The sequence below is a fragment of the Grus americana genome, chromosome 3, assembly GCF_028858705.1.
Source record: "Grus americana isolate bGruAme1 chromosome 3, bGruAme1.mat, whole genome shotgun sequence".
Lineage (NCBI taxonomy): Eukaryota > Metazoa > Chordata > Aves > Gruiformes > Gruidae > Grus > Grus americana.
This window is the reverse complement of record NC_072854.1, coordinates 112282111-112556460: the sequence shown is the minus strand read 5'-3', so window position 1 is coordinate 112556460 and position 274350 is coordinate 112282111. Positions and strand designations below refer to the sequence as shown.

General features: G+C 45.9%; 6 protein-coding genes across 10 annotated transcripts; 2 read left to right on the top strand and 4 right to left on the bottom strand.

Moving 5' to 3' along the window:
- Nucleotides 1-431: 431 nt before the first annotated feature.
- Nucleotides 432-18230, bottom strand: TTL (tubulin tyrosine ligase). The gene is made up of 7 exons (XM_054821571.1): nucleotides 17867-18230; nucleotides 13341-13419; nucleotides 11390-11622; nucleotides 8167-8302; nucleotides 7802-8071; nucleotides 6684-6827; nucleotides 432-4387 (listed from the first exon to the last, which is right to left on the bottom strand). Exons 1-7 carry the CDS (start codon nucleotides 18021-18023, stop codon nucleotides 4270-4272), a joined length of 1137 nt encoding a protein of 378 aa, XP_054677546.1. The 5' UTR covers nucleotides 18024-18230; the 3' UTR covers nucleotides 432-4269.
- Nucleotides 18231-21678: 3448 nt separating this feature from the next.
- Nucleotides 21679-40792, bottom strand: SLC22A7 (solute carrier family 22 member 7). 2 transcript variants are annotated; one of them, XM_054822565.1, is made up of 10 exons: nucleotides 40315-40792; nucleotides 38342-38445; nucleotides 33764-33918; nucleotides 32174-32342; nucleotides 28991-29108; nucleotides 24840-24949; nucleotides 24538-24752; nucleotides 23927-24035; nucleotides 22303-22509; nucleotides 21679-22119 (listed from the first exon to the last, which is right to left on the bottom strand). In XM_054822565.1, exons 1-10 carry the CDS (start codon nucleotides 40690-40692, stop codon nucleotides 22056-22058), a joined length of 1629 nt encoding a protein of 542 aa, XP_054678540.1. In that variant the 5' UTR covers nucleotides 40693-40792; the 3' UTR covers nucleotides 21679-22055. The 2 variants fall into 2 exon arrangements, with proteins under 2 accessions (XP_054678540.1, XP_054678541.1); XM_054822566.1 differs by lacking the exon at nucleotides 38342-38445 and having other exon boundaries at nucleotides 21685-22119; nucleotides 32174-32398.
- Nucleotides 40793-52181: 11389 nt separating this feature from the next.
- TTBK1 (tau tubulin kinase 1) lies at nucleotides 52182-174174 on the bottom strand. Of its 4 annotated transcripts, none has more exons than XM_054821845.1 (17): nucleotides 174006-174144; nucleotides 162025-162293; nucleotides 161202-161303; nucleotides 156443-156601; nucleotides 147132-147279; nucleotides 134111-134184; nucleotides 130480-130620; nucleotides 129100-129204; nucleotides 111870-111935; nucleotides 110279-110371; nucleotides 109425-109550; nucleotides 97023-97177; nucleotides 95809-96028; nucleotides 92313-92488; nucleotides 88983-89541; nucleotides 61165-62759; nucleotides 52182-60308 (listed from the first exon to the last, which is right to left on the bottom strand). In XM_054821845.1, the coding sequence occupies exons 3-17, from the start codon at nucleotides 161202-161204 to the stop codon at nucleotides 59894-59896; spliced, it is 4035 nt and encodes a 1344-aa protein (XP_054677820.1). In that variant the 5' UTR covers nucleotides 161205-161303; nucleotides 162025-162293; nucleotides 174006-174144; the 3' UTR covers nucleotides 52182-59893. The 4 variants fall into 4 exon arrangements, with proteins under 4 accessions (XP_054677820.1, XP_054677821.1, XP_054677822.1 ...); XM_054821846.1 differs by lacking the exon at nucleotides 174006-174144 and adding an exon at nucleotides 173261-173317; XM_054821847.1 differs by lacking the exons at nucleotides 161202-161303; nucleotides 162025-162293 and having other exon boundaries at nucleotides 174006-174174.
- Nucleotides 174175-180695: 6521 nt separating this feature from the next.
- ACSS1 (acyl-CoA synthetase short chain family member 1) lies at nucleotides 180696-221252 on the top strand. Its single transcript, XM_054819241.1, has 14 exons — nucleotides 180696-181054; nucleotides 184371-184467; nucleotides 195420-195619; nucleotides 197111-197286; nucleotides 200028-200180; nucleotides 201887-202034; nucleotides 202334-202471; nucleotides 203072-203164; nucleotides 207732-207844; nucleotides 208322-208448; nucleotides 210120-210247; nucleotides 211780-211843; nucleotides 212374-212492; nucleotides 214316-221252. Exons 1-14 carry the CDS (start codon nucleotides 180754-180756, stop codon nucleotides 214487-214489), a joined length of 2031 nt encoding a protein of 676 aa, XP_054675216.1. The 5' UTR covers nucleotides 180696-180753; the 3' UTR covers nucleotides 214490-221252.
- Nucleotides 221253-221269: 17 nt separating this feature from the next.
- Nucleotides 221270-237025, top strand: APMAP (adipocyte plasma membrane associated protein). The gene is made up of 9 exons (XM_054819239.1): nucleotides 221270-221437; nucleotides 225221-225337; nucleotides 228383-228498; nucleotides 230294-230386; nucleotides 232311-232427; nucleotides 233699-233873; nucleotides 234332-234466; nucleotides 234838-235030; nucleotides 236074-237025. The coding sequence occupies exons 1-9, from the start codon at nucleotides 221346-221348 to the stop codon at nucleotides 236281-236283; spliced, it is 1248 nt and encodes a 415-aa protein (XP_054675214.1). The 5' UTR covers nucleotides 221270-221345; the 3' UTR covers nucleotides 236284-237025.
- An 8436-nt stretch (nucleotides 237026-245461) lies between these two features.
- Nucleotides 245462-251463, bottom strand: CST7 (cystatin F). Its single transcript, XM_054819240.1, is given in 6 exon segments — nucleotides 245462-245767; nucleotides 246252-246368; nucleotides 246683-246855; nucleotides 251157-251258; nucleotides 251261-251321; nucleotides 251410-251463. Coding segments are annotated over 6 exon segments (585 nt in total). The 3' UTR covers nucleotides 245462-245689.
- Nucleotides 251464-274350: the final 22887 nt, after the last annotated feature.

Here is a 274350-nt window from a genome sequence, read left to right as displayed (position 1 = left end):
CCTATCCCCACCCAGTGCCCCACAACCACACCCACCCACGTCCCCCATCGCTGTGCTCCCCCCGGCAGGTACTCCCAGCACCGTGTCCCCAGCCATCTGCACCCATGTCCCCCAGTGCCCCCTGCCCCATCTGTCCCAGGGTGCCAGCAGCAGCAGGGTCCCGCACCCCACATCGCTCCCTGCCACCTCCACACTCCTGTACCCCCAAAGATCCCCCCCCCCACACCATTCAGCTCCCACCGGTGCAGGACAGCCCAGCATCCCTCCTGCCATTTGTCACCCCAAGGTGAGGAACCCTCTGCCAAAGGGCTGGGCCAGCTGCTGGGGTCCCGCCTGGCAAGGGGGGGGGCACTGACCACAGGCACCCACAGGACAGTTTCCTGGGAGCGCTGGCACCCCGGGGCCCCACTGCCCAAGGAAACACCACCGGCTGGGGGTTGGCATGTTTTAATGATGGTTTCGGGGAGATGGATGGAGTCACCAGAGATGGGGAGCTCAGGTGCCTGCCGGCCCACACGCACATGCTGACGTGAGAGCAGCTGGGGACACGGACCGGAGCCCGGCCGCGCTGGATGTGCCCCGCTGCCCTCTCAACGCCAGGGTTTTCCGAGGGCTGCCGCAGCAGACACCAGCAACAAGACACGGCTAACAGACCTACGTGCAGCTCAGCACTGCTCTCCTGGGGGAGAGCTGCAGGTGGAGAAGAAGAAATGGTGGGAGCAGGGACACGTGAGCAGTCCCGAGGGGCGCTGGTCACAGCAGGGCTGGGAAGCCGGGCCTCCTGGACGAAGCGGCTTTGAGCCTTTCTTAGACTTCTCCAATGTTTTCTGCGGGCTGCGGCCGGCCACCGGATTTCGGCAGGAGCACAGTAGCTGTCGTACAGTGATCGCAACTGGACTGGCATGAGACAAGTACGGGAGTTACCTGAAACCCAGAGCCCAGCAGGACCGGAACCTGCTGGAGAACACAGCCCGGGTTCTAGAATCTTTCATGGAGGGATACAACTAGGAGCAGAGACATTCTGCAATATGGCTGGTTCCTTCTGGAAACACAGCACTATCCTTCGTGAAAGCCTGGGAGAGAGTATGACCTTTTCTATCGACCTTTTAGCTGAAATAAGCTAGAAAACATTTATTGTTGTGCATTCCTAAAAAAAAAAGAAGCAAACAAAAGTCTCACAAGGGCTCGCGAGCATCGCTTGCAAGGTGCACACATGGCTGCAATGCTCAGGCCTCAGTCACACATGCGTCCTCTACTCCACCTCGGAGCTAATATTTTGGGCAAGACCTTAGGTCTCTGTCCTTTATCATCTACATCCTGGGCTTTACCTTGGGGAGCACTGTGAGAGCAGGTGGTAAATACATGCCCATACCTGCTGTTTCCCTCCAGAGGCTGCTGCTTATTTAGGAAAAATTCAGCAAACAAGCCAATGCTCACAGCTCTCTGAATCACTCTCTCCCCAAAGCCCAGCTGAAAAGGCAGGGTATGAATAGCTGCAGCACCCACGGTCACGGCTCCACCATGAAGTCAAAGCCCCACTTTCAGCTGAGCAGGAAAAACAGCAGCTGCTGACATGCCACAAAGCAATCTAGGGTGAAGAAGGGGTAAGAGGCAGCTTTGGAGTTAGGCAGGGCTCCTGGGTCAGTGGTCCTCCTGGCAGGACCTGCTGCTGCAGGGGGGCCGCTGCTTTTGCCTGCAGCCTCCTTGCCCTTATCCCACTGCGTCGGCAGGAACCTCACATTGCTGTGCAGTAAGGGAGCGATTTGGTTTTTCATTTCCCTTTTGAGGGGAAAAGAAGGATGGGTCTAGCACCCCAGAAAACAAGCATTTCTCATTTTGTTATGATGGGGAAAATTTGCTCTTCTCGCTTCATGCTCTGCTCTTGTCTGCCCTAGAGCTTGCAAGAGCCTGACATCTCCTCTGCCACCTCAGGCGCATCCTGGGCCAAAGCAATTGCTGTTAGATTTCCCTTTGCTGGGCAAAAAGGTGTAATTTCTAAGCTTACATGAGCCAACATGTGAAAATACCAATACAGATGTGGTGAACATTGCAAGTTGAGTAACAACCGTTACAGCCTACGTTTTACCTGGCCTGCAGTAAAATTTTGACCCCTATGCGCTATCGTAAGGTTAAAATCCCAACCTGTCCTTCCCCCATAACCTCTCCCAGCTTGTCACCCAGCTTCCCATCTCACAAACTAATGCATTTGCTGTCCCTGTCCTGAAAACCCCTGAGGCCCAAAACCAGAGAGCAGACCTGCCAAGCAGGGTCTCGCTGGAAGCAAAGCCACCCGCCAGCACTTGCAGTGCAGGGGAACAAAGCCGCAGCCCCATTTTCACACAGCTCCTGCTCCCTGTCACTTCTCAGCGTGCACCACCATACCCTGTGTCCGCCACATTCCTGCGGATGTGGATCCACGCCGCGCTTTGGGGCACTGACAACTTCAGAGGTGCCTGCACAAACCTTTGGGATGTGCCCTCTCTGCCCTGCTTCCACGGGGTTCTGCCAAGCACTGGATCCGAGTGGCCCCACGTGAAATGCTGCCGCTTGCAGACTCACAGCACATCGCAATGAATGTCCATCCCGTGACAGCATGATCAAAACGCATCACTCCAAGGAGGCCCGGGCACTGTGGTCCTGCCTACAGAAAGGTGCCGGGATCGTCTGCTGGTGCAAGGACCTCTGAAATCTCGAGCACGAGCAGAGATGAATACACCAAAGTGCTAAGATCTTCTGAGGGAGGCAGGAATCCCACTGCTTGACTCACTTCCCATTACACACGGCAGCCACAGGCTTGTAACCTCCACAACCTCTTTTTGCTTGTTTGTTTTGGGTAACAGGAACCAGTTTGTTTTGGTGCCAACATCTCTCCATGCCAGAGGCAGCAGAACACAGCCCCGAACACCCCCCACAAAGCCCACTGCTGTCACAAGTGCCGCTGCGCTCTGCAAAGAGCTCTAGCTTAGGAGGGATGTGCTGGGCTCACACTGACAATACAGACACACTTCCCAGGGCAGGCAACATGCCAGGGATTTAGGTTATACTCAAAGTCAAAGTAGATGTTAGCTCTGAAATTCAGGGACCTTAAGGAATTTAATCTCCCCTCCCCACCAAACACCTGCCTTCCCAGCTGTGTGGCAAACCTACACACGAGGAATCTCTCTCCTGGTCTACAAAACCTCACCCACCTTCCCCCCCCAGCTGGGACCGAGCTGTGGATTGTGTACAGGGCAGAAAACTGCCAGTGTTTGTCAAATGGAAGAGAATAAAATTGGCTGGATCAAACAGGATAAAAATCATTTGGGTTGAAAGGTTTCAGATTCATGCCACAAACGCATGAAGAAGGTGAAAGCTGAGAGAAGAGCCTAAATTCACTGCAGCATCTCAGAAGAAACTGAGGAGATTGGGTTTCTGCTATCTGAAACCCTCTTAGCACAAAAGCGATGTTAGAAATCATACAGCCTGCTGGAGAGCCCCAAGGGGGTCTCTCTACCTCTTTTAAACAGAATCCAACTGCATCAGAGTGGGACGGACACCAATTCAAATCTCATTAGGAAAAGGGATAGCTATAAATAAACAAAATTGCCTTCCTTTCTTGGGTTAATTCACCACCTACAGTTCAGCACCCTTTTTTGCCAGCTGTTGCCTGGGTGTTCGGCCAACCAGCTTGGAAAATGACCGAAGGAAACTGAATTCTTGTTGTTCCTGGTTTCCGGCATCCTGCGATGCAAGAGAGCTTGCTCCTTTCTGCGTAACAGAGCAGGAACAAAGGAAAGGAGTCACCTATTTGGAGCTGAGCTAAGGCACTAATGATGCAGTAGGTGAGGAAAGAAGAAACACAGTGGGAGGAGGACAACTTCCCAGCCACGACATCCCAGAAGATCATCGTTCTCTTCGTTCAATTCCCTTAAAAAACCCAATGTTATCTCTATAGAAAAGGAGGAGCTAATACAGTATTATAGTATCCCTGTTGGGGTTTCATTTTAAGGTTATTCTGTTGTTCTCCCAGAGAGATTTGTTTCAGGTATCAAAGTCACACGAGCTGTTTCTAAAGTGGATTTTGGTGAATGCAGGCAGAGTTATGTGAGCAGCTCTGGCTCATCGCAGCTCTGTGTAGATGCCTGTTTTGTTGTTTTCTCCCATGATTTCTCAGAAAAGCAGCAGCTGTCTCTATCACTTTTTGGCATGATACTGAGATAAGCCATCGAACTGTGCTGACCCGATGGGTGCACTCTCTCCCTGTGCACAGCAGAGGCATTTCTGTCGCCGTCACAGCTTGATAAAGATTGATGATGGCTGGCTCGTCTTCTGCCCAGTGTCGTTGAGGGGGAAAACACTAGAGATGGCTACATCCACAATTCCTTGGCAGAGCTCTGCATACAGCTTCCTAAGAGACAAGAGAGCGCGAGAATCAGATGCCCAGGCAGGACAAAGCAGCAGGCCCCCGACCGATTTTTACATAGACATGCATTTTCCCATCGGGATCTACAAGATCCCGCTCCCATTACAGGTAGCTCCAGGGTGGCAAATGGGAGGAGGGTAGCATCTCTTCCATCTCCTCCCTGTCTACCCAAGCAACCGTTGTCTTTTTCAACAGTGCTCCCACTCACAGAATCACAAAACCATAGAATCACAGAATGGTTTGGGTTGGAAGGGACCTCAAAGATCGTCTAGTTCCAACCCCCCTGCCGTGGGCAGGGACACCCTCCACTAGACCACGTTGCCCAAAGCCTCATCCAACCTGGCCTTGAACACTTCCAGGGATGGGGCATCCACAACTTCTCTGGGCAACCCATTCCAGTGCCTCGCCACTCTAACAGTAAAGAATTTCTAACATCTAATCTAAATTGACCCTCCTTCAGTTTAAACCCATTACCCCTTGCCCTATCACTACACTTCCTCACCATCTTTCCTGTAGGCCCCTTCAGGTACTGGAAGGCTGCTATAAGGTCTCCCCCGAGCCTTCTTTCTGCAGGCTGAACAACCCCAACTCTCTCAGCCTGTCTTCATAGGAGAGGCGCTCCGATTCCCAATATTGCTCTCCGGCAGATGGGACCACAAAAGCCATTATCTAAGTTTACTGTCAGAACAGGCTCCTGAGCAGAGTCTGACAGCCTCAGGCCCAGTCACTGGAAGGAGCATGGGAGCAGGCAACAGCCAATCACCCCCTGTACCAGCCTTCCAACTCAGGGAGTTGTGATTATCAAACCAGACACCATTTGTGTGGGGATGCGCCCCACAGGGACTGCCCTGATGCATTCACAGTTTGATGAAACGCTGCATTGGGGTGCAGCTGTGCACATCAGCTCATGACCAGGCACAGAGACTTCGCATGACCCTCTGGAAGTGTGGGATGTGTTTCACCATGGCACAGCTCACACAGAGCAGCGTTCGGGAGAAGAGAGACAAGGTGTTTGAGAAATGGGTTAACAATAGCTTTGCTTTCTGCTGAAGGAAATACATGCGCAACCTCCCCGAACATGCTGACATCTGGGGCATTTTTAGTACCAAAGCTGTCTTTACCAGGATTAACAACGTCTCTCACTCTGTGCCTTTGGAACTACATGACAGTAAGATGCTTTTTCAGCTCCTGGGAATGCTACTGCTTTCAGCAGCAAATTTTTGTCTCTTAAATGGGAACTGTGTGATATGGGTGCTGTAAGCTAGAATAACCCTGAAGAGGAGAAACCACAAATAGCCAAAGCCTACCTCAGCTGCTTTCAATGGCTTTCAGGTGCCCATAGAGGCACAAAGCAAACAGGGCATTGTGGCATCCCAAATCCACCCAGCAACAGCCAAATTCTACCCATACAGCAACGCAAGGAGGTGCAAGGCATTATTGCACTGCGGTACACGTGGTGAACAGCGCAGCTCTGTGTGGATGCCTGTTTTGTTGTTTTTCCTGGACACAGAAAGCTCCCCAAGCCCTGAAAAGGCTGCTGAACAGGCTGTCTGGTAGGCTTGACCTGTATTTTTCCTCTACTGTTAGTGATGATCTAATCTAATTTAATCTACATCTAATCTAATCTACATCTAATCTAATCAAATTCTAATGTAGTGATGTAGAGTGTGTTGTTTTGCTGGGCTTGTATATGATACAGATGCCCATTTAGCAAAGATTTCTAGTCTGCCATGGTTGCGCCAATCACATAATACAGCACCTCCCACTGTGTCAATGCAGAGATGCTCATGGGCATCCCTGTGGCTGGTGGAGCATTCGATCCAATGTCTGCAGCATCCACAGTGTGCTCTGAGATCCTGCTGCCTGCAAATTCAGTCACTCAGTTCCAGCTGCTGCCCTTAATGCTACTTATTTATCATGTGTTCAGGTGAAGACCAGCCACCAGTGTCTCCACAGGAGAGACTGAGAAACGACCTGACCCCCAAAGCGTTGATTCTGCAACATAACTTCAACCCAACAGTGTCAATAAAAACGACCCAAGTTATATTCAAAAACTGACGTTAGTGCCCCATCTCACATGGGAAAGAAGCTGGGGGATACCAAACACAGAGACAGGAGCAACGAACTTAAATCAACTGGCACTTGTATGGGTTAGCCTGGAAAATTCCCCTGCCATTCACTTTCTTCCACCTTTTTCACTTGGTGCTGGGACATAGGCATGTTTTGGGCGAGGCGTGCGAATGGTGGCATTGCAAGGGTATTACAGAAACTGATTACTCACTGTGCACACGCCGGGGCCCCATTGACTTCTATCAGCCAGACCTTCAGCTCCTCATCCACCATGAAGTCAAAGCCAAAGAGCTGGAAGCTCTGGTAGTGCAGATGCTTCGTGCTGATTGCAGGCTCTATACACATAAGGCAGCTTCTGCGAAGGGAAAACCAGCAACCCAAGATTAAAAGCCCTGCAGACACACCTGTCGCACTGCAGCTTCTGAGGGCACGTGCATAGCACAGTTAAGTGGAAGGGTCCCCTGCTGCCCTGGGACTGCCCCGAAGTACAAGTTCTACCCAACACGTCACGGTAACCAGGTCTCTGCGAATGAGATCATGCAACCATCAAAACACAGCCAGGGACATCCCTGACTTCACTCCCAAAGAGCTGGAGAGCAGCGTCAACCTTCACGACTGGCTTAGGCATGCTGAAACACATGATGTGCGATTAGAGCCAGGAGCAGAAGGCAGAGCCACAGCAGGTTGCATCGGGTCCCCAAGGAACTGCTGTTGACAGCTCATTTGCCTCCGAGCCTCTCAAAGGTCATGTCATGTCTTTTTGGCCTAACAGCAATGGGGTACCTGCAAAGTAAATTCCGCCATGAAGGATCACTTTGTCAAGAACTGGATCCTCTGCAGCACCCTGATCTCCAAGCTCTTTCTCCAGGCACTTTCTGTGCCCAGGAGGTAGCCGGCTCTGTGTGGACCAAGTAAGATGACCTATGCCAATGAGATGTGCTGCTGCTTGCTGACTGTGGGAGAAGCAGCGAGATCCTACAGACTTGAGTTCGGATTCACTTCCCCTCTGACACCTTATACCTTTTTTAACCTCAGCCTCTCCCAGTCCTGTATTCTGACCTACCCTCTTCCCTTACCAAGTGATCTCACTCCATTCTTCTGCAGCCACAGCTGGCAAAATGCAGACACCTTGACACACACCTTTGAGAGAACAGCACCTAGGCAGGTCCCTTTTCATTGAGCAAAGACATCGAGGTGTTTATGGCTTTATCTTAAATTTATGCAATTGAAACCATTCCCTTGTCAATCTGTCTGCTTCCCCAGCTGTGTCCATACACATTCCCTGTCACTGAAGGGTTATGCTCCCCCATGCAACAGGCAGCCAGCTACCTTATTATGTGTTTGATTTGCAGTAAGATGCTGTTCTCAAGTGTTGTGTTCAGGGCATCCATCAAATACTGGTTGAACTCCTCGAAGAACATTTCGTTCCCTTCCTCATACCGCCCGTAGTTTTTGGAATATTCCTTCTGAATGCAGTGATTGGTCAAGTGGCAGGTTTTGTCCTGGAAATTAGCACTGTTATATGGTTCGGAAGAGGTCCGCAGGACACCCTCTCTGTAGAGGTAGATATTATATTGATGATCCACGAGAACCCAGCTCCTGGGGGGTGAGAGAACAAACTCTAGTCTCAGTGACTTAAGAAGAAACAGCATGAAAATGAAAACCGGTACTCCTACAAAAGCAGAAAAGGTTACCTGATATCAAACTTGCGATGCCCTGGCTCTAAAAGCAGAGGCTTCTCCAGGTATTTCTGAATCACGTGCACTTGTCCCTGCTCATCGATGAAGTCCAGGAGCTCTGCAGCCTCTGAAGAAATCATGATCCCTTCCCCTGGCACAGAAAGACAAAGATAAAATTAGGCAGAGGACCCTGGAGCTTTTCCAGGGCCCAGGTGGACCATGGCTCATTTGGCCAAAAAGCTATGCGACATGCAAGAACCCATGGCCCCAGGGCTGGTTGGTGCCCAAGTGATGTCATGTTTCCTCAGTGTCAGGCAGTGAATCTGCGCAGGGATGTCCCTGCCGAGATGGCACAGCCTGCTGGGGGGTAGGTGCGAGTGGATGCACAGCAGACAGGCACTTCGGCAAGCAGCAAAGCAGCTGCTTGGTTGGGGGGGTTTGCTTCCTTTTCCAGCATTTTTTTATTTTCCAGCTGGGCTTGGCAGGGGCGTGGGGAATGCTGGTGCACATATTCAGCACTTGTGGAATTTTTTTTCATTTTTCCCTGTTTTTCAGCAGTTTGAAGAACAGGGCTTTTGGCAGTTAGTTTGTGAGATTTTTCTTTTTTTCTTTTAATTTTGTTTGGGGAGGGAGGTTTGTGGCTTATCCTAGACTCAGACTTTCTCTCCCTGCCTGGCTTCTCTGGCAGCCAGAGGCAGTCGCACACGCACACTCACGCAGTGCTGCCTTGCTCGCTGAGTTCATTTAAGTTACTATTAAAGTCATTGCTGAATTAGGAAAAGAGCTATTTCAAAATGTTCATCCATGTAGTCAGTGTTTTCCCCTGCTGTGGAAGCTCTTCATTAAAAAGGTTAGATGTGCTGTTTAAATATTGCCACATTTTAGCTGAAGCTGTCACTGTTCATTTTTTGCAAGAGTCCAGATAGGTAACCACTGCTGCAGAGCAATGAAGAGAGAACGCATCCCTTCTGGGATTTGATGAAGGGATGGCACGGTGCCACACGAGGGATAAACCAGCTCAGGTAAAATTATCTAACGCTTCCCTGGCACTATTTCCAGTCTTCAGGCATTTAGTTAACTTTTTGGACTAAAGCTGATGACTTAAGTCTTAATTTTGTGCTGAGTGCTTTGGAGGAAATAGCAAGTGAAAAGAAACAAACTCTCTTCAAGGGGCATCAGGGGAGAACACCTGTTTGGAGCACAGGTGGGGTTCGACAGGATCATCCCATGGAAAATGCTCCTAGCTGTGACTTCTGAAGGTCGCTGTCGACACAGCCCTGCGGATACTTTCACTGCTCCGTGCTTTGCATTCCCAGCCCTACTGACCCCTACCTGTCCTAGTGTCCTCTACCGAAAGGAAATCCTTTCATCAAACTATTTTTCTCACCCATGTTTTATGCAGGGGGCAAGATTTTTAGACCCCTGATCACAGCAGAGCCGGGCAGAAGCTTGCATTGGTACGACCACAGGCTGCACACTGGGGGAAGGAGGGAAACAACATCTTTGTATGCCAGCAAAGCCGCCGTGGCAGGAAGATCGGCAGGCACCCGTTCTGCACTGGACAGACGGTGAATCAAGGGGGGAGGGTTAGCTTAACTGCGCACCTAGTCAGCAACCCAGTGAGGCAGCAAAGCAGCTTATGTGGGGCAGCTGTCCCTTCTCAAGAAAAACATCAAAACCTCTAGCCACAGTTGAGAAATCTCTCAACTTTTAAGTCAGGACATCCTAAAGCTTTAATTTTCCTTTTACTGATGGACCAACCAAGCTTCCACTAGACCTGTCCCGAGTAAGGTGCTGTGACTGAGCTGGATGTGCCTTGGCAATTAATGTCGACAAGCTTGCTTTTTCACCAGAAGTAATCCCCAGACATTTAAAACTTCCCTCTAGAAGATTAACATGAGGCTCTGCTTTCCACTTTAATTCCCAGCTTGAGTTCTGCAGCACGCTGATGAATATGAAAGTTTACTCTGCTTTAATGCCAAAAAGATGGGCTCACACTTGAATAAAGCACGTGGAGAGTTTAAACCTCCCCACCCTGCAGCAAACCACAGCAATGGCCTTTTCAATCGCCCGGATCGATTCTTTGCCAGTTACACCACACAGAAATACATTCCCTCCCTGGCATAACAAAGGGATTCATCTCCCCTTCCTCTCTGATGAAAATAAGCATACTCTTCTGATGCTTCTTGGCAACGCAGCCAAGAAAGCAGAGCAGTGAAGGAAGCCAGCATGAAGGACAGTTTTATCATGCAGCTTCCCTGCAGCCACCTCTGGCTTTTGCATTCTTGGGTGATTTTTGTAAGACTGCATCAAAAGTGGCTCTGCAAATATGAGTAACACATGTGGGCTTGTTCCCTTTGAAAAGGCCAGGCCCTTCCTTGCACTGGGCTCTGCCGCCTGGGCCTGCACACATGGCAAGTTAAGCTTTCATAAAGCCATTCTGATAACATGTCCGTGACACTGCTGTAACTGACAGACGACATGTAGTTACCAAAGCATTACATCTATAGCTATGTCCAGCTATCTCGTCTAATAGCTCATTATTTCTGTAGAGTGAGTGATGCAACAACCCTGGAACAAGGAAGGACACGTTATCACTTAGGTATCTCCTGCCTTTTTCAAATTACAGGAACACACAGACATTGCACCGCTGTCTGTGCTCTGGTACCATCCCCTGAGGCTTGGGTGTAATTTCGATGCACTGAGCTTGTGGCTGCTCAGCCAGGCTCCCAGTGTGATTGTGGGGAGGCCACTGGCACCAGGCGTCTGGGTTCGGCTTAAAGACAAGCAGTGGTATTTCTGCCCAGGTGAAACCAGGCTTAGCTGCAGGATAGAGAGCCAGGCTTCTGGCCCTCGAAAGCTGCTCTCCTCCCCATATCCTGTTCTGCTCCCTGTTATCTCCTGCTCTCCACATTCCCCTCACCTGCTGGTCCCTGCTGCCTTCTCCCTGCAGCAAGCTTTCCTGTATTTTGAGGCGCATGTGTAGGAAAGTGGAGGTCCTTTCACTGCCATCCACGTCCCAGGTAGCATGTGCATGTTACAGTGCCTGTCAGGAGCCCCATGCCACCAAGCAGACACAGGAGAGCCCTGTGCTGGCTTGATTGGCATGGAGTTGGTAGGTGAAACCCTGCATAGACAGGCTAGATATCAGCCGGGCTCAGCCAAACCCCGGGACTCTACTGATCAAGGAAAGAGTAAGGAATAATGAGAAGGTGGATCATTTTGCTGGGGACTGAACCTTTGGCACCAGCTGAGGACTTGGCGATCCACACATTGCCTTCTTTGCCTTCCCGCCGCCTGTTGTAAGCTGCCAAGAAGACTTCCCGCTCATCCGTCCGTGTGTTGTTTATGAGATGGCGAATTCCATTCTGTGCTGGAGCCACGGGGGTCTTTAAGTTTGTTGGGTAAATCACATACGACTCGGGGAACCATGTGCAGGACTCCGATAGTTCAGGGCTTGTCTTGATTAGCCTGGGTGAAGAGAGACAGGCTGTTAACCTCCAGAGTGCCCCCACCTACATGGACATCATTTAATAAGTAAAAATCATCATTAACTGGGCTCTTTCACTTGGTGATGAACAGCAGCTAACAGTCTGTGCTAAATTGTTATGTTTTCCTTAGACCCTTGAAATTAGAATTTTCCAAAAGGTATCATGGCAACTCCAACTTTCAGCCAAGCACTGCTCTTTGAACCAGACCTGCATGCTTTTATTAAACATTTTGTAGATACTATGGATATTGTGAAACAATCAGCAGAGATTTTCCATGTAACTACAGCTTGCAGTGCATTCCTTGCATTATCTCTGCGCAAGGGAACTGAGGAGGTGCCTTTGCTAACATGGAATGGGGTAGGAAGGGTGCTGTGATCACGACAGGCAAAAGGGAAGCCAGAGCAGTGATGTTCTCTGTGCTGGTGCTTTGCTCTTGATCCCATCACCACATAGATCTGATCAGGTGTCCCAGTTGTGGGCAAAGACCACTGGGAACCCACTGAAAGCAAGGACACAGCTGCATGTTTCATGTCCCAAGGTGCGTAGGGTCCCCTTGCACCACACAGTCTGCAATCTCTTTGGCACACACCTCCTACCAGTAACATCTAGAGATACCAGCAAACTCCTGTTAGCAGAGACCAGGACTGTTTTCTTTCAGAGTCAAGGGAGCTGCCTGCCTATCTGAACGCTCGCTCTGTGCTTTGCTCATGGCCAAGAGCTCATGAGTTGCTGACCCTCTCTGTGCATTTGTGCCTCTCTGTTGAGGCATCAGTCAGTGACACCCTGGGAGCCCTGAGGAACGTCCTTTGTGGTGTCCTGGGTCCATAAGCAGCTAGATGCACAGTTGACCCCACAGTTAGAAAGGTCAGTCAAGCTTCAGGAGAGACAGAGAGGTGTGCAAGCACTGTCAGCACTGCCTCTAGACCATGGGCCACAGAGAAACCCAGCTGGGGAGTGCCGCGAGCACTTGTTTAAAAACTACTCTGGTAGTTCCTGACAAACACCATCACTGCTGTAAAGCAAGCAAGGGGAAGGAGAGGCCTCCTTGAATCAGCACACAGAGTCTGCAGGACTGCATCAGCGAGAGGCAGCACAGACACTAACGTGGAATCCAACGCTTGAAGGAGACCAAGAGCTCTGACATGAAGATGCCCTAACGGCTGCAGAGTTTGCACAGAGACGAGGGTTATCTACAATGAAAGCTCATCCACATTTCCTCAGGAGACCCTAGCACGGCTGGTCATGCAGAAATAACTCCCAGAGCTCTTCCTGGAGATGTCTCCAAGCGTTTGTTTGACCAACAAATCTAATTAGCTAAAGGCATATTAGTGTCTCATCTCTGTATGAAACAGAGAATAAAAGGAGTAGGTTTTAAATTAAATGTCTACAAGGAAAAAGACCAGATATGTTTGTTGGGTTTTTTTTTTCCTTTTGATTTGGCTCTAATCTGATTCAATACACTCTATGGTTTCAAGTAGATGTAATTCAGTGGAAACAGTATTTCCCCCACAGTTACAAAGAGGTCTTTGTGCACACAAATAGCTCTGGAGACCAGCATAGGAGTCTGAAGACAGCACAAGCTAGGACACTCCCAGGGCAGCTGTTCTGGGAAACACCTTCTGAACAGATTCAACGCTCCAACACAGTTAGAAGAAAAATTTCTGCCAATCCCACGTAACATTTCAGTGAATTTCTTACTTCACCAGAGATGCTTTACGGCACAGCTTGTCTGCTCCCCTGTAGTAATTCACCAGCTGCACAAGTCCAGGTTCATGGCCTAAAAAAGGGAAACAAAGAGGTCAGACAGACTTCTTGATTAATGAAGGAAAAACATCTGCTTGGTGCAAAGCACCTGTGCAGTAGGGAAGAGAAAGGAGGCCATTTCTTTGCTCTGCATCACAGAAACAGGCTTTAGGCTGGTACTGGCTCCTGTGGTTGGTTTCTCTCTTTTACTTATGAAAACCCATGCATTCACACAAGTCTGTTTTGAATCTGACACTTCCATTTTCCAAAGGAAAATAATAATTTCCTAATTCACACCAGGAACTGGCAGCACCACCCAAAAATGTTCTCCACTTGCTGGTGGCAGATTTTAAAAGCCAATATTTCAGTTACTCAAACACATCAGGAGGACGCAGTGAAGCACACCATGACACAAAGATCACAGCTCAGGAAAGGGCCTTGTTTCTTTGCCACGTACAGTGGGATTCCCTGTCGGACGTGGTATCACAAAACACTGGGAAACGTTAAGAGATTTGGAGTCTTGTTTCCCTCTAGCAGTGTGCAGCAAGCCCTCTCGGATCGCTGGGGGTCTCTGCTCCAACCTCTTGTTCGGTCAAAGTCTGAGTAGCTCTAAGGATGAAGATCCTACTGCTTCTACAAGTCCTTGTCCCGACGCATGACTGCCATCCTGTGTCCCCCTAACTATCCTGATGACACCCTGGAGTGACTCCAGCAGGGGCCTAGGCCTTTCTTGTACTGGAAAGCCCCAAACAGGTCCCAGTATCCAGCTGTGGCCTCCCAAGTGCCAAAAAGAGTGTCAAATAGATGGGTACCTCCTTATCACTACTGGACTTCACACCACAGCCTGCCTTCCTTCACCTTCTCATGCTACAGGAACACTTGTGCTCAGCTGGAAGCTCTCTGCAGGGGGACAGGATGGCAGCAGTTGTCCAAAGGGTAACGCAAATCTGGGTGGCACCAAGCAGTCTCTCCTGCACCACCAGTGTGGCCGAACATGGATGTGCAAGAGGTGAGTGATGCCTGAGGCAATAATACCTGGGGCACTGGCAACAACAACTGACAAGAGCACTGATAGGGAAAACACGATGGAAAACTGCTCTGGTTTGAAATGACCTAGGACCAGGGGGATCCCCCAAGCATAGCAGTTGCTTCCATCTTCACCTTCTCTTTCAAAAAAAAAAAAAAAAAAAAAAAAAAAAGCTTCGGGGACTGATTTAGACCCTGAAAAAGGATTCAGAATTTTAGTCATCCTCCTTGGTGTCTCTCTGGGGGAAAAGGCCTGGAGCAAACAGTACCTTAAAGGCTAGGTGAGATATTCACTTTCTGTGAGATCACAGAGAGTAAATATCTATTTCAACCCCAAAGTCATGGCCCTGACCTGGGTCACTACTTTATTCACAAATCTTTAAATACAAGATAGCTGAAAATCATCTTCCAGAAAAGATCTGTAACTTCAGGCACTTCAATGTGTAGCCAGCACTGCCAGGCACTAATTGACTAAAAGAAATTAGTTAAAAATGTCAAATTTCCTTCTGTTTCCAGTTTATTGATTTTGCTTGATTTGTGGAGGAATCAAGGTCCAGAAGGAAAATCCCACCACTCCGGGTGGGCTCTGCCCCACAGTGGTCAGTCCACCCTGTCACCAGTGATGGAGGAATGAGGCTGGTGAAAGGAGAAGGACCAAAGCGGTTGAAACCTGCTTTGAAACCACAGCTGTTGGATAACTCTGACCTGCTGGGAGGCACATCCTCATTGGTTTCCTGAGCATCTCCATGGAGCAGCGGGCTGTGATGTGGGGTCTGGCAGTCAGCAAGGAGGGACCACAAGGTGGGAAGGGGAACGGGTTCTCAAGCATGTGAGGTCTGCACCACGCATTTAGCTGTGTTAAAAGGCTGCCAGGGCATGGAGCAAACCGGTGATCCTCCCATGGTCAGCAGGGCGTGGTCCAGCATCCTCTGCTCCATGAGGCCTCTGCAGCCTCTTCCTCTTTTCCCTCCCTTTAGCACAAACTGCTTTTCCATTAGACACAGACACTTACAGCTTAAGGGAATGATCTCCCAAGAACTGGGGTATCGGTGAGAGCAACAGAAGTCCCTGCAGCTGGACAGGAGCAGTGGTACATGCTGAGAGTCCCCACTTCTACCCCTCTCCCACATCAAATGATCTAGCTTAGCCCTCAAGTAACACAAATCTCTATGGTTCCCTGAATTAACACCTGCTTCCACCGAGTGGAGCCTTTAGGAAAACCAAAATAAGCCAGTTTTGATGCAACAGTTGCTCAGGAGGAGAGCTTTAGGAAGACATACCAGAGAAGATACAGCTTTTTGGAAGATGTACCAAAATAACCATGTTATTTTTGGTCTGAATCTACTGATTTCAGGCAACCAGCTCCTGCTACAGGAAGATGGATTAAAGAAGCCAGTGCCAAAGCACAGTCCCTCTCCACAGGTCATAGATGCGTCTTGGCCGTGAGAAATAGTTTGAATTTTCGGGCATCCCATGGCAACACATGCTGAAGGGCTCGCTGAAGCCCTTCCATCACCCCAGGGCCCTTTTTGAGGATGGAAGGGGTTAGTAAGAGGTGGCCACAAGCCCACCATGGCTGGATGTGCTGTGCAGGCCCACTCACATCAAAGAGCCACGCTCGTTCTGCAACAAAGCCCGATGCTCACGGGCCCTGCCTGCTGGCCACATTAAAGCACAGGTCTGCTTGCTGTGCCTGGCTACAGCACGCATGAGCATCCTCACTGCTTAAGCCTCTCTCGGTGCTTCCCTCCCTGCTGCAGACACCCCGAGGCTGGGAGGTGACCAGATGGCATCGCCATGTGATGGGAACTTTCCACTCACAAACGCACGTAGACACGAGGGAAGAGGTGCTGGAGCTGGTGACTTGCAAATCTGAAAGAGCAGTCAGTGCTGGGTCTCAACTGTGAGAAAGGGGCTGCAAAAGCCATCCTGTGCCGGAGCTGCTAGGGCGAGGGGCTCCTCCTGCTCTGACATTTCTGCAGCCACAAGCAGTGCTGCACAATTGCCCCAGGAAGGAAGAAACCAGGGCCAAGGGCAGGCAGGGAGGGAGGGAGGCCAGGAGGGTCCTGCCAGCCGTCAGATGCAGACATGGGGGACCACAGGAGTGAAACACACTGCTCTGCTAGGGTTTGCAGTGTCCTCATCCCAAACCTGCCGACAGGCCTGCTGACAGGAGCAGCACAGCAGCTGGCACTGTGCACAGAGACCCACCAGCCTTGCAGCTCCTGCCAGCTCACCCCCAGCCGTGGGCAATGACGGTGCATCTCTACTCCTCGCCGTGCCCCACAATGCTGCCAATGCCTGCTTGGCTCTCCCCACTCGCAGGCCATGCATGGCACTCTCCCTCCCTGCTCTTGGGCTCTTCCCAATCCGGCGCGGTGGAAGGCTGGGGTGGCTGTGCTGACAGCCCTGTCTGCCACAGGAGAGGCAGGATGCACGCCAGGCAGGGGACAAGCCTGCACAGGGAAGCTCCTGGGGCCCTGTACACTGGCAGTGTGACAGAGGCAGTCAGACAGCAGAGAAAAAGTGGTGGTGGTGGGAGGGTGGCCTGGCCCTACACACACACACAGAGCCTCTGGAATAACCCTCACCCTGCTCCAAGTGGGGAGCAGATGTGCTGTCACTCCCACCAAGCCCCTGCAGAGGCACATCCCCACCAGCACAGGCTCTGGGGCGAGTGCTTGGGCGTGCCTGGCTCAGACCTGCTCCCCCAACTGTCCCAAACTGCAGACACACCCCCGTAACACATATGCTCGGCACCACAACGTCCCTGCCCTGCGCCAGGCAGGGGGAAGCCACCAGCACCAACGTGTTCCCCACAAACCCATGCTGGGTGACTGAAGCCCCCTGCAATGGTGAAAACGTTGCTGCAGGACAAGGCAGGCATGCCGGGAGGTGGGGGCTGCTGCGACCCTGAGGGTCTGTGACAGTAAGAGGGGAGTGCCCAGGCTGGGTGCTTTGGGGGAGGGGGTGCACCGGTGAAACCACCCTCTGGGAGCTTGGGAGGGGGGGTCCTTTGAGCCCTGGCTGGCGGCAGCAGCCCCGGCAGGGACAGCCTGTCGCCAGGGCGGTTTCTGCAGAGAGCCCTGCCGGGGGCAAGGAAGCAGCTGCACGGAGCCCCCCGGCCCCCACCCTTTGCTCTGGGGGAGGCAGGCCGGGGCGGCCGCCGGGCCCCTGCGACAGGGAGCCCAGCACACGGTCAGCTGTCACTGCCAGCGGCAGGTGTCCCGTCCCTCCCTCCCCAAACCGCGGGGGACTCTGACGGGGCACGCCCTGCCGCAGCCCCCATGTCCGCAGGGGTGACAGGACGCTGCGAAGAACCGCAGGGACCCCACCCTGCGGCGGGGGGCGCGGTAGGATCACCGAGGCGGGAAGGGCACAGCCGCAGCCCGGGACCCGGGAGGTGTGTGGGGGGGCGGTGTCTGGCCCTGCTGCCGGCGCGGGGGGACCCTTACCCAGCCTGCCGAAGGGGAGCCGGTTCCTCTCGCCCAGCATCAGGTTGAAGCGGGGGTTGTCCCTCCGGAGGCGCCGCCACTGCCCGCTGGCCAGCAGCAGCCGGCTCACCTCGGCGTACACGCTGCTGCCCTCGTCCCGCACCACGAAGGTGTACATGGCGGCGGGGAGGGGGGACGCGCCACCCTACCCCCGGCGGCCCGAGGGTTACCCCAGGCCCATGGGGCCCCGCCGCAGCCCAAGCAGGGCCCTGCGCGGCCACCGACGCTCGGCCCGGCTCCTCATGGCCGGGGCCGCCGCCCCCGCGCACCGCCCGCCGAGCGTGCCCGGGCCGGGGGGGGGGGGAGGGCTGACCCGGAAGCAGAACCACCCTCCTTCCCCCCCCCCGTGCTCGCAAGGCAGTGACGTCATGAGGCTGCCAGGAGGGCGGGGCTACTGCGCCCTCCCACGTCTCGAGGCGAGGCCGCGGCCGGCGGGGAGCGGCTGCCCCGCCCCGCCCCCACTGCTCCCCGCTCTGCCTCCGGCCGGGGCCGGCCCGGTCACTGACTGCGGTCAGGCGTGCAGGACGGGCCGCGCGGTCCCGTACAGGCTCTGCACAAGCGGCGCTGCCCCCCCGCCGTGGGGGTGCGCGGCCCGCGCAGGGTGGGCCCCCCCGGCGGCAGCAGCAGCCGCTGGGTGCCGGTGCCCCTGCGCACACGCCCCGAGGCCGCAGCCCCGCTCCCGGGCACGGGCAGGCGTCGGTGTCGCTGTGGGCCCCGCAGCCTTGGGGTCGCCAGCGGAGGCACGGGCCCGGGCCGACGCCCGCTCTGGCCTGGCCAGGCCCTGGCGAGGGAGCGATCGCGGCCTTGCACAGCGGCGCAGGGCACGGGCCCCTGAGGCCTGAGGCAGTCGGCCAGCGTGCCGAGGGCAGGCAGCCATGCGGCGGGACCCAGGCAGGCTGGAGACGACAGGAGCGCCCTGAAATGCAGGGTGAAGGGGAAAGTCAGCAGTGGCGGAGGCCGGAGCTGGAGGGGCCCTGCCAGGAAGGCCCTGGGGGCCCGGCGGGCACAGCCCCGAGCCCTCGCAGCGGCAAGGGTCCTGCGAATGGGCGCAGCCGGGGGAGGCGGCAGGGGCTGTTCCCCCAGCTCGGAGCTCGCCAGACTGCGTCTAGGTCCTGCATCCAGTTCACGGAGGATGTTGATGAACCAGAGCGGTGGAGTGCTGCTGAAGGGCTGCAAGGGAGGAAAGGTTGCCTCCTCCGCTCCGCCCCCTCGGACCTCGGTTGTCCTTGTCCGGGGGCGATGCAGTGCCCCCAGCCATGCGACACAGGGACTGGGGAGCCAACAGGCCTTCTCCTCTTATAAACCCATTCATCTATTCAAACTATGTTCTTCTTGGTATCTTTTAGTTTTCCTAAAGATGCATTCTTCTCCTCTCATGCATTGTTACCTAGTTTGGTTTTTCTGTTTGTGGAAAGGTCTTTTTGTTTGTAACCGTCACTTCTGTCCTCCTCGTAAACAAGTTAGCAGCAGACCAAAGACATTTCAAATACAGAACCTGGCCATCAGATCCACCCCACCCCCCCAACCCCCCGTGCCATCAGGTTTGTCTTAACAAACCTATCAGTAATGAAGACTGAGTTCTTGAGTTGTTTAATGTCCTGTTTTTCCTACAGACACTGTATGAGAAATGACATCAGCATTGCATACTCATGTTGGTTGCTATAAATAATGATGTATTTCCAACAAACCAAGAACGTTTTGCTGAAGGAAACTCAGACGTGTGGTAGACCGGTCATGACCTGCACTCTGATGTTACTGCCTTTTCTTTGACAGCACAAGGTGGTGTGTGATTCATGCACAGAAAAAAATTAATTTAAAAATTGGCTATGTCATTTTCTCCCGCTAAATTGTTCAAAATGTTTTTAATAAAATGCTTTTCCAAAAAGTTTTTAATGAAGCGCTTTTTCACCTTGGAAGAATTATGGAGTATTTCTAAGCTGGTATAAATAAAACACCAATTTTATTAGTAGTCTAAGGAAAACACAGAACACTTAACTATAGGCCAAATGGATGATAACATTCAAATGAAAAATAACTCAGATTATTTTTTATCAACTTTGACAGAATGCCAAAGTGGAAGTTGTTAAATTGGGGCGCTATTTGGTTTTCTATCTGTTACTGGGATGAAACTTGGGATACTGAATTTAGTCTTTTTGAAGCTAAAAGTTTTTTCCTGAAGATAAAACAGGAGCAATCAGAGCTTAAAATACCTCCCCACAAAAAAAGAAAAGGGTGTTAAAGCAATATTGTCTTAACCTCACCATGTAGAAGTGAGACACGGTAATTTTTAGTCTGTGAGGAAAAGCTTGTGGGTACACTCCTGTGTGGGCAGAGTGGGAATGGGAACTGGCAGCCCTCAAGCCCATTAATTTGAGACCCCCATCCATTGTCCTCGTGACAAGACTAAAGAGATGGGGAAGAAATTAGGACATTAAATCTCACCTTTCTGCTCTTCTGGAGTGAAATTTTACTTCCTTTTTTGAAAGTTTTCCTGGACTGGTGCTTGCCAGGTTGTGACACAGTGAATTTCACAGCTTGTCTTGCCCCCTGTTCTGGATGGCTCAGCAGAAAGCGCTGCAGCGTTAGCCTGCTCAGGCTCCTCTGACGGCAGAGGAAAAACGTCCTTTCCAGCTCTTCAATGGCAGCCAGCAGGATGGCCAAAATGTGGTGAGGCTGTACTGCTCCCAGGTCAGAAACTGATGACAGCATTGCAAATATAATTTATTATACTTGCAGGCATATAGAGAAGATGTGAAAACTCCTGCAATGACTAAATGTGAACTAGTGAGAGATACCAAGCTTGTCCAAACCAAGAAATTTCTATTAATTTCTACTCTTTGGCACAAGCACCTTGCGGTATCTCCACCATGTATGTGCTGTAGGTAGGGGAACACGCTGAAAAGGCGCCCAAACAAGTGCCCTGCACGTGGCACTTCTGAAGGTACATTGTGCTCTGTTATTAACATTAGTGTGTTGCGGCTAGCTGATCATTAGCTCTGGTGTGCCCCTGATGAACCCAAGGCAGCGCACTGGGAGATGCTCTTTTCCCAGGGATTTGGCGGGTTATTTGACCCAATCTTTAAGACAGAAATAATACGCAAAAGTGTCTCAGCCTTGGGGTGGTTCTGAGGAGTTTGCTTTCCTTTTGTTGCCTTAAAGCAAAAAGGTGATGTTACGAAATTTTGCCAGGCAGCTTATTTCTACTAGGAGGCGCTCTCCGACCTGGGATTGCATCGGTCTGTCCATCCGCCCAGCTGCATCCTGCGTTTTTACCCTCCCAGGACAGCTTCAAACACCTCGCAGCCCAGGGAAGCACGGTCTGCCTGGGACTCAGAGGCCATTCCCTCTTCCCAATCTTGGGAAGTACTGTTTATCAAGGTTCCAAATTTATGGACAATTTGGTGGCTCATTTTTTGCAGAAGTAAGTGCAGGAGGCGAAGGCATTCTGTAAATTTAAGGTCAATGTGTTAGATCAGTAAGCAGAATGAAGTCTAATAATGAATTATTCAATGTTCCATGCAAAAGTTCCTGTAGCAAGGTGGGTTTGGGTTGTTTGGGGTTTTTTAGCTTAAAGGATACTTACTGCATGCACACTAGATTTAAATAACCTGCAAAAGCTTTTTTTCTTCTTTGTGTATGTGGGACAAATGCTTGCAGTTGTCCCATTCTCAGTGAGGTTCCTGCACGTGCTTTTTACTGGCTTTGAGCCTCAGTGTGAAAACTGTCCAGACTGTTTTCAAATTCACAAAATACTTGTAGCTACGGTTTACGGTTTATCCATCATCCAGTTAGATTTATTTGAGATTATTTGGTTTTGTACGATTCATGCTCAGTATTTTTTATTGCCGCGTTGCGTTCCTTGTGGTGTGTAAACCAATGGACTGTAGCTTCTGGGAGGCTGCTGCTGGTCCAACAGGGCCAAAGACTGGAAGAGCTTATTTCCACACCCTGTTAGACCTCTGCTCCTGGCCACACTACAGAGTGGGTTAGCTCCCTCCAGCTGGTTTCATGATCCACCTCCTTCCTCCAGTGTCCTCAGCCCCACTTCCCTGCAGACAGAGACTAGGTGGACAGTAAAGGCTCTTTTATTGACAGGTCAGAGCACGGCTCAGTTTTGCAGTCCTGTGTCGTGGCTGTCCCACGGAGTCCCTCACTTCAGCGGAGACTGTAGCGGCATGCCCTCGGGAGCGCTGGTTTGTGGCGGCCCTTTCACCCTGTGAGAAAAGGAGGCACCTTTGGGCCGATGGACAGAGAGCAGGAAGCCTGACAGCCCCGGTCCCCACCCAGTTGTCCCTTCATCCCGCTGCTGCCCACAGATGGGGAAGCCCACGCGGCAGAGAGGGACGTCCCCCGCCTCTCAGCAGGTCCATGTGCCCGGCAGGATGGCGCTGACTCACTGTGCCTTCTCGACGTCCTCGATGCCCTCGGGCAGGCGCACGTTGAGGGTCTCCGGGAGCAGAAAGGCCACCGAGCCGCAGCACACTGCTACACCACAGTACGTCACCTCGGGCAGAGACCTCCACACCTCATCCAGCAGAAACACAAGTGGGGCCAAAGCCCCGCCGAGGCGTGCCACGAAGGAGGTGTACCCCATCCCATTCTGCCTGGAAAGGTAGGGCACCGTGGTGGTGCAGACCACCACAAGAAGGAAATGGGTACTTCTTTCATATCAGACCTTGGGAAAAAGTGCAGACCCTCTGCCCCTTCCCCCTATTTTTCTATAAGTGCTGAAGCTTTTTTCCCCCCAGGTTTTTCCTCTGCTGTTTTTTTTTTCTGGGTTGGTTTTATTTTTTCCTTTCTTTGTATCTTCCTACAATGATAATATTTCCCTGAGAGCAATCGTAGCTGCTGTGAGAGATGGGTTTATGTCTATTATGAGAAAGAAGCTGCAGTTCCACACTAAAAGTATCTGCTCTAAAGCTGTTTCCACTTTAAATGTCTAAAACCCTGAGTGCATTTTCTACCCATCCCCAGTAAGTCCTCCGATCTGCTGAGAGGAAGCCCAAGTCCCTCCTTCTCCCTGGTACTTCTAGGCAGGTGGCATGCACTAGAGATACCCGTGAGCACCTCTGGTCCTGCTGTAGCTATAAGCCCAGGAGAATTTGGAGAGGAGACCACAAATAAGACCTGGGACCTATTCCACTTACTAATTTTCAGGGGATGGGTGGCATTTCACACTGACAACAAGGATCCCAGGACCTGCTTGTGCATATGCAGAATAAGTACTGCAGAAGGAACCAACGTTTTTGTCTTTACCTGTCAATGTCTTCGAGCACGTGAAAATACAAACTGATCTGAGGAGACAAGCAGCAGATCAGCGTGCCCACTTTAGTTTAGATATGCACCATTCCCCGCATGCAACAGAGCAGGGAAGGTTAAAGGACCAAGCGGCAGAGAAGGGTGCTCTGGGCAGGGAGCGGCAGAGGGGAAGTAATCCACATGGCCTGCTGGGATCCATGAGGGTTTTTTCAGACTTTCACAAAGAAACCAGTGAGGTGATTCCCTCCACCATTCTCAGCTGTATCCCAAACTATGCTGATGCTAAATCTGGTTTTATGTCACCATTACCCAGATATTTCAAATAAGCTCTCTTTTTCCTCCTGAAAGGCTAGTTAATCCCTGCTTTAATATCATCTAATGTCCAGAACGCTGTCAAACATGTGGTAGTATGTGTCCCTTATATTTCAAATGATTATTTTTGGGGTCTTTTAACCGTTATTGGCAGATTATCACAGGGAACTAAGACTTTACCAAGCACAGATGCCTTATGGAGTTCGAAAATCTTCCCACACAGAATACTACTCACCTTTTGATACATCTCCCTGTCAACATAACCTAACTACACATAACCCAGGTAAAAAAAAGGGTGGCTTTCTGCCCCTTTCTTGTGACTATGTGTAATCCCTAGAACCTGCTGCTTCTGGAGGCAAGGTGTCGGTCGTGCAGTGCCAATGTCAAAGACCCAAGGGCGACATCGCACTGAGACTCTGGCTGTGCACTCAGGTGAGCGGCATCTCTTACCTCAGTACGGTGGGGTACAGCTCAGAGGTGTACAAGAAGACGGTAGTGAATGCAGCTTCTGAGAAACCTTTGCCCATAATGGCCACTACAGAGCGCAAGGAGGTGAAGGCTAGGAGGAAAGAAAAGACATTTATGACAATGGTCAAAGAGCAACCTCTAGGAAGAAGCTTCTTGTGGCCTCATGTACAAGAAGGAAGAAGGTTCAGTGCTCCTACGGACAAAATGGGGAGCTTCGTAGCCCTGGAGCTGCTGTCTCCAAAGTCTGGATCAGTAAGTTTGGTAACTATTAGCCCAAGTAGGAGATGACCTGATGAAAGAATAGGTCATGACATTTCCCACTGGACAATGTCTATACTAAAGATAGGCACTTCACCTTGCCGTCACTGGACCCTTACTACCCACTTCACAGTGACCAGACACCATCTGTTGCCACCAGATATCAGGGCTATCCACATTAGCAACCTTGTCCCACAGATGCCCTTTAAGCGGAGGACATTTCTATACAGAATTGCTTGTGGACAAGATCTATGGAAGGTTCTCCTTCTCTAGCACTGCACGGAATGCAAACCTCCCCTTTAGCAAGTACTGCACATAGCAGAAGAGCATCTCACGCTTGGGAATGATGATATTGGCTCCTATGCATAGTCCAGTCAGGATGAGTGCCCATGCCTGGCTCTGCCGTCGTCCAATTCGATTCACCAGCACATACACGATCATCTTGGCTGGAATCTCAATGATGCCAAAGACAAACTGTGAGAGATACATGTTGAGCCCAAAGCCAGTTAGGTTCATGCTCATGCCGTAGTAAGAGAAGGCGACACCAAACCTGCAGGGAGTGTGTGGAGATGGGGATTAGGGAAATCCAGCTGGGGAACTGCAGGACAAGTCCCCTGTGTGAAGTGGCACTGCTTACCACACAGCCCCAGAACACAGAGAGATCTTCCGCAGGACTGGTGTCCTGAACAAGCTGATGTAGGAGTAACTCTCTCCTGGCTTTTTGTCTGTTGCCATCCTTCTGAGAGCCTGGGAGAGGTGAAAAGAAGGAAATAGCTCAGCTGCTATTTTAGGATCCAGATGTGAAACTCTAGACAGGCCAGGGTTTTTGCCCTTCCCAGCTCCAGCTCCACCTTGGATTTTCCATACAATTCCATTGCAGAACAACTCTGGGCGTACATTGTCAGAGGCACATCTTCTTACAACTTTATAGATTGCCTACATTTTTCTTTTTCTTCCCATGGCCCCATCTTCCCTCATACCTACATAGCCATGTGGCAGAAAGGGTTGCAGATAAATGGCAGGTCATGGTGTTAGCAACGGCAGCGTGGGCCAGTTCCACGTCTTCCCCACGTGGTTGCCTGCCGTTGTGTCAGGTCCCAGACAGGAGCTAAGAGTGAGCTGCGTGCTTTATTCTCATTCATATGCAGTGTGATTATTTATACATCAGTTTATATCAATACAGAATACATAACAAAGTCAGGCACTGAGAAGTGAGCCCTGCCTATAAGGAAGAAGGGAGTGCTTATTCACAAAGTCTTGTAGCAATTGATTGAGGGGTAAGTACCAGGAGAGTTGGTAAGTTCTGCTCACTGGCTGAGATGCAAGAGGGTCACGCAACTACAGGTCTGCAATGCAGCTATACCTAAGCTAGTTGCCATAGGCTCACTGTGTAGTTAACGGAGATCTCCGGTGGAGGTGATGGAGTCATTGTATCCTAGAGCAAACAACCGCATTTGATCAGAAGAATTGCGTGCTAGCCTCCATCCGCTATTCATTAGATTGTAAAGGAGACTGCAGACAGTGATGGTGTGGACACCTAACGTTGGGAGAGATGAATTCCTCTCAGGACAGCTTTGCTTCACCATGTCCAAAAATCATTGGCAAATGCAGGGTCAGACAGTTAAAATTGATTAGGTTATGAATCACAGGAAACCTTGAGGAGAGAGTCTAGTGAACTAGTTACAGGTATTCTCAAATCAATATCCTCTTCAGAGACAGCAAAGCCTCGGCCAAAGATTTTGCATAAATACTTAATCCCAGCCACAGAGCCGCATAGGGAACCTACAACTTGGATGAAGAGGGCCTGCAGCATCTTGGACCAGAGGATCATCTTCTCCAGTGCCTTGTCTCCAACAGCATCCTGCACTGGAGCCTACAGAGGAGCCGGGCAAGTGTGTAGAGATATTCCCCTAGAAGTGTCACCACCTCCAGCCATTCAGGGACTTTCTGAACCAGACAGGGTGTCTGTCTGTTTAGCATCTCAATGATCCTTTCCCACTTTACCTAGTGGTTTGTTGAACCCATGTTTTTCTTTTATTTCTGTACACCCATCTCTGGATTTGGTAACTTTTGTTAATACTGCAGTATGGCAAGTAAGTCCTTTTTAAAAATTTTTACACATTCCCCCCCCCCCCCTTTTTAACCTTTTTCACAGACAAATAATGAGTCTTTTAATCCAAATGCATAGGAAGAATCACAGCACTGATCACAGACTATTTCTGCAATGCTAAGAGTTTCCATACTAGATTCAAGTTACCCTGATGGCAGTCTGTGCTCTCTGTTGCATGATTTGCTATTAAAATGGGTAACATAAGACATTAACATGGAAAACATGTTCCAGTATGTATTGTTAGCCAGATTTCATGGCATGTGGAAGGACAACTATCAGAGCCTGAGCAGCAAGAACCCCAAGAAACTTAAAAAGCACATAATTCAGTGATGGCTGGGGAGGGAGGAGGGTGAGGGAATCTGCAGACCTACAGCATCACCTACAATTAAGAGGGTGCTGCACAGTTGTGGAGGCTGGGCACTTGCGGAAATAAGTAATAAAAGAGAAATCCCAGCCCAAAGAGATCTCTGGTTAAAAGAATTGTATAAAATGAAAGAAAGCATTAGAAAAGGGAAGAGGATAGCTACAAGTAACAGCATGTTTCACTAGGGAAGAGGTAAAATTTTATTTTTAATTGCATACTATTCTTTGCAGGTTTTGGATGAGTGACAAAGCTTTTCATACTGAAAAAATAATTTCACACTGGGAAATTCCTTAATCAGTTCTATAGGACAATGCTATTAAACCTGTGAGTACGTCACTAATGTGCTGTGCAATTATCCAGAGACTGTACGTTTTTCACAGTTCAGTCTTCTGAACTAAGGAAAATGAGTTGTTACCTTAATAAGCCATCAAAACACATTGATGCATGGTCAAGTCAATTAGGCAAACTAGAACCAGGCAGTTCTGTGTTGCCTGCGTGTTTGGATAGAGACAAGAAAAAGCGAGTATGTCCCTATAAACCTCATGAATCCAGCAAGGTGTCACAACTGTAAAAGCCTTTCTTGGTTGTGGTCCACTGGTCATGGTAGGGTGTGACTTGGTGCCAGGCTGTGATCGTGGGGAACTACATTTCCTAACCCTAGGAATGAGGGTGCAAGCCCATGCCCTCCCTGGTGAAACACTGCACTCTGAAATACAGTCATCAGCCAAGGATGAATGAAAGAGGTTATAACTTGTTATTTTTACGTATTTAGTCAGAGCTACTGGCTTGATTAAAGGCAAGGAAAAGTGATGCTCAACTCCTGTCTGCCACAACCAGTAAATTCATAATTTCTCACGTGATTAAACAACATGTTTCTATTGTAAACCACAAGGGCTAATCACCTCTTCAATGGATATTAAGAAACTGCTTTTTAAAAATGGCATGCTGGCCAGGATAAGACAGCAGTGTGGATGCAGGAGCATTGGGTGCACACAGAGATGGCAGGGGTTTCCCATCATTAAAGGAAAGGAAAGGACATTAAAGGAAAGATGGATGTTTAATGAACCACAAACTTCCGTACCCACTGGATTTCACAGATGAGCTTTGTTGCTCTTGAGAAGGTCGAGGCAAATCATGTGGACCAAATTAGTCAGAAGTGACTGACATGCAGCCATCCAAGCCCGGCCGTGAGGGTTGTCGTGAGCACTGCCTATGCTCTGGTGTCTCTCCAAAGGGGAGACCAGCTTCTGCCTGGCCCTTGAGTCCTCCCTAGAGCTGGGACATCACTTGAGCTTATCACCATCCCCTGGAGTCACCAGTGTGTCCTGAAGTAAGCATTATGGACCAAGGTCTCAACATTTGTGAATCTGAATGCAAAAATACATTTTTAAGAGAGAACTCAGCACAAGGTGAAGATCTCCAGATCAGCCTCATACCTTGAGCTTTGGAGTTGAAAATAGGTGCCTGTTTTTTAGGGTTCTCCTTCCCCTTTATTTGTTCAGTCATGTAGCTGAGCATCTTCACTCTGTCCTTTACACCTCTGGGGTCAAGCAAAAATGGATTCAAACCAGTGGGTACGTGCCTATTTTGCCCAATGCCTCACCCTTGCCACATTCCTTTAAAACTGCTGGCAGAGCCATGACTGACTTGAGAGCAGAGCTTTAGCCAGGGGAAAAAGTTGGTGATGCCAAATGTTCTTTAGACCCACATTCACTGCTGGGGCACTATGGCTGACAATATTCCAGTTTCACATGTAGGCCAAATGCAGCCTGAGGTGGACTAGCCTTTACATTTTTGGATAACACTATATGCAGTATCTCAAGTGCAGTATGAGAGAAAATATGCTAACTATATGCTATTAATGCATGTCTGCTTTCTGCTAGCACTGTACCAACACTTGGCAAACACTATGGCAACCAGGAAGGCAAACACTAAGCTGCACAAATAGCTCAGGCACGTGCACGCTCTCCTCTCTGTTACGGGAGGGATGCCTCTGCCTTATTTCTTCAGGCTGTGCTTCTCTCTCGCGGTGTATTTAGTCCCACGTCCAGTGCATTGAGGCTTCTTGTCATGGCAATAATGAATGGAAAGACACTCCACCTAATGAAGGGGAGCTGAGCTGCTGCTTTATCTTTAGGAGTGGACATAGCTGTTTTCCAGAGCAAAATGGAGCTTGGCGCCCTGTGGACCACAGTGCCCCACAGATCACGCTGCGGGCTGAGCATTGCTTCAGGTATCAAATAGAAGTAAAATAGAGAGAGAGAGAAAGAAGAGGGGAGAGGAAGAACATGTGTCTGGATCTTCAGATTCTCACCTCTGGTGAGACAGCGAAGTCTTTCCTTCCGTTCATTCTGGCACATCTAAGCAGATGCCTGTGAGCTTGTTTCACTTTGCCATTGGCTATGAGCCACCGGGCAGACTCTGGGACCCACCTGGTGCGAGGAGAGAAGACAGTGTTCCTGCTGGCGCCGTGTTTACCACCCCGCACACGGCCATGACTGAAGGAGGGGGGGGGTCTTCTCTATGAGACTTCAACCTCAGCTAAAAATAGCAACTGTGGTGCATGGGAATAAGAGTAATGGAACACCCTTGTTACACAAAGATGCTGTTCTACCCTTAAAGGAGTACAGTCTGCTAATTGAAGTATGTCTGGCCAAAATTTTTATCATGTGATCTTTGATCAAAGCTTGAATTTTCTGAGCTGGATGAAGTTTCAAACTCTTATCAATTAAAATCGACCCCAGAGAGTTTATATTTACAGATTCATGCTTTTTGGGACTCTTTAGACTTTGAAATTGTGGGATATAAAAAATTACTATGTAGAAAGGATATAGTGGGCTCTATACTTGCTTTGTTATTTGCTAAAATTATTTGTTTTTCACAATAATCAAAAACTCCTGAACAAGACAGTCAACTGGGGTCTAATTCATTGCAGCGGCAGCCCCCAGTGAATTATCTGTGCTAGTCACTGAGCGACAAGGAGTGCTGTACTGCTGTACAGCTAATTAGCAACTATGAGAGGTCTGCTTAGCAGACCTGTGTAGGGTGGGAGTCCTGTGACCCCTATTTTTCTGTCTGTTCCAGAAAAAGATCCAGCACTCGTCATAAACTAGCATCTGCAAGTCCCTCTTCTTGGACTTCTCTCCAATCTTGCATCTGGTTGCAATTTGTGGCTACGTGGCCCTCTTTGGCCCGGAGCTTCCCAGGCCACCCTGCAGCCCTTCTGGCCTGGAGGGTACATGGTGTTTTGTGGGTCCGCATAGTGGTCAGGGCCCAGAAGACGTTGGAAACACCCCACAGTGGCTACGTCCTGCTAGAGCAGCCAACACCTACCTCCCGTTACCCAAATCTGTCCCCTGAGAGAGGTGGAAAACAGAATCTGCTGTTCTCATGGAGACTTTCAGCTGAGCATCCTGTGTGGTCAGTGGGAAGACTTACAACCTTGAAGAAGTATGTGGGTATGAGGTCACACAGTTGTCAAAAATCTCTCTCTCTCTCTGGAGTCTCCCATTGGAGTCGTCCTAGACCAGTTCCCTGTAAGCTGTTGGTGATTAATGTGCCCTAAATCAGGTTACAAAAAAACTAATGAACAACTGTTGTCACTATTGAAGCAGTGGCTGAAAAGGATGTGTAGAGCAAAAACATTTGCAGAACTAGGCTTCTGGAAAGTTTTCAACTCTTTCCCATAAGCTTATAACCCAGTGCACCTTGGGAAATATGAAGAGTGAAAGATGGCATTTTGCACTCATTGCCACCATCTCCAGAGTAAAATATCATGTCTTTTGGTTGTCTCAACTGAGTTCTGATATTGTGTCAACAATATCTACAGAGTGTGCTAAATTAGATTTTGATTCCGTACTTTAGGGACTTTTAATTATCCAACAATCACTGACCTCTCGGGTGCTTGAATTTTGGTCAGACTACAGTATAATTTGTTGGAGAACTAATCTCCATAAAAGGCATTAACATAAGAGGAAAAAGAAAATCAGCTAACATGGAAAGGGTGGGTCCAAACGCATCTGTGAATTTCAGCACTTCCCAGGACTCAATTTTTTTATGGCTGGTTGTCCTAGAGGAAGAGCAAACCAACTCAAACTAAAAAAGTCAGCAGAACACATATTTTAGTTGTGTTGGACTTGATCAGTGAAATATCAGATGTTACTCTTTGCCAGAAAACCCTCATCACCAGCAGAACAATACATCTTTTTCGAGCCATTGATTAACAACAGCATCAGTTTATATCCCATTTTTCATACGTATTATTTGAGATTTTTCTGGTAGATCTGTACAGCTATTTAATCTACCGCTTCATGCTGACAGACAGACATAGTAAGCAAGCAAACCATAGTCTCTAGAAGCCTCTTTGATGGCAGTTGAAAGGCACTTTAGCATTTGGAGATCGCTCTTTCTGCTCAGTGGTTATGCATATAATTTTGGGGCCCATGTGTCTAACAGAGCTTATTCTGCATGGTTTCCAGCTGGAGCTCCCCATTGCCCTGAGAGACACGTCTGTGATTTCTGCAGTGTGGTCCAGCACCACACTGATGTCCAAGAGGAACTAAACAACTGCTCTAAGGTGGAGGAGACCCAGACCCCCATTTCTGAATGTTTTCAGTGGGGCAGTTGTGGAAATACCTGCTGGCTTATTTCAACACGGGACTTTTGTCCAGCCAGGAAATGGAGCTGCTTATTCAAAGAACTGCTCTAGATCATCGAATAAGTTGGTCCAATACACTTCACATTACAGTCGCGGTATCAGTGAATCGGCCCTGCGTTGTAGTCTGTGTTACTACATGAAAAAAGAAGGAGGAAAACTAGTTTCTTTGATTAAATGAACCATCTCCCATTTTAAGGCTTAAGAGATGTCAGGTATTTCTTAAATAAGGCTACAGGAGGGAAATAGCCCACAGAAAGCAGGTGTGTTTGATCCATCAGGATGGTTACACAGCTGAGAAAGGCCATGGGAAGTGCAGAGATAAATGCACCTGACCTAGCCTGCTGGTGTCATTGGCTCATATGGAAAAATTGGTACCAGACGTGTCCTCCCCAGTGAGGTGGGGACAGATAGATCATTTATCTTGAGTCTACCAGGGATTCAAGCCAGGGATATGGCCTGGCCCTGCGTCCCTTTATTGGGATCTCTTTGCTTGCTCAGAGCCACGTCTGACAGTGCTTTTACCACCAAGTCCTGCTCTGTTGTGCTGCAACCTGTCTCCCAAATGCCTGGCCTCAGCCCTAGTCCTGCCTCCTCCTGGTCCCCAAAGCCATGGTGCGACCTTGACCTTGCCAGAGGTGAGGAGAGATGAAACCCAGGCCACTCCAGTTTTCAAGAGGTGCCATGCCTGGGCAATCCAAGTGCAGGACGCAGACGAGTCCTGCCCCTCTCTAGGTTGCTGGACCCAACCCTAGGATCAGCGTTCCAACATTTGCCACGCTCACAGAGCAGAGGAGGCAAATCACATCCCGCCCCCGTCCCCACCAGCCATCCGGCACTCACCACAGGCAGGCAGCGCTCAGAAGACAAGGTCCTGTTACGGCTACTAATAGCCAGTGCCATTCCCGCACCAAGTACGCTACCATGGCCAGCAGCATGTTCCCGATGCTCCAGAAGATGCTACTCAGGATCCCGGAGAAGGTGCGGTGCTGTATGTCCACCCACTCCATCCCTGCAAGAGGGGAGCAGCGTTCAGCTGGGGCACACAGGACTTCTCCAGGAAGGGGTCTGCAGGGGTTTTTAACAAGGGCAGTTAACAAACTCTCCTGGTCTTCTCCAGGAGAGTCCCACTGTTTGGCTGACATCTGGCACATTTAAAATGTTCATCCACAATGCTTAACCTCTTGCAAAGCTGTAAGCAACTAAAATAAAGCCTTAAAAAAAGAAGAAATACTGGACATACAGTAAGAAACAGTGCTAAAACCACCTTTGGTGATATATTTTTCTATCCCATTCAGTAGCATTCAAATGGTCTTCATCAAACAGATAATTTTTTTCCCCAACCATCTTGCCTGCAGAGTTTCCTATTTCTCTGCCCAGTCATTATTCCAGATGAAAGAAATGTATTAAGATGGATTGCATTCATGTGGAATCTACCTAAGGCAGTTATTAATGCAAATGTAAAGCCAGAACAGATGGTGGCCTCCTTTGTGTGTGTGAACTAAAAGCCATTTTTCCCCCAAAGATCTGGACAACTTGCTACAACCACTAATAACCAGAAATGTCCCTCCCAAGCTCTACTTTGCCTTACAGGCATCAGCCTTTATAACAATAAAAATAAACATAGCAGGCCTTGGGATTTGTCAGGTCTTGCGTGGACTTTTCCAATATTGAAGCCATTTTAGCTTGATTTTGGCTGTATCTGCAAAAATCCTGGAAATTTTTTCTGCACCTTTAACTTGCTCTTGGGCACAATGAGTCTTGTCTAGTATGTCCCAACTGTATCTACAAAATTATTGAGTGCTCTGTTGCGTACCCTGAAGTTTGGAGCTTGTTTTTATTGTATAATTACCTAAATTCTTCAGCTTCAGTTTTGCCTAGCTCCGTATGACTGTTTTTGTGGTTACTTCCCCCACTCTTTCTAAAAATACAGATTGGGAACTTACGAAAACCGTGAGCAAACTCAAGACTGGGGAGGTAGAAACGCCCCACGAATGATACAGTGTCCTCCTCCTGCTGAGCACACGGCAAGGCTGATGAATTGCGTTAACAGTGTTTTTGAAGGTGAGAACTCAGTATCAGAGGAAAGGGGCAGATACTTTGGTCTATGGCTTTTATTGAACTACTGATGATCCTTAGCAGGAAGTGGGTAGCATGGATTGCAACTCCTAATGGTGCAACAGAAGCACTAATAGGTGGTTGTTATATTTTGAGCAGGCTGTTAAAGCATTAATTAGACTAACAGAAAATTGTAATTCTTGGATCCTCCCAAAAGAGATGTTCTTTTGGCTGCCCGTAGTGAAATTGCACACATAATGATTTCCAAATTCCTGTTCCTACTAGCTCTTCTCTGGTAGACAAGTCCCTACCTACCCGCTGCCCGTCAGAAGTCCCCCTGTACAACTGGGCGCCCACAAACCCCCACGTACTTACCCAAAGGCAATGTAATAAGGGAGGTGCCGCTCAGGGCCACCCCGGTGAGGGTCCGCGTGATGGCCAGCATGCTGTAGGAGACGGAGGCGGCGCTCAGCATCCCAAATACGACAGAGCACACCAGCGACAGCAGGAGCATGGCTTTCCGTCCAAACCTGCCGCGAGTACAGGCTGCGTTACAGCGGCTGGAAACCCATCCCAGGAGCAGGGTTTGAAATGGGGCAAAGCAGAGACTCGAGAAGGAAAATGAAAATATTTCCAGCTTTGCAAAGAGCGCCAGATGCAGCGCCGCAGGGAGGAGGAAACGGCTCCGGCTACAGCCGGTGCCACAGGGTGCGATCCCATGCAGAGGGCCAGCCTGCGCCATGGGCATCGGGCACGAGGCTCTCCAATGGAAAGAGCAGCGCTGATCAAAACAATATATCAGTCTCCCCTGTTCAACACCGTCATCAAAAGCAGTGACGTCAGCTTCAAATCCCATGCTGCATGGCTCAGCATGTCCTCCTCCCGTGGCTCACTCAGGACCAGCCACTGCCACCGCTCTCGAGGAGGAGAATCATGACACTTTCACCCCGATCCTTGGAAGGAAAACAAAGATCCCAAAAGAAAATGAAAGGAATCCAATTGTCAGCCCACATGTGCAAATAGCCCTAATGTCCTAAGGGGTCTAATAGGAATCTGCTAGGAGGTTGTTCCCCAAAGGTTTTGGAAGTTGTAGGACCATCTTACCCTTGGTGCAGGGTCCTGTGTGGAGAGTGTGGAGAAATACAGAAAATCAGATACACACAGATGCACATGTATACACACACAGAGAGAAATATGTGTGTGTGTGTGTATTTCCACACAACCTATGAAAATCTAAAACTCAAAATGGAGCACAAGGCATCAGTCTTCTGACAAACATCAGCACTGCATGTGATGAAAGCTTAGGTTCAAACTGGAGTAGTAAAATAACCCTGTCAACAGGTAATGTTCAGTCCATAGGGACTGAAATCCTGGTCTGATTCTGGCATTAGGGCTCTCTTAGTGGCCACCTGAGAAGGATGGTGGAAAGAACAATTGCTCCAGGGGAAAAAAGTGATGTGCCGGGACATAGTGCCACAATAACATTCCTAAAAATGATCATAAATGACTTCATGAAGCAGTTAGTTAATGAATCTACTGGAGAAAAAACAACTTGTGGCTTGGGCCCAGGCAGTTTGCTGGATCTGCTTTGAAATTTAAGCAGAGCCAGTTTGCAAAAGTCTTCGTAATGCCCCTGGGTCGGAGCAGCAAACACTGAGAAACACACCAGAGCTGGATCCGGTTTCTAATAGGGTAACTGCCTGAGAAAGAAGATACAATTTTTTAAAGGAAGATTTTTCTTGAAAATACAGTGAGAAGGATCTAAACCCATAAGGTTCCCTGCAGGGTGCAAGGCAGCTATTTATGGACCCATTACTAGACTCTCTCAGCAAATGCATGCCACCTGCTAGGGAAACCAGAGGCAAGCTGGCAGGATTGAACTGCAGGCTGCAGGAGGGTTGCTAGAAATAATGCTGTTAAAATTGTCTTCAAAGGAAGAGGTAGGAAAGCACAACCTCCGAAAGATTAAATGTGGAAAATATAATAAAAGCACCAAACTGCACAAGCATCAAAATTAATAAAAAAGCCATTTTCATAAATATCGCAGACTGGAAGCCTGCCAAAGCATCACACAGCCAATGCAGCACAAGGACAAGGTACAAAAGGAGTGTTTGAAAAAGAGCAGACAATAACAGAAACTATATATATATATATATATATGTTGGTTTTCGGGTTTTTTTTATATATATGTTCACAGTGAATGTTGTTGGAGGATTTACCAGGGTAAAATCTGTCAGCGGAGATGTTCTCAAATCCAAATGTCTGTAGAGACTTAGGACAAACCGCACCTGAACTGTAGCAAAATGCCAGGACCAGATGGTTTTCACCCTGGAGCACTAGAGATGAAATCTCTGCATTGCTGCTAGCACAGAGAAGTGGGACCTCTCCTCCGTCAGAGAAAAGGAAGGTTGCTAATGGGACGTCAGCTTTTAAGGGGTCTTTAGGGGAGATGGCACGACATCTGAGGTTTAACAGATCTGCACGATTTGCCGCAAACGTAGTGGATGCGCTGCCCCCGCTGTGATTAGCGGGGCTGCAAGCCTTTCCGGAGGTGACTGGTGGCCCCATGGCCAGGGAGCTCAGGAGGGCAGCGCACAGTCAGCTCTGCTCCAGCCTGCCCATGAGGGCACAGCCGGATGTCAAACTCTCCTTAGCTGCCACTTCAGCAGACTCAAGGGTCCTGGTCTGGATAGTTTGAAGTCAAGCCATAATATGGTCTTTTTTCTTAGCTTCTCTGAATTTTCTCCGTTTCTTCTGCATCCTTTTGAGATGGGGAAGGAGGGTGGAGGGAAATCAAAACTCCACACAGTATTCAAGATGTGGGGCCACCATACATTTACATGTTACGGCATAGTGATATTCTCTTTAATTTTATATTCCTTTCCTAATGATTCTTAATTTTCCATTTGCTTGCCTAGCCACTACTCATTGCTGAGTGGATGTTTGCCTTGAACTGTCTGTCATAACCACAAAGTCTTGCTCCTCAGCAGCTATGGTCAGCTCAGAGGCCTCAATTTTAAATGAGAATTTAGAATTGTTTCTGTCTTTATTTTAGATCAATCTGCCCTGAAATTTTGTCCTCTGGTGCTCCCATCCAGTCACAGAGCTCTTTAAGCTCCTTCTGTAGTTCTCCACACTCAGGTCTCATCTCGCCCAGCCTGGTCACTCAGCATCACCTCCCCACTCCTTTTTGAGGTAACTGATAAATGTGCTGAAAAGCACACAAATCCAAGCACAGGTCTCTCTCCATTGTCACAAACGAACACTTAGATCTCCCTTCTCCTTCCTGGCTTTTAATCAATTATTTATTTAGCCATGCAGAGATGTTCCTTTTTATCCTAGGGCAGCTCAGTTTCTTTGGGAGCCTTTGGTAAGGAAACTTCTTGAAATCCATATAGATGGTATCTTCCCTTTTCACATACCTATTAGTGCATTCAAAGAAATCTAGTATGTTTGTAAGGTGTGAATCTTTTGCAAAAACCTTGCTGATTCTTCACTAGTCTGTCATGTCCACCCATGTGGGCACTGACTCAATCTTTCAGAACAGTTTCTGCTAATTTGCCTGGTACGGATAGATGTCAGGCTGCCTGGAACGTAGTTCCTGAGATCTTTTTTGGAAACTAGTTTAAAACTGGTTTGACACATGATACCTTCCCAGCTCTGGAGGTCGCACAATGCTGAGTGTCCCAGGTTTTTCATCCCAAAGGTCCTGCAGGGCTCTTGGATGCCCACTGCCTGCTCCTGGCAGTTTACTGGCATTCACCTGGTGTAGTTCTCCATGCCTTCTACCAGCTTATCTCAAAGCTCCAGCTCCAACACCTGCCCCTACATGTTCTCCCACTGTCAGCACAAACTCCTTTATGTCCCACACTACAGCCTTTTTATTTCCAAATGTGCCTTTTACATCTTGATCTTCTACTGGCTCTTCCCCCTCACAATCCATTTGAAAAGCAAATTATTCTTCATTTTTCTCTAGCAGAGACCTTCTCTTCTGCTTTATTTTGTCCTGCTTCTTTTCCTGATTCTGAATTTCTTTCCCTCCAACTGTACTATAAAACTGTTTTAGGTACAAAGCCAAGACACGCAGTTTGAAGATCAGCCAGGTGTCTTGGGTCCTTGTAAAAGCGTACCGATATACTCATATGCAAAGATATGGATGTAAAAATTCCCCTCTTCAGCACTAAGTCTCTGTGTGCTTCGTACTGTGAAGCTGGTTCCCCTCTGCTCTGCGGTGATTTTGTAGCCTGCCATACACTAATGCACATTTGCTCCCAGAGGAAGGACATCAGGAAGCAGTTTCCTGCACAGGAAACTCAGTCATTAAATAATGAGCAGTGTACAGTGATTCCATGCCTGCACTACGTATTCCCTGGTAGGTTTCCTGGTTCTGCTGCTTACAAAAGTATTTAATTTCTTATTGATGCCCTTTCTAGGTTACTATTCACATTTTTTTCAGGTTTACATTATCACATTGTAACATTTAACCAGAGAGAGCAGATTTGTTCCTGTTTTCCTCATTGCTTCAGCTCTTCCTGGAGGAATGCCTCCCTGCTTATACAAACCTCCTTTACCTTGCTTCTCTAGTAATGAGAGTCAGTTTTTGCTTTATGGAGACTCTTTTTTTTTTTCCAGCTATGGCATGCATTTGTTCTGAGCCCCTCACTTGGCTGTCTTTAACGAATTTCCATATAACTTGCATCTTACTCCTAACCCAAGGCCAGAGCTGCTTCTCTGGTGGGCTGCTAACTGATGGCTGATCCACGGAGCATTTAGCCCCTGCATTGCTTCCCAGTACGACTTCAATGCAATTTTCATGTGAGAGGCTGGATTCTCCCTTTACGATTGTGTTTTCTCCTTTCTCTGCCCCTCTGATTGCCTTTTGCAGGTCACCGGTTTGTCAAGTTCTCGTCATGAAACTGAAGCCCTGGGGGAACAGCCTGAAAGGGGTCAAACCTGTCTGAAAGGTATCCGAATACCACGGCCCCCATCGTAACGCCAATGAAGAAGAATGTTGCAGTCGCCTGGTTCAGTCCGCGCTGCTCACACACGAGGTCCCACTGAAACACAAGGCCAAAATGACACTTGGTGCCCAGTTCAGTGTTTCCTTTTCACACCCCTTCCCGCCGGTGGTCAGCCATTGTGTTTTTCAATTTATGTCGTCTGAATCTGACTGAGGGGGAGAATCCTGCACTAAACTGCACGTAGGACAGTGCTGGAGTCCTGAAAAATGCAAAGTTTCATCTTGCAAAACTCAGAGGCCTCCCAGTTATCTATCCCCTGTGTGACAGCCTCTCTGTGGACACTTGTTGAGCACCAGAAAGCTTTCCTGGGTACCGATCATCATGGAGAGTTCCCCTTTTTCCTCTCCTGACCGCTGGGATACCTGGTCTCAGCCTGCCCAGGTGCGTGCATCATGCTCCTGGGACTGCCCTGGTGAGGTGGGCATTTGCAGGGTGCCACGCTGCAGAGAGCTGTAGGACATGCCTCAGCCTTCGTTAGGGAACGTCGTGTTGGTATCCAGTTGCTGTTGCCCTGACCAGTTTGAAGTTGTCTGTGCAGGGAGGATGTGGGCAGAGGGGGAGTCAGACCAAATATTTGCTCCTGATGCTAACTTACTGGTTTCTCACTGAGAAGTTGGTCTAGACATTCTTACTAATTGAGTTAATGAACATAATTTTGCTTTCTTGGAGGTGCAAATGTCACTAATCATTAGAGAGTGCTGTGGCCAAGCTGAAGAGTTTATGTTCTATATTTAAAACCTAATTTAGTCATCAACCCAGCCTCACAGCCTCTCTGGCAAAGCCAACCAGACCTTAAGAAACCTTTCTTGCTGCAAAAGCAAAGGACTCCAGGGAGAGCCCTGGACCCTGGAACATGTCCCAAGGTGACCGCATCGTGGGTGCAGCGTGACGAGGCTCCAAGCTCAGCGTCGGAGCCGCAGAGACCTCCCCTGCCTTTTCCCCCGGAGGTGATTTACGCCTTTCTCCCTGAAACCGTGCAGAAATCAGGTGCAGACCTGGTGTGCACCTGACCCTCACCTCTGTCCCTGCAAAACACCGAGTGGTGGGTGGTGGGGAGGAGGCACCAGCTCTAGGTTAAGACTTGGCTCACTAGGACAGCACTACCATTGCCAAGCCAACCATGCCCCTTTCGTCTGACCAAACTGCCCCCTTCCCTATGACCTCCCGTGATTTGGGCCACTTTTCAAGGAAGGAAAATTACAGCCTGCAGGTAAAGCATTAACACCCAGAGGTATCCCTGTCACCCGAGCAAAGCATTTCAGATGGCGGGTGGTTAATGTTTGATGGGCAGGGACCTTGGGCAGGCTCAAGGTTATGGTTGGGCAGCGTGCTGCATCTCAGCGGGAGGCCCTTGGAGACCACGTTGGGCTTGACAGCCAGGGACACTGGTGGTAAGAGAAGAGAGGCAGCACCATCTTGGGGAGAAGGGGGGGAAGCCAGAGATCAGTGAGGAGAGGCGGCCAAGGGAATAGAAGTTACAAAGTGTTTGGAAAATCAAGCAAGTGAGTCTTGGGCTCATATGAAATCCTGACAGGGTGTAATCCTGTGCAAATGTGGCCTGAGCAGAGAGAATCCTGTATGTGTGTCTCCCCCCTGACCCCCAATCTCTCAATCACCTGGAGAAATTAAGGTGCTTATAACGAAATATGTTAGCTTCTAACTATCAATCTAGAGCAAGATGCTCATAATAATAGTAATAATAATAATAAAAAATAATCTTGGCTTCTAACTCTGAGCTTCAGAGAGCTTCCCCATTCCAGGAAATCTTCTCTAAACAAGTCATTTCCACCTGTTAAAATGCGAAGGTTCCCCTCTGATTCTGTGCACTCAGTGAGCACCTCTCCACCTGCTTCTCAAAGCGCTGAGCTAATTTCATTTTCAGCTATATCACAGATCAGGGGTTACCTGGGTGGCGATGGTGGAGGTGAACTGCGAGTGGTCATAGACCCATCCATGCTGGCAGTGCTGGATGATGGAGTTGTTTTCTGGTTGCAGAGAAGAGTTGAGCAGCAGGTGAAACTGAGGCTGCGAGAACATCTCACAGGACCTGAAAGTGCCGTCTGGCTCCCGGGGGATGCTGATGAGCAGAACTTCCTCCACGGTGAGGTTCACAAATGCCTCTTGGTGTGGAATCGCACAGTGATGAGAAGGGGTAGCAGCAAGAAAATTGTGTAGCAGGAAATGCATGGGAAGGTTGATTCTTGGGAGGCAGAGGATAAACAGAATCGAAATCTGGAATCTGCCAAAGCCCCCAATTTCCAGCAAGAGATCCTCAAATTTCATCTTTTCTGTGGAGTTTGCTCATTCAAGGCAGCTATGTACCAAGGAGCAGGAACATGAGCCTGAAAAGCAGTCTCTGTCCTTGGAGCTCAACTACCCATGGCTTTTCATACAGCTGCTTCATTGGACTTTGAGACCTTGCTGAAAGATTGTCAAAAGTCACAGTGAAACTCTCTATTTGGGGTAGAGCCAAAGAAATTATCCGGTGTGCACACAACACATCCATTTAAAGTGGACACAGTGCAAGGCACCTTCTGTTTTTAGAGCCCTTTCCTCCCGTTGTGGTTTTTGAGAGGGAGACCCACATTAGGAAGGGAGGCTGTGGGAAGAGTGCAGTGAAAGCTCTGTCATTTCTGCTGTGGGGGTACCAGGCAGCGTCTCAGGCACGGCAGCAAACTCTGTCTGGTGTGAGCTGATCACCAGCCAGCCCAGCTGGACCATAAAACAGGCCCCCAGGAGAGCAGGGGTGGCCCACTGCGTTGGGATGCCCATGGCCACCAAAGCCTGGTTGCTGTGCATCAGCTCAGTGTTTTTTAGTATGGCTTGTGTCAAGTCATGACCTGGGAGCAGGGAGTATGGAGAGGGTGAGAGGGTGCCCAGAAGAGAAGAGAGATGGGTCTCTGGATGGACGCAAACAGGGAGGTGAGCACACTGGGGAGAAAGGGTGGGCTGCAGGTGAGGGCCACCGGCACACCAGTGTCCCCTGAAGGATGGAAAAAGTAAAAATGTTTCCCCATGAAGTCCCTTTCTCCACCTGGGAAAGTGCTTTCCCGGGATACAAGGAAATGATGAGAGCTGCAGTGCTGGCACGTAGAGAGGCTGCGCCTGCCAGATGGGGACCATGACACGCTCCTGCAAGGTCATAGCCATGTGCTGGTGTGCTCTGGGGACTGATGCAACAGCTGAAGGAGTGAGTGTGCAACAGCCAAAGGAGTGAGTGTGCAGCCCCTGGCAGGGCCACAGGTACTGCTGCCACCGCTGCACGGGCCTTGCACCGTGGTTCTTCCACTGCCTGCTTCAGGAAGCGGTTTCCTGGCAGAGGTGGGTCTTTAATGTGACTTTCCATTTTTCTTATGCTCCTAACCAAAAAAATGAGCTCTTTATTCAGCTGGAGCCACTGCAGAAGAACAATAATGCACAGTGCATCCGAGAGGCTGAAAGGTGGCTGGTTGTCAAAGGTGTGTACACACAGTTGTATATCACACAGCTGCTGGGCAAAAGCTTTGAGCCCAGGGTGACAGGGAGCAGAAAAATTGCTGAATTTTTGGAAGAGCTATAGAAGCAATGCCTGGAGAAGTGCAGCAACTGGGGAGATGTGGCATCAGAGCTGACACAGTTCAGTTCATACAACCAGAGTCCCTAGTCCATAAGCCAGGAACAAAAAAATCCAGCAGAAGTGGCAGTTTCAGGTATCCCAGGCCTGCCAAAATTTCCAGGAGGTGTACCACCTCTTCCATGGCTAACAGAGACCAGGCTGGAGGATGACTGGCGCTTCAAGACAAGATAGACACAACTCCTTGCCCCACAACTGAGCAAGCTTAGGAAAAGGGATGAGATTAGGGCAGTTAAACTGGGAGCAGTGGGAGAAGGGGCTCTACCCTGACTCTGTCTGGAGGGCTTGCAAGTCCCTTAGCAAAGTCACCACGTCTGGGCACAGGACGTGGGCACGCATCCCTTGTAGTGAGTGATCTGGACAGGCTGGACCCATGGGGCAGCCCCTGGGGACAAGGCACCCCAGATGGTCGTGTCCCAACAGGTTCAGGGAGCAGCGTGTCCTGCAGTAAGCAGGGGCAGCACCCCGTTGCCCGTTCAAAGGCTACGACCCCTCTGCCGGGTGCAGGTGAAGTGGCATGGTTACTGACAGCTTGCTATAGGTTATCTCTTGCTGCATCTTCACGCTGTTTCTCTCTCCTCACAGTCTGCGTCCTCCCTCCTGTACCAACCCTGCGGTCTTGAGTGTTGTGGATGCTGATGTGTCATCCCGAACCTTTCTCCAAGCTGTTGTTCTGGGACATGCTCTGCTTTACAGCAGCTCTAGCTTGGCCATCCACCTTGGAAGCAGTGACGTTTGGTGTTGGGATGCAGGTGCATCAAGATCCTGGGCACAGGGAAGGTGGAAGTGCTGGCTGCTGCCAGGAGCTGCTGCCTGCACAGCCTCGGACAGCAACTGCCTGCCCCAGTCCCTGCACCAGTGGGATAGTGAGAAGGGGCTGTAGAGCAGCAGGTAGGGATGAGGAGGTCCAAAAAAGCTTTTCGTAGTGCCCCCTGCTGAATGCCCAGGCTGAGTGTCACCCAGTTATTAAATGCTGCTAGGGCACAAAGCACACTGAGCAGGATGAAGCCATGGGCTCATGCATACAAGGCAAAGGACGCCATGCTGTGACCTTAGGAGATCTTTGTTCTTCTGAGCAGCATTTCTGGCTGTCCTTGTTTAACCAATGTGCTGCCCCGGTCTGCGCTACAAACCGTTTCAGTGCTCATCCTGGGACAAGCGTAAAGGAAGCGCACAGGAGTGAAGCAGGGACATCAGACAAAGCTGTGCCTCCAGGGTTACAGTTTAAGCTGAACTACAGGACAAATTGTTTTTCTTCACCACTGGTCTTCTAAGAGCAAGGAACAGAAACTCTCATTGATATGCTGTTGCATATTTAAACTGCAAAGCAGCTCCAACCTCCCCATCAGAGGTGAGGTTACGGGTCATTGCTCTGCAACTCCCGGGGCTCTGCTGTTCATACAGCAATTGCTTAAAATGTACAGCAGTTGATTGCTGTATTTCCCTAACCCAAACGTGTTCATTTAACCAGTCACCAGATTCAGTTAATGACCACCACGCGTACAAACGCTGTGACTGCCTATGCCCTACCACTTGGTTAATTAGACCCAGGACCTGACTCAAACGGCTTGGCCTTGCCCGGCAGCTCCTCTGCTGCTGCTTTCATGTTTAAATCTAAAAAGAAGAGTTTACTTTTTACTTTGCATGTGCACAATTTTCTTCTGCAATCTTTCTTTCTTCTCCTTGTCAGGTTGCCAACTACTTGTCAAGAGGGAAGATTATTAAATGACTCAGTCACTAATGTGCTGGCTTTTCTGTTTCCAGCAGTAATTTCATAACACATTGCACGGAGCTGTAATAGGCTGGATGGTGAAAGTAATAAAGGAGTTTATTTGCTCTTTTAGCAATTAGAGCTACCCCACAGGTATCTCAACTGCTGCAGAGTAGCTGGAGATCTGATCAGTTGTTGCAGGCTGGTGCTTAAATGGCATTTTTCTCCTATGGGAAAGCTGCAGATCCTGAAATCCTCCCTCTGCCCAGAGTTATGCCAGACTGCCATGAAAATACGTGTCCATCAGAGCCAATGAGCAGACTAACCTTGCTCTCAGAGGGCAGAGGTGTCCCCATCTAACTGCAGCTCATCGTGGGCTGGGGTGCCTGCAGGAGGGAGATGTGCCCCACATGGGCAGTCTCCATTTTTTCTATTATTTGCAAATGCTGTTTGGACAGTGAGCTCCTTCAAGGTTGGCTAAAGTCAGCTGAGGATGCCCGCAGCATCAGAGGTGCACCATGCTGCAGCAGCGTGGCCAAATGCTTTTGGCAGGATGCATGTGCACCAGGTTTTGTAGCTCAGTTGGAGAAAGCAGAAGAGAGGCCAACAAAGAGGTCCTGGGGCTCTTGAAGATCTTTGTTTGGTGTTAGAAGGAAGTCACTTTGTGCCATTCTGACTTGGTGCCACATTAACAAGACTCCTATACTTTCCATTAGTTGCAGTTGTTTTATGTGCAGACATTTTACTCAGTTACACAAATAACAACTATTTTGCAAGTAAACTGGTTCTGGCCAAAGCTTTTCTTGCCTATCAGAAATACGAATATTGATTGTCCTTTAATGTGAAACCACATGAGCCACTTCCACATCTTCTGCTACGTGTGATCATGGGTCCACAGCCAGCACTCGCATCCTGGCTGCTCCCTAGCCAGACCCCGCAGACCTGCCTCGTGCCCCTTCCTATGGTCATCTTATGGAACTATTTTCTTTACATTTTCATCTCACCAGTGCTGTTGGGAAACTATAGCGGGCTGAGATTTGGCCCAAATTATAAGGCTGGGTTTTACTGAGGGAAGGGCAAACCCAAACTTACTCCTTCAGCCAGGGAAAGAAGGACACAGCAGGAATGGGAAGCCCAGGCAGGATCAAATGTTTTCTGGGGTGAGATACCATCTGATTAAATCACTGTCACTGGCAGAGGATAATCCTGTGTGAAGTAAAACGTTGCCAGGGAGCTCAAGACACACTCCGACTGGTTCAGTGAGCAGCACGAGCAGGGGATGAGCCAGGAGCCGGGGGGGACTCCAGCTCTGGCCATGCCCTCAGCCACAGGGCACAGTCCCACGAGGTCTCAGCACATCCAGCAGAGCAAGGGGTGGTCCATCAACAGCCTCAGACACAGAGAGGGGATGAACCAGGACCACGGTCCCTCTAGGGAGCCCGGTCTGGAGCAGGAGATGGGGTAGGAGACAAGGCAGGTCCAAGGTCCATGCAGCAGCAGGAAGAAAGGAAACATCTAATGCAGCTCAGACAGGGACGGGAGACACAGGCGTGAGCTTAAATGAGGTCCTGGGCCATGCGCAGAAGGTGATGGGTGGCAGGTGCATGGCAGCTAACACCCTGTAGTGCCCTTGAGGCACCGACACGCTATACCTTAAATGAAGTTCCAGGGTTTTACATCAACATGTCATGCAATGCTGCCTGGGGAGCCTGGAGCAGGCTTTAGTGCTGGCTGGAACACTGTTTTTGGAAAGCCTGTGCAGACAGTAAAGGTGTGGGAGTGAAAGTACGCACAGTCACACACTTTATCCCACTGAAAGAGGAGACCGGCAGACTGGATGCTGAGAGTGATTTGTAGGTAATTAGCAAGTGGGTGAAGCGAGGTCTAACACTGGCCTTGCTGGGGTTTCTCTGCCCGCGTGGCTGCGTGCTCATCGCGTCCCAGCAGCCCCACAGCCCCGTCCTGCCCTCCCTCTCCCTCCCAGGCCGACCCTAACAGGTCTCTCCCCAAAAGGAGTAAAGAAAAGCTGTGAGTGTCCAGGGGAGCTGCCGTCACTGTACAGCACCAGACCTCCAGCGTTGGAACTGCTCCACCTTCCTGCGCTGATCACCTTCCTCTGCTAATTACCTTCCTTCCACCAACTTTCTCATTTAAACCTAAGCATCCCCTAGCTCCTGTCTTGGGTGACCAAGGCTTCAGTTTTGACTTTTCTGCCCTGTGTTTGAGTAGGGATCCTCTGCACCTTGCAGTTTCAGCAATACAGGAACTGACTCAGGCTTTGACCCCTCAAATCAGTAAGAAACTGACCCAATACTCCATCTCAAGAAGCCTGGGAAAGAGTGTAGGCACAGGGCACTTATCTAGTATTACTTTCCAGATGGTTGTCTTGCCTCCAACCTATTCCTTGTTTGAAGATGCAGTTTCTGTGGCTCCTGCTATTGGATGCATTGTCCCAAACAGGATGCTTATTGACAGCTTTCAATTTACGTCTATGCTTTGGGTTAAAATACCAACATAATTTTATTTTTAGGTAATTTTATATGCCTGCAGACAGGTTGTGTTGTCGTGTATGTAATTGCTGAGGATAATGTCATGTAATGTCATGTATGTAATTACCGACATGCAGTTCATGTCTTCATATCAATTCATCCCAGTAGACAAGTTTCCAAAGTTCCTCAATTCATGTCTTTTTGCACCACATCTTCTGAGCCATGCATTAAAAATTTGCACCCTGTGTTGATCTGCCCGTCCATCTGTCCTGCATGTGGCATTGAGAGTGTGTCAGGGAATGTGGCTGCAGGAGCTCTTTGGTGCAAGCCACGGGGTGGCCTTTCCTTGGCAATGCTGGCTGTTCCAGAACGTTCTTTCTGCCCTCACCAGCTTGGTGTCCTCCTGCTCACAAGACGTCTGCTGAAGCAGTCGCTGGGGTTGCAGAGGCGGTGGCTGAGCAGGGAAGATTGTGAGCTGCCTGCACCATGACCAGCCCATCCGCCGCAGGCACAGTGCTCACCAACGGCAGCTCTTTTGGGCTCCTCCCTATCGCCAGCCTTGCCTGAGCGGAGAGTTGTTGCTTTGGTCTGCACCTCATGTAGCTGGGCTCTCTTCGTGCCATTTGCTGCTGAAATTAGACCTTGGTGGCCTCTTGATGTCACAGACAAACTTGCCTGGGCCTTGTCGCTCCATACGTTTACGGGCATCGTGGTGATGCTGAGCGCGGTCTGCAGCGATGTCTCCGTTTCAGCCAGCGTCCCCCACGGGCGGCTATGGGACAGCCCTAGGAGAGCCGTTGGGTTGGTTTGCTTTGAGCGTGGGGTGAACACCTCAGCTGCTGTTGTGCTCTGCACCTCCAGCCCAGCCTCCAAGGCTGGGGGTCACGCGTGCAGCCTCCCCTCTGTCTACTGAGCAACCTGGTGGGACCACTGTGCTGACCCTGCTCTGAGCAGGGGGCTAGACTGGAGACCTCCCAATTTCTTTTTCAGCCTGAATTATCCTGTGAGCCTATGAACATTATACTGCAAGGCTTGGGACGAGTTTAGCCTGTTATTTTAAATTTGAGGCTTTACCTCATTGTGTTTTAAATGTGAATTAGTGAATTTAAACAGTCTACTCAATTACGTTGTTTTCTTTAGTTGTCTTTGAGCTTTTTAAGTAATGAAATCTGTTTAGATGCTGTAATTTTCTGTTTCTAGGTGCTCTCTGCACCCGGACGCACAGGCCTGAAGGACCCTTTCTCACGTCAGCGGTCCTTGGGTCCGGCTGACTCCAGAGACTCACTTTGAGAGTCCATCATAGCTATCGTCTGACATTAGAGGGCAGATGACGGCAAGGCCAGGAATAACAGGCAGGAGCTGTGTTTCCTTGCAGTGCAGCCCCCTACAGTGCTGAGGCACTTCTGTGGCTTGCCTTGTCCCTGCTGCGGCTCTGCTCATCTTGAAATATCTCAAGGTGGCTGCGTCAGCTCTGCAGAAGAGAGATCTCTGTGCCTAGGAGCCTCTTTGGTTTTCCCAGCTCTATCAGCTGGTCCAAGAAAAGATATCACCACCTCCTACAAACCTGTCTTTTCATGTTTCCTGAAACCGCTCCAGTAAGATCAGCCAGTTTTAGTTTCTTTCCCCACTTGCCTTCTCACGTGACAAAGGCAGAGTGCCTCAGCCAACTCTGTACCCGGCACCTTGCGTCCGACAAACGTGCCTTCCAGAGGACCTCCATTTCCCACCCGGGGCCCGGGGCGGGGGGGGTGATGAAGCCCTTCCAGCAACCCCTCCTGCTGGCAGCCGGCCCATGCGCTTCTGAAGTATTTCTCAATCTCCCAGTTGATGCTGCTCAGCTTTAATTTTCCTCTGCCTGTTCCTGACATGGACTTTAAGGAGCTTCTTAGACCCCTGTGTTTCTTTCTATGGATTTAGATTCTGCACGAGAGTCAGCTGTGTTTTCTGTTGGCTATAGGAGAAAGAATAAAATCTGTCATCATAGGGACATCTTTCCAAGGAAGCACTCATTTTTTATTCTTTTCTTCACTCTCACCAATTTTTCACAGCTCTTTAAAGCTGAGAGGAGCTGACTGTTCTCCTGTCAGCTTACTCGGTGTACCCGAAGGAGACTAAGCTTTCTGCTGCTCCTTGTTGCTCCTTAATTGGATTACCACGGGCTACTTTATCCCAGATCGGCTCAGTTGTGTCCTGGGGCTCAGGGGGACAGGCAGCTCTCACCTGTCAACTATGCAGAACTATGTATAAATGTGGAAATAGTATGTTTGGGGATGTTTAGCCAAATGCTGTATACGATTAGCTATGCAATGTGGAAAAAAAAAAAAAAAAAGGAAGCAACCGTATTTGCCTAACAAAGCCAACTTCCAGAAAATCATGTTGACTGGTACAAATTATATTTTTACCCTGTGGGATTTTTATCATCTGAAATCTCAGACAAAGCACTCATTTGGTGTGTTAGGCCATGATGATGCTAGTCGAGGTATTTTACCATATACTTAAATGTTTCAAATAGGTATTCCAGTCATAACCACAGTCATGAAATTAGGACAAAGTGAATTTGAATATTGTGTCCTGCCAATCTCCTCCTGCTGCTGCCTGGGAGCATTAATGCCTCATAAACACTATTTTAACCAGTGATTTGAGCCACTGCTGGCTGGTGGCCACACTTATTTCTGCCTGGGCCTTTTTTTATATTGCTGTTAATTTATTCATAGAGCTGAATATCATTTTACTATTTGTTCTCTGCAAAATCCAATTCTACTTTTGACTCTCCTTGCTTTATTCTGCACCACTTGGTCTCTGCGATCCATATCAGTGGCTGATGGACTTCCTTTGCTCACTTTTTGTAGTGAGTAAATTTGCTTTATTAATTGGATTGCACTTACTGTGTCTTTTATAATAAGTGTTAATGAAACTGGAATCGTGGCACAACTGCCAAGACACTCACTGTCAGCCTCATTCTTGCTGCTTATGCCTTGGGGATGGTCGTGGGAGCATCATTCATAAGCGCAGCAGAACCTGCCTGGGGTGACCTGTGCTGGTGCATGGGCAGGGGGGGACAGCCCCTGTTAGCTGGAGCACGAAGCATCACGAGATCAGTGATGAGATCACTGAAGATCACCAGAGAGCATCCACCAGCCATGCTCCTGGATCCAAGAGGAGACCTAAAAAGAATTTTCACAGGACTTGGGTGTACTGCAGATAGTTGGCTGCAAGCCAGGGAGCCCTTTGAAAACACTGGAGAGAGCGAGCATGAAAAGAAAGACCTCACCACACAGTGGGCTGCACAGAATGCTATTTATAAACCCTTTAATTGGTATGCTTCCTTATCTAGCGGCTCTCAGTTTCCTTCTTTTAGTTGCTTTTCAAGGTGCAATGGTGTTGTTCTAGAGGTGCAAAGTTCTTTTCATGTTGGCATACTCACCTGAGGGAAAAAGGCACCAAGACATCCACTTCACTCAAGTCCTTTGCGTCATGTTCAAATGCAATTGTCTAGGGAGCTCTTCCTGGGGTGATTTCTCTCTTCCCTCCAAAGATGAACTCCTGATAGTTTTTGTTCCTCTACTAAAACTGATTCCATGTTCATGGTCTTCAGCTCTAAATCCCATCAAATTCACCAATACAGTGAGTTTTCAGAATTAAAACCTGCCTTTTGACTTACAGTCTGAAATGTAAAATGCTCATCACAGAAACAACTGGTCTAAATCTAGCGTGTGAAACAGCAAGGTCTCTTCCTGCAGTATTTGCTTAGGAAATGATCGCCTCCATGCTATCACAGCTATCAGCTGTTACAGCCAAGAATATCTGGGTCCTACCTTACCAGCAGGAGTTGTGAAAACCTCCCAAACATTCATCTTTATTACTAGCACTTCTTCTTCCCAAGTCCTTGGACAATGGACACACGGTCATTATTTGGACATTGCCAGGATGTGTCCTCTCCCGTACTGCCCCCCTCTGCCATTCCTTGATGTCCATCCCTCTGAAACTCTGGTCCAGTTAGTTGTAAATGCATGTCCTTTGGTAGGACAAGAAAGGGAACTTCACAGAGCCGAGGGGAGAAATACAATCCATGAAGCTACATGTGAAATATGCTAGCGTTGATCACAGGCACAGAAATATGGGCACAGCTACACACAAGGTGATCTGAATCAGACACAAGGTGGCTCAAAGGAACCTCAAAAGATGGTTGTAGCATCAGGCTAGGTTTATGTCCTACTCCATGGGAACAGGATGCATAAAGGCCTTTGTGTTTTCCAGTGTCTTAGCTCTTACTTTTGCTAGCTGAACTCAAAATGCTCAACTCAGGGTTTAGGCTTCTGGGAGCAAAGGACCAGATTTCATGCCACACCCTGGTTTCAGTTTAGCTAGAATATCTCTAGGTGGGAAAGACCATTGTGAGACAGTCTGTGAGCTAAAGCAGTGCCAGAGAGGAAAACTAAAAACACAAGCAAAAGTAAAATTGTTGAGATGGTGGCACTAAGCAGCACAAGGACTCACAGACAAAACCCTCAAAAAAAGCAGCACACAAGCTGAGATGGCAACTGAGCAACAGGAGAATAAGCCTGTTGCAGGGAGCCATGGAAGCTGACACGCACTGGCCAGCAGACGGCCGCTGCGTGCCTGGAAGGCGCCCGTGAGTTCATGACTGTTTAGCCAAGTAACGTGCTTGAGCCCAGTACTACCTGTGTCAGGCTACAAAGGACGGCTGTCTGCTTGTGAGCTGTGTCTAATCCTGCCTGCAGAGTCTCCTGTGCTCAGTAAAGGTGCCCAGGAGAAGGAGGTGAAGGGGTATGAACTTACCAATTGATGAAAATGGTCTGTCATAGCTGCCCTGTTCCCTCTCCCACCACCCCTTCCCAAACCCAGGTAAGAAACCATACTACGTACGTGGATGTGGTCTGCACACGAGAGTCACTAGGCAACTTGCACATGGTGAAATGACTGTTGTAGGAGCTTAAATGTCCTCAGCTTAAATGTCAGAGAGTATTAAAAGTCAAACCGTGCAAAGTTACTGGTTTGCTTCTGCTCCACTTCCACCACATCAATGTGCAGGTCCAACTGCAGACCCAGCTGGCTGGTCTCAGCACAGAGTACAGGCAGGGCCAGTGAAATATTGTAATGCTCTCAGTGGTGCTCAAACTGCAAAGACCATATAAAGCAGAAAAACAAGAGTTCAGTCATTTAAAACACTGGCCCTGTCCAGCTCTGGAGCTCAGTGAAGGTCCTCCAGGCAGGTCCCAGATGGACTGCATGGACCAGTCAGGCATAGGTCCCACAAACAACAGCACAGTTACTTAGCTGTGGCATCGAGGCTTCTACCCTAAAAGCATAATTTTTTTTTGTTAAAAAAGCAGGCTTTTCTCTCTGACAGATGCTGTTTTGGAAGTGGAGAGCTGAGCCTGCTGCCTGCAGAGTGGTCATTAACAAGATTCATCGTGAAGGAACATGTCTGTGGTGCAGAAATACTTGCATGAACACCAACAGCCCTGCTCTAGTGCGTTCTTCCAAGACGTTCCTCTGACCTCGCCTGCTTGCACAAATCACAAGCTACAAGAGAAGAGAAAGCCAGCATTACCACTGCGGCATAGGGAAGGGCTACCAGCAGATCAGGCAGCTCTGAGCTTTTGCGTACCCGTTCACACGCACAAGGCAGGAGCCACATCACTGATGCTCATATTGAAACAAGGGGATGCTCCTCGTCCTTACCACCATGTGTTTTAGGGTTGGGCGCAGCCAGCTGAGTGGTCATGATGTAGGAAAAAATAATGTACCTTGTGGGGAGATTTCATGGCAACCTGGGGCATCGCTCAGCAGGAAGTGTCAGAGAAGGAATGGGGGCCACAGCTGCCACACAGCTGAAATGTAACCCAGGCACAATCGTAGCCAAGGTCCCTTGCCAACAATGCAGGTGGTACTTCTGCTTCACATGGCAACACCAATAAACTGGAGAAGACACCAATGAAAAGGTAGACAGGCTTTTAATGGCATGATCAAGAATCCCCTTTTAATAACAAATCTAATGACAACTGTGTCTGATATGAACAAGAAATGGCATCATCTTTTTTTTTTTTTTAAGATGTGGTCTGAAGTTATGACGGATGCCAGGTGGATCTGTACACAGACAGGGCCTCTGTGATGCATGCCAGATTTTATGGCCAAGAAATTTGCCATGCAGTTGAACCGGATTGTGGTTCCTCGGTCGGAGTCGTACATTCTGTTTGCAGTGTGTAAACATTCTTCAGCTGCTTTCCTAAAGAATGCAAAGAAGATATGTAGAGAGATTTTTAGCCTTGGGACCCAGTCGCATTTCCAGGGAGGCAGTACCAAGGAGCAGAAGTCCTGTCTCCAGGCCAAAAGACTTTGTCAGACTGTGCCAGAGGGGAAGGAAAACAACGTCGGTGCGCCAGATACAATATCTGAGTGTAGAGTCACATGCTATCGCGTTAAAAGGAGATATACAAAATTATCTGCGTTTCCAGCTCCAATTCCTGTCCAGAGAAGCAGCAGCCCAGACCTGTAGCACAGCAGTGCCGCTGACACTGGTTTTCACACATCCCGTTAGCCTGGACTCCTTGCCTAAACCCCTGCGTCCTGCAGAGCTCATCACACCAGCTGCAGGCGACGGTCGGGGAGCCTCTGCCTTGCACCGTGGCAGCCATTTACCCAAGTGCTGAGCAAACGTCAGCCCCTGCCTCCTCCGGCGACCCCGTGTCAGACCTACTTGCGCTCAGGGCAGAGGCAAGATGAGGCAAGCCAGAGGCAGAGCAGCTACTGGCAAGCCCCATGCTGATACCAGCCCAGCGGTACCCTCGCCAAAGCAGAGATCTCACCCTGCAGCCCCCTCTGGTTTAGGAGCAGGAGCACCTTTGTCCCTACCTGGAACCCACCTCTGAATTTGCTGTGGTAGCTCCCTGACTTCTTTTAGCACAGAGGGCATCAGTGTGTACTTTAAACCTGCTTTCCAGACATTTGCAGCTCCAGAAATGAAAAGGGTAATGTTTCTCCTTATAACCCGGAGCACCAGCATGCATGGTGCAGGGCCAGCTGCACAGGTTGGCAGCCAAATCTGCCTCAAGCTTTGCAGAAATCCAGGAGGGCTTCAAGCCCCCAGCCAGAGAGGGACTGACCTGCAGGGAGCACGCAGTGACTCTGAAGACAAGATTTGCTAGAGGAGGTAAATTCAGGAGGGGACAGGTCAGTTATGGCTTACAAATCACTGTCATTTCATGGGATCCTGGCTGTGCTCGGCATCACAGCTCACCACACCCTGCAACCAGGGCTGTTCTCTGGCCTCACAAAGATACCAACCCCAGCGCTCATGGACGTGCTGCTAACCTGTCAACGTCAGCTGGCTCTGCTGTTACTATCAGTATGGTCCCAGCCCCTCGGAGCGCAGCAACAGGCTGAGGAAGAGCAAAACATCCATTCGGGGTTCTGCAGAGGACCTGGGAGCCCAGGGGCACCCACCCAGCATCAGTGGTACAGGCACCACGAGGGGAAAGGGCCTGAACAGGAGCCCAAGCTCTCTCCCTTGTGTGCAGATGCCGGAGTAGCTGGCAAACAGATGGAATCAAAGGTGGTTGCAAACTCCCAGGTTGTCCCCGTGTGCTTTGTGAAACCAGCCTAGCACCTCTGGAGCACGGGCACAGTTAAGCCAGAATAAATTCATCTGAAACCAAACTCATGTCCACAACGTGACATTTACTGTGTTCACAAGGTTAATTTAACTGCAGTTGATTGATGTGTGGGGCAAGGCCTTAGGTAGGCACCAGTGTCTGTGCACATGGAATAGTGGTGGGATCATGCCAGGGGTCAGTAAACTATACAGAGAAGAAAGAAGTGTGCTAAGGGACCGTCGAGCTGCTACTGGAGCTGGTCAGGCTATCAACAGATACTTAGCCATCTTCTTACAGAGGATTTACACTGAGAAAATACCTCTGTGTTGGAAAGGAGAAACATCAGAGATTTTCTTGCCCCAACACAACTTGCTTTGGAGTGGTGTTTCACTAGCAAACAAACCATGCTCATGTTAGTCAAGGGCAGCCACTCTCCAGACCCCAATCCATGCCACACAAAGATGTGTGGCAGTCCACCAGTTATTACAACTCTGATGGCAAGCATGATGGCTGCCAACCATCCAAGCTGGGGTGTTTTGCCCTTGGGTCATGCTCGGGCGAGTGGAGCCTCACAGCTCACATGTGCTTCGGCAGAATTCCTCTGCCCACATCCACCACGCACAGCAGTCAGTCCTGCACCCATCAAAAGTCACATAGCGTCAGGGCACTTCTTTGAAGGTAGCAGGATCCTTTTCAACCTTTAGCCACTATATATAATGGGCACTACTTATATTATATTGTTATAATAATATATATATTATAATATTCTTTACTTAGAAAGGGCAAGCAAAGTGTCCTGCCTCTTATAGATTCCAAGCACAACTGACTCAGAGAGGTCTGCTACCAAAACACCTTTTGCACCAATACAAGCAGAAGCATTTGTGCTGCCAACCAGATGAATCGGTCGAGCAGTTCTATCCGTGCGTTCAAGCCCCCCCCAGCATTAGTCTGACTGGTGCTGTCGGTCCTTTTGCTCCCTCTGCTCATGTAACCCATCCTCACAGTGGCTTAGTGCTGAGAACTGTCTTTCAGATTCACCACTTGGAACACACACACCACACACCACACCCCGCCATCCCTGTTTCTTTGCAAACGTCTCCTGGCCAGATAGGAGCCATTGACTCATTTTTACCAGCCAGTGTGCCATCTTCTCAGCTGGCAGGTAAGAAAGCAGACGGGACCTTTGCAGACCCCAGCAAAGCGAAGGCTCTCAGCAGAGGGTTTGCTTTATCTCATGATACCAGGCAGTCCCAAAGACATTTATGCTCCCGACACGCACAGGAACCCCCAATGCTCCCCTGAACAAGTCCTGTCCGTTCCTACCACCCATGCACATGCATGCACAGATGCAGGCACGGCAGCAGACTGTCCCAGGAGTCCCCTCAAAATGCACATGGGCACAACCCTGCAGCAAACACACCAATGGGGAACCACGTAGTGCTGGGCTGTTCCCAGAAATTCCCGCAAATATGGAAAAGTGCTGAAAACCCTGATTCTCCTCCCCTGACCCCAAAGAGTTTTCTTTCTTTTTCTTCCTAGCCATTTCCTCTGCTCTGGTCAGCTCAATCTTCAATTTGATCTTCTCTTCTTTGCAGTGAAGCAAGGATGCGCCCTCACGCCAACAGCAGTGTTTGAGCAGCCCTGTGTGTCCTCGAGGCTTGCAGAGCTTGCACACCATGTTTCACGGCAGGGAACAGCAGGGTCTTGCCTCTCTTGCCTTTCTGGGATGTGACAGCCCACCATGTCCTGTAATGCCAGACTGGATCGTCTGGCATCCCTCAACCACCTAACTTCTCCCTAACATTACAGGCCTCGTCCCCTCCTGCCCCCAGACATGATCTTCCGTGTTTGCTCCAACTATGGCAGGTGCCCTTCCAGCCTCCCTGTGGCGTGGAGGGAGAAGGGAGGATGAGAGGACCCTGAGGAGTCGTTGACCCTTTTGCAGGGCTGTTTTCACAGTAACGCTAGCAGAGAGCATCACTGCTGGTCCACCTGCCTGCCAGAAACTCCCTCCAGAGAGACGCATGAGAAACATGGGAACGTCTGCAAGCAGGATGTGCTGAGCATCCCAGTGTCGGAGGTACACTGTAGTCACACTCACCATTGAAGGGCAGAACCTTGAAAATCAGAGCCAGAGAGGAGATCCAGAGCAGCACCCACACGGCAGGGGCTTTCCCAAGTCCCTCTGCTGACACCTGAAAGAGGGATCAAGCCATCACCTCCTGCAGCACGCTAACAGGGCTGCTAACAGGGGGCTTACCAGTGTGCCTGGGCCAGGCAGCACCCTCTGACCAGCTCTGCCAGCAAAATGCGGCTCTGTGGACCACCTCTTGTTAGCAAATTCTTGATAGCCACTTGACTGGAAGAGCACAGCACTGAAGCTCCTGTAAAAGTAACTTCAGTGAAGGAATGAAAGAGGCAATGTGACACCCATCCAGGACCACAGCATCACTTGCCACTGGGAAAGGGAGCAGGTCTGGAGACCCAAACCCGTGGGATACACGGGGACAGTCAGGCCTCGCAGGAACAACCCTTAGAAACCTTTCAGTGACAGCGCCCAGCAGCTCCTGCACAGGTTCTCTGGGGAGAAAGCATTGCTGCAGTCAGCCAACTTTCACTGCCATCACACCTGATGGCGCAGCCTTCTCCTATCCAAAATGACCGGGGAGCACTGTGCCGCTGATGCACTCTCTGTTCCCCTTGGTGCCAGGGACAGCTGGGAAGCAGGGCTGTGCTGGGGCAGGGAGGCTGGTAGCACAACCACAAGGAGAGACAACTCGAGCCAGCCCCAGATCTCTGCGTTCCCAGCTCACCCTCAGCCCAGCCCTGTCAAACAAGACTGGGAAGGGCTGTTATCTTCTGTGCTGGAAATCTTTCACTGGCTTTCTGAAACCTGCAGAACCTATTTAGTGACTCTCCAATACATGACAGCTTTGGCTCGTGTCCGGCAGGACCAGGAATCTACTGGACCACAAAAAGAGATGACACCTTGGTGTCACCAGCTTCCTGCCTGCTACTTGCAGTTAGGTTATGCTAGGAAGACCTCTTAGAAGACAGCTAGCTTTCTCATAAAACCTTTTAAAAAGAGAAAGTCCCCACATTCCTGTGAAAGATTTCACTGGACAGTCGCTTCACAACTACAAGCTTGCCTGATTTCTTCATCAACTACTCTGTCTTCCCTGCCTTCATGTGCCAAATGGAAGATCTCTGCCCTGGAGCTTCCTTCCTGACATGGGTATAGCTGGGCCACGGAAAACTCTCCTTTAAACTTTCTCTTGAACAAATACATTGATTGTGCTTTATTGGCCTCCCACGATAAGGCAGGTTTGCTAACCCTGGTAATAGTCCCGTAGCCCTCTTTCCAAGCTCTTTCAATGTAATTTTTGGCATGTGCACTAAGACCTGGATGAAGCATCTGGTAAAATCTTCATGACAAACTTTTACCATCTGAGCACTCTAAAATCAACAGCCCCCAGCAAATTAATAGGAGTGCCATTACTGTTTATATTTCTGGAAAGAATCCGTGTTTGGGTTTGTTCTGTTTTCTAGTTTCTAAACATAGAACCATAGAATGGTTTGGGTTGGAAGGGACCTCAAAGACCATCTAGTTCCAACCCCCCTGCCATGGGCAGGGACACCCTCCACTAGACCACGTTGCCCAAAGCCCCATCCAACCTGGCCTTGAACACTTCCAGGGATGGGGCATCCCCAGCTTCTCTGGGCAACATGCAGGGCATATGTAGATTGTAGTTTGACCCACACTTCAAACTTGCATGAAGTTACAGTGCCACCAGAAGAAGTGGTCACACCCTCTGTCCTCTCCTTCCCCTGCTTCTGTTGTGTGACCAAATGCTGAACTGGACTGATGAACTGAACTGGGTGAAAACCAAACCAGCAAACCAGAGTGCTTGGTGTCATGCTGGATCAGCACTTCCAGCAACCTCACCAAATGGCTGCCCCAGTATAAGGGAGTGGGACAGTGCAATGAAGCAGCTGGAACTTGGACGGACCCCTGCTTTTGGTGGCAACATCAGCTCAGTCCATCAAACCACAACCTGACCTTGGAGTTCCCATGCTTCTCTGCAAAGATGAGGGCATGTTTTTAGACGAGAAACTGTGCTTCTTACTCTACCAGGGTGAAGATCAATGAAAAACACTTTGAGCTAGATGAAATAAATTCCTAGCATTGGCAACACTGAGACTGTCATGTAAAGAGGCAATTCCTGTCACCTATTTCTAGACACTTCCCTGTTTGGGTGTCCAAGGAGTACGCTGTTCTCCCAGCCACCCCGTCACAGCTCTCATGCTCCTTTCCAGAATGTTCCTGTAGATGTGAACAACTTCAGGATTCCTCGGACTTGATAGCCATCAGTGTGACTGTTTGTATCTATGTTCAAAGGAATCAAGGTTATTACTGTACAGATTCCTCTATCAAGCTTTGTTGTCTGCAAATAGTAAGTATTTGCAGCTAGTTGCAGCTGCAGGAATGGGTGTACAGAGCAGCCGTATTTTTGTTCTGCCTCATGCAAAACCTCTTTTAGGCATGACAATGGTGCAAAGCCCAAAGTATTTGGGTCTGGAGTGTTTCCCCCTGTGAGGTGCAGGGAAAATTTTGTGACTACAAGATCTCATCAAGCTCACACAGCTATCAGTGCTCCTGGCTTTCATTTTCAAACCTTCCTAATTAGTCTGGGGGCTAAAAAGTTGGTTGATTTAGTTCTAGCTGGGCGCTAAGCTTTATTATAATATTACTTGAAGAGCACAGCCCTTGCTTTTATGTTCACATTGCTAGTTCTCACGCAACGTGGGGAAGAGCTAAGCACTGAGAAAGAGAATGACATAAATATGACCTCCGCAACTCAACCCACTGTACTCTCGGATAGAAATGCACAAGGTACCCATGGTGTGCCAGCAAACCTCTCCTCGCAAAGCAGCAGCTTTTGAGTATACTACAGGATAATAATTTCCCACCTTGCCACGTAGGGGAACTTTCAACCACAGTGCCAAAATTCACAAACACCAAGAGCATGACAATAAAGCACAAGGAATTTAGGTGCAAGGGGCACCCAAGCTAAAGGCATCCAGTGACTATTCACATCTTCAGGATGGAGCTGTGTTTGGTGGACTACGGGTCTGTGGCACCAACCACACTCAGGTCAAGAAGAACCACCCATGTTGGGAGATGTGGTCTCCACAGATCACAGGCTAGTATTTGAGACAGAAGCGGCTGCAGTGTGCTCCCTTCCACATCAATTAGCAAGCACTCTTGGTTTCCCAGCAGGCTGCCAATACATCCCTACTTCCATCTAAATACCCACCACACAGGCATCTGCTGAAACAGCAGCAGTGTTGCTGAGCCGCAATGCCAGACGGCCTCCTCTGTGGGACATTCTGGAGCAGGTGGGAGCATCCAGCAAGACCTGCCTGTCTCCCCCACCTGCTGAGGCATCTCTGGAAAGGAGAGAAGAGCCCCCTCCACCCTGCCCCTGCTCTTATCTCAGCACACAAGGACGCATCCATCCCTCTCAGCTAAGCTGGTGACAATCCCTCGCTAACACAGGTGGCAGGAGGTGAGCCAACACTCAGGTAGATGGTGGCAGCCAAGGCTGGCATTTTCCCAGCAAGGAGAGAGGAGTGAGCTGCCTGCAGGACAGGAGCCTTCCTCTCCAGCAGCCCTTGCTCTTGTCACCTCTGCTCCTCTTTCCAAAGCCAGGGCCGGTGTTGGCGACTGGTATTGCTAACAGAGAGAGGGGAATGCCTGGGGAGGGAGGAGGCTCAGGCACTAGGCAGGCTGCCTGGGTCGCTGCTTGGTGCTGTGCGTTAGCAAGCGTGAGCTGCGGGCTGGATGTCTCCCTTGAAGAAGCTCTCTGTGGATCAGAGGCTCTCAGGCCCGTGGGAGCTGATCACGATGGTGTGGGGTGAGAGTGAGTGAAGCATTGAAGTACAGCTACTGCTATACACTTGTGGGTCCAGCATGGAAGGCTGTGCTGCAGCATCTCAAGTGTATACTATATGCAGAAGTTACCCAGTCTGTTGGGCTGGCAGAAGAAGATCATTATCTGGCAGCTGCCTTACTTTCCAGGGACACCTGCTTTCCTTTGGTTGCTGGACTCTGAGTCTGGGATTTTCCTCTTTGTTGTTTTTTGGCCACACCAGGAGAGGGCAGGGAATCTCCTGTCGGCCCCAGGGCCTGAGGTCGGGGAGAAGGAGGAACTCGCTGAAGAGCAGTCCCTGGCTTATGCTGTCGGCAGGGAGAAGGACTTTCCCTCCGAGGTGGCAGCTGGCTTCTGGGGGAAGCACTGGGGTTTCTTGAAGGAAGGACAGGGCTCCGAGGGGATGTACCGCTGGACCTCCGTGAGCTGCTCCGTGGAGGAAGAGAAGTGGAGCTTGGCAAAGGAGGAAGCCGACTTTGTATCTGCGTTGTTCGGCACTCGCTTGGGACACTTCCAGCTGGTCTGTGTGCCTGAAGCCTGCAGGGGAAATTAAGAAAGTGGATAAAGGTGAATTTCTGCAAGAGGCTCTGGGCTCCTGGCAGGTTTGACATGGATGTTGCTGGGCAATAACAAGGAGTCTCCAGCACCGGAATGACAGGAGTTCTGCTGTGAACAAGATGGGGCACTGGTTTGAACACCATCCTGTAACTCTCGATGCTGTTAACTATTAGCTGTTTGCCCTGATCCTCCAGCACCCTCTGGGACAATGCACAGTCATGGTTTGGCTAATAGCACATATCTGGGACTCTTCTTAGCGTGCAGCATGGATGTAGCATGGATGCAGCAACCTCTTTCAAGGCAGGAGATACAATCTGGGAATGTGGGCATGAGCTGGATTGCACCAGTTGGCCTCTGATGTTACCTGTTAGATAACTGGAAGATCCACTCCTTTTACCCCATATCTCTGAAAGATCAGAATTTTCTGGACCTGCCTGTGGCAGAGCCACAGCAGCAGCTCTGCTCCTGGGCTGGACCTCCAACCCCAAGGCCAGGCAGAAAAGCCAAACACTGGTGAATTCAGAAGGTCCACCTCCACTTACGTCTCTGTGCTTGTATGATAGAGAGCCAGGTACCTCCAAAAAAATCAAGGGACAGGGATGTGTAGGGAATTCAGACCACATGGAGGTGGCCCGCGCTGTTCCAGGTGATTGCCAAAGCCCATATGTGTGCACCTCCCTCTCTCAGCTCTGGTGAGCTGAAATGACTGTAGGAAACAGGGATGGACCACGCGTTCAAGCCAAGTGAAGGGTAAAGCAAAGGGAGGTGAGCAAAGCCCTGGCTGCACCTTCTTAACAGGTCCAATATTGTGCATTGCTCACTGTTTTGGTCTTACCTGTAGGCAACAGCTGCATCCTGCGGGGAGCTACCTAGCACTGCCATCGCAATGGCCATGGAGCTATCAGACTTTGCTGCCTCTAGTGGCGTTTTCACTGGCGTGATGGGCCGAGGAATTCTGCTCTTTGTGCTTATGGGTCTCTCTTCTTTCCCCAGGAGGGCAGCCCTCTCCTTCCCTGCCTTCCTTGGGATGGAGTCATCAGAGTCGTGGGTGTCCTCCTCAGAACCGGTGGCCGACAGGGTTTCTGAGGCCCGCCGCCTCTCGTCGCTGGAGGACGCTGAGGAGGAGGCCCCTGAAGCTAGCCGAAGGAGGCGGTTTTGCCTCTTCTCCATCACTAGGCGAGCCAAGTCAGGTTGCTTTGCTCTCTTATAAAGCCTCTCTTTGGCCGAGAGTGAAGTTGAAAGGTCTGAGCCAGTGTCCTCCTCAGAGAATAAAATGGGTATCCGACTTCTATACCTGGAGCCCAGAGGTCTCCTGGGGCCCTGCTGTGGTGTGTCAAGGAGGGTCTCTGCTCGCTTAAGGTGCTCTGCTGCCGATGCTGACTTCTCAAGGTCAGGTTCCCTTGTAACCATCTCACCAGGCTCTTCCAAATCCAGCGAGAGCGCCACTTTGTTGGAGACCTCCGGCTTGTCCTCGGGAGGCTTTGCTACACCATTGGGAAGGGCCAGTGGCTCCCCCACTGTCTCTGAGGTGGTTTCAATGTGATTAGCTGAAAGCGCGCAGCTCTCCGTCTCTGCCCCTTCTAGCCCCGAATGTATGCTTCCATTCTCCACCAGCACCAGGTTGTCCTCCAGCTCTTCTTCAATAATGACCTCCTCAAACTGGCCCGGAGGGCAGTATTCTTCATGCCTCATCAGCTGGCCGCTGGAAGACATGACATTTAAGTGGGTCTTTTCGGCAATATGAACAAAGGTGCGCTCAACTTTGGTAAAGGGGGAGGAAGCTGTAGCCACTGCCATGGGAGGCTTTGGTTCAGATTTAAGGACTGAGGACAGAGTCCCTGGCTCGGATACATCCAGTTGGCTACCCATAGGCTGTGGCCGCTCACTCTGAGGTGTCAGTGCAGCAAGAGTGCCCAGATCAACTTCTGGAGCCAAGTCTGTGGTCACCGGAGACTTTTTCAGATCACCTGGTGAAAACAACACTAGTGTTTTTGAGCCTTCCTCCAGCTCCAGGTCCCCGTCAGCAGTGGACGCTCGACCCTTGGATCCCTTCTGGTCATCAGCCAGGAGCGTGGATGGTGCGCACTCCTGACTGCGCTCTGTGCTTTTTTGACTCAGGTCGCTGCTGGAACCACTGTGCATGTCAATCTCATCCCCTTCCTCCTCTGCCTCCTCCTCCTCATCTTCATCCTCCTCATCTTCTTCCTCATCTTCTCCCTCCTCCTCTTTTCCATTTACTTCCAGATAAGGCTCCAGAGGTTTGCAAGGAGCAGTCAAGACAACATTTGAGAAATCAACTTTCTTTATCCGCTGGGATACCTTAGGCTTTTCCCAGTAGTCCGACACATCTTTTCTGAAGTCTTGATAAGGCAAACTTAAAGGCACCGCCTTGGGCAGACCATTCATTTCAAATGACTTCAGCATATATGCCTGCAAGAAGACAAGATGTGGCAAAAGAAAAGGGTTAGTATTCAGACATAGCATTGACACAGAAGACATCAAGATCAACAGCAGTGGGAGGAAGCATCAGTGGAAAGCATCTAATCCATCACACTTCCAAAATACATGCCTGAGCAGTGATCGCTTGATCATTCGATTCGTACAAACCTTAGAAAGGAGAGATTCCCAGATACTTATCAATGAAGGCAAAAAAATGTGCCAAAGGAGTTCCTTTGTTAGCCATCTTTAACCTGGACCTAAAAGAGCTGTTGCAAGCAATTCCTCAGGATTTTTTCATGTTTCCTAATCTTCTTCAGTATTTATATATTTATATATTCACTCCTTCCTTACTGGAACCGTTCAAGCAACTCTTCTATGCCCAGGCCACAGTGAACTCAAGGGGCCCCTCTGGGCTAAATAAATTCCCTGATCACTTTCCAGTACCATCCACCATTGTCCCCGGGGCAATAACCGTTGTAGCACTCCTGTGTTCCCGTGCTGTGCTTTTCATCCCTCCCTTCTGCTCCCATGTCCCTCCAGCAACTCCCAATTCTCTCTTCTACAGGCTTCTGCTTTCACTAAAACGATCAGCAAGTCATGAAAGCTGACATATAAAATATCATTACTAGACTCTGGGGTGTCCCACCATTAAAACCAACGGGAGGACAGGAGTTGGTGGAGGCAGCGTTTCTTGAGCAGCAGTCTCTGGTGCAGAGACTGCCCGTGAGGTGCCAGGAATAGGCTGCGAGATGATTGTAAATAATACTAACAGAAAAGCAGCAGCTCACACACACATGCACACACTTGACCAAACAAGCAACAAAAGGGCAAAATAAATAGGAAATGCCCATCGAAGTTTGGTCTAATTAACAATTGGTTGTAAGTGAAAACCACAGCAGCACCACTCCACAAAATGGATTTAAAGAAAGCCCCACATTTAGGTCACCTTTCTATTAAGAGGGCTGGAAAATGAAAGCCTCTCCATAAACTCAAGCAGTCAATAATGCATCACATGTTACCCTTGAAAAGTCCTAATCATGAACAGAAGGGCTCCAAACATCTGCGTTTTCAAGTGGCATTTGACAGCATCAGAGGACATTTAGGCTGCATGACTAAACAGGCACCCATTTAACTACATGGGCTATGGAGCTGCCAACATGTTCACCTGGCTATCTTTTTGTCTCTAGCAGGAGAAAAAAAGCCCTCAATAGCTTTTCAGTCCAGTAACACAATTTCAAATTGTGCTGAAAATCTGCATGTTATTCAGTGCAGAGCAACTGTCCTATTAGTATGCCTGAAAAATGTAAGATTGTTATGCTCATGTATAAGAGGGACATTTCAAATAGATTGGTGGGCAGCATCAAGCTGTTATGCATGGTGATAAGTTGTTATCCATTTAATATTTCTTTTTATATCTTATAAATTAAAACACAGACTGGTTTTGGCAATGCCTCTCTTCTTTCATTAAAGCTGAAGCCTGGCCCTGGAGATGGCCCTGTATTAGATTGAGTTGGGCTTTCACTGACCCACTCTACTTTTTGTATCAGGATGACAGATGTGGAACTTGGACTGGTAAGAGGGATTTACCACCCTTTGCAAAGGAAATTACTCACTTGGCTTCTTCCCTCAGACATTTCTTTGAAATTAGTCCATGTAGCAGCCTAAGATTGGATTCTGGCTGTTGGCTTTGGTTTTCCCAAGAAATACACCCGCAGTGCTATCCCTGGAGTCCTGATCAAACAGATGCCCTTCCCCAGTGGGACTGGGACCTGATAAAGAAGCCCTGACCAACACCTTGCCTTGTGCTGAGCTTCCCAGTGGAAAGAGTACCCCATCCCCAACAACATTTCACCTCCTGCTCCACACCATTTCCTAGATGCTGTGGTTGATGGTACAGTTGGAGGATCGCTGGCTTCTCTTTGCATATGTAAACCTTCAAATCTCCTCTCAGCTCTTAGGAGCTTGTGTCATCTCATCTGCTTTCTGGTCAAGGAGAACTGAATCCAGTCCTGCAGTGCACATCCTGTATAGGCCAGAGGTATGGTTTCCATGCCCTGTGGTCCGCCCCACTAGCAGCCCTGTCTGCAGCAACCACTTTTTCCTCAACAGCTCTTTCCCTTGCAAGACATGTGAAGTTTTTCTGAGATGAGATTGCACTATGCAATAAGGTATGACATGGAGCTGGACAGCGTGACATTGCTGCAATAAAAATACTGGTTCTTTCCTTCTTCTGCTCTGGTCCCCCTTCACTGTAATTGAGTTGTGCTGTAGATACCTTTCTAACCTCCATGTACTTCCACCTCTGGCTGTAGAAATTCCTTGCAGTAATTAGCAAACGGACTGCCTTTCTCTCTGTCATTTCATTTTCCCCACATATTTTCTATTTCCCTGCATTGACACTGGTGATTGCATGGGCACAACAGCGATTTCTTGGCTTCTACCTACCTTTTGGAGACTTGGACTGCTTAACCTGTTGCATGCAGTACCCCAAAATTGCCAGAATGCATTCCTTAAAGCAGCCTGAGACTGTGGTTATTATTTTAACACGTATTTTCTTACCTTCATTACTATCATGACCTGAAGCTGTTAACAAGGAAGACTGTCTTAGGGCATCAAAGTCTGAGTCTGTCTTCACTGCTGAGTTAATGTGATCAGCAGCTAGCTGCAAGTGGACACCCTGCCGAACGAGGCGTTCCCAGTTTGAACCCCTCACTAGAGAAGCTTGTGTCCTCTCATGTGTCTTTTGTACTACAGCACACTCAGCTGCTCTAGGACTATTCCCCAAAAGCTGGAGAAGAACTTTTCTCCTCTGCTGTACCGATGGGGAGGAACTGTAGGAAGATGCCAGAAGATCGGGAGTGGAGAGGCTTAGCCTGTATCTTCAAACTGTAGAATAAGAAAGGTGTAAGGAATCTCTGGGAGGCCTCTGCTCCAGCCACCCCTCAAAGCAGGACCAACTTAGAGCTGGTTGCTCCAGGCCCTGTCCAGCTGAGTTCTGAGTATGTCCAGGGATGGAGATCGCACAACCTCTTTGGGACCCTGTCCTAGTGTTTGAGGCTCTTCAATGGTGAAAAAGTTTTCCTTATATCTAACTCCTACATCTAATTTTCCTTTCATGCAGCTTGTGTCCATGATATCTCATCCTTTCACTGTGCACCTCTGAAAAGAGTCTGGCATCATCCTTTCATCAGGTTGTTCAAGGAAGAAATAAGATCCCACCCCAATCCTTCTCTTTTTAAGGCAGTACAAACCCAGATCTCTCAGCCTCTCCTCATGTCACACGTTTCTAGTTCCTAATCACCCCGGCAGCCCTCTGCAAGGCTCACTCCACTACGAGCAGGAACTATGCCGTGAGCTTAGGCAGCCACCTCATTTTAAAAAGCTACCAAGACTGTAAGTGAGCAGAGCTACACTGGAGCTGGCCGAATCTGAGTCAAAAGTACTTCCTTTGCCTCCAGCAAGCTCTGATCTCTGCCCATGTTCCTTGCTTTCTCAGAAGACACATTGCCTGTCCTCAGACAGCGAACCATTTTTTCCCACCTGCTTGGGCTCAGACTCTCTTCTGACTTGTCAGTCAATTGTCCAGGAATGCGTATGGCAGTATATGTGTCTGAGCGTGTGTTCCCCACAAAGTCTGCACGTTTCACCTCTTTAACACTCTGTCTCTCCATAAAACTTGACTGCATTTAAATTCAATGTGGCTAGTAACTACTGTGAGTAACAGTATTTATTGGGAGGCAATAAATATCCCTGCTTTGCACAGAGGCCAGAGTTAGGATATAGAGAGGAAGGAGAGTCAGGAGAAAAAAGATCTACCTGCTCACATTTGGCAGAGGCAGAAACCAGCCCCTTCAAGTCCACCTCTGCCCCTGTGCTCATGAGTAGCTAAGTGGAGTCTGGGTGTTTGTCTTTACTGTAAACTGGTGGGGCTTCAAATTAGCAGGGTTACTGGCACTGGGACATCCTCAAAGGAGATTTTATCACCCAATATAGGCAGCAGTAAAGTTCCTATGCCCCAGCAATGCTACAAATACTGCAAAAATCAGCAAAGATGCAGTCTCCATTTTGCTACGTCAAGTTTACAACCATGCATTAGAGGTTCCCAGGTCCCCTTGTAACAGGAGTAGCCAGATGTCTTCTCAGACAGCAGCACGGAGCCGACTCAGACTCTGGGTCAGGAGCAGTACTGGCATCCAGCTCCTTCACGTGCTCATATATGTTCTGCCCCACGCCAAGTCACGCACGCTCTGCCCAGGTCCCTACAGCAATGAAGAGTTATGACAGTACCTGGTCTGCCTGCATGGCTTTCTGGTGATCTCACAACTCATGAGGGCACAGAGAAGAGACCCTATAGCTTGCCTGTGCCTATGCCCCCGCAGCAGAGCAGTCTGTGGCACGGCACAGAGCGGGCCCAGTGTCCACCAGAAAAGCCTACCTTCCCGAGCAGCTCTGCGCTGACGTGGTGGAAAGGGAACAGTTTCCTGCATGAGCCTAATCAATTTTTCCCTTAGACTGTAGAATCTGAGATTTTTGTTTCTCTCCCATCTCTTGGTTTTAAACATTTTAAATGCAGTAATTTGTGAAAAATAACGACCAACCAAAAACCCACCAGTTACAGGAAAAAAATCACACTATTTGCCTAAAATAAACCCAGGAAATGCTGCATCTCTTCTATCTACTGTTCTGTTTCAGACCATGCTTTAAACCATGTTTCAGACTGTGGCTACCACTATGGCATCAGCGTGTCCTTCTGCAGCGTGTGACAGACACGCACACCTGCCACATACCAACAGCCGTACCGAGGCAAACCAAGACACACTTGAGGCATTCATCATGGAGCAGATGGACTTTGGACCCTGCTAGAGGCAGACTCAGAAGAATCCTGACCCTCCATACAATTCCCAGGAGAAAAAAGGGACTCACACACCGTACAACCCTGTAAGTCAGAGACCACAGGAATCCTAGCTCTTCCTCCCAGACCGTCACCTGTCCGCACAAACTGCTCTCTGCCTTTGAGGAGCTGGCGTCTCATGCTTCTCCTGCACGGGGGAAGGTTTCCACCACCTTTCCCACAGGTACCAGAGCCTTTGCGGGCACCTGCTGCCCGCAGCCTCCCTCTCCAGCCACGTTCAGAAAAACACTGAATTAATAACTGTGCACTTTGCACGAAAGCAGCCGTGTTTCCTCTTCCAGCCTGATCCCAGACAGACCGGCAGCAACTGGGGTTGAACCACATGCCACTCTACAGCAGAGACTGCTTGCAAACAGGAGTCACGATGACAGGCAAGCACGGTTGGATCCACTGAGCAGCCCAGGCAGGAGTACATTACTTGCAGGACAGCCAGAGTTTTGCATCCATCTCCCTGGGGTTTTGGGGGGGTGGAGGGGCTGGAAGTTTACCAGAGGTTCTTAAACACTTTGTCAAATGTCTGATGGGAGACAGCCATCCAGCCACCCTATGCACACCGCGTTGCCAGCCAGGGGAAGATGCTCACTGTAATAAACCAAGAGAAATGTGATAAACTGTTTCTGCTGTGTTTGTAGGTGTTGAATTGTACTAGCTTAAGTTTAGCCAGTTTGGATGCTGGTAACCATCAAGGCAGAGCTTTAAAAACTTAGGCAAGTTGGGGTTAGCTGTAACCTGCTGCTGTGATATGACTGGGTTCATGTCAGTGAAATTGGGACTAGCCTAGATTTACGTAAATTGAACTCACAGTGCGGCCTTCACAAAGTACATGAAACACATCTCCAACAGTCACAGAACTTTGTTTCTATTCCCAGATCTGTCTTAACCGCAAGTTTTCAGTGATTGCATTAGTAAACAATAATTAAACTCTCCCTGTTCTACCAGAGCTCCTTCATCTCCCTGCCCGGTGCTCACATGTACCCAACGATGAGCAGGGGACACCTTCCCAGAGCTGGAAAGCAAAGGGAGTAGAAAAACAAAGCAAGAAAGCAAACAAAAAACCCAGCCATCACCAAGGTGCTGCCTTTGATTCTTTAATAAGGTTTTGGTAGTATACAAGCTTTTTTTTTCTTTTTCTCTTTTTTCCGATTGTCTGGATTAACATACATGGATTTAAAAAAGGCACAAAATCCATTGCACAGCTTCTGTTTTGTTTGTTTTTGATGACATTGCCTGTTCATTGTGGTTTCAAGTGTAGGATTTTACAGTACTCTGCAGCATTTACAGCATGGTCTACATACAGGTAATTAATGCATGCTTTTATACAGGAGACAGAATTCAAATTCTCTCTCAGTATTTCTATATACACAATAATACAGTGTTTTTCTTCTGAAAAAAGCTTTAAATTGGTCTTGCATGCTCGGTGTGCCAGAAGAATTAGTGCAAGCATATATTACAGTGTTATTGCAGTACAAAAAGGTGTTGACCTTAGGCTCTAAAGGGATTAGATACAGGAAGAATAAAAAGACTCAAGGAAAACAAGCTTTGGATCCCTTTAGTCAACTATGTCCTTCCAAATGGATCCCTACTCAGTACCGCCTTTAAAGCTACAGCAGGCTGCTTCCTCCCTGTCTCCCTGCTGCCCTCCCCCTGAGACGAACTTCCACAGCTTCTTCAAACCTTCTGTCCCTAGCAATCGATGAGGACTTCTGGCAACTTGAGGAAGCCCTTCTGCTGTGCCTCCTAATGCCGGAGACCTGCTTGAAGGGGACCTTCCTGAGATCCACTGCTTCAAGCAAACTCAGTTCCCAGCAGATGAAGTTTCTCAAGCAAACCAGGAAGCACAAAACAGGTTACCTACAGCTTTTAACTCCTCTCAGTAGAAATTACTACAGAAACCCACATTCACCTCCTGCTTCAATGGCAGTTGGTTAAATATGATCTGGACTCTCTCCTGCTTAGCAGCAACAGAAGTCTAACCGGTGACACAAGGTAATGCAAAGGAAGGATATGCTGGTCCCTGAGATTCTTCATGGGAGCTGGAAAGTCCAAGAAGCAGAAATCAAGTTCCCAACATGACGTTAATTGTCCCATTGGGAATGGGAAGAGGCCTTAGTCCTGAGAGATGCAGATGGCACACAGACAGCAAGGGCCGTAGTCCGGTCTTCCCTGTAACAGCTTTGATTTGGGTACTATCAGGACCTTAGCATATCCTGGAAGTGACATTATCCTCTGCCAACATAGACTAAGCTTGTTTGAGACTGGGAGATCTGGTAGGATTAACAACAGTGAGTGGAAAAAAACCTAGAATCTGAGTTTCTGAAGCAGCGCTTTCTTCAAACCAGCATCAGATGAGGTAAAAGTAGCAGGGCTATTACAGCCGCCATGCTTGCTTGCAGGATCTCCGCGTTCCAAGAATCAGCACCATAAATGTCAGAGAGATGTTCTTCTTTCCAGCATCTTACTATATCACATGCTCCACAGCCTTTCTCTTAGTTTTTTTACCAAGGTGAATAGGACAGTCCAGTTCTAATGCTGGGTAAGTGCTCTGCTCCTCCCTATTTGTGCTTTCATATGTTGTTAGGTTTGTGCCAGTTTTCCTAGCGTCTTGGACGGAAGCAATAGCTCTGTAAAGGTGGTATGCCTGCCGCTTAGCTTCCCACCTCTGCACCCACCACCGTCTCCAGAAACAGTCAACGCAGAGCTCCCTGTCTGAGCAGACATGGGGACCACCTCATTCTTATCACTCGTAAGAGACTCAGGAAATGGCGAGCAAAGTGGAAGGAAATGATAATCCAAAAATTGTTATAGTCCCTAATTGTAAAGGCAACTTAATAGCAGCAAGAAAGAAGAAGAAGGAGATTCTGAAAGCTAAACATCTTCCTCAGGCATAAAAATAACCAGAAGTCAGCAGTGCTGAATAAGAACCTGATCTGGCTTTTTTTTTTTAGGAAGGACCAAGCTGAAGGGGCAAGAGTCCCATGGAAATCCTCCTTATCTGACTTGTTCAGAGGAAATTTGCCATTACTGTGTTTCACGTTGCCAGATCAATTAATTGCACTCATAATTAAACTGAGAAACTTGTTGGAGTTGTCGGAGGAAGCCCTGGGGATTCTTATGAGGCAAGTGCACTAGATGAGGTAACCGACTTGAAACACTTTGCATATGAAAAAACAAAACCTCCAAACATAAAGCAATTTTCTTTTCAAACACTAAAAGACATGCAAGTGAATGTAAAATGGGGATTGCTTCCAATCCCCAGGTTACATGGTTAGCAGCTTGTTTAAAATGTACATTCATTGTAACATCATTTTTTCAATGGCAGGTGTAATACAAAGGAGTTGCAATACATCAAATCATACTTTGAAACATTTCCCAGAAATTAATCTTTGCGCTGTCCCATGGAACTGCAAATGCAGGTCTGCGTGTTATAGCAACCCAAACACGGTATAAAAATGCAACAAAAAGGAAGGCAGTACCGCAATGATCAGCCTTTACAGATTTTATTTAATCTTTTAACATTACCCAAAAAAGGTGTTTGCATACTAATAAATTACATCCCAAGTGGCAGCACCGTTCCTATCGCCAGAATACTCTGCCACCAGCTGATGGTGAATGGAGGGATATGTATGCTACAAGACACTGAATTAAGAAAACTGGGCTGGGCCAGGTTGCTGAAATCAGATCTGCAATGTGCGGAGGACGCCAGGTGTGCCACCTGAACCAGACACCACGAGGATACTTTCTGTAACTGATTGAGATTCTTTCTTTGCAACAGCCTTTTGAGCACTTGGATGTGTGCAAAGTAGCCCACTACCGGCACAGAAACGCTTCTGTAAGGCATGACCATGCGTGGCCATTCACACTCCACATGTGGGTCATGAACACATATAAACATACATACAATCAGAAATGGAAGCTCCAGCAGAAGGCACCCCAACACCACCCTGGGGACAAGAGGGAAATCAGGAAGCACATCTGGCTTACTTTGGTCAGCCTCTCCAGAAACTGTCATCTCCTCCAGTCACTCTGCGGAGGGCTGGCAACTACAGAGGAAGCAGGTCAAGAAGAAAAGCACCCCATGTTCTCCAGCTGAGAAATATCTGGGGCAATTTATTCACTACAAACACTAACAGGAGTTTAGGGATTTGCAAATCATCCGTGATTTTCTAGGCTTCAGACCTTGTCTGCTAGGAAATGCAATTTTATTTCCTTCAGCTAGCCTCTTGAAGCCCATCTGTTACTGCCAAGCAGAGCTAGACAAATACACAATAGCTATCTCCAAATAGTTCTTTCCCATTTGTCACCAAAGGAAAAACAGAAAAGGAAAAATAAAAGTAAAAGCTTCTCTTTTGTATTGATTGGGATAAAAGAGCCCTTTCTTATTCAATGTGAAAGTTGCAAAATGGTAAAGTTCTGAGAGTGGCGTGAATAGATCTCCACTGACAACCATTAATAAAATGTGTCATTCACCTAACCCAGCAGTTTACAATAAAAATAAATTAGGTTGTTGACGCACTACTATGTGGCTGTGATACGAATGTGACTGGATACCACAGAAACTCCACGTAGCCTAAGGAAGAGATGGTACAAACATGGTGGGTATCTGTCACCAATCCCTCCAGATGAGCAGCAGAAAATCTTATATTTTCAAGAATAATCTTGTGCCGCTGCCAAGCACTGAAAAGTTCCACATATACACAATCATGGAAGATTAATTGATGGAGGTGTGAGAGGGAAGGGCATTAGAAAACAGGAAAAGGACAGAACGCATCTTTCCATGCTGTCTGATCTTCAGTCTCACAGTGCGTCCTATTGTTGAGCTATTTTACAGTAGAGGACTAAACTAGCAATGGTTATATTTTCTTGCCTTAATTTATTTACATAGGATCACAGCACCAGAATCGAATAGTGCATTTTTACACGAGAGAGCAAGTGAAGTTCCTGGTGATATGCATTCAAAGAAATGCCTCAATGATATTTGTTGTATTTGGTTTATAGGTCCCACTCACTGTCCTGACAATTTCCAGATCATGAAATAATATTCTGCCTCCTGAAATTGTCTCTGTGCAATCAAACTCTCACATCTGGCTTCATCCTGACATGTTCTGAAAAGGCTTTATTTGCTGCTGACTTCCTCCAGCGGTCCCACAAGTCAAACAGCAGGGAAGTGACTCACAGGAAAAATAAAGCACTTGGGGATCTTTTGGGTAAAGAGGCCATAGGAAGGTACAAGTACTGTGACTATTAGTATTGTTTCTGAATAAATTTTGGAAAGGGTAAATTGAGGTGTTTGCCCTGGTTTCCCATCTGACTGCAGAAGGCTTCTAGTAAAAAACAAATTATCAAGTCTCTCAGAAGAGGCTGCACGCTTTGGGACAGTGTAGCCAGTGATAAAGATGGGTACCAAAGCCTGGCGATGCTACTGATGCAAAAGACAAATGAGGTAGTTAAAGACTCCAAAGTGAATCCTTTGGAAGAAATGTTTGAAGCATGGAGCAGAGAAATATCCCAGTTGACATTTGTTTTGTTTCTCATTTCGAAGTGCTCACAGCCTAGAGGAGTTAGAAAAGAAGGCTATGTTAACCGGTTTTAGAGTCACCTTTGGAAAAGAAATGCAGCCCAAGTACTGAAGAGTCACTCCACCTCTCTGCCTCATGAGCTGCTGAGGACACCTTTGCTTATTAACGCTGATTAGTTTGAAACAATAGGCCTCTTTCCAGAAGTCCTATATGCAAAAAAAAAAAAAAAATCAAAAGTTGTTTTTTTTTTTCACAGTAAAGATTGTTGACTGATTCTTAAAGGCAGGCTGCCTTCTCCTCTAACACCCAGGTTTGACTGCTGCAGAAGCGGCTGGGGAGAGCTAGCTGCCAAATGGGATCGCAGAAGAAACAGAGTTTGTTTAAAACAACAAGATACTTAGATGGCCTAATGCCAGTGGCACAGGCGAGATAAGGGGAGAACTGTCATTATATGTGCCAAAGGGAAGACCACCAATCCTCAAGGAAAAGATCCACGATTCTGATACCTCCAGATCAGACAGGCAATGAGAAGAAACACCAGTGAGTTAACGTTTAGAATAAGTGAACAAAGTGTCAGCTCTGTTGCACTTAAAATTGCCCTGTCCTGGCTGTTTGAAACACCTTATTTATTTCTATTTTTATTTGGAACCCCACCTGCAATTCCCAGGCTGGAGAATGGGGACAGTCACTTTTGCCAACACAGAAAATACCCAGTTGGATGAGCTTGTACTATTTGCAACTGAAGTTGAGACATTTTCTCACTCACAGAGACTAGGCAGCAATTTAAATGAACTTAGAGAGAAGCTCACAACAGTAGAAGTGGTGTTTAACCACCTATTTACATGGTTTGCAATCACAGATGGTAGCGGTGTCTCAAGGGAAAAAGCATTGCCAGCTCTCTAAATTTAGCTGCTCATGTACACACTAATTTTGGGGAGTGTGCTAAGTCCTAAGGATTCCAGGATTTGAAACTCGTAAAACTGTCCTGAAAATGGAGGGTATCTCCCATTATCATCTTTGAAATTAACCTGCCTTTAAACAACATGATCACTGTTCCCCACACAGACTCCATGTAGAGCTGAGGCTGCTCCAAGTGCCAAAATGTGCCTTTTTTCACCATTTCCTCCAAGGAAATCAGAGGGAGGGAAGGCAAGAGGCTGATCAGAGTGCTACAGGGACCATATGGTGGAAGATGAGATATGCAATGCATAGGAAACTGGTGCAGGAGGCAAGCCTCCTCTCATATTCTTGGGAACGGCAAAGGCAGGAGGTAGTGCAGGTACCCAGGGACGCAATAAGGATGTGAGGGATGAGATACCATGAACGGCAAGGCAGGTAAACCGTGAGGGCAGGCGAATATGTGGAGAGGGACATGCACTGGCAATGTGAAAAGAGTTTTGTCACATGGGGAAGAGACAGGATAGGCAAAGGGCAACTAACTAGATCTAAGAGAGCTTCTCAAGCAGTGAGGTGAAGATGAGGGGGTTCTGCCTCCTTATCACAGGGTATGTGAAGCCTACCAACAGCTCGGGGCTACAGCTGACTGCTGTTGTTCTTGCATCCAGATTGAGATTTAAGCATAAGCTAATGGGGTGGCAGCTGAGCAGCAGTATCTCTGCTTATGGAGCAATGGATGAGACCCCAGAGGAGAACGTCAGCTAGTTCCGGAGTCAGCTGCCTTATCTCAATCCAGTCTGGAGGCCAGCTGTCCAAGTACAGCTTCTTAATCCTGGGCTGGGGAGGTGGCAACTGTCAGCATCCTTCAGAGCTCAGGTGGTGCCTGCTGTCTCCCAGCACTGGAAGGGAGAAGGTGTGCTCAAACTCTTTCTCAGGTGGGTACCTAGTAACCAAAAGGCAGCTAGAGCAGCTTCCTATACACTCCTCAAAAGTCCTTTGGACACAGAATTTAGGGGTGGGCTGATCTGCATCTGTCCTTGGGGACCCTTAAAGAATCACCACATGAACTACAGGAAAAGAGCTGACAGAAAGGTCTTGGAGTCAACATCTGTCATGTGGAAAGGAAAGCATCAGTCCAGGTTGAAGTCTCTAGGAACCACAGACACTTAGCCCAACAAACACAACTTTTGAACCAGTTTGTCCCTTTCAGAGCAACAGTCTTGCAGTAGTTTTCACCACCACAATGTCCAGATTCAGACCCACAACAAAGAGAAGGAGTGGAAGAGCAAGAGATACTTTTCATCATGAAGAGGTAGCACAGGGACGGGATTATATCACCCATATGGCTGTCTTACAGGGCATTTCTCTCTTACATTCTGTCATCACTGTAACAAAAGAGACTTTAAACAGTGAAAGAGGTGATGCAACATAACTCCTCCACTTACCTGTCCCTCAACACTGGCAAAAAAGTATGGGAATGGTGGACAAAGTCAGGTTCACACCGGGGACTTTGTCAATGTGGGTATATATCAACAGGATACTCCTAATGCAGATGTGCTGGCATCTGCAAAATTGCACCTTTGTCAGTATAGCTTATTTTCAGCCAATCCGCTCCCACCAAAACCTTCTCCACTGAAAGTGAATGTGTGCTGGCATAACTACGTTTACCCAATCCATGCTAGCTTAATCCAAGCATTTACAGTAAGGTTTTTACAGAAATCACATCTCATTAGCTCCTTCCTGTGGGAAGGAGGCTGGGGAGAGAGTGATAAATTGGAAACATCTCCCATTCTGCATAGAAAGTGAAAAGAGCCAAGAGACCAAGTTATAAAAAGATGGCTTTTGTATGTATATACAATTGATGTGCAGTTGCTCACTGAAGTAGAGCATGAGATCCTAGCAACAGCCACCTGTCCTTCCAATGCTAATGACCTCTGTATCGTAAAGGAGTGGCAAATGCTCATTTCAATCCTCATTTTGGATTCTGAGGTGAACAAGTGCTATGTACAATGGGAAGTAAAAGCAAGAACATCTCTTTCAGGATGTAAAACCTGTTCTTGGACCCTTCTGATGAATACAATTTGCCTAGGAGTCTGATGCTGAAAGGGATTTTTATTTCACTGGTATTAATTTACACACTTACCCCAGCCAAAGAATTTAAGGAACCTTACCAAACATAAAAGGAAAAATAACTAGGGCAACTAACTTTTCAGCCCATAGCCCCATGATCACTTTTCGTGTCGACAGCCCTCCGTCAGTTGTTTTTTTTCCCCGCTGACCCTAGCTTGCCAGTGCTGTCAGTTGTGCAAATGGAGAGTGAAGCAAAGCAGGAAATGAAACAAAGCTGAAAACAACTTTCCTTCTCCCGGTGCAGGTCCATGCAGCCACATGAACACTGGCAATGGCATCAGGTGGGGGTTGGAGGGTACCTCTTAGAGAACCGACCCTAACTTGACCATGAAAGCTTGGGCAAATGGCTTTGGGAAACGGCTGCTTGCCACTTCCTTTGAGCTTTCTAGTTGAGGGGTTTTTTTTGACAACTGATTTTGGACATATTTACATTTATAATTGCAGTCATTATAAATGAAACACAATAAATAAATGCAATATAAATGTAATCTACAGAGGTTTTTTTTTAGAATTGCACTGCAACTAGTTTTAATATTAATTTATTACATTTCCGTATATATAAAAAGAGAGCTATTTTCACATTTATTTAATTTGCCAACTGTTCCTCAACAATATGTGGATTCCATAGTAATTACAGCATTAGATGATGTTAAAAAATCTGCAAATTTAATATTTTTAATACTCTTTGCATACTATTGTAACATCAGGATTCCAGCCATTAGCACCAATTAATTTGTTCAGTATTAAATTGTAAAAGCCATATTGATCATGAAATAAAACTTCCTATAAAACCCAGGCAACAGCAACATGTCCAATTATTCTGGTATAGAGCCCAAATTTGGTGGTTTAACAGGACTGGTTTAGAAATCAATATCCCACCTTACAGAATCTGAACAGCAAAGAATTCAGTGTCTTTTAATAATGGATTTCAGCAGTTTACCACCCACCTATGTTTTTAAAATGAGCATCTTACTTCTAGTTTGACCTTTGTTACTTTATCTTCCGGCACCTAGACCCGTATCTTTTTGCCTGTCAGATTAAAAACCCATCTTGCTCTCTTCAGGCAAGTGCTCCTAACAGCAATCGTGCCACTTTTAGTATTGTCTGTAATGACAGACTGCATTTCTTCAAGCTTATTCTACACGGCAGGTTTTACAGAATCAAACAATTCCTGTATCACATCTCCTTTTTTAAGTTTTGAAAATATTTTTTAAAAATTTCCGTACAGGACTTGGATATGATGACTGGTAGTGATCTCACCAGTAAAAAAAGATCTCCCCTCTGCTCACATCTTCATTTTCCTGCTGATAGATCAAAGAAGATTTTTTTTTTTTTTTTTTGCTATGGCAGCATAATGAGAACTTACATGCAGCTAATTATTTCCCTTAGGTCCCACCTCTCCCACTTCATTTTGGGAGACAGTACCTTCCAGAGCACAGTTTCTGCCACTCTGTGCGTGTGACCTATATTCTTCGTACTCGAAACACGACCTTGTCCCTGGCTGAATACAATAATTAGTTTGAATGCAAGCAACTCATCAAGTGATCCAGATCTTTCTGCAGAGCTGGCCTGCCAGTGTTATTTTATCAAGCCCCATCTTCCTGTCACTGCAAACTTTCTCCTCAGTGATTTCTTTTTTTATTCTTGACAGCCACTAACGACATGGAATAGTGCTCAGCTAAGGGCAGGAGATCAGGAATCCTAATGAGAAACATCTCCGCTTGTAAGAAATACCAACATATAAACATATTTTGTTTGGTTAGTTGGTTTTCAATTTATTAGTAATTTTAACTACAAGAAAGTCTTCCTGAAGTCTATATAAATCAACCATCTTTATCAATCAGACTTTTGAACTTAGAAGAACAGTATCAAGTTTACTCAGCAAGCATGGTTCTATATATAAACATGATGAGTAGCATTAGATAGATTACTGCCCTTTAAATTTTATGTATGGAGCTACTTATCAGCTAGTCATTGTTTTTGTCTGAAATGGGCAGGTTAGAGTTTATAAATACCCAATTATTCTGTTTGTTCCCTGGTGAAACTAAAAATTGTTTTTTTAAAAAAATAGAACAATAGAAATTTTTGTTCCTAAAATAGACCTTGAAACATTAGTGTTTTGGAATCTATGAACTAAAAATTATTAAGAGCTACTGATTTTAAATCTACTTTCACAAATTCCATTTTCTCTGTAATCTGCTCTATTAAAATCTCTACTGAACATGGAAAAATAACATCAGAGTAGAGTCTACTTAAGGAAATCATCCCTTCTAATGTCGCTCTGAGAAAAGCAAACCCTTGCTCTTCCTGATTTCTGTGCTCAACAAGAGAAGAACTGCCAAATAGGATTAGGCTGCTGGTTAATTCAGTCCAAGTATTTCTGGCACTGCACAGTGCTTTTTTTAAAAATAAAACTGATCAACAAATTGCAGTTAAAAATTTTGTCTAGACAGTAAAGCATCCTGTTCACTCATGTTCTTGGGGCACATCGAAAGAAATTAATGTCACTGAATGATTGTGGGAAGAGTCTGGTAATGCCTACGCTGAATCTTCTCAAGGAGGGTGTGCTGGCCCCTCCATCTCCATCCCTGCACCCACCGGGATGCTCTGTGGGCAGGCAGGAGGCAGCGCAGGTCCAGCCTGCCCGAGCATGTCCTGCAGCACGCAGACCTACTGGCCAGGTCCTGTGAGCTTCAGAAAGCACCACCCACCCCATCTGGGGTTACACTGTTTGAGGTCGCTTATAGAAGGGTGAATCTGGTATTAAGGGAGCCTCAGGCAGGGCACATATACCTACAGAAATCAGTATTTGGAAGGAAGCATTCGTCGTAACTCTACTGGGAACACCCTCCTATGCAGTAATACCTCCGTGTCACAACTTTCTTCCAACACCCATACTTAATCCCATGCCATTTTCACATCTGCCTGAGCTTTCCATATGTTTTCTTGTCTGTATCCTGTGCTTATACACTTTCTGCCGAGTATTTTACTTTGGACTCACACTTTCCTAAAGCCCTGAGCACTACCAGTGACCCCTTCTTCTTTAACCTTAACACCCAAACTGACTCTTCTCCCAGAAGACTGGATCAAAGGTTCATTTCAATAGAAGACAGTAACTACAGTCACTTAACTACAGAAGGTCTTCATACAGCCTGGTGTTTTACACTGCAGCTATACTGAGAAGGGCAGTATATCCCTGCAAATGTGGGGAAATAAGGATACTTATGACAATTTAAATAAACTTTGATCTCCCTTTTCCTCTGAGATTCAAGTCAGTTTTGGACAAGGGCTCCAGGGGCTCTGTATACCAAGTGCTGAAGCCAGCTTATTTCTCAAGTGAGATCTGTTATCACAAGCATTTCCAAGCAAGGCCAAGGAGCAAGGCTGCTCTGCCATTGAAAAACTGCAGGTGCCTAAAATTTCTGGAATTTAGAAACAGCGTAATACACAGCTGGATCAGTAAAAAAATCCTTGCTATCCAACTCCTGACAGTCAGTGCCTCTGGGGGAAGGCAGGTAGATTTGGAGCAGCTTAAGAGTGGAGAGCAGACAAACAGGTCCACTGTCACATAACAGAGGCAAAGCCAGAGAGACAGAAATGTGTGGTCACTGTATGGAAACCAAACCGCAACAAATGCAAGGGGATTTCCAAAGCCAAAGCAACAAAGAGATACACGATCGTAACTCCACAAGAGGGACAAATCCTGAGGTCCTGCCTCAGGTGAGCTTCCAGTGGGAGTCTGCCTATATCTAGATGGAGTAAAACTGCCTACAGATTTGGCCCAGTGTAAGATACCAACAAAGATGCTTGAACCAATTTGTCCGGGGAAGGTAACGCTTGCTGGTACCTCCACGGTCTCTCCACTCCAGTCATAATTTGACAATGTTTGTGGCTTGAGTGCATGTGTTCAATGAGGCAGCCCTGCACTTCCTACCCCAAGGCTGCAGGACGCGCGAATGAGTCTCTGAGATAAGCCCTGGCATCCACCTTTTTCACACATCACACGTTCACCATCTGCATTCTCATCTTCAGCCATGCTGCCACCCCTCGCCCAGGTTGCTGGGAGGTTTAGAAAGGCAGATGTTTTCAGTCTCTGTGGGGTCTGGTTGCAGGGGCTTTGGAAGTTACAGTACCTTAGGCCAGTGTTGTCTGGGATTCAATATTGCATTAAGTGGTGACACATTGTGGGCAGGTGGGATCTATTATTGCATTATGGAGGCTGCTGCTTCCCTGAACAGGCTATGTTTTGTGTGTGAAGCGGGCCCACACCTGCTGGAGCTGGGACCTGGAAATGCGGAGGACGGAAGGCATGAGTCTGTGGTTTCCTGCCGTGAGGGGCATGTGCCTGCGGTGGGGCATGCGCACGGGACTGCTCTCCGCTGAACGGCTGCGCTGTATGAAAGTGCCACCAACGTGAGGGTAGTGTTCTGTCTCCAGGGTTGAGGAGGAGAAAACGGAGGACGCCAGTCTTCTCAGGGGGCTGTACCTCGGGAGGGAGTGCTGAGAAGGCCTGTCCTCCTCCAACTGAAAAAGACCAAGAAGAGTGGAGGAAAAGGTGTCAGGCAAAGACTTGACTCGCCCCTGGTTTGTGATGCGCATGCTGCAGACATCTTCGCCGGCGGATGAAAAATGCTTTTGCTCTATGCGGGGCTTACTTACTGCTCTGTGTCTATAAATTCCCAGGGATCCTACGGGCACCACGGGAGCCTGCCATTACAGGGGTCCTGCCATGCTCTCCCCAGCCACATGCGGACACGAGCCACACCAGCAGTGCCAGGCTCTGCTACGTCAGTCCCCTCCTCTGGCTCTTCCACCTCTCTGCTCCTCTGGCATCACCCATCTTGACATGTCATTAGGCTATTCATACATCTTGCACATAGGTAACAGTCAAACTCTGAACACACTTGGAAACCACGTGTATGAGAAAAGGTGAAACACCTGCTGCTAAAATGATTATATGTATTTAAAAGCGAGGGATTCTCAGGGCTCTTTCAAGTATTAAAATTTGCTCCAGAGATTTGCAAAGGCATCTTTGGGGTCTGTTAGTGGACTTTCCTTTTCTCACACTTATACTGCTGGCCTCCTGATACACTTTCATACTGAATACCTGCAGGGGGAGCGTTAATGCTTCCAGTTTTGGTAAGTGGAGGACAGGCAGCAGCTGGAAAGGCAGGCAGAGTATAATTCTCCTTTCAGTGAGAAATGCAAAACACAGAGCCACAGGAGGACATGAGGAGAAGATGCACTCTTAGGTCCCTTTTCTGCTTCTAAGATCCTGGGATGGCCAGGAGAGGGAGGGAAGTATACTCACAGAGTACAGCTTGTGCCAGGATGAGATCACAGTCCCTACCTTCCCTTTAAGCACTGAATGGAAGAGAGAGGCATTACCTGAATGACTTCAGATTCTTCACCCTGAAAATGCTAAGCCCTTCCTCCCCTTTCTACCTCTGCTATGAAACTAATGCTTTCACAGGGGTCAGCAACCTCAATTTCCCAAACCAGAGCATTTTTCCTGGAATTATATTTTTCCTTTCAAATCCATTCCCTTCCTTGTGCTGCATTTCTTTTCAGGAAGTCTCTGCAGGTTTCAAAATGTAATTGGGAAATGTGAAAAGACAATATTGTATTTTCTTAAGCCAACACTGCTCTCCTTACCTTACTAGAGATGTTGCCCTTGCAAATGATAGGAGAAAAAGAGCTGAACTTCATCCAGTCTCATCTCTTTTCTGTCACCTTCAATATCTTTACAGTGCTTTGAGGCAGGTATCTTACCTTCATAAGCGTCTGAGAACTACTCAACTCGTGGTGGGCATTAAATGTGAAAAGCAATTATTCACAGTCCTAAATGTACTGCATGTCACTGTATAGATCAGACTCTCAGATAATAATGTCTGACAGAGTATTTCAGAGAGACAAAGAAATTCTGGACAGCAACTCTAATTTCTCATAAAGACAACCATCTCTTCTTTGCGTAGATGGTGTAGAAATTCAGTCCTGGGTGTACTGTTTGTAGGCTGCACAACTAAGTATACTGGAATTCCTTTTGTTACTTTTTGCTCCATGTTTGGGCTCAGCATATTATATGATTTCCAATGTATATATCATCCCAACGTGGTAAAGACTTGTCACATCAAAAAAGATCACTCCAACCATCCAGATGGACCTCCTTTACAGCACAGGACCAAGGACCTTGCCCAGGCCATGAAAGGGCAAATGTCAACACCCCACCAGCAAGTGCACTTAGGTATTGCTGCCTCCTGGCTGAAGCTGAGGTTACAGACGCGTCACTTTTCCGCACTCATGCTCTAATGCTTAAATTACACAGTCCGTGCTGGAGGTCTTGCCCCCTTTTATCCCTTTGCCCTTGGCAGCAATCAGGGTGGACCACCTTCCATCAGGCCTATTCTGCTGTTTGGACAGGAGCAGTATGACACCTCTCATGTGAAGTCCCCCAAAAATGTGATGTTGATAGAGCTCAATACATTTTAAAGATATAAAATGTAATTAGGAATTTCTACTGAGCTTAAGGTTTTGATTGTATATATATCTATTTTGACTATAACGAGCATATGTCAGCATTACTTCTCTTATAGTATCATCCTTTTGCTGATCCTTTATTCCTAACACATGGATGGACAGGGACCCTGAATCTAAATAGCGTAAGGGACAGAGACCAACTCTACATATGTCCTTCTACATCAGCTGGCAAGCTCTTCTCATGTGGAGGGAAGCCAGAATCACATCACCTACAACAGGTACCAAGTGCAGCTCAACAGGAATTACACTGAGTGAGGGGCAATGAGTCTGCCCCTTTCTGCAAATGCCCATTTCTCACCACTGAGAAATGGTCCCTTGGGTCCCTTCAGAGTGGCCCACAGACAATGTTGTAGAAGGGAAAGGAAACCCAAGACACATAGCACCTTTTCATACCTCATTTTTCCTGCCACCTTCTTCCCCCAGCCTACCTCATCTGCCCAGTGTTATGAACCCAAGATCCTGCTGTGGTTTACTTCTACTCATTGCTCAATTATTTCAGTGCATCTTTTCTTTATTCTGCCTCAGAGCCAGTGAAGTTGCAGTTTCTGTCCTCTCCTCCTGCTGTCTATAGGCACTCTGGGAGTAACAAGGATTTCCCTCATCATTGCTCCACGGTCTGGGGCCACAGAGGCCACTGGGCCAAAAATATAACCCAGAGAAAGCCCTGCTCAGCTTTCAGTCCTCAGTGCAAATCAGAGTTCCTCCAGATAACAGACCCGGGGCAACCCAGGGCTCTACACCACATGAATCACAGATGCAGCAGAGATCACCCAAAACGCTAGAATTCTGTCCTTGTTGTGAGGCAGCCCTCTCCTGTGTCTCTGTGTCCCTTTCTGAGGAATAATCATCACCAACTCAAATCAACTGAGGAAGAGAACAGCATAGTGGGGTCGCTGAAGTGGTCAAGAGGACAAGCTGTGCTGCTCCCAAGGCTATCAGGCAACATCACAACTATAGCATCCCTCAGATGAGGCAATGATGAAGTTCAGGAGCATGGGGGCACCCGTGGGCTCAATACCAGAACAGAGAATATTTTCTTGGCTCAGTGAGGGTCTCAGCACAGTTTTTTACAGAAGAAACCCAGTGATTATAGGTAAAGTTGGACTCCCAGGTGAAGCTGGCCCAGGCAGCCTGTGCAATGTGCTTCTGACTGCCTCCTGTCTCACCCACGGTATTACCAACGCAAGTCTTCATGCTGACCATCCTTGTGTGATCTCTCAGCAGAGATGCCAATGTTGGGGTATGGCTGGGAAGGGCTCATAAGCTCCATAGCTGCTGCCCTCTCAGGGTCAAGACATGGACAGCTTTAAATAAGTCCATTTGTGGCATTCTCCTGGCTGTAGAAGGCTGGCTCTGGGAGAACAGAGGCCTAATATAGCACCAAGGGAGTTTAGTTTAAAGTGATTCTAACTACACAGCTAAGTTGGTGAGGAAATACACCTTTTCTAAAAGATGAACTCTGGGTTCTGGGACACGGTGTAAGCAAAATGCTCTTTGAACTCTGCAGAATATATCCAAGAATAGGTAAGGAAGAGTTAATATGATCTCCCACTATTGCTTCACTTTTCTTGTGTTTTTTGAGGCGACGACATTTGGACAGGCATGTTTTAGGCAGGTAAGTCTCAAAACATTTTGTACAATGCCAATTGCAATAGCAGCAAGGGAGATTGACAGTCAAGAAATACCTATGAGCACAGATCTACAGTCAGAAGTAATTGCTAAAACTCACAAATGTATGAACATCTGTATTTCTTTCCAGCACAGAAGGGAGCAGTAAGTTGCCATCTCTGTCAAGTGTCAGTGAAGGTACTCAGCATATTTAAGAACCAGACAGATTTTTAAATTATAATGTTAGGTGTGGATATAAATGATTTCCAACAATAACAGCAATCCTATGTCAGGATTAATGTGTAAACAGAAGGGCAGGTTCAGTCTTTTTTTCCACTCATTTTTAGCTATTTCTATAGCTTTATCTGCATTAGTGCATAAAAATAAGTTGAGATTTATTAGTACATTCCTGAAATGCATACATTAAAGTAAACCCTAAGAGCTCTGTTAAACAGCTTTCTGGGTGCTCAGTGCTGCACTGAGTGGTGCATAGACACAGAAGGGCTTGAACAGGACATGGTTTCATTTCAGACCTGTTCTCCCTCTATGCCAGGGTTTCCTGTGAGGTCTACGCTCCACTGCAGCTGCCTTCTTGTCAGCTGAAACTGGGAGATATCTAATATGTGAGAATATTTGGGTCCCAAAATTCCCCCAGGCTATTCAGAGCCTCCTCTGTACTTGACTTCCCCCACAGCAGCATCTGTTCATACTGTGTTCCCTCTTACACCCACACAGTTTCATGAGGACACCACCATCCCTCACACTTGCACCACACTATCTTCCTTCCAACAGATTAATACATTTGAACAAACATCTGAGCTCTAAATGAGGATAACTTGGGGAACTACAGGCTGGTCAGCCTGGAAAGGGCATGGAGCAAATCCTTCTGGAAGCCATTTCCAAACATATGAAGGAGAAGAAGGTGACTGACAGCAGTCAGCATGGATATATGAAGGGGAAATCATGCCTGATGAACCTGATAGCTTTCTGTGATGAGATGACTGGGTGGGAGGTTGTTTACCTTGACTTTAGTAAGGTTTTTGACACTGTTTCCCATAACATCCTGATAGACAAAATGATGAGATACAGGCTAGATAAGTAGACTGTGAGTTGGGCTGAAAACTGCCTGAGCTGCTGGGCTCAAAGCATTGTGCTTAGGGAAACAAAGTCCAGCTGGAGGCCAGTCACTAGTGGTGTAGCCAGGGGCTGATACCGGGGCCACTGCTTTTTAACAACTTCATTAATGACCTGGATGATGGGACAGAGTGTACCCTCAGCACGTTCACAGATGATACAAAACTAGGAGGAATGGCTGACACACCAGAGGGTTGTGCTGATATTCAGCGGTGCCTGGATAGGCTGGTGAAATAGGCAAAAAGGAATTTCATAAAGTTCAACAAAGGGAAGTGCAAAATCCTGCAACTGGGGAGGAGGAGAACATGCTGGGGGCCAGCTGTCTGGAGAGCAGTTTGACAGAGAAGTACCTGGAGGTCCTGGTGGACACTAAGCTGAACACAAGCCAGCAAGGTGCCTTTGTGGCAAACAGGGCCAACAGCCTCCTGGGCTGCATTAGGAGTGTTGCCAGCAGGTCGAGGGAGGTTATCCTTCCCCTCAGCACTGGTGAGGCCACATCTGGAGTGTGGTGTTCTACTTCTGGGCTGACCAGTACAAGAGAGACATGGACATGCTGGAGATAGACCAGTGAAGGGTGACGATGATGAATGGACTGGAGCACCTCTCATTTGAGGAAAGGCTGAGAGAGCTGGGACTGTTTAGTCTGGAGAAGAGAAGGCACAGGAGGGTTCTTATCAACATTTATAAATACCTGATGGGAAAAAGAAGATGGATCCAGACTCTTCTTAGTGGTGTCCAGTGAAAAGACAAGAAGAAATGGGCAGAAATTGAAATACAGGTAATTCCCTTTAAACATAAGAAAAAGGTTTTTTTACCTTAAGGGTGATTCAACACTGAACAGGTTGCCCAGAGAAGTTGCAGAGTCTCCATCCTCAGAGATATTCTGATTGGACACCGTCCTGAGCAACCTGCTCTAGTTAATCCATCTTGAAGCAGAGGGTGGGACTAGATGATCTCCAGAGGTCCCTTCCAACCTCAGCCATGCTGTGATTCTATGATAATCCAGAGGTCACTCTCTTTTTGCCAGTAACAAGTAATGGCTTATATACTGGAGCCAGACAATGGAGGAACAGAAGAAAGCATGAGAGCAGGAATTACCCATTTGCTCTCAGTTAGTACTCTACTAGACACCAATAGATGATCACCAGTTTTTGGGAGACCAGAATGAGGTCCCAAATCAGTACAACAAGGCCTATGACCTTAGTCATGGCAGTTCTGCATGTAGTGACATTTTTACCTATCTTAAAGGCTCAGTTTATAGTCAAAGATAAGGAATACTTACTCACACACAACACCCTATCTAATCACAGTTTCATTCAAACCCAGAGGAAGCCCAGGCCTGAGCTACAGGAAACATCTGTCATTGCTAGTGAGGTCTTCACTATTTTCATTAGTTAAGTCCTTGGTCAACTTCTTATTAGCGTCCCAACCACCTGCCCCTCCATCTCTGCTGCACCTAAGGAGAACAGGCTTCTGCTTTCTTTTAGGCAGCAAGTCATTTTTCCTTTAGGTTTTGTGACAGCAAATGAAAAAATATGAATGTCACTGCAAAGCTGTGTATATAGAGGCAACTGAAAGATCCAGACATCAAAGGAAGCACAACTAAATCCTGGCCAGCCAAAGAAGTCCAGTGTTGGTCTGTATGTACGAAACAAGGACCAGAGGAGTAACTACAGGGTATTTCAGAAAATAGGAGCAAAAAAAACCCCCACAGTCTGCTGGAGAACCAAGGCTGTCTAATAGCAGTGATCACCCTCGATCCCATTAATTTACCTTTTTTGCCTGCTTTTTAAGTATCACTGTGCAGTGATAAGCAGCCTTCATACTGCATCATACCCAACTCCCCCAGTCATTTCACATAGCAGTATTACAGGCTGTGGCCAAGAAGGCACCTCCAGCCTTCTTTAGCTATGCTAAATATGTCAATGAAGCGTTCCTGCTGGTTCTTGCAGCTGGTTCTTACCAGTTGGCTCTTACCATGTTCATTGCATCTTGCACATCTTGCACTGACCAGCCTAGTAAGTGTACAGACAGAGTGAATTCAGACACAGAGCCTTCCAACTCTGCTGATCTTGCCTATACAATCTCTAGATATCTGGGGCATTCAACATACTGGCTTTATACAGCAAACACCTCCACCTAGGAACCTTGCAACTGGACAGTCTCCATGAGAAGCATGCCTCAGCACGACAGTCCCACTAGTGCCTGCTGTCAGTATTTCTATCCTTCCTGTAAATGCTGCAGCCTCATACACCTTAGCAAGGAATGCCTTGCCTGGCAGGCAAGGATTTAGTTTGATTCTTTTTATATAGTTTCTTGTATCATTCATGTTTTGCTGCCAAAACCAACAGTCCTTTTTTTCTTATACCTCTCTGGGATCCAGGGAAGAGAAGAATCTGGGGAAGGCTTGAGCAGAAAGATGTACTTATAACATGGTCCAGTCCAGTGAACACTCCCTTAGAGAATAAGCTCAAAAGGCAATGGGAAATGGAGTTACCACCTTCTGGAGGAGAACAAGCAGACTGCACGAATGCCTGCCGTAGGAAGGTATCACTGTGTACATGACCCAAGACTTGCCTGCTCTTTGCTGCACTTATGGATCCCACATGCATGAGACATCTTCATTAACATAAAAATACAAAAAGCCCTCAAGAGAACACTTTTATTGTCTCTTGCAGTGAGCACTCTGGGACAGCCTTCTTCTGAATGTCTGAGAAATGAAGATTAGATATGACAGAGGAACTCTGAGCCTAACAGTATATCATGTTTTTCTAGGTAATCTAATAAATTACCTCCCACTAAAACCTTAACTTCTTTGTATCTTCAGAGGACCACAGAAAAAAAGCAAAAACGAAAGAAAAAAAGCCCTCTACAACTATCTGGAAAAAACACCGTAGGTAAAGAACATTTCTGTGATTAAATATCTGGTAACAACAATGCCAGTCACTGCAGTAAGGTTGATGGGTTGTGTGTGATGGTTACTCTCAGCTTTTTATTAGGTATTTAGAAGAAAGTTTAATTTCAGGGAGTTATTTTATGATTTGCAATGCTGCAGGCCTGCCCAGTGCTGATGTGTGATTAGATTAGAGGGCATTCTCTTGCCATACACTGCTGTTGCTGCTGAGAAACTATGTGGAGAAGATTTGCTAGCAACACCTCCATACAACTAAGCGATTATTAACAAAACACTGTGGGAGAGCAATAAAAGAACTGATTAAAGATACCCATAACCACAACTGTGCTCTCCTCTTGTCCCTGTGCCAAAACGGCTGAGAGATCTTGATAACAGTGTGTCCTTAGTAGGGGACGACATTACTAGCTATAGGGAGCACTTCTAAGGTGTTCACAACATTTGCAAGCACTGTCAGAAAGAGTTTCACAAGAGCATCCATGCTTGGAATCACAGGCTTCTCCAGCACAGCTGAGGTTTCCTAAGATGACACTATGCTAGGCAACAAGATACAGACCCAGGGATCTTACCTGTCTCTGAGGACCAGTAGGTTCAGATTCTCGTCTCCTTTGTCGGATAGCTGGTGTTGAATGTAGGGGGGAGTGGGCTGGACTTCCTGTCTGCTGTTCATGTTTACTGTCAGATACTGTTTGAGAAGGTCCTTCATGTCTGTGGGAACTGTCCTCCTCAGTCACAGGCTGCATACCCCGACTTCGCCCATCATGCGTCTTCGGCCTGACTGCAGCATCTGCCCCCAAGCGCCTTCTCTCCTCACCCTCCTCAATAGGTCTTAGTTCCTCAGGCTCCTCATCCGTGGTTCCAGAGGTGCTTGGTTCAGCACCTGGGTGAAAGTCCTTCAGCTCTGTCTCCTTATCAATGATAACCCACTCCTTGCTATCAAAGTCCTCCTCCTCTGCGAGTGGCACTGAGCGGAAAGCATTGCTGAGGGCTTCGTGTTCCACTGAAGCAGACACATCCATCCTACCACTTGCCTGCCGGTCGGCCTGGCCAGTATCAATGGACAGCATCTGGGCTGGCTGGGAGGAGCATACAAGCCGTGATGGAGAGCCAGGTAAATCCATTCGAGATCTAAAGACAGAACATGAAGCCATTAAAAATACATCAGGTTTGTGGTTAAAGTTAGGGATCATAAGAGTTGAGAGAAAACCTGTATAGTCCTTCTTACTCATTTCTTGGTATGCTTCAGAAAGACAGGCTTAAGCAAAAATATTTCTTTAGAACCTACAATGGCATAAAGATGTTCCCCCTTAAAGTGCTTCAGGATGACAGCCAATTCAGTATCCATCTTCCTTGTAGATGACAGGATGATAACCAATTCCCCCAACACCACCAATATATTCTTTCACCTTTGGTAAGTTCTACTGGTTTGTGAAAATAAAAACCAACAACAAACCAACACCAAAACACCCCTAAATCCTAAATCTACCATCTGACTTAACAACCAAAACACTCCTAAATTCTAAATCTACCGTCTGACTTAACAGTGTCTCTGCTGGGCCCCTATAACCTCTTCAGCTGAACTGTGCTATCTCTGTGGTGGACACTGAGGCCTCTAAAGCAGCCACATGAGTTCTTCAAAGACAGCAAGAATCTTTGATCCCATTGTGCAAAATACTTTGGAGGAGGAGGAAGGAAATACGGCAAGTATCCTTTTACAAAGGGTAGTATAATGGTCAGTGGCTCACAGTCTAAATAGCAGCAGCTTCTGCAGCCATGCAGAAATACCTCTCAAAGAGGTCCTGGAAGCTCCCTGTGCTCCAGCAGCCCTGGCAGCATCTCAGCTGGAGAAGCCAGTGGCACTTCTGTTTTTCTGCTCCACAGTGTTATGATCCATGCTTCTTGTTCGGCCTGCACCTGCTGCTTGCTTTGTTTTTCTGTCTATCACGGCAGCTAGCAGCTTGCTGCACAAAACCAGAGTGTCTGCTGCCCAGAAAAAGACAGCTGCAGTGTGTTTCATGAAAGGATTTCAACAAGGACCATACAGGAGCCTTGCAGACTCTTCTGGGAAAAGCCTTCCATATGTGAGAAAGTATGAGGGGAAACAGAAGTGACTGACCATTGAGTGAGGGTTGCTAAGCAAAACTGGGTATCTTTAACACAGTGGAAGGTCAGAGCTGAGATGGAAAGAATTACAAGCAAAAATGAAAAATTTTTGATGAAGGGGAAGTAGAGAAGCAGGTGAACCAAAGGTTGATGTAGAGAAAGTTGTGAGCAAAACCAAAGATCTCAGTAAAAGCCATCTGATGGATCCAAAAGAAGCAAGGCTGTACTTGTTCAAGTCTTAAAAATATATTATTGTGAATACAGAACACTAAGTATGCAAAGTAAGAATGAAAAATGGCCTATACTGTGTGTGTGAAGAACTGCATTTTAAAGAGCTGTTGCTAAAAAAATAAAAGAAACTCTGGCTTTAGCCAGTGTCTTCACCCATTCCCCAGCAGAGGAGACTCCTGGAGTGGAAGAATTTACTCCAGAAAGCCAGAAGAATTTCCCAGTGCTGGGAATCATGTCTGTGTTGTGAAAAGATGAAAACAGAATAAAGAGAAGACTATGTGGCAGTGGGATTGTATTTGCACCATACTTGGTGCAGGCTACTTGGAAGATGAAAAAAGATCTTGATTTTAAAAACAGGAGCTGAGGGAAAAAGGCGGGAGAAAGGGATGTGTTTTGGGTAATACACATTTTCTATATTAAGTTAGCATGATGCTGAGTAGACAAGGAAGAGTGGGAGAAAAAAAGGAAGAAGTTAAAAGCATTCAGTGAATATACAGGACTAGTGTTGCTGACTGCTATAAATGGCTTTTTTCCCTCCCTATCTTAAAGAGCAAGAAAAGAGGTAGCAAGACCCAAGATTTATTATTCAAACCCTAAATTATTAATACCAACGCAATCTTTCCTGAATTACAGAGAAATATTACAGCTTCCCCCAACCACCCAGAATAAAACAGTACCTAACAAACTGGGAGTAGTGCTAGGGGCTCATCCTCTCTCTAGTTCTTTTTGATCCTCCTTCATTTCCAGCTACTGTCTCCTTGTGACTGTTCCTCTCGGCTGAGGTCTGTCAGATTCCCTCTGAGAAGAAGGCCTGTCTCTCTCCTGCCTCTTTTAGAGGGGCCAGTTCACTAGGGTGTCCTGCAACCACGGCCCATGCCCTGACTTTCAATGGGAAGAGGAAGACAGAGTAACAAAGGATGTGAAGGGGGTTACCAGCACCAAGGGCTTATGTCTTGTAACAGGTGTTCTCCAGCACACAGTAGTTTAAAAAGCTTCTTTTCATTATTTTTACTATTCTTGGTTTTTTTGTCTATTTCTTTGCTGTGGATCTGAGAGAAAGTATTCCTGTTACCCTCAAAAGCAGGGTGTAATGTGTACTTTTCACATGCAAACATATGCAATGCTATATGCTGAAAAATGAATACTATTATTACTAGTAATGAAAAATAATGACATAATGAAACCCACCAGATCAGGATCTGCTTGCTAGCTCCCAGAATTTATGCATCCCTTTATGTGTCCATTCTTCCTTCCCACCTCGGGCCAGCCAAAAGCTTTGTGACTGTTTACATTATCTCTGATCTGATGGTTTGCCCTCCCTCTGACAAATGTCCCTCCTTCCATCTGTGGAGTTCTTCCCATCCAGGGACAGGATGAGAATCATTCCCACTAATTCTCTTCATTAACAGACATAAGTGTCTCATCAGAAAGATCATAAAGCCCCTGAACATCTCCACCCAGAAATGAACTTCCAGTGCCTGCTGATCTAATGATTAGGTTGGTCTCAACAGTCAGTCCTCAAGACACTGCTAAAAGCAGTAGGAGGCTACAGAGGATGAGCAAACCTTCTTTCGTGCAGATCTGCTTTGCCATCAGCAGTGGAGAGGCGTTCTGACTCAGGGCTGTTCACACGGCGGTATCTTAGGGAGCGCACTTGTGCAGTAGGGGACTCCGGAGGCACTCGGACAGGGGAACTGGGGCAGACACCATTTCTCTGCTCCTCTTCCACCATGCACTGAGTCTGTAGGGGGTAAACACAGAAAATCTCAACATCTGACCAAAGACTAATTTCTCATCCTTCACTGTTGCTCTGCGCCTTCTTCCAGGATACAGTTTCAGCTGCATTTTCACAATCTACACAAGCGATGTTTGAAGGAATGCAAGGGCCCATAGTATTAAAACAAGGTATGGATTTTAAATCAATTCAAATATTTAAACATCTTTACAAGGTGGCCTTTGCATTTCAATTACCCTGAATAGTTGATCCAAAGGAGTTATCATGCGCTAACCTCCTGCATGCACAAACTCTAATGGCTTATTCAAGATGTCTAAGAGCCCTTGTTGTCAATGTTTGTCTATGCAGGGTCCATGCATTATATTGCAATGTACATACTTGTACTTCTGATGAACTTGATATGACTAAGCCATCTCCTAATTCCTAGTGTGGTTGGGTTTTTTGTTTAGTTTTGTTAAATCTTGGTCCCCTAAACAAAGTCCTCCAGGACATATACTCAACCACAACATCTGGACGAGCTTTCCACAGACCCAAGGTCATGCAGGGACCTGAACATGCTCGTGGACACTTATGAGCATTGAGTGTTCATACTCTACCCATACATATTTTCTGTTTTCCTATGGCCTTAGTGAATTTGATTATTTTTTAATTTAGCAGCAGACGAAGGAGCAAAAGTAGGTGACTAACACAGCTGCCTTCTGCTTTCCACTGTGCTGCTTCCCCTTGGAAGAGAAGACCTGCTTTGGCAAAAGCATAGAGGCAGAATGGTCCAAAGGCTACAGCAGCAGTCTAGGATTTGCATTCAACCCTGTTGTGCTGCCAGCCGTGCAACATCAGCTGCAACACAGTGCTTCTGTGTGGGGATGTGCACTGAGGTGCTAGTGCAAGCTCCTAGTACGGAGAGCGTTCATCCTTCTCTGCAACATGCCCTACGTTCACTTGTCCTCTATTAATGCCAGAGGCTCTGAATATAAGCAGACATCTTAGTAAAATGCTGCTGATCAAGACAGTTCCCTTTGTGCGTGTACTGTGTATATGGCAAATCAGTCAGTGTCAATAAATTAGCAGATCTAAACCATCCAGGCTGGGATTGGAAGGCATAACTAAGGAGCCTTTACAGCTAGGGAGATTGAAAGAGAACTTTTGGGCATTACAGGAAAAGCAGAATAGATGATAATGATTTAATCTGTAATCCATTCAGGCCAGGAGAAGGTTAGTGGCAAAGGCCAAATGTGTTTGTGAAAGGAGCAAAGTGCTGATGTAACTGTAGGGTAACAGGCAGCTTGGTAAGATCCAAGAGCAGACAACTGGGGGAGGGTATGGGAGAGAAGGAAGAGGCTTCTGAAAAAACACAGAATGAGAATTTTGATCCCGTGGAGGAAGGAGAACCAGAAGGAGGATTTAGAAGGTCAGTGACAGTAAGCAAGGAAACTGTCCTTAGCACAGAAATGGGAGAAGTGGGACAGAAGATCTGAACTGTGTGAACAGAGAAATAAGGATGACCTCAGAGAGGCAGTGGGGAGAAAAAACATGGCAAGATCTACTCATCACCTAAATACAAAAAGCAAGACAGGGAGAGCCAGAGTTACTTCTAGTGCTACAAGACTGGAAGTTGAAGGATGGTGAAGCTGTGAACAGCAGAAGGGTGTTTTACACACCAGCTGCCCTTGCAGTTCTGAAAGACACAAGGGATGCCTGAGATTACAAGCAGAGGTGAAGCTGTGCCCTTACGTATCAAATCTGCAGCCTCCTTTTTTTCTCCATGTGGTGACTATGACTTAAATAAAAACCAATTCTCTCTCCAAGAACAGTCAGACGATAATAAGCCAGCAGAGCAAAAGGACAGGCAAGAGTCAGACTAAAGATAACAAGTCTCACAGAGAGAAGGGACAGACTTCTTTAGCTTTGGAGAGCGTGATGCCCTGGGCTCTATCTCATAGACTGCTGCGTAGCTACAGAGCTTGTCAGAACTGAAGTGCTGATTGCCACGCTGACTAAATCCCTAAGCTCCTTTGCCAGTAAACTGACAAGAAATAGCATATCCCTTAGCAGGAGATTCACCTGGTCATGCTGTAGATCTTGTAGAAACCTCACTGCCTCTAGCTGCTCTTATGACAGGGCTTGTGAATGGGTACGTAAGACATGATGTACAACTAGCACACAGAAAGGACATTCAGGACTCCCTTGTGCACGTCTCAGTCTGTCTGAAGAGCATCAAGGTACCTGGTGGTTCAAAAACACATAGGAGTTACCAGGATTTTTTTGTAATACTTTTTTTTTTTTTTATGTTGTAGAAACAGAACTGTTCCACTCTACCAGGCTTTTTTTATTTCATGTGTCTTCAAATGAGAAGTTTAACATGCTAGTCCACAAATGTCCATTAAAGACAGGTTTGTGAAGTGAATCTGATATAACCTGATAGTATTTTAAGTCTGTTTGATGAAGGTTTCTCTGCTAACAGATTCTGTATGTATCTGATGTCATGTGATGTGACATTCTGATTTTTAAATAAGAATTGAGATCAACACAAATACTAATTTACTTACTATATGTAAGTTGATCTAATAAATAAACTAACTGGTGGATTCTCATACTTAACATTTACTATGGAATCATCATTCAATGGGGATGCCTCCAAGAAATTAGGTAACATTTACAAGAAAGGACTACGAAACAGATTAGGGATTATGAGGAAAACCAACTGAAGTATACACTTTATGCAAGCTAAAAAGTCTAATATGATCTTGGAATGCAGAAATATGAGAATATTAAGTGATAGTTTCTCTCACTCTTCACAGGGGTGAAATCATTATTAGATGCTCTTTATAGATCGTGCTATCTTTAGAAAAGAAAGTTAGAAAAATGGAAGAGAAAAGTTAGTGATGATTCAAGATGTAGAAAAATATGGCTTATGAAGAAATCTCTGATGAAATTTATTTACCCAAGAGGTTAGGACACAATAAAAGTTTCGTTTATAATTTCCAAACCTGGGACATTTCTGATATTGTATCAGCTATGCAAAGACTAGAATTCCATTGCTTCAAGTATCAAGATCCTAGATAATGATAAAATGATTGCACAAAAGTTTCACTCTAGCATTATTGGCCCCCAAAATGTCATTTGCATAAAGATCCAAATTAATCCTAATGGCTTTTAGTCTGTGAAAAAATTGTTTGCAATTTCCCATTTCCACAGGGAAATTCCACAGTGCTTTCTAGGCTGCACTACGTAGGATGCTACATCAATGGATCCAGATGGCTTCCAGCAGCCTATGAATTCACTGCCCTAAGTCCAACAGCTACAGGAGACAAATAAATGTTCTTTACTTTGCTGATGCTGATCCTGAGTTTGTTGCGATTCACATCTGTCTCTTCCCAAACTTCAGCCTCGTTGAAAGCGGTGTTTGGAGCCTGACCAAGACCCTCCACTGGCCTGCCTGACAGGATGGGAGGAGCATTCTCTTGATCACTCAGATGTTCACCCTGTAGGACATCCTCAGTGTTCTCACGAAGCAAGTCCCCAGGTACCGGAGTGACATTAACCACCCTATGAAAGAGAAAAGAGGAAAGGTAAAATTACTAGTATTTAAAGAAGGAGGCTTATCACACTGCCCCATGGAAATTCCTTAGCAGCTTTTAGCATATTACCAGGTTGAAAAAAACAGGCGGTCCAGCATTATCCCAGATATTACAACCTGAAGCAGAATAGGAGGATTCCACCTAACATATAGTCACAAAGACAGTGGGATGGATCCGTGAAAGCATCTTGGGACCCTTGATACACAGGCTGCAAACTTCTTCAGAAGTGCCCATTACACAGTATTTAGCTTAGAAGAAACTTCCCCTCTTTGCATGAGTAAATGAGGCTTAATAGGCCTTAGAGTTTTTATATACCATAATATTAAGCTTTTTATTTCTATAATATTACTAAGGATTATTGTGATCTCCTAATGTCAGCCCCTCAAAAGCACCAAGACAGACCAGAGAACTAAGCCTTATCAACTTTTGTTTGGACTCATTTCCGTCTCTGAGCACAAGCTCTGCGTACCTTTGCGCTAGCACATGAAACACCTTATAAAGGTTGAGGAGCTGTGTTCGAGGCGTGACCAGTGCACGCACCCTGCTGTGTTCAGCTCACTATCAATCACAGACCCACCCCACAGCAAGGCAACAACTGCCTCACAGCAGGCACTCTCACAGAAGCTCTAGCCATGTGTGCCATGTAATATACAAAACATAGAAGCATATGGGCTCCATCAATCCTGGCCAAAGGACGCCAGACATCCCTTAATGTGACTCCAACCCACACACTCATCCCCAATAGAAAATGTATTTTCAGGACAGCAAGGGTCTGAAACTGGGTTCCACCAACTTAGATATATGTTAATATATATATATATAAAGTCAAATCAAGTGGTGGCTGCCTTGCAACTCCAACTTCCCAGGATCATAATGGCCTTGAAATCTTTCAGAAATGAACTTGTTACTGTGCTTGGTATTGAGGATGTCCTTAGTCTGACTGGCGCAACTGCAATACTCACCCAAACATGGCTGCTGTTTGCCTGGTGTTTTGCTGCGGTGGAGTAGAGGTGCTAGTGGACAACAAGATATCTGTACCAGCCTTCTCCCAGTCAAAGGCTTCATTTTCAGTGATGCCTCTTTCTTTCATGCTGTTCTCGAAAACGGACATGATTAGCTGGAACAAATTTACAAAAACAATTTATGTTAAGTAGCTGAGGGTGGCTCCCACAAAAAATCTAAAGTACGAGCATGAGAATCAAGTGCAGCTTATAATCTCCATCTTGCCTACAAAAGGTACGAAGAAATGAAAGCAAATATCATAAAATCATATCAGTTGTTTCTCAGGCTGCTTTTGGCTTGGTAACTAAAATTTCTTTAAATCTACAAAAGAAGTGCATGCAACATTTTGACACTGATTTGATGAAATCTTGCAGTTGGCTTGTCACTCTGATGCTTTAACTTCAGCTCAGCTTTCCTGTAGATTAGACATATGCAGAATAGTACATTTCATATGTAGAGTTCAGGGGCTGCCAGAAGACATAAACACAACAGGAAAACACAGTTCTAGGATGCAGACTCGTTGCAGCGTCTGGCTCAAATACAGCTTGGTCAGGAGCCCTATGACAGGCTTATGCACAATGTGGTCTGCCTCATTTGGCTGCAGAAGAAAATAAAACTGTAAAAGGGATGATACAGTTTTCTTTATAAGACGGCAGGTACAAATGCTCATGCTGATATGGTTTATGCTTGTTGCTTTCTAAGAACAGGTATTCTTCAGGAGAGAATGAAACTACTGGCAACAGTGCTCCATGGGTCAGTGGGAAATCTGATGTTCCTCTGTGAAATGGAAACTGGATGCTATAGGCCAACACAGCCATATGTGAGGTCCTGCATTTCTACTAAAATTATTCACCTAAATAATGCAGAACTGAGAGGATTCAGCCTAAAGTCTATATGGAGAGATAATATGGTGACAAATACATTTGGCTTATGGCACAGAATTAGCACTGTTATGAATAAAAGTTACTATAAACAACCCTCCCCCATTTGTTTGCATTTATATTCCAGCTCTTTTATCAGCATGATCAAGGTGTAAGGTCTTGCACCTGGGAAAACATGATCCAGGAGTGCGGCACAGACTGGGATCTACCTGGCTGGAGAGTAGCTCTGTGGAAAGGGACCTGGGGGTCCTGGTGGACAACAGCCTCAGTATGAGTGAACGGTGTGCTGCAGTGGCAAAGGAAGCCAACAGGATGCTGGGTTGCATCAACAAGGGCAGCACCAGCAGAGATAAAGAAGTCATTATTCCACTCCACTCAGCACTTGTCAGGTATTACACACCTGGAATACTGTATTCAGTTTTGGTCCCCACTATACAAAAAAGATGTGGAGAGGCAGGAGAGGGTCCAGAGAAGATGATCAAAGGACTGGGAAGCCTGCCATATGAGGAAAGGCTGAGAGAACTGGGTCTGTTCAGCCTTGAGAAAAGAAGGCTTACAGGAGACCTCATCACCATGTTCCAGTACTTAAAGGTTGGCTACAAAGAAGATGGAGACTCCTTTTTTACAACAAGTCACATGGAAAAGACCAGGGGTAACAGGCACAAGTTACTCTTGGGGACATTCCAGTGGGACACAAGAGGAGAACTTTTCACAATGAGAACAATCAGCCATTGGAATAATCTCCCCAGGGAAGTGGTGGATTCCCCAACATTGGACACTTTTAAGATTCGGCTGGACGGAGTGCTGGGCCATCTTGTCTAGATGGTGCTTTTGTCTAGATGGAGCTCTGGTCAAGAAAGGTTGGACCAGGTGATCCTTGAGGTCCCTTCCAATCTGGTATTCTATGATTCTATGATCAGAAGGCCAGGAGAGCCTGCCATTTCCTACTACCTTCCACCAAACTGCAGTAAAATGGCTATTTGCAGCTTTGAGTTAAGCTATCTTTTTCCTCCTTTTTGTGACCTACAATTAGGTGCTCCACTCCTGCAGTGGCACTATGTTTGATTAAAAGAATTCCCAGAGTTGACTGTCGGTTAGACCAAGGAACATGTAACACCTCTCTGGAGAGTGGACGTGACATGGCAGTGGTAGCAGCTTCTTTGATTTGAAAAGGATTTTACCATTGTGACAGTTTAATATGATAGGATTTCGTTTCTGCTTCTTAGCTTCATGGCACGATGCCTCCTTTCATCTCTGATGGAAACAGGAGTTGTGCTGCTGTTGGCTGGGAATTTCTTGCTCAAAACTGAATGTAAGTAACTAAGGGGTCACAGTCTTGCTTTTAGTAAATGCATTTCTAGTACTTAGTAACCTTAGATGGATATTTTCTCATAAATTGCCTAAGTACTTATTGAATACATAAGCTTTTGGACTACACCTATCTTATGGCAAAGAATGCATCAATGACGAGAACTATCTTCCCTGCTCATTCAAACCTGCCACCTGCTAATTTCATTTGGCAGTTCCTCATTTTCATATCAGAAGAAGCAGAAAACAATCATTCTCCATTCACTTCTTGCCATTCTGCTTTCGATTTTAAAGATGTCATGTACATGTCAGTCCTCTCTTTTTTTTCCAGAGTGTACTGTCCTAGTCTAATTAGTCTTTCCATATCTGGAAGTGAATCTATCTCTAGCCTCCTTGTTACCCTTCCCTACAACTTGTCTGATTTCAAGATGTCCTTTTTGAGATGCAGGAATGGAACTACATACAGTATTTAAGAGTATGCTTCACACAGATTTACATGGTAGTATAACGATATTTTCTATTTACTCTGTAATACTACTTTAATTATTCTTAGGATTATATTTGCTTTCTGACTACTACTTTGGCAACGATTACTGTCAAATGTGTTTTAGAAATTAATATTCCCACATCCTCAAAGACTCCTTCCAAGAACTCCATACATATGATTTGTAGACAGATGCCCTTATAAAAGCCATACTGACTTCTGCTCATTATATGATCCTCACCCATCTGTCCACTAATCACAGTCTTTATCACAGTTTCTGATTCTTTGAGATTCTTTGTCAGTGTCACTGACTCGTATCTTCTGAAGGCATTTAAAAATTGGTACTGCTTCTGCCACCTTCCATTCCTTTGATACTGAAGCAGTCTGAAGTAAGAAACCACATGCTAAAATTAGAAGTTCAGCTGTCATTCTTAGCATTCCTTCATGCTGTCAAGGACCCACTCAGTCAAAACAACTTTTGTTACTTTCTGCTATAATTTCTTCTGTAATGCTTGCATTTGACTTTGCAGGCCATTTGGGATTTTATAGACCTCTATTGAATTCCCTGTAGGGTCTTTTTTCGCAGGCTGAAGGATACTAGTGTCCTTGGCTGCCATTATTCTCAAGCTATTCCATGGTCTTATTGAGCCTTCTCAGCTTTCTCTGAAGGCTTTATACTTCTGATGAAAGGTCAAAGCTTTACAAGGAGGAAAGCGGAGTGGGAAACTGCACAGAAGAGTCCCAACAACAACCACTGCTGCCAGAAATCATGTAAAGAGTTACTGGATCCTCTGCCTGCAGACATAATATTATTAAGGACCAGAAGAGTTTCCACAGTCACTGGAAGCCTGAGTTTCCTTCTGCTGGGCACAATACCAGCTAACATGGCAGAGCCAGGAGGAAAATGACAAGAGATCCCTCAGTTACACAGGATGTCAGATAAGGAGCACAGCAAAAGCCTTGGCAGGAGGTGCTACAGATGCAAAGGGCTGGAACTCAAAACATCTTTAAGTTGCAAGGGAACTCAGGTGATCACTGGGTCCATCCCCTACTCAAAGCAGGGCTTACCTTCAAGTCAGATCCAGTTTCAAAGATTTATTGAGCAGCTTGCTCAATAACCTGTCAAGTTATGTTCTGACTGTCTCCAAGGATGAAGATCCCACTACTGTTTGACATCCTCCTGGTGGTATCTTTTTCCCGTACACCTAATTGCAATTTCCTTTGTTGTGGATTTTGTCAATTGCATCTCATCCTTTCACTGTGTACCTCAGAATAGTCTAGCTCAGTCTTCCCCATAGGTAGCAGAAGGCAAAACCAGGATCCCTTCTGATCCTTCCCTTCTTAAGGTCAAAGAAACTCCCTTCTCTCAGCCTTTCCCCTTATGGCATGTGCTCTAGCTCCCAGTCATCTTGGTGGCCTTCCACTGGGCTCAGTCCAGTTTGTAGCTTTTCTTGTACTGGACAGAGCTTTCCCGATGTGATTTAACAAGTGCCTAACAGATGGAATAATCACTTCCCTTACACTGCTGGCTATGCTCTTCCTATACAGCCAACATGCAGTTAGCTGTCTTTGTCACAAGGACAGATTGCTGTTTCATGGTCACCGCTATGACATGTGTCTGAAGAAGCAGAGCTGCTCCCTAGCCAGTTAGTTGATCCCAACCTGTACTGTTCCACGTGTTTATTCCATCCAAAGTGCAGGACTTTGCACTTGACTTTGCTGAATATCATGAGGTTCTTGTATGCCCATCAATTTCTCTCTGAGTATCAGCACTACCCTTCAACATAACAGCTGCTTCTCCCAAATTGGTATCTTCTGTGAACTAGCTGAGAGTGTGCTCTGTCCCCCTGTCCCATCACCCAGGCCTTTAGTGAAGGCACTGAACACTATTAGCTCCAGTACTGTTCCCTGAGAGTTACCACTAGTGGCCAGCAACCAACTGAACTTTGGTTGCTGATCACAACCCTCTGACACCCAGCAATCCAGACAATTTGCCACTAACCTTGTGGTCCACTTATTCAAACCATCTCTTTCCAATCTGGCTACGAAGACATTGTGATAAACTGTGTAAAGTCAAGGTAGATAACTGTCACTGCTCTCTCTGCAGGCTGGTCAGGTGCGCTTTGTCCTGGATAAATCCATGCTGGCTCTTCCCAGCCCCCTTCTAATCTTTCATGTACCTGGACATGCTTTCCAAAAGCAGTTATTTCATAATGAGCCCAGCATCCCTCTTCAGCAAGAATATAATGCCCACCACAGCTATGCCTGCATACACCACTTCGTTAAGAATTTTTTAGTTTGTATATCATGGACCTAAGGGTAGACAGAGGCTGACTTGCCACATTTTCTTGGCAGTAACAGACCTAGCTTTTTGGTGTCTGGATAGAACACAAAACCAAGGAAAGTGATTATGAAGCATGTGCATACATGAACAATATTATCGTTTTTCCCCAAAACTTCATGAGTAACCATTTGATGGAGTTTGAGGCTAGATGAAGAGACTTCAGGGAAGGCTGATGAAGGAACATAGGAAAAAGTATTAGATGATGGAGTAATATCTTCTGATAAGATTTCCTTGACGCAGGAAGATATTCCAATTTCTCTCTACTGGTTGAGAATAATGTATATGTCTGTCATCATGCACTGGGTAAAAAAAGTAATGTATACCTAATTGTAACCTAAAAATTAGGCTCAAATCATGAAGCTACCAGACAGGACTAACCTCCAGTACACCCAACAGGTCTACACCACATGCAGACAGAGACCTATGAAATCAACCCATTATCACAGTGCCTGTAGTTGGCCTTACTTGGAAAAGAGCTTCCAAGTCATAGGGAAGCTGTGGTGGAAGACCAACAGTTTGGATAGGTCTCACTGGGAATTCTGCATAAACAAAAGAAATGTTGGCCATTCTGGAACCCTGGGAGGTAACAGGAAAGGCACAAGGCAGTATATTTCATTCAGACTACCTGCACCGTACAGCAATCACTCCACCTCTCTAGGGTCTAGAAAGAGAAGGGAGGCAATGGCTACAGATGCAGATCAGATCCTCTTCCCCATCTACAAGCTAAGCAGAGATCCATGGCACCTCAGTGAGAAGACAGACAGAATTTTCCTTTGGAAGGTTATCAGAGTCACAGGAGAACATTATTGAAACAGTGGCAGAGCATGGACTGGATCAGCTTTGCCCCTTTAGAGCTGTTCAGACTCCTGAGCTTCCCATTGGGCCAGATTTAACAACAGAAAGGGATAAGAAGTAAATAAAATACATATAGTTTTGTGATTTGGATTTAGGATGAGAATAATGTTGATAACACACTGATGTATGTTGTTGCTACTCAATGTTTACAAGTCAAGGACTTTCCAGCTTCTCATACTGCCCCACCAGCGAGGAGGCTGGGGGTGCACAAGAAGCTGGGAGGGGACACAGGCAGGACAGCTGATCCAAACTGGACAAAGGGATATTCCATACCATATGATGTCATGCTCAGTACATAACTTGGGGGAAGCTGGCTGGGGGCTGGGACCATGGCTTAGGAACTAGCTGGGCATCAGTGGTCTGCGGGTGATAAGCAATTGCGCTGTGCATCACTTGTTTTGTATATTCTTTTATCATCATCATTATCATCACTATTATTATTATTAACTTCCTTTTCTGTCATATTAAACTGTCTTTATCTCAACCCACAAGTTTTACATTTTTTTTTTCTGGTTCTCTCCCCTATCCCACTGGGGGAGGGGGCAGAGTGAGCAAAGGGTTGTGGGGTTGTTTTAGCTGCTTGCTGGGTTAAACTACCACAAGATGCTAATGTCCACGAGGACATAAAGCTTAATTGCACATTTTGTAGTCGCATGCCATGTTTTGGGCTGATGCCTTATAGAATGAGAGAGAAGCAGCCAATTGTGCAGAAATTGCCCATTAAACTGTCATGATACATCTTGTTGAATGCCTTCTCCTGGCCAAGGTTCAGGAAATGAATCACAGTTGATCCTGAAATATCAGGTAAAAAAGGTACCAAAACAGTTATGGATTGTTCAGATGCTCCAGCCTTGAATTCTTCGGGGATCATCTAGGAAGACGGAACCTTTCAGCACACACTTCAGGCATGGTAAATTGTTCTTGCTCAAGTTTCTAATCTGCACTGTAATCCCCAACACAGTATTGAAGAATAATAACACCTCTTAAGTAGCAAGGGTCTCCTTTTGACAAAGGAATGCTCTTGATATCTGTTTGTAAGCCCTAGAAGGATACCTGGTGAGAAAACACTAAGCCTTTGATGAAAGACTTCCAAAAACTGGGCCAGCATGAGAACGCTCAGACTCCCTGGTTGTCCACAAGGAGTCCTTCCCAAATGCTCTGACAATATCTGTCATTGACTGGATCTGAAAGGAAGAGGTCCATATACAAAGCTCTTACCTTCCCACATCTGCTCTGGACATGTACAAGCCAGCCATTCTATTATACAATCACAGGTGATGTGATCATTTTTCTTGGGTAAAATACAATTCACAATCCACCAGCTGAGGAAATATGATGGGCTCCCAAGCAAAGGCCCCCCAGTTTCTATAATCTTCCAGGATCAAAGGTCACTATTCCTTTTCTGATACACATTGCAAAAAGATGGATCTTTGGGGAGAGAAGCCAGCCACCTCCCCAGCCATACCTGAAACTATCCCTCTACTAGTTGGACCCAGCATGCAACTGCAGTAGAAAAGATTTTCATGTACCTTTCTCACATCCTATCTTCACTATGCCAGGGAAAAAGGCATGTCTCTCCTGCTGTCAAGTAAGTCAGAAAACCCAAAAACGTTGCTGTAATGCCCATATCCTCCTACTGTGAAAGTACTAAGAGTTTGATCCTAACCATGAACCAATACTGACAATGATCCATTAAAGGGACAGGCCTGATGTCAGAGGCCATAAGCTCAAGAAGTGCAAAAACAGAAGGCATAATTGAGATCCATCACATGACAGGTCAAGTCTATTTCATTCTACCATCATTTGCTTTACCTATGCCTAGGCAAAGCTTGTGCCATCTATCCATCAGAGAATAGCAGTCTCCAGTCATACTTAGTCTTCAGTTACAACCTTGTATCTCTCTCTTCTGACATGATCTCAGGGGCCCAGAACTGCGATAGCATCACCACTCAGCATGAAGTGTACTTAGGGGGATCTAAAATGGCAAGGGAAGGCAGAGGACTACTGACAAACACTTTTTGATGGCTTTTTGATAGATACCAATATTAAGAACTAGACACTTCCCATGGATCTAGAGCCACAGTGTGTGACCAAGTATGATCTTGGCAACCTTCACCGCCATGGGGAGTAGGTCCAGGAAGAACAGGCTCACTATCCCATCAGCTTCTGGGCCCAGCTAAGATCACCAGCTAAGTAAGAGTGAAACTGCTGCAGACAGACGATGGAGTAATCCCCTTTTTGCCCCAAGGCAGGTGACTATTTAGATGCTGCAGAGCGTCAGCTGTAGTCCTGAGTGTTAGTAATGTTATTTTCATGCGTTAAGGAAGATTATGATCTTCCCAGTCCCAGCTGGTAGGGGAAAGGACAGTAGTGTGATTACTTAATTGAGGCAAACGAGAGATAATCATGGTGGCTAACAAGTGCAAAAAAGAGAAAAAAAACCCCAACAATTACACAGGGGCAAGGGTGTGAGTAGGAGAATTGCAAAACTAGGAGACAGAGAGGAGAGAATTCATACGAAGACAGAAAACGCCATAAGCCAGGCTAGGGGGTGGATAGAGAGAGAGAGAGAGAGAGAGATACAGCTCTGAGTGGTGGGAGAGGACTGGGGTTTTTTGTTGTTTTTTTGTAAACAACAATATGGAGAAGGAAGGATGGGGGGTGGGTGGAAAAGTCATGGGGTCACTGAGATGAAGTATCTGCATTGCCTTCCACCCCTAAAACTTTTTCCTGTGGCAATGATGAAACAAGTCTGAAGATAGCAGATGCAGTTGCTTTTTCCTTCATGCAACAGTTAAGCTGTGCTGCACAATGTTGGTGAGGACCATAGGTGTATTTCACCCTTCTCCCTTTCCTATCCTTCATTAGTGTGCTTAGACAGATAATATCAGATGCTGATGGTGGCAGAGCTGAAGAAAAAGATTGCAAACTCCGGGGCATGGACCACTTGGAGCAAGGAGGACAGCAGCAGCGACCAGCTCCCTGTTGTCTGACCCCATTTACAAAGGAGCAAGAAAAGAGGGGCTGACCCAGTACAGCTCTTCTTACATTCATGTCTGGCCTCTTTCTAAAGCCAAAAACATCCAATGATATCCAGCATCCTGCAAAGCCAGAAGACACACATCAGGAGAAGTTAGAGAGATAATACATCAGAATGCATACAGCGAGGGATGAGGGAGAAGTCAGAATGATCTTATTATTGGATGCTCACATGCAGCGTTTATGCATCATTCTCCACTTGATAGAATGATAGAAGTGGGAGAGGAAGGATTTTACCAAAACTTCATGCTACTGCAAAAGAAGCCAAAGCTTTACTTGGTGCACGGAGATGGGAGCAATCAAAACTGCATTGCCACTGGATAAAACAGAGGGAAAGTCTTAGGAACAGAACATTGTAACTGCAGTTTATCACTTCATGGGCTACGTACATCTTGAATATGCAATGTTGGCAAGTCCCCACCTCACAAAGGTACAATTGGACAAGGTTCAGAAGAGGACACAAACCAAAGGTGTGGAAAGGTTTCCTTCTGGGCAAAAAGCAAGTAAGTAGACTAGGATCCTTCAGTCTGGGCAAAAGAGTAACTGAAGAGCAATATCATAGAGGTCTGTAAGATTCTGTGTAGCTGGGACGCAGGAGAGGGACCAGCGTTCACAGTTTTGTCTGAGATGTAAGGGGCATTAAATAAGGCTGGCAGGTGACAAGTTTAGAACAAACAGAAAAAAGTAGTTCTTCCCACAGCAAGCACCGAAGCTGTGGTGCCTCCCTGTCACATGGTGGATGCTAAAGGTTTACATGAAATCAGGAGGAGACTGGACAAATTCATGGAAGACAAATTAATTGAGGGCTATGAAATACAGAGACGTTTTTGGTTTAGGAGATTCTTGAGCCTCAGGGATCCTTGAGCTTTGAGAGTTTTCTGGGGAAATGTCACTGAATGCTCATTCTCTTATAATCGTCCCACAACCAACACTGTGGAAAGATACATGCTACTAGGCCAGGCAAATCTTTTCTCCAGCCCAGTGAAGCTGGGTAGCTATAATCATCATAATTTCTCTCAAAAAGGAGAACTCAGAGATTGACTAGAGCTGGGTAGCTATATGAAACACCAAACCTGTCAAGCTACAGGACAGCAGAGTCATAATCCTCACCTGGTGATCAGCATACATCTTAGATTGAAATATATTAAAGAGCTAAGAAGGGAAATGGTGAATTGTAACATCAAATTATATTCATATATGTTTTATTCTGTTTTCTTATTTCTAATCTTGTTGTTCCAATTTTTAAATAAATCATTACTTTAATATATTAGTAGACATATTTCCCCCCTTTTCCTTAATTTCCCTGAGGGTCTGGAACTGGTGACAAATTCAGATGCCATCTGATATCCTTTTTAATCTTTCACAGTAATAAATCCAGATAAATCAATATAAAGATAAATCAATATAAAGACATCTCTGGAGCTGAGACGTTTGGAGAATTTGCTGGCTGGAATAGGCCTCCAAGTCAAGTCAGAAGAATCACTGTTTGGTGGCAAGGTGCCAGACTTTTGTGGGGAGTTCCCTTTTGGAGGGAGATGCACCTGCAAGAAACTGAAGGCAGAGAGGCAATTCACAGCTTCAAACAAATCCCCTACTGTGAAATTGCTGTTCGTGATTTGTACTGCACTAAAATTGTCTGGCAACATCTCCTTCCATTTCCATCTCAAGCGTGGCTTTTCAGTACTGTTAGGACACAATTACTTTAAACTGGAATAGAATATAGGAGGATGTAGGTTCAAAAGAAGCTTTGGAGATCCCCAATCCAACCATCTGCTCAAACTGGGGCTAACTGCAAAGTCAGATCAGGTTCCTCATCCAGTTGACTTTTGGAAATCCCCAAAGATGGAAATTCTACAGTTCCATACTTTAATGTGCTGGTTTTAGCTGGGATAGAGTTAATTTTCTTCACAGTAGCTAGTATGGGGCTGTTCTGGATTTGAGCTGAAAACATGTTTTTGTTATTGCTGAGCAGCGCTTACACAGAGCCAAGGCCTTTTCTGCCCCTCACATCGCCCCGCCAGCGAGTAGGCTGGGGGTGCACAAGGAGTTGGGAGGGGGCATAGCTGGGACAGCTGACCCCAACTAACCAAAGCGATGTTCCATACAGTATGACGTCATGCTCAGCATATAAAGCTGGGGGAAAAAGGAAGGAAGGGGGGCATGTTTGAAGCGATGGCATTTGTCTTCCCAAGTAACTGTTATGTTGTGATGGAACCCTGCTTACCTGAGGATGGCTGAACACCTGCCTGCCCATGGGAAGTGGTGAATGAATTCCTTGTCTTGCTTTGCTTGCGTGCGTGGCTTTTGCTTTACCTATTAAACTGTCTTTATCTCAGCCCACGATTTTTCTCACTCTTACTCTTCTGATTCTCTCCCTCATCCCACCGGTGGGGAGGGAGCTAGCAGCTGTGTGGGGCTCAGCTGCCGGCTTGGGTTAAACCATGACACTTAAGAACTCTCATTCTGATTTCCCCTCCCATATTTAGTCACAATTTCCCTTGCTGCCTCTGAGAAAAGTCTGCCTCTATTCTCCCTAGAACTGTCCTTGAGGCAGTAGAAGACAGCAATCAGATCCCCTCTTTCTTTGACTTTTCTTCTCCAGACTAAACAAATCCAGCTCCCTCAGCATCTCCTCAGTCCACCTCCATCCCTCTGTAGCCCTCCATCTTAGTGGCAAATGTTATTTTTCAACTGTACTATCCAGAAAGTATTTGTCCTTTTTTTTTTTTTTTTAAACTTTTTTAAAAAGTTGTGGTTGCACTGTTGGAGAGAGTTTGCTAGAACACCCTCCTATGATTTTCCCACTCATTTGATGCACTATCAACAGGAGCAGGCACTCATATAAGACTGCACAGATCTGTTAATAAAATGTTGTTTTCATCACTCTGGCTTTAATGTACAGAGAAAAACACTGTGATAAAAAAGGGACACAGAATCTAGTTGCCTCAGTTATACTGTGTTAGTTGAGCTGCTGTAACTGATCACATATATGCTGACAGCAAACAGTGAACGGGAGAAAAAAATGTTAAGATGAATATTAAAGAAAGAGATAGTAATCGCTAAGGTCCAAATGAGTCTGCAAGAAAACAAAGAGGTTGGTGTGCACTGTTCAGTTGTTGGCATAGCCTCTTTGCAGACTTTGGCAAGCTGTGCTAAAATTCCGTCACATTTGGAGTATCTCAAAAGTTTTGTGTTTTAATGAAAGCCAAAAGTACTCTGTTGCTTGGGAAGAGCTTTCTGGTCTGGAGTACAGGATTATTTTGGACAGGGTGGTGGGAGGAGAAGAAAAAACTTCTGAGATGTTGAAGAACTGTACAGTCCAACCTTTTTCTCCTGGTCCTAGGAAAGGTATTCCTCAGCCAGATATGAACATGTGCATGGAAATGTCAGAAAATCCAAATGCCAATCCGGAGTGCCATGCATCAGACTGGTAACAAAGAAAGGCTCCTACCTGATAGTCTGGCTTGGTGAAGTAGTCTAGGCTTGCAATATGATCCAGAAAAAGGTGGAACTCTGAAGGCATGTGTTTTAGCAGCATTCGGTGTTCATACTTTTCTTTTATCATGCCAACCTGCTCCTGGAAAAAAGAAAATATCTCAGAGCCAAGAATATCTTCTATTACTTCATATTTGTACAGTCTTATAATTCCTGGAATACCATCTAGTCTTATCATTCCTGGAACACAGCCTCTTCTTAGACCCACCACTGTGTCTACACACTTCTCCTGTTTGGTATCCCTAGCAAAGCCATGTTGATCACTGCAGGCAAAGGTCAAAGGGGAATCCCGAGCCAGAAACACTCTTCAGAAGCTGTCCCTTTAGCAGAGCCTTCCGCACAGGTGACCTATTTCTTTCCATGGATTTTATTCTCTAGCATGAAGTATTTCCAAGACAACATGAACAGTTAGCTTTATTCTGTTTAACTTTCCAGTTGCAATTCCCATTTGGCTTGTTTGGCATGGCAAAGTGTTACCCTCCCACCCTTCTAAACGCTCTGTTTATTTGTCAAAAGGAAAGCTCAGCCTTTCCATTTCTGTTGTTTGCTTTGCAAGAATAAAGTCAAAGTTGCTTGATCAAATATGATTAACAATGTGCAGGAAAAAATGTCTAGCTACTCCAAACAAGACAAGCTCTACACTGAGCGTAAGAACACCCAAAAGCAGGTTAGCATCTTGCAGCAAGATCTGTGAAAAGCAGATTCTGGCTTTACTTCAGCAAAAAGCTGCACTGAGCTGCAGGGGGAATAATAAGTCATAATAATAAAAATGTAGCATCCAATCTTAAGCACCCATGCTAGGTTTCCTACCTTATCTTTGATCTTTCGCCATGGAAGCTGACCAACTGCAAACTCCACCAACATGTAAAAGAGGGACCAGAGATCATCATGTCTACCCATCTCCTGGAGAAAAGAGAGACGAAGACTGAGGAGCAAAGTTCCATGCTGCTCAGTACTCCAGGTGTGCTCTCCAGGTGAGCTACCTCATTTTAAAAAGCAAGAAGAGAAGTCATACCTCCCATTCAATGATTAAAGAAGCCAGATTAAAGACTAAAGATGCAGTATTAAGCATTTATTAAACTTGGCAATGTCAATATAGTCACCTGAATAGTTGTTTTCCTTTTTGTGAATATATTAGGAAAGAGTGTTTTATCTATACAATGAAGCACAAGTTTTCCATAGGACTCTCTCTCAGTATATAGAAATGGAATATTTATTAATGGGATGTGGAATAACCTAGATTAAGGAAAAAACTGCACCAAACTATGTGTAGAAAGTCTTTTTTATTATTAAGTTAAATATAATTCAAACTGTTTTCACAAGACAGCATTTACTCAAGCGCTTTTGCAAAACACTCATCATCAAGCACCACCACAGTTTATGGATTTATAACATTTCCACATACCACTCTCCTCCTGGCCTAGTAAATGGGAAACTGAAACATGGGGATTAAGGCTGAAGTTGTCAAAGCACATGAAAGCATTTTTAGTGCTCAACATCCAATGTCTAGAACATGATTTCTCAGAATAGCATGCATTATACAGCAATTTTTGTGTCTAAATATACCTTCAGCTGATGCCAGCTACAGCTGACACTATTCAGCTCTTCCAAAAATTATAGCTCAGGTTTCTCCGTGTCTCCCAGGAAACAGAATGGATTCATGATGGCATTCAACTGCCCTCCCCACATCACACTTTCCACCGTCTGCAGACAATAACTTCTTTCCCTAAAAAAACTTGAAACTTCCTCATATGTCACAGACTCATCCCAAATAAGGCCAGAAACCTGGAGGAGGGCTGATAGTTTCCATCTGGCAAGCACTTAGCAGCAGAACCAGAGGACTTATGGTTTACTGTCTACACAGGAACATTACTGAAATAGGACGAGTGTTTTGAGAAGAATGTTGGATGAGACTTCTGGAAGCACTTAGAATGAAACAGGCCAGATAGTATGTAAATAATGGCTCTTTTCAGGGAAAAAAACCCCTAGCTTTCACTAGGTGGCTCTTTACCCGATGGCATGATATTAAAAATTCCAGGTGGAGAATGGATTTGGGGACCTGGCACTTGGTAATTCACAGCCAACTTCTGCTAGAAACTAGCAACAAGCAGCATGGCACTTAACCTGATTTCCACTTTAATGTGTTTGTGGGGTCTTTTTTCCCCTTAAAAGTGTCTGATAAAGCAATAGTTACAATTATTAAGGCTGCCAACCAGAGAGGATCCAATAACTGAATCATAATTTTGATTTTACAGTCAACAGCCTTAACCACCTGATTCATCTGATATACTAACTTCTGTAGGTAACAAACCAGAACTCGCACCTCTCCTCTGCTCCTGAAAACAGGTTTTTGAGGAGAAATAACCTTGCTCTTAATTCCTTATAACCCAAAAATACTCACTCGGTTTTTGTGTGCATTCACCGAAGCGTAGCGAACCGTTCCTCGAAAACCAGCAACATTGCGAGGCTGAAGGGAGACAACAGAAAATCTCAGAGACAGAGCAGATTAATAAATCCCCTGTGCAGCTAACTCCCGAGAACTTCTTGTCTATACTGTTATTCCATATGTACCCAAAGCTTTTATTGCCTTCATCTGCTCTAGCAGCCCGCTAAACAGACAGCATTCTCCAATTCTGCATTTCTCGAAAATCTTATTTTACAGAGAGGCAAGGTGGTTACAGTGATAGGTTAGAGTAGTAATAGTCTAGGCACAGAGTTAAGAACATTATCCAAGATCATATTTTCCTTCTTAAACTCCAGGTCAAGGAAAAAGCTAGTAAAGAAGTGCAAGTGCAAAACTGAGTCATGAATAATGTAAGCTAAGCAAAGCCTGAGGGCAGCCTGGTCAGGACAAGAGTGGGGATCCCCTACTCTGACACAGGGCAGATGACCATACACGTTTGCTCACACTGCTTGTCAACATCCTCTGTAAGACTTAAACAAATTAAGAACCTCTGACTTTCAGAGTTCTTGCTGTTTTCCACATTCTTCCCAGTATATCCTAAACCATGTATCTCTATTTTCTCTTTCTCTGATTCTCTTGCTCTTCGCATCCTGGGGAAGTGAAGGTTTGATATAGCGGCCTTGGGAAGAAGGCAGTCCTTCTGTGACTATTCCTCTGAGCTGGAGGTTTTCTGTGTTCTGGGGGCTGAGTAACACTTCCAACTCTTTCCACTGCTGCCTCCACAAGAACATTAGGCCATGTGAGTTCACTTACTGAAGATGTCATTGTTCTGAAAAAAATGCATTTAAATAATGACATCCACCAAATCCTTTCAGCTTAGCTAGAAGCACCAGAGTTAACGGCAGTGCTTTCAAAATTCATGTAGCAAACCCAGGTTCAGGCCCAGACATCTTCCATCATAAGGCTAAGCTTGTGCAAAGAACTAAACATACGCATAATTAAAGATCAAACTCTTGCAGAAATTTGAGCACATTAATACCAACTCTAATTGGGTAACTTGTCCCACTTAGGTCAGTTGATTCATGTTTGTTCTTTCAGCTGTGCCTATGCTTTCAGAACTAAGCCTAAAACTCTCTACTTTTATTCTAGGGCACCCTTCTGTCAGTTTAAATACATACAATTCAGTTGCTTCCTTTTGGGTACAGGAAAGTTGCTCTGAGTTTCAATACTCTCAGAAAGAATAAAACTTCAAATGTTTTTTTAAACAAGTTCACCAACACCATCTCACTAACACACACCTGAATGCTGTATAATGCAGCTCTTAAGTTATAGTGACTCCAAGCAAAAAAAAAGCTACAAGTCTAACTTACAACTCCTTTACGTTAATCAAATACTCCACAAGAAGAATCCATGTGCATATCCCATGCACATAATACAGCATTTAATCTTGCAGTACCCCAGCCTGAGCTATAATTTACTTAATTAGCAGCAGGTAATAGTTGAGATATTATATTCATGATCATGTACTTCATTCCTCCGGGAGCATACCTTTAGGATTCCCACTGCCAAATGACTGCAAAATATTTTTCAGAATTCCAGTAAATTCACTGATCTGAGTTCCTGAAAAGCAGAATACTGGCCGCTGGAATATATCTGTTGGAATCAGCCATCACCGCGAATGTCCTCTACATATTCAAAAGCAAGAAGACGTTTCCATTTGCCATTATGAGTGGAAGCTAGTGTGTTTGGATACTTTCCATGAGCCATAAAATAAGAGCGCATTGTGAACAATTCTAGTGTGTAGCACGTAATGTTTTCAGAACAAATATGGTTCAATGCTGGCAGTCCATGGGAGTTTGTCTTTCATGTTCTTTCCCTACTTCAATGTCTTCTGTTACCAACTATGTATGTACTGAACCAGGTACCACGTGTGCTGGTTTCAGTATGGTTGGCAATGTCTCTGAAAATCTTTTTAGATCAATAGTTACTATTTCTGGCAGACAGGCTATCTTTGCAGTCTTTAATTAGATCTATTCTGAAACCAACACTAGGCAGTTTGGAAATGTATTCCACTCCTCTGTCAGAAACAAAGCAAAAGCCCAGCCATCTTTTAACCGTGCATCTGTCCTACAGCCAACATGAAAGTTCGCCAAGCCAGTCCTGTAGCTGAACCCAAAGGGCTTGCTCTCCAGTCCTCTCTTGTGGTACCCCAGCAAAGGCAGAGCACTGCAACTGAGCAAGAGTTTGCAATTGTTTTGTCAGGACGTTTAGAGCTTTGAACAAAATGGGCAGATGCTAACTGTGTTAATAGCATCTTTTTCTCATAAAGGTTTCACCTCTTTTAACCATATTTCACTGCCCTGCCAGTCACAAGGCAATTAGTCATGCCTTTAGACTGTGTCACTAATCACTGCAATCAAATATTTCCATGGCTGTGGAGATACTTTGTTTTTCATCCAAACAGGTCCTGCCTGAGCATTTATTGTAGCACATGGTGTATCCCCAACTATTATTGACTTTTCTTCCGAATTTATCAACATTAATTTTCCAGATGATTTCTTTACACGCTTCATTTCTTCCAGTTAATAAATTTCATCCCACCACTGCATTGCCCAGCAGTGGTAAAGAGCCTGGATAAAGCATCCTTGCTGTCTAGATCAGTCCACATTGGTCCACATTTGACACAGAACTGAAATTGTAACAGTTAGGGGCTTCAGACTATGGAATCATATATAACCCAACTGATATGAATCCCAAAAATGATAAGAAGGTAATAAGCTAGCAAGCTGAAATACAATTTGAAACCACACATGATTTATTTTTTAATTTTTCCACATCAGTATTACTATAAAAAAATGTTACGCAGGGTAAAGCAAATCTCTTCCTGCATTCAGATTGTGTCTAGCACAAAGCTAAAGTAATTTATTACACAGAGCTGTCAGGGCAATGACAGAGATATGAAGTATATTGCATTGTGTTAGAAGCTTGGTTTAAAATGAGTTTTAGCTTGGGAGAATGTGTCAGATCACTACCACAGAGCAAAAATTATACTCTGTGTTCCTTTCAATATATTAGCAATGTACACTGCCTCACAGACAAAGACAGAATTAGGTAACAAAACCCTATACGAAGTGGATGCATTGTTCCAAACTGTGCTCTTTGCACCCATCAGCTTTTCATCATTCTCCAGTTCAAACACTCACGATCATTTGTGTTTCAAGCGCCAACAGTGTCTCCCTTATGATTCACATGCAGTCTGTCTTTCCTGTATATGCTCCCTTTATTTCAGGAGTGCTGGTATTTCCTCATTAATCTTAATCCCTGCTCCTTACACCACGTTCATACATAGAGATTAAAATTTTTCCTCTTGCCTCACTGGTCCCTAGATTGATATTTTGAATGTCCCAGTTTCCAGCTTCCTTCCTAAAAACTTATATTTGGATGCACTATTTTCCTCCTGCTCTTTCTCATGCCTGTGGTACTCTCATGGAACATGATCGCTGGTTCCTCCTCAACTTTGTGGAAGCCTGTGCAAACAGCTCAGGAGATCCACCACCTTTGTCCCTGGCATGCCTGCTGTCATCTAGGATCATTAACCCACCTCTCCTGGAAACAGGAAAAGGATTTCCAGCAGTAAGAAAATGAAAAGAAAGTTAGTGCAGATCGAAGAGAAGGTGGTAAAGAGAGAGAGGAAATGCCACAGATCATGGGAAGCACCTGGAGATACATCTTGGATTGAAATGACTTGTTGGAAAAGTTGTGATAAGAAGGAAAAGTGAAAGGAAGCTTTAACTGAAGTAAAAGGAAGTATCTCTGTGACTTCTAGGAATCTCCTGCTTCCATCAGTTAGACTCATGGGGAGATGCAGTGATATGCATCTCCACCTCTTCTCTGGAGACAAATTCTGCACCTCTTATATATGTTTTGACTTGCTTATTTAAACAGCAGCACTTTGTAGAATCATTAATGACAGCACCATATTTTATCCCAATGAGGAGTCAGAAATGAATAGTAGAAGCTGGAGCCAAAAATTAAGATGAGAGAACTCCCCTCCCCTTGCCTCTGAAACCACAAAAGTGCCAAAATCACAGTCTCTAGCACCACCCAAATGTCTGCCAGCCCCTGAGGCAGAATCCCAAGTGTTCTAGGCCTCTGCATCACATTTAGGTAGCTGTCACGATCCTGCTGAAAAACAAACATATCATGAAGGAAAAAAGAAAACCAGGTGTAATTCGGACTTCCATATATAACAAAAGCACAAAACAAAATGAAAACCCAGAAGCATGGTGATGGCTCACTCACAACTCATAGCAGAGATGGTTACGAGCAGCGGATGGGAAGCCAACGCATCAAACACAGCCTCAAAAGAAGAGCCCAAAAGAACTGTAAAACAGAGAGAAACCCAAAGAAAAACATGAAAAAAACAACAAAATGAGAAAAAAATTAAACAGAAATAAATTAAAAAACCAATTCAACATTGCATCCCTCCAGAAACCTGAGTCTCTTGTTTAGCTGTTGCCATCTTCCAGCATCCTTCCCAGGGCTGTTGGCGCACGCTGTATTTAGTTTCATTTAGACACAAAGCCTTGAGTGAGCTTTCATGGTCTGTGAGTGCTCTGTAAAGTGGTGAGAGGGGTCCCTCTAGAGACTAACTTCCCCCTGCTCACATATCACACCTAATAGTATCAAAACCAAAGTTGAAAGCAGAGATGCATACATCCTAACCACAGGTCAGTTGTATGCTTCTACCGTGATTTTCCTTCCTAAAATTATCTGATACCCACACCTCCCTTCCTCCCCCAATCAAACGGATCTAATAACCAGCAAGGGGATTTGCTCTTTTTCATCTCTTGCCCTTTTCACTTAGAGCAAGTTCTAACGTTAGCATGTAAGTTTCTAAAAATGAACAGAGATATCCCCTTCCCCTTTTGAATTGTCATGGTTCCAAGATATTTGGCTTTTTCTGCAATCACCACCTTCCTTTCTCACCAGCAAACTCCATACAATCACTGGCTTGCCAACTTTACAGGCTTCGCAGCTGCCAACTTCAGGCATCTTCCCCTTTCTAGTGCTCCACCTAGAAATAGCAGGGTCTCCGCTGCCTGTGGTGGGATGCAGCATGGAGGTTTGAAAGGGAGCAGAATGAAAGTCAGTGCTGCTTTTAGGCCACGTGAGCAGTCACTGTATCTTAAGATGTGAATTGCACAGTATGGAAACATGAGTGCCACCCTGATCAGAGGAAAGAGTTAATATTATAATATATTATATAACCTTAATTCAGTAAACTGAGGAAAGACCTCGGCTGAGAGATACTTATTCCAACAGAAATCAACTAGTCAAAAGCAATCAACCCAATGGAGTTTCTTATTTGAGCCTCAGTACTCAGTATTCCTCTTCCCTAAAAATGTGCAAGTTCTAATTCCGTAGATTTTGCACAAAATTTAGTTTTGAGAAAGTTACTTAATAGTCTCTTATTATTCTTTCCAAAACAAAAGACCCAAAGGAGATGAGTTAAAATGCCATCTTTCCTTCTTTACTTTAGAAGAATTCAAAATTTCCAATGGATTTTAGTATCAGAAAAAAACAAGGTAATAATTCTGTCTTTCTGAATAGCATGTGCCAACAATCTCATCATGCGATTCCTGTGCCAGAACTTGTGCTGGAGAAGAGGATGCTTTTCTCACATTAGAAACAGATAAGAATTAACATTATTTTATCAGAAGCTTATTCCAGCTGTAATCCTATTATTCAATTATCATTCCATTATTAACAAGAGAATTTTGGCCTCAGAGCTGCACTTGTTTCTTACACGCATGGTCCCACAGGGGAACAAGTAGCACAGAACATCCCCATGGAAAGCATAGGGAGTGCTAAGTAAGAAAGACGAGTTTTTCATGCGCTGTAACACAGAGCAGGGGAACCACTGAAATGGAAATGCTTTGGAGACTGTTGTGGAGTGTTAGTCACATGTCATCTGGGATTTACTACTCATAATGCTTTCCTGGAGTCAGATGGAGAAGATGGTCCTTTTCTATCAAAACGAAGAAGACAAAAGACAGTCGTGGCACTCACTGAGATGCAGCAAAGCTAAGTTCAAATCTCTCCACCCCTTGGACAGACATGAAAGCCACACCTCCCTACTTCCAGTGTACACCCCCTAAGCCACAGGGTGCTTTGAGATGCAAGTCTAAGAACATCCATGTTGAAAAGGATCCCTTTTGCATAGAATAATTGAATATTTATTACCAAGAGAGAGAAAGTGAATGACAGGCACTCTGTAACCTGGCAGCAAATGCACTTACCTGATGGAGGGGAGACTTGACCTGCAATCCAACTCAACATTCACTTGCCCAAGGAGTGAAGCCCCTGTTCCCTCACCACTGGACACAGTAAGAGTTTTCTGTTCCTCTCTCTGTAGTCCAGTGGGAAAAATAATCAGAGCTTCAAGTGGAACAGCATCGACCAGAAGGAATGACACATTCAGATGTATTGTATCCCCCCTGCAGCTTGGCAGTAAAGGCACTCGGAAATGGAAAATGGGATCTCAGTTCCCTGCAGGCATATATGGGATTTGAGCCTGAGTTGTCCTTCCTTTTCCCTCACTGCCATAGCACAACAGCTCTAACCAGAGAGCTGCTACATAAAGTAAAACCAACAACCTGATATAGATGATCTGAGGTCACCCTCACTGAACCAGGGCTTCCAGGGGAGGCAAGCAGAGAAACAGCTAGTTATAAGAAGATACAAGAGTCCCTGCTTGCTAAGAGATTTTCAAATCCATCAGCTAGTCTGCTTTTCATACATTTAATTTCAACTGCACTGGCTTTCTGTAGTTGTAATGTTTTAAATCAGAACATGAACTCCTTTCTCAAGTCCAAATTTGCTACTCCAACAATGAAAGTAACAAGAACCTCTGCATAATTTTCACAATGACCTGTTTTATAACTAACCCATTCCCAAAGAAACAGCATTTCTATAATATATTAAACATGCAATATTTTTAAAGACATAGGTCCATTTTTTTCCTTTTCCTCATCTCTGTGCAAACCAATATGACTATGCTGTGCTTTTCCCTTTTCTCCAATTACCTTTTTACAATACAAAGTTTGAGACAAAAATGATCTCTTCCTAAGCTAATATAGTACTCCAAGTACTGCAGCTCCACAAATCTGTTTATTCTACTGCAAAATGTTCATGTCCTACATAACATTACAGTTTTAAATATATTTCAACTACAAAGTAAGTATAAAAGCTACTGGGCTTCTATGTTTGAATATTTGGGGTCTTAGGATGTAGGAGTTAATATCCTTCATTTTATTTTATAGCTCATTTTCCAGTGGGGGGAAAACTACTTAGTAGAAAAACATACCATACTCTCCTCTTCCAATACCTTGTTCACTGCAGCGAAGTTTATTTTTAACACTATGCACAGACATTTAGAAAGTAAAATACCTTTTTCTCAATTAGCTGACACATTTCTGCAGCCTTCATCATGCTCGTCTAAACAGGCTATGCACTGTTCTGCCTACAACATCTTCTCTCTGCCCACTGACTCACAGAGCCGCCCTCGCACATGTACAGTATCTTCAGCAAGGCACTGCAAACTACTGCAGTGCAGTCTGAGCCACGAGGAGACCGAGATCTAATCAATGGGCTGCAGCTGACTAAGCTTAAAAAAAAAAAATGCTTGCTGAGCATAACAGCCCAGTGTCAGATCCTGCAACGGGAGAGAGACTCCAGGAAAAAAACATAGCCTCTCCTCTATTTTCAAATAAATAATTAAGACCAAGCTGCTAAATCTTCGACCACTTTCAATTATTATTTGTGGAGCCACAGGGAACATGTTTCTGAAGGCAGGGTGTCACAGACAGAAGAAAAGTAGAATGCTTTCTGTACTGCACAAAACTAGCAGACCCTGAACAAAGACCAGTAATGATCAAGGAGTTACTGTCCAAAACCTGACCTACATTAGCACAGACCTTCATTACTCAGAACACCTCCACTATACAAGCATATGTTGTTCATCACATTATCTGTATAACATTTTTTACATCTATTTTTCCCTCCAAGTTCAAATTTTCTTCTCAGCCTTAGTTCTCTGTATCAAACACATTCTATTAGTCCAGCTCTCTGCTCTAAAAATTAATGCAAGATGAAAATTTTGACTTGCGCACTTTCTATAGAAGATATTTCCACAAATTAAGAAAAAAAAACCACCACACAAAAAACTTTTCAATTAATTCTCTAATGGCTTAGCTCTGTTATCCCGAGATGTGCATCAACACTGGCTGCTTATAGTGCTGCATAGCAAAGGTGGGTTGTACAACCAGGACATCACAGTGAATAAAACCGCTCATGTCTCTATCTGAACCATGGCAGAAGGTTGCATCTAGAGGAAGTAATAGTTAAATCCCTAAAAAAGCTCTCTGCATCCTGGGGATTGACCCCCAAAATGGACTTTTTCATGGAAGAAAAAAAAAAATTACAAAGAGAAAACTAGACTTGTTTCTCAGAAGAGTACCCTCTGCATCTGAAAGCACTCATTAACTAGGGCTGAACTAACAGATTCTCTCCATAAGCCATCTCTTCTTAAGCAGATCTCCAAGCCTTCCATGACTGAGAAACACATGGCTTGAACTGCCCACTTCAAACCCACTTGGATGGGAACCCTTGTGCTGATAACAAAGTATGTAACACATCAGCATAACCACAGAAAAAAACTATGCTTCCTTGCCACTAAAGTTATACAATAGCACAAATCCTGGGAAGATCCTATGGAGAAAAAGGTATTGTGGGGTGTGGGAAGGTGCAGAACGTAAGCTTGAAAAACAAGGACAGTGGCCTTGGATGAGGCAATGGGATTGCTTTGGGAATTAAAGGAAGGAAAAACTGCTTCCTATATATCAGTAGTCTGGACAAAGGTCAGACTGGTCCAAGACAACGCTGCCCCCAAGCTACTTATATTTCCAAATTTTCTTCTCCAATGAGGCAAAAATGGGGTGCAAATGTTCTGCAGGAAGACTATTGATATTGAAGAGAACATCAGTTCTTTCTTTTACCTCCATTTTCTAAATGTTTCTGAACAAATTTTATATTTACCCATTTTCCTGCTGCTGCCCACATGCAACCACAAAGTGAAGCCACTGAAAAAAATCTCAGAGGAGAAGGGTTAAAATGCAAAGCACCCTAAAAGGAAGCTCTTTTAATAGTAGATGGCAGAGATGGCCTACATCCACAACTCCTGCTAGCATCACACTATGACCAATACACAAAGAGACATGTTCTTTGCAAGAACAAGGCCAACAGGTACTCGGTCCACCTCAGATCAATCTAAAGGTTTCTCTCAGGTATGCTATGAGAACGCTGAAAAGCCACCCCCATCTCATCAAGGGTCACAACAGTGATCTCCGATTTGTCCTGTATTCCTCTCCTGATGACTTCTGTTTGAGCATGTTCTTGAAAGCTGTTGAGTATCAAACCCAGGTTTGCATGAAGCTATGCCGTAACATCAAGGTCTCATTTATCAGTGATACCTGTCAGCTCAGAGGCCACTATCATATATGTGAAATTAAAACTATTCTCCACACACACACCCCTGCAAACACACACCATGAACATCACCTTTTATCAACACAGAATTTCACCTGCCAGTTTATAGCCCGCCTCCCCCATTGTCTATAGTTGGCCCTTACCTTTACCACAGCACGCTGTCCCATCACTGCTATTTAGAGCAGTCTCTGACCTGCACACACGCGCTGTGTCACTGTATTACAATCCATGCTGACTGCCTGTGGCAGCCAGTGATGCCTGATGAATAAATGCATCCTTTTATTGGTTTAAATTTATCACCTGTTTCACTGAGTATCTTGTTCCAATGTAACCAAAGAGGACAGAGGCTCTCTAATTTGCTTCTCAAGACTTTACAGTATTCTACAGACTTTTATAAAATTCCTTTTATTCATCTTCCTGCCCAGGTTATAAACACAATCTTTTCAATTCCTCTTCAGCTGAGTTTGTCATTACTGTCTTCTGAATTCTGTTTAGATCTGCAATACCTTCTTTCAAACTGGATGGGTGGTATCTTATGCATCATCAACAGTTATTTCATCTAGATTTGTACAAAGGCACTAAAAAAGGTTTTGTAGCTTTCATCATCCTATTCCATATGCACCATAACAACTGCATCACTGGGTTGATGCATCTCATCTGGTAACTTGTCTCCAGTCCTAAAGAAGGTGCTTCTGGATATCCTACAGGTAGGGGCAGATGCAGTCCCCTTGCATTCTGTTTAATCATCTGGCATGTGCAATACTAATTTTTAAAAGGTATAATGTTGGTTCAGACCCTCTGCACCAGAGTGAATACTTGAAACTCTCCTACAGAACAAAATCAGTAGAAATGTGGCTAGCTGGGATGTAATTAGGAAAAGTCTACACATCTTTTCTAAGGGAAAGTAGTGTAGCACCAACTGTGTTCTCTGCAGCATTTGTACATCTAGACAAGAGCAACCTAGTCCACATTGGAATTTTCAAAATCATCAGCCCCTGAGAAGTCCACACTTCAAGAAATTGCACTGCAAAAGACAGTGTTTCTGTTTGAGTGGTGGCAATTACAGTTGTCCATTAAGAGGCAACAAACTCTTAAAGACCTGCACACAATAAGAACTTCATGATATAACCTGGTCAAAGCTGTGTTTTCAGTTTCCCCTCTTCTGTTACGTTATTTGTCATATCATGAGACAAGAAAGTTTTGAGATCAGCCAAATTCAGAATCTGATTTCCTTTAGATCCAAGTTTAACTCTGAGATTCTTGATGTTTAACAAAAAACTTCAGCATGAAAAGCATGAAAATTTTGATCTAATTTTTTCCTCTATTTATGGTGTTTATAAGCAGCAGAGTAAAGAGAAAACTAACAGAGCTGTTGCAGTTGTGATAGCAGTTAGCAAAACAAGGGTGCGAAGGGGCCCAGAAACTTTGCTCAGAACAGCGTGGGCCTGACTGAGGCTGCAATGATGGTGGTGATGGGCCACAGGGCCTGGTCCCCAGCATGGGCCAATGCAACTATCTCTAGCACACTGGAGACCTCAACCCAGAAAGAGCCCCAAAGTAAGGATGTGGCCATCCACGCTGGGCTGCAGAGAGCACTTGGTGCCTCTGCAGTGGCCTCATTTCTGGTTGAGGTGTGGAGTTGCCCGGTGAAGGAGCTGCAGTGAGGTGGGAAAGGAGGTGAGAGGACTGTGTAGCATCAGGGTGGGTGAGCAAGAGATCAACAGAATCTTCACAGAGCCTCTGGAAGCGAAGATCATGAACGCTGCAATGCAAGGAAAAAGGGACAACTAGCACTTAGGCTCAAAGGAGCACAGATGGAGACTCCCAAGAGGAGGGAAGCTAGCAGCAGAAGGGAGGCTCCTGCTCCACATGCAGATCTGCAGTTGCAGAATAGATTTAGTAACCTGGTAACTGGCAAGGAGGAATGAGACTTGTCAGGGAGCCACTGAGTCTGAACCAAACGTCCATACCAAGAAGCAAAGGTGAGTGATGGTCATTGAAGACTCCTTCCTGCAGGAAATGGGAAGCCCTGTCTACTGGCCTACTGTCTCAAGAGCTTTGTGGCTTGTTGAGGGCCTGGATATGCGATGACAAGGACAGATTGCCAAGGTTTGTGTGGCCCTCTGACTATTAACCCTTGCTGCTCATTCATGGGAGCACCAAAAGCACCTGTTTTTCAAGGGGTGACCCTGAGTATACTAAGAGCAAGTACAGATCTGAGGGCACAGAGGCTGGGTGCTGTCCTCCTAAATCCTGCAAGTGAGTGGGAAAGACGTAGGTAGAAGTGGATGCATCCTGCAAGTCAACATCTAGCTATCAAAGACAGTGATTTGGCTTCTATGACCATAGGTCCCTCTTTGAGGAAAAAGGACTGTTGGTGAAAGAAGGGACCCATTTGACAGAGTGGCAAGAGCATCTTTGTGAAGGCTTTACACCTAGGATTGCTAACCCAGTGAGGAGGGCTTAAAGCAGGTACAACGAGAGAGGATTATCGTAACCTGAAGAGAAATGGAAGAAGGGAAGTTGTGAGGAGGTGACCTGGGAAAGGATGATAGAAGCTCTCATGCCTCCCCTGGGAAAGCAGCATAACTGGTGGCCCACCTCAAGTGCCTGTCCACAAACACCTACACATGTGAAACAAACAGGAGGAGTTAGTGATCCACATGCTGTTGCAAAACTATGATCTCACTGGGATTACAGAGACTTGGTGGGACAACTGGCATGGCTTGAGTGCTGCAATGAATGGAAAGAAGCACTAGGAAGGCAAGGAGGTGCATTTGCACAGGAGTGGCTTGAATGTATGAAGCTCTCCTTAGAGCAGATGATGAGACAGTCACCACTGATGGGTAGGTGATCAGCACCAACTAACAGAGGTAATGTAACGGTAAGCATCTGCTACTGACTGCCTGATCAAGAAGAAAAAGTAGATGAAGCCTTTTTTAGACAACCGAAGGAAGCCTTGCTATTGCAAGCCCTGGTATTCATAGGGGGCTTGAAAAACTCTTGTATCTGCCTGGAGGGGCAACATGGCAGGGTGAAGCAATCCAGGATTTTTCTGGTGAGCATTGAACAGAACCATAAAAACAAGAAATGAAGATTCAGAGTGACAAAAAAAGGACAACACTGAACGGGAGCACAGTTTCTTCTCTCCAGCATTAGATCATTCACCCAAAGTTTGGAAGTCTCAGGTTCAATAACGCCCTCTCCTATGGGAGGTCCTGCATTCTCATCTGACAGCGGAGTACCACAAATATTGTGTATTTAAGCCACAGGCAGAATGGGAGCAGGCGTATTGCGATCTCTCTCATTGAATCTTTGCAGCTTTGCACAAAATTAAGACATATTCCCTAGAAAAGTGACCTCAGGAGTCTCACAGCCCTGGAGAAGACCCTGTTTACTGTGACTAATTTTTCCACTCTCTGTTTCAGTAAATATTTAAGTATCGAGCACCAAAACATGTTACTAAGGATAATGGGCCAGGAATACTTTGTGCATTATCACTGACAGTGCTTCCTTGAGAAATGGGAAATCCCAGGTCAAACGTACCCTGCTGAATACAGATCACAGATCTTAACCAGTGTTTGCCACCTTTCAAACAGGACAGAGCGGGGCTTGGAAGGGCAGGGAGGAGCAGTAAAGAAATCAGCATCTCCTCTAGCAGTTTTGTCAAGCTGCCTGTCTTTTTCTTCATTTCCCTATCCTCACAAGTGTTTGAAAACAAAACCCTCTGGAAAGATCAAATTTTTTAGCACGAGCAGTCTGTCCTGTTTATCTTAATAGCCAGAATCCCTCCTGTTAGCCAGGATGTTGACTCTGATCTAAATGCCAGAAATGCTGATGGTAGCCAAAGTAACAGCCTTCAGCCAGGTCCTAAGCAGTTCTCAATACACAACAGACACCAAATGGCTACATGACTGGTGCACATCTGCTCTACCTGTCCAAAGGAGTAATTATCAAAGACTGACTTCTACAGCCCTCAGAGAAATATGAAGTAATGAGACTGTTGAGAACAGCTGAGTTCCCCTAACTGCTAACAGAGGGAAAAATTGTTGCTGATGCTTCCTTACACACCTTCTGGCTCCAACCATCTTCTGTCTTTATAGTGCAGTATGACTTCCTACAGACTGTTATCCAGGAGATTTTGCAACATCTGGCAAGGGGCAAGTGGTAGAGGGCTAAGACCATTCCCATGAAAGCAAACCTGTGCAACAACAGCTTTTCTCCAAAGAGTAGCATTTGTGCTAATAATATCCCACATAAAGTAAGTTAGGGTTTTTTTCCCCCTAGAAGCACAGAATAAATTTGGATATATTTAAGCCAAGTGGCCCATAACTTTACAAATGGCAAGCAATCAAGTTGAACTGTCAAGTAGCTATCCTCTGTAAAAACATACAGACAGAATGCATAGTACTCATCAGAAGCTTAGCAGAGTAACAGCTCCCTAGGTAAAACCTACTGTGGTAGCCCTTGAAAGAGGGTCGGGAAAGCCAGAATGGTAACAGCTGAGGATGGAGGAGCTAATACTCAATGAAGATCATGGAGAATAGAAATGATCCCACCTCAAAGCTTTAATCAATCTCTAGAAAATCAGAATGAGACCTTTTTGGTGACAGCCTATGCTATCTGCCTATGAAGGAGCTCCTTGCCTTTTCATATAAAAAAATTCATATTTTTGGCATCAGTGAATTGCACATAAAAAAAAAAAAATACATAAAATCAGTGCCAAGGCAGCTTTCTAGAGGATTTTGCTCCACAGAATCACTGGCTTTTCCCTTTCACAAAATCAAAGATGTTTTCAAAATAGAAAAGTGACCAAAAATGAGAAGGCAAAAGGAAAGTTAAAAAGATGAAAACAAAATCACAGCATCCTAAAGGCCAGGCCCATCATCTGTATTACTAGCAAATCATTCAGAGTCTTTCTGAAAAGCTGACAAGCATGATTGAAGTTATGAATTTTAGAGGATGTGAAAACAGCAAATACTTTTTATGTTATTATTCATAAAGTATGACTAAGGTGACTGTTGGTGAAAGAAGGGACCCATTTGACAGAGTGGCAAGAGCATCTTTGCGAAGGCTTTACATCTAGGATTGCTAACCCAGTGAGGAGGGCTTAAAGCAGGTACAACGAGAGAGGATTATCGTAACCTGAAGAGAAATGGAAGAAGGGAAGTTGTGAGGAGGTGACCTGGGAAAGGATGATAGAAGCTCTCATGCCTCCCCTGGGAAAGCAGCATAACTGGTGGCCCACCTCAAGTGCCTGTCCACAAACACCCACACATGTGAAACTGTAGGAAACTACCCAAAACCTACTTTAGCAGAAAACGCCTGTTAATAAATAAATACGACTGAAAGCAAAATTCAGATATGCTTCCAGAAAAAGAGCAAGTGAGCTCCTTCCCCTACCTATTTTGTGTATGGTACCTCAGAACCAAATCACAAAAAAACTAGGCTCAGGATGATTATGTTATAAATCTGGGAATTGTATTCTTCATGGATAAAGGAACTGAAAGAACATGGAAAAAGAACCTTACTGGCTTGAAATAATTTCTTTGATGAAATAACACATAAAGTTGTTAAAAAAAAGAAAAAGAAAAAACCCACAAAAAAATCTCTTTTCACTTGTCTTCACACCACCCTTCACTCCCATCTACTTAATCCTCAGTGCAGTATTTGGGCAGCAATCACATCATGCTTCTCTAGGTAGGTAAATGTCTCAGTCCGGTAAGTGGGACTCATCAGCGGTATCAGGGAGAAAGGACACAAAAGGATTGAACAGCCTGGTGACTATAACATAATGTTAAAAGGGATTGAAGTAAATATTTATGTATTTTTAATTGTATCATTTTTGTCAAAAAGCCTCACTGCTTGAAGTGTGGCATGGGAAAACAGGTAGATTAGGTATATGAGACTTCACCCCATATGATCCTCCCACATCCCAAACTGGGACTTTTTACCACTTTCAGCAGAGCTTGTTCCCACCCCTCTGGGAATCCTCGTGCCTTTTTTCAGGAAAAGATTATGTGTCATTAGTCCTTCCACGAGACCCATCTCTGGCAAGCAAGCAAGCAAACAACTACCAGAATGACCAGAATTAAGATTGACCTTCTCTGAAGAGTCTTGCATCCTAACAAAGCCTCACCTCACCCACACCAACCCAAGCAGGACACAGCTTGCGAGACACAACTGAAGAATCTTTTGCTCTGAAAAATGTCAAGGCTGGATGTAGTGCTGTTTCAAAAAACAGGGCGTGGGAGTATTCTGTAAGGATGTAGCAAAACAAAAGTGAAGTAATTTTAAATTAGTGGGAGAAAGGAAGAAAAGAAAGGATCCAAAAGAAGAGACATCTAGAAAAAATAGTTTATTTGTAAAGAAAGAACAATGTTCAAACAATGGGACTTTAAATAGAGACATAAAACATAGTTGCTTCACTGAAGCAATGAAGAAATTTTCAGAAAACCAAATGCCAGTTTCAGTCTGTAACAGGCTTGAATTTGGACTGCAGAAAGAGGAACGGAGTGGGGCTGCATTTTGAAAAGGGTAATATGGAGAAGCGTTATCCCCAAACTAAACAGCACTGACAAGGAAGACATAGTACACAGTGTGTGTCTTTTTAAGAATAAGATGCAGACACAACCTTTGGAGCTGCTCCCATCTACAGCTAAAATGTCCAACTGAAAAGACTTATAAAAAAAGAAGAAAAAAATCCCCCAGCTGTGTTCATCTGCTAAAGACACACAATCTGCTCACTGATCTTTGCTTTCTTCCCACTCCCCAACCATATCCTGCACTACAGAGTCTCTCAATTTAGCTCTCACATTGTCAACATTTTCCGGAACAACAATTATCTTGCAGATGGAAAGGATGTGCAGACCGAAAGGTACAAGCCTAGGATGATAAACAGAGAGATTGTCTGAGCCCTCCCTGCTTGTGCTCTGTTCTGAAATAAAGCTAGGATGCTCTGACTGATACCTAGAGCATCGAAGCTTTATGCATCCTTATGACTGACCCCAGATAACACAGTGCTGGTAAAAGGACCAAAGATAACACACATGTCATGTGGCGCAAGTTATGCCCCCTGCCTTTACCTCCCCTCCAAGCAGGCACATTGAAATACTCCTGCTAAGAAATCTGGACAGGGGGCAATACACACAAAACCAAAACCAGGCAAGGGTGAGAACAGTCTTACAGGTTGCAGTTCACACTAAGTTCAGCCACAGAGATCAGGTCAGCCTCTAACTTCTAGCATTTTTTTTTTCATAAAAAGCTTTAAGAACACACTGACCTGGTTCCCCAGATCACAGAGAACTGAACTAGACCAGTCCTCTGGGACTATAGAAGTTACATGGCCAGCACTGGGCTCACCCTCTTTGTTTGGCCATAAAGTACTCATTAAGTATTCCAAGCCTGTGGAAAACATGATTATCCTAAAGGAAAAAAAAAAGAAGAAGAAAAAAAAAAAGCCACACACCTTGTAAGACAAAAGCAAGCATCCCTTCTTAGATTCCCAACTCAGTTGAAGTCACCTGCTGCTTCTCACCTTGCAGAAAATGCAGTCCAATATAATGACCAAACATAACAGCCACAAAACAAACAAAAATCACAAAACAATCACAAAACCTTTCCATGCCTAAGCACTTGCAGAAGTGAAAAAAAAAAAAATCACTTAAAATTTACTTACTGGCCGGACTTCACCAGTAGTGTTGGTATACTGACGGGCCAGACCAAAGTCTAACATGTAGCACTTCCTGTACGTTGAAGGTAAGCGGCCCATGGCAAAATTAGACTAGACAAAGAAAGAAAGAAAAAAAAAATCAATTTGATACTAGCAACTTGAGTAAGAGTGGCCATTTATTAACAAAACTTTGTGATATAGCCCCATGTGCCTCTGGTAGAAACATAAGTCAAAGAGAAGAATTTTAAGATACATCTTAAACATCATTAGAGAATCACTGCCATGTTAAGACGTTCACTTTGCAGATAAGTGACTGTGGAGTCTCAAAATAACTAAAATTCACATTAGCTTAGCTAAATTTCAGCTGCTATGAGAAAGAGCTACATTTAATACCACCAGCTCTGCAGTGAGAGCTCCATCACTTGCATAACAGGCTGGAATTATTGGAGACAAATGCTTCTGTTTGTGGTTCAGCTGCTAGCATGCATTATTCTGCCCTAACTCCCAGAATCTCCATCCACTGTACTGCATTACTTAAATTTATCTGAACATTCAGACATCTAAAAAACATTGGGTTTGGTTCTTAGTAAATAAACTGACAACAAGCAAATAGAGTAGCTCTTTTTTAACCCCCTTCTTAAAGTTATATCCTTTACCAAAATGGATGGCTGCTAAAGGATTTGTGGCCAGTCACATAAATAACTGATTTTCAGCTAAATCTGATCAGCCAAAACCATCTGATTTTAAAAGCAGGAAATAATTTTGCTAGAAGGAAGATGGTCTCAGGGATGGTGTAGCAACAAGTGTTCAGGCCAAGTAGTGAAGAGCTGCAGGAAGACGACTGGTTTCTACAATGAGACTTGGGATTATCGTGCCTCACCTAGGCAGATGACCAACACTTTGACTGTGTTTCCAACACTGGAAACTGTGCTCCATTTTTTTTTGTCAATTGCTCAGGAAAAAATAAGAGCCTTATTTACCTAAGTCAAATACATGAAATAGCGTTTATTCAAGTGATGGGTCATAGAGCACGACATCCTTTCTGAACCCATTTTATAGGGATAACTGGTTGGACTCCAAATGATTGTTCAAAATTAGATTGCTCCGTCATGTGATCTTGACCGGTACAAGTAGGACTGACAGCTACTAATCCACCATGGAGCAGCCTCTGCCGATAAAAACTAGTTTGCTATGCGCTTAAAGGAATGACAATACTGTAGTACACTATTCTGTACTTAGAGAAAACAGCCAATGTGTCAGACAGTGGGAGTGTGCAAGGAGGCCTAAATGCCTCCACTGAGATCTGCCCATATTCAGACTGTCTTTATTGACTCAAGCAGAACAGACAGACACACAACCAAAAGGAAAATTTCCAACACAACATACAGGCTTGATGTCACGATGCAGGAATCCCACAGAGTGAATGGCTTCTATTGATTCCAGAATCTGTTTGCCTAATCGCAGCGTTGTGCTCAGGGTGAAAGTCCCTCGAGGTTGACTCCTTCTGAGATCTGCAAGATTTCGCCCCTGAAACAATCAATAAAACACTTAAACCATCACACTAAAGCACAACATTTCACAGCTGCAAGTTTTAAGGTGCATCCCCAAAAAAGCAGAAATGCTATTCAGACAGGTACTCACCTTATGCCTGCTTTATTTCTTGTATATGATCTTCCAATACTTTAACTTTTAACTGATAAGAAGATACTAGACAGTTATCTTGGGAAGTCAGCTGGTGTACTATTTAGGAAATAGGCACTGCATGGACAGCAGTGCCTCAGGCTGTATAAGCCCAGCATCTCCTTACTTTTAAACCCTGATTTAAGAACAACTTTTGACTGTTCTCTGAGCCATCTAAAGATTAAAGCAGTACAAATGTGATAAGCAGGTCATGAAGCCACTATCTGTTACAGCTCATAGAAACAGTTTCATCAGAAACTCCCTAGCACACAACTGTCTGGCTCAAGTGCCAAGTCAGCATTGTTGTGGCAACACCACAATGGGGAAAGCTGTCTATCAAGAGAATTATACCCAATATCAGAAGAGGAGGATTTTTACACTGACTTTAAAAATACTTATTAAAAAATTGATAATTTACCTCCAGTTAATTAAAATTCGGGGGGGGGGGGAAGTCTACTAGCTGTGCATGAAAATAAAGACAATTTAGGGAAGGAAAAAAGAAACACGGACAGATTAAACACCAGAAGAATCACAGTGTTCTTTGATCTCTGTCATCTCAGTTTTGTCTATACCTTCTTTAGATTTGTAAAAAGGTGTTGTTAAAATGAGTGTGTTCTATGGCAGAGTACCCCTCTAATCCACAGAACTAATGCATTTATCAACTGATCAAAACCATTAGGAATAAGAGTCCCCTGTTTCAGAGAACATGCATCAAGAATAAAAGCTATAGGGACATGCCGATTATCACTGTACTATAGAATCTCTTGCTTCTGCTTCTGCAAAGACATATATGCTTATAATACAAGTCCAGATGTATTCAAACAAAATTCACAATAGAAGATATATAAAATTCTACACATTTGATAAGAAAACACAGATTGCTCTCCAAACCAGTGAAATGCCATTCATCCACCCATTTCCAGTTCTCAAGTTATTTACAGACATTAAGAGGCCAACTGCAACTGGCTCTTTTAGCATATGACTAATCCTTCAAATTGGTTTGACCCATGTTTCACTTCAGGGCTCTGGTCTCTTGAGCAACCACACTTGATACAGGTCAGCTAGTACAGGTACAGTCAAGCCACAGCAACCGGGCCAGGTTTGCTCCTTAGCATGAACAAAGTAAGACTAAGCTACTTTTCTAGTGCTTATTTTCTTTAATTTCTGTGACAGTTTACTAGAGGCAGCACAGATTTGTCATCGCTGTACTGAAAGATCTGAGCTACTCAGTTGACAGCAGATCTTTCTTTCCACTGTGAAGTGGTTCCTTGGACACCAACTCTCTTATCCAATGGTAATAGGGAAAGGCAGATTTTTTTCAGAGCCATGCACTGAAATGTGCCATAATTTTCCCCAGCTGGTTTGGGAGATGGTTTCAGACACCTGCTCTGCAGAAACAACCCAAGGCATGTGAATATCCCATACTGCCCCCAGGAACAGACAGAAAATAAGCATTATTTTCCAAATAAACACCATCAGGCTGCCTAAGAAACAGAGCAGATGCAATGAGTTGCAAAGCTTAGAGTGGAAGCCTTGGTCCCAGTGACTGAAAAGGAAAATTGCAGTACACAACATTCAGAGGGACACTTGATAAACCATGTCTTAGCAGACCTTGAAGCTGAAGGAGAATTTTAGCCTGAAGAGTGATGGTACAAAACTAGCTAATGCTTTAAGTATCAAAGTCTTCATTTGCAAATAACAAGAGGATTTTTAGCTCTGCCTACTCTACGAGCTCAGCTACATAGTCAAAACAGATTAGAAAGAGATTCTGTGCAGAGAATTTTTTTCCCAAAGTATAGTTATCTTCATCAGGCTTGTTAAGGACAGGATTGGGGCGTTAGAAGCCTTGTTGCTCCATGAGGTCCAGATTAGCCCTTTCAAGAATCATATTCACACTCACACTGCAGCAGCAGCAATAGCCAGGGTTGGTTAGAGAGCAAAAGGCTTTTTCTATCCATAACAGCAGCTGGGATACCAATGGTGTATAAAAGGCAAACTCAAGCACCAGGAATTTACTGGTTTTATACATCTGCCTTGCAAAGTAGAACTACACTTCAAAAGAATCAGAAGTTTACTTTAAAGAAGTACTGGTGTCTATTTTACTTCATTCACTATTCACTAATTAAAAATAACCTTCCAGTTTATGCAGCAGCTTACTTCTCATTACTTAGTGCTTCAACCTTCTCACTTTCCTTCAGCGTGTTCTATCACCCAAATTATACATAAAGAAACATGACATGGGCTCTTCAGGGGAAGGGCAGGCTTGTATTGTATAATCATACAGTGCTTTGCACAGCAAAGCCCTGATCACACAAGCTGCAAGAGAGGTAGGACAAGTTCCTTGTCAACTCTTATGTCAGGTGCTGAAACGTGCCAGCTTCCAAGGCAACTGCATCAGAAAGAAGCACCTTTAGTTTGAAAGTATTCCCCTTGAGGCAGGGACAATCTCTCTCTCCTTAAAGGCCTTTCTTCCATGTGTTTTTGATTCAGCCACCTCTTCCCACTTGTTCCCCTCCAACTCTTTCTCCTGTGACCGTATGCTGTAAAAGCAAGCTGCTTTCATGAAAAAGAAAGCTGTTTTCATGACAGTACCACCATATTTGGGCTCTGAAGATCTAAGTATGTATGTTTTCTTGGTGAAATTTCATGCTGAACCATGTAGAGGTCCCTGCAGCTTCTGCTGTTATTGTGGCTTGTGTAGACACCCCTGTAAGACTTCAGCTGGGTAACTCTGATAGGAGTAGCTGGCTGTCTAGCAGTACATGCACCATGTGCTAGCTACCCAAGTATTTACCCAGATTGACTTAATATCAGCAGTGTTTAAACAGTAGAAAACACTTTCGCAGCAGAAGCCAAGCTACTGCTGAGCTCAGCAGAAGTGGGGGAGCCAGAGATCGCTCCCTTTCATAGAGAAGACTCTACTGCTGGTGTGACACCACTGGCTCCCGCCACACTCTGAGCTCTGATACAAGACACATATTTTGAATGCTGCAGCACAGACCTCAGCAGGAGATATTTCGAACAGCTGCCACTGCTGCACGATATTGTGGGTAGCTCCTGCGAGCATTCTGAATTGAGTGCTTTCCCCAGAAAATTGACAGAAAGCCATCTTAAACAGAAAAGCAGAGGTATGAAATATCCTAGTGCATCTTGACAACTGGAGCTATCCCAAGGGATATCACAGCAACGCCACCTCTTCTCACTGTTGCCCATTCACCCACTTTCTATGTACAACAAAGTCTCTACACCAGTGCTTGGCCTTATTCTCTCACTGTAAATCCTTCCCTGTGGTGCCATCTCCACGGGACAAGAAGGAGAGGGGAAGCGCCGAACTCACCTGAAGCTGCATGACCACATAATTAAATTTTTCATTCCTTCCACAGCCAATAAATCTGCAAACATGATCCTTCCCTGAAAAGAAACAGAGACACACAGAATGGAACACAAGATAACAACCCTGTGATTACAATTTTTAGATAAATGGTTTCTGATCAAGGGCTTGTAACTGTACATGGCATCAGGCAGGGAGTTTTTCAGAACAGACTGATTTTGTTTCTACTTCCCAGTCTAGTAGCTCAGGAGAGTACTGACACTCAACAAGAAAATTGCTTGTGAAATATCCATGAGTGGAAATCAGTATCAGCGATCCTCAAATCCTCAAACTGACACAGGACACAAGTGAGAGCATGACAAACTGCAGTTTGTACCAGCACCATGTGCATGCAATACCACATCCCTGAACTAAATCACTGGTAGCACACATGGTTGCAGAGGTCCACTGGCAGCATGCTTAAGCTCATTATACCAACTTTACTCAGTAAATGCTGACTTTCACACACCACCACTACATTTGCCTATTAGCATTGCTTACCCTGAAACAGCTAAACCAATGCTACTTCAAACATGGACAAACCCTGATTTTAATAGTCAGAAACATCCGGAAAAGAAACATGCTTATGAAAAAACTCCATTGAAACATTAAAGCAATTTCATAATAAAAGAAGGAAATAAATCTGGAGAATTTCATGTCAAGTTCTGGCATGGTGTTAGAAGTACAAACTACATCTATTCGGGCAAAATCAAAACCAACCAGCCAACCTGCAACACTCAGCTAGTCCTCTAGGTGCATTCTTTGTGGTACAAAAGTGCTGCTGCAATTTCTATGTTTCATCATGTGGCACTAGGCAGGACCTATCTTAAAAAAAAAAAAAGTAGAGGGAATGGAGGCTGTGGTTTCAGATCCTCACCTGTAATGGATTTGTGATGGTGTGCTCTTTGTATTAGCAAAAGGAGAAGTATGATGCCTGTGTTCCTCTAACAGCAGACTACTGATAACAGAGTAAAGGTTGAAGCACACCACAGTGGTGAACATTTGGTTCCTAGTGGGGTTTCTAAGCAGGGAAGAGGATGAGTATCATTGCATAGCTTTGCTCTGTATTTCTTTGTAGCACTTGAGCAATGGTGATTTTAATTAGTTTGTAAACCAAAGCTTATTGTTTGATACTTCCCAGTTTAAGAAAAAAGAAATAAATGTGAACAGATACATTAATCATTAATGGCACTGCCCGTAACCCTCTGGGGACCCTGCTATTGCTCTCATTGTGTGCACCATAGGCCTGGGGCATCAAAAACTGTTGGGGACAGCAAGACATGCCAGAACAGGGACCTGGAGGGCAGCAGGAGACAAAGCAGCAGCTTTCTCACTGGAGAACCAGGACAATACATACAGCAGTGGAAGCTCCATGCCAGGGTTCTCGGTAAGGGCATGAAGAGCCTGCCCTCCAGGGTCCAACAGCATCCCACAGCAGAACACTCATGCTCTCTCCCCTCCCACAAAGAGATAACAGAGCTGCTGGCTCTGGCAATTCTGGCAACCAGAATTGGTGGGACAGAGGCCTTGGCTATCCCTTACTCCTTTTGGAAGAACAGGCTTAAAACCAAGCAACCAACCAAGCCACCCTAGTATCCACCTATATCTGGTTAGATAAGCAGGAAGGTTATGTGGCTGCAGATCCTTCACGTCTCTGGCACAAACTTAAGGGCGTTGCCCAGTGTCAGGACTGAGTGTGCAAGACCATGCTGAAACCATCAAGGAATCTCACAAGCCACTATATTTCAGGAAAAGATATTCAGAGATCAGGAAAGTACCCTCTTCAGTATACATCAGGGCAGCCTGCACACTCTTCCTTGATCCTTTTTCTCACATACCAAGCCCATGTCCTGTGTGTGCCCATGAGTACTGGATTCCACTGCTTTCCTACTATCTCCAAATTCATTGCAAATTCAGCGTTGATTTTGATGTACAGGTTTTTGGTTTTCTGAGGGAACTCCTTGAGACACTGTCTGGATGTAGCACATGTCCTGGCCTGGGCATTACCAAGAAGGGAACACCAACAAGCCTCAACCCTCCTACAGGTCCTCCTGCCATGGGTCCCAGTATGGATGGCTATGCTGCTTGCCGATGTGAAGGCAGCCTCAAAGCCAGATTTGTGGCTACAGAGTCAACATATCTGGATAACCTCAGAAAGAACCAGTTATGTTTCTTTAGGAGCTTATGATACCTGCGTGCTTCATCAAGCTGGCAATCCACACAGGTCTCAGACAGGATGGACAGGCCAGCGCAGGTCCACACTCATCCCAGACCCAACTCCTTTAAGTCCGTACAGATTCACACAGACCAGCCTGGCTTACTTACAGACACACTGTGAGTCCCACTTTGCTTTGTTTTGCCTTTCAGGGCACCAGGAGATGGATACTGAGGCAACAGCCAAAACAATGACTGTTTCTACTGGCAATGAGAGCTACTGTGTGGTAAAAAGGGTAAATTACTCCAATTTTTACTTGCTTTTATTGTTTTAAGTAATTGCAAAGCACTGATAGGCAGGACACTATGTGTTTTTTATTGCTGTAAAACTACAGTCAAGTACATTAAAAACCAATCCCCTGACAGGGAGAACCTGACCACCTAAATCAATCATTTTGGCAAAACAGGAGTGATAATGTCCAATACACTTAACTGTGACTTAAGACACATCCCTGCTAATTCAGTACTGCCTCTTCTGATTTCAAGTATATTCCTGAGACTTTTTTTAATCAGTTTCCTCCATAACATTATTGTTTTCTGCATCACAAAATTTTGCAGAAAGAATAAATTTTTATTATCTTTGAGAATTGTATGCACGTTTAGGCTGAAAACATTTTTCTGCTTACCATAATTTTTGAAAATGATGGACTGACAATTCTTGATGACCCACATCCCCCCAAACTGATTTGATTTTATACTGAATCCTCCTTTCCAGCCTAAAATGGGCTCCTACCTGACCTGTTGGTCTTGGGAATTAAGGCTGTCCCTGGAATAGCTCTCCCATGCACTATTCTGCAACACCAGCAATATCAGGAAAAGGAGAAGAGGGGGTTGGGGGGAAGATTGTGCCAATTTCTGCACAAAACAAAAGGAATATAACAGCCTACAGAAAGCAGGCCACATTTAGAGGTGGTATATGTACAGCCAGCTGGTCATATAGATGGGATAAATGCTTGCAGCATCAACCCCTCTGGGTTTCCGAGGCTTTTACTCCTTTCTCAACTAAAGGAGGCACCAGGTGACACCTGTTTGCTCTCTCGGAGGAGTTCATGCCATGCTGAAGTAGCAGATGGAGGCTGACAGTCAGGAGTGACTTTGGGATTCCTGCAGATCAGTCCTGAGGCTGATCAGAATCATGAAGTCCACAAGAGCAATCATGTTAATAACCTCCTGTGCAGCCAGGATGATGGGACTGCCATACTTTCCTCTGAGGCAGAAGGAAATAGCCCTCTTTCCTCACACATGCCCTCTTCAAGCATGAAGATCACAGCACAGAAAGCAGCAAAGCATATTTTAGCCCAGAAAAGTAAGAAAAGGGAAAAAAAGGTTTTTTCAAGGTATACATAGTATGGGGAGCCTCACAATCATTTTACTGCACTAACTGCCAGATCATACTTGCTCCTTTGCTGGACTGTTCCACTGAACAGCCACTCTGATATTCCAGAAGATCACAAGCTCATACTTCAGAAAGTAAGTCCTATATCTGTATTTGTTTGTTACTAAAACAAAGCAGCTATCTTCCAACACAGTAAAGGAACAGAGCAAGAGATTATAAAGAGTTTTGGCCTGTTAACTAAATAACATAGGTTGGAGAAATAAGTCATCCTGATGTTCACAAACACTGACCTGAGAAAAGTTTCAGTCAATGGGTGTTTTATTTTGTTTCACATGCATTCATTCTTCAAAGCATTTAGTTAAGGCAATGTTTTAATGTTCACCCATAGAAAAATATTGTTGCTGCTGCTGCTTTTAAACTAAAATGAACATAATAATATCCCATATAATACTAGGCAAGAAATACAAATATTTCAGTTACTGAAATATCTTTGTTCTGAAGGAACTTAAAAATTACAGTCAGTAACCACGTCCTCGTGTATAAAAGTCACTTCAAGTATCTGGAAAACCCTTCCACTCTAGTATAGATATTCATTACCTTGTAGAGATATTATTAAAACCCCCATGTTAATACTTAAAAACTTTCATTACATAAAAAACTTTCATTATGCAGCACTTAAAAAAATTAAATTATGATCCTTTTTTTGAGCTTATTTTTTCAAATGGATCAATTTCAAACTGCTGCAAACCAATATTCATTCCAATCCTCTACTCATTTAAGTTCTTAAATATTCCTAATGTATTTTCAATACAGCAATGAAACTACTCAAATAAGAAATATGTGACATTATTGTAATAATTTGAGTACTTTTTTTTTGGTAGCAGACTCCATATTTCCTGCATTTTCACCTGCAGAAAACAAATAACCACTCTTCTTGCCAAAGGAGTTCAAGAATTTAATCTTTTAAATTTATGCTAAAATTATTTTGTGATTCATCTTCATAGATGAGCTGTCTCATTGCTAACAGTCCACCCAAAACACTGAAGAAACTTCTACTACATAGATTTTTATAAATCCCATGGCAATTATTGTTACTCTTACAACCGTTACCTTACCAATTCTGGCACTTCCTCTGCAGTACAAGACCAACACTGACCTAACAGCGCGAGTCCAGCAATGGCCACCGGGATGGATGCAGGAAAAGGAGAAAGTGACACTCAAGTGTCAGAGAACTGGGTTTTTTGTTCAGCCTTAGGAAGGCAGCAGAGGGGGATCTAACTGCTGGTGGGAGCCACCTAACAAAGAGTGCTGAGAAGATGGAGCCTGACTTTTCTCAGAGGTACGGAGAGAGGCATTAGGCATGAGCTGCAACATGGGAAATTCCCATTAGGTGTCACTTCTTTTTCACCATGAGGGTGGTCAAACCCTGGAAGAGGGGCCCAGAGAGGCTGTGGGATCTCCATCTTCAGAGATCATTCAAAACTTCACTGGAAAAGGCCCAAAGCAACCTGATCTATTTATTTCTTCTTGGAGCAGGAGGTTGCACCAGAGACCTCCAGAGGTGCCCCTGCCAGCCTAAATTATCCTCTGGATTTATCCATGTCAAACACTCATTTTTCTTTCAGGCCTGCCTCTTGCATCAGCAGTGCCCTCTGACCTCTCTAATCATAAACTCAGCTTAATTCCAGAATTGTCAGTCAAGTTTCTTTTTATTCAGGTAATACATGAAGTATCAAAACCAATGGTATACTGCTAGCCAAAAGTAACCAGCATGGCACAGCCATCCAGCAGCATAACCCTGAAGACAACTGCATAGGAAAAGCCCAAGCACTTAGTGACATACCTTGTTTGAGCACTTGGGCACTACCATGCACAGTTGTGGACATCTAGCTATAGAATTGCTTTCACCAGCATTTGGAAAGCTGCAGCTATTTCCCATACTCTTCATTATAGATATAATATACATTTTACAGCTATGCTCTTTTTTATTCACCTGTCAACATCAGTATCAGGTTTATCAGCTTATTGTAGATTTTGTATTGTGGGGATATTGAATTCACTTCTGTACAAATGTTCCAAAGAAATGGAGAATCCATCAAGGCTAGAAAATTAAATGCGAGTTATTTTCATCATCTTCTAACTTTACTTGGAAATGGTGTCTGTAGCTTGGCAAAGCTGACTAGCATACAGTTTTCTTTCCTTTGCAGTTAGCAAGTTTCATCTCTGGCCAGACAAACTAGCTGACTTCAGGGACTTGTCAACTTAGCTGGAGACAAGGAGTTTTGAACGTGAAAGAAAACAAATTTCTGTGCTGGAAGTAAGGCTTAAATAACTACATTATCCAATAGTAATCGACTATGACTTAATCAACAGGGTTACCCTTGCTAGTGCTTCTGTAATAAGTGAATGTACTAATGGACATAAAAACAAAAGGTTGGTCATCATCTTCTAACGGAACAGTAAAAGGTAAAACTATCTGACTTTGCACGGCATAATTTCCTCTACTTGTTTCCCAAGACTACTAAAAACTTTAAGATGAGCAACTGATGATAGATCCCACACAGGTCAAGGCAGAAGAGCAAGGGAGCGAGAATTCAACACAGACTCACAAAACCATGTTTTAAATAATTTTTCATCCATTCCATGTCCTTCCCCCATCCCGTGACACTGTGGTCGACACAGAAAACATGTGGCCCAAATGCCAGTTTATTCAAACACCCATAGGACTCTTCCATATGGAAAAATGCAGTGCTGGGCAGAGTGGCTAGAGCTACATCAAGTGTCTGAATCTGCCACCCTGTGATAGCCTAAAAACCTGCCAAGGGTAATTTACCATGCTTTCCAGCCTTTACAGATAGCTTGGTTACATCAACTTAGCAAAATACTGTAGAAACATATAAAACGTGTCTACAAAAGTAACAGAAACTGAATCACAGAGAGTTAAGGCATCACTTTAACACGAAAAATTCACATATGCAAAAAAAGAGAAAAACCAAGCAAGATCCCTTTTCTTCCCTTATTTTGTTAGGAAACTCTTACCTGACCAACCCCTGGCAGTAAACGGGGAACAAGCAACACAGACCTGCTTCACTATCTGCTGTAATAAAATCAGGTACTCAAAAACTACAATGCCTGTGACCAGGCTGCATCTTGCACAACTACTCAATATGCAGAAGATCTCCGCACTGCAGAATAAAATTAATCAGAGGAGTCCTACGCAATGAGATTGGTTACACTGAATCGAAAGCATTTACAAAGAAAATGACACACTGAGGAGGGCATAGGAATATCTGGCTGCTGAGCGAGGTCAAAGGCAAGTACGTGGGACCTTGTAGCCTCACACCAGGACAAAATTGCCACCGCGGATGAACAGAAAACAGTGCTCAGCACCAGAATAATCTGTCCATTGTAACTGACAATCTGACTGTTAGGCTGCTCCAAGGAGAACCCCAGCAAAAGAAACTGAATGCCGTGGCCATATCCACATTTTGGGGAGCCTGTGTGCATGCCTTGTGAGAGATCCTTTTGCACTGTCCTAGTCTCACAAGCCCTCAGAGTGCTCCCAGAGAGACCTTCCAAGAAGTGGGTAAGAACAAGGAGATTACTTTTGAATTCAAAGCATCTGCTGCTGGGCCTCACACAGCCCCAGCTGAGCATCTAGACCAGACACAGTGCCTGGTTTGCCATGTAAAGATGATTTCCACACCCCGCTCTGCAGCAGCCCAAAAGCTAGAGAAAATAATCCACTGGATATAATCAGGAATATTTGTTCAATATTTCTGCAATTAAGGCTGCTGTTGGAAACGCAGACTGACACTGAGATAGCCCAAGCCAAGCCCCTCAAAAGCTGTGCAAGAGCTGTTCTAACAGAGTCTTTGCATTTTGATTAACCTCAGAGACAGGAAAGAGAGCCCAGATAGTATTTCACAGATGCTCCTTTGCCACCTGAATGTTGCTCCACAGCAAATCCAGGGTGAGGAAAAAAAGTCACAGAGGGAGCAGGCAGGTTGCTGTCTGTCTGTATTCCAAAGGGTTAGAAAAGCACTGAAGATACGGAAAACCATCTGCTCTTCTAGAAGTGACAGGACTCTTCCTTCCACATGTTCAATGATGGGAAATCATCCCCATGATTCCAAAGAACAGGAGTCTCAGAGTTCTGGTTTATAATAGCAATGAGGTTTTAAAGCAAGCCCCCATACTGCTTTCAATCATCACAATTACCATGGGTCTGTGTTGTTCAGAGTGGCTTTGGGTCACGTAAATTCTTCTGAGCAAACAGATCCAGAAGATCTATTCCAGGTGCACACCAAGCAGTCTCCAAATCCTAAAGGAGACGGTCCAAACCAACAAATGGTCCCTCCGACAGGGGGAAGAGATTAAAACTAACCCAAAGCAAAATCCCCAAAACACATGCTGTTCGTAGTGTAGAATCCCCAAGCCATATATGCTGGAGATGTATAGGCCTGAGCAACTGCTTCTATCCACTGATCTGCTGGTACTATACTCCTCATAGCTTAAGAGGGTGAAACATAGAAAACCCAGCAAAGGCAACCTTCTCTGCTGGAAACAAGTTCTATCCGCAAGAAGTATTTTGCCAATGCAGCTTAGGCTTGGTTTCAAAATACTTAACTGCAAAGTACAAAAGCCCAATAAGTTAAAATTATGTGCAAATGGTACAGTTGTATACAATTATCTCATTTAAAGATAATTTTACAGTAGTGATTAAGGTAATAAAATGAGGGCTTGGCACTAAAATAGTATTCTTCTGACAGAAAAGCTGTATTCATGCAGAAGTTCCCTGTGCAGATATGCCAAACTATCCTTGAAACAGTTTCTGAATTTGCTGTAGGTAAGATTTTTGTCCCTAGTAGGGTAATTCTCTATTAGCTGTCTATAAAATAATTTTTCTTATTATCTTTTTTCATACTATTACTTTATTATCCCTAGACTTACCAACTACATACACACATTTCTTATTGCTGTACACCATGAATTTTTCATATAATTTCCATATTGCTTGTCACTCATTGCACATTTTAGAGATAAATATGTACATAAGAATCTATTACTGCAGAAGTCTACTTGCTGATGTGGTTCCTTGGACTCTCCATGACGCCCAGTAGCTGGAAACTGCACAGCAGCCTTCTTCAAGGAAGGAAAATTTTCTGATAAACTTAGGAAAATTTCAGGTAAACTTAGTCCTGGTCACTCCTTCATCCATGGAAGGGACAGATAAGGCAGAGATAATCGAGCCCAACAGAAGTTGTGAGCAACTCCTGTAGTCCAGCAAAAAGGGTTGCTCAGGCTGGTGTTGATAAACAGCAGAGGACTTCATCTACAGCAGACAGTGGGTAAACACATGGTGTGATCTGAAGTAAAAGAGAGGGCTAATGTAATCTGTAGTGGCCACTGGTTCTACAACAAGGTATGGTTGCCACCACGTGGTAAGGATTTGGAAAGAAAGACTTATTTTCAAATGGTGACTCCTCACAGAAGATCCCATCTGCTCGTGCTGCAACGATGGTACAGGTAAAATCAAGCACTGTGGAGGGTGCGGGCCTCCTTCAGCAGCAAGGACAGTAATATGCATTGCAATACTGAGGTCGACATTCCTAATGGTACAAAAGGAGAATGCAATTTCCCTGTTCCCCAAGCAAGCTTACTAACACACACTGAGAAAACAGCTCTGGTTCACAGTGCCAAGGCCCTGTCAGAAGAGGGGAGCAATGTAAGCCAAACAGAGCTTGACAAAGATGAAAACAAAATGTTACCTTGTGGTGCTCTGATTAGAATGGGACAGGTAGAGTAGCACCAGGCAGAATGTCCTGAGCCCTGTGAGCCCAGCCTGGACAATGAAATACTCTACAGCAACTATGTGGGACCAAGAGGTTTTGATTTTCACTAAAATAGTCCATGGAAGGCAAGAAAAAGACAGAAATTCTGCTGGAAAAGTTTAAATGGAAACCAACGGGACAGCTGAGAGCTTCAGCTCATCACCTGCTTGAGCAAGAAACTCTGTAAGCTGACTTCTGAATTGTGTTTTACCCAAAGCCTAAAAGGGCACCACTGCTTGAGCTTCCCAGCCCCAAGACAATATAAAGATTTGAAAGGTTGGTCAGAAGAAAGAACTTTGCCTTTGGCAAAGACATTAATATCTAAACAGACAAAGAAAAAACACTATAAAGCTAGAAAAATCAAATCAAGTAAGAGGAGAACAGAATGACTCTACATGGCAGTTGAGAGATACTGAAGTGGCAGTGATCTCACATAGCCAAGCACAAGTATCATAGAATCATTAATGTTGGAATGGACATCTTGGGATCATCTAGTCCACCCCTCCTGTTCAAGCAGAGACAGCTAGAGCAGGTTGTCAGGGCTGCATCCAGTTGGGGTTTGAATATCTCCAAGGATGCAGACTCCACAACCTCTCTGGGCAGCCTGTGTCAGTGTTTGACCACCCTCGCAGTAAAAAAAGGTGACCGTTCTCACAGCAGAAAACTACACACAATGTTTATTTAGAAGGTAATGACTCTTCTAGAGAGTCTCTATAACTGATTAGTTCCTCAGTTGTTCTACATGGACTGCCAGTGCAGAAAGGACATTGTTCGTTATGTTGCTATTCCAGAAAGTGTCCCAGAAAGTCTGACTGTTGGCAACAGCCTGCATTCCACACTGATCAGGTGCTACAGCACTGAGAGGTCAGGCTGCACCCAAATCAGGTCCTGAAGCAGGTCTGCAGCATGGGCTAGTGGCCAGCCTTCTCTGTCCCAAACTCTGTGTACCTCTGGCAACTTGCAAGACCCTGATCACAAGCTCTGAAAAGAGCAGCAGCTAATTAGTCCTTTAATGTTGGTGTGATATCTAAATAGAAAACAATAAAGCCATACTATTTAAGAAGCACTGCAATGTTCAATTTACCAGAAAAGTACAGAGGAATTTTAGACAACACTGTTCCCTTGCTTTTCACCTGGAAAACCATGAACTGACTACATCACCTACGATAATACCACCAACTTCACCCACCAACTGTTTGGTTAAAGTCAGCATCTCCCTTTCTGAAATGTTTCTCACCTCTTCACAACAGCTCACAGTGAAAACATACACAACACATGATTCCCAATTCTCTCAACCTTACTTCTTATTTTAGCTTTATCATTCATTTCAGTAAGGCATTTGAGGATTAACCTTGAACCAAAAAAGCTAAACTCTTCACAGAACAGCTTGATTTGTAAAAATACGGATGAAGAAATTCATCATTCTGAAATGCAGGATAGTTGATGCATAATCAATTCTGCTGCTTCTGTCTTTTCTGTCCCTTAATATTTGCTAACTGCTTTGCCCAGGGATTTTCCTAATTCCACACATGACCACTCCCTCTTCCCAATTACCAGCATCATGCTGTGTACAACTGTGGGTGTTTTTTCAAGACTTTTGGTACTGTCAACTATTTTCCAGAAATAAACACTGATGGCAAAGCATGAGTATTAGTCAACTCCTTGCACATTTTCTGATGCTAGTTCTGATTCAGTGACTTCAGGTCATGCTTTTCAAGCATTCCCTGCCCTGGATGTAACCCATATTGACACTAGCCAGCATGATAGTGTCTCTCGATATTCTAATAATCCACCGTTCTACACAGTTGCATCCTCCCTCAATTCAGAGCAGTTCCAAGTGCACAAAGAAATGCAAAAATCTAAATCGCTGCCTTGCTTGCCCTCACTACATTGCTTTCAGACCTCAGCCACCTGCTCTGCTGTTCTCTGGGAGCTCTGTGTATCCAGGCTGTTCACAGATGAACAGCAGGCTTCCTCCTAATGACCTAGGTTGATTTTTCCTTTGTTTCAATTATCATTACACAGCTCAGCTGCATCTATTACAATACAGTGTATTCAAAAAAGGCTTCATCAGTCCTTCTCTTAAAAGAGCTAAACTGTGGGAAACTATTTGACCTTCAAAAAGTAATTCACTGACTTTTACCTAGAGGCAATCTGTCACAAATACTGAGTAATCTCTGTTTCACAAGACCTGCAACAGTCTCCTCTTCTAATTCAATCATATCTCTGGGGATTTTGTGCAAGGGCAGAGGTATAGACATGGACACAGGGCCACAACACTATCTCTGAAGCATGAGCCCTCGTGGTAAGAATACTACTGATTGCTTCGTGGGAAGACGTTTCCTCAGCCCAGGTGGGAATCCTGCAAAAAGGAACATCCCTTCAAAGGCATATTATACTAGAACATGTAAACTGTCCCTGTGAATAGCGGGCCTTGTCTTCACAAGGAAATCCACGGACAATGCACTTCAGCAGACAGCAGTTCTCAGTTCCTCAGAGGCAGATTTGGACATTCCCTGTTTACATCCTCCCCTAGCGATTAGTTTTTAGTAGCAGATCCCTCGCTGCTCCTTCAGCCAGGAACAACTGCAGCAAGACTGCTCCCTTGCACCCTTTGGTGTTAAACTGTATCTCCTCAGCATTGCAAAAGCCTTTGAGATACTGGCTGGCTTCTCTCACACTATTCTACTAGTTCACTCCTGAAAATGACTGTGACTTCAAAGACTTTTTTAAAGATCAGCATAGGAAGTTTTAACTTTTAGCCTTATTTATAGTTTCATCTGAGCAAACAGAAAACAGCATCCTGGCATAAGGCAAGGCCCCCTTCAGTGTAATTTCTTAAGTGGAAGCAGGGTTGGACATGAGTCTAGGAAGGCTCCCATTTTGCTGCTTCCCAGTCAGTTTGAAACCTGCTTATAAGCTTTGCCATAGAAAATACAGCTTTTCAAATATAGAAATTGATGGTCCCAGGGCTGACTTCCACATCCAAACCAATATAAAGCTGTGGTAGGGAGAATTAAGAATAGGCATATAATTTAAATTGACATAATTCAAAACCCACCACTCCCAAAACTAAGAGACCTAAAATCACTTCACACTTTGCCTTCAGGACAGTCAGGTAGATGAAAAATTGCCAGTTAATAACTGCCAGTTTCCCTATACTTCATGTTATCCACTTTTTACACTCATCTACTAGTCAACCATTTTACTTGAAGACTCCATCACGCTCACAGTGCTATAGTCACAAACGTTGTCCTGGTCCTCTGGGAGGCAATCAGCTAACCTCATTTCTTAGTCAGACGTTGACTGCTCTATTCCTTATTACCTATTCAGTATCACTAGACTGCACAAACCAGTGTACCAGTTTAAGTCTCCTCATTGTTCTTATAGCCTGGTGGACAAAAATAGTCCCTGTAGTTCGAACTCACTTGAGTAGTACACTTTGCAGAATGTAATAACTTTCTGAGCTGAATGACTTAATGTAACATCACATATAGATGGAAGCTGAAGAGAAAATCATTAAAAAAAAATATTTGCAACTTTGGATTCTAATTGTTAACACGCACAGTGACCTTTAGCACCTCCAAAGAGCTTTCTGCCTTACCTTGCAGTTTTTTCAGGACAGCCACTTCCATCTTGAGAACTTGCTTGGGCTGCTGGGCTGATTCCACCTTCAAGGCCACATTCTCACGGGTCAGCAGATCCATTGCCTCATAGATCTCCCCAAAGCCACCGCCACCAATCTTCTTCAACTAGAAAAGTACAAAGAGGTTTAGTACAATGTACAAGAGAGATAACATCAAACTGTCTCTCACAGAGCCAGGCACTAGCTTCTTTGCTGCATAGGGAGAACAAACTCAGCTCCCAATCTGTGCTGTGCCTGAATCCCTTCACTGCACAGTTAGGCAAAAGTCCAGCTACCCACTTGACTGTGCTATGTATAAATTCTTTGCTGTAACAACAAAGAACAAGCCTAGCAAGCGATGACATGAGATACGTTTAAAAGCAAATGATAATGCCTATTACCTCAATAATGTTCTTGCCAAAATTCAAGGAAAGACCCTTCAAGGAGATAGTAGAACCACTATCCAGACCATGGTAGATAAAAACTGTCATTCCCTCTCAACAAACGCATCTCTGCAGTAAAACACAACCATGGTAGTTGGAACTAATGCTTTCAAGAAATAAGCTCAATGACATTTATCTCTCATTCACAGGATTTTAAATACAGAACAAAACATCCACTGGAATATTTTACAAGATGCTCGACCTGCTCTGCTAGTGAGGTTACTTCACATTTCAGAGAACTGCCAACAGCATTACCTCAAAACAGTTACATACAAGCCACAAGTACGGCTCCATTGTTTCTCATTCTCTTTTTTTTTCTTTTTAATTTTAAACCATGCCAAATGATGCTTTTTGTGTCTCTGAGCAAAATTAAAGACTGTTTGACAATAGAAGGATATCATTACTTGGAAATCCAAACAATTTCGATTGACATAATTTCAAAGCTAAAGATGTCTAAGTATCAGCATATTTGATATGCACCTACTAGAGACCGATCGTCTGCCTGTTCTAGAGCAGCCACCCACTCGGAGAGCAAGCTGGGATCCTCTGCCTTTCCTGGAAGGTGATTCCTTGATTCTCCTTCTGCTGAGACTTGAGAGCATATGCACATATAGTTATACATATGCATGTATAAGACAGACTCCTAACGTGTTGCAAGTGTCAATGTCATTGCCAGGAAAATGATTTTATATTTGTTCTTTTAGATATATTTAAAGCATACTATGCTGCCCAGGAACAAATTCAGGTTTACAGCAAAGCTAGATCAGGGCTCCTTTGATCTGCTTAGCACTTGTTCATTGAACCTAGCTACAGCCTCTTCCTTCAGCATTTTGTGTTCCCTTTGTTCACAACTGCTCAGGAAGCCCTGAGCACTGCTTCTTTCCAATGGCAGCAATAGCACTTGAAGAGAAAAAGAACTTCAAATCAGGCAGATACATGTTTGAGTATCTTACACAATGTTTAATGAGGGTCAGATGATATTATAGTGTCTTCTGCACCACAGAAGGCCTGTCCTGTGCATCTGTCCAGTTTGCTGGACAGAGGGCCCTGCCTCTCAAGGGCAGGGGTTTTTTTTCTTGTTAAGGCAACCCAAACCATTTGCTTTTCTGGCTCCTAGGTCAAGAAAAACAGCTCTGCATGAAGAAAGTAGTACTTTCCCTATTAACAGCCTGACTATTGTCTCTGAAGCTATATCTTGATAAGTCTTTGAGAGTTGCTGTCCAGAGCCATTCTTCTTATACTTGTTATTTTTCCTCACAACCTTGCACTGGGCTAAAGAGGCATATTCATACAGTAAACAGCCCAATAATTAGGTCACCACATATTATTCATAAATTATTACTGTGCAGCCCTACTTCTACTTGGAAATTCACACTAAGTGAGCTGGCTATTAAAAATCTTTCTATCAAAACAATACTACATTCAGCATAGCAACGACATGCCCGCTAATACTTCAGGATTCAGTACACAAGATCTTCTGTTGCCTGACGTACTAATGACACAGAAGGGAAAGGGACAGTAAAAGCTGCAGAAGACAAAAAGTTTAGTGGGGATCTGGAAGGACTTTGAGGAAGATTAAAAAAGTATCAGTGGGAAAAAGGGTAACATAACAAGCAAAAGTCAACAGTAATAAATATGACATAACATAGCTGGGATGGAGAAGAAACATAGGCTACCCAAATATCTCACTGGGTTGCAAATTCAAGAAATGGATCTGGGGAGAAATATGCTGAGCCAGCACAGATACACACAATGATCCTTTTCCATTCACTGGCCTTAACAGGGACAGCTCCCACATCCAACACAGTTGTCAAAATACAAATCTACTACAATATAAATGGAACAACGCAGTAATATGATTAGGATAGCAGCATTGTAAGGATCTGTAGGAAGGTCTAGTCATGTACAATGCACAATATGGATCACCTTGCTGCTACAGGCTCACACTGAGTTAGAAGTGGTTCATTTCAGAATGAAGAGAATGATCAGAAGCCTGGAAAAACTAAGGATCAACTAGGACTGCTAACTCAGAAAAAGCAAAGGAAGTGTGCATCAGAGAAGCAGGTTCAGGAAGAAAGTTACAGGTATTGAGACTGCTCACCTAGGAAAACAGCTAAATCAGAGGACCCATGTAAGTCAATAGAGCAACAAATGCAAGATTACATGAAAACAAGATCAGAGATTCTGCTGAATCAGAAAACTGATTTTATACACACATTCCAGCCAATGGATGCACCTCTGTCCAAGAGCTCTCAAGCTCCCCCTCTTCCTCACATCCTTTCTCACCCTCTTATGGAAATTATTCTCTGGCATACTTTTCCCAGCACACCAGATGGTCCTATTCATCAGTACCAGCACTGCCATCCTCCTTGATTTTTCAGCAACATCCAGAGGCCATGAGCAGCAATTTCCTTTTCTTTGTTGCACAGCAAGTTGTTATCTTGCAACTCAAGGTCTTGGTTGAGGTCAGGGGCTTACCACACAAGCATTTCCTCATTGCTTGGGTACCCTGTAGGAGTTCACTGTCTAAGGTGAACTCAGCACAGCCTTCTGCTGGACACAAGGGAGAGATGGGCATATACTACACAAGAAAATAAATGAATAATGAAACTGTTAAACACAAAGTCAAGAAAGAGAAGGGAACATCTAACAGGAATCACCTAAGTGGTAATCATGAGTCACCAGCCCATGCTAAGCCTCACTGCTCTGGTAATATTCTCTTTTCATCCTGTTTCCTGCCTTCCACCAGTGCATTTACAGTTAAGACCAGGATACAGGCTGACACCACCAGCAGGATTCATTCTACCTAACTGCACAAGCCTGTACGTGAGCTGGGTGTCCAGGTTTCCATCACAGCCTGTAGAGTCAAGTGAACAATTCATCTGATCGAACACAAGTATCTATTTGGACTTGCACATAGACAACTAAAATTAAGTAAGCTGCATTTCAGACATGATTCCAATCCTTTCAGCATGCCACTAACAGCCACACGACCATACAGCTCATTGCAGCACTTCTTCCATATTCTAAGAGATTTCATGCCACATTAGGCCCTTGGAGTAAACTGTTACCAAAAAGCCACTCTACTTGACACCTCAGTGTGGCAGTCTCCAGCTAGGGGCTTCCAGGAATTCCCCAAACTGGACTGTCCCTCAGGACTACCAATACAAACCAGCCATGTCCTGATGGGGGAAGCCACTCCCAAAAGCACCCCTGGATGTATCAGTGGTTACACAGGACACAGATGGCTCCCTTTGAAGTATCCTTTAAATATCCTGAAATATTTTGCATTTATCCTGAAAAGACTCTTGCAGCACAATCCTCCAGAGCCTATTAAAAAACCCCCAAAACCTACAAACAACACACAGCCTTCCCACTAAGCAGAAATCAGTACTCACAGAGGGACAGTTCAAAAAACCAAGGCAACACACCTCCTCCTACCAAAAATAGTTTTCAATTACAAATGTAATCTTTTATTCAGCAAGCATTTAAGACACCACTGCTCTAAACAAAGTCTACCTTCCAAAGATATTATATAAAGACGAGACCTTCTCAGGAAAATATTCCAGGACCAAGGCACAAGTGGTTCAGTCTCAGGATCGGTGGCAACGTCAGGAACAAGAACATGTGCTCTGAATCCAGAGCGAAGGACCAAACCCAGAGCCAGCGACCTATGGTGAACTCAGCCAGGGTCAAGGCTGTCACCCACAGGCTTCGAATGTTGACAAGATCAAATAGTGACTACTGTGACTGTCTTTCAGGAGCACTTGTATAGTCAAGCCTGCAACTCCTGCAGCCCAACTCAATGGGCTACTTGATCCAGAAATGGCTAGCAGGCCTCATCTGACTTAACAACAGGTTAGGAAAAGTGGATCTACATTCACCAAACTCTCCGAGTCCACTCAACTTGCTTAGGAGAACTGGAGTTATACTGATCTCAAGGGGAAACTAACACATAAAACAGGCATGAACTGAGAAGCCAAGCAAGGAGAAGTCAGTCAGCCACATTCTAAATCATCTGAAGATCTGCCAAAGCCCACTTAAAGCAATTCTGCACAGAGTGAGTCCAAAACAGGCCCCAGACTGACAAAGCACCTTCCTTGTCCCAAGAACCCTCTTGGAACCATAAATGGCCTTTGTGACCAAGAAAAGGTGAAGAGTCCACAAAAGTTTGTGGGGCTTTCAGCAAGATTTCCAAAATAAACAGGAAAAAGAGAAGGACAAGTGTAACCAAAACTTCAGTTCAAGAACCTCAGAAACCTGGAAGAAACCAAAGCATGGATTGCACCTGACAGAAGTGTATACACATGTACAAGAGTCACCACTTCTATTCAAAGCTCAGTGCAGGAGCTGCCAACTGTGTCTTGCTACTAAGATTCTGTTGCGAATGCCCAATACAAAGTGTTCAGGTGAAACAAAGAGATGCATCCATTCAGCCTTAACATCTATACCTAGTTCAAAGCAAGTACAAGTTATCATAGAACCACAGAACGGTTTGGGTTGGAAGCGACCTCAAAGATCGTCTAGTTCCAGCCCTCCTGCCATGGGCAGAGACACCCTCCACTAGACCAGGTTGCCCAAAGCCCCATCCAACCTGGCCTTGAACACTTCCAGGGAGGGGGCATCCACAACCTCTCTGGGCAAGCTGTTCCTGTGCCTCACCACTCTCACAGTAAAGAATTTCTTCCTTATACCTAATCTAAATCTACCCTCTTTTAGTTTAAAGCCATTACCCCTTGTTCCTGTCACTACATGACCTTGTAAACAGTCCCTCACCACCTTTCCTGTAGGCCCCCTTTAGGTACTGGAAGGCTGCTGTAAGGTCTCCCCGGAGCCTTCTCTTCTCCAGGCTGAACAACCCCAACTCTCTCAGCCTGTCTTCATAGGAGAGGTGCTCCAGCCCTCTGATCAGCTTCATGGCCCTCCTCTGGACTCTCTCCAACAGCTCCATGTCTTTCTTGTACTGGGGACCCCAGAGCTGGATGCAGTACTCCAGGTGGGGTCTCATGAGAGTGGAGTAGAGAGGCAGAACCACCTCCCTTGACCTGGTGGTCACACCTCTTTTGATGCAGCCCAGGATACAGTTGGCTTTCTGGGCTGCAGGCGCACACTGCTGGCTCATGTTGAGCTTCTCGTACACCAACACCCCTAAGTCCTTCTCCTCGGGGCTGTTCTCAAACCATTCAAGTTATATGTGACTTTATTCCCTCCCCTAAACAAAGCAGTTCACATAATTCAGAGCACATGTGGATCAAGTCACCCTCTGGGGTCTCAGCAAAAGTCACATGGTTCCAGTATTGTCCAAACTTCATCCAAAGTATCAAGAATACCTGCAGGTAAAGAATGATGACTCAAAAGAATACTTCAAATCCAAAAGTGTTGATAAAAAGCATAAGCACTCCCTGTCCATGCCTTTCTCCAAAAATAAGAACAAAAAAATCATTGCTGTCAGACAGCCGAACTTTACTGACTTGGAGTGACAGGAAAATGAACTACCAACAGGCTAACTGCAGAGAACTAACATCTTCATTTGTCAAAATCCTGTCAGCCAGCTTACAGGAGGAGAGGAGGAAAGGAATTCAAGGAATACATTACACGGATCTAAAATTAGAAATCAGCTCAATACTGGAAGTATGCCAGCACTAAGAACTACAAGGTTCAAGCAGATGCCCAGCCAGAGACAGCCACAATGGGAGGACAAATTACACAAAAAACCTTCTGGCAGCCGAACCCCAGCATCACATAAATATGCCACACACCTGTTTAAGCAGGATCCATCACTCACAGCAAAACTTGGACTGTCCAGCTTGCATGCTATGAGTTAGAATCAGAAAGATCTATGATAAATAAAAAAAAATGCTACTACTGATGTTACAGCTGTATGCTCACTTTAAGGTATACTCCCTTTTTCATCTGTCACTTGATCCTATGCTATCCATTTCCTTGGACCAACAAAGTGGGGGTTTTTGTTTGGTGGTTTTTGTTTTGTTTTTTTTTTTTTTTCCAAGATTACTTCGAGACTTATACAGTTCACAATTCTGACTTGTCCCACACCAACATCAAGCCCAGCAAGGGCACAGCACAGAAGGTCTGCCTAAAAGGTATGCACTATTGGGGGGCAGAAATGACTGTTCAATGAAGGCTCACAACACACAACTCAGCACAAGGCCAAATTCCCAGCTCTACTCAAAGCTGGGAATTAGAATTTCTCATTGCTATTTACACTCTTTAACGTGTCTTATAATGACCTCACTGCTGTGGTCACTACTGTGAGCCAACATTATAAAACATAAAAGACTATTTCTCTAGATAGAGGTAGCTGCTGTTGACAATGCAGCTGCACATTTCTATATTTTCTAAGGCATAGTTAGTGGGTAGAGCTTCTAGCAGTCCCCAGTCACAGATTCATGCAACAATGGAGTCACCAAATTCCATGTATAGTGCCTCTACCAAATTTAAAATTAGTTTGAAATATTCCCCTATAAGCATAACTCAGCATATTTTAGGCTTTATTTGTAGTTTTTTGGTGCTTTTAAGAGTTCTGTTGTTTCGAAGAACAAAGTTACTTTGTTTAGACTGTGTTAAAAAAATACTCCCATTATTTACAGACATTTTAGCACTCCTGTCTCTGAAGGAGAAACTCAAAGTTTGATGTACAGTAGGAATGGTCCAAGCTGAAGCTAGCTAGGGTAAAGGAGAATGGATAAGAACGAGTATTTGCAACTATGCACTTGAAGCAATGGCTTAGCATCAGGAGAGCATCTAAATTCAGCTTTGCAAAGAACGTGCACCAATCTGACCAAATTGTAGGCTCTGAGGAAACTTCCATTTGTGCAGGGAGGGTCACATAAAAACTGCAAGCAGTATTTTCTGGTAAGTCCATAAGCACAGAACATGTTGCAAGTCCTATAAGTCAGTTAACCTGTACATGTACCATCCTGCCAAAACAAGTATACATGCTCCAGCCCAGAGCTGCAAGAGCACAGCAAGACTTTCCTTCAGCTGTGCCAGAAAGCTTTGGGAGGGGGATAGAGGTGGTCTCCATTTTGGTATCTAATCATATAGAAAATTGAGATTCTCCATCTGCTCTCAGGAAGCATGGAGAATGAAGAGCAGTTTGAACTGCTTAAACATAAATAGGCTGTCCAGGGACAGGCCAGAGAGAAAAGTGAAGGCTGTGGAGAAAGCAGGAGCAAAGTGCTCGGATGAAGAGAGACAGGCAGTGGGGGAGTAACGAGAACAGAGCAAGGGGGAACTGTCCAGGGCAACAAAGAGATACAGGCATGAGGCAAGTCTAACGAAAGGATAATATGTTGTCTGAAGTGGGCTGTTGAAAATAACCTATCCACAGCCTGGAACTGAAGCGAGTTCAGAGTCCTAAGTCTCTTTAGTCCTCTACTCTTCACAGCCCACTGCAAAATTCACAGGGCAGCTGTACCATAGCTAGTTAGTGCAGAGAAACAACTTATCGCTACTACTACAAATCACTTGTAGTTCAAACTAGCGAGGCTTCTGCTATGAAGTTTAATGATTCAGACACTGCTGGTAAACCAAGTTAAAAATGGACAGAATGGCACACATGGGATTTAATTTTTTTTCCAGCTTTTTAAAAGCAACGCTTTTAAAGCGAGAAAATAAAAACTCTCAAAAACCCATACAGAATTTCAAAGAAGTATAAAGGTACATGATCCTTTCACGTCTTATATTCTAGTTTCTTTAGCTGAGGTAATGATATAATGCTACTTCCCCCACCATCCCAGAGACCTCACTTTATGACTAAAGAAAAAGCCTTATACGTAAGAGGAACTGCATCCTCTGAACAAATCTGGTGGAAATACATGTCTATGTGATGAGATTCTCCTCATGTCTCTACCACAGCATTCTTGCATGATTCTGGTCAGACTGCTGAAGTCTCTGCTCACAAGCCATCATTGATCACATTCTCATCTGCTGGGTGCCTAAAGCAAGACTGCCAGGTCCAATCTATAGAAATGAAGAGCATGCCCATGATGTCTAGCAGAGTTGTGCTTTGGTCATAAATATTAAGCAATCTGTAAAAAATAATAAAAATCAAGATCTAACTAAATTTGAAACTGTATCTGTAAAAGCAAGCTAATAGTTCTCTCTTGTACCACCTAGTAAAAGCATGAATATAAATAAATAAATAAATAAATATACCTGACACAGATACTACAGCAATAAGAAACATAAAGAGCTGAGTTTAAATGGCAAACACACGTCATGAATTTAAATGGCTAGTGAGATCTGCAGCCATACAATGAATACATAAAAAATGAAATGGCTATTAATTCAGTGTACCCCATCCAGCTTGCACAACAGATGAGGCAGTTGTCCCATGAAGAACTAAAACTCTTAACACGTGATGATATAATTTTAAGAAGTATCCTAATAAATTTACACAGAAGTTGTACCAACAAGCTAATTATGGATTCTCTGACTTTTGAAGTAGCTGACATTCCAACCTTAAACGTTTGCTTTTAAATTATTTTATTGGAATGCAATTTATTTATAGGCATGTTTGTAGCATTCTTTGCCACAGTAACTTGAAATCTAAGTTTCTTACTAAAAGATGACTCAGCCTTCTGCAACAGTTCAATCCTACCTAAAAATCCTTGTCAGGTTTAGTCTTCTAAAAATACCAGACAGTCTAAAAAACACTAGGGCAGTATCAACCATCTTCTTGCAGTATCTTACTAACATATCAAACCATACCACTCCACTGCTTCTTGCCGGAGCTCAGGATTAACTAGACAAGTTTCTATACTCCTACAGGAGGAGAAAATCTGTTTGGGCCACCAAAGGAAGAACAAAGCCAGAGCTACTCACCACTTTCCAGCGATCTTTGACCACATAATTGGCCGGAAGAATGTCGACCTGCTCCCCTCCTCCACTCATGTTTGGTTCGTCCTTGATGACTGCTGCTAGGCACTGCATTTGCCAGCCAGAGAGTATTTTAGTAGCTCCCAATTTAAATGAGCCATTTATCTGGGGAAAAAAGGGGCGGGGGGAAGGAATGACAAAATTAGTACAGGTCATGGCAGAAGTACATGCTACATTTCCACAGGTTTTGCTTATGACTATATTGAACCAGTCTCTTAGGAAAGAAGGCAAACTCACCTTGCAAACACCTGAGCTCACTCCATGCATAAACTTGGCAGACGCAACCATGCTTCACGTCAGCAGCACAAACTAAAAGGGTGACAATCACCGGCTATACCATGCAGGAGTCCAGCGCTCTTGGGCCTGACAGCCAACAAGTCAAAGAGAATCTAATGCCAAATGCTGCAAGAGCTGTTATTGTTACCAGGCAAAAAGGTCTTGCTTTAACAGAGCAGCTGCTACATAAGCAGTTTTTATGGTTTTCATTGGGCGACATCCAACACAAATCAGAAAGGTTTGCCAGGTATTGCATTCAATAAGCCTAAAAGCATCCGAATAGGGTAGAAGGGCCTTCACAGAGCCAGGATTACAGACACTCACTGTGATGAACAGCCAAGCAAAGAAGACGGGGATGGTTAGAAAGGGATTTCAGCCATGTATAAATTAGTCCTCCTCATAGCATACACACAGTGCTAAAAAATTATCAAATTAAAATACAGAGAGATATCTTGTTCCTATGGTGTTTGCATTCTACCTCATGCCCCTTTTTCCTGCTTTTATAGGGAGCTCCAGATAGCCTATGCTGAAATTAATTTTGTTTTGAGGTTTTTTGGTTATAATTCTTCTACAAAAATTACTTTCAGATACACATTGACTCCACCTTCCTGGAAGAAAATGAATTGAAACAGGACTAATAAAAGATGCTTCCTAATGCATTTTGTCTCTGCCTGTAAGATATTTTTCTGGCTTTAGAAGTAGGCCAGATCTTTTATTAAGCATAGATCTTTTATTAAGCCTTCCTGGCAGTTCTATTGTCCTTCCCCGAAAATACGAAATATTTTCCTTCCTAAAAATGAGTGTTAATGTAGCACTCTGACTGCAGACTTAAATAAGATTAATAAGATAAATACCAAATTAAAAAAAAAGACTGGAGCTGGTCATTCAACCATCACACTTCTTCAGGCCTCAGAAAAAGCAAAAAAGTCACCAGTGAATTATGAGCTCAAATAGAGAAAAGAGCTCATTCCCTAGCAATAAAAGGACTGAGAAAGAAGGATAGGAAGTGACCAGCATGTGGTGTGCACAAGGAAGCAGCAGACAGAAGTATGTCAAAAGTGCAAGACATAGAGGATGATCAAACAAAACATGAACAAAAGATCTCACATAGATCTTCTCAACAGATCTTCACAAAAGAAGATTTCATTCTAGATAAAGACGATAACTACATGGAAAAAAGGAGCAGCTGACTAATGCAGTAAGAGGGCTGCTGAGAAATGTTCATACAATCCAACATCTGCTAAAGTACAATCAAAATGATAGAAGAGAAATAAGAAGAAACTGAATATTAAAGACATTCAGAAGAAAGGTGCTGCAAAATGCTCTGAATTCTCATAGAAAGAGTCCTGCATCTGTATGGGGTAGCAGTCATTTCAGTCGTCAGGTATTAAAGAAACTGGAAAGCTCTCCAATGAGAAAGTACATGCTGTGTTTGGCAGCACAGCATTTGTGCTGCTTCTTCCTACTGAGCAAGTCTAATGCCATTCCCAGGCTACTTTATGATCACCAGAACATCTGAACTGACCATCCCTAAGCTATCAGTGAGCTCTGCATATGCTGTGCACCCAGCTTCCCTGCACATCACTGCAGACTGCACAGGAGAGAGAATCCCTGCAAAAATCTCTTCTAAGGCTGGCTTTTCTTCTGTTATTAAAGTCATTTAATTATAGACTATCCCAAACCCTCAACATTACAAAAAATATAAAAGAACATTGACAGGCAGGTCCAGAGGCAGGTATCCCCTCCCTACTCCTGAAGGTCTCTTGGCATCACTTCATGAAGACAACTACAGCACAACGCAGGCTCTGGATTGCAGGGGATACAAAGGCAGCTAGAGATCCCAGGATGTGGGGTGGTAGTAGCAACAAAGACAGAAGTTTAGAGTTTTCCAGAGAAAGTCAGCCATGCGCTATTTTTCACTTTGAAGCAAAACACCTAAAAAATATGGTACACGATGTACGCATTAGTGATGCATACGCATAATAAGCTTTCAGTCGAGTGACTAGTGGTGGAAAGTAATTCCAAGGAATACTTTTAGAGGGGAGACAGAGCACAAAAGTCTATGAGCACTCAAAGCTAGGCAAGACAGAACTGCTTTCCCTGGTGCACTAGTCCACTTTCCTTTATCAATGTTATAATACATGTGTACAAAGATAACGTGTGTTATTTAAAGTAGTCACATAAATCTTCACTGACTTTGAAACAGAACAAAATCGTCCTGGGCACTACCATGAATAGCAGCCATTTGGCAATACGGAATTACAGAAGTAAGTTTACAGGTATGCTCCAGTATAGCCAGAGTGATGCAGCCAAACCAAAGGCCAATTTAGTTACAGTCTGAGACAAATTTCTAGCTGTTTTAGATCACAGTAACATATCAAAAATCACAGTTAACATATCACAAATTTGTTCCTGAGGCAGTACTAATACTGCAGAAACATGATTAGGCCTATGGACCAAGGGTTTACCAGAGTAACACTGAAGCATTGCCTGCACCCATGACAAGATGTAACACATGTCAATCATCTCCAGAAGCGTCACAAAGAAAGGGCAAAAGAAGGGATGAAGTTACCTTTGTGCAGAAAACATAAGCACATTTCAATGATGCTTTTAACTTACACATTATTGTAATTCCTTCTAAATCAACATAATATAGTATAAATATTGTTTAACTAGCATCAAAACCTGCAGCCAGCCCCCTGCTAGAGCTGAATTTTCTAATGTAGCTACAGAAGGGAGGTGGTGAAGGGTGGTCAGTGGGGGAGAGGTGAGGCACTACTGCCTCTTCCCCAACACACAGCAGAGAGCATCATTTCTGCATATTAAATGTTAAGTGGTGTTAAGGGGAACTGGAGAAGAGATGGAAGGATAATATCTCTCTCAAACTCCAGTAAAGCTGTTCCTGATTGAAAGAGTGACCAAGCATATGAACTTTGACATATCTGCATCACTTCTGGCTTTAAAACGTAGACCATAGAATGTAAAGATACCTGATTTTGAAGATAGTGACCGAGAAGACAAGAACTTTCAGATTGTCTTTTCATGTAGGAAATGTACAGGATATCAAATTATTGTACCCCTCTCCCATGAAGACAGGCAAGAACAATCCTAAAATACTGTAAAACTAGCTTCCGAGAAAATAGCAAGTGAAGCAGAAATGAAACCAGCTGTGAGAAAGAAACAGTGACAACAAGAGGACCAAATCCTGTCTCTTGGCCAACCTCAGCATGAAGAAGTGTAAAATCAGCTCTTGCATACTGCTATCTCTTCCAGAATCTTTATACTCTTATAAATTTAGTCTTGGCCTTTATAAAAAAAGAAATCCAAAAAAACCCATGCTTAAACAGGCTAATAAGCCCCACTATATATTCTGACACACTGCTCTGCTAGCTGTTCCTTCTGTTTGGCATCAAGACAGTTCCAGTGAATAGCACTCATGGGTAAATTGTTTCCTTATTTTTAGGGCAGCTTACAAAATTCTGATGCAGCAATTATTTAGCCGACATGAAAATCAAGAGCCGGCAGAGAAGCATGATTGGGATAGGCAACAATAACAAACTTAGGAGGAAAGACTGCAAGAATTTCAGTGCAAGGCCTGGTGTTGCAATTAGTGTGGCAGAGTCTTACATCAAACGCATCTGCCTTGTTCACAAGCGTGTTCATCAGGAGACAAACTAGGCCAAGCAAAAGTAACTTCATACAAATTGTTAAGCTGAAGAAATCTTCGCTGCAGATGCTAAAAGCTTACATAGAATCAAAAAGTGACTTGACAAATGCACTAAAAATAATAATAAAAAAATCCATTAAACAGTTACATACAAATAGTACATCTTTAGCTTAGGAAGCCTTCAATTCATAACAGCAAGAGCATTCTGCCGAGTCATTTTATATGCCTTCCCTGCTCTTACTCTCTACCCTAGATATCCACTCTTGGCGAACTTAGGACGGGATATTGGCCTAGATGGACCTGTGATATGACTCAGTATGGCCAGACTTGTGTTTTTATCAGTTACTTTCAGAAGAAGTAGTTTATATATAATATATATGTCTCCTTTATTCCTTCAAGGGGGTCAGAGACCAAAAAGCAAAGAATCAATCAAAAAGTCTCATATACACAACTCAATTACCTATCTTACAATGTCCTCTTTCATGCAAGCAACATTTTAAACAGCTTTACTGGAAAAATTATTTCCCAATTTTATACGATCATAGCACTCTTAAAATTAAATTTATAAATATGGAGCATCCCCTGTGGAAATTCCCAACATATATAAGAGAACTTTCCTATGTTGGCTTACTTCAGTCTCAACATACTGTGGTAGCAGTGCTCAAAATACAGCCAAACTCAAACAAACATCAAATTGAAAACTCATCAGACATAAGGTGATTATTAAACAGCAGAACAAAGCTATGGAGGTCTGTCTCTCACCATCTTACTAAAGGTCCTGGATAATCTTAAGTGTCTTAATCTCACTGTGGAGGAATTGCAATATCCCACTTTATTTCAGGACACATCCTCACCTCTGGAAGCCTACAAATTAGAACAATTAGAACGAGTGAAGTTTATTTAGACTGCTGTAGCCCAATACCCTCTTCACTTGATCAAATTCCTCATCATGAACATGGGATCCACCTTAAGAGCAGATCCCAATGGTGTTTTAGAATGCTGATGCTTTTTAGGTAAGACAAAACTGGACATCTGCAAAAACAAAAGAAGTAACCCCAGTAAATTGCAGTCCAGAAATCAGATCAATCTCCCTGTCCAATACTTGCATGGGAGGAAAACGAAAAGTTGTAAATAGAATTTAAGCATAACTTAGCTGTTCCCAACATGAACTTTACTGGCATTAAGCCAAAATGAAGCAGATGGGGTGGGGAAATAACAGGACAATATAACAAGTAGGATTGAGAGTGCTTAGAAGTAAGAAAGAAAACCAGTGGAGTTTCCAAGTGCAATTGAGTAGCAGAACTGGAGCTCAGTTAATGGCAGCATTAACTGCACACACTCAGCATCCCTCAATGTTTTACAAATGTCATCTGCTTCCAACACACAATACCAATTATAAAAATTAAATCCCTCACATTAAAACAAAGAAAAACCCCCATAAATCTTTGTATAAATAAGTTGTACCATGCACTAGCATTCTGTTATTAGGGTAGAAAAGCATATAAGAGTACAGGAAACAAGTTGATTTAAAAAAAAAATACAGTGCACTGGACTAACAGCCCCTCAGCCCTGGAATACATCATACCTCCTGCTGAACTTGAAACAGCAATTACAAACAAGTCATACGCTGTTAGGGTAGGTCTGACAGCAGGAGCTCGAAAGGTTCTGAATTGTTCCTTGAAGACACATATCTTCCTTCATTGCCTGCCTCTGCTGTAGCAAACCCTGCTTAGAGAGCAGGCTCAACTCCTAGCAGCTGTGGCTTAACGTCTCCTCTGTGACATATTCTTCTCATAGGCATGCAAGGGCATCAGCCTTAGAAATTCTGGATTTGCTATTCACAGCATTTCATTTCTGTAAAAAACAAAACATCTAAAGGTGAGCTTGAAAAATATTGGGACTGTTTTTCACCTTTGAAAGGTTTATGTCCAATAAGGAGTGATGGACCTATGCCTGGGAAAACCAAACCAACTAAACAAAAAAAACACCCCCGAAAAAAGCTGCAATCAAGACAGACAGGTCCAGACTCTCTCCTAACACGAGGCTGCACTGAACACAACATACATAAATATATTAAATATAACAGATGCACCTTGACAGCGTTATTATGGCTACCTGGTTGCACAGCCAACTGAACACATTATTGCCTGCACAGTGACTTACAAGTAACAGCGTACAACAAGTAACAGTGTACAACCTAAGCAAAACAAAACCCCCAAACACGTAATTTCATACTGTACTGCCAGAGACTGTGTCCACATACATTGCAGAGCAGTCAGACACACCAGTGACTTCTGTGCCAAAACCACCTATCTACAAGGAGAATCAGCACAGTTAATTATGACAACAAATCATTAGGAACGCACACCAGATAAGCATGCCTGCACTACTGGCAGTTTATGTGATCCGAATCCTCTCCAACTGCATCTCAGCTCCAAAGCTAAAAGAATGGGGAGCAGCATAGTTTGAGGGGAAAGTCTATCATTACCTTCCACCAATCTCCCTGACAAGAGTTGCTCCAATTTTTGATCCAAGCAAAAAACTAAATCCAACACCAGGAAATCCCTCTAATATCATAACCAGCTTAGCCTCTACTAATTTAACAGGCAAACATTATGGTCTGCTTACAATGACCATTTCACTGCAGCTGAAGTATATCTACTGCAAAGTCAATATAGATCACTACTTGCAAAGCTTGAGTAGTCTGCTGGTAGCCAAAACAAAGATATCTGAATAAAAGCAGGAACCAAGCAGAGGTTATACTTACGGTATCAGACTCAATGTACACTTGACATTACCAGAAACACCACACGGGTATGTTTTCATCACCTGACCCTGGACCAGCTTCTTTAATTAATACTTAGGTAATGCAAAGTATCCCTCTTAGGCAAATTCTCTCCCTTCTCCCTGCAGAGTGCTTTTGTCGCCTGTTATTCATCTTCCTTCAAATGTGGCCACGCCAAGTCGCTTTTCATAGCTGCGGTCAACAGTACCTTCCTCGAGTCCTTATTCTTGGAGAACAGTATTTTACCTTGAATAACTGACTCAGGCATACAGCAAAATGATAACATCTGTTGCTCAATGGTCTTGTATATAACATATTATATTAGGTTATTAAAAGGCCCACAGCCTGAGATCAATCATTTTAAACCTCCATTCCAGGGAAAACAGTGCTCACTTTAACCATTTAAATCATTTTATGATAGATGCAGTCACCATAATTATCAAGGATTAAATAAACTTGTCAAAAAACTATTCAGAAGTTAAGAACATAACAGTAAGTTCCTGATCAGAGATTTGGTATTTTGATTCAAATTCTGGAAGACAGGGTATTTTGCAGGGACAAATCATGTATTTATAGATTTGCCACATAGACTTCATGTTGCCAAGCGCTTTCTGGAATTTAATAAAAATTAGCATAAGTGGGGCAACTGCTACTTGCTGCCCTGATGTGTCGTATCAGACTAAATGAGACTAAGTGGGACAAAATTTTTGCAGTTTTCAAGCCCACTGCTGATCACAGCAGTGATTCTGTTTGTGATTACACGGAAGAGATTTCCTGGGACTGACAAAAAAATGTTTTATCATGCCAACTGTTAGTCACTTAAATCATATCTCTACAGCCCTTCTGTAACCATTTTTCTCATTGCTGTAAGGAACTCTTCCCCCCCAGTTGGACCATGCTCAGGGGAGTGTGTTCAACCTTCCTCTGCCCCCTGCAAATCTACAGTTTCATTCTTTGATCTGCAGCCTCACCATTTTTTAGTTTGCTAAAACTAAACAGCTAAAAAGCTGGTGACTTGCCCGAAGGTGATGTCCTCATGGCTGACCCACTTTTTCTTCTACCCTTGGGAAATCCCAGTGCATTCTCAACCATATTCAATGGTTACCTGAGCTTTTTTTTCCTCAAAGACAAAAGATCCCAGAGGTGTAAAACTTGGGTTTAGATTGGAAACTCAAATTTCATTGTTATTTTGAAGGATCTACAGTTCCAGAGGAATTTGTTTCCTTTGTAGGTAATATCTAAAGATAATATTATCAAAGAAAACAATAACATCACGGCAGAAAATGGCTGTGGCCTGCACCTGTTTTTCTCTGCCTGAAGATCCTAGAAAGATATATGAAAACTCTTGTATATGCAAGCACAGTCTGTTTAATTTCTTTCTGTGCTGCTGTATGAGTCAGTTTCCAAGATGAAATGGTGTTACTAAGATTACGGAAGAGTTTTACAAGCTGGTCTGGACTGCCTCTATATAAGCCATTTCCACACGTGTCAATGATGCCATCTAGTCCACAACTGTCAGTATCTGCTTGCATTCTCCCAGCCCATGCAAATACTTGTTTCCCATCCCTAAGTTTTCCCATTTGTTGAGTTAAGCATTTCTATGACTTAGGCATGGTCTTCTCATTCTGTTATCAGATCTTACACCAGCTCGTTGTGCTTGACAGAAAAATCCCTTGAATATTATTCTCAGGAAAAAAAAAAAAATCTTCAAAATGTGTTCTGCAGGGCAGATTCATGGTAATAAACCAAATTTGTACTTTGATCCTTAATTTACTAGTGCTATGCCAGATAACTGGATCCTGAGAATTTCCTATTACAGAACACAGTCAGAATTTGTTTCTGCAAAAAAACATCATAAACATTATGTCATGTTTGAATGTAAAAATAATTTTAATTCCATTCATAGTTGTAATAAAGTAATGGAAAACTAAATTTTGTACCTGAGCCGGTCAAAGCTCATAACAATTTTTCAAACTGCTCTCAAACTGAAATGGGTAATTGCACATTCTGTGCTCAACTTGCCAGAGTAAGCTGGCTACTGGCGAACACTTCTGATAACACTCCACAGACAGAACAATTACTGGTTCAAGTCTAGCCTAGGATGTTTGGAGGGCGAAAAAACATTTATCATTTCATCACTAGAAGAAACGCAGGTAGCAAGGTTAAAGAAAATCTGTTTTGCAAAAGAAGCAACAACCACACTAAAAATACCAGCTTCTGAGTGGCCATCAAACTTAAAAACAGGCTGCAGAGACCTATGCGACCAGATAGCCCTGAGTCCTAGAACCCAAATGCCTCCCGCCATTTCCCCCACATCAACTGTTACAAGAGTGAGAAAATACTTGACTACTTGCCCTTTCCATTTGCAACTTTTACATTTTCTCCCCCCGTCCCTGCGAGCTCAATGGACAAAGCCCCTTAAGCCTCATCTCTGCTTTATAAGCAACCACTTCTGATTCTTTCTAGACATGGAGAACAGCAGAAAGAAAAAGGGCATTTTCCACAAAATGCTTCTTAATACAACCAAACTCATGCTCAGACATCTATGAGTAAGTCATACAGGTCATGCATACAGAGCACAGATTTGCTACAGAGAGAAGCAGGAAAAAAGGGAGGCAATTCTGTCCTTGCCTACAACTGGCAAGAGACAGTGTGAGTCCAGTAAAGGGCCAGCATCCATGCCTTATGATCACTAAAAAACCTGGAGCTCAAAAAAGGCTGAAAGATACCTTCCAGCCACCTGAAAACTAAACTCTTTAAAATGCATGTATCTTATCCAAAAGGCACACTGAAAAGCAAATGAATGTAGTGTAGAAGTATCTCCCTATGATGAAAACTTAAGCTACTGAAGGGCTCTCCCATTCTCGTTCATCTTCTTCTAGAAGCTGAAGCCTGACAACTGCAAATTAGTTTTTCATGGGAGTTTTCCTTAAGGACAGGACCTAGAACAAGGGAGATGGTGGATTCTACATCTCTTGCTCTTTTCTGATCAAGGCTTGGCACCTTTAAAAAGGAATGCTTTAGCTACTGCAAATTTTACTAAAACCAAAATCAACGACAAAAAAAAGGAAACAAAAAAAATCACATTTTTGTGTGCTTAGACACTGATGAATGAAAGTCGTGAATCCACGTAAGCACTGTAACACAGCATTACCTACATCCCTCCTCCATAAAGCCTACAAACAGGCACTGATTGTGGATCCACAGCTTCAAGTTCCTGGTCAGCCAATCTAAAAATCCACCTGCAGTGAAGAGCAACAGTTCCCCTCTCTCCTGCCAGCTCTGAACTCCTGCATGCAGGATTCCACCATGCGCCAGTTCAGTGACTTATACCAGCAGAAAAACTATTCCTCTTCAGAAGAAATAAGGTTATTTCCTTGGCTTAAAGCTCCTTGAACCGGTTCATTGTAGTGTCAGTCAAACACAAGTGGCAGCACAACGGAGGAGCGGTACCTCAGATACATTTCAGCTTCAGTCAAGCTGCACTCCCTGTTCGTCTCCACAGCAGGAAGCCCTCGGCCTTCCATGAGATCACAGGACTCAGACACTTCTGCTTAAAAGCAGTGGAGTAACTGCCTGAGGCCAACTTTTTTTTTTCCAAGGAAAGCAAAATTTAAAGAAACCGGTTAGTTTCAATAACTTACTTGCATAGCCCCTAAACTAATAAATTTTAGAGTCTAATGCAGCTAGATTCTGTTTAAATAATTCAAGATGTAATTAAACCACAAAGCTCTCAGTCTCCTAACATGTCACCACAAAGGTGACTTCTATTCTCTGACTGAGGTACTTCAGTAAGCAAGCAACAAGCAATTTTCTCTTCTTCATGAAATGAGGGAAACAAACCACACAATTTAATGGAGCCATCCAGTCAAAAGGAGCATTGCACTGATGCCTATATGAAAGTAAAAGACAGGTACACCATCCTCTTGTTTGAGTGAGCAGAACACGTATCAAGAATTTAAGCTATATGTCAAGAAGACTATGAAGTTCCTAGTCCCTAGGAAGTGAAATGAAAAAAAAATATGCTAAAAGAAGAGGGAAACAACAGAACTACCTAGTGGCTGCTCTCTACTACCTCTAAAAAGGCTGGAAGTTGGGAAGCAGGCAGCAGTGCAGCAGAAAGGTGAGATGGCTATAGTCTGCTTCAAGCGCTCTATGTACAGCTGCCTACCTCTGAACAGACAGATGTACGTGCACCTCATGATCCTCAGAAGCAACGTATTGCTTTTTCACATTAGCGATGGAAGAACTGCACAAATCGGGGTTTGGGGAGAGGGAAGAGAACAACTTCAGATACATTACTACCTTCAGACTTTCCCCCTACCAAGGAGGGGAAAACACCATGTGGCAGTAGGTCTTAGGGTGACAAGCAATGATTGTCTTGGTGAAACCTCCTCACCGGATGGCGGTACCCCATCCTCTTGCACCAGGAACTGTCTGCTGTGCAGACAAAAAGGAAGGCTGCAGAGGCAACTCAGGTAGGTACCTGGCAGGCAGACAGCTGAATTTGTGAAGTGAAAGGACAGCGTGGTGACCTGCCAGTCAGGTTCAAGAATGGCACACCAGGTGCTGGGACACAGATTCTCAAGAAGAACAAGAAGTTGAGGTGCAATATGACTGAGGTCTACACAACCAAGTTCTGCATGGAGAACGTGAATGAGAAAGGACTGTTCATCGCTTTTTCCAAAGCATTAAGGAAGCAGCAGCAGGCAACACTAGCTGCTGGCACGCATGAAACAAATGCAAACTGCAGAGGAGTTGTGCAACACCCTGCCGCAAGACACAGTGGAGGTTAGCATGTACACTGAGTCCAAAGAATTGGACAGATTCATAGAAAAATACAACTAAGAAAAGCAAAATAAAACCAGCCAGCGAAGGACAACTGAATATGATGACAAAAATCTCTCACCAAAAAGAAATATCACTGAACTGACAGTGACTGAGTGCTGTGAGAGCACCCCAGGAAAATGGCACTGCCCACTAGCTCCAACCTCCGGCCCCCCCAGGCATTCAGCGCTGGCCACAGTCACAGGGAATATGCTAGGTGGTCTCATCCAGAACAGCCATTTCAAGAGCACCCCAGGGAGAAGCTGGCAAGCACAATCCGTACAGCTTTCGATGGTATAAAGGCCAAGAACGATAGCCTGGATGAAATCCCAAGTTCTGTAACTTCTGATGGAGGGTAGGAAAAAAACCAGACAGAATTTCAGAAGAAATACCCCCCTCCCAAAGAGCAGTTTTGGAGGGTATGTGATATTTAAATAGGACCCAAAAAACCAAACAGATGAAATAGGTCTCAGAAGTAAGGTGGGGAACTAGGATGTATGGATTCAAGGGAGAACATGGAGGTAATATGTACCCCAAGAAGCCGTTAACAGGGTAGCATTCTCCGGTGCTCCAGGGAACAAGGTACACAGAAAAAGGCCAGGCCACTCAAGGGGGGAAACACTACCACATACTAAAGAAAAAAAAAATAGATGCAAAGGAGATAAAGAAATTAATTGTATCAAGCCTCAATGGAAAATATGTGGTAGTAAAATTACCCCATAGGACCAGAATAAAGCAGCAACGGTGATTTGCCATGGGAGAACAGACGGGCTGTGCCTTTAGGAAACAGGTAGAAATGGGGAACTTGAGCTTCCTCATGGAGATCAGGACATGTCACCAAGATGAAATTTTAAATAGTAACGTTATAACTTAAGAGTAACTCAATTGTGTTAAGAACAGAAATATATCACCTTTTCAAAAACAAACTAAAAAAAGTCTTTGGCCAGTGCAACTTCTGCTTGGTCCTTTAAATTGCTGGATTTTAATTCTAAATGACCTATTGTACAAACAAAAAGTCTTTTAAAAATAGAAGATGTGTGCAAAAGAAGAATATGGCACAAATTCTTCCAAGTTAAATATGATATTTTTTTCTTGACGATTTTAAAGAGATGAAGCAAATTTCTACAGATAAAAACTACGTTTTCCACACATACCTGACCAGAGGCCAGCCAGTCAGTCTGCTGGATGACAGACAAGAAATAGAAAGACTGAATAGAGAAAAGATAAGAAAAAATATGCCAAATATTTTTGGTTGTTTACTTTAAAGAGCTCTGCAGAGGATCTGGAAAAATCAGAGAGTCTTACTTCTGCACCAGACATATTCAGAAAACTGAAAATTAAAAATAAAATTAACTGGCAGGCAGGGGGAGAAGTCATGATATATAGACCTATTAGGAAAAGCTAGGTGCTTTTAGGAAGACTCAACAAGCACACAGAGAGGGCCATCTCACTAATAACAATGTCTCTGGATAGCCAAAACCTTCTGATGTGGTATCAGAACCGAAGGCGTTAAAAATTAAGATGTCCCAAGATAAAACTAGAGTTTCTCTAAAACTAATAACTGGCTAAAAGAGAGGAAAACACACGGGAATGCATAGCTAGGTGTCACAATGGAGTGCTGGTACCAGTGGAATGACCACCTTGTGTACTACGACATTATTCAGGCTAACAAATAAAAAGACTGAAAAACTGCAGACTGCAACACCAAGAAGGGTATAACTAGGGCAAGCATGTTATACATGCCCTCTTAGCCCTTCCTTAAGCATCATCTCTTGGTCACTGGTAGAAAAAGGACTGGAACAATATGAGGTTTTGGCCTGAGCAGTTGGGTTTATAATCCTCTAATCAAAACCTTTTCACTGAACAACAACTTCTCCTTATCCCTTTTGCAATCTTTTCATATCTGATTGGTAGGCCACCAAAGCTTTCTATACATACAGCTTCTGGGCTGACGGTGAGCCTCCTACCATTTACTGTCGCACAGACAGCAAGGAATTCACTTCCATCTGTCAGGGTTGACACTAAATCTCTTTCTCCAGGCTAGGCTGTCCCATTTCTCCAGAGAAGAGGAAATCTGCACCCACAAGCATTCTCTCTGCTACTCGTTGTGCCTGTATGGCTGGTGTCAGCCTATGATCTGTACTTTCTTCCTTTCATATTGTTCACCAAATAAAAGATGACACGGCTTGACACCAAAAGGAAAGGGTTTCCAAGCACATCTTATTTGATTACATCTACAGTCCATCACGCTGTCAACATCTTCCTTCTCAACTATGAAAAAAAGACCCTTTCCCATGTAAACAGCTCTTGAGTAGTGAATGGAAAACAGTGTGGAACTGGGTAAGACCAAAAGGGATTGCAAGTCGGATGAAAAAAGCTAGTGTGGCAATTTTTTTTTCCCCTCATCAAGTCCAATATATTGGTATACCTGCTGGTCTCCAAAAAACATAAGAGTTCATGTGAAAAAACACTTGATACATTGACTTCCAAGTCACATTGCTATTGCTAGATTATTTCCTGTCTTTTCTGGGATAATTGTCATGGGTCTCAACAGTATGGTACACAGGCTGTTTGTGGGCACTGTTGTGGAGAAGACCAAGAGTTGGTCCTGCATGACATGGAGGACTGCCATTGCTCAGTTTGTAGCTGGTGAGACTCTTACAGGCAAGGGAGTCTCCATTCGGGTTCAGATGCATGGTGTAAAAAGTCACATAATCTCCCTCACCTCCCACCTCTTCTTCCTAACGCTTCAATAAACATCCAACAGATTCTCCCATTCTTCCACTGCCCTAGGGAGGGAGGCCTCATCGCTGGCCTTCCTCATTCCTCTCTCTAAAGCAATCTTAACATTTGTCACAATTGGACAGTGTCCCACAATGACATCTAAGGTGATTTCAGGATGTTTCAGAGGAATACCCACTTTTTGGTTATTTTTGATGGAAGAAGGGGAGGGAAGCACTAGTCGTGTCCATTCTGTATTTATTCAGTAAACTAGCAGAGTTTAAACACCCTTTTAGCAAATGCTTCTACAGTCCAGCAAATACTGGGCTGTGCCTTGCAATGGTCAAAGGAGAAGATAACGACAAACCCTTAAAAATGAGGGAAAAGCTTACAAAGCCCTTGAGGACGTTATAGTGACATATTCCCCTATAAGGCCCTATTTTCTATCTTCTGCTGTTTTCAAAGTGAACCAATGTTACTGGAAGGTCATTATGGAGCTCTGCAAATGAATCTAATCTAGGACCTTCCCAGGATGGGGAGCCATTCCTGCAGAGTTTATCTGGACCCTGCACATTGATACGTACATAAATAAGACCAAGGCAGAAAACTGACGGGACGCAATTGAAGTGGTGAGCCCACAGCAAGACCCACAAGAGAGTAGTGGGCTACCTAATAAGCTATATATAAAGTGATGTGGCAATCTTTGTGTAAGAGAGGGCAAGAAACAGCACAAAGGAATCCCAGCACTACAGATGAAGAAGAAAGAGGGAGTCAGCCCTTCCTGGATCTGTCTGATCACTCCTGCTTTGGAAAACAACGAGTACCAACTGCTTCCATCAGAGGAGAGCTCCATGCTGCCTGTTGCAGTATAGAAATACACTTACCTTTGCCACCAAACATTAGGGTTGGGATGGAGAGGGAAGGGGAAGGAAATCCACACATGGGCCACATGTGCCACTTCATTAGCTTCAACCCTGGGAGCTGGTGAAATAGATTTCCTAATACCAGAGACACTCCTTTATGGATGACCAAGAACACTGATGGGGATCTGACTTTCCTCTTGCTAACTATTCCAAGAAAAAAGTTAGGCAGGTATCCCCAAGACTGATCCTGATAAAACTGTCCTACAAGGGAATGACAATTCCAGTTTTTTTCTTTGCCAGTCAGAGAAGAGGAACTTTGCCCATTCCTGAAGGAATGAGATTATCATAAAGCATGCAAAAGCACATGGAACACAGAAGTAACAGCAGTGGACGCCACATACACCATTCATGAGCATTGCATCTCAAAAGTTTCTGATCCCACATACATCAGCATGAGAATGCTTGTTACAAGCTAGTACGGAAAGGAAAAAAAGCCAAAACATTAACACACAATTCCTAAACTGCCTCTCTTATATTGAGACACAGTCTCAAAAGAAGCTGATACACTGAAATGTGGTGAATAACTACTAGTGAGACAGTACTGATGCACACTACCCTTTAGTCATAGCACCTGTAAAGGCACAGCACCTATAAGCAGGGAGCATTAGCATACCCCATCTCACACACAACATGAGGATAAATTTCACTCATACAAAGAAAAAGTTCTCAGGCTGAAAATCTCTGTTGCGACTCACTGAGAAGTTTGTTGCTAAAAGGTAGCATTTTCGGTGACAGTACAAGGAATATAAAGAAATTAATGTGCAATGCTAAAATTAGGAAACTTTTCCTTCTACCATTCAAATTGTCTATACTTCCTCCTTGCAAGCATAAGGAAATTAAAAAATATAGAAGATTTTAATATACAGCTGGTTTGGACTGCTCAGAAATGTAATAACACCAATAGGTATCAAAATCCCCACCCCCCAAAAAACACAGGGGGGTCTTGAACTTGGCATGCAAGTAGTTCAGCAACATTGATGGAGTGGCAGTGTCACTCCAGCGCTTCATACAGCATACTGGTTCCTCGTTAAATACAAGATGCACTTCAAGGTCATGGTGTTCATCTTGAAAGTTCTCAGTGGGTCAGACCCAGGTTACTGGATCTCCTCTCCCGGTATGCAGGGAAAGCATAAAGACTACAGTCACATTCACCAATGCAAACTTGGGCACCACGAGCAATAAAGACACAATGGCAAGAGACTTCAAGCTAAGAAGCTGCAGAAGACATGGCAACGCACACAGGACTAAAATCTCCCACCCCACGAAAGCTAATGACGAGAAACTCTCAGCCTCCCGCCTCAAATCCAAGCACCAAAGGGTTATCCCAAAATAACACATCAAAAACGCTCCCTCCCCAAAAGCCCCTACGAGTCGGGCTGGCTTTCTATGGCTTTCTAGCATTGGGTTACACAGGCGCCCAGTGACACCTGGAAGGATGCTCGTCCCCTGGCCCCGGGCGGCAGCCTGGCCCGCTGAAATAACTGACGCCCTCCGCGGGTTCACCTCACACCGCCCGCAGGCTCCGGTCCAGCCGCCCGGCACAAGGCCACCGGCTGCCTTCGCACCTGAGCCCCCACCCCGACACTGGGGGCCGGGCGGGCGACGGAGCCACCTGGCACCATCCGGCGGGGCCATTCCCTCCTCGGCGGTGCCTTTCAAGGCGCGGGGGATGGGGCACCCCCGCTCAGGCCGCCTGCGGCCCCACACGACGCTGCCGTCACCCGCGCCCCTGCGAGGCCACCGCCCGCCCCTCCCCCTGCGAGCACCCCCCGCGCCTCGCCCCGAGCCCCGGCACCCGCCGGCCCCGCAGCCGGCCCGGGCAGGAGGCGGCGGGACGCGGGGAGGGGGAACTGCCGCCGCCGCCCCGGCCCCCCCCCCCCGCCCTGCCCCTCACCTCGGGCCGCCCCGCCTCCCCCCGCCGAGGAGGTGGCCGCGTCCGCCCCTGCACTGCAGCTGCCGGCACGCCGCCCCCCCCACCCCCCACCGCCCCTCTCGGCAGATGGTTCGCCCCACCCCGGCCCGCCTTCTGATTGGCGGCGCCCGCCCGTCACTCCGCTTCGGGCCCGCCCAGCCCCACGAGCATGCTGGGAACCCGAGTCCTCCGCGCGGGACCTTTCACCTTCCGCAGCCGGCACCGGGCGGAGGGGCGAACTACAGTTCCCACAGTGCCCCGCGCGCAGCCCAGAGCGGAGCGGCCCGGCCCGGTGCGGTCCGCGGCCCCAGACCTCCCCGCCAGCGGGACACCCCCTCCCCCGCCGATGACCGCAACGGCCGCCGCAGCCCGGCCCGGCCCGGCCCGGCCCGGCTCACCTGGCCCCGCCGCCGCCGGCGCCTCCCGCTGCGGCCGGCGTGGGCAGCGCATGCCCCGCGCCCCTCAGTGCGGCTCGCCGGGCTCGGTGCCGCCGGCCCGGCGCGCTGCGGCTGCGGCTGTGGGGCGGGCCGGCCCCGGGCGCATCCTCCCCCTCGGAGCCGCGGCGGGCGGCGGGATTCGCCCACAATGCACCGCGCGCCGCACCGACAGCATCAGCCTGACATCACCCGCGGGCCGCCCCCACCCGGCCGGGCCCGCCCCGGGCCCGCCCCGCCGCCACCGGCACCCGGCATCCGGCCCCGGCGTGGGGCTGGGCGCCGCACCGCCACCGGCACCGGGAACCGCGCTGCCGGCACACGGGGCTGGGCACTGCAGCGCGCCGGGACACGGGACGCTGGGCACCACACCGGCGTGGGGCTGGGCACGGCACGGCACCGCCCCGGGAGCCGCCCTGGGACCGCACCGCCGGCACGATCGCGGCGTTGCCAGGACCGGGACTGGTGCAAGGCTCGTCTCTGCGCTGCTGGCATCAGCGCCGGCACCACCAGCATGCGGCTGGGCGCTGCACGGCCCGGGACTGGCACCAGCGCTGGCACTGTCTGCACAGGGCCAGGTGCTGCGCTTTGACCGGGAGCAGCACACTGGTCCTGGGACTGTCTCACCGGCACTGTCCCACTGGGCCTAGGACTGTCACCAGCACCTTCAGCGTGGAGCTGGGCGCTGCACCAAGGCCAGAATCAGCACATCTGCCTGGTGCTGGGCAGTGCGTTGCACTGGGACTGACGGCGTCACCAGTGCGGGGCTGGCACTGCCCTGAACTGGCAGTGGAGTCAGCCCCGGCACTGCTGTCCTGCATTTCTTACTCCGGTGCTCTGGGCCCAGGACCAGCTCGAGCGCCACCAGCAAGGGACTGCTGCACTACACTGCACCTCGTGCCTGTGCCCCAAACTGTGGATGTGCAGTCCTGTGCCTTGTAGATGTTCACACAAGACACTGCAAGGGGTGCTGCTCCCAGACCCTCTCCGCAGACTTGCAATACACCCATGCCTTCTCCCTGTCCCCACCAGAGCGTCCCAAACTGTTGTTGGTCCCCAGCTGGAGGTTCCCATCTGATCTCACGTGTGGGATCTCACACCAGCTTCCACAGGGCTGCAGCGCTCCCCAGTCCCTTGTGGGACGTATCTCCTAACCAGGACTCTTCCCCCTCCCAAAGCAGTCCCTTGGGACCAGGGTGGTTATGAAGATTGATCCCTGCAGACATGCCCGTGCAAAAGCAGATCCACCACAACCATGGCCACCCCCAGCCACTCAGATCAGGGAGAAGAGGGCTGCCGGGCCTCTGTGATGTTCCTCCACTGGCTGGAGGTGGCCCTGCTCCCCCTGCATTGAGGGCTTGCCCAGTGGAAGCATCCTGCAGAGACTCCAGGGAGACTTCGGCCCTGCAGCAGCTCATCCCGCAGGCCCCAGGGTGTAATACAACCCTGCACAGACAGCTCATGCCCAGGCCCCTGTCATTCTAGGTCTATGATTGACGGTTGCCTCATGAGCTCTCTATTCTGCAAGTTGAGTCCCCATCACTTGTATCCCCAAGCACTGGCTCCTGGTGCTGGGTTTGGGAGGGCTTGAGGGAAGCAGGCAAAACAAAAGGAGAAGGTGGGGGAGCTGTCTTCCCCTGCAAAGGCCCTCTCACATGCTTCTTAGTGCCTTCAGAACCCTTTTTCAGAGGGCTGGTGGAGCACCAAGCACAAACCCAGCAGCAGAGTTGGATTGGAAGAGACTGTCATGGTTCTGAGTGCACTAGTAAGCCTTACCAGCCCTCACCAGCCTCACCGCAGGCTCTACCCACATCCTGCCATGGGCCCATGAGATCTATTTCACCTTAATCTTCAATCCGTGCCTGAGCAATGCTGTGCTGATCTCCAGCTCAGCCACAGCTGTACCTGTCCATGGACCCCGACCTGTGGATGGATTTCCTGACTTGAGCTTGAAGCTGTCTTGTCAGTATGGGCTTGCCCATGAATCACTGGACAGTGTCTGAGCCAGGCTACCTTCACTGGACCTGATCCTGGTCTGCAGACTGACTTCGCGGCTTGACCTCACACCAGTCTCATCACCACAAACTTTCCTGATGACTTGAGCTCTTGGTTGAACCTGGCTTCCACTGCTGCATCCACCTCGGTTGGGTACTGCGATACTGTGCTCTGGCTGGGGAGAGCCTTGCCTTGCTGGCAGAGGTAGCTCCAGAATTAGAACAGGGACTTGTCCAGGACAGTTTGGAAGATCTCCAGGGATGGAGAGACCACAGCCTCCCTGGGTCTCCTCCACCCTTCCCCTGGGAAAGCAGTTTTTCATGCAGTCACATTTATGTTACAACTTGTGCCTCTTTGACCTTAATTGAAAGGAGAAGGCAATACTGCTTGATGAGCTGACGTGGAAGTCAAGTGAGAGCTGGAGGCTTCCTAACTTCCTCAGCTGTTTCCACCAGGCAACTGTCTGCCCATGTGGACACTGAACCACATAACACATCCCCTTCGTTACTGCCCATGTGGCCTCTGCCACATGCGGACACTGAGCCCAGAGCATCAGTACCAAGCTGCAGGGGATGGAAGAGTTTGGTGCTGAAGCCTTCAGTCCCCCCTCAGGGTGGGCAGCCCCAAGTGCTGCCCAAGAAGAAGACAGCATGATGGTGAGGTTCATCAGCAAGGACTGGGTCTCCAACAGCCTTATCATCAATTTATATCACGCATCTTGAAACATTCTTAGAGGAGAAAGGCATTTTTGTTCATGCTTTTTCTAACACTTTTAAGTGTTGTTTGTACTGTGTACAGCAAATGCAAACTTTGCAGCCAATTTAAGCAAAATATGTGCAATCTTGTGAGTTAAATGTTTGCAAGATGGTGCTATTATGTTAGAGATTTTTTTTTAGTCTCTTTACTTCTGTCCAAAAGCACTTTAATTATCTGGATATTTCTAAGTATTGTTTTTTCTCCCTTGTCACTTATTGGGTATTTATGACACATTAATAAATGGAAGTGCAGTGAATCTTTATTTTTCAAACTGTTTAGACCTTTATTTCAGGTGTGGCTAGATATGAGCAAGTCTGGCAAAGATTCACGTCCCCGATTAGCTCAAGCACTCTGCTCCTTCAAACTTGCTGTAGTTCCTGTTGCTTTGGCCCCAAGTTCCATGCTGATCTGTGCTACTGAGTTAAAGTGGTACTTGGACAACTGCATTTTAGCTTTATTTCATCCCTGCTCTAAACCTCCCTCTGAGCCTTCTCCTCTGCTGAATGGGCCCCCAAACCCACCGGAACAGCCACCTGGGAACATGTCCAATTTCATCTGTGGGCCCAAATGTAGCTGAAAATGATCAAGAGATTTTATTAAAAATATCTGGGTTAATTGTGACTTGGGAAGATTCCTAATACAGACCAGTGTGTACATGGCTCTATTATCATGGTTTTGCCTGGCCCTGCCTTTCCTTGTGGGGCCAGACATCAGCTGTGTGCACGCCGCGTGGGAAGACCGCCGGAAAGTACGGTTAGGAGCAGAACAGTGATAACCAAGTGGCAATCATGGATTTCACCATCTTCTTACTCTCCTTTTTAGGCCATTGAGGGGGACAAGCAATTGGGAAATGTAACTCATGCCAAATACCTGCTTTGATAGAAAAGATATAAAGGCAAATCCAAGTGGTCAGAGGGCATCAGTGTGTGTGCCCATAGGTAGCTGTGCCTGGGAGAGGGGCACAAGCAGAAATCCCCTGATATTCTCTCTCTCCCTGGTGGCACAGGACTGGTGCTCTCTGGGCTGTCACACCAGAGACAGCAAGAGGTGGACTGTGGGGTAAATTCAAGATGGGCCCATGGAGCGTTACTGTGGCGTGGAGGCTGTGGCTGGGATTATCCTGCCTGGCGGAGTCCCGGCTCTAACCAGGATGGCTTCAGCTGAAGGCTGAGGCTTCAAACTGTCTCCAGTGGGCCAGGGATGAACATAGAAAAGCCAACCAGGCTTGCTAGAATTCCAGGTGCTCTTTGACCCGGCAGGGATGAAAATCCTGTGCCCAAGTGCTTCCAGTCAAAGGTCCCCATCCTGCAAACACCTCTGCCTGTGCTCAGCTTTATGCTGGCACTTTTAGGGCTTGCACACCACATTGAGTAAGTCTTATATACGTTGGCAGGAATCAAAGATGAGGCCAATAAATAACTGCTGGTAGCAGTAAGAATAGGAGTAGAAAGATGTGGGAGGCTGGGTTTTTCGGGTTTTTAATTTTTTTTGCTGCCGGTCTGATCAACAGATATCCACAGCCACCCTAGCCCCCTACTCAAACCACTAGACTTGGTTCATCAGTGCCTGCCATGACATCAGCACAGAAGATCCTTAATATATGCCAAGGGCTGCAGCTATTCAGCAGGTGAAGCTGTTAGCTGCTAAAATTTCTTGCAGGGCAGTGAGGTTGCCTGGCTGGACTGGGGACTTGGCTGTAGCAGGGAATGACTTCTTCTGCCCTGGCAGCTGCAAGCCTTTGGGAGCTGCCATACAGAGGTGGCATTTGCAGATCCCATTAACTGGACTTCTCCAGAGCTGGTAACACCAGCATCGCTGTTTGGACTCCATAATGCCAAGGAGCGTATTCCGAATGGAGACACAGTGAATGCAGGAAGCAATTCCATAACCTGTCTTTTATCCAGCACCAGCCTTTCCTGGCGTGCTAAAGCACTATACTTAATAATGAGAACTGCTGTAACACCCCTTGGTTCTCAAAAGTCAACCGCCTGATGACAGCCTTCACCTCCAGAAAGTCATAGCTAGGAAAAGTAGGCATCGCAAAATCTTGGGGACTCATCTCCCCACTCCTCAGCAAGGAGGCAAGAAAGGAGATTTGGGGTTGTGCTTGTCCTGCTGAATGGGGCGATCGGGTGGCCTCCAGGCTGGATTACATCCGGGCTGTGTTGATGATGGTTGTTCCAGTCGTGGCTTTCTCTGAGGAAAAATCCAAAACTTTGGGGGTGGTCTGATGAAGTGTAAAAAAAATAAAACTTGGTGGTGGAAGAGGAAAATCAGCCTTTCGTGGAAGAAAACCAGAGAAGTGCACCATTCCCAGAAGATTTCAAGGTCTGCAAATGAAGCAGCTAGGTTTTCAGGCCAAAGTAGTTAAATTCATGCCTAAGTTTTTTTGACAACTCATTTGCTTGTTTTGTAAAAAACATTCCTCTGAAATCCTGGGGGGTGGTGGGGTGCTGTGTGGTTTGCATATAAGTAATCTTTGATAGAAAACTTTTGAGCAATCCTTAAGCAAACCAGGTGACAGCGAAGAGCTCTCCATACTCCTGCCTGGCTCCAGGTGGCACGCGTGCTGCTGTGCGGAACTGAGCACTTAGGCAAATCAAAGCGCTGGCATTCAAAACACAAGGAAGGAATACCGAACAGTATTAGCAGCGTGGTAGTGCCAACTTTACAAGGAAGTTAAGATTATATTTATTATTGTATGTTACCTATAAAACACAGCTGCAAATGTCAGAAGTGCCAGAAATCCAAATCCTGATAAAGTCTGTATTATTTACCTAGATAAAGTGTCTCATGGTATTTCTAGGATAGGAAAAACTTATAGAAAACACTACTTGTCTCTACTACTGCCAGAACAAGCTTCAGCATAAAAAGCAGGTTCAAGTTTTTAATCTTGAACATGAAATGTGCTTTGTCTAGCCAGACTCTGGGAGTGAGTTGAGTTGGCACTCAGGTAGTTTGGCCCTTCTTAAGGATGCCCAGACCTTGCCACTTTAATACAAATTTCCAAACTCTGTGCTGGGAGGCTGCACCAAACAGCCTGAAATAATTAGTTTCTTCATGCCTGTGAAGAGGTCCCTGCTATGCACAGGGAAGAAGCTCTGTGTTACCTGCTGTAAAATCTTGCTGTTCCTTGTTGAGGGTTTGCACTATAAAGTCAGAGTTAAATCTGGTCTTGAGATTAAGATGGAGGAAGAAGTGTTGTGATACCAAAGCCAGGAGCTCCACGTTGTGGTAATGATGATGCTCGCAGGGCTGCCAGGAAAAAGGTGGATGTGTACCCACTTGGAGACACCCCATTTCGAGCAAAGAAGGGACGAGTGTATAACATGTAGCAGCGTGCGAGGGCACAACGTGTTTGCTGGGCACGCCGTTTGAGGACTGTGCCACTGCTGTGCTGACTTCGTGGTCCGTGTCCAGACATGTGGTGACAGACATCAGTTGTCGATAGGACAGCGTGCACACCGAGCGTTGTTCTGTGTGTGCGTGGCTGTACCTGGGCACCTGTGTCTGTGTGTGCAGGGGTGCAGCTCTGCCTGTGATGTTCCCAGGGTGGTGTAAGTTGCACGGTGACTCTGGGGGTGCAGGTGCTGCCAGGCTGTGTGGACACCGGTGCATTTGGGTAGGTGCCTCTGGGTGGAGTGTACCTGTGTGAATGCTATGGGTGTTCCCAAGGCTGTGAGGGTGCAGGCATGTCTCCCTGGGTGCGGGGCGCTCCCGGGGCCGTGCGGGCGCAGGGGTGCCTGTGGGTGCGGGATGCTCCCAAGGGCGCCCCGGGTCCGTGGGGGTTCGGGGTTCCCCTGGCCGCGGGGCGCTCCCGGGGCCGCCCCGCTGTGGGCAGCCCCTCCCCGCAGGCGGTCTCTCTCCCGGCGGGCGGGGGCTGTTCCGCGGCCGGGGGCGGCGCCGGGGCTGGCGGAGCCGGGCGCGGCGAGGCCCCGAGGGCGGCGGAGGGCTGTGCCCCATGGCGCTGGCGGCGGCGCGAGCGCGGGTGCTGCGCACCCTCAGCCGCCCGGTCCCGCCGGGACGGGTCCCGGTCGCCGCCCGGCGCTGCTGCAGCGACGCGGGGGATCCCGTTGCGCTGCCGCCCGGCGGGTACGGGGTCTGGCAGGACCGGGCGACCCGCGACCCCGCCGGTTTCTGGGCGGAGGTGGCGCGGGGGGCGCTGCGCTGGGACAGCCCCTTCCACACGGCCTGCCAGGCCGGCCCGGCTGCCGCCGCCGTCGCCGCCCGCTGGTTCCTCGGCGGCCGCCTCAACGTCTCGGGTAAGGCGTCCCCGGGCCCGCGCATCCCCCGCGCCCCGCCGCCCCTATCCGCTTCTGCCTTCGGGCTGGCCGGGAGGTTTCCCGTGGGGGTAGTTCTCGCCAGCGCCCCACTTTGGGGGGTAAAAAAATGAGGATTTCGGTTGGGTGGCGCTCGGAGAAAAATCTGCCGGGCGTTGCGAAACGCTGGGAAGCGGGGGAGAAGATCCGAAGCGGGGGATAACCCTGGCTGCGCCTCTTGCTCTGGCGCGCCTTCCCCGGCGGCCGCCCTTCGCTTCTGCGGAAACCCTGCCGCAGCCCCGGCGCCTGGAAGGCGGCAGCCCCGGCGCCCTGCCCGCGGCCGTGCCCCCACCTCGGCTGTGCCGCCCTCAAGCCCGGCCGGCGGCTGCGGGGCGGTGCTTGGTCCCGGGTGGGCCGAGAGGAACCGAAGGTGGGGGGTTCTCTCTGAAATGGGGAGGTTGGTCTTTCCCTTCAACTTCACCACTTACACGAAGGAAGAGAAAAACTTGCCGTGACGGTCGTAACTGAGTTTCTTCCTGGCCGTATCTGCCTTGAAGGCTCTTCTGAGCTGTGGCGGTGGGAGCAAGCCCCAGCCCCGTCTAGGGTACAACTCGGTGGAGAAGTTCTATAACAGGGATGTATGTTTCTTACCTTCATTTCCCACTCCTGGGAGAGTGCTTGAATCACTGGTTCAGTGGTGCAGGAACTATAACATCTCTGGCCACCTTTTTTTTTTTCACAGCAAAAGAGCAAACCCTCCTCAGGTGTTCCAGAGAACGTAGGGGAGCGTCTCCTCCCAGGAGATGATTCCCAGCAGTTGATGGAGGTGTGCGTACAGCCCTGCTTCCAGCACGCAGCAACCGGTGGGATTTTAGCCAGACTTCTGTTTTCAGTGATTCCTGTTGAAAGGAAGATCTTGGCTGAGCACGGAGACTTTCAGGGATCTGTCACTTCCCTCTGTAGAGTGGGATCAGCACTTTGTTCGGAATCTCCCGTGAATCAGGTGTCAAATCCAGACGCTGGGCCTGATTTTAGATTGTGTCTTGGTTCTGGTTCTTCAGCAGGCACTAAATGCCACATAGTTTTCTTTGCATAGGTAAAATGAAATCATAGACCTCTGAAACATAGATGCACAGTATTAAACAGTTTTGCTCTTCCTGGATTTCTTCTTTTAAAGCACAGTGAAGATGGTACTCAGCCACAGCAAAGTGGCTAGTTATTTGAACACTGGTGACAGAAACATGGCAACAGTTCAGGTCCCTGATCCAGAGCATCCTGTGTGCCCATCTCCCACCACAGCTGGACCACAGGCAACTGAGTCATCTGCTGTTTTTTGCCTGGGGAGACCTTGTGGTAGGATTTGGGGGAACTGTGAACTTCAGCACTTCTGGGTTTATTGCACTGTAACTTGTGGCCAGCAGAATAACCCGACAAACTACTGCACTTCCAAGCAGGACACTGGGTTCTTAGGAGCGTGTCTTCCTGAAATGAATCTTTTCCAAGCATTGTTGAGGAGGCAGGGAAGCATATGGAGAAACCATTAGGGTATAGTAGTAAGGGGAAGGTCACTAAATTCTGTTTTGTAAACTGAGCAAAAGGCTTTTGTAAGCCTAAGATCAGGAAGGCAATAGTAGCATTTGGCCCTGGTTCGCCTGCCGGTTCTTACTGAGCAAAGAGCTAAATGCTCTCACTTGGCTCAGCCGGGGCTTGCTGCAGCAGAAATTCCCTCTGAAGGCTAGTAGGGCTGCTCACAAGTAAGAAATGCTGCTTGGGCAATGAATCCCCGTTAATGTGATTTACTGTAGTGTGGCGCAATACGTGAGGGTGTTGCTGCAATGAGCTTGGAGGCGGGAGTTGCTGAGGGTCACACACCGAGCCGCAGCAGATCCAGTTACCTATGGACGGACAGCAGAAGAAACCAGCGTGTAACTGCTTAAAGCATTCCCCATTAGAGCTTTTGTCCTCCTGTATTGTATTAGGATGGCCTAAGAAATGGCTTTATCACCTTTATTTTTATAGTATTGCTGCAAGAATTTACATAAAAAAATAAAAGACTTTAAACAGCTGAAGAGCGCTTTTTCATATTTTTGAGATCGACAATTGTTCTTGTGATGAAATATGCTGAATGCTGAGGGATTTCTCTCTCTGCGCACCTTTAGGGGCTCATTCCCACACTCCATGTGGTGGTGTAAATCAGCTGTGATCACAGAGCAGCCGAAGCTGGCTCCTGGGCTGCAGTTTACTTAAACTTCACAAATTGTGACAGCAATAGGCAACTTCCGTTGCACTTAATTTATCTGGAAAATGAAATCCTTCCCCACTCTTATAAATGCTTCCAGGAAATATGATCTGAAACTCAGCAATTTTTTTAAGGGTTTTCTCTGAGTTACACAGCACTGCGCCTGCTAGGTTTTTAGTAGTTGTCTATTGAAATAAAGGAAATGCCTTTGGAAGATTATAATGAAATAAGTAAGCGTAATTTAGGCTTGGAATTAATACTTTACAAGGTTAATCCCTAACCATCAGGCAAGTTGCTGCTGAACAAAGAGACAGGTTTCTTGGGTGGATTCTCTCCAAGTTTCTTCAGGGTGGGTGCTCTCTGTAAGTCCACTTGATCATCCCACGTAGTTGTTGAGGTTTCCTCTGTCTCAAGTTGGGGGGAGAGATGCACCTCGGAGGGTGATTTTATACCTTTAAGTTTTAGGAGGTGTAGTACACGGCTTGAGACATGTTCATCTTTCCCAGTTGTCTGGTAATATGTAGATGTCTGTACTCTCTGAGTTTACCCTAGATCCTAAAGTTTTAGATATTTGCAGTTAGCCGAGATTCAGCTCTTCTGTTATACCCTGGAATGAAAATGTTTCACATGAGCTTTAATTAGAAAATTCAAACCATGCAGTGCTAAAAATGCAAGCTGGGGAAGACAGTCTGTCAGATTTATGTAGTGGAATGCTGCTCTGGGGAGCAAAAACATCAAAAGAGTACCTTGTCTTTCTATTGCTGGAAGCAGGGTAGAGATTTGGGCTGGTTTAAGCTTAGCCAGTGGAGCTGAGCTGAATCAGCTGAGGCTTCTTGTGGGGATGCCATCTCTAAGGCAGCTGTACCGATTAAGTATAGTATTTGTAGTATTTGCATACTCCAGATATGGCAAAGGACAGCTTTAGCAGTGCTACAAATGCTATCACTTCCAGTGTTACAAATGACCGGCTAACAAATGATGTTTCATCTTACGCTGACTTGCTGTTGCGCTTGACCAAGCTGAGTGTGCAGAGCACCTTATATACGGTCAGGCTTTGTTTAAACCTTTGTTTTCTTACAGTAAATTGCTTGGATCGACATGTCGAAAAGTCTCCGAACAGAGTGGCTTTGATTTGGGAGAGAGATGAGCCTGGCACTGCAGTGCATGTCACATACAGGTACGGCACCTTCTTATGATGCTTTACGATGCCTGGCGATGTGGTGGGGTGGGGAGAAGAGCTGCTGCTCTGAAACTGGACCTCTGCGATACTGCTTTCTTCCAAGGTACTCCAGCACATAGCATGTGCAGCCGCAGCACCTAGGTTGTGGTGTCATGATGAGATAGCTCCTGAAAAATGGAGGCATGGTTCCACTGAGAAATGGTGTTCTTCCCTTGGGTTCTTCATGGACAGAGCTCCCTGATCTTAGACACCTGTATAATGAACATGTTACAGGGTGAGAGGTACAGTGGATGTAAGTTAGTGACAGCTACTGAAAATTTCATTTGAGATCTGGCATCATCTTCTGGTTATGGCATTAATCAGGCCTGCCTGTACATTACCTCTCTCTAAGTGGGGGCTTTTAGAAGAAAAAGGCTTGTTTTTTCTCCCTGGCTTACATTCTCACCTGCCAGTTTTCTTTTTGCTCCCTGAAAGCGTTCATGGGAAAATTTCTGTGAGCAGCTTTTGGTTTCAGCACAGCAGCAAATGTCTTGGTGCAAACATCTTGTGTTGATGGTCCATAGCATGATATGGAGTCCTGGCTGGAGGGAATTCGAAGCTCCCTGTGTTCCTCTTCCCCATCCTCAGTGCAGTTTAGAGCAACCTTGAGGCTGCTCTGAGTGATGCTGACTTGTAATCGCTGCTATAGATTGTAGGGTTTGTTAGAATATGGCAGCTTTCAAGCATATTTCTTTTCTCCCTGCTATGTGCCCTCATTTAGGAGACAGCCCTGCCTGCAAAAATGCCTTTTACATCATCTGTCTCTATAGTGAGAGTTAAAGGTTTCGCAGACTTGTACATTCCTCAGTGCGTATTTTAAGGAGCCAGATGTTTGATCTGCTGGATCTCAGGGAGCCACACGTTTGATCTGCTGGATCAGAAAGCAGAGGAGATGTAGGAAGTCCTGGTGTCTGACTCTTTCACAAAATGTTTTCTGTAGCTTGATAGTGGGGATTCCTGGAGCTCCTCGAGTCTAAATAGGTTCTGGTGGTCTGGTTCACCTCCAGAATTTATTAAAACTCCTGAAAACATTATTCATTGGCGTGAGGAAGCTGGTCAGCAGGGAGGAGCGGGTGCACAAATAGCTTTGAGAGGTTAGTGCTCCATGCAACAGAAATAAGCACTGTCTGATATAAAGCTGTGGAAGAAGTGGATTGGTTTTAATCTTGGTATTGTTATTTGACAGGCTGTGTAGGAAGCCTATTTACGATGTAAATGTGTTGTAACCAACAGGGTAGCTTGGCTAAATGCTTTAAGTTTTGCTTTTGCCATTCTGGTGGTAGAAAAGAAGATGGAATTGAAGGTTTCTCCCAGAGTTTGCGGGGGGTAGTGTATGTACTTTTACTGCTCTCGTCATGCCTCAGGTGTGAAACAGGGGCTAGGTCAGAGGTGGGAATTGTGCTCTGATTGACCTGAGAAGGAGAGCAGCCCATCGGATAGCACAGCCTCATCAAGGCAACTCTAGCCTCCCCGTTAGACTACTTGAAATGTGCTGAGCTGCTGCAGACCCTCAAACCACCTTCTCAGGATCTCTGGAGATATGAGAAGGCCTTTCTGAACAGCAACAGAAATGTTTTTTTTTTTTCTTGGCTATGCCAAAATGTATTTGGAATAAAGCGTATTTTCAGCCTACGGATTTGTGATTGCTGTGGCTCGAAGACAACTAACCCATATCAGAAAGCTGAACCCCTCTTTGTGCAGCCTGGCAAAGATACGGTGATTAGCAACCAGAAAGGAGAATGTCCAAGTGAAAGCCAAGTTGGCAACCTCTATTTTTGAACTTCTGCTTGTATTTGAGAGCTCTGTTCCTGTTTCTGCCTGATACTCTTGGTGAGACTTTGGTCCTCTGACGAGGTAAAACAGGTCACTTAGTTCTCTGCTTATCTCATTAAATCAGGAATAGCTTTGTTGAAAACAGTGATATATGAGTGTGTAGGCAAGGAGAGAATCAAAAGTTTTGCCTTTTCTGTGATCTTTGAGCTGCATTTTTAAAGATTTTAAATGGGGCAGTAAGGTTTTCCAAGGTGTGTTGGCACTGACCTCCCTTTGAGGCTGAGCTTAGTTGAAAAATTTTTGCAGTAGCGTCTTGTTTTAGCTAGAAGTTTTGTGAGGGAAAGCATATCAGAAAAAAGTCGTGGCCCAGAAGCTGTGATGCTGGTTGAATAATCCTCCGAGAACCTTCTGTAGCAGGGTGGTCTCTGCACGCCAGCCTCAGCGCAGGACAGTCCCAGCGTAAAGAGGGAATGACAGGGTTGCTGGATATCAGAAGGACCCAAACTCTGGTATCTGTGGCAGAGGAGATGTGCCCCTTTATTTAGGATCTGGATGCGCTGTTAATGGGATGGCAGCCTTGAAGTCGTGCGCTAGGAAGGTAAAGACTTCAATTTGGCCACTGCTTTATGGACCAGCTTTGAGGAAGGTCCTAAAATCTCAGCTGGGAGGTGTCCAGGGCTTACGTGCAGAGAAGTACAAGACACTGGTTTTTTGCATTGTCTGCTTTGCAAACCTTGCTGCTGTGAGCTTCTTCGCCTGATGGATAAGCCTGGGTGGCACAAGGACAGATGCGGCTACTGGCGTGGGTGCTCTCCCTTCTCTGGGGAGCTGTCAGGGGCAAGAAAACAGCTGGGTGCTGGCCCCGTTCCTGTCACAGCCTGCAAAGGAAGCAGGTGGCTGTGCAGGAAAAAGGCTGGAACAGGCTTCCTCCTCCCTGAGGAAGGGAAAGGCCTTGATCAGTGGGACCTCCTCCATGCATTGGTAGGAAACGCAGCTACACGGGAAAGTGCTGTCCCAACGTGCTCATCCTTGGGAGAAGTAAGAGCCTCTGTTTGCTGCTGCTGCCCCACTAACCACCAAGCTTGCAGCGGGCAGAGAGCTGGTGGGGCCGTGCCGGCAGCCAGCCTACATCCCTGTGCGTGCTTGTCAGCAAAGGGGATTGTGTTTGTGCCACTGAGTTCAAGGGCTCTCTGCTAGGAGAGGATTCCAAACATCTCCTTATTGGCAAACATACACAAAGCCATGGCTGGAGCACTGTAGTTTTGCTTGAATGATGATTGCTGCCCTTACAAGCTCAGCTGTGATGATCTTTTTCACTGCTGAATTTTGTCCTGTCTCTCCGCTGATGCAACTCAGCCTTTCGGGAAAAAAGTTCCCTGGCCCCTCTTGGGCTTTTTTTCCCCTCTGGGTTTCATTTTTATCAAGTAGAAACTCAGCTAAGTGTCAAATTATCTCCAGTTTTGAATGGGAAGGCAGGAGAGTTGGGTTTTTTACTGCTCTGTGACAACAGGGCATGCAACCCTCCTGGGATTTGGTGACTGCAGTCAGCAAAGTGGGGACAGATCATGCCATTCTGTTACCAAGAGGTCTGGCTCGCTGGAGGCTAACCCACCATAAACTTAGGGTAGGGCAGTGGTGAAGTAGCAGTTAACCCACAAGAGTGTGCTGCTGTGAGCAGCCAGCTGAATTTGTTGGCAGAAGGGTCCAACCTGGCTGGGAGTGTTTTGTCCTGCTCTGTGGATGTTGTCAGAGCCCAGGAACTTTGAAAACTTGCAGAGGAATTCCCCAACGTGTTGCTGAGCCTGGGTTTTAAAGGGCACTATATTATCAAGTGCCTTATATAAGCAGGCGGAGTTGGTGGCTGGAGCTGTTGGGTTGCAGCCTCTGTAAGCTTAGCAACAGGGAATGTTAAAGACAGCAGCTAAAGTTATGCCAGACCTCCCCCTATCCGACACGGGGTTATTTATTCTCTCTGGTGTTCTCTTGTTTACCACGGTCTCTACAATTTAGCCACCTGTGAGCCAGTGTTTCCTAGCACTGCAAAATCCCATGGATGTTGCCACAGGGAGCTGTGCAAAGAAGTGGACAGCAGTACGCGTTAGCTAACCTGGTTTTGCAAAGGGTTGCAGGCTGGGTGTCAATGGACGGGTTTTAATTTACAAAGGAGCTCACTCCAGAGCTCACTCTGGTGCAGAAAATGTTGCGGGCAGAGGGAATGCAAAATTTCAAAATGCAGAATTTCAAAATGCAAAATACAAAGTAGAGAGAGGAAAGCAGAAGCCAGGGGGCCAGAAATTAGGGTCCTAGGTAGTTTTTTGTAGGGTCTTAGGTAGGTGAGAGAGAAGTAGTTGGACATCTTCATCAGCCACATCACAGCTATGCTTTTAACAAGCTAAGGGGTGGTGGTTCCTCAGCCCAAGCTGAAATGCTTGAAATTGTATTTGAGATCACCATGAAGACCACAGCTGGAAGCCGTGTGGGTACTTACCAGGCTGTGCAATGTGGAAAGCGTTTCTCATTGACAGCAAACTCTTTTACTTCTTTCCAGTGTTGGCTCCCTAAGTTAAGTTGCAAGCAAATCCTGCCCAGGCTTTTGGCTTTCCCCATGCAAGGCAGCCCAGGGGCTTTTCACTTTCTCACCTGAAAAAGGTCACAAGGGGTTTTCCTTGCCTTGGGTTCAGGATGTCTGCGGGAAGGCTGGACAGTGGTGCTCAGCTTAGCAGTTGAACCTACAGCCAAAAAGCCTCATGTTGAGCGTTATATTTTTCAGTTATTCTCACTAAAATGGAAAGAAATGTTGAGTTTTCCTTTTGGTGAAAAAAGGAAATGTGTTTTTTCTGTTTAGCAAAAAATGAGGAAAATGGAGGGTTAAACTGAGGCACTGTCACAGAAGCTGCAGTGAGGGGGGGTGAATAGGTTTTGCATTATCCTTGTGGCCAGAACATGGACCTCAGATGAAGGGAGGGATATGAAGACCTACTGTGTCCTGGGGGACTTGAACCCACATCTCAAAGTACAGCGGCCGCGGCACTGTGATTGCAGAGCGTAGAGGCAGGCTCTGAACTCTGCTGCTCCACAGTAATTCATGTAGAGCAACAGCTAGGAGGGGAGATATGACGGTGTTCGGCTGAGAGATGCCCAGAGCTGGGTTGATTTGGTTTGGTTTGGTTTGGGTTGGGTGTTTTACAGTAACCTGTTTGGAGCATTTGACCTGAATTTTCAGATAGTTTCAGCCTGATCCAAACTATGGTTCCAGGAAATAAACTGGTCGCTGCAAGAAATACTCAACCCAGCTGTAGTGCTGAGAGAGCAGAGAACACGGCTTGTGCAGAGCCTCCTAAACAGCCACTGTCAAAGCCCATATACGGCATTGAATATATTAGGAAAATGTCTAGAAACACTTTGCGAAAGGCTGCTTCCCAAAGAAGGTGTTGATGTGATTTTTTTGGATGTGAAAAAAACTGTCTTCCTTTGTTTAGAAAGCTGCAGTCTGTCTTGCTGTGGCAAAAGATAGCATCAGGCTCCTTAGAAAAATGTTTCTGCCAGGCATCTCTAAAATGCGTCAGAGAAATGCCATGTGTTGGTGATGGGTTTTACAAGAGTCGTTGTTCCAGACGTTGAGCGATGGGCTTTGGAAGCACAGGCACCGCTGTATCTGGGGAGGGATCTAGGAGGAATATGTTCTGGTAGTTTTTGAACAGAGATGTTGTAAAGATAGGGACAGAAGCGCTGTGTCTGTTAAACAGAAGTACTGGCCTGAACAGTGATCTGCTGGCTCTGCTGGAGGGCCAGCCTTGCAGGTCTTGTACTTAGAAGTGATACTGTGAGAGCCGAGGAGATGTCTGCCTAAAGGGTGATGAGTCTCTAGAAGAGAGCAGTGTTAATGCTCAAAGTCTTGTTCATGGGCAAAAAGGAAGCACACCTTATATAGAGAGAGCCAAGAATTTATTCTCAGTATAACTGAACCCTTAACATTCTAATCTTATTAGTCAAGACCTAATTATTACAGAAAAAGAAGGAAAGAGGTCCTGTTGTTTACCACTGCCACCACTTCTGTCCAGCGTCAGGTCCACATTTCTTTTACTGGTTGTTTGCAGTGTGGGGCCGCCAGTGCCAGCCTGTGCTCCATCTCTTGTCGTCCCATGCCTGTTCTCCTTCACGCCACGTCCCATGCCTCCATTTCTGAAGGCCTCTTATCATACCAGGCCTGTATTTCTTTATGCTACCTCATTACGTTAGCCTTGTAAACCCATGATGGTAGCATAAAAAGATAAAGAAGAATAAAAAAAATTAGCCTTGGTTATCTGGTCAATTAGAAGAATTGCTGTTACAGCTAAACCAGGCAAAAAAAGGCTGCAGGTAGGTCAAGAAGAGTTCAGACAGAGCAGCCATCACAAACTGCATTCCCAAGAGCTTGCAGACTTGGTACGAAGCCTGTGGCACGTTGCTTGCCATGGCAGTACCGCATTACAGGGCTACAGGCGCAGATTGCTCTGTCCCTGAAAGGAAACGGTTTTCCAGCCGGTCCTGACATGAAAGAGCTATGTGAAGGGTGTGCTCCAAGGCTGAGGGAAATGAGGGGGCTGCGGGTCTGGAGAGCAAACCCAAGAGCAGCTCTGCAATGGGGTCATCATTATGAATGTGGAGGGGGGGATTCATGTGCAACCCAGCCTCTTCCTGCTCACGTTTCCTGCTGGCACAGGGGAAGAGCTGGCTCTCCGCAGAGCTCTTGTGTGTGGTGTTTAAAGCCTGTCAGTGTGTCAGCTGCACTGTGAGCAGGCATGTCATTGGGGTAAGATGGTACTTCCCTCTGGTTGTGCAAGTGCAGGGTTGGGATGGGTAAATTCATGTGAAATCCATGTTCAGCAGCTATCTATCCTCACACCTGTAGTACCATGAATGGGTTGGACTTGTCTGCATTTTCAGTCAAAAGATAACATTTTCCGAAAGCAAGTCCAGAATCTCCTCCATGTGTCATAATCTTTCACCTTCCCTGCTTATGTTCATTAATGCGCCTACCATCTCCCTGGCTTGCTTTGTTTGAAAAGCTAAATGCTATATATACTGTTCTTTGTCTTGTGCAAATGGCCTCGTTGCTGCTTCCCTGTTTCTCAGCTCCACCCTGATACTTTACCCACTGAAGTGGTGTTCTGCTGCCTGGTTTGGTCGCTTATTTTCTCTCAGCTCTTACAATCTGCTTTTGCAGACGATCTGCAGACAGTTGCACCATGAACTGACTTTGCAGTTTCTCGGCTGTCTCTGTCTAGAGGGGCTGGGCGCTTCCTTTCATTGCAGCACGTTTCCTTCTCCTGCAGTGGCTCTGCTGAGATCCTCCTGTTGTCTGCCCAGCTTGCAGACTCTCCGTGTGCCCTGCGGCTTCGCCCGTCTCTGGTGGTTGTCCTGCCTGCCCTCGCTGAGCGTAGTGCCCTGCTCCGCACTGTCTGATCAAGTGGCTGCGCTGAAATCCTTTGGAGTGCAGGCAGGCGGCAACGCTGCGAGCATCGCTTGAGGTTTTGCCTTTCTCCCTCTTCTTGTGGTCTGCAGAAGCAGTGCACATCTGCTCTGAGCCTCTGGCCACCCGCTGTCCTTCACTGGCAAGGGCTGAGCCCTTTCAGGGTGGACACTTTCACTGTAAGCCTCCGCTTCCTGTACCCCATGTCTCAGTGCAGGCAGAAGCTAAGTGAAGATCCCTTCTCATCTCACCTGTCTCACCAGCTCCAGGGTGACAGTGTCTAGCTTGGTACGGTGTCTGATATATGTTTTCAGTAGATGTGCCCTGCTACCAGCACACCTGCTGCGTGTGGATGGGAGGCAGGTCCTTCCCCGCACTGCCCACTGGCATTCGATGGCATTGCCTCTCCGCCAAGGGTGGGGCAGTGCTGAGCCTGAGGCCAGAATTGCTCTTGGCTCTTCTAACCTTGTGTGATGGAGGGTCCACGACGCCAAGCTTGGCAGCAGTAGCAGGTGGGAAGGGTAATGGCCGTGGTTTCCTCCTGCTCTGTTCAGCTAGATCCGTCCTACCCAGTTCTGCGGGGCAGTGACCCTGCAGGGTGCTCATTCCACCCTGGGACGTGTCTGAGATAAGTACTGGAAATGTGTAACCTGCTGGCATGTACTAATTGCCTGCCTGTTAGATAGCAAAACGTGTGTGAAGGAGTGAGGGAGTCGAGGGAAGGATTCCCAACACAGCATTTCTGCTAACTCCCTTTCTTGAACTGGAGGGGAAGCCTGAGTTGCTGCTACAGGAGCCAGAAGACACACCTGACGCGCAGGGATTTGTGGATTTCTTTGTTGGAGTTCTTGGCTTCACCTTCTCTTTGCCTTTGTGTCTGTTCCCCCATGTGCTGCACTGCCGAGGGACCCCCAAGGCCTTCTCATCTCGGCCTTTCAGAGCACAAAGGAGAAGGCAAAGTGAACAGATCCGGGTGTAAAGACTTGCTCCTTATTGTCTACCAGCTTGCTCACACAGTCTCATTAAGCAAATGTTAAATTGGGTTTAATCATAAAAAACCAATGAGAGCTTCTGCCATCACAGTCACCGACTCCCAAATAAGCAAGCGAACCACGGAGTTGCTGAGAACAGATGCCCTAAGCCAGAGCTCTTCTGGCATTTCTGATCGGGAGAAGGAGGCTGCTGCTCTGAAAGCACTTGGGTATTTTCTGTCGCAGATAAGTGGGTTTTATTTTGCTTTCTCACAACTGCCTGTATGGGGCTTGTTTTACTTCCTGTGCTCTGCAGTTGAGCAGCTCAGTTTTGTTTTGGCTCTTTAATATTTATCCACATTGAGATTTTTCTCTAATGCAGCATTGGATGAATTCTGGACCAGAGAATCGAATCATAGAATCATTTTGGTTGGAAAAGACCTTTAAGATCATCAAGCCCAACCATTAACCTAGCACTGCCAAGTCCAACCACTAAACCACGTCCCTAAGCACCACATCTACACATTTTAAATACCTCCAGGGATGGTAACTCAACCTCTTCCCTGGGCAGCCTGTTCCGATGATTGACAACCCCTTCAGTGAAGAATTTTTCCCTAATTTCCAATCCAAACCTTCCCTGGCACAACTTGAGGCCATTTCCTCTTGTCCTAAACGCAGCCGTTTACGACAAGGCACAAAACCAAATGTTGGGTGGGAATTTGTTATTGCACGGAGTTGCTCAGTTCATGAACTTAGTAAAAGTAAGCAAAATAATACATCTGACAGACTGTGCAGTTATGTAGATAGCAGGAACGTGCATGGTCATGAAGCGCTTGGGAAGAGATATTGAATGTTGTACTGTGGGGTTTAGGCTGATCTCTAGCTGTAAAGGCTTAGGAGGGAATTCAGTCCGGGGTAAAGCCACTCCGTATCTGCTTTCTGCAGGTTGCAGTCTCTGCGGTGCCAGCTGTTGCCAGCTACTGCCAGAGAGCAGGCGCTGAGCACGCCTGGGCACCTCTCTGAGTTCCTGTGCTTCAGGGGTGTTCGATTTACTTGATGCTGCAGGAATAGTCTTAAAAGAAATAGCACAAAGTGCTGTGGCTGGGATTCGAGGCTCGTTTTCCTTATCTTCCAAAAGATGGCAGGGAAGCGGTATCCCTCCAGCCATCACTGTATCTGTCTTCGTACTTTCTCTATTGCTTCACTGCCCTCACAGTGCAGATGGAGTTTTTTCCTAAAGGAGATGCAAAGTTATTCTCAGCTCATGGTTTTGTTACAACATTTCCAAAGTGGAGTACTGGGGTTTGCCTATTTCCAACTTGCATTGGTTTAAAAAAAAGATATAAAACAATTTTTAATGGACCAGAAACACCATTTCATTTTAATTGCAGCTTAGCCACCAGCTGAAAAATGGTTTTGTTTGTTTTTTCACAGCTATGGCCAGTTCTAGGCGATAAGGATGCTTTACAGCTTATTACGGAATGCAGACCCCCGAAATTCATTTGTTTGTGAACAGTTTTTGGAGTCCCTCATAGTTTACAGACCCCTCAGGGTTCACAGGTGACAGGTTGAAGATGAGTGTGCTAGGGAGTAGAAGATCTCTTTCTCCTCTGGGCCTCGGTACTCAGCAAGTTCCTGAACCCAGAGGACAATTTTCATTCCTGGCGGACTCTGTGACTTTCTCCTCTGAGCTGATGGTTGGCACCAGTAAGGGGTGTTCTGCTGCCCCTCATGAGGGTCACCTCCTTCCTTGGCGTGAGACCACTCCTCGCCTGGCACAGTTACCCGTCATCTTCTCAAAGCCCTTCCGCTGTAGGCACGCAGAGCTGTTCAGTTCATGACAGCATCTTGGTCCCAGATGCTGCAATCGTGTTATCCCCCGCGCAGGCATCAGAAGTACATGCAGGTACTTGCACACAGACTGCTTTTTTGTTCCTTAGAGGGACGTTTCTGCTATTAAGTCAGCACGTCACAGTGGCGAGCCCTGTGAAAAGAGCCTTTGTTCCTGTTCTCAGTGTTCCGGAGTTTCTCTGTGCAACAGTGGCTGTGGTTTTACTTGGAGCAGTGTCTCTGTTCTGCGAGGCCGTTGCGCTTTGCTTGGTAGGGTAAAGTGACAATGGAGGAATTCGGGCTGCGAGTGATCTGGCTTTGATGAGAGTCTTGTAAAATCTGCCACTCACACAAGTGTCTCGGGGCTGCTCCTTTTCTTCCTTATGCATGCAAATGCATTGTTGACCCTTCCAATGTATAAGAGAAGCTACTAGTTGTGAAGTACTTCTGGCAGTTCCCCAACATAAACAGTGCTGGGAATCTTTGGACAACGTTTTCTTTTCATCTTGTGTTTATCCCACACATGTTTCCAGTAGCTTCTGACTGAGCCTCGTAGGTAAAAAAGGCATCAAGGATGGCTAGAATGGACACTGACTTCTGGAGGCAACAGGATGACCACTGGCTTGCTGGCAGCTCGCTCATCCTTCTGCAGCAAGCATGGCGCTCTGCCCCCCTTCTCTCCCCAGCAGCAGGAGCAGTCTGGCTCTCACCACACTCCAGGCCACCCTTCTTTAAGATGCAAAAGCTGACGTGCCCTCTACTGCTGAGATGACCAGGTCCAGAAGTGATCGCGATGCCTCGCTCGGTTCAAGTTCATCCTTTTTTTGCTCCCCGGCGTAAAACAGGTTGTGCGGTCGCATGACAACGTTGCTTCTGTGCCGCAGGGAACTTCTGGATCTGACTTGCCGTCTTGCCAACACCCTGAAGAAATATGGGATACAGAAAGGGGACAAGGTGGCCATCTATATGTCCGTGTCTCCCCTGTCTGTGGCAGCCATGCTGGCTTGCGCCAGGATTGGTGCCATTCACACTGTGGTCTTCGCTGGATTCAGCGCGGAGTCCTTAGCTGGGAGGATCATGGACTGTAAGTAGATGCAGACTGGGGAGCTAACCCCTCTGGACAGTGCTCCAAGACATATCCCAATTCTGTGTTTCCTTGGCAGAAAGAGAAAAGATTCATTCTCAGCTGATGGGACAGTTCAGTCTCCTTTGCAAAGTACTGTGGAGAGTCTTTTCCTTAGTGGCAGATGCAGTATCCTCTGGCCTTAAAATACTTTACAAATTGCTTAACATTCAGTCTGTGGCTGGGTTGCTGCCAGACAGCAGTGAAGCTGGAGGGAAAACCAGAGCTTAGGAATGGGGCTTGCTTTGTTCTTTTGCAGTATAATCGCAGTGTTTCTTTGATACTCCTGCGCAGGGCTAATTCTGCAGTCTCAATTGTGATACTGTGATTTATGTATAGCATTGGAAGCGTTGGCAGCCTGCCCCCGCTCTGTTAGCCGTTGCACCAACAGGCAGAGCTGTTCTTAGCCCAAAGCGCTTGTAGTGTGATTAGGTAAAAAGTAATGCTAAAAACACCAGCAGAAGAACAAAATAGCAAGTGGCGTGTGTCTTAGCAGTCACATCAGTTTCTTAATGGCTAATGTGAGGGAATAAGTCTTACAGCAGTTTTCATGCTTTTTTTTTGTTTGTTTGTTTTAGTAGAGTTAATCTATAGAGAGGAAGTACATGTTTTAGTTATCCCTCACTTTTGGCCACTTGTGTGGAGGTGATGGGCTAAAGAGCCGTTTCTCTGCTGCCAGAGCTCTGTAATAACGTAGCGTGGTACAATGTGAAGCGCTCTGCCAGAGTGCTGCCGTGTGCTGGGGCTTCCAGGAGATTTCCCCGCAAGGTACGGGTGAGTTGCAGAAGGCTGCGGGTATCTCAGAGCAGCGTAACGCCTCTGAGAGGCTGCCAAATTTGGTTCATTTCAGTTTGCAATGGGCACTTACATGCAGCCCCAGAGAGAGGATGAGAGAGGGGCAAACGAGCTTGTTCGCTAAGGTCGTAGGAAGTCTTGCGCAGGTTTCAGCACGTGAGCTGTTAGGCTAAAGCAGCAGTTTTCACTGTAACACAGGTAACTGGGAAAAAACTGCATGTCAGCTTTGCTAGGCAGGAACAGAGGCATTTAAATTGCAGTGAGCGATACTTAGGCTAGACATTGGGAAAGACTTTCTCATGTTCATGATAGGCATTAGAGTAGACTGGTGGGGAGAGGATAGCATACCTACCATTGGAGTGTTTTAGGAAGATTGGACTGACGGCTGTCAGAAACGGTTTAGCTGGAGTGGACCCTGCCTTGGGGTGGGGGAGATGGACTAGAAAACCTAGGGAGGTTCCAGCTACTCCTAATCTCTGTGGGTCTCAGATTTTAAAGTGTTTTTGTCAGTGACATTGACTGGTTTTGATTGATAGGAGTTCTGAGTATTTGTCACACATGCTGTCCTGTACATCATCCCCAAAAGTAATGAAAGCAGGGTGCACGCACTAGCCTGGAAGAGAGGCTGGTATGTCTGCTAATTCTTTCTCTTTTTAGCTGGATGCAAAGCAGTTATCACCTACAACCAGGGCGTCAGGGGAGGCCGAATCATAGAGCTGAAGACGACTGTGGATGAAGCTTTGAAGAGCTGTCCAAGCATCAAACATGTCTTTGTGGCTCAGAGGACAGATAACAAAGTCCGGATGGGTGACCGTGATATTCCCCTGGAGGAGGTATGTTGGTGTTGCAAACCTTGCCTGTTTCCCCTGATGTTTCTTTGAAGTATGTGATGTTTACTGTGCTGGGGGAGAGAAATACGGTGCACTGATAAATGTAGGGATCAGCTAACACGGACATCTCTGAGAGACCCAATGCAGGGCTGTTCGGAACACACGCATGAGAGTCTTGCTGAATGTGTAGATTATGCACACGCTGGTATTTGGCTTTGGTCTTTTGTTCTGCTGTAGGCTACACTGGGAATCGGCACCCAAGGAAGGTCAGACAGTCTCCATACTTTCCTTGCATATGTGTGCTGAGGTAAAAGCCTATGATGCAGCCACTGCACTGCAGGTTGGCACTCGAGTGTAGCCGCAGCAGACCTGCCAGTGACGACTGGCCTTTTGCTGCCTCTGGAGCAGGTTTTCAGCGTGTGCTGCTCTTCCCGTGATTCCACAGTACCCCGGTGGGCTAATGGATACAGCTGTGTTGCAGTGACAGCATCTGTATGTCCCTGCAGTCACCTAGCTCTGCAGACGCCCAGCGACATCCTGGATAACTCCTTTTAGGCCTGAGTGTTGGCTAGATCATCTTTCTCTCCATCTGTGCCTTTGGGACTTGAGTTCTGCGGATGAAAAGGAGATGCCCTTTATGGCATCTGGATCTTCATCCTCAAATGGATTGCCTGTATTTACAGTCTGCTAGGATTGTGAGTTGAAGCAGCTCAATCCATGTCTGATTCATCTCAGCATGGGCAGGGGGTATGCTGCACCATTTTAGTAGTCTTGCAAACACTGCTGAGATTTAAGGAATGAGTGTTTCCTGAGACCCAGAGTGCATTGATACCATTGCTGCTGCTGTTGTACTGTGTTCAGGCACTCTGTTATGGTTCGTCATATGCACTCTCAGACTGGAAACTGTTAAAAGGCAGTGCAGAAATAATCAAGTACCTGGAGAGGCTTAATACAGCCCGTGGACAATGTCATGGTTACTCCATGATGGGAGGACAGTGATGGCTTGAGAATATTTAGAGCCTGTGCTTCCTCAGGAAGAAAACAGCAGTCGTTTTAGTGTGTTTAGCTGGTATGCAGGAGACTGCAGCCTAATGCAGAAGTAGTTTTATCAGTTTGCGGGCAGCAGTAAACAGAAACTACTCATCGTAATAATGCCTGGAAATCCCCTGTCTGCAGCCAAGATAATTACTCTGGAGTCCCTGTGCTGGTCACATGAGATAGGAGCAACTGCTAGGGTAAGTTAAACAGAGAATGCAGGTTTTATCTGGAAATTGTCTTACTCATTCTTACTCCACAAAGCACATTCTGACAATTTTCCTTAGTCTGCAAACAGCCTGAGTCGCTTTGGTGATCCAAGAGCTGAACTCGGCCCATTGTCAGTTGTAGTGTCTGAAACGTAACAAGAATTGAACCATTAATGCTGTTAACTCTGTCATTACTGATCTTTACAGCAGTTGTGCTTTCCAGCTCTTGTGCAATGGCTTACTGCAAAATTTAAGCTCATGTTGTAATGGAGCATATGAGAACTCCATCTTAGTTTCAAAAACTGGCAAGTCAGCCTGAATTGGCAGTGCTCAAATGCCTCAATAAATACTTGAGTTGAGCAGCAGTGCTGTAACTCAGAGGCTAAGAATTACATCTGACACTATCAACTCTTTGTATTTTATTAAGCTTTGTTTGTCAGACACTTTTAAACAACTGGACCTGACGTTGATAGTGTTCACTTGTAAATACAGCATGTTTACAGTGTATACTTGTGAAAAGGCAGTACCTCAGTATCTAGAAATTCCTTCAAAGAGCCACCTAATAACTCTTGCAGGAATCATTATTCATCTAGGACAGTACAGAGCTTGAGAGAAGCAAGCCAGCTGTGCTTTTTTTACAGCCATATGTTGAGCATCTGGAACGCACAGTGATTATTCCAAGTTTGTACATGGGTAAGAAAAATGTTCAACCTTGTTCTGAAAAATCTACAGTCTGGGCAGACAAGCTCTCTGCTGCTACAAGGTTCAGTGACCAGAAGCATCTCTTTCAAAGCACATTATTTCCCCTTCCTCTGCTGGACTGGGCACACAAGCTGAACCAAAACTTTGCTCTGACCTAGTAGGACATTGCATCCTTCCCTCCCGTGGTTCAGACCAAAGGGGTGAGGAGAGGATCTCACCTGCCTGGCCAAACAGTGCAGTATGAGGAGAGTGACAGAGGCAGGAGAGTAAAGCACTCTCCATCTCATGGGTAGAAGCAATTAGAATTTGAGGATCAAATGGACAGGCCAGTCATCCTTTGCTGGGGCCAGGGAAGGGAGATGAACACGCAGTTTGACTGTAGCACTGCAGTTTTAAAAGGAAAAGGAAGGTCTTAAACAGTATCCAGGCAGCCATGCTGCTGCTGTCAAGTGTGGTTCATGTTTGCAGTCACACTTTGGTTTTCTACCAGCAGCTTGCAAAGGCTTGAAATGTAAGCTATGACCTACCATTTTTTTCCTGAAATGTTATTTTATCCGGGCAATTCCCCTTGACTTGTGCACCTAGCAGAGGTATTGGTGGAAAGGCTAGGTGCTGTGTGTCCACAGGAACCTTTCCACTAGGTGAGCACTTATAACCTATGATACAACCTTGGATGTTAGTGAGGGGGCAACAGCAATGGTTGTTCTTGTCTCTGGACACTGCTGACATGCTTACAGATGGAATATTGGTTGGCTCGATATAGCCAAAATATGTCATTACCACCTTTTTTTTCATTAGGAGATGGCCAAGGCAGCTTCTATATGCACTCCAGAGAGCATGGACAGCGAAGACGTGCTTTTCATGCTGTATACCTCGGGCAGCACTGGGAAACCCAAAGGAATCGTTCACACCCACGCTGGATACCTGCTGTATGCTGCTATCACGCACAAGGTAACTCAGCTGCATCCTCTGGAAAAGGTTCACTTACCTTCCAACAGCACTAACGAGAGGGACTTGGACTGGTGAGGGGTGCTGTATTCTGTGTTAGCTGCCCAATTGACTTACTGGGTGTAAACGAACTGAAAGATGTCTGAGAACATGTAATTAATCTTCAGGATTTGTTCCTGGGGAATATAATACTATGCAAACCAGAGCCTAGAGTTATGAAAGGAAAGAAACTGCAGTGCCGCTACTTTTGCAATTAAAATATGCTAGCGTTGCAGGCCAGACATTAAAATGATGCAGCTGAGGAGATTCTGAGAAGTATCTTACTGGCATCGGTAATGTGGATATTACTGTAGTATTTTGCAGAGGGATGCTGGCCTTTTTTATTTCAGAGAGGATCTGGACTCTTAAAACAACCTCTTTGCATAGCATTTGTCTGAAGATCAAAAATTACATTCATGCTCTATGGTTGCACCTTTGTGCTGCTTTTCTCTGTGATCTAGGCTGAATGTTTTCATCCTCTTTCTCATGAAAAAAAAGTCAAGGCACTGCTTCTTGAAGTTTCTGGTCTGAGCTCTGCATATGAAAAAGTAACACTGAAATGTGGAGAGGACTGCAGTGAAAGATCTCCATGTGGCTTTAGTGGTATCACCCTGTTTGTAATCACATACAATTCAGGCAGAGTTTTTATCTCTTTAGGCTGACAGAGTTGAATTTTTAGAAGACTTGAATGTGCAAGTGTCACTTCTCTGCATGGAGGGTATTTGTTACGTCAGCTTTTCTAAGTGACAGTGTAATCTCCAAAGCATCTCTCTCTTTCTTAGTCCAGAAGGTAGATCCTGCACCCTGGTGCAGACATGCAGGGAGGCACTGTATGCAGCTGTGGTCCCTTTAGAGGTACTTCAGAGCCTGCGAGGGAAAGGCACTTGCAAAAGTAAGTTGAGAATTGGCTCTCCTAGGTAGAGGGATCAGCTGAGCTGTGTGGCCTCTGTGGTCTTTGCACACTCATGTGTGACACTCTTGTTGCACACTTGTGGGGTTTTCTTTTAGTTCTGATCTTCTTTCTTTCATTTGAAACATAAAGCTGACTCAGCCTTATGAGTCAGGACCTCTTCACCATACAGTAGAGGAGTTAGATTTACAGTGGGAAGCATTTTCCATAACCAAGACAAGATAATGAGTTCTCCAAGACCTTTATCTTGAATTTGATGAGCAGGGAGAGGGAGGATCTGGAAAGCAATACACTGATGGAGAAGCTGAGCAGTTAAGAACATTTATCAGAAAATGTTTCACGGGCACCTATCAGTTTCTCCAGCTTTCTCATGGAAACCTGTTGATATTGGTGAGGGGTTTGAGCCTCCAAGGCTCAGGGTCAGCTCTCGCACGTGGGCTGACTGGAGTAGGCAGCCTTAGGTATCCAGGGCTCTGGGCTTTGGTTGTAGCTTTGTGGCTCCAGTCTGAGCAGCTGCTGGTACAGCCATGCTCCCTGTGCGTTTGCAAAAGCAGTCAGGAGCCTGGAAGCCCTGGTACTGGTCCCTCTGACTTGTTTCCTCACCTTGGGTTGGCCTTTGTGCTGCGGTGTCCTATGTGCCTGGCTCCGCTTGCCCTGTGCACTCTCTTGCTCCCAGCTGGATGTCCAGTCCAGCACCTTACCTTTAAGCTCTTTGTGCCTGCCAACAGAAAGTCAGCTGGCCTTACATTTATCTTTGCAGTATGTATTTGACTACCAGCAAGGCGATGTTTTCGGCTGTGTGGCTGACATTGGCTGGATCACGGGACATAGCTATGTTGTGTATGGACCACTCTGCAATGGAGCCACCTCTGTCCTGTTTGAAAGCACTCCAGTGTACCCTGACCCAGGTGAGGAAGCAGTGGGCAAAGGTTTGGCTAGACATGGCAGTGTGACAAAGGAGATTTAGAAACCTGTCCAGTGTGACCTGCCTGCTCAGGGGAGGTAAGCTCTGTTTCTTTGGAACATATGTCTACGACATTCAGGAACATCTGTGCATCCAGGGTGGGGGGAAAAAAAAAGTTGCCATTGGTTTTGCTCTTTACTCACAGTAGTCACAGCTTTAGCTTTGGCTGTTAACCTTCTTGCTGAGCATTTGCAGAGGTATGTCAGCGCTAGACAGATAAAAAGCCTGTTTGTGATTTTGCAGGTCGTTACTGGGAAATGGTACAAAGGTTGAAAATTAATCAGTTTTATGGAGCACCTACAGCTATACGCTTGCTGCTGAATTATGGAGAAGAGTGGGTGAAGAAATACGACAGATCTTCCTTGAAGACCTTGGGATCAGGTAAGGGGCATGAAATCTTCATCTGAAAAAGACAGGGGGTTCTAGCTGGTGAAATGAAGGTACCAGAGGAGCTCGGCTGACCAGATGGGATGTGGTTAAAAATAGATGATAAAGCAGGCTCCCTGTCTGGCTTTTCAGATATTTTCTCAGCAGAAGGAGAAACAAACTGAAGTTGAGGCCATTGAACCTTAGTGTGATTGCCTGTTTCCTAGCTTATTTTGCGGGATTGCATTCTTTGCTGAAAAGATTTAACCAATGGTAGATGACATCACTGTGAATTTTACTGGCACAGATGACCCAAGCAGCATTTTCCTGCATTATTTAGGATTCTAGAGGTTCTTATACATGACCTGCATTGATTAGTTACTTTCATTGATATTTATTGCCTACCTTTTTGATCTTTCTGGAAAAAAACAGTCCTCAGTTACATGAGTGCATTGCAGTCCTTTGCACATCCCAGCAAAAATGCTGTTAGCATTCTGCTTAAAGATCATGCATTCAGCGTGTTGTGCACCAAAAGGGAGAATGAACTGCCTACACCCCCCCCCCCCCACCCCCGCCCCCAAGTCTCAGGCTGCTTCCTTTCTTATTTTGGTCTAGTGGGAGAGCCCATCAACAACGAAGCTTGGCAGTGGTTCTACCAGGTGGTGGGAGAAGGACGTTGCACCCTCGTGGATACGTGGTGGCAGACAGGTAAAAGGCACCCGTGGAGAAGCGTGGAGGGCCCTGACCATTGGCAGGTTGCTGGTGGGTAGAGAAGAATAGAATGAATACATTTAAATTTGATCCAACGAGTCTGTGAAAAAAAACCTTCCTGGCATTTTGATCAGCTTTTGAAAGTCACTGGGGAGTTTCAGCACATAATAGCAATGTAACAGCATATAAAAGCAATAGCAATAGCAATGCTGTTTTTTTTCTTTTCCCCTCTAAATGTTCTTTGATATTTTGAATGCCAGAAAATCTCAATTGGTTCTAGAAACAGGAGGCAGAGATTTAATTTCTGGGCAAAGCTGGGAGTAGGCAGTTTGAATTGGAAACCTCATTTTCAATTATTTATCCAACAGTACTGACTTTGATATAGTCTTATCATGAAAAGGCGTTTATAGCACCACATAGCCACAATCTGTACTTAGGTGTGCTTTGTTTCCCTTCCTGGGAACGGTCAGAGGAGGACGTAAAACTAAGCTGTGTAGTCAAAGGGACCTAGTGCAACTGCTCTGGCAGACTGGAAAGGACCGAGTGGAGGCTTGCTGGCTGCGTGAGTGGAGGTGGGTAGGGGACAGTGGCTGTCACCCAGCAGGGCTGCCTGGGAGCAGCTTCTCCCAGCAGTGAAGTTGTATGCTCTACTTGCTTTGGCCCTGGACCTCTGATGCCTCAAAAAGGAGTGTGCTTCTGTTTTGGCAATGTGCTTGGTCCAGCTGCACGCATCAGTTAAGAATTGTTTTCTGTGTACAACCTGCTGGACAGAGTGACCGGCTCTCATAGATCCCTGTCCGGTTGGAGCAGAGCTGGTCCCTACCTCCTGCCCTCCCTGGCCAGCAGCAGAGAGAGGCCGCAGTGCCGCACTCCGGCTGGGGCTGTGCTGCCTGGTGGGGCCCTGTGCTCCAAGGAGTCCTGTGGCTCCTTCCTGGCTCCTTCCTCAGCACCTGGAAGTCTCTTATGGGCAACAACTTTCCAGAGCTGCTAAAGGTGTCTTGCAATATGTTCTTCTTAGGTTGTGAACCACAGTTTGCCATGGAACCGTGGACTTAAAGGACACAGCACAGCTGCTGGTGTTCTGCCTCTGCTGAAAAAAAAGCCGTCCCTACTCTTTAATTTCTAGCTGCCACTGGGCAGAATTTTCATTCCCTTTCCAGTCAAGTTGCTCCTGATTTCATCCTTATTCCTGCTAGCAGGCTCTGTCTTCAGGATCCCTGTGGCCTATCTCTGTGTGATGAATTAGCTTCTGGCACACAACCAAGTTCCATTTAATCCAGACCGGACTTGCAGACTCTTTTTATTTTCAGTTTTGAAACAAAACAACCTCAGAATTCAGAGCAGCAATGTTAACTACTATCTACTTCAATTACTGATCTCTTAAACCATCTGGGTTCTCACATGCTGAGCAGAAGGAAAGCTGACTGGTTAAGTGCTATATGCTTTCCTCCTCACTACTCTGAAATAAAATACCGTGGAGAAGCAGTTGATTACTGTACAGTAACAGAGATGAGAAGAATCTTTTTTGCCCTAACATTTTTTGTTTGTTTGTCTTCAGTTAACTGGTGCATGCAGTGTGCATGCAGTGTCTTCTATTTCCTCCAAAGTAAAGGGTTAGATCTTATGTTAAACTGTATTTCTCCTGGGTTTTTGGAGCAACAACTGTCAGGTGAGAGGTTAAAGAACATTTGCTGGATAGTCTGTAAGTGCTTGATCTTACCTTGACCCAGGAATAGTTTTGCAGGTCAACATTTACCAGCTCCTGGAAGCATAATATAATGAGAAATATTCATGACATTGATTTTGTTAGAAAGCAGAATAATCAATCTTTCTCCACAGTTGATGCTTCCAATAAAGAGGAAGCCAAATTAATCTTGGAAACATTATATATGCCATTTGAATGTAAAGGGAGCGTGGAAAGAGAGCACAGGGACAGTTTGATGGATGCTGTTTGTGGTCCTGCAGTGTCACCTCTCATAGACAATTTCAAGATAGATCGTTAATTGTGCTGTTGTGTGCAGTGTCCTCTACGGTACCTTGCTCTCCGAAGCAGCAACATGTTGCCAGCTAATAAAGCCTGGTAGGCATAAAGATCAGCAAATGGTGATTTAAGAATCCACTTGAAAGTCTTTGGATGAGCAAATGAGTGAGATAGCAATTATGAGAAGCAATTTAAGTAGTGTGGTATGTGCAGATGCGAGAGATGAAAATTTCCTATGGCTCTTACTGTTCAAATATTAGGTAGTGCTGTGCTGTGATTGACAGTAATAGAATCAAAGCTGTGTTTGAGTTTCAGGTGTAGTTCTTCACAGTGTGGAGGAGACACTAGGTATTTTTACTTTTGTTATTGGTTTTATAGAAAAAGTACAGCTGTCGCATGCAGCTGTGAAGAAAAGCTGGTTTTGAAAGACATCTCTGAATAGGCCCTGGAAGCTTTTGTTGTTGGCATCATCTTACAGCAATTTAGACTGGGCTGGTGCTTCTGAGATGGGTTCCCCCGAAGTAGTCAGTCCAATCGATCTGTGGTGGTGAAGACAACGGTGTCAGAGAGTACGTGCTCCACCCTGCTGCCAGAGGCGATTTCCCCACGGCAGAGCAGAGCCTGTTTTGATGCATCACCTACCCTGCTCAGACTCTGCTGTCCTTGCTTAAAGTCTGGGTGGATTTGCACTATGGTGACACCATGGGCACAGGTAACGTGGAAGCCCAGCTTTTCTTCTGCTGGCTTCCTCTAAAGAGACGGACTTTATAAGGGCAGGGTAGAGCCTAGAAGTCTTGCTAGCTGTCAGTGACTAATTTGGTACTTTTAAATCAGTTTAAAATAGGTCTTTACCATGCAAATAATTTTTAAAGCATCCTTGCCACTATGCAGCTCCCTGTGGAATGTGTCATTACTGCCTTAAGTGCAGCTGGCTGCAGGATGCATAGAATGTGGCAAAGCCCATGTCGAAACATAGCTTGCAGTGCTGTATTCAGAATGAGTACTGGCTTAGGAAGAGCAACCATCAGTTTAATCAGGTTCCCTGCTGTGACACAGATTTTGTCTGTGCAAACAGAACAGCAGGTGGCTGGGGTGCTTTTTTCTTTTTCTGAAAAAATTCAAGATGACCCTTTCAAAATAAACAGAAACATGTGAAGTGGATGCATGCCCATCAATGAAATGTGAAATAATTCTATGTGTAAGCCACATGTGAATCTATTTTCTGCAGGTCTGAAGCTTAGGGTTCCTCAAAGAGACCGTCTCTTCCTCATAGCTACATCAGGACAGCTGGATTCAAATTCAGGGTCAAATTCAGCCTTTCCAACCCCTGGTTTCAGTTTTCACAACCTCAGCAAAGCTGACAGAAGAATGCACTCTCCAAGTGGCAGAACATACCTTTATTCATAGAGTTGTATTGTTAAAAGCCTAATGCTCCTTTGTTTTTGTTTCTCTCTTGTGTTTCTGAATTAGTTTTAAAATAGAAAAGATCTGATTAAGGTTGGAATCTGATTTAATGTTCATCCCAGCAGGAATGAAAAAGGATGATTAAAAGGTTCAATTTTCAATAAAAAGCAGCTCAACCTGCCTGTTAAGGGGTGGGTTAATCTCATATTCTGTAATAATAGTAATTCAGGCTCCTGTAGTGCTTTTCATGCTAACCTTAACTGTAAAAAGAGCACTGGGAGATAAATCCCCTGACATGCTTATACTTTCCCTGTAAAATCACTTCTGGGGTAGGAAATGGGGCTGGTGAGTACTGCCCCTGCCACCAAGCAGCCCCATTAGTGTGAGAAGGAAAGGACCTGCAAGGGTGTAAGTGTGCATTAGAGCTGCCTGTGTTCGTTGCCGGTCGGTAGCTGGAAGAATGGGTTTATCTGTGAGCTGACTTAAGGGAACAGAGCATGGGGGCTCAATCAATGGGGTCTTCACTGTGCCTGATTGATTTGTCACGGACGGGACTGTGGGAAGGCTCTGGAACGCACGTGTCGTGGCTGCTGCTGCAGAGTCCACAGGCCATCTGGTGCAAAGTCAGCCGCTGTAGAACCGGGTACTGCTGTCCTCCAAGCCTTTGAAGAGCTAGGCCGGACATCGGTGATCCTGGTGCTCCAGGGCATGGCGAGCTGTTCTTCCCCTTAGGGAAGAGTGGCCACGCTCTGTGGTTTGTCACCAATGTACACAGGGAGCAGTGATTTTTGTAGCCAGCACTGAATGAGGCCCCATGCAAACGGGGAGTAGGAGTAGCTCTTGATCCGAGCTTACCAAAGGGGGTACCTGCCTGCAGCTCTCTGCTCTCTACCTGCTGCAATGTCCCCTGTAGACAGAACAGGCCTTGGTGGCATCATCCTGGCTTGCCAGACGTTTTTCTATGTTTAAGCCTTTCTTGTATTCACAAAGAGCTCTTGGTTTGTCAGGTCTGTGCTGCTTTCAGATGGCTGTGCTACTTGGTGTTGCATAATTCCTTCCCAGTGGCTTTTTCTTGCAAGGTGGCTTCACTCTTCTCAACTTTAGCTAAGAAGAGCTGGCATTTGCTTTCATCCAGCATTGGATGGATCCCGCATATTTTGGTTTTTATTATTCTTCCAGAAACTGGTGGGATCTGCATTGCCCCACGGCCTTCAGAGGAGAAAGCTGAGATCGTTCCGGCTATGGCTATGAGACCTTTCTTTGGGATTGTGCCCGTGCTGATGGATGAGAATGTGAGTTGAGGCTGTGCTGAGTGTCCAAAAGAGAATCTGGTGTGTGTTTCTGCTTTAATCACTTTTCTGATGGCAGAGGAACAGGATCCTTAAGGATGTTTGTTTCTCCATTAAGATGGTAGAATAAATGAGCAACATATATATTGAGCATATCTCAAATGTCCACACAGATTGCCAACTGGGCATTGCAAGCTGCCTGCAAATCTCTAGAGGAGTGTTTGCATTTTCAGCACTGCTTTTATGGTCTTACGCTGCTTCTGATTAAGAGCTGCTGCCTCCATTTATGAGAGAAATCAGAAGTCGCACAGCTCCTGGGAATCAGGGAGCTGAACAGTTGGAGCAGTGCATGCAATATCTGGTGATGCTGGCTGTGATGGAGCAGCCAACGGGACTCTTGCCTGATCTATGAATGACACAGAAGCCCTTACTATTCCTATTTTGTTCACCTGATCATCCTTCCTGTGCTTGAACCTTCAGGGAAAGGTTATAGAGGGCAATGATGTATCCGGTGCGCTCTGCATTGCCCAGCCATGGCCTGGCATGGCAAGAACAATCCACGGAGATCACCAGCGATTTGTTGATGCCTATTTCAAAGCCTACCCAGGTAAGGAAAGTGCCAAGGGAAGGCAGTTTGCATTGCAGTATAAGCACACTGAATATTTGCAGCAGCACTTTGTGATATTTCTGTACTAGATCTTTGTTGCTTGGGATTGTGTGCTATGTGTTGCAAGCATGCACTAATGGTCTTAGTGTTGGCCTTTCTAGCTGTCAAAAGGGAATGTATTTTTAGAAAATGTTAATGCCCACATTTTAAAGTCCAAGTACCTTTTCTTTGGGGCCATTTGTGTCTCACTTAGAAGTAGGCATATTGGATGGGAAAGTACCTCCTGCGTCACTGAATCTCACCCCTGCTGCCACAGGCTGTGTAACATCCTTCCTTTTTAAAACATGGTCAAGTTGTATCTGGCAAGTAATTAGAAGTGGCAGGGAAACATTTTTTAGAGGAGGTTGGACAAGACCACTCTCTTCACTCAGGGGAGCAACTGAAAGAGACTTGAAAGCTACAAGGTAGACAAGAATTAGAGAGACAATCCTGCAAATCGTACAAGGTAGACAAGAACTAGAGAGACAATCCTGCAAATGGTACAAAATGGGTTGGAAAATAAGAATGGGAAACTGGTAGAAGAAATTGAATGAACCCATAGTCCCTTATTAGTCACCACATGTTTGCATCTGAAATCTTGTTGATGTTTAGTTGATGGTTGTTTAATTGATTTGGAAGGGCAGGAGGCATGACTGAAAGTCCATGAATTGGCCAATAATGGGTCCTGGCAAGAACCACCTTCAGATTTCGCAGCACTAGCTGCCTGCTGCTGCTCAGAAGTGCCACAGGAGCAATTCAGATGTGGACATGGCTTTGATGAAGAGCCAACACAATCTGTGCCACCAGATGTGTCCTCAGTGACAGTGGAGTTTCCTGGAACCACTGGGTCGTTTTTAGTATCCATCAAATGTTTTAGAGCTTCCAAACAGCATGCTTATCGTGGGTGGTTTTTTCCAGCTAATCTGATAGCAGTGTTTTTGCCATGCTCATATGTTGGAGAGGGATTGTTACGTGGGATCTGAATTGTTGTTAGCCAGGAGGGAAAATGGCTTTTCATCCGTCCCAGTGTAAGTGATAAAAAAATTGGCAATGTTCCCATGTTCAAAACGTAATAGAATTGCTCTCTTTCAGCTGAACAGTTGTAGTTTTCCATGAGTGCTGAGGTGTAGCAGCAGACCTGACCAATACTCTACGGCATGATGGCAAATGGCATTTGAAGTGGTTTTATCTTAGTGCTTTACGCACCAGGCCTGAGCACACAGTTGCTGTGCAGCTGTAGGTGTGTAAAGCCTAGGGAGATCAGTTGTGTAAATCCAACAAAGCATCACTGTGTGGTGGTGTTGGACTTGGTTTTACTTTGGTTGCTGCTGATTGCCTACAGTGATTTTGCCCATCTTGGCAGAGATCTGAGCTCCACTGTCGTGGTGCTGCTCAGGTGCTTACTAGGAGCCAGCACAGCCCAGGCAGAGCAGACAAAGGTTGGGGATGGCAGATGGAAGTGGGAAATGGTGTGTCACAAGTCATGCGGCTGTAAGCTTAGGAGGCCCTGCGAGCTGCCTGATCCACCGTACCCTGCTTGTCGTCCTGGAGCACAGTCTGTTCTGCATCAGAGCCCAAAGCAATAGGCTGGCACACTCTCTACTGCTGACTACCTGCGTGTCTTTGCTGTAGGTTACTACTTCACAGGGGATGGTGCTTACAGGACCAAGAAAGGCTATTACCAGATAACGGGGCGCATGGATGATGTGATTAACATCAGTGGACACAGGCTCGGGACCGCAGAGATAGAAGATGCAATGGTAAGTTCCAGGCAGGTAGAGGTCCCTTGACAGGGCATATCTGCAGCAGGCTCTATGAATTTAAACAAGGGCAGGGTGTCTTGCCTTCAAACCCCTGTCCCTGCACGCACGCAGCTTGATGCACAATGAATAGCAAATGTGCAAAAGGAAACAGCTCCCTTATTAAGGAGACAATGTGAGAGGCAAGTGAGAGAGGAGTCACACCATGGGCAGTCCCTGCAGTCAGAGTGTCAGAGCTGTGTTTCCTCTCAGTGATGTTGCACTGTTGCAGTTGTAATTTTGGATGCTGGTGGAGTCTCCATAAAGGATTGTCCCTCCTGTTTGTTCCTTCCCTTCTGCTAACATCTAACCTCTCCTTCCCAAATCTATAGTTCTTGCTCATTTGAAATAGCTGAGTATGCTTGAGAATTCAGCAGTGTTAAATATGAAGCAACCTTGATTCATGTGAGCTGCAAAGCTAGCCTGTCATTTTGCGAGAAAACCAATATTAGCTCAGGGAACTGAAAACAAAAAGTCCTCAGAGCATTTATCTTCAAAGCTTGACCTGAATATTTATTGCTGTATTATGTGCCTTGTCTGCAATGGCACTCAAATGTAGCATTTGATAAACCTGAGCTGTGTTCGCATGGCACACGGGATCCTGCTTTCTCCTCTGTGAGTAATATTTTTGTCTGTGTGGGTTTCTAATTGTAGATACAGGATCCAGTTCCTCTCCCACTCAATATATGTGTGTGCATGTGTATATGCAAATATATTTATATGCTTAGATTGCTCTGTGATGTTTTCTTTCATATTTTAATCTAATTTAAGATAGCGTAATCCAGTCTTTGGTGTGGGATTCAGATATGCGATTTTTGCCTGTCTGCACACCCAAATTGTCATCTTACTGCAGAAGAATGTTAAATTAAACTCTGAAGTGTGACAGAATAAATCACTGTTGTGTAGCACAATAATAAAAATATGCTTTCAGCAAAACAACCCTTCCCCCCTTCTGGGAAGATGAAGAAACCTGATTCTTTCTGCCTTCTGGTGTGCTTTGGGCACTTACAAACACCAGTCAAACGTGGACTGTGATGTTGGCAGCTTCACTTTTGCTCTGCTGGCAACAGTTCCCTGTGGCACAGAGCAATGCAGCACTGGTTTTGCTTGTGATTTGGCCATGGCCAGTCACCACTTGGGACTGTAGCCATACACACATAAGAGCACAGACAAAGAAAGAGAAAGCAGGTTTCCAGCTGGTGCAAATTCAGCTTGGTGTGCAGTGGGCTTAGCAGCGTATGGAAGAGTACTTATTCGTGTGTTTAAAAGCAGGGCCAATCCAATGAGTAAATGCTACTCCCCGAGACGTGGCCACCAGCTGACCATGCACTAGGAAGGTGGCATCCAGCTTTCCTGTTGTGCTTTCAGCAGGATCTGTCAAGGGAAGGGTGAGATTTGGCGAGGTGTTTTGTTCCTAGAGCAACTGGTGTGAACTCTGCAGGGCTTGAAGCAGATGTTATGGTCTGTGTATTTTTGTTTCACTTTTCGTGAAGGCTGATCACCCTGAGGTCCCCGAGACAGCTGTGATTGGGTATCCACACAAGATCAAAGGAGAAGGTATGTGAAAAGCAGTGTCCTGACATGAAACCTACGTACACTTTTCTTAATTTGTAACCTGGGCTGTGTGTTAGGAGGTGCCTGGGGAATGGGAGGGCATTGCAGCCCCAAGAGGCAAAGACAGCCGTGAAAATAACTGTGTATTCCTAAGCTCTTTTCGCACATAGTGTTTATGTGTGTGGTAGAGCTTCTTTTAAAAGGATTGTGCTCAGAGATGTCCTTTGAACAGAATGGAAATAGCTGATTTGTGTTGGCTGGTTTTTGATCCCAATGACCCTTTGGTAATTTATATCGAGTTGTCATTGTCACTGAGACCAGTCTGGTCCATAGATGCCAAGACAAGGCTGGGCCATCATTTGAGGGATGGAGCCTGACTCCCTTTTGTCGACAGGATCTATCATTTTCTTGGCAGTCCCTAGATTGCGCATAGGAATGATCTGAAACCTCCCTTAGCATTCAAATGAGCATCCCTGGTCTTGCCAGCCAGGATCTAATATGAGTTATGCGGCTTCTGCTCATTTGTCTTCCAGGTGCCTTTGCTTTCATAGTGTTGAAGGAGCAGACAACTCATACAGACCGTGTCAAAGAAGAGCTCAAAACCATAGTGGCTTCTAAGATAGCAAAATATGCTGTGCCTGACCACATTCTGGTGAGTGGGAGATTGTAACTTGGTACCAGGAGCAGGAATGGTCACACGGAGCAAGCCTCACCTGCCTGCCTGCAGTGCTGCTGTTGTCCCTCTCTGGCAGGATGAAGAAGCAGGAAGACAGAACTAGCTGGAGGGGATCCCTAGGTAGTGGAGGGCGGGTGCAGTGGTCTGCATGTGCCCCTTCTCCATGCCTGACCCAGAGGGTGTTTGGGATGTTACAGCTGCTCCAGCCTGCAGAGCAGCTTCTTGGCGGGGCCATTATGGAGCGTGTTTTAGAGCTACCCTGGGGCTGCTCCATTTGGCCAAGTGCTGAACAGTCCTTTAAATGGGATGCACAGAGAGTGTTGAGAGCACCATGCTTGGCCAGAGCTCTGGCAAAGGGGAACCCTAGGCCCATCCTGTGTCTCAAGATGCACTTGATGTCCCTGTTCAACATGCAGCAGTGTTACTGCTCCACATAGCTCTTGCCGTCAGCTAACTCCTTGCTGCAGCAATGTGGCACTGCTCTCTGTGGCCCTGTGCAATGGATCAGATAAAACCTCACCAAACTGTAGAGAAAAGCCACAACCTTCAGTGTTGCTGAGGGGCAGAGTGACACTTTCCACTGCCCAGCTATCTTGCATTGATAATTATCATCAACTCCAGATCCCAAACCACTGGCTGTTTCTACTGTTTAACTCAGACAGCTGTTCAACGTGACCCTGAGCGCACTGATGAACTCCAGGCTCTGTTTCGAGCCTGCTCACCTTTCAGCAGCTCCCTTTGTGTGTTTGGGGAGAGTGCAGAAAGCTGCCCCTTGGTTGCCCCCCAAGGCCCATCTGCATCCATTCTGCTCTGCTTGGAGGCAGTGACCAGACCACTTGTTTGAGGGGCTCTGCTTTAGCCACATGCTGGGAAGGTGAACACGAAGACACAGGTTACAGAATACAACAGGAGCAAGCAAGGGTGGCTCACTCAACTTGGAACAGCCCAAGACATCCTCAGTGGATTGGAGCAGCTCCCAGAACTTGCATGTTTGCAAGGGAACACCTCTGTTTCCCTGTGTTTGGGGGTAGTCGTGCAGAGAAGTTCTGCAACTCCTTGCCTGCATGTTAGTTAATGCTTTGGAGTTTTGTAGTCCACTGGCCTGATCCTGTAGCAAAATGTGACACCTGCTAGTGTCTCTGTTTGCTGCCTGAGAACTCTTTACCAGGCTCAAGTTTGTGCTAAAGCCTTTGAATCTGCTGCTAAATCCTTTGCAGGAAGCATAGCCAAGACATTTAACATTCTTCTGATTATGGAAGAAGGCATGTAGGCTGACACATACACTTGGGCAGAGAGAAACATCAGCAAACAGGAGTTATCCCTTGAGTAGGAGACCCTGTAGTTGGCGTGCAGTATTGTGTGCTTCATATTCCTGCCCTGTGAAGGGGAATATGAATGTCTGTCCTGGTAATGCGTTGAGATCTGTGTCATCATCAGTGCCTGAGTTTTCAAGTGTAACTAGCTTTCTAGTTCGATAGTTATCAGCTCATTCAGGACCCGATTCTCCAAAAAGCTGTGCGTCCTGCATCACCCAGCCTGGAGATACACAGCAATGACTAAATGGGGAACAAAGTCCACTTAGATAAGAATAAAATTTATAGCACAAAGAATTGATGCTAGTGACACTCCTTTCCTTGGACATAAACCAATGTGCTCAATGGTCTAGTGTTTCCCAGGAGCTTTAAAGGAGCCGTGGCCACGAGATAGCATGCCAGGCTTAGGGCAGTTCAGCCAAATTTCCTTGTGGTTTCCAGCAGGACCCAGGTTCTAATATGGGTGCATCTGTCCCTTCTCTGCAGGTGGTGAAACGCCTTCCTAAAACCCGATCAGGGAAGATCATGAGAAGGCTGCTGAGGAAAGTAGTCACTGAACAATCAAGCAACATGGGAGATGTCACCACACTTGATGATCCAAGTGTTGTTAAGGAGATACTGGATGCTTACCAGAAATACAAGGAGAAGAATTCCTCATAGCAGGCAGCTCTGGAATCTCTCTCTGGAAATGTGGAAGGTCTCAAATAACCAGGCAAATGACATAGTTCTCTCTTGGTGTTTTTTTAAAAACTGTTCCTTTCTAGGGGAAAAAGATTTTCTGCTCCACAAGGTATTTTGAGATGCACAGAGCTAGGAGCAATCTGCAGTTTTGCAGAGTCACTGAGCTCCCTTTCATTGCCTTTACAGCTGTTTTAGAGCAGCTATTGGTGGTTTCCATTAGCTATGATGAAATTTAATACTAGCTGATGCAAGGTGCAGATGTTAACATTTCTCATTTTAATGTTACTGTACAGGGAAATGTTTTTATACAATAGTTTTGCAGTTTTAAAAGAAGCCCTGGAATACACTTCTGCAATTTTTTTTGCTGTATTTCACTGCAACTGTGGTGCCTTTTCAGCAATGCTGGGTATTCTAGTAGATGTTTCTCATGTGTCATTAGCGAAATGAGAAGGACATAACTAGTCTGATAATTCTTGTGTTTACCCAGTTTTTCTAATACCTCCTTCAGCTTTCCTCATAAGGATTTGTTCCTACCGCTATATGTCCTGGGACTTGCCAGAGATGGTGAGCCTGTGTCCCTTCATGTCCCACCTAGGCAACCCAGCACCAGCACTTCCAGCTGTAAAACTGAGCCACAAAGCCTACCACTGGGCTTCCTACATATCCTCAATGCATTGCTGGTTGCATAGGAGGGGTCTGATCCCACGTGTTTTTATTCTGCCTTGAGAAACTGAGATCACCAGCTGGGTTTTTAAAGTAACTGTCCTCTTTCTCATCGATGATGACAACTAGATCAATGTTGTTCATTGTGGTTCACTTCTGCTTATTAGGAGTGGTAGTCTACAACTGGTAGATCTTTGTTGATTTGTGTAGGTGCCTTTGTTTCTTGAAGTCACTATGAAAAGGGATGATGTTTGCTTGCTGTCCATCAGAGAAATATTGGGAAACAAAATCCTGAAGTGCTCAAGAGAGATTTGAAGCTGAGAGAGATGTGCTGGAGGGTTCATTGTGACTTGCCAGGCTGTGTGATTTCTGACCAAGGAATGGTTATTTTAGCCCACTCCCAAATGCCCTGTAATCTTGTTTCCTTCAGCAAAGAGAGACACCCAGTTTGTAGGTAGGTTCTCCTGTCAGAACTTACGACTTAACGCTTATCATTTCAAGTTGGGCCCTACCACGTCTGCCCCTTCCACGCGCTGCCATGCTGATCTTCCAAAGAGTTAAGTGCCAGGTGGGTACCCGCAAATTGCACAATCCTTAAAGAAGGAGGAAGTGCCTCTTAGATGCCTTCTGGAAAGCAGTGGTAGCATTCCAGACCAGCAACCTCAGAACAACAGGGAACAATAGTCTTTGTCTTTTATATGCTTTCAAAATTGCAACTAATATATTCAGTGTTTTATTTCTGGACTTGTCTTTTCATGAATGCATTTTGATTGAAGCACTCCTTATATTTGGGTTGTTCAGAAGAATTTGCTAGTAGGTCTCCTGTCCTCTGCTGTGCCACTGAATATCATGGAAAAGCTCATAGGTGCCGAATGCCTTTGAGACTTCTGCCACTGCTAAATTTGGTTTAAGCTGGCTGAGGGGCTCAGAGTATTTGGAGGTGCCACAGAGCCTGCCAGGAAGGCATAGTAGAGGACCCTTCCCCTCTCCCTGTGTGCAGAAGCTCAAGGTACACGCCAGTGTAGCGTGCAAGTGTGCGCAGTGCTGATCCTGGGAGCATGTGCTGCAAGGGCTCAGGCAGAGCTTCTCCATCTTAACCTGCCTAAGCCAAGTGACTGCTAACCACCATTGCTGCGCTGTGGCTGGGGTCACTCCATCAAACCTTGCAGTCCTGCCTCAGTCTTTCTTGGATGACTACTTAGTTTCACAGAGCTGTGTGTTTTGGCCTGCCAAACCCTTGAGTAATTGGCAGATTCACCAGTTTTTGCCCTAGTTTTACAGGGTCGACTTATTGCTGAATTTAACTGGAGCAGCACTGCCTTTTCCAGTGGGACTGTGTACTGGAAAGACAATCTGTGCACCCAACTGGAGGCAGGAAAGGCAGGAAGGGAGCATCTAGGTGATCCTGTAGGACTGGGAGAGGCATGGTGAGTTTTTTGGCCAGCAGAGATTGTGGTACCAAATGGAGAAGCAGGCTGCTCGCAGTACAATGTGTTCTCAAGGACAGGTGTGTTGTCTTAGATCTCAGAGTTCCTCTGAGAATGATAGCTGCATTTGCTGGGTTGTTTTTTTTGCTGTTTTTTTTTTTTTTTTAATGTCTTTAGGGACTGAATAATACAGTAGGGAATATCATGCTTTCTTAAAATTCCCATCCTTCTGACTGCAATCCATTTGTGCTTAAGGTGAGTAGATACCCTGTGGACTTTTGGGGAGGTCGAAGATCAGAAGGTTTGATAGAGTTGACAGAATGTTAATATTTTAGGAGACAGCCACTACGTATCTCCTTTATTGCCATTGTAAAGGGGAAAAAACCCCATGCTTCCTTAAGTAATTTTCAAATGGGAAGCAGCCAGGAGTTAATGCTTTTGACAGAAAAAGTAGACTCCCTTGTTTAAACAAGGTGTCTCCATGCAGTCTGAAATACAGCGTGGAGGAAGAAAAATTACTTTTGAACAAGATTACACACTTTCCTTTTAGTCAAGAAAGCATTTCCTGTATTATGGATATAGAATTTCCTTGTCCTGTTGACCTGAAATTTCCATGCTAAGGTGTGACCCAGTGGTCACAGACGCATGGTCTAAATCATCGGAACTGCCTTGTGAAGATTAGCTATGTGAGGAGCAACGTGATTTGGTGCGTTGAGACATTCATCACACAGTTCCTCTGCTTAGGGAAAAGGGGGAGATAGGCGTGCTTCCTCACCTGCATCCCTATTGTCTCAGCTGGCATGGGCTTAGGGACCACCACTGCTAGGAGGTTACAGACTGAGCAGGTAGCTGCAGCACCCCAGTAAATTCACAGCCATGCGAGCTATGGTGTGGACAGACTGTAGTTACAAACAAGCCTCATGCCGTGAACTTCTGAAGCCTTACAAGCACCTTTGCTAAAATCACGTCACCAGTGTGTGCAAGATTAGAGTGCCACACACCTGCCATCCAGTACCACCATGGCCACTCCGTTTCTTCCTTGCCCGTTTCCACAGCAGAGCCGCAGTCCTTGGGGTGTCCATCTGCTCAGAGGCCCTCTCAGGGTGTTCAAAGAGAGTGCATGGTGCCATGCTGCCCACATGGTGTTCTGCAGCGGACACAGCTCTTGCTAGGCAGCCTCAGCCCCCACCTCTCTTTGTAAAACTGCACTTCTGGAAGTATAGCAACATCAGCTCTTGGAGCTAACGCCCTGTGCTCAGTTCATATAATAGCACCCTGAGGCTGGTAGAAACAGTTAGGCAGGGCTTGGAACTGGCACTTCTTACAAAAAGAAGAATAGTGTACTTCACTGGGTAGGCTACTCATTTAGCTTTAGCTTTTTTTTTTTTCCTTTTTTTTTTTTTTACTCATTTAGGTTTTAGCTTTGCCAAACATGAAATTTTCCAGGCAGAGAAGTCCCCCTTTTTTCTTTTCCCCCATGATCTCTGCTAATTGCAGCGGTTGCATCTTCAGTGCAAGCCTGAGTTGAGCTTTGCATTTTCATTATTCCCTGGACATCATGAACATCAGCACTGGTGCGTTGCAACCATGCTTTCTGCTTCACATGCAGCTGTCTTCCCCCCCCCTCCCCAAGCTTGGGCAGGTTCTGCCTGCAGAACTGGCACTGATGTTCTCAGTTCTTGAAATCCTAGGAAGGACGTAGCTTGCGAGAGACCCTAGGCCTGCAGTGTTTAAGAGCTGATCTTCACTAATCAGTGAAGGAGGTAATAATACATGGAATATTTTACAGTGGGATCGTGAGACAAACTTGGGAGTAATTGCTTCATTTAGAAAAAAACTGTTGGGACTCTTCTAAACCTTTGTGTGTCCGTGAATAACGTGTGGGTGGTTTCCCAGATTGCCTTTGTAGCTTCATCAAAAGAGATCCAGAGTCAGTTTTACCTGTTGCAGTTTGTTGCAAGGGGTAAATGTGCTTGCTTATTTTCCCATTTGGTTTTGCCAGTGAGACCCAGTCATGGTGCCTTTTCCCCCTCTGGAGGCACAGACCATGATTTTCTTAATTTTAGAAAGGGAAAGTCCCTCTTTCTAGAGATGAGGTGTGTTGTACAGTCTAATATGAAGCCTTTAATTTCCTTTTGTTTTCTTGCAATCATGCTTTAAATACATTTATTGTCCTTGACCAAAACCAGTTTCTTCAATGATCCCTGTATTCATATATTCATTAAAGGAAATATCTTTCTCTGTGTGATGGGTTGGCTTTGCATCATAGGTGTCCATCCCTCTGTCCCCTAAAGGGTCTGGGACTTTTTCAGTTCTTCTTGCTGTCCTGATTATTTTAGTCTGCCAGCACAGACCAAAGAAAGGCAAAGGAGTTTGAGATCAGGATGAATCATCTTGTAGTCCAAATTGCTGTTTTGCTTTGCTGCTTTTCTCTAAACAGTGGCTCACAGGAAATGAGTTACTGCCAGAAAACTGCCACTGAAAAACAACTCAAAAAGTTGAAGAACTAGTGTTTGCATGTCACTAAGCTGCATGTCTTGTGTGAATCCCAAGGTCTCAGTACTCTACACTCATTTTCCTGTGTGATGCAAACAGAACAATTAGTGGGAATAATTAATTACCATTAGTTGGTATGGATGGTTCAGCTACTACTCTCCTTGTCTACTACAAGGACATCTACAGCGTGCACAAGCAGAAAAGGAGTGAAAAAGGGATGTGTGTGGGGAACATGAGAGACAGCATTGTGTAGAAGGTATGTAGCTGTCCCAGAGCCGAGCAGATGAGAGACGAAATTTGTCTCCAGGTGCCATAGATGGTTTGCAAGTGCCAGGAACACATCCACTACAGGGTGCCTTGTCCATTAAGAAGTGAGGAAGACTCTGTTTCACCTGCAGCAGTGTACCACATGGATAATGCTATAGATGGAATGCAGGGATGGACGCTGAACATCCTCATTAGCTACTTCTCCTGGTTTGTCCGGCAGCTGCTTCTGGAAAGCTTCCAGTGCCACTCTTAGCTCTTGCAACCCTCTGGCAAGTGTGCCAGACAAGGCAGAGAAAGGGATAGATAGAAAGGCAAGTGCCCCTCTCCTTGCTTTGTGTTTAGCTACTGCAGCTGCCCTGATCTATTTACTGAGAATTTATTGGTAAAATGGCAGACTGTTTTCCAGCCTAACACAATTATATTCAGGGGCTGCCACTGTGGCCAGTTAAAGCCACAGAAACTGATTTCAGCAATAAGTTTCTGTTTTTAAACTAAGCAGGAACAGATGATTCTTTTTTCAGCTTGAAAACAAACAAATCTGGACAGGGAATTGTCTTCTGGCTGAGTCTAGAGGCACAGCATGTTTTTTATGGCAGTGAGCCTAGCCCTGCTTTGTCCTTGATAGAGGGATTCAGGGGCGTAACCACCTTTTGGGGTGGAAATGGTCATGGGTATGAAAAGTTACCAGCCTACAAACATTGGTAATGAATGATCTGCCACAGCAGCTTTTTCACTCTTGCTTCTGTTCCTCCATGGCTGATCTGTATCTGCCTGGACTCCTGCCTGCAGCAACAAAGTTTACTTTGGCTTTTCAGTCTGTTGAGGCTGGGAGTGGAAACCCAGTGCTTTTTAGCACTCACCTTGCACCTGGCATGCAGAAGACTCAAATTTCTTTTTCTACCTATTGTACCTTGGGGATGCTATTTTACTCCTCTGTGCCTCAGCCCTCTGCACCCCCAGGAACACAGTAGCCTCACTGCAGTTACGAGGAAAGGTTGTCGAATACTACTCACAGGGTCCTGGGGTGAGATGGTTGTTCAGGAAAGCGTGTGCCTTTAGGGAACAGTGCTGGTAAGCTCTCTTGCAGCTGCTGGGCCTGTTGCCTGAATTCAACCCAGAGAGAAAAGGCACCCCCAACCCCCTGCTTTCCTGGCCACAGCCCCTCTCTGTGGAAAACACACACATTCTGTTAGTAGACATGATCTGAAATAGCTTTTCCCATTCCTTGGCACTGGCACCCAGGGTTCTTCCTGTCACGCTGCTGCTCCTGAGCAAGGCAAAGAAGCCAGAAAAGTCTCAGCATACTGGATTACCCAAAAGACCAAGAGAGGAGCAAAGGTGACGTTCTGAGAGCCTGCGGGCTGACAAAGATGGGGGGCACAGGTGTCCCCTCACACCCGGGTTAAGTCACCCCATGGGCACAGGAGTTGAAGGGCCCGGCAGTTCCGCCAGCTCACACCCCCGCAACCGGCTCCGAAAACCAGCGACGGATTTGCCTTCCGCATCCCAGAGCCCCCCGGCGCTCCTCTGCCTCCCCGTCCCACCGGAGACCCTTTCCCCCGCCCCTCCGGGGGAATTCACCCCCTCCCTCCCTGGCGGTTTCCTGGCGCCATCTTGCGGGCCCTGGAGCTGGGGCTCGCCGTACACAGGCTGCGCCCGGGGAGGGACAGCTGCAGCACCGGCCCTGCCCACGAGAGCCCCAGGCCGCGCAGGAGGCAGCGGCGGAGGTCGCCGAAATCCCCGTAGCGTAGCTATTAGCACGTACTACCTGCCGACAAAGATGGACCCAACGACAGGCGCGGAACGAGGGCGCCCTTTACCTCACGCCCGTCGCAGCGCAGGGGCGGCTCCCACCTGAGGGCGGGGCGGGAGCGTCGCCGGGACCAGTGGGGCAGGGCCACAGGGGGGTGTGTGGCGAGGGCGGGGCCGGCGGCGGCGGCGGCGGCGGCGGCGGCGGCAGCAGCAGCAGCAGCAGCAGCAGCATGAATGAGGCGGAGGGCCTGCGGCAGCGCCGGCCGTTCCGTCCGCAGGTCATCACCGAGGATAGCCCGGCGCAGGAGGCCAAGGAGGGCAGGTGGGGCCAGGCACGGTCCCCCTCGATGGGGAGGGAAGAGGGGCCTGTTGTGACCGTAGGGATAGGGCAGGCCTAGCCTGAGGGGAGAGGAGGGCCGGGCTGCGGTGGGCGGTGTGACGGGGGGGTGGTGAGGGCCCGGGCCGGGCCTGGCCTGAGCGGTGCGAGGAGGTATTCAGCTTGACCCGAGGGAAGGGCCCGGTCTGACCTGGGAGCTGAGGAGGAGGGTTCATGATGGGTGGGTTGGGGGGCCCGGCCTGACCTGAGGCCGTAGGGCGGTGGTTGGGCCTGGCGTGAGGGAAATGTGGCTGGGAAGTGTGCTGGACAGGGAGAGGCTCCACCGGCCTGGCCTGACCCCGGTGAGGGAGGCGCTGGTCAGGGCCAGAGTGTCCTGGGCGTGAGGGGGTGGAAGGGCCTGGCTGGCTGCCCGGGGCTGAGCGGGGGCGTGGGGAGCGCGGCCTCACTTCCCCTCTCTTGGTTGGCAGCACAGGTTGATGCTGGGGTACTCGTGGGTGTCAGCCTGTGGGGACCCCCGGCCTCCCAGCACCCCGACCCCGCAGCGGGGTCTTCTCTCTGTAGTGTTCGGGTTTCTGCTGGAGGTGGCTGACAGAGGGAGGAGCGTTTCTGGCAGGGCCTGCACACCTGCTTGTGCTGAGCTGCAGAAAGAGCTTTTAACAACAACAAAAGGTTTAATTTGTGTGGGGTTTTTTTTGTAGTTGGTCCGTTTAAGTACTGTTTATCTTTTGCTAGTCAAGAAATCACAGTTATCCCATTGTGGCTTGCACAGATTTATTGTGGGTGTGATTAAGTCCTGTATAACTCTGGTTAGTCTGTTTATATTTGGCAATAGTTTAAAGAGTAATCTGCAGTTTAAAGACTAGTCTGTTTGTGTCTGAGATAGAATAATCTTATAAACAATCCATTTGTTTGTGGCTAAATTAAAGAAGGTTCCATTTACAACTTTCTGCTTAGGAATTTTATAAAAAAAATAGCTTCACTGTAACTAAAAGCAATAGCTGCAATAAGAAAGTGGTGGTGTTTGCTTAGCCTTCCACTGAATAAAGTAGTTGGTGACTTATAATACTTTGGTTCACTATCTATTGTGCCTCTTCCAATGGGAGTACCTTGGAGCTTCCTATGCCTGCCCATCAGAGTGATCAGAATGAAAGACTGCATATGGTGGCTTGCATGCGTAGCCTCTGTTTTTGAAGGACAGCATCAGCATCTCTCCGCTTGAGAGACTGCTCTTCCTGGCTTCAGCCTCTCTTGGTAACTTTGCACAAATCAGTTGAATTTCTAGGGCTCCAGCAATGATCCAGAGTATCCTCAAGTCCTGTTCTCATGAGACTGTCCTGTATGAAACCAGTGGAAGAAATTCCGGAGGCTGACCTTTTCCTGGCTGAGAGCCATGGCAGAGAGTCTTGATGACAGTTGCTTTCCGCTCCGGCCCCCAAGTAGCTCTTCTGCCAAGAGGGTGAGGCAGCCTGAGCTTCTGCCTATGGTGTCCCAGCCTACTGTCTCTCTTCAAGAGCTGGTGCAATGGCTTCTCCTTTTAGTTCTTAGTGACAACTAAATTGCCATTTTTATAGCTGGAGTCTTGGTAGATTGCATTATTGAGATTTGTTGCTGGAGTCCATGTGGGATTAATTATCAGAGACACAATTAGCTAAGGATTTCTGTTTTGCTTATTAGTGTTGGTGAACCATTACTTCAGTGATTCTTTCCAGTGACCAGTCAGTAACTTACAGTTGTTAGTATTCTATATAAGTTTTTTGTTTTTATTTAAATGCTTGCAGTTTCAGCAGTGTATAAAATAGCTCTTGCAGTTTTCAGGCTTGAAGTGTGAGTTTGCTTGTCACCTCATGCTTCCTGCCTATTTCCTTTATTGTCAATTCCTTGTGAGTTTGAATGAGGATCAGAAGAAATATGACCTTTACTTAAATCATGCTTTCAGGAGCTTTAATTAAGTTGGCTTTGGCAGATGAGTTCCCATTCATATCTGCTTCTTTTTGCATGAGTTGTTTTCAGCTGGCACAAAGATGCTCAGGTGTCTGCTGACAGTACTTTTAATCTTATAGTCTTGAGCCTTCATCTTTTGAAGGACAAGGCTGACAGCTGAAGTCTTTGTGTAAACATGGGGATCACCTTCTATCTCTACCACCTGCTCAATTCCAAATCCAAGGGGAAACAGATGGAGAGGTGTTGCTTCCTCAAGACATCTAGTATTAGAGCAGGAAGTGTTGAATTCTTCTAATTAATTACAAGGGCAGTCTGGCTCTTGGGAAGTATGAAGAGGTCAGTGCAGATGAGAGAGCTTGTTTGAAACAGTTTCCCAGCGTGGTCTAGCTCAGATGGAGATAGGCTTAGTGCTCTAACACTGCTGAAGGCCACGATGGGAATGCTGCGCTTTTGAGTGTGAGAAATAAAGTTTATTTTTTAATATATCTGAGAGCAAGAATACTTGGGCATGCTGGTGGAAAGGAAGTAGGCTCAGGTGGTGAGTGCCTTGGGGAAGTTGGGGAAAGTTTGGTGACCAACAGCAGCAGCGCTAACGACACTTCTTGGAGTAGGCTGAACTGTCTGTGGTTTTGGGCTAGCAGCAGCTCTTGTCATGGCAGGCTGTCAGCATCCTTGTAGCAGTCACCTTGGCACAGCCTGGTGATTTGCGCGGTGGCTTGTGATGGCCCTGTTGCGTGTTGTGAGGAGATGGAGAAACTGGGGCAGGCCTCCATCCTAACTTCCCATGTCTGCTGCCAGAAGAGAGGGGCTGACAGTAGTTGTGCCATCAGGAAAGAACTGTGATGGATTATGACTATTCCAACTTCTGTACACTGTGCATGCAGGCAGTGACCAAATCCAGGCCTAGTCCTGTCCTTGCTGTCCCACCTGATAATCCCAAAGGTTACCTTGATGCTGATATCAGTACTGCAAGTACCTGTCGTTAGCTCCCCAGTTGTGATATTTATGCTCTGGGCAGTAGTTCATACTTCCTACTGTCTGGATGACTGGCTAATGAAGGACAAAACAGTGGAAGTGGTCCAAGGATCAATGTGGAACCATCAGGCACAGTTTGCCTTTATTTAATTGATACTGTAAGGCTGGCTGTGCTAGTGAATGGTTCAGAGTAGCTAAAATTGTGGGAGCTGCTTTTCCAGTTCAAGGCTAGGATTTGTTGTGTGGCTCTGTCCTTTCCTCTGTAAATGCCTGATTGATGTCTCTTGAGAACAAAACCTGGTTTTCTCCTAGAGAAGAACAGTTTTTACTTTTTTGTTTGTGTGTTTTGATGGGTAAATAGAAGATACTTAATTTCTTTTGTGTGCTGGGGCTTGAGTTTCAAACCAGTGTTCACTAAGTTAAGCAAGCATTCATTTAACTTCCTCTAACATTTGTTTTAGTTGAACTTTTCATCCAAAACTGGTGCTGAGATGAAGTGCCAAAACTGAAGAGCTAGTTGAAGAAAACCAAACAGCATCACCTCCCCCCATTTCTTGTTTGTGGTTTGTTTTGGGGTTTTGTTGGGTTTTTGTTTTTTTTTTTGTAAGCTGTAACTTGTAAGTGTACATGAGAATACTGTGCCTCATATGATACCAGTACGCTGAGACTGGATAAATATCCCTTTCTGTTATCCTAATGAGTTCAAAGTGGACCATCATTCAGATTGGTGGTTGGGCAAAAGTATTTCTGGTTCCTTTTGTAAAGAAAATAGGCTGTTAAAGAATTTTTAAAGACTATTGTATCTTAAAACAGCTTAGCATGTTAATCCTGTTTCTTGTCTGGTTTTGGCAGTACTTACAGCAGCAAGGTGTTCCGTGTTACCTTCTTGACTTTGGCTGCATCTCTAACTGTGCCCCTGCTTGGAGTAACTGTTCTACTGGATTGTCCTATAGACCCTCAACCTATAAGGTAAATTGCTGCTTTGTTTTTAAATAAATATTATTGAAACTTCTGGTATGTGTTCTGTTGGGTTTTGTTTGTTTAATTTTTTCAGCAAACAAAAGTCAACTGTGTAAAGTGATTCTAACTGGATTAAGAAATTGGGGAGTGATTGGTGTATTATCCATTGCCATGGCTTGCTTCGCATACCCAGTCTGTTTCTGAGCCATCTCATGCAGTTGTGTGTCACTACTGATCACTGAAGGAGCTGAATTACTTTATTTGATCATTAATGTAGAAAATTATTTTCTGCTGTCCAAGCTGTCAGTGGAGCCTGTGATTACTTACGTGTACTCTTGCCTTCTGTGAGACAAGAACTGCATTTTCACTAAGGACCAAGCTGTACCCCTTCTATTATTGCTCTGTCAAAGAGAGACTGTTTATCTGAGGATGGAAATTGAAATGGATAACCTGACTGGGTTGATTTGGTGCTTTGTACCAGTGGAACCATATGGTGGTGTTATATTTAAATGCAGATCTCATAAAGCAATGCAGCTAGGTGAATTCTGCCCTGTCTGAATTCATAAACATCCAAATCAAGGTCTGTATCAAATGTGTAGTGTCACAGTAAATCAACTATATGAGAAGATGTGACCTGTGTTTGGAGAAGTTGTACGTGAAACACTTTGACTGCTAGCATAGGGTGGAGTCAGGTTGTTTAGTGCTCCTGGCATTTTGCAGTAAGTGAAAATGCTCAGTCTGATAAATATTTATGCTCAACTCAATAATTCCTTAATGAAAAGGAACAATGACACTGTAAATATCTCCAGAGTTGAAAGAAGCTGTTAATGTGGTAAGGGTAGTAGTTACAAGACTTGCCAATAGGCTATTAGACATAGGCTGCCTCTTGCAAATCATAATGAAATGCTTTCTACTGTGGTTGGGTTTAACACAATGCAATTCCCTGAAATACATTGCAACTGAACAATAATTCTGAAAGCCAATAAGGTATGTGTATAATGCTTTTCCTGCTTATATAGTCCTGGTCTAATTCTGGTCCAGGGTAACAGTATTGTGCATGCTTACATTTCTTACTTTTAAGTCCTTTTTATAAGACCAGGAGAGCTATTTTTCATGCCCAAATCACTGGCTTATATTGCTGTATGTTCTTAATTAGCTTCACTGCCAGAAGTGGTTCCAGTCTGTACAATAGCCAGGATGATTCTGTGTGATGTTTATGAAATGTTTTGAAAAAGCTCAAGGAGGTAGATGCTGTCTGAATCAATCCCTTCAGTGAAAGAACACATAGAAATCTTGTTTGCCAACAGTGATGTTATTCCTGTAAACCACTAAGAATAAGAGGGGGGGAGAAAAAAACCAGATGTGATCTGTGAAACTCCATGTGAAATTCCTGCAACTCTGGTTTATTTCAAGTTCTTTATCTATGAGCCTGTTTTGGATAATATTGATCCCAGGGAGGATTTTCTGCTTGCAAACACAACTGTCCAAAGTTCCCAGCAAATGAGTTCCTTATCTGAAGCCTGTTATCCTCATCTGAAACTCTCTAATGCTTGGAAGAAGGGATGGAAAATGAATTTGTGTTAGCATTGTGAAGACAACTCTGTTGTAAAGCTTCTGTGGACAGGAGCCAGTAATTCAGTTAGCTTTGCCACTGCAGTAATACGTACTGAAAGGAAAGTTTGCTGTTTGTAACCAGATGATAAAAGTACGTATTTTTCTCTCCTGAATTATTTGTGTTGTGAACCGGTTTTCCTCAGTTGTCATGGCTTTTATAATTTGTGATTTCAGTTGACTTCCCCCCCCCCCCCCGCCTCATTGAAGGTCTAGAAATTGTAATGATTTTCACCATATGAGCAGCAGAGTTGCAATGTGGTCAGTGACAAATAGGTTCTGGATCCTGTGAACCCGGGCAAGTTTTGGAGTCAAACCTTGTATTCTTAAGATTCTACAGGTGGAAGGCATTTGCTTATGGTCATATAAGGAGTCATTAAAAAAAAAAATCTTTCAAAACTTGGCCTAGGGAGCTTTAGCATACTCTTGTGAATGAACACTTAATGAGCTTACCACCCTGGGCATGTATGCAGCTTTTAGTAATAACTTGAAATCCTTAACTCATGGAGGCTGAGGTGGCTTATGTGTGTGTTTTTAAGAACCAGAGACCAAAACATATTCAAGTTTGTCAGCACAGTTAAGGCTGGTTTTGAAGCACAGTACTTTCGAGCCTGGTATTTAAGTTGAAGCCGCGTAGGCATCTTACTACATTCCTTCTCCATATCTCTGTAGTTGGTTGGAACTCCAGTTGGCTTGAACCTGTCTATTTCTGTGAATAAGGGCTTGCAAGATTGGACTTTATTTTGTCATTTTGAGATTTCAGTTCAATACCCTTTAAGTTTACATGCAACTTACTCCTTTTAGTTGGTCTTTCTCTACGGGAATGCATTCAAGTCATGAACGAGAATATATCTTTCACTATGGTACAAAAGTATGTGTGTCCTAATGCTCAAACTACTGGAATGCTTTTTTCCCCTAGTTGCATGCTAATTAGTAATTAAAATTTTTTTTCTGTGATCAAAATGCTATACAGTGTCAGATCTCTGTGTATTGTAAAATGCCAGGCTTTGAAATTTTAAAACTTTTTTGCTTAGGAATTTGCATATATCTACTTAGGAAGAATATTCTGATACAAACAACTCATTCAGCTGAGTAAGAAAGCAGTTATTCTTTTGTGTTGTGGCAATGCAGAAATCCTTTGCCTTTGTGTAAGACAGATGAACTGGGAATGTGTTGTTGGACTTGAAGCTGTATAGATTTCCAGATATGTCTTAGGAACACATAACCACAACTTTTCTGATCAGAAGAACCAGAAAATTATGATTCTTGATGAACAAGAGTCAATTTTTCAGCTGTGTTTTCTTTTTTGAAATATGCTGTATGTAAAGCATAGGTCAGGCTTGCAGGAGTCAGCAAACTAGGCAAAAAAATGATCCAGTATTTTGCTCAAGAGTGTTTGCAGATTTGCGGAAAGGATCATGAGGTCTGTGTTCTGTTTTGCAGTTTGAAGGAACCTCCCCTCCTGACGGGTGTGCTCGAGCCCAACATCAAGTTACGAAAAGCTGAGCGGTTATGGGAAAATCAACTGGTCGGACCAGAGTCCATTGTCAATATTGGAGGTAAGCACTGACAAAATAAGCTTTTAAGGAAGGGTCTTTAAATGTTGCTCCATTGATAAGGATTTGTTCAGCAATATAGCTCTTAAACAACACATTCTGGAAGTTATTTTGAATATACAGGTTTTAAAAAAAATAATTGTGTTATGTAGCAAAACCTGGCTGCTCTATACTGCTTTTCTCCTCTTTTCCCAGAAAAAAATACATCTTGTTGCCAGATTAAAAATCCCTGTCTTCCAGGACTGAAAGTAGTGTAGTCAGGGGCTACTTATGTTTGGAGGAAGTGGTCCTATTTTTCATTTGGCTAGCTCTTAACTGGGAAGTAATACTTCTGGGGTACTACCTAGTCTTTTAATGCTCCTTGCCTCTGAGGGAGCTGAGTGTTGTGGTGTTAATTTTTGCTTATATGACAGAAAAAAATCTCAAATTGATAAATAGCATACTTACGTTTTAGTGCTGTTGCATGCACATACAGGTGCCATCCTGTTCTCTCTTGTGGTATGTGTGTTCTCCCCAAATTACAAACCCATGCCACCTCTGAGCAGTTTCTTAATGAGGTGACTAGACTTGTAATAGCAAGACACCCTCTTAGTAGGAAACCAGCTTTGTGCAGGAGTTGTTCCCTGTGCCTCCTGAAGGGGGTAGGGCTAGAAATTACTCTTGACATAAGTCCTTGACTGTTTTAGTGGGAAAAGGAAAGGGTGTCGGAGTTGCAAGCAAGGCCCTTACTGAAACATCCTTCAGTACAAGAGGTGCTCAGCAGCCATATAATTTATTTTCCTTCTGCTATATTTGCTAATAAATTAATAATTTAAAAAATTATTTTACTCAGCACAAAACTACTGTAAATTCCTTCCTCAGTTTATGCTTTTTCTACCTATACCTGTTAACAATGTGCTAAAGTGATTACCTGAAATCACTGATTCTTTTCTGATACCTAGTTTTGTCAATCTCATTGGAAACTCTTTAAGGAAACTTTCCTGCAAGGGACAACTGACCTATGGGTGAAATAGTCAACCTGTCTGGGAATAAGTTGTGTATGAATAAATGTTGAAGTCATCTTATTCCCTTTTTAAAAGTGTAATTAGCAAACTTAAAACTTCAGTTAAATTGGAGATGGAAAAGCCCAAGCAATGGGCTCTACTAATCCAGTGGTCTTTTATTTATTTTGGTTGCATGGAAAAGTTTGTGTGTTGTTTGTATTCAGTGAATCTGTCTTATGCTGTCATGTGGCTTGGCATGAATACAGTAATTTGGCAGTGCTTTTGATTTGGGTGGTTGTTCAGTTGCTAGGGTTTTTGTAATTCTTCTCCAGAACTGATACAATATGGGCATTGGCAGGTGTCCAGCAGCCTATGTGGACTGTATCAGAATAAGAAGTTTTATCTAGTCAGTCTCTCGTTGAAAAGTGGCAAGATGGATGCAGTGCCTGATTGCATTTTATGGTGTAGAAATTTGCCCAGAGGGATCAATCCAATGACTAGCAATTAAGTTGTTACGTCCATCTTTAACCAAGGATTTGGATCACTTAATGGTGAAAAGCTTCATATCCCATATTCATAACGCCTATGGCTTAAATCCTTCCTCTTCTTTTTGAGTTGGAAGAAATCCAACCAAATACTCTTATTTAACTTCATCTTTCCTCTTCCTTCTTTATTCTTTTGCTGTGACTGAAGATGACTGTTGCTCTACTTTATCTTAAACCTGAGTTCTACTTCACGTAGTAGAAGGATCCTGTAGAAAGATGTTTGCCACAATAGTTCGGTGATCAAGCTAATCACATCAGTTGTTTTTGCAGATGTGCTATTTACTGGGACAGCTGATGGGAAGATTATCAAAATTGAAGATGGGGAAATACAAACAATAGCCAGAATTGGCCATGGTCCTTGTGGTGAGTGACAGCTCCTGAACACAGCATACCTGAAAACATCTGGGTCAGGGCTTGTGTTGATCAAACTGGTGTTCTGTCTGTATTGCTTATGCAAGTGCATATCTTCCTCTGTAGAGATTTGCATCAGAAATATTAATATATTTGTACGAATGAAGTGTGAGTGGAAATATGTACATAAGCACTGGAAGGAACAGCAGAACAAAGGGCCAAAAGAATGGGAATGGATGCTCTTGATAACAAAGGACGCTGTTCCCAGCAGTAGAATTTAGGAATGTGGGGTTTTGGTGTCATGGCTACATGGCCTGCACTCTTGTAAGGCTGCAGCATGGATGACTTGTCAGTAGAAGATCCTGCATATTAACACTGGGAGGAAGACAAGGTTGAAGTGCATCACAAATAACATTCCTTTTCCCCTTAGTCCATCTAGAAAAAGCATGTATCTTAAACAAGATAAAAATGGGCAGCAACCTGGCCTAATTTTTATGGAAGCTGAAGTCAGCATGATTCTGAGGTGAAGGGCGACCCCATAAAAACTGAGGACTCCTAAACAAGTGTGAGTGAATGAACTCGTGAGATAATGTGTGAGTGGAAAAGATAAAGTTATTTAGAGATTTTTGAAAATAAGTATCACCTTCCCCATCTACAGAATTTTGCCTTGCATTTTATTTACTAATTTCCTTTCCTCTGTAAGTACAGTGGGAGGTTGCGGTGGCTGCACCTGCTTTAGCAGAGATCTTCCATTGGTCATGATATTTCTGTTTTCTCACTGCTAAATTGCAGTTATTTCTTGTTGAATTCCACACCTCTTTCTGAACCACTTGCTTCATTTAATGAGATTTCTGGAACTGAGTGAGAAAAACTGGTAGTGGCTTGGTTTTTAACAGAACTGTTTCTGTGGGGAAGCTTCATGTTACCCATCTCAGTACTGCCTGGGCAGTCTAAGAAGCCTGGCTGGTGTTTGTTGGGATGGTGGGTGGTTTTGTTTGCGGTAACAATGCAGAAGCTTACATGAGGTTCTGCAGCCCTGAGCTGGTTGCCAGTTTAGACAGAAATTATGGGCAGGAACTGTTGTCTTATGTAGCTCACATTGATATGTTCATCATTTTAGGTATGTAATTTTATGTGGATTGTCAGCCTTGGGACTGACAGTCTGCTGCCAGCTGATAGGAAGCTGGACTTCCAGCTGCTGCTTAGGTGTGAGCGTAGGTTGGGATGGATATGAAGAATCACCTTTCCACTGCTCATTTCCATTGGATTTGTACAGCTTGGGAGAGGTGGGAAGATGGTGCTGCCCTATTTGTTTGGGGCCAAAGAGGTAGTGGGGAGCCTAGACTTCCATCTTGCCCTCCTTGAGCTGGGGAGGGAAGTGGAAAGGCTGTAGCTGACTACCTTTTCCAGAAGTTTCTCTTGCTAGTCTTTCAAACTACAGATGTTCTGAAGTTCTTAGTTCTTCAGGACTCAAGTAGACAAACTTTTCAGATTTGCAGTATTCCCCTTCCTCCTCATATAGAAGTCTTCAGTGTCTGTGTCTTGAGAAACCAGCTGTTTTGTGACAGCATTGGACCTTTCCAGAAAAAGAAAGTTCCAAGGTGTACATGATTTTTTTTTTTTTAATTTAAAAAAGAAAAACCTGCAGTTTTCTGAGAAGCAGCGCTTAGTTAAATCCAATTTTCTGATATTCAGCCCTACTCAGGGCAGCTGTTAGCTAGCTACCAGCCTGGCAAATTACATAATTATCTCTAGACTGATAAAAACATTGGGATATCCATTTCACTCACACCTAGGAAGTAAGAATAATTTCTTCAATGAATGTGTGTGGTGCTGGCTGTAGACTTTTGTTAAGCTACAGTTTGACCTATATAGGTAGCCTGAATACCTTGTATTTATTTCTATTTGGAAAACCATTTTAAAATTGTTTCCTAAGGAACCCGTGAAGATGAGCCAACATGTGGAAGACCACTTGGCATCAGAGTGGGGCCAAATAACACCCTTTTTGTGGCAGATGCTTATTATGGACTCTATGAAGTTAATCCTGGTACAGGTATGACTTTTCTGTTTGGAAGTTCTCTTCCACTGACAATTCTGGGCTTCTTTTGCAATTTTGCCAGACACTGCAGGCAAAACAATGCCTGCCGCCTTTGTAAAGTGGCTTGGAGCTGTCTGGATGAAATATACCATGCAAGAAAGTGATATTTATTTTCTTGTAGCAATCACTTCCTCTCTATGTCTGTCTGGATCAGAGCTACCAGTGGCTTATCTTCTGGTGACATATGCTTTTGGTTGTCAAAATTGGTACCTGAGAATCCATGAATAAAGCTCTGTGTAGCTGTTTCAGTTTTCATAAAGGGGAAAAAATGTATTGCTGTTACATAAACTTTTTGTCATGTTTGCTGTACTTTTTGTTTCTGCCTTGATCTTGCTGTGTAGTAGTGAAGAGCTCTTAACTTTTCTGTAACCCCCATCTATAAAAAGTGAAGAAAGATGTATTTTGGTGCGGCCAAAGATCAGGTGGCTTGTTCCTGCTGAGAAAAACACTGTTGCATCGTGCCCTTTCTTGTATGTCCCTGAGCCAGATCTCAGTTTTAGGAGCTGTGCTGTCAGAAAGCAATAGTTGCTTTCATGTAGGGTTGATTTTCTGACAGTTTACATCTCCAAATTGGCTTCAGGTGTGGAGAGGGAGGCTAGCTGAATCCTAGGTGAGATGTAACCAAAGGGCTCAGACTGTGTGGCTCTGGGAGGGTATGCTCAAGGTCTCCCCTTTCAATGGCAGACAGCTGCCGTATTAGCTCATTCATGACAAAAACAAGCAAGCAAACAAGCCCTAAGATGACTTCAATAGATTTTGCTAATTTTTAGAGATCTGACTTTAATAATATACCTGCTAATATGTGGCAGAGCAATTTAGTGAACCTGCCGATGTTTCAATGTTTAGAAAGTACTACTCTCTGTTTCTATGGATTCCTGGGGAAAGAGGGAGTAGTGATTGGCTTGCCTGCATCCTTCTACAAGGTTGGGACCTGAGTTTGCACTTGGTTTCATATGAGCTTCAGAAATGTGTAAAGTCTGGCACTTATTAATGGGGAACACAATCTACTGTTTCAGTTTTTCTGATGGGTATTTTCTCCTGGTCATTCACATTCAGTGTTGAGTTGTTCCGTTACAACCCAAAACCTTATTACTTAAGAGGCATGAATGGAAAAAATGTGAAGTGCCTGTTAATTTTGTGTTAGTATTTAACTCATTTCCAAGGCAGGACATAAAACTTGTCTTGTGTGTCTTTTTTTTTTTTTTTCTTCTTCTTTTTGTAACCAGGTGAAACAAAAATGCTTGTATCAACCAAAACACTAATTGAAGGTCAGAAGTTGTCATTTGTGAATGATCTTACAGTGACCCAGGATGGGAGGAAAATCTATTTCACTGACTCCAGTAGCAAATGGCAAAGACGGGACTACTTATTCTTGATTATGGAAGGCACAGATGATGGGCGGCAAGTATCTCTTCCTCAGGGCATTTAACTTATTGTAAGCTCAGCTGTAGGAATGGACTTCACCCCTTCCTTGGTATTCAAGCTTTTTTCTCTTTATAAACCACCTTGTGCAAACATTGCACTGCTCAGGAGAGGGTGAGAGAATGTGTGGATGTTGCTAATGAGACCTGCAGCAAAATGAATGAGATTCCTCTTTTTCCTTCAAGAGGACTTGCATGGAACATCTATTTTAAAAGGGAAGGTGTAAGCATTACATTCAGCCAAAATCCTTCATGAATGCTGTTAATCCCAAGTGGCTTATTATTTCTCCTGTGTTCATAAACAAATGCTTCCTGGCTCTTCTGCCTTTTTAACTTAGCTGAAGTGTATGTGAGAGAAGATAGAATGCCTGGAGAATGTAACCAAGGTGAATAAATATTTGTCTTCACTCAAAACTGTATATAATGCTTTCTTTTTAGTCTGCTTGAATATGACACAGTAACAAAAGAAGTGAAGGTCTTAATGGTGGGGCTGAAGTTTCCCAATGGTGTCCAGCTCTCTCCTGCGGAAGACTTTGTCCTGGTGCAGGAGACAACCATGGCTAGAATCAGGAGGTATGAATTTGCTGAAATTATTACTACTCTCTGTTTAGAGATTGTTTAAATAAATGAGTTGAATGACAAAAGAAACCCTGCACTCTATTCATGCCTTGTTGTCAATGGCAAAGAAGATGGCCTTCCTCAGTACTTAATTTTTTCTTTCACTGTAAACATCTGGACTGCATAATCTTTCCATCATGGGCTCCTTGAGCATAGTGGAGTAAGATGACTTGTTCTGGGAAGAGGAATGTGGCTGTGCTGTATTTCCCTGTACCAAAATAAGGAAAAAACCCTATTTTTTTGAAGTTAATTCCTTCGGGGACTTTTATTTATTACTTAGACTGTCTGAGATAAGATGTCCTAATCCTACTATCTATAACTTTCAGGTACTATGTGTCTGGCCTGATGAAAGGTGGAGCAGATATGTTTGTTGAGAATATGCCTGGTCTTCCAGACAATATCAGGTTAAGCAGCTCTGGAGGATATTGGGTAGCTATGTCAGCTGTCCGGCCCAATCCTGGATTTTCTTTGTTGGATTTCTTGTCTGAAAAACCATGGATTAAAAGGATGATATTTAAGGTAAAAAAAAAAAAAAAAAAAAGTTTTTTTGAAATCACCTTTAGTATAGGAATGGAAGTGATAAATGTTTGTTTGTCCTGTTTCTTCCTTTTCACAGGAAGATTTTTAAAATCTTTTTAGTGCCATTGTTAAAAGTGTCCTGGTTGTCCCCAGGTAGAACAGTCCTTATATATTCATAGGTAGTAAAACTAACATTTGCTTCTCTGAGTAGCAGGTGCACATCTCTTAAGTTGCCTTCCATCTTGATCTCAGGAAAGAAAAAGAGACTATCTCTGCCCTAGCCTTGCAGCAATATAGGATCTACACTTGGATAGGTGAAGGCTTAAACTTTGTACCCAAAGTGCCTAAACTACTTATTGGCAGGTGTCCGGAGAGATTTGGGAAGTCTGACCTGTTCTAATCACTACACTAGGCATCCTCAGAGACAGCGTATGTTATGTATGCTGCTTGGTGACGCTTTGTTCTGACTCAATATGCCTGTTGTTATGTCACACTCCCCTTTAGGATGAGCAAGAATAATGTATTTTGTAAGGGATATCTGATGCTAAAGAAATGGCATGGTACATTTTAAGTAATACAAAGACTTGAAAATACTTCTCCCCCCAAAAAAATAAAAATCAACAAGCAGTGCTTAGGATGGAAGTGCCATTTCAGCAAAACAAACTCTGTGCAGTCCCTGTAAAACCTGTTGTCTCTCCTGGTGCAGTGCAGGAGCCTTAACAAACTGATGATATGGGGAGCAGAGCATGATGTCTGCTGCTTGGCATCAACTGCACCAGAACAGGCTGATGTCTCCTGCATGGACATCCTTTCAGCCTAGTGCTGGAGTAGAGTATGCTACTGCTGGTCTCTTTATTTATTTATATATTTTAAAGTTGGCTTTTCAGGTGCCTGTTTACTCAAAACGTGTACTTATGTTCTTAGCTGCTTCTTCCAAGGAGTGTGGAATGGTCTTTGACTGTATAAGTGTCTGAGATGTAATTGTGGAGAACAAAATCTTTTGTTGTTAATTTTCTTTTTTTTTCCTTTTCTTTTTCTTTTAGTTGCTGAGTCAGGAAACCGTGACAAAGTTTGTGCCCAAATATAGCCTCGTTGTTGAACTTAGTGAGACGGGATCCTACAGAAGAAGCTTTCATGATCCTAATGGAGTGACGGTAGCTTACATTAGCGAGGCACATGAGCACAATGGATATCTTTACCTGGGCTCCTTCCAGTCTCCGTTTATTTGCAGACTTAATCTTCAGCATGTTTAAGTGTCCATCCATGATAAAGTGCCACTGTCCTATAATACTCCAGAGGTATGAAAGAAGCATGTGCTTGAGGCAGTGTGTCACTAAGGACAAAAAGTGAAAGACAGTCGGTTAACGTGCAGTAGCACTGTTCTGTTGCCATAGGAAAATGTACAGCTTGCTGTACCTGTCCTCTTCCTTGGTTTGACTGCTCTTGCTTTGGAGTTGGCATGCATAATTATTAATATCTGAGGAGTATGGTGGACAATCTTCATACGGTTATGTGGTCCTTAAATAAAATCCATTGCTTTTCCATGCTCAGGCCCTGTTTGGAGTCGTCTTAAACAGACATCATCTGTCACCTTTAATGCAACTGTATGTCTTCTTACACTGGAAGCGTTTGTGATATATGGAATTTAATTGTGTATGATTTGGATTGAAGAGGATCTCTTGCATGTGTTTATTTCTGTTTTAGAGCCTCCTGTTTAGGCGTGATTACAGTGCACGTTCTACTGTCATACCATGGTGCTGTGGTAGAGGCAGCAACATCCAGAACATGCCTAGAAATCTAGTTATACCATCTGGGTTTCTTCAATTCCAGCCTGTGTAATCAACATCAGATGCTACAATTACCTGTTAATCAACATGCAGAATCAAATTTGATCATTATCTGTGGATTCCTGTGTTTCTTTATACCATTGTAGTCAGATGATGAATGAAAGTTGCATTTTCTATGTTATTAAAGACTAGTTCCAGTGGATTTAAACAGGGTCACTTGTAGTATTTCCTCCATATTTACCAGATCCTTTAAGTCTCCTGTTCGTTATGTAGGTGGCCATTCCTGAGAAGATGTGGGAGGGAAGAGGGCCAGCTGCAGGAATCCTCTTCAGCATGCTTTTTATGGAGAACTGGTAAAGATTTTGGGGAGTGTTGGTGTCTGAAGATGGATGTGAACTGAAAGGGTCCCTGTAAAATCTAGTAACAGTGGATGAGGAAGACTTTGGTGGAAAATCTTGGAATGCGGTAGTAGCTCATGAGTGCTTTCTGGTACCTCCAGAGGAAATGGTTTACTTCTGCTGTTAACAGATACTCTGCTTGGTAAATCCAGAGAATGCTTTTCTGTCAGCTACTACAAAGGAAAGGTTGTGCTGTTACATTTTAAATAAGAGGTTGTGCATCCTGAAGGACTTCAGCAGCTGTGTGATTTAGGGGATTGATTTGTGTTTTGGGATTGGAGACTTGGCTGCTCTCTCTTTTTCTGCCACTGGGTGATAGTCAAACATAAACTTACACTATTGCTCAATTTCCTCACCTTTGAGAAGGAAATAATCAAGATTTGCTTGATATATCATGAAAAGCACCAGAGAAGGGGAAGGTGATCTTAAAAATGTCATCTGTTTTCACTGGCCTTCTGTGCTTGTCTTTATTAATGGAGGGCAATGCAAATGAAAGTGATTCCTTTATGTCAGTGCTTCTGTCACCTTGTTCTGTGGTACTACCAGGCTGCAGCAGTCCTGTGGCAAGTAGCTGATGGTTGCTAGGTCAGGCTGACCTGTTCCTATACAGGCCAGGGGCTGCAAGCCCTTTTTCTTGACCTGGTGGTTACTGGATTTGGGAGGGAGCTCAGTAAGAGGCAAAAGAAGCCTAGTAGATAAGTTGCTGTAGGCTCTGGCCTTTTTGTCCAGCTGAGCTCTGTCTTAATTTTTTTGTGTCCGTTTGTGGACAGAGATGGGGTGATACTGTGATAAGTTTGAAAGGCTGGAGAGGGGTGACTTGCCTTGGGGGGAGGAGGGGAGGACATGGACAACAGACTTGTTGCTGCGGGAACTCTGAAGAAGGGCTGAGAATTGGACACGCTTGCAGTGTCGCTTTCTGGGAAAACACATCACAGGGCAGGCTGTTTAAACTGTAGCTGGTTAGCATTGCTCTGCCAGCCCTTGCAGCTATTTGTCCCATTCTGGTGGGATATGAAAATTGAACTTGATAGGATCTTAAATTAGGGTGGCAAAAAAAAGTCTGTGGGTCTTGTTTCATGCTGGTGCTTTGGTAGCCTCAGGGCAAGCACAGCTTGCCTGTTGTTGCATAGTTACCTCTAGTGATTCATTTGCCAAAGTATCTAACTGAATAATTTGTGCTGTCTTTTGTAGTGAAGTAGATCTTGGCTGTTTTGGCATGCCAAATGTGATGGCAATTGTGTGACTAATTCCCTCTTAAGACACTGTCTCTGAAGTTACAAAGTGAGAAAGAAAATAAGTTGTAGTGCTGCTGATGCTGAAGAGGGATAAGATGCATGAAGAGTTCTCTCTTTGGGAGCTTTTTCATTCCGATCCTTTTTCTACTCTTCCACCCCCTCACTCCTTCCTGGCTACTTTTGGAGACTAACTTAGTACACTGATGATCCCGTGGTCCCACCAAAAAGTTCTTGAGTCTTTTTTAATTCTCTCTGAGCTCTGTAGCAAGTATAGCAGACCAAGAGGTCATACGAATAACTTGCTTTTCTTGGGGAAGGGGAAAAGAGAGGGCCAAATATGAGGTTAAGAGTGTGACTTTGGTGCCACTTTTGAATGGTCTATTCCAAACTGTCAGGCAGTGTCCGGGTATCTCAGGGACAGGTGCAAGAAGACTAGAAATGGTTATGTGGCAGATATATATGGTATATAATGGTATATCATGGCAGAACCGGAGCCCAGAAGCAGCTTCCCCTAACCTGAAGATAGCTAATGCCCTTATTCACTGGGCCTATTGCCTTCTGAGCTCTTCTCTTAATGCTGTGGTAGCAGTGAGGGTTGTTCTGCCAGGTGCCACAGTTAGGAAAGGAGGTCGGACACCATGAAGATATTGGAGCTGTCTGCACAAGAGTCTTCCTATGGGGAGCAATTTGCCTATAAAATCCAGCAAGTGAAGGGTAGTACTGTAGCACAGAGGAAGCTGAGCTGATGCACTTGGGGTCTTTTTTTGGCCCTGGTGTCTCACAGAATCACAGATTGGTAGAATTTGGAAGGGACCTCTGGAGATCATCTAGTCTAACACCCCTGCTAAAGCAGGATCACCTAGAGCAGGTTGCAGAGGATCGTGTTCAGGTGGGTTTTGAATATCTCCAGAGAAGGAGACTCCACCACATATCTGGGCAGCCTGTTTCACTGCTCTGTCATCCTCACAGTAAAGTAGTTTTTCCCCATATTCAGATGGATCTTGTTGTGTTCCAGTTTCTGTCCATTGCCCCTTGTCCTGTCCTTGGGCACCACTGAAAAGAGTCTGGCCCCATCCTCTTGACATCCACCCTTTAGATATTTATAAGCATTGATAAGATCCCCTCTCAGTCTTTTCTTCTCCCGGGCTAAACAGACCCAGCTCTCTCAGCCTTTTTTCATACGAGAGACGCTCCAGTCCCCTTACAATCTTTGTAGCCCTTTGCTGGACTCTCTCCAGTAGTTCCCTGTCTGTCTTGAACTGGGGAGCCCAGAACTGGACACAGAACTCCAGATGTGGCCTCACCAGGGCAGAGTAGAGGAGGAAGATAATCTCCCTTGACATGCTGGCCACGCTCTTCTTAATGCACCCCAGGATACCGTTGGCCTTCTTGGCCGTGAGGGTACAGCGCTGGCTCATGGATAACTTGTTGTCCATCAGGACTGCCGGGTCCTTCTCTGCAGTGCTGCTTCCCAGCAGGTCAACCCCTAACTTGTACTGGTCTCATAGGAGTTCAGTCAGTACTGCTCCTTTCTGGCTTGTGGTACGGGTTCTTTGCTGGCCAGACCTCTCCAGCTGTGCAGAGTGGGCCTCTAGCTACAGCCACATTGGAAATAACTGCAGGCAGACAAAAGGCAGGGCTCTGTACTGAGGACAGGAGGTGAATTCTGGGAGTAGGGTTCAGAGGCAAGGAGGAATTTGTGCCCATAAAAGTCTTTATAGTTTCTGATGTCTTGACCTGCCTGTTGTGTCCACCTTGGGCAACAGAAATTTTTCATTGTTCTTGTCTGTGCTTTGTTGGAAAGTATCTGAATAGCTGTCGGTCTAAATGAGTTTGTCTAAAGGTTAAACCTTTGGACAGAGTGTGCAGTTCTTCTCAATTTAGTTTCTCAGAATGAATAAAGCTTGTCTGTCTAGCCTCTACAAATAGAGGGAGCTCACCGGGTATAGGTCCAGTCAGTCAGCAGTTCCCTTAAAAAAAAAAAAAAAAAAAAAATAAAGACCACTGAAGTGTGTCAAGCACCAAATGTAAACTGTGGTAGGTGGCACAACTTAATATCATTCTAAGCAACAAACTTTGCATGGTGACAGGCTGCTTAACCAGGCCACTGGTATTTTGTTTGGCATAAGAACCTTAACATTTCATTTTAGCTGGAGCTTTATGGATGTAAATATGGGTCAGTCTTTTCCTCAGGAGGAGGTGATCTGGCTGTCTCCTGTGTTTTGATAGTAACTTGAAACTTATCTGCAAGGTTTTTCAGTGCTGTGCATGGCCCTGCAAGTTGGAGCTCAACCTGAAGCAGAGTGGGATGGTGGCATGTGAGGGACCAAGACAGTCATTATGCTTGATGCTTCCTGGTGAGAGAGGTGTCTGGCCTATTTCCACATCCCACTCCCAATGCCTCCATGGCCACTAAAATTGAAAGGAGGCCAATTACTGTTAATGATGGCTGCAACATTGGTGGGGGACCAGGGTGGAACTGCAGTACCAGGTAGAGGTGTCATTGTGCAGTTAAGGATCTTGTGACGTGTATCTGAATGCAGGGCCTGCATACCTCCAGTCCAAGGAGACCCAAAGTCTGCAGAGGCTGAAAGGAGTGCCTTTCCTGAGCTCGGATGATGATGGCTCCTATTCCTGGTGCTGTCCTGGATCCTGACAGTCCTGCAGAAGTGGGGTGGTCTGCTGTAGAACCCAAATGAAACAGGTTGACCGACACACAGCTCTTTCATTATGAAGCTTATTCTATGAACATTATTTTCATAGAAGCTCAGGTGCGTTTAATCCCTGACAGTTCCTCAAATGCAATCCTCCAAGAGTAATGCATTAAAATGCCTGTGGAACAAACAAACTGGCATAAACTCCTCTTGGTGCTCCTGTGAAGACTGCTTTTACGGGCTTGTTCTGCTTCCACAGAAGCATGAGTCAATGGCACGTTACAGTTTTAGATGGATGGTGACACATCTGCCTTGAGCAATGGGGAAAGCTCGAACAAGTCAGGCTTGGAAAAAATGAGCTCTGTCTTCTCACTTGATGGTATCAGTGCAGGAACATGACACCTTTGCAGCTCCAAGGCTGGCTCTTCTCCAGTGTGGACACATCACCCACACTGGAAGAAGCAGGAGCCTTTACAGCAGTATCCAAAGATCTTGTCAGGGCAAGATTGCTTTTTGGTAGCAGGAGAAAGGGGCTGTGGCTCCCTAAGAAGGGAGGAAACCCTCTCTGCACAACTCCTGGAAGAGCCTGAGGGTGCTTCTTGTATCTTAACCCAAGCTTCTTTTTGGACAGACTATGGGATGTGGAATTAGAGAACAGTGCCTGGTCTCCTGAAGGGCTTGGGGAGATCTTTGCTTTAGCCTAAAGCTCTACAGTAAAGCAGCCTAAGGAGAAGGAACTGAGCCGGAGTACACCACAGCTGTGCTTCTTAAAGGTATGTTTTGTTTTGCCTTGTTGGTGGAACAGATGTTTCTCTAGGGCACAAGTACCAAGATTTTGCTGAAGCTATTCAAAATGTTATTCCACAGCTAACTGCCCTGTCCCTTTTCTGGAGCAAACTTCTGTAGTAGAGCTGCTGGAAGATAACTCACATATGCCCCAACACTGTTATGCAAAGGTTGGTATGTCAGTGTAAACAGCTGATGAAAGTGATTGCAAAACCTTGGCATAAATCCTATTCCTTTAAATCCGAGTCTGCTTTGTGGCAGTAACTTTTGCAGAGGAGAAAATGACCTCCTGGCTTCTGGGTCTGTCTGCTCAGTGATCACAACAGAGATCTGATGATGCTGACACTTGGACTTTCTCATCTAGCTTGCTTAGAAAACAGAATGCTGTAAAAGCAGCAGCACATGGGGCAGCTCTTTTTGCTGCTCTGTTTGAGGTAGGGACTGAAAAATTTAGCAGTAAGTGATTTTTAAGTTTTTTCCTCCCAGCCAGCAAGGAGGAAACTAACTGCTGCCAGTTAAACCTTGTCTTGGTTCTGTGCAGCTGCATGTGTGACTCCCCCAGCTGTCAGTGGGTCCTGGAAGTCAGTCAGGTTGTGAAATCGGGTACAACTGGTATAAAAAGGCCTTCCAGGTCCTTAATGTGGAGCTGCTGATGTGAAGCGAATGCGAAGTCCGTCAGTCAGCAATGCTTTATATTTTGGTGACAGGCTGTTTGTTTCCTATGCAATTTAAAAAGTAGGAGTGTGAGAGGAAATATTTGCATAGCAAAGCTTTTTAGCAAATGCACATCTCTGAGGATCGCTGGGCTCTGTGAAGCTCTGCTAAAATGCAGGCTAGCTTGGTTTGAGTAGCACCATGTGCACGGAGGTCTCCTCAGTGTGCAACTAGTCCCTCCATGTGGCAGACTGTTAGGGAACTCTTTTTCAGGTGAAGGATCCTCATAAACAGATGAGCCAAGAAAGTATGTCATGCACTGAGCCCAGTGCTTCCACCAGAAGAGAGATCTGAAGCTTGCATGTAGCACTCCTGCATGAAACCATGCCTCTGAAGCACCAGCTTTGGTGGTCCCAGATGCTCTTAATACAACTGCTGGGATTGGTCTTTTTTCTCCAGCATCTGGGGCTGGCAGGAGCAACTTTCCCTTCTCTCCTTATGCCGTAAAGCTTTACTAGAAATATTCATTTAATTGCCTTTGTAGCCTGGAATAGATGTCAGAGCCTCAGCAAGCTCTGCAGAGGTATGAACTCTCTGGAATGAATTGGTGAACAGTTAACTTTGTAAATTCTAGCAAAGATGCAGAGAGCAGACACATTGGCTTTTTGACTGCTGCATGTCATTGTGATTAAATGGTACTTAGCTCCCATTCCTTAGGTCAGTCCTAGCAGTGTCCTCCTTGATGCAGGACTTTAATTGTCCACATCCTTCCTGATCCAAGTGCTCTAGAGTGATACTAAGAGATCAGTTGACTTTAGCTCTGTTCATTTTTCTGGTGCTCGTGATAACTCTCTTACCTGGGCAGGGATGATGGATGCTGCTATTCCAGTGTGCCTTTCTTACTGTAATGTTACAGTAAACACTTTGCTGCAGCTGTAGACATAATGCTAATTTGTCTTTCTCAGAAGGTGCTTGTCTCCTTTCCCATTGTGTTGGTTGCAATGAGTTCCTCTGCGTTGCAGTAAATGCTGGCAACAGTTTTTGGTGAAACCTGCTTCCAGCAAGCCTGTTTGGATAGAGGGGTCCAAAAAATCTTGCTGCGTTTTCCTTGAGAGAGCAGCAAGAGCAGCAAGGTTTGTCAGCCTGCATGGTGCCAGGTTCACTTGGCTTTAACTTTTGTTTCTTTGACAAATGGGAAATTAACTCAGTGAGGAGACTGAGATGAAGCCCTTTATGCCAGGGGCTTGAAGGGTCACATGTGGGAGACTGTTCTGTGATGTGCTTACTGCCAGCATGGACCCAAGCTGATTGTGTTCTGCCTTCTCACCCCCACTGTGGCATGTGGAAAGGCTGATGACATCTGTTACTGAGCACCAGGCTGTCCTGCTGATTGAAGGAGGAAACGTGGATCTGTCTGGCCTGTTCTGGGCCGAGGCTATCTGGAGCTGACAGCCTGGCTGGAAGCCCTTGGCATTGTGTGATGCACCCAGCTGAAGTGGAAGAGGGATTAAAACCATTGTAACCCCTTTGAGATTTGGAGAGCAGCTCATCTTGGTCTCTTACAAACTTAGTTGCGACTTGGCTTTCCTGCTTTGTGGACAAATCGAGTCACCACAGTTGGCTTTCTTTTTTCTTGTCTTTGGCATCAGGCTGTCAATGATGGCTCACATGATGGATGAATGTAGCACCACACTACATCCATCCACGGCACTTCTGGAGACTTCTTTTGAGCATTTCTTTTTTTTTTTTCCCAGCTAAGAGGCTGCTGCCCCCAAAGAGAAGATGCAGCACAGCTGCCTCTCCTGCATTGGATGCTGAATTTGAACTGCTGCTGGGCCACCTGCTCATCACAAGTGATGTTTCTGAAGCAGAACTTGAGACTTGCCCAGCCTGCAAAGGTTTGCTTTGGGATTACTTGGAGCAGAGACGTCAGCTGTGCTGTTAATGGATCCATCTGTCTTCAGGTCCCTCGATCTTGGCCTGGAACCCTTCACTGGCCTTTTTTGACAGAGTGGTTGTTATAAAGGCTGAAAGTGCACGTGTCACTGCTAATATGAGCTGCAATATTGCTGCAGAAAGGCAACAGCTATCAGATGAAAAGGGGTGTTTGTGGAAAGAAAGCGTTCTTCATAGCTTAGGTCAAGGCCCTATCCATTTATAAGTGCTGGTCTGGGTATGACTGAATATGTGCTCAGACTTTATTGCTGGTTTAAGGGAGCAGTTACCCAAATCCTTCCAAATAAGGGCCTTAGACCAGTGTAAGCAATAATCTACCCATGCATGAAGAGTGAAGGCTGAAGGAATGGTAGATGCCCACCTAGAGAAGACCATCGTTCTACTAAGTTTGAATATAACCTGTGGTCAGCCAGAGACTGAATGTCTTATATGAACCTGAATGAAACTATGTTGTTTAACCTCAGCAAAAATATGCTTTGGGAATATGATTGGGTTTATTTGTCTTGGCATTTGCAATGATGCCTTTTCATAGTGTGGATTAGCTTCTATTAAAGTAGAAGCACTAGTGAGACTGTATAATTTATGGGCTGTGGGTGTGTTTCAAGACAGCCTTATCCATACTCTTGTCTTGAAGAAAGAACAACTCTACCTCATGTATTCCTGACAGTCTAACCTTTTCTCTAGCACTGGGGAACCTTAAGAAGTTTTTTTTGTGTGTGTGTGTGTATGTATGTATTCCCAGACAAACTATTCCATTGTTGTAAAGGTTTTCTCAGTGTTGTAGTCACATGTGCTGTGGTTTAGACTTGTTTACATCATAGCTGTGTGAAGATTCATCACAGAATAAAGCAAGTCCAACAGAGCTTCCTGGGTGTGTTCACACTGCTTGGAAATTCAGCCAGAGTGTGGATGGCTCTCTACTAAATGAATGACAACATGCTCTCATCTGCAGTTTAGTTTTGGAAAAACAGATACACAGCTGGATAGCAATAAATTCAGTCAAGTCAGGTTTTTGTCACTCTTGAGCATCTTTCTCAGGGAGAAAAGTAACCACGTGCTTTGAGAGAAAAGCTCTGTGGCAATTCTGTATGGCTGTTCCCCACTTCAGTTTTGGCCTCAACAGTCCAGGCAAGGAAAAACTCATGGTGGCAGATCCGCTGGAAGTCAGGCTCTCATAGGGAAACATGACTCAGTGACAGAGAGCAATGGGGACATATGCTTTACGTAACCAAGGCATTATCCAGACCTCAAAATAACATCTCAGCATCTGCAAATAAAATGGGAATTGGTGATGAAGTTCAGGTGGCTGCTGCTTGGTCTCAGCACTGTGGGCCATGATGGGGCAGGAGAGAACAGCATCTTTTTGTCTGCCCCCTTTATCCTGGGAAAAGTACTGTTTGCTAAGTACTCATATCTTAGTGGGAAACCCCGTGTAAGGATTTCCCCCACCCAGGAAATCTCTCTATTTAGCACCTACTCTACTTCTGCACCCTTTCGCTCAGTTACCCAGGAATACAGGCTAGGTGGCTGTGTCTGGTTCAACTTCTTGCAGATGGGAGCTGGCCCTGGGTGCATGAGAGGTATTATGCTGCTTCTACTGATAACCCTGCCTCACCCCAGCTGGCTCTGCACAGAGGAGGCTTCTACATCTGTGGGGACATGGCAGAGCTGGTCTAAAGGTGGCTATACAGCTAGAGATGGCCAAGAATCACCTGCACTTACTGGGTACCCCAAAGGAATTGAACACATACCTTTTGCAGTTTTTTTTTCCTCTGGAAGTGACAGCTGTCCAGGCTGGAGTGCTCCCTCTTCTCACACACTGTGCGTCCAATTTCCATGTGGAGCATGTATTTCAGCCCTCTGACAATCTAGAGAAAGTAGTTTCCTCCTTTAAAGTAAGGGCAGGGGAAATGGATGCCAAAATTTTGGCTAGGGCTCAAATGCTACATCTGTGAATTGTGTGTGGTGGTGTGGATTGAAGTGTTTTCTGTTGAATTACGAGGGGCTGGGGGCAGAGCCCTCCTGCAAAGCAATTGAATGGGGTAGAGGGACATGTGCTGTTTATCTTTAGGCATGCATAGCAGTCCTGAGGAGGATGAGGGCTCCTATGTCTTGGGTGCTCTGTAGGAAGGTCAACTGGCAAATGGTTTGGAGGACCACCAGAAGTCTGGGGTCTTCTTACCTGTACCATGGCTTTGTTTATTTGTGATTCCTTAAACAGAAAGAGGTCATTGGAACTGTTGTTGTATCTGTAAACCCCAAAGCGAGCTGCTTTGCGAACACCAGGGTTGTCTACGTTCATTGGGACAGGGAAGCCAGGCTTCATGGTCGAATGAGGTGGTGGTACATATATACCTGAAACAACACAAAACATGAGTGCAAAACACATCAGGTGCCTGAAACAGTGGGAGCTTCAGCCCTCTGAACCAATGCTAAACCTTTGTACTTGTCCAACGCACTTGTGCTTCAGAAGGACTCTGCTCGCATCCATTACAAAGTAATTTTCCTTTATATGTTTGAAATGGTGAAACAATCCTGTGGAATGAAGTGACATAAAAAGATGCTGCTAGAAGTGGTAGCAGAGCTCACCCTGGCTTCTTCTAAGTCAGTTTATCATCAATATTATTTAGAACATCTCTGGTACAACTCCCAGCTTATAGCAGGCCCAACTTTGAATCTAGTTATAAAGCTAGATCATGTTGCTCAGAGTACAGTGTAATTTTAATAAGATATCAAGCTGGCAGAGCTCTGCTGTTCTTAGTGGGCATGCCAAGTTTAACTTGCAGACATAAGTCTTTCCCACCCCCCCTTAATCCTTTGATGGCATCTTGAGGTTTTTATTTTAGGGGGATTTAGGTGGTGATAAAGGTGAGGGGAGGATACCCTCCTCCCACGTGCTGATAAAGGAGAGGGTGTCCCTGTTCTCCAGCTGGGCAGGGAAGGTCCCGGGGCAAAACCTGGACTAGCTCCACACTGTCCTGCAGACCGGGCTGCTTTGGGTGCTGAAGTGCAGTGTGAAGCCCTGACCCAAATTACAAGGACCATCTTATCACAGCCGTGAAGTGGAGGAGCAAGGTGTGTAGGAAATGGAGATTGGGGGTGGGGTGGGAGGGCAACCCACAAGCTTTCACGTTTGACCACTTCTTTCCACACAGCCCTTATTACTGTATATTCTTACTTGGTTGTGTAGCTAATTTCCCCATGCCCTGCTTGTTTTTTCAATAATTTAAAAGAAGCTTGAAGCTTACAGTTGATGTCATTATTTCCTCCCCTTTTACGCTTACTTCCCCCTCCATTTTCCTGCTTCTGAAATACAAATGAGGAAAAAATCCTCAACCTGCGCAAGTTGCTGTGCAGCCGCTGCTGATACCAAGACCTGCCAGTGCAGGAGGTGGCCCTTGGACTTCACGCTGTGTGTCTGTAGGCAGTGAGCCTGTGTGTGCATGTGCACACAAAGCTTGTGCTAAGTTTGCTGTGAAAGTCAAGCTTTTTGTCACCTCCAGCTTTTTTTCTCACATCTAGATCTCTCACTAACGGCCAAGTGCAGTGTAGACTGTATTTAAGCCAGTTTGTACTGAGAAACCCAAGTAGAAGAGAGAGGGTGATCCAGAGCCTATTAAAAAAACCACCCCAGCATTACATGCCATCATCGGCATAGGAGGCTGCAAAAATTCAGCTTTCAAGTTGCTTATGTACGTCTTAGTTATACTATCACATCCTCCCTTGCAGATAGGAATTGCAGCCCCCTCTTGTAACACTGCTCAGGGATTAAGTGTTGACCTGCAAAGGAGAGAGTTCCACATCCCTCCTCAACCCAAAGATGTCCAAATTCACATCTCTTCCTGGCTGATAATCCAGCTACCTTAATGACCCCCAAGTTTTCTTGCAGGTGGGAGCTGAGAGACCCAGGCCATGTGTCTGAGAGGAGCAGCTGTTCTGTAAGTGGCTTTGTGTCTGGTGTGGAGGTGACAAGCCTTCCTGTCCCACATCTCCGATCTACGTTAGAACTGGGTGTGCAGCCAGTGCTGGGCAACCCGGCAGGGTTTTTTCACCTGACAGCCCAGAATCCACTTGTAGGTGCTAAGACTATTCTCTATGGGATGATAGTTTCCCAGTGCAGCAAGGGTGGGATTCTGGAGTCACAGAAACTCATTACCATGCAGACCAGGACTGAAGGTATTTCTCAGGCAGCAGATCTTATCTGGTGCTCAGCTTATGGGTAAGACTTTCCAAAGCATCTGTTTGTCCTCTTGTCCTGAACAGAGACTCTGCCTGGGGGTTAAGGTGGTAGGGCCCACAGGTGATTCAAGAGGGCCATGCAGGACCTGTCTGAAGTCAGAAAGGAAGCTTGGGGCAGAGCTGGGCTTTGGTTTGAGTATTGCCTACAAGGCCAGCTGTCCTCTTCGTCAGGGATGTCGTGCTTTTTCCTGCTTCATCAATACCAACCCAATAGCTTGTAGGAACCAGCTTTTTCCTGAGCTCAGCTAGCAACTGAGACAGGCTGCTAGGCTGAGAGCAGGTCACTGGCTTGGGCTCTTCTGGCTGCTCTCAAGGATTTTGCTTGAATCTATGCTTTTATGTCTCTTGGAAAGTTAGATGTGGCAGTGGTGGGGGTGTTGCCAGCAGATACCGTCCCTTATAGTAGGAGGAGATAACTGCAGGCTTTTTCAAGCTTAGCACAAGGTCCCTTTGCAGCTTAATAGCTGTCAACACCTCTTGAGTCATGGTGACGTCAAGGCATGGGGTGGCAGGATGAGTGAGGCTGGCTGAAGTCACACTGTGTGTATGGGAAGAAAACTATGAAATGTGTTACTCAGAGCAAGAGTCAGAGTCCAAAATGCCCATGTTCCTGACTCCAGTGCCTGGTAGATCCAGCAGCATCACACATGGCAAGGCCTCTAAAATGCAACATCTGGAGAGGTGGGCTCACACTCTAGCAAGCTGGACCACGTGTTGTAGACAGGTAGCAGGCTGGTAATACACCATGTGTTTTAGGCAGGTGTTAGGCTAGTATATTTTTGCCCCAGCTTTCAGCAAGGGATACCAGGCATTTCACCTCCTTCACCCATTGCAACTTGGTGTTGAGAATGACTCATCCAGAGCAAAGTGGATATAAAATCTACTGAGCCCTTGTGGGAGAACTTTACCCCCCTGTTTTCCTCTAGTGACCCAGATTCCTCAAGGCTAGGATTTGTTTTTCTTGGTGTGCTTTGATTCTCGTTCACTGCATGGCGCACACACTGGTCTGAAATCTCTTTTGCTGTTTGGAATAGTTTGCACGACTGTATTTCCAAAACCCAGAAACTCTGGTGTGAGGCACCTGTAGTTCTGATTTCCTTCACTGCAACCTTTCCTGACAGCTTCTCCTCTAGCTTGGCCCTCCGGGGCCATTACCTTAAGTTGAATGTGTGTAAGGTGATGGCTCTGCTTCAGGAGCAAAGCAGAATGGCCCAGAGGGTCGGGTAACAGTGCAGGGCTCTAGGCATACCAGCACTGGTGAAACACTTGTCATCCAGGCCTGGGTGGGAGCAGAGGCATGGCATGACTTGGCCAGGCACCTACAATACTCGGAGGCCCGGAGGATGTGATCTCACGACCTGGGAAAACAGCTCTTACTGCACTACAGGGAGATGCTTATGTCCAGAGCATTTGTATTTCAGACCTCATCCTTGCTTCTGGGTTTGGAAATGAGAAGAGAGGGAAAAAATCTAGCCCTCCTCCTTCTCTTGGGCAGCAGTAGGCTAGACTCTTTTCTTGCTCTGTGTTAACAGGCAACTGCCTGTTATTAAGCAAGAGAGGGCTGTTCTTGCAGAGATGAGTTGACCGTTGTATTAAGAGGCCCTCTCTTGTGCTTTCCTCACTGAGGAATAATTTGGGAGCCCTGTACCTGCACTATGAGAGCAATCCTGTGGATGCTCCCAGTCTGCAGTGAAGCAAATAGGTGGAGTACAACAGGTTGCTTTTTTTTTTTTTTTTCCATGACGTGCTTTCAAAACCTCCTCTCCATTACTAGGAGCAAGGCTAGGCTTTATCTTCACATTTAAGATGCAGCAGAGTTCCTGCATGCCTCTGCAAGCCCCAAAGGAAACCGCAGCCGAAACAAAAAGCTGCTGGCTAACCAAACGCCATCCCTGAGTCAATTAGTGCTTTCTGTATATGGGAGCCAAAGTAAAACTGAAGTAGAACTAAGATTTTCAGAGAGAAAACACTCCTGTCTGCAGCTCCCATTCTAAAGACTTAAGGCCAGCTACAATCAAGAGAGTTTCCTTCTTCAGCAAGGAAATAAATGATAGGGAGTAATGTTTCATTAAAGTCAGCTAATTGTTACTCAAGTGCCCATCTGTACTTAGCAGTCAAATTGTTACCCGTAGTCTTTAGATTTAATAATCAAGGTCACACAGGGTTTAAACACTGACAAATAAGTTAAAACCATAAGTTGACTTTAAAATCCCTAGATGATGTCCCTGGATAACGTGGTTCGCTACAAAGGGAGAAAGTCTTTTAAGCAGCTAGATTTTCAGCTGCGGTCTGAACCCTGCAGTGCTGAGCCAGCATGGGCAGCAGTTGTAGAAGGGCTGTTATTTACCAGTGCATTAGAAAGCAGCGCTCACGGGACCTAACGCACGAGGAAAACAGAAATTACTTTCCACTCTTACCACTTGAAGTTCTGGTGAAGCTCCAGAGTGCTAAACAGCAAAGTGCGGCGAAGCTGCAGGCGAAGTTCATTGCCATCTCCACCACTTCAGAAGAGGAGCAAACAAGAGGAGTGACCGCCCTGCTTCCTGCAGGGGAAGATGTGCCTCTTTGAGTGCTCTTATTGGCTGGGAGGAAAGAAAAAAATCACCCTAAACCCCCCCTGAATCATTGCAGCTCTGATGCAGACTTTGTCTCCTGCTGACAAGCACGTACCTCAACGCCCAGCCACAAAGCTCTGGCTTGCAGATGGCAGCACCAGTCCTGCATCAGATAGGGACTTTTGCTTTGTGATCCTCAGGGGTTGTGCAGAAGCATGGGCAGATATGTGTGATGTAACACTGGAAGTGGTGCGGGGGTGAAAAGAATAACAGTCTTGTGCTTTAAGATTCATAGGGAAATGTAATCCCTAAGAAATGGGCAGTGACCCCAGGGATGTAGTTCTTGACTTGTGTATGGGTGTCTGTGTGGGGAAAAGCCTGACAGAGAAGATGGACCCTGACGTGGAGATGTGGGGTTTGGGTGAGGGAGACAAGAAAGTTTCAGGGGTACCTACCCAAGGGGGCTGTGGGGAGCAGAGCCAGCAGGAAGAGGATTTCGGTTTCAGTGGCAGAGGAGAACACTGTGCCCCGCATTTACAAAAGGTGTTTTGACAACAGGAAAGGGCTGCGTTAGGCTCAGAGGAGGTGAGGTTTTCTCTAGGTGCTCTCCAGAAAGCAAGAGAAACACGGGGAAAGGGGTAGTTTGGCGCTCTGTGGCTTGCAGAGCTTTTCACCTCTGGGGTTGGATTCCCCAGGGTCAGTGCTTGGTTTCCAGAGAGGTCCTCTCCAGGCAGTGTTGGCCCCTGCAAGTCTGGGGAAAGGGCTTGGTTGCCAGACCTTGTGATGCACCTGAAATAATGAGCTGCCAGACTCAAGAGACTGGGAGATGAACTGATGTCTCACTGAAGGGCTGAGAGTGGTGGATGTCAGTCTGTGTACATGCATTTGTTTCAGGTGAGCAGGAAGGTGATGGTTGCCTTTCACTTGCCCCAGCAATGAACTGTGCTCCTTTCTGAGCAAAGACATCTCATTGCCTGAAGGAAAGGCCCCATGCAGGGCAGTGTGGGTGTTGCATAAGAAGCTAGAGGAAAATAATCTTAAGTGTTTCCTTGTAGGAAGTCATTAGGTAAACCCTCTGTTGAAACATCCCACCAAGAAGGAATGTGGCAAGCATGGCGAGTCACATTTATCATCAGTTCTACTTGGACAGAGCTTCTGTGTCAGACCCCAAACCCCGTGGAAAACGTTGAGAGAGAATGAGAGGGACTACACTGGTGTTTTTTGCCACCCTGACCCACCTTTTTTTTTTTTTTTGAGCTCACACAGTGGCCTGTCCCTCAACTGTGGCATAGGTAGGGACTCACTCCTCTGCTGAACTGGGTATCTTCAGCCTGCCCTTTCTCCTCAAGAATTGTGCTCTACAGTTCCTACCTCCCTGAGGGACTCTGGGAGAGTGTCTTAGACACTATAGTTGAGTCCTCCTGCAACGTGCAACGGAGGGGCCGTCGGGACCCTGGTCACCGAATCCCAACATGTCTCCTGTGTGTTGTAAGAGCCTGTTTGTCACCCTGCCACATGATGCACCAGAAAGGGGTTCAGGCTTCCTGCAGGACCCCCGTCTCTTCTCTCTTTGCTTCCTGGTGAGCTCACAGCCTCTTGTTTCGAGTCAAAAGGGGCCCAGTGTGAGGGTCTGCTCAGGGATTTGGGGGGATCTTTCTAGAGCGCAGATTCTTTCTTTGCTTAAAACGAGCGCCTTGGGACACCGCTAGCAGCCCTTTGAGAGGGTTTGGTGTGAGTGGGGACGATGACTACTCAAGGCAGAGAGGGTGATGAGATGCACCTCCGGCACCCACAGCCCTCTTCCCACCGGGCTCTGTGCAAGGCCACCTTACTTGGCTGCTGGCACTAGAGGGCACCAGAAGGTAATTCACTGTGCCAGAGCCCAGGCTTGCCTGGTCCAGGCACCCACAGAGCATCTCCAGCAGTCGCTGCTGCCTTACCTCTGACCCAAGGGCTGGGGAGATTGGGGTGCCCTTGTGTGGAGCCCCTTCCTCTGCACAGAAGCCAACAGCAAATGTAAATCTCACACAGAGCAGAGTTGTCCCTGGTGGAGTGGGGACAGACCCCAGGGGTGGTGGCCCTTATTTCAGCCTCATCCAAAACTAGCAATGTCCTGGGCTCTCTTCTTGCCTAGGAGGTTGCCTGTGGCTTTGGGTGTCTGATGGTTGGTGGCCCAGGGCAGAGAGGAGTGTGCCATGGCCTGATGCAAACCTGGCTTTTTCTGCCTTCTGTTGTCCTGCCGTGGTGGCATCTGTGCTGCCACAGTCTTTGTCCTGGGGAGCTCAGGGCCTACTCTAGGACCTGCTCTGTCCTGTTTCATTATTAACAGGGTTTACAATGCCAAACAGTGACTTAAAGAAAGCAGCGTGTGTCTGCAGAGGGCATGGTTTTCCTGCCTTCTTCCCTCTCCCCTTCTTTCCATAAAATTGCTCATTTACAGCTCTTCCAAACCAACTTTTTGTAATGATCCATTTATGGCTCCACTGAGGAGGTTTCTCCAGTTCTTTTTTCCTAGGAAGTAACAGAGTGCTCACTAATGAGTAGTAGTATTAATAGTGCTAGCTACTATTCTGTAAAAAAAACCTGCAAAACAACCAAAAACCCACAACCCCCCCCCCCAACCACCAAAACCCCCACCAAGCACACCCCATGCCCCCAAACACCCCAATAACTGACAAACAGCAGCAAACTCCTCCAAGCCCACAATATGCAAATACTTGTTATTTTTCTTCAGGAATTTTTGTGCTGTGGAGGAACCTGCAACTGGAGACTGAGATGGTTGTCCCTTTGCCATGTCTCATTCCAACCAGATGCCATCTCCTGGGACACTGCTGTGTGCCCCAAATCTGTCTGCAGGAGGAGTGGGGGATGAAATGAAAATGAGGCAGGAAAATGCCCATTCTCACTGAAGCTCCCTTAGGGTCACTGATAGGAATTTTGCCCACTTTGCCTGGAACACATGTGTAGACCACCTCCTCCAGACCAGCACAGGTTATGTGGGGCACTCCCTGGGGTGGTTCCCACTCTCTAAATTTCCCACTATGTGGCTGTTCCTGTGTGAGCAGAAATCCTGAACAGGGAGAGGATGAGACTAAGCGGGCAAGGAAAGGCTCGCTGATTATCCCAGGGTAAACAGAGCATTTGCTTTAAGCAAATAGCTAGCTCTGACCCAGTCTAAATCAAGCTTGTGATCTTTCTGCATTAAGCTGGGTTAAATAGATCTTAAAAGACTTGCATGTCTTAAGAACCCTGGTGTTTGTTTTTGTGTGAGTAGGGGATGTTTATTGCAAATTGTGGGAGATCAAGTCCGCTCTCTTTTCTGCAAGGAAGTTTGCAGAGTCTGTTCATTCTCCCACTGTTGGGCTGGGTTATTAGAGGCTTGGAAACAGTGTGCAACTGTGGGGAGATTTTTTAAATGAAAATAAAAAACCCCAAACTTTTATTATCCATAAATCAAAGATGTAATTATCTCCTCCTTTTCCACTGAAGAAGCAAAACCACAGTAGCTGAAGTTTGATTTTCATGACATTTGGTGCACGAAGCAGACTTTTTCAGCATCACTCTTTGCTTCTGTCATTCAAGGCACACCTTTGGCCACACAGCACAACCCAGTAGTTGTCACCATGCCTTCCTGGAATAATGCCAGTAGGGTCTGCAAGGGGTCATGTTGGAATTCACTCCCGCAAATGCAATCAGCATCTAGCCCTGCACCCACAATTTTTCATTTGCAGTTCTGATTCCCTCTTTGCACTTCATGGATCAATGGGGGACTGTAAGAAAAATTCATCTCATTAACTTTTGCAGGGGCTTGAAGGATGACTGGAGTGTATTTGAATTGTGCTTTCAAAAGTTTTAATTAAGACACATTTACCAGTGGCAATAGTTGTGGTTTTTTTCCCTTTAATCTTTTTTATATTTTCTAGGCCTTCATCTGATCCCCAGGGTGGCTAATTTAGTTGGCTTTGCTTTAATGAAGGATCTGAGCTGGAAGATGCTTTTATGGGTCTTAGCTGGAAGAGAGAAATCACCACATTTCAGCTTTTGGTAGACTAGTACATGGGAAAACGTGTGCTACTTTGGCAGAGTGGCAACAACAGACTTTAAGCCATAAAGGTGAAAGAGGTGGGCATGATGTCTTCTTCCACACTGGAGATCTGCACTTTGCAGACGCTGAGCTACGTTGAGGTGCAGAGAAGGGACAGTCCAAGGAAGAAAGACCAGGATAAAGAATTCGGGTGACGACCCAGCTACTCCTCTGCCTTCCTGTAGCAGGAACGCCTCACCAGCCTGTCTTTCGTAAGTGGAAAACCATGTGGCTCATATAGCAGCATCTTTTAAGTACAGGGTCACCTGGGCAAGCCACAGGATACTGATAAGTAGGCATGTGGCTGAACAGGTTTGGTCAGGCATGAGGGAAGGAGGAAAATGGTTCCCTACATAGAATTAAGTCAGTGGTGGTGGCCACAGCCAGGATTATGTATCTGTGCACTTAGTAGCAATAGGATGTAGAGGAGAAATTGGGGTTTGACACGGGTGGGTTGGTCTCACCCAGGGTATCTGTCTCCTTTTGCTCCCTTGTCTCTTCTGGCAGATGCTCCGCAGCTCGCCAATACCCCACCTGTGCCTCCACTGCAGAAGTAGCTGTGTTTTTACAAAGGGATCAAGGCTCATGCAGTTGCATCTGTTTTTCTACCGGCAATAACTTTTGAACTGATGAATTTTAATCAAATATGAAAGCAGGCTGGAAGATTTGAGGATAATTTGGTTACCATACATTTCTAGAGATGAGGAGACCCAAATGAATGACTGGGCTGAAGGGGGGTGGGGAGCACAACTGTGGCATTACTTAGTCTGTGAGCTGCTGTGCAGATATTGCCTACAGATTGCACTGTGGGCTATTTATAAGGGATGGGTGTATGTAAAGACCCCTCCATACTTTACATTGGGGCTGTTCTATTAATTTGGAGATGAACAAACCTCCCATCCCCTCCCTCTCCATCTGAAGATTTGAAGTAGTTCACTTCCAGGGAAAGCCTGCTCCTCTCTACAACCACTGCAAATAGAAAGGAGACACACGTTTCACTAAGATCCTGGTGCTGTTCCCACTGCAGCATCCAAGGTTTGCTACTTGAATTTAAAATCAGCAAGAGCCTCATTACCTCAGTAAGAACAAATCCTCTGTTTCTAACAGGAACACGATATACAGATGCCCAGAGCAAAGGTCCCTTTAGCCCTGGATCTTCTCCTGGGACCACAGCCTGGAGGAGGGGATTATTGTTCTCCTAAGCCACCCTGAAAATATTTAAAATACAGTTAATCACCTTGTTCTCAGTCCCATTTGGGGCCCACATTTTTGCTGGAAGCTACTGATCAGGAGAGGTTGGTGACCCTGCAGATGTTCCCTGCCTCAGTTTCCCCACTGACTCTTTATATTTTGCTTATTTTGCTAATGGCCATCTCTTGTCAGGACACTGTACAGCACCTGGCACCGGGTAGATCCCATTTTTTGATAGAGCCTCTTGGCAAGATCAAAACCAAAGATGAGTAATGGTGAAGCACTGCCAGTTTAGCTCTTGCCCCTGTGGCACTTTGCTTTGTCAAACGACGTCCATGCACGGTGGCTTCTCTCTCCACTCTGTTACCCCCCGGCATGGTTCTGAGTGTAGTCAGACAACTGTGCAAGCCCCTGCAAACTTCTTAGCAAATGAATTAAGGCTTAGAGAGGTGACTGAGAAGCACCGGATCAGCTCAGCCAGCCAGGGGCGTGTTTGAAGGAGACCAAACTAGTTAAATAGATCTTTTTCTTATTGCACTGGAAAGTGCCTGGGCAGAGACATAGGCTCAGGCAGACACTTCATGTTGCTAATTGCTTGTGTGTCAGTATTGCTGGAGGTCCTTGTCATGGACTAGAGTCTGTTGTGCAAGAGGTCCATGGAAAACGCCCACCAAATGAACTTGTCAACTCTTTCTGTTAGACACCAGCTATCACAGTGGGCCATTAAAAGCAGTTCACAAGTGTCTATCTAGTTCACTGATGTGATCACTTGCAGCTGCTCACCACCACCCCCCACCCCCCAAAACATGCTTGGCAGGAGCGACTGCTCTTAGGGCAGAGGGGTTTGCCAAAGACAGGATACACTGCACTCTGCGCCTTTTAAAATAAGGTGGTCACCTCTCTTTTGTGGGGAAAATTGATTGATCTCATGGCTCTGGATGCATTGAAAGTATTTGCCACGGTGTCCTGTGGGAAAGGACACGGGGAAGCTGCAGAGGGTCAGAGCTACTAAAAAGCTAAAGAGTGGCCAAAGTTGGGGTCACAGTGAGAGGCTGTCTCAGGCTGGCAGCCATCAAGGATTGCTTCTCAGATGAACACTGTTCTCTATATTCAAGCTTAGTCTTGGCACAAGCCATGAAAAAGCAAGTGCAAGAAACAGTGAGGCATATTGGCGCTGCTATGTAAGCCTGTGTCTGCAATGCAGCGTGTGCTGCAGGTCTCCCAGTACGAAGAAAGACAAATCTGTGCTCTCTACCTGTGTTTAAAAATCTTATCCACAACTCCATGGAGCTTCTCAGTCTGGCACATACCCAGGTACTCAGCACTGCTGAGACTTGGATCTGACAGCCCCAGCCTGACTCTGCTGTGCTATATTCCCTTTTACCACCACTGCCAGCTCTTACCTGGTGCTTCCGATCCGTGAGGAGCAACCATAAGCTGATTTGAGGAGGGGGCTGAGCTATGATTTCATATGCAGGTGGCAACACCAACACTTGCAAAATGCTCCCCGGGCTAGGAGGATGGTGCCAGAGGTGTTCTCCCACAGAAAACAGAAAATAGTTGTGTCCTGAATCTACTTTAAGCCAAACAGAGCAGTGTCCATACATCAATACCCTAGGCAGAGGGATAGCTTTGCACTGCCCCTCTTCTATGAGGGGTACATGTGGGTGCCCAGCCTCTGGGCAGCAGATGAAATCCCCCTCTCTTCTCAGCTGCTCTGCATCTCCCTGCAGTTTGAGCAGAAGCCAAAAAGCCACACAAGTGCCATCTACTGAAATCCATCACTGAAGAATGTGGTTAAGCCAGTTATATAGCAACAAAAGTGAAGAATCAATCAGGGCTTAATTATCTACCACGAATGCAACAAGAGCCTTGCACAGCAATTTACATCCCCTGCCCTTCCACTCCCCCTGAAAGGTAGTGCATGCATTTTCCTGCATTCAGCTTTTTTCCCTTTAACAGCAGATAATGAGCTTAATAGAGAAAAGATTGTCCTTACAACACAAAAGAGCTGTTGTGGAGAGAAATCTGCCTTGAGAAAAAAAAAAAAAAAGAAAAGATAAAAAGGTGTAGCTCACACAGCAAAACTGTTGGTTCTGTACTTGTGGTGTTTGGAAAGTCTGGGGGGTGTGTGTGAATCAACATTAACATCTTTCCCTGGGAAAGAGCATTGTGGGGCTGCTGATACAGCCTCTACCATCCACTGCCTATGGAAGTAGGAGAAGGAGAAGGAGAAGAGTTTGAGGAAGTTTTTGATCACTGGCACTAAGCTAAAGCTTCAAGGCCCTTGTCTGCAGATAAAAGGCAGTTCTCAAAACCAGCTCCACCTGGGATGACAGTTATTAACAGCACCTGCTTCGTTAGTGCCTATGAAGCAAACCAGGTAGTTAACAAAGATGGAATAACTGTGCTTAAGTTTTATAAAAGAATCTAGAAATGAAACTAGCCTCCATGCTTCAGGGCACTGTGTGAGCTGAGCAGTGGTGGTCAGGGAACAACATGCTGCTTGGTTACCCCATCTCTGGGTCCTGTGGGATTTCTGCACTTTTCTTGGAAAGAGCAAGTGCTGCTCACTGTTGTAGACTGGCAGAATGAATTTAGCCACACTGGAGACACTGGTTTGGAATTTTCTGTGGAAAATGTGTTTTGTAATGCCAAAATATATTCCTGTGAAATGAACTCTTTCAGGTACCTTAGATGTTTTTTTTTCTGGTTTTCCACCAGAAGTATAAAATCAGAGGAAACCAGAGTGCTCTGGATTGCGCTGCCCTTAAACAAGGCTGCCGCAGTGCTTCAAGGGAGCTGTGGTAAGACATGCTGTGTGCAGGCTAGTGGGGAAAACTGAGACAGCCCCAGAGGGAGATCAAAGTTAATGCACAGCTTCACCCCATGTGGGAAGGGGTAAAGCTGTGCATTAACTCTGATCTCCCTCTGGGGCTGTCTCAATTTCCCAGTGCACCTGGTGGTACCTCATTTTGCAGTCTGTGCCCTGGGTGCAGCCGAGCTCCACTGCCTCCTCCCTGGGCCACAACCAGAGCCCCTGCTCTGGCTCAAGGACGTCTCCTCTGTACAAGACCAATGCGGTGGGAACCTGTGCATCGGTGGTGGGGGTGTATGGTCCTTCAGACTGTGTCTGAGGGTGAAAGGTGCTAAAAAATGGTGAAAAGGTGCTAAAAAGTGAGAAGCCATCTCTGGCAATGGGAGAAATCTGCAGGAGGGGAACAGACCTCCTTGAAGCTCACCCTCTCCAACCTCCTAAGCAGCTGTGGTGATCGGGTCTTCCCATTTCCTTCTCTCTCTTCAGACTGCTGACCTTTCTGAGACAGTGGGATGTCAGGCTTAGAGAGTTTCAGCAGATATCAGTGAGCGGCTTTCTCTGTCAAAACCTTTACGATTACTTTGTCACAAGCTGCCTGAGAAGACCCATCACCAGGATGAGTAACGTAATGAGGCAAAATGAGACTGAGACCCTGCAGAGCTTCTGTGCGAGAAGAAAAGAGCTGGAGAATTTCAAGTGAACATTGAGGTGTGAGAAAAATCCCCTGGACGCTCGGTGGAGGTTGCTCTTCTCCTCCCTGCTGCTGGGCAGCCCAGCACCTCCATCCTGGTGCGCTAAGAAGCCAGAGGAGATGGGGACAACAGCCATGGGACGCTTCCACCAGTCAGCAGTTTCTCTTGACATTATGCCGGGGTTTCGGTCTCCATCTCTTTCTCACCACACTGGTGCCAGCAGCACTTGGCTAACAGAGGGGATGGGTGGACAGCAAGTGGGACTTACACTGCCCAAAGGGAACTCCGGGTCCGGGTGATGTCATGGCTGTGAGTCTGGCCGCTGGCACTGAAGATGAGTGGTGAGGGAAGCATCAGCCAGGTTTGAGGCACCGAATGAGTGTTGTCTCATGATGCAATCAGCAGACACTTAGGTGAAAGCCCCCTGAGCTGAAGTTACTGAGAGTGGAAAGGAATTGTCCATCATTAATACCCTGTGAAGGTGAGGGACAGCAGAGATGATAAGGGATCTGCCACTGGCAGGACAGCAAGGTGCAGCTACCAATTTGTCCAGCAATATGTTTTGGACAGAGCGGGGTAAGACTTGGAGATTTACAGTGTAGGATTACAAGCATTAAGGAGGCTTCAGCAAGAGTAGTTTTGGCCTGTGGAAATGTATTTTGCATAGGTACCCTCATCCTGCAGGATGTGTATGGCTTTGCCTAATGAGAGGCCTCATCAATTAACCTGAATGCACGCTCTCTTGTCAAGGGCTGCTTACTCGTAGGAAGACATCATTCAGAAAGCCAAGGAACCAAGACATTTGCATGAAAACTCCGGGAAGCAGTTGTGTCACTGAAGAGCTGTGAACATTTTTTTTTTTTGTCCCTTGTGTGAATATATTTTTCTTTGTAAAACAGCAGGGTAAGGAGTAAAAGGTGGAGCGGAGCTGAACTCGAGAGTCTGTAAGCTGCACTCCTGCTCTGAACGGGTCTGAGGGTCCAGGACCCTGTGTGCCCCGTGCTGTGCTGTGGACAGGGGTCTGATAAAAGATGACATGTGTCGACCTCAGAGCAGGTAGAGCTTCGACCTCAGAGCAGGTAGAGCTTGGCACAGATGACTAGACCCTTTTGGGATTCAGGCAGAAGCCAAGGAGTTAATTTCCCTCCCTCTGGACTCCCAGGGGTGGAATGGGAACTGCATCGTTCACGAAAGCAGTCGGTGTTGAGCCAAATGTGAACCTCCTGTTCATGAGAGAAGCAGCTGAGTACTGAAAGTGAGTTCATGAAGGGCCCTAGCGTGCATGTGTGAACAGGAAATCTTTTTGCTTTGTTTTGGATTTGTTTCATTTTGTTCTGCAGAAAGTGCAGCTATTAATGAGGAGCTTTAGGTAATCGAGCAGCCAGCTGTCAGACTACTGGGATGCCTTGTGTGTCAGTCCTGTCGCACACAAAACCCCGTCCAGAGGCCTGAGCTCTGTTATTAGCAGTTGCAGACAGTGAGAACACATCAGCAACAACTGCTGATTGCCCTGCACCAGATTAGGCTTGAAAACCTTCTCCCCAGCAATATCCAGGCAGTATATAAATGCCTATGTGGCAGTGTGTCAGGGATATCTTTTGGGCTGGGGTACACATGTGCTGGGGGATGGCAGGAAACCCTATCTCTGACTCAGCTTATCTAGAAGGGGTGAAGCCAGCCATCACCACTTGGGTTGGGAAGACTGACAATGAGTCAGGGAGGGCAGAGCTGCAGGTTGCTGTCACCAGCAAGGGCCAAGCAAGCAAAAAAAGGGACCTACAGAAATACAGAGACTGGGAAAATGCTGGCTCCAGCTAGGAGGAATTACAAACCTGGCGGGTGTGGGCTTTCCCTGGAAAGGGGGAACCTGGTGGGCACTAGGGCCAGCCTGACCCTGGAGACAGGGAGCCGTGCCCTGACAAGCAGCAAGCGCTGCCCGTGTGGGCTGACTACTGGAAAAAAAGCAGGAGGAAAGGCAATTCTCCACACTCAGCTGGGAAACCAAAACAGGACCAACTGTGTCTGAAAGCAATGCTTGCACCAGTGCTCTGAACAAACAGGATGAATGTTTTCCATGCCTGTGTCTCCTGCCTGCTCTTTTTTCCCTAAGAAAGTCAGAGCCAGGGGCTCTCCCCAGCTCCTCCTTTTTCCAAGAGCTCTGATCCTTCAGGGATCAGGGGTGCGAGCTGTTCCACTGCAGCGGAGCAGGGGAAGCAGGGATGGTTTTGCATGCATGGAGTTTTGCATACAGAGGGTCAGATTGCATGAAGCCCAGCTGCAAAATAACCTTGAGAAAATCTGCACGAAGCTGCGAGTAGGAATGGGGGAGCGTGCTGATCTAGGGAATAAATCAGAGGTTGGATCACAGGGCAGAGAAGATGTCACTGCTGGAGGAAGAACTGAAGCATATCTGGAGGTCTCCTGAACTTGCTGTTCTTGGGAGGAGGCCAGCTCTCCTAAAAATGCCTTGGATCGCTGGAGAGCAGTGAGGAAAGCGGTACAGAAATGTTGCATACGGTAAGTCTGTATGTCTGGCAATCATGCAGTAAGGGCCTGAAAGGTTTGGTGCACAAGCTCATCTATGGACAGGGGAGCAGTGGAGCTGCGTGGTGCCTGTCTCAGCAGGATTTGGCTGTTTGGCTTCACCGTGGCTTGGGGTATCTGCAGGCTTATCCTCTGCCCCTCCGAGGGGTCTGGCTGCCATGCTTGAGGCCAGATGTGATCTGGTGCTGCTGTACCCTGGGGTCAGACTGGGAAAACAAGTAAGATGTGAGAAAGCCATATGAGAAAGAACAGTGAGAAGCCTCGCTGGCATCTCCTCTCCTTGGGTGTGGACCTGCATAAAGTCAGGTCCTTGACTCTGGTCCTTGCCTGAGCTGTGCTGTAGGTGTGCTTGTGCCTGGCCCTGTACCTTGCTGATCTTTGTGTTGCTTTGCTGATGTGTCTTCCCAGCTTGACCGTCAGTCTGCCTCTTCATCACAGACCTGTCTGGGGACCACTAGACTGAGGCATTACCTTGGGTAATGTCACTGGACCTGCTCTACTGTCTGTGTTCAGGCACTGTGGGACTGCACCCTGGTTGGTGAGGACACTGCCCTGTCTTGCTGTCACCCTGGGGTCTCAGCTCCCCTTCCCTCAGGGAACAGCCCCACTCTTGCTGCTCCCTGACACAGACTGTGGGTACACCATGAAAACCCATGCAAGCAAGTCTCTAATAATGTTCTCCATCCTCCTGACCCTGCAGGGTGTGGTCAACAGGTCATTCTCACAGTCTTTGGAAAGTCAGAGAGGTTGAATGTGGACAGAGTTGGTGTAGATAACCCCATAAGGAAGGAAATCTGGAGCCTGCAGTACCATTGCAGGTTGAATCAATGGGGCATGGTGTTCCTATAAAGCATTTTTTACTTGCTGTGTGTGCTGGTCCTTGTCTGTAAGAACATCCTGATCATGGTGCTGCAGACCCTGGCCTCAAAACCAACTTCAGCACAGTATGATGGGAGTACTGGGAACAGGGTCTTGAACTGTCCAGTCCAGGAAGAGCTAGAGATATATGGGTTTGTAGAGATGTCATGGTAGGAAGGTGGCTTGAGGTACTTTTGGGGAAAGCAGGTTAAGCTGGTGTGTAGGTAGCCTAAGGCAAATATAGACTTTTCATTAGGTACATGAAGAAGTTGTCATAACTTTCTAGTTCCAGAGCTCCACAGTCCCTGAAGAAAGCCTTTCTTCAAGGCTCTGGCTGTGTACAAGACATCAGAGGAAAGGCCCCCAGCACAGGACCATGGTGGCATTGTGGTCAGAGGAGCATGAATGCTCCCCACAAATGCACGCTTCACATCCTGCCTGCGGGAGGGCAGGATGTACAGTTCTACCCTGGGGACTGGAGGGAAAATACTGGACTACCCAAGCACCGTTGCATCACCTTCAGCTGCACCCACACGGCAATACAGGCTGCTTCGTGGAAACCATAGTTCTCACCTGCTTTTTGTATCAGCTAACCAGACCTGTGTTCACAATGCATGTAAGCCTTTCTCCTTCTTAAAAAAACAACCCAACCCAAATAAAAAACCCCCCACAAAACCCCAGGATCTCCTTGAGAAGGCCAGTAGGGGACTTTGAGGCCATCCCAACGTGTTCCCATTGCAGCAGTGGGAGATGTTCCCTTACAGATGATTCCTATACAACTCTCAGTAATCATGTAAGAATAGGTGCTTTTAGAAAAATAGCAGGCTGACTACAAAGCACATTTTTGTGGTTAATTTGTATTCCACATGGCCTTTTTTGCACTAGTCCTTGCCAAATGGGAGCTAGATATTTTCCTCGAGCTAAACGAGAACTACAGGAGCAGGAGGAGCAGGGCCAGGACTGGGACCCCGCTGTGTTGTGGTGCCTAAATAACACTGCAAGCCTATTTACTATGTCAAAAAGAAGTCTGATGAAATGACTGCCCAGGGAGAGGAAGTTTTAGAGGGCTTCTTAATAGGAAAAGGTGTAATACCCAGTGTCTGGAAGTTGAAGTCAGCAAAAATCAACCTGGAAATACAATACAGATCTTTAAGAGTGAGAGTAATCAGCCATTGAGACTGATTGCCAAGGGACTGGGTTCTCCATCACCGTGAGTCTTTAAATTAAGGGAACATGTCTTTAACAACATGCAGGCACCATGGCAGGAGAATTTTGGGAATTCATGCAATGGCATTAGATACCAGGGGACCAAGCAGTCAGTCTGTGCGTACGTGCTGCATCTCTTCAGCAGAACTCCTAGGACAGAGCCCATCTTGGGTTGGGTATATCTGGAAGACAAAGGACCAACAGGATGAAGAAGGTGAGGAAGCTGAACAGCGGGCATTTAACAAATCAGCCACAGACCTGCACACCAGGCTCCCCCCGGGCCACATCCCTGGGTGAGCTGGGTGGGAGCAGGGGCAGAGGAGGCTGTCAGCAGAGTTATCAGAGCAGTGTGACTAATGGCTTGTCCAGTTCCTCACTTGAATTCCATATTTCAGGAAAATAATTTTTGTTCTGGACAAAATGAAAACTTTTCTTGAACCTGCTGAACAGTATCTCCCATTCCCAGCTGGAGGCCTGACCCAGAATTTGCTAGATTCATTGAAAGTCACTATTATACAGCTAATGTCTTAATGTGGCCATTGAATAGGGTAGGTGGGTACAAAGTCAGTCAAAGGGGCAGATGTAAGATAATCTGTGCAACCTCTGGTTTTGGACAGTTCTTCATTTTTCAAGGACATCTTCATATTGGAAGCTCTTTCAGAATGTAATGTAAGCTATTGCACTGCCTCTGCTAACCAGGAAACCATTCTCATTTTAAAGAAATATTTACCTCATATTTCCACAGTAGTCAGATGAGGTTTTCAGAGAATACAAATTCAGAAATAACTTGTGGGAACTGTCATTTAAAATTTTGCAGCTTTTAGATGCTCACTTTTTTTTATTTTATTTTATTATGTCTACAGTATTTTAGCAATGTTGTATTAAAAGAACCCACGCAGTGTCAGAAGTTGGCGTTATTAATCTGGAAATGGTCTGGGCTGTACTGCGTGGGAGCATACCACTGCTTGGTTCACATTACTGGTTACAGTACAGTGCCCACAGGCAGAAATGCAGTGATAAATGTGCAAGAGTGCTTTTACACCAGGACAGTTGATTTTTGCCTCCTGAAATGGAAGGGCCTATATACCCTTGGAAGTATTTTTGGGCTTGATAACCTTGTCCACCTTTCAAGGACATCCCACATGAATTACACTCAACAGGCAAAGCAAAGAGCTTTGACCTGTGACAAGGCTTCGTAGCCAAAGCCTGGGTACGTCATTGAGAAGAGCATCGGTAGATTTTGGATAAAGCCTTTTTGGCTGTAGAGCATAAAATTTAATAGAAGGCAGCTCTCCAACAGGATCTTTCCCAGCCTGGTGTCCTCATTTAATGAGTAGTTGTCTTCGATCTATTTGCATTGTACCGCTTGCTGAACTGCTCTGTTATCTGTACACGAGCTCTGTACTCAGAGGTGCTTATGGCTTCAGATTTCAGTTATCATTTGAGCTTGGCTTGTTCCTGGCTACATCATTAAAAAGAAAGTTTCTTTGCCCACCTCTTCTCGTTAAACTTCTGTATTGCTGCATTTTATGCTGCACACATTCAGAGGGTAATAAATTCAGTCATTTTTGGTCTAAATGTAATTTCTTAGTAATTGCCATCTATTTATTTTTATTGGTAGCAATATCTTAGCTTTACGAATGCAAGATCTGGACTCTTCTGGCAGTGTCTTAGGAAAGGCTTGCTTAATAAAAGTAAAAATGCATTTGGGAAGGTTTAAATTAGACGGCTGCAGAGAACTCTCTTTTTCGCTGAATGTGGCAGAATTCATTCCCCAGTAAGGCCATGAGGGGCTGTAGGGGATGGAGAGCAGGATAAAACCCTTCTCTCTGAAGGTTTAGGACGTATGGTCAGCTGAACGATGCGTTGAAATGCACAGCTGGAATGAGACTCAGATCCTGAAAGGCCAAGCGTAGCGGCTATTTCAGCCAACCCCATGTGCGCCCTTCCCCTTCGCTTCCAGCGCTGCGCGAGCCTTTGCGTAGTGGCTGATGGCCTTTGGAGCGGGCTCTTACTGGGGTAGAGCTTCCTGATTCAGACTGAGCAAGGCACCAGGAACTCTAGTATTTTTCCATCCCTTTTGCAGTTTTCTTTCTCATCTTTTGATTTATCCACACTGAGAACAGTAAACCCCTCAAACTCGCTCCGACCCACATGCACATGCAGCACAGAACATCTTTGTGATAGTCGCACTGAGCAAACTTCAGGAGAAACTGGGTAATTTTCATCTCCATTTTCATCGCCATTTCACCATCAGATCATTAAAATGAGACAAGTAAAACATCCTAGAATAAAAATGACAGACACAAAACCAGATCTTTAAATATTAGCAGCTTTAAAATGAATGTTTGATTAGATTTCGTGCTGACTTTTGATTACTGGTGCCTTTTACAAAGTTCAGCTATAAGATCTGAATCTTTTATTGTGCATTCCCAGGAAGATAAAACACAGTTATTGCTAGTGCAGTTTGGCTTCTATACCCTTAACAAAAATGCCTGTTTCTCAGTTGCCATATGCTACCAAAAGGGCTAAGATTTTAATTACCAGTCAATAAAGTTCCTTCCTGTTTTTCATGGTAATAGACCTAAAAGAAGTTATTTTTACTCACTAGTTATATAGTGCCTTTTAAAATGTCAGTGGTTCAGTACGTATGGGGGTCACTGAACGTCAGAGAGGTGTTTATTTGGAAATCGCATCCCCCCCACACCTGTCTGTTCCCTGGCAGTGGTTTCTGCAGAGGGACACCCAGGATCCTGCAGCCCCATGTGCTGGGTTGTCCGGGACTGTCACTTGTCCCATTCCAAAGCATGGGGACAGCAATAGCAATTTACCAGTTGGACTCTGGGTGAGTGTGTGTGTCTGGCCGTGCAAAATATTCTATGTATGGTCTCTGCTGCTGGCAGGAACGCTTCCTGTAAGGTCCTTGCTTTTATTGCTGCCTCTGGCTGTGTCCGGGGAGCCATAAAGTGTAGTAGAATGTGAGAAATAGCTTAAGTCCTATGCTGCTCATAAACACTTAACCCCGCTTTTCAAGAGGAGTACTTATTCAAGGGGAGGAGAATATGAAGTCTCTTCCAACTCACTTGAGCCATAAATGAGCCCTTTAGCAAGGGTAAAATGGGGCACACAGAGAAGTGCTGCTGTTTCCACTGGCTGAGAAACTGGCTATAATGATTGTTCTTGGACAACTCCATCTCATTAGGATGGTGGGTCTAAAAAACCACTTAATTCCTGGAACAGAAGAAGACCACAACCCCAGTGATGTGACTGATGCTAAAATGCTAAATGGAACTAGACCTGTTCCAGTGCTGTAATGGGTTTGCGTGGCAAGGTTTTGGTAGCGGGGGGGCTACAGGGGTGGCTTCTGTGAGAAGCTGCTAGAAACTTCCCCCGTGTCTGACGGAGCCAATGCCAGCCGGCTCCAAGATGGATCCGCTGCTGGGCAAGGCCGAGCCCACCAGCGACGGTGGTAGCGCCTCTGGGATAACACGGGGCCACAGGTCCTGCCAGGAGCCTGCTCCAGTGTGGGCTTCCCATGGGGTCACAGCCTCCTTTGGGGCATCCACCTGCTCTGGCATGGACAGAGGAGCCCACGCCAGAGCAGGTTTGCTGGCAGGACTTGTGACCCCGTGGGGGGACCCACGCTGGAGCAGCCTGTTCCTGAAAGTCTGCACCCTGTGGAAGGGACCCACGCTGGAGCAGTTCATGAAGAACTGCAGCCCATGGGAAGGACCCATGTTGGAGAAGTTCATGGAGGACTGCCTGCCTGGGAGGGACCCCATGCTGGAGCAGGGGAAGAGTGTGAGGAGTCCCCCCCCCGAGGAAAAAGGAGCAGCAGACACAACATGTGATGAACTGACCACAACCCCCATTCCTCGCCCCCCTGGGGCCACTTGGTGGGGAGAGGGAGAGAAATCAGGAGTGAAGTTAAGCCTGGAAAGAAGGGAGGGGTGGGAGGAAGGTATTTTTAATATTTGGTTTTATTTCTCATTACTCAATTCTGATTTGATTGGTACTAAATTAAATTAATTTTCCCGAGTTGAGTCTGTTTTGCCCATGACGGTAATTAGTGAATGATCTCTCCCTGTCCTTATCTCGACCCAGGAGCCTCTCGCAATATTTTCTCTCCCCTGTCCAGCTGAGGAGGAGAGTGATAGAGCAGCTTGGTGGGCACCTGGAGTACAGGGTCAACCCACCACAAGTGTTTATTTGTAAAGCCTTGCCTTGAGCATCCTGCTGTCACTAGGGGTGGGGGGGCTGCCTCCAGAGTCATGCTTTTCCTGTGGCTTGTTCTTGACAGGTGCCTGCCTTTCTCTTCCTGGAGAGGGCATGAAAAGGAGACCAGCCTCCTGACTCACATCTCAAGCACCTCCAGCTTTCACATTGCATTTGGAAGTCATGCTGGTGAGGTCCGGGTGACACAAAGCCATTCATTTAGATATTCCTGCATGCTATGATGCATGCAGACAACACCCCAGAGGGGTGTGAAAGAGGATGGACATGAGATATTCAGACTAGGGCTGAGCGTGGAGACACTGCTGCAAACACAGTAGTCTGTGTAGACAAGGATGGGTCTCTCACTCTGCCAACTTTCAGCTCAGCAACCAATTCTGGGTCATTGCTCTGCACTAATTAAATTTAGCTGGGAAACTCCTGGGTGTGTTTTAGTGCATGTGGGTGCTGCTCCGTCGGGGCAGTCACAAAGGAGCAAGCCTCCGGCTGCACGTGGCTGGGTGAACATCAGCATCAGGGAAGCTGAAATTGCTACCATTAGCAACTAAATGGTTCTGCGCCTGCAGATGACAAATATGCGGCTTTTGACGACAGAGGGCATGCTGACACAGCTCTGGGAAGTTAAATACAGGCAGGTTCAGCGCTGGGTACATGTGTTGTTTCACTAAGAGGGGCAGATCCTGTTATCTTTGCAAGTTACCTTCCAGGAGAAAGGTGGCTGGCTTGCATAAGCCTGTGCGGGGCTTTTCTTAGCTTTCTGGAGGACTCTCCTGCACGAGCAGACCCCAAGGTTTCATTTGGGCTGTAAGCAAGTCAGATGCTATTGGAGGTGCAGAAGCAGAAGCGGGTATTACACTATGCCTGCAGCAAGCTGTGGGGAGAGGAAATGGCCGTGAATAAAAACATTAGCATCTGGCCCAAAGAGGCTCCCTTGCAGCGAGCAGGCTGACAGCGGGGAAGTCCAGGGGGACAGCAGTGGTTAGTTTGACTCATTGATCATGGCAGGCAGCTGATCTAAATTCAGCTGCAGTGCAAAGCCCTGGGCGAAGGAAGTGTGAGGGCTGTGGATGTTTGCTAGAAAAATAAACAGCGTCATTTGGAGTTAAGAAGGTGCATGGGGTGTGCGGGATGTGGGCTGTTGGCATTGAGAGCGATTTGCTGGAACAGGGAGGACGTACTCCCTCCGGGTCCTCAAACAGTGACATGAATGGTGGCAACTGATCTGGGTCTTCTCCCCAGACTGGTTCATCCTGCTGTGCAAGGAGGTCCTGATCTTGCAATGGACTCTGGACAGGGACAGCAGCCTGCCTATGTGAGGCAACTTACAGGATCGGGACTCTATCTTGAGTTTAATCCTAGTGCATGTACCTCCTTTGATGATGTTCCTTTACATACTGTCTGTGCCTGGGCAGAGGAAGGTCTCATCAGGGAAAGAATTTCCTTGAGCCTGTCCTACATCAAAGATACTGAACTCTTTGCACTGGCCATGGGGTTTGTGTTTGGGTTTTTAATGATTCTGTGCATTCTCCAAAGAGATTAAGCCAAAGCATGGGTCCAAAATGTTGCTGCAGAGGAGTAGCTATATATCTTAGTGCTCGCACTTAATCAATCAGTCTATGTGGCACAAGAAAGAACTGTTTATAGTCCTGAATGTTGTAAGGTCTTCGGGCTGACGGCTGTGTCTCACAGGCCACAAATCAACAGGGTCTTTTCCAAAAGCTGCTAAAAGCAAAGCCTCTAGGAGACTCCAGGTAACTGGGACTGTCAGGAAGAAGTTGATTTTAAACATCAAATGTGCAGGGCCACTCTTACCCAGGAGAGACCCCGGGTGGTCCCAGCTGCTCTGCACCCACCGTGCACTGTCACCTTGGCTGGGCAAAGCACGCTGGGTGCTTGGTGAGTACGCCCTAAGATAAAGTCGTGTGCATACGTTGAGGGGGAGAGGCAGACCCACCTCTTCTTTCCTCAGTTTCCCTTCTGTGAAATGGCAATCCTCTCCTACTGGCTTCAGCCCAGCAGCAGATCAGGCTGGGGAAAAGATGAGATGCTTCCCTGCACCCTGCCATTTGCCAGGATTTTGTCTGCATCAGCGCTTCAGGTTGCAGCTTCCCTGTTCGCCGGCAGTCGTGCAGGGAATGGACAGCATCATGCTTGGTGCTGCTGCAGTTACTGCCTGTTGCAATAATGTTGTGTTTGCTCTCTGAAGTGGCAAACGGTTCCTGACCCAGGCTGTTAGACTCCCATAATAGCATGGCTAATAACAAACAAAGCTTTTGCATTTTTTTTTTCAGCCTGTTTTACAGGCCATCTGGTGAGCCTGGCTGTAGGTTTGCAGGCGGGTGGAGAGTAGACATCCAGCTCTAAAGACTTAACTTTAAAGGTGACTTACTTACTTACAAAAATCACATGCTGCCATGAAGGATACCGAGAACATCTCTTAGTGAATATTTGGCTCAGAAAAAACAAAACAAGCAAAGCCACAACAGCAACAACAATAAATCCAAAAGAAGAAAAGACCCTGACCCCAGTTCTGGACTTCCAAGGGTCCTTTTTGGTTGCTTCTGTAGCAAAACAGGAATGAACTCCGTGCTACCAAGGTGGACTGCAAATGGGTGGCAGGGAGCTAAGCAAGCAGTGGGGAACCCATATGGCATTGAACTAAGCCATCTACTACTATTTTGCCATTGCTAGGAGGAGACCAGGACAACCCAGACACCAGACTCTGCAAAGGGTACACCTGCTGAGAGTTATAGCCCTTTCATAGCTTTCTGACTGCGATTGCTCAGCAAGAGGGAGAGGTGGCAACAATTTATGCTATTAACTGGAAGCCTGGGATCCATGTGCACAGCATCTCCTCCTGTCAGCTGTGGCTGAATTTCAAGCAGTTAAATTTGATGGATGTGGGAAACAGCAGGCCGTACTGTGAGGTTGGAAAAGCAAGACAGGCTGCTGGAGAGGTGGATGAACTGCGGTTTATTGTCAGGACAGAGATTTACCTTCAGCATTTGGGACTTTCGCCCGCCCCAAGCACGTCTCGGGAGTTCACGTTCTCCATGGCATGTACTGAGGTCAAGGCAGCTTTGCTGGAGGAGTGTGCTTGCTGACCCATGGACACCCAGGGGTTGCGGGCCTGGGGACGTCCTGAGATGATTGTCACTTTTGGGAATGAGGCCGGGAAGGAGAGAAACGCTTTTTCCTCTTGGCACACTGTGTCTGTTTGGGTGACAGAGGCAGCTGGTGCCCAGCAAGCCGAGAGCCACGGCTTCTGCCTTTGCTCAGCCTGTCTGCAACCACCTCTTGAATCCCAGATTGCACAACATCTTGCACCAGCCCCTGGGATGGAGGTCTGTAGCCAAAATCATGCTACTAGACATAAAGATTGCGCTGCGGGGAAAAAGTGGACTGTCCTAGGAATAACTAGCTATACCATGCCCTTTCACTGACTGAGATTGTGAAATCTGCTTCTTGTGGCTGATGACTCAGGGAAACATGCTTTGGCCTTCTGTGGGGACAGGCGAGGTAGGTGACCGTGGGTGTCCATCACCACCTCTGCCCTGCAGCTTTGGCAGGGAGGGCCACAGAGCAGCCAAGGGGTTGGTGCCCAGATGCTGTCGAGGTTATTGAAGACACACCTGTTTGCTCCAGAGCTTGCCCCATGATTTCAGTGAGGGCTACACTGGTTTACAGTGACACAGGAACATGCCTGCTGCCCTCGGTGGTGCTGGGAAGTTCTCTGGTGGCCATCCACACCCGCTGTCTCCCAGCTCAACTGAGAGGTGAAGCTCTCAGGCTGCTGTAGGCACCGAGACCACATAGGCAGAGTAATAAGTGAAATGGTGCAAGGCAATGCTTCCAGGCACTCTCCCATCCCTGTTACTATTACATTTCTAATATTCCCAATATGGATTTTGACCCAGGCCAACCTAGTGTTTAATTCTCAGTCATGAGCCTGGTAACTGGAAAAAAGGGGGAAGAAGATTATTATGGGTCTCGTGGAAAGAGCAAACCTGTGATGAGACATTTCAGGAGGCTTGTGAGATTGTGTAAAGCTTATTATCGAAGGTTCAAAGGGGATTGTAGGAATGTACGAAACATTATGAGATATTTAAGGGGAGGGCCAGAGGCAGGGAAAGGAGGGATCAAAGCAAACTGGGGAGGAACAAGTATGGGAGAAGGGTAGGAGAGGGGATAGAAGGGTCCAACTCTGTGTAAGCAGATTGCTGATCAGTGTGCTCTCCTGGCTAAGCCCTGTGTCTGCACTTTAGCCTGGCCTGGCCTGATATTAAACCTGATTCTTTTTTTTTTTTTTCCTCTCTCTCTCTCTGTCTCGGTGCATGTGGATATGTGTATGTTTCACTGGCAAACTTCAAGCTTGACTAGCCACTGAGCAGAATGTGAAAGCCCAAGGCTGGACACAAGGTAAGTAAAACTCATGATCTTGGTATAGAGTCTGGGTGGAGTAAGTGTCTGAGGTTGGAGGTTTCTGCTGATGCACACGTGCCTGTGGATGAGGAGAGCGAGGAACTGCGTGTGTCCACTGGTGACCTTCAGTCCTGATCAACTGGAGGGGAAGGGGGCAATGGGTGGGGCTGCTCATGTTGTTCATGTTCAGGTGAGTACTGCCAGTGGTTTTGTGGGGGCCAGTAAAGGCGCTGTTCTTTGTCCATGTTGGTCTGTGTGGCCAGTTGCGTGTGTTTTGTGTGCATCTGCATCTTTGGGACACATGCTTTGCTGCGTAGAGACACACATAAATTGGAAAAGTGGCAAACAGACTGGTGAGGAGAAACTCCTTGGGTCTTCAAGCCCACTGGAATCAGCTTCTCCTAACATGCTGCTTTTTAGAATCAGCTTTGGAAAATGCTATTCCTTACTAGGGGAATGTATGTCAGCCTGGTACCATTATGGCTTTCATGGAAGTTTTGTTGCAAGAACTGCAGATTTCCGCAGAACAGGCGTTTCCAAGGTGGAGTCAGCAACTTCAGGTAGCTATGGGACAAGGTAACGAGTCCAGCTGATCTGTGGAACCAGACTAAACATGGGCCATTTCCAGTTAAAACTTGGAATGTGACTGGTAAGCTACAAAAAATAGGAAGCCTTCGTCCAAAAATCTTGGGAAGTGCAGTCTAGCACCATATCTTCCAGGTCTAAACCGTGTGCTCATATTCATCTTCTGCACATGCTGTATACCTGGTGTTTGATGGTGCGTGTCTCAGGAAAGCAATGTTTTGCATTACCAACAATGAAATAAGTGGCCCAGATATGTTCATTCTTGTAATGTAATTGTAAATGGATTTTGCTTCTAAAACACCATGACATTGATTTCCTACAAAGTGACAGTCTTGTCTCATTACCCAGATTCATTTGTTGTCTGATGGCTTTTAATAGCAAAGATCTGAAATTTGATGATTAACCCCCACCCCCAAAAGAAAA

Excerpts from the sequence above, each read along its gene's own strand:
- SLC22A7 (XM_054822565.1), bottom strand. The coding sequence starts at position 40,692 with ATGAAATTTGAGGATCTCTTGCTGGAAATTGGGGGCTTTGGCAGATTC. Across the intron at positions 33,919-38,341 it reads TTCGGATACCTTTCAGACAG|GTTTGGACGGAAAGCCATGC; the intron begins GTTTGACCCCTT and ends TACTCGCGGCAG. Across the intron at positions 24,753-24,839 it reads CTGTGTTCTGGGGCTGTGTG|GTTTGGTGTCGCCTTCTCTT; the intron begins GTAAGCAGTGCC and ends CACTCCCTGCAG.
- APMAP (XM_054819239.1), top strand. The coding sequence starts at position 221,346 with ATGAATGAGGCGGAGGGCCTGCGGCAGCGCCGGCCGTTCCGTCCGCAG. Across the intron at positions 233,874-234,331 it reads GAAGGCACAGATGATGGGCG|TCTGCTTGAATATGACACAG; the intron begins GCAAGTATCTCT and ends CTTTCTTTTTAG. Across the intron at positions 235,031-236,073 it reads TTAAAAGGATGATATTTAAG|TTGCTGAGTCAGGAAACCGT; the intron begins GTAAAAAAAAAA and ends TTTTTCTTTTAG.
- TTL (XM_054821571.1), bottom strand. The coding sequence starts at position 18,023 with ATGTACACCTTCGTGGTGCGGGACGAGGGCAGCAGCGTGTACGCCGAG. Across the intron at positions 8,303-11,389 it reads GTCCTCAGCTGGTGCCAAAG|GGGAAGGGATCATGATTTCT; the intron begins GTTCAGTCCCCA and ends TTTCTGTGCCAG. Across the intron at positions 8,072-8,166 it reads CATCGCAAGTTTGATATCAG|GAGCTGGGTTCTCGTGGATC; the intron begins GTAACCTTTTCT and ends CTCACCCCCCAG.
- ACSS1 (XM_054819241.1), top strand. The coding sequence starts at position 180,754 with ATGGCGCTGGCGGCGGCGCGAGCGCGGGTGCTGCGCACCCTCAGCCGC. Across the intron at positions 200,181-201,886 it reads ATGCTGCTATCACGCACAAG|TATGTATTTGACTACCAGCA; the intron begins GTAACTCAGCTG and ends TTATCTTTGCAG. Across the intron at positions 208,449-210,119 it reads CTATTTCAAAGCCTACCCAG|GTTACTACTTCACAGGGGAT; the intron begins GTAAGGAAAGTG and ends TCTTTGCTGTAG.
- TTBK1 (XM_054821843.1), bottom strand. The coding sequence starts at position 156,784 with ATGGTTGCGTCTGCCAAGTTTATGCATGGAGTGAGCTCAGGTGTTTGC. Across the intron at positions 156,602-156,733 it reads TGAGCTCAGGTGTTTGCAAG|ATAAATGGCTCATTTAAATT; the intron begins GTGAGTTTGCCT and ends TTTTTTCCCCAG. Across the intron at positions 111,936-129,099 it reads CTACTGGTGAAGTCCGGCCA|CCTCGCAATGTTGCTGGTTT; the intron begins GTAAGTAAATTT and ends GTCTCCCTTCAG.